Genomic DNA, 288,358 nt, shown 5'->3' on the forward strand with positions numbered 1-288,358 from the left:
TTATGCTTGAAGGGAGTTTTACTGTAGTTCACAGGCCTATATGCTCCGTGGCAGAATATATCTGCCCTGCAATCTGGAAGTGGTCTTGTTTTACATATCTAAATAAGAAGTCTTGTGTTTCTGCCATACAGGCAAAACTCCTTCATTCCAGGTGCCTAAAGGCAGGCCTTTTTAGCTGTGTTGAAATTAACTTTTCATTGTAGTAAATCAGCCAAGCACCAAGGAATTCTCCTGTTAGAGCTGATGGCTCATCTTTTATCTACTAGAGCTCCAGTCAGTATCTGTCAAGACACTGAATTTGAGGCCTGGGCTTGTTTTGTTTTGTTTTGTTGGTTCCCCACGCCCCCAGTGAAGTGCCTGAACAAACTGTGTACCAAACGATGGAAAGTACCAATTAGTACCATGAAGCAGACTTCAGTTTTAGGCACATGAGACTAGAGGCAGATTGTGAACCTACGTATCATTCATGTACTTGTGTCTGGAGGTGAGCTAAAATCTGAGCTTCAACCCTGAGCTGGTATGACACCACCGAAGGAGGCAATAGCTGCTTTTGTAACTCAGTTGGCATGTGTTGGTTGTCTTGCCCCCCGCCCCAGCTTTTTACTGTGGTGTTTGGAGCCGATTCCAGCATCCAGTTATGAAAAGGTCACATTGGCTGTTAGTTTTATTGTACAGGTGAGAAAGCTTAAGCTCCTAGCAAGTGATATTTTGTTTTCTTGCAGCTTTCTTGTTCAAACTAGAAATAAACTCCCATATCCTAACACAAAGACATGAGAACAGTCAGGAAAATCTATGACCCGGTTGCATTTGAAAGCTCTTATTTTCACCTTTGCAAAAAAGCTTTTTGCAAAAAAGCAATTTGCACTTATCAGTAATAACCAGCTAACATAAAGTATAATAAAAAGTTTAATGAGAGGAAAGATACACTGTTGTGTTTAAGTGGTGATGGATTTAGCAAGTTCCTGTTTGCAACTTTTCCTCAAAGACTCTCACAATGATGAAGTACCATCAAACCACAATTCTGAATCTATTGCCTTCCCCATCAGGAATACACTGAGAAAATGGGTAGGTGCCCATCCTTGCTGTTGAAACTAGTCGTTAGCTATTGCCAATTCCCTTTCCTCCTGTTTGTTCCAGAGGAACTCAAAATTCCTCTGGCAGATAGAAGTTGGAAAGGAATCTGACATTTAATCCTTTCCCAGGCTAAGTCCAATCCAAAAAACCCTTTCACCAAATACTAATTGGGTCACAAATTTAGGAGTCTTAACAGAATGTACGATATTATACAGACAAATTAACCCAGTCTTTGGTGCTGACTCAGAGTGACTTTCACACAGACAAACACCTGTGAGGTGTGATGATTTGCCTGCATTACATGCTTTTATTGGTCTGGGTGAGAAAGGAAATGTGTCTCTGTACCCTAAGAAGGTACCTTTCACAGTACTCTCATTTTACAGTAAAAATGTGCAAAATAGTATATCCTTTTCCCTCAGTCTGTGAATGGAAACATTTTATTATTGTACATTGTAATGGTTATGTTCTCTGAGAGTGAGTTAGTTCCCATAGATGGCTGCAGGAGTCAAACAAAGTTTTAAGAGGCAATCTTCTGCTTTATTATCCTACTTCTAAAAGGTGTTGCAATGTATTCAAGGTAGTAAAAGTCCTTTGGTGATCAGATTTTATTGTAGATTACCTGCACAGGCCTCTCTACTCGTTCAAGACTCATGACTCCAGCGAGTCATGTTTTTTTTATCCTCATTTGTTCTCAGCTGGCTTCCTTCTTTCTTCAGTTTCTTTCTTTGTTTGTTCAGTGTACCTTCTTCATGTCTCTTATTCCCCTTCTCCTTATTTTTTCATCTAACTGTTATGTTTGATCTGCATAATTTAAAATTCTTTCATGTTGATTTATCCAAAGGGTGGAGTGGAAAACCTCTTAGTTTCATGGGACAGATTAAGTATGCAAAAAGTTAATAAATCACTTAAATTATGCTCATAGGACTACCTGGGGGTGGAGAGTAGGATATACAATCTCAATAATGAGCAAATTGACCAAAGAAATCCACTGACACATTAATTTTGAAGAGGAAATAATTACAGAATGACTTTCTGTGCTGACCTCATTCTGCCAAAGTTCAGCCTAGGGTTAAAAAGTGTCTCGTTTGTTTAGTGGTGTGTTTGGTAATATCATTCAGTCTGATACTTGGTTTTGACAGAGGGATGTTTGCTATAATTTTGTCTGATAGCTATGGGTTCCTGTTGTACACTGCATACATTAGAACTATACCAAGCGATCTGGTATGCAGAGTAGAGCTGGCATCTTTGTGTCTCAGTTCCATGCTTGAATTTATAATCTGTAAAAGATGGAGTACGGACTGATTGCAAGAGTGATTTGAAGAAGTCTGTTTGATTGTTGCTTATAATGTCAACAACTAAATGAGTATCACCCATCACTAGCCATTAACTTCATATTTAGGTCAGATTGTCTGAAAAAAGTTGAGAACTATATGCTGCTGTATGCAGGTTGCTCATGTGGGTGTAATGACTAAAATTGGTAAACTTTTCCGGTAAGTGAAGAGTTGCCCTCTATTAATCAGTATGCACGCACCAAAGCACTTGCAAGTAGCTTTGCATAACGGAGGTGAAGAATTTCAACTCTTTTATTAGCCATTAAAGAAAGAAAATCAGACATGAAGTAAGATTTCATCCAAATGGGTTTGTTTTTCTAGTGTTTTGAATGGATTCATGACTTAAACTGTTTAGCAGATTGACTTGCTTAAGACACATGACTGTTTTCTAGCTGACACAGAGGATTTTATGAAGTGATTGATCACAGCTGCCAGTTGCCAAGGTCAGTGGGATGATCCATATTGGCAGTCCCCATTGTACGTGCATAGGTTAGTCTGAAAAAGTGTGTGTGGGGAGTGACAATGGGGGAGGAAAGCAGTTGTCAGTTCAGTTAATGTGATTTTTAAAGTATCCTAAATGCAAAAGTGTCTGCTTTGTAAAATTAAGCCCAAGACAGGCTTTATGTGTTGGTCAGACTTCCATTGTCTCTTGGGTGTTTTTGTGTGTGTGTTTTCTTGTTGAGTTTTCCAAGTAAAAATCAGAAGCCTGGTCAAGGAATAGGAAAAGAAATATGCAATGACTATTGTGTGCATTTTTTCCACCATTATTTCTAAGTGCAAGATAGTCATTAAACTTCCATGATTTGTCAGCTTCTCTAGGGAAGCTGGTGGGAGGAAAGAAACCAGGGATTTAATCTTGCTCTCACTGAGCTCAATGGGAGTTTACCATTAATTTCTGTTGGAGAAGGATCATGCCCTAAGTCAGAAGATGAAATAAATAACACTCAAGTCTCCAGCTTGCTATTAATTCATGATTATTTTTCTTATCATGAAATGGGTGGGAGACTGGCATTTCAGACGTTTGATTCCCAAGCATTACTGCGGATCTGCAGTAGAAAAGTTGAGCAACTGAATTCTCTCTGTGATCCTGTTTACCCACCATAAAAGAGAGAAAATGATGTCCTTTTAAGAAGAGCACTGAAGAGCAAGATCTCTAAGTAAGCTCTAATCCTCATACCTGGATAAAGAGCCTTCAGAAGTTGCAGATATTTGGGAATGTTGCAAGATAGGATGGGAATGTCCAGTTTTTGAGTGTTATGCAGTAGCTCAGGTAGATTTAATTATTAGATGGGCATAAAAATAAGGAAGATATAGATAATTGAAGGATAAGTTTGACCTTTGTTAGCCCATATAGGAGTGTGCCCCTTAAGTGAAATTTGGAAATGTGTTAATATTACCAGTAGGAATCCAATAACTGATGTCTAATAACTTCTAGGATTTGAGTAATGACCCACTCATAGGGACACGTTCAGTTATTCCGTAAACACTGGTGCATCCATTTAGTTTACAGAAATTTATGAAATGAGGTTGCAATCTTCTCTCTGAGCTTTTCCCAACATTAAATGGACTGAATAGTTTCTGTCACCACCCTGGAATCCTTTGATATGACAAAAGTGAGTCTTCTGTGAGAACGTTGGTGCCTTTTCTACATAACTCTAAGGCAGTTATATGAATAAGTTGTGTCTTGCACTAATGCTACCTTTAAAAAGGGGAAGGGAAAAAAAAATTTAACTCAAAGGAGGTAACTTGTAAACCCAGGCCATAGCACCAGTTCGAAGTAGTTTTGAAAGCCACAGAAACCATTTTGAGTGTCCTGCTGAATGTAATTTGGGGGGTAAAACATCCAGTACTTCGAGGAGGAAAGAAGTGGCAAAACCACAGGTCTCAAGCGGAGACCTCAAAGCGATGTTTCTGTCAGAACCACATAACCCTTGCTGCATCCCTGGCTTCACAAGTGGCAAGCTTCAAAGGGGAAGGCTTTGAATAATAAATGTGCTAATGACATCTTTCCAAGTGGAATGTAACGAGCTGCATGTGTTGACTCTGAACTGGAAGTACTCATAGCTGTGCGATCATGGTGAGCTCACAGAAAGGAGGCTTGGTCTCTTGAGATGAGCAAGTGATAGAACAAACATTCTTTAAGGGTTGCTGATGATTTTATAATAGTACTTGTATAGTAGTCTATATATGTTTAGGTGTGTCATTTTCATGGATTACATGCTCAGTGGACACAGGAAGCTTGATGTTATTTCCACTGATTTTTATTATGTTTCTGGCCTCATTCCGTGCTAATTGAAGGAAGAGTATATTGGCAGGTTTTGTTGTATGTAGAATGGAGAAGTCAGGTGAATTAGTGACGGAGATATAAAGAAGTAATTTTTGCTTGTTCACAGTAATTTATTGAACTGGAAGATGCTCCACATTGTATGTTGGGTCTCAGCAACTCCTGCAGGAACCAGGATCAAAAACTTTAGGAAACTGCCTACACACTTAGAAAACACCCAGTATTTAAATTGTTAAAGCACTCTGAGTTCTCAAGGTTCCCAGCATTAAAATACTCTCAGCAAAATAAGCGTTACTAGAAACGGGGCTATTTGTACTTCTGACCTTAAACTGAGACCTTGGTGAATCACATGTAAGGCTAGGAACTGGCTAGCATGAAAAAATCCCAGACATTTGAGATCCTGCAATTTTATATCAGCTGAGAATGTGTCTGTCTGTTCATACAGAAAACTAGGATGAAGGAAAACAAGTAGTCCAGGCTTTTACGCCTGTTCTTTGGGCACAGTTGGGAATAGAAGGATGGCAATTGTGCGTCATTGCTGGGACTGGAGTAACAGTTGCTGGTAGAAGTGTTGCAACTCCTCCTTCTTTTAAGGGCTTGTTTTCTTCATCTGGATACTGGAGAGGCATGGAGCCTTTGCAGTACTTAAATGGGCCAGCTGGTGACTAGCAAAAAGGCAAGGTGCAAACTAGTAATTTTCCAACAGGACCTCCTCAGTCTTTGTTCTTGTGGTGTGAAATGTTTCATGTAGAAATATATTCATATAAAAGATACTAATGACTTTCATTCCAGATTGGCACAACAAAATTATTTTTTCAGTGGAAGATCAGCAAAGGCATAAAATTGGAACAGAGCAACACTTCTGTCTGGAATGTCTGAAGGCTCAGGAAGCAGATGATGGTTCAGAATGGTTTTTCTTTTTTTCTGAGCTGATTCAGTAATTATGATTTTTTTTCTATGAGCAGTGAGCTGTTGAATGGATATGCCACCAAGAACCAGCCCATGCTGTTTGTGAACACCAGAATATTCTGTAAGACTTCTCAGTTGACTCGTGATCGTAGCTGTATAAAATTACTCTTTGCCCAGAATTTCTTTTTATTTAAAAAAAAAACCCAGATACCTCTCCCTGCCTGAACCATACATCTATTCAGCAAAATTTACCCTGAAGGGAGTGCAAGACAGCCCCTGAAAGAAAAGGAAAATTTTAAGTGGCCAGGATAGGAGCACATGATATATATGGATCTTGTTCTATAGGGACTCCATGCTGGCCTGCCAAAATGAAACAGGAAATGGAAACAGAGAAGAGAAATTCTTGGCTTCTGAGTCAGACTCAAGTGTTAAGCCACAGTCAAGCCATGGATGCGCTCTAAATCTTTCTAGGTAGGATCATGGAAATTGGATGTGACGGAACAGAGCTCTCGGTCAATGGGAAGTCCTGATCTGGAGTCATGTGATGTTCATTTGCATGTTATATCTCAAAGGCTTGTCCCAAACAGTGGCGTTTTCTCCTATCACAAGCTGAATTGTATGAATTTTGCTTTACTTGAGGCTATTGAAACCCAGAGGGAAAGCTGCTTTAAAGAACCCTTGCAGGGTAATGTTCTGAGAAAATTGTTCTTTTGATGCCTTGATTTGAAACTCATGCTTCTCATTAACACAAGCTGCAGGGTGCCTGGAGATCTGTCACTGACAAGGGTCTGCATTAGCTTGAAAACAGTGTGAATTCACAACATGGGTGTACAGGGTTAAAAAGCAAAGTAGGAAAAGAGAGGAGAGACTCAAATTAGATATCTTTTAACAATTTGAGAGCCACATGATTTAAGAGAAAATCTGTACTGCACTGATTTTCAGGAAACTTGCTATCTTGACAGATTGGCAAATGTAACACGGCATGAGAACATCACCTTGTAATACTTTGATTTTGGGAAATATTTCTTCCCAATTGAATATCAGCATTCCTGTGAAACTTGTCAGTTGAATAATGAGAAACCGTTGCACAGAAGATGCTCTCTCTCTCTCTCTGTCTCCCTCTCTCTCATTCCCCTAGGGGAATTTTAAGAGGTTTTCCTTTCTGTATTGGATTTGCAGGGCAGTAGTACTACTGAAGATGTGAATCCTCCAAGCTGGAGGCTTCTGATCTTGCCAATTGGTAGAAGAATTGCTGGACATTTTTTCTGAGTTGCCTCTTACCATGTTTAGTCTGACAACCATGGTTCTCTTATTGAGAGAGAATATGAAGTGATGTGAACACAGTGTTGTGTTTCATTTCTAATGCTGGCCTAGAATATCCTGTTTTACTGACTAGCTTAAGTGTGTATTTCTTCGGTTTATTTTTGGCTAGCATTTCCTTTCTTGGTGACATATTATAGTTTCTGGGTAAAGGAAGGAGATAAAATAGCAGAATTCCTGAGTCCTATGGTACCAGTATCATATAGTGTAATGTATCATTTAATACATTACTGGTCACTGTGGCAGGTCTGGATAAATTACAAGATCTGTGTGAATGGCTAGGGCAATGCGCTGTCATATACATAGGTCAAATTTGTTAGAGGAAAATACATTGTAATCTGACAAAAGGGAATAGCCAAATAATGTGCAACAAAGTTTCGATATGTGAGGACCAACTGTATGGTACATAGGCTTAAAAGGTTCAGTAATTTTTCTGACTTCCTTTGGAGATTGTTTGCTGCCTTGTTCATCTCATAAAAGAACATGAAATGATCCATTTGTGTTCTGAAATTATTATAACTCTTACATTAGTGCTCTTTGCACTGATGAAGTATTTATTTAACATCAGTTCTGTGCATTTTCAGTCTTAGAGAATTTGGCTTAGAAAGGACATTATAGTACCCTGCCAGAGCAAAGCCCTCTCAAGTTTTTATTTGAGTACTTTTTGTGAAATACACGCATATATCACTAGAATTATTTGCTTACTTCATTCTTCAGACTTAGCAGAAAAGGCTGTTCTTAAGGTGTGGTTGCTGACATAAGGTTACTTGTGGTTTTACTGCCATAGAGTAAAATCCTAGTGAAAAGAAAGCATATTAGCAGATTAAAAGGAGAAAACATGGAACTCTTTACCTTGATTCTACTTGGTGTTGACTTATGTTTACTAGTTTGAATCAGAACTAATTCAATAACTAGTTCCTGTAGACAAAGCCTTAAAAAGAAGCTTATTGTCTTATGAAAATTAACTTTGTTAGAGTAACTCAGTCTAATTCCTCATACTTCATTCACTTATTTTGCATGTAGAGTAGAAGAAAATATGAGTTCTTATTACCAGATAGTTCAGAATGAAGTCGTTCTGGTATCTTCTCTCTGCATTCATAGAATCATGAGTTGTCTAGGCCAGAAAAGATCTTTAAGATCATTGAGTTCAACTGTTAACACTGCCAAGTCCACCACTAAATCACATCTGAGTGCCACATCTACGTGACTTTCACATACCTCCAGGCATGGTGACTCAACCACCTCCCTGGGCAGCCTGTTGCAGTGCTTGGTAAGAAGAAGTTTTTCCTAATATCCAGTCTAATTATCCCCTGGTGCAACTTAAGGCTGTTACCTGAGAGAAGAGACTGACACCCACCTGGCTACAACCTCCTTTCAGGTGTAGAGAGTGATAAGGTCCCCCCTGGGCCTCCTTTTCTCCAGGCTAGACACCCCCAGTTCCCTCAGCTGCTTCTCACAGGACTTGTGCTCCAAACCCTTCACCAGCTTCGTTGCCCATCTCTGGACACGCTCCAGCACCGCAATATTTCTTGCAGCGAGGGGCCCAAAACTGCACACGGTATTCAAGGTGCAGCCTCGCCAGCGCTGAGCACAGGGGGAGGATCACTTCCCTAATCCTGCTGGCCACACTGTTTCAGATACAAGCCATGATGCTATTGGCCTTCTTGGTCACCTGGGCACACTGCTGGCTCATATCCAGCTGGTTGTTGACCAGCAAACCCAGGCCCTTTCCCACCAGGCAGCTTTCCAGCCCATGCCTGTAGCGCTGCTTGGGGTTGCTTGACCCAAGTGCAGAACCCAGCACTGAGCCTGGTTGAACCTCATACACTTGGCCTCAGCCCATCAATCCAGCCTGTTCAGATCAATCATATATAAATCTTAAATAGCTACCAAGTATTGGAAGCCTCTTCATTGCTGCAAATTTGTGTGTGTGTTCTGGGTGTACCTACTTGAATCTTGAGCAGACCCAATTAATAAATGCTGTGCACAAATGCCTTTTGTAGTTGTTGCATAATAAATATATGCCTGTACTAATGAATAAATTTGTGTGCATCTGGAGTCTGCTGTATCTCAAAACAATCAGTAACTGGCTGTATTTTTTCATGAATTTTAATTATTAGAATAATTACACTAACGTTGTGTCTTTTGATGTATTGCATGATTAGGGAACAACTCCAAAGGGACCTGGCTTGTTCATATAATGTTCCTAAAGTCAGTAAGGCTACAGGCTGTTACACAACTAAACCAATGACTTGCTTGCTTTACTTAACATCTGCTATACTTAACATGTGATTCATCCTACTGATGGCGACTTTTCCAACTTTACTTTCTCTTGAAGGCACATTAAAAGATATAGAAAGATGAAGTTCTTATGAACAATGCTCATCCAGAAACAGACGCAACAAAACTTCACATGTTCATACTGTTGCTTTCCTTAGCTAATGTGATAATACTATCTGTTCCCAGAGATGAGTTATTTCTGACTGGGATAGTGAGGAGCTAATAATACAATCTATTACGTGCCACATGTATGTTAAGCTGTGAAGGGAAAGGTAGTATGTCTTGTTAAATCAACAGATACAATGGCAGAAAATCTCAGAACAAGAAAGCTTGCGAGTCTTCCTTGTTACTTTTGTAATGTTATAGTTTGGTCTAATGAATAAGGTTACCTCTTCATGCAAATCTTGCTTTATGTTTTTCCTCAGACTCTCGTAGCTATACCACCACTGTGGTTACATAGTGGAATGATAAATGCGTAAACTTAGTTTGATTCGTTACTTGCAGTTATTTCTAGTGTTCTCACTGCTCATTGCGTTTCTTATTTCTTACACAAGCACTCCATATACTTGTTGAAATCTCATAGTAAAAATGAGTTAATCAGGAACTCTGAATGAAGCATATTAATATATTTGTCTTGTGTAAGGAAAAGGCTAATGGGCTGTTCAAATCATATGGTTTTTTTCCCCCTACATTGCTGACCTAAGTACATTTTAAAAATACCCCAACCAATCACCAAACAACCCCACCCTCCCACCCCCAAAACAAGCCTACCTATCCTTTCATAACTTTGAGCAAAACTTTGGTACTCCTCACTTCAGTAAGTTAACAGTTGTTCCTTTTAAGAACATTCCTTTTGACTTGATAGGTTTTGAAAAATCTGAATATTTTTCAGAGCTGTATGCAAACATTTTGTTCTTTGTATAATTTAAGAAAACTTTGCCTTGAAGGGATTATGACCAGTTGGCTGTGTAACTGGCTGTGCAGGAACACTATCCTCCCGCTCTATGGTGAACGATCTGGGCTTGTAGTTGCTAGGGTGATAGGCTCATTTGTGCAACTCTACCTGTACTCAGCACAAAATATCAAGTGAGAGATTCTACTGTGCAATGACAGTGCTTGTGGTTTAGTTTAGGTAACTTCTTTTGTCTGAATAACCATGGACAAAGGTGTTTCATACCTTTACTGTGATAACATAGGTTAATGACTTCAATTATGCTTATCTAAATAGAAGGAAATGTACCTAAATATAAGTACCTGTCATGTACAACCTTGTAGCGATTAGACAGAGCTGTGCTTTTGCGTACTAGGTTACAAGTTTTGGCTCTGGTAGTCTGAAGTTCTCATCTGCCCTACACCTTTCAGATACTACCGTACTTCTTGGTACAGAGCATCTTCCCTTTATTAAGATACGCTGTTGAGCAAATATAAAAAAAACACCCTTGTGCAAGTGCAAGGTTTTGTCTTCATTTCTCAACTAGAATTGCGATTTAAATGAATCCAATATATTGCAAGCATGCCAGAAAGAGAGGAAATATATATTTCAAACTAAAAATATGCATCTCAAGTTCAGTTTTTAATAACAAAAAAAAAATTATTCCTAATAGTCAAAGCAGTTTATTCAAGTACACTTCAGTGATAGTGCTATGCAGTCTGTAAAAATGAAACAAGAATAGGGACAAAACTTAAATAACTATTCCTCAAGTGAACTCTGAGTCACTTATTCTTTAATACTTCTGTTCTGAACCTCAGAGAAAGCCCCTGTTTTTCATGTAACCTGTATGAGATACTTAAGACATCTGACATCCCTGGAACATCGTTTGGGCGGGGGAAAGTGCAGTGAGTGAAACAAATGACAGGGCTCAATTTAGGATGTTATAACCGTCTCTGTACAGGCTGAATTCATAAAGCTTTTAGTGGCATGATTCTGCATTCTCACGAGGATTTGTTTAATAGCTGATCTTTTATTTTCTTTTTCCTCCAGGTATGGCTATGTAAAAGTGATCTTAAGAAGATCTGTGCCTTACCTTAGGGTATTAGCCTGATTTCCTGAACTGACGCACTTACATTCTCCATCCATTGTCTTGTTTTGTTCCATTTCCACACTCGAGTTATCTGGTCCGGGTTAGAGCTGACCTTTACCACAAGAAATGGGATAAAGTGAAGCTACTAAATTTATGTGTGGAGCAGTTCTAGAGAAATCTTACATGCTTTTGACTAAGGAAGGAACATGAACATGCTTTTGTGTACAAATTTGAAGTGATTATCCCTTGCCTGACAGATTAGAATTATTTTTTTTAATTTTGCTGAGAAAAGGCTAGTGCTAAGAAAGTGATTAGGTATCACACCATTCTAAAAGATACATTGCCCAAGGCAGCAGCTGAGAGAAAAATATGTAGTTGTTAGTGTAGTAACAAAGGAATTCTCAGCACTACATACGCAAAGGCCCCCAAATACCTTAAGTTAGGAAAAGAACTACTCCGCTTTGCCAAACTTAGGAGAAAAAGGTACTCAAGTGATTTGTAAATACAAAATGGAAAGGAGAAAGTTCAACAAAACTTTTTTTTAAATCAGAAAACCTCAAAAGCCATCAATAAAATACATGAACCAGAAAGGCTACATGATTCTGTTTCAGACACAAAGGCTTTCAGACTAGGCTGAAAGACTTCTGCTATTTCTATCTCATCCAACCCACATGCAGAACAGTTAGAGATGTCCTCAAAGTTAGCCTGCATTTTCAAAAGCAGAAATACATGAGTGAGGGTTCCCATTTTCCCCTCGTATTCCAGTGCTGCCTTCTCAGACTGCTGCATCTAGCTGTGTAGAGAGGGCTTTCATTTTGAATGTAAAAGCTCTGATTCTCGTTTATAATTGTGGCAGGTGTAAAACCATTGAAGAAATGTGAAGGAGATGACAGCCCTAAGCAAAAGAATTATCATTGTATGTCTAGATTCTGTGTCCTATAATCTCCTAGTATTTTTCTTTGAGTGCTCTTTTACTTACTAAGGACATCCTCTGAATATGTTCTTCTATGCAGCATCCTTCTGTGTTGCCCAGGAACGAATAGGATATGTATGCTTCCCAGATACATTCTCTGTTCCATTTGATTTACTTGCATTGTACACTATCTGTTGAATTAAGAAAATAGTCCCTTGGCCTTTTTTATCTATTCTGGAAAAAGTTATTTGATTGTAATCCTCATAACCATGAGGCTTGTTCCTATGATATGATATGGTTTCTCTTTTGTCAGTCTCTAGAGGATGTGATGGTGCAGTTTAGGTTGCCTGGAACATGCCTTTGTACATTGCCCTGTGTTCATCTTAGAGAGGAGAATTACGATAGACAAGGGGAGAGAAAGATGCAGAGGTTTGTGGCTATCTACCTTTCCTTCAAAGACGTTCTGTGTCAGGGATGGCATCTTGAGAAAGCACCATCTCCCACCCCAGGAGGTTTATATTTATGATAGGAAGTTTGGTTGCATCTGAGTAGCAGGTTCTCTGATGATACTTTGCTTATTCTGGGGATGGTAACACCTCTGTTAAGGCTAAAAACCTTGCTGGTTCTTTGCTAAGCGACTGGTTGAAGTAGGTGAGTAGCAGAAATGCCAGGCTATGCAACTGGAGTGCTATATTTGGCTATATTTGATGCCCATTTGTGCCTGGGAGAAAATCTGGGGGTTGAATTCCTCTGACCACTGCTTTTCCTTGATTTTTGGAGTGAGGTTCCACTTAACACAGTGGGGACAGAGCTCTGCTAGCCTTTCCTTCGAGTCTGGCACTCAGGTAGTTAGATTAACCAAGCTAGGCTTTCACTATGCCTTTCACAGCTAGAACACCATGTGCAGTCATTCTGCATAAGCGACTTTAGTGGTGACAGAAAATTGCAGACCAGTAAATGCAATGTACATGGTATATCTAATATCGCATATTGACTGACACAGCAGGGATGATTTCTCTTAGATTTATTAATTAGGAATTAATTTGATATATTCAGGAAGCTGATTGTGCCTTCTGGGGAAAAAAAAAAATCTGAAACGTGGTGGGGCACATGTGCTGCGTGAAGCTGCAAGCAGCTCTGTGCACGGGAACTGCAGTTGTGCCTACCCTGCCCTCAGTATAATTTGAGGGCCACTTTGGCCAGCATAGGTGTGTCTAAACTGGAGCTTGAGATTGTCTTCCGTACTCCCAGGTTCATGGCCACGTTCTGACTTTTTATAAGAATATGCAAAGGCAATTTAGAAGTAGACTTTTGTTTTTAAAAGCGATGTATGTAAAGATGGCTTCAAAAGTCTTAAAAGAGATCGACTTAAACCCATTAGTAGAAGAAACTACATTCCCATCTTCAGAAAGCTTATGAATTAAGAATGTTTCCTGTTCCATGAAGTATGATAAGCTTATTAGACCTTTTTAATTTTCCAGAAGTATTTGGGAGAGCGACAACTACAGCTGTATGTATGGTAGGGTGATGGTTAGGAGGTAATGAAGTCTCTGATCTCACTTCTGCTTTATGCAAGAAAAGGTTTGTGTTAGTGTATTCTAACCTTGATTGTAAAAAGGAAAAAGAAAATTCCTTAGACCACCAACTTGAACCTGGGGCTTCCAGGTACCAAGTGTACTTGAACGTGCAAGGATTTGTTGACTCTACTGGCAGTTGAGTTGAAGGGAGCAAGCACTTGATGCAGCTTTGGTTTTTTTTGAATGATATTCTTCCTTTTGAGTATTTGAATGTATTGTCTGTGCTCCCTGCCCCTTAGGATTATGTCCTGATTACTTCAGATCAGAGGAACTGTTTATGGTGAAAGTGCATCAGAATTTACTTTAACCAAGTGGTTAGGAGTCTGCAAAAGAGGTTTAATTGAAATTTGCCATCTGGATCTGCATGTGTAGAACTGTACAAACACAAAGTCCACAGTAGAAAATGGCACAGGGTGATTTTCTTGCTGCTAGGCAAGGTGGTTTCAATTTCTGGCATATTTATTTTAAATAACCTTATTAATACAGAGCCCCATGTCATTTTGCTTGGCAAAAAGGTAGCTTAAGCTGATGAATGCCTATGTATTCTTTTGGGCAGAATTAAAGATAACCTGCTGGATGACTTTGTATTCTTTGCTTGGTGCAAGTGTAGCACTGGTAATCTCTCTGGTCTGAATGATCTTTTGTAAACTGAGCAGTTCTTGTGCAATGGAAAGAAAGTTCGTGCAAATTTCTTAAAACAGACACTAAACAGAGATACACAGAAAGAAAACAGACACTGTATGACGAGTGTCAGAGAAACAGGATAGTTTAGTGCCTATTTCAGTGACATAAAGGCTAGAAAATGATGGGTTTGCTTTCAGATATCTATCACCAAATCAAAATTACATTTCAAATGATGTAACATTGCTTCTGCTAAAAACCCCATGGAAGTATGTTTTCTAGTGAGACCTGGATATCTTGGTAAGGCACCATTTTTGACCTAATCTGAATCTTTGTTTACTTGCATGACTTCTGATGGGACTCAAGAAAAGAAAGGAAAAATGAGGAGTGGCTTCTGAGAGAAATATTTATAAGCCTATACCTGGAAATGTGCAGCTGTTCTTTGACTCTGGTAAAATATACTGGGGAGAGGAGATTGCCTGTGTGACACAGGCTCAAAATAGGGATAGCTTAGTTATTTTGAGAATTGCTTCTGTCTCTGTCGGTTTGGCCAAGACTTTCTTTCCATTGAGGAGAATGTTAGCTGCTTGGCTGACAGTTCCTAAAGTTCTTACTCAAAAAAATGTTTTTTATGAATGTAGAAAGACTACTGAAGAGTGTTTGGTCAATCAAAAGAGTAATGATCAGGTTCACAACATCTCTTGAAACCTCATTCACAACCAGCATATGAAGAAAGCTTCATGTAAGTTCTCATGTGCTTTTCTTTAAATAGGTAGCAAGTTCTGTGGTTGTCTGAAATCTCTAAACTGTGACGAAAATGCTTTCTCCTAAGGTACGCTTCCAAGGTAGACATACAAAAATAACTTGTTATGATAGCAAATTCAGAATGAAGTCATAAAGTGCTTTAACCTTCTACAATTGCCAATGAAAACAAGAACCGTAAAATTGCTTTCTCTGACCTACTGTCTCGCAGGCAATCTTACACTCATTTACTCCAGAATAAAGCAATTATGCTTGGTGAAACACACATGGAGATTGAGGCCCCCCTTAAGCATCCTGATTTGATCCAACTTTCCCTATCATTTTCTTAGCCCTCCTCCCCCATCCTCCCTCCAGGCCTGACACACATATCCAAAGAGCCTCTCGGTGCTTTGCAGCTGGATGTTTAGAAATAGCTTTGAAAAATAAAATGCTAACAATTAAAATAACCATATAGCGTTTTGTTTGATAAAGCCTGGAACTGTATGTCTTTACACAGTAAGGCCTAAAAATTAATGTGGCAGTGCCAAGTTTTCTGCTGACAGGGTATTTTGGCTGTCCCTAGGACCTGTGTTTAATAGCAACAATACCACAATTACGAAGTGCAAGACCTGTGTAGGTAAACTTTTACCTCACTGACAACAAAGAATGTGCCAGTTGCCATGTATTAGGCTTTCCCTTGACAAGCTGAAGGCACAATAATGAGATGGCTGCATGGGAAAGACTGGTGAAGTAATCAATCAAACCCGTGTTTTAGTCTGGTCATGCTTGTAGCTAAGAAACTGAGACTAAAGGGACTGGGAAAAAAGATGATGGCTCATAGCTTTTATATCTTCTCTTTTTAATCACGGTGCATTTACCAGGTTAGGAGACTGACCTCCAGGCAGTTAGAGGGGGGGAGAGGCTCCTTGGCAGAGCCTAAAGACTCACTCTCCTGGGCTTCCCTTTTCCCTGAAGCTTTAGAGGCATTTTACTGCGAGGCTTACAGCATTACAAACTGCTTCTTATTTCCCAAACTGACTTCTATTTAATACCTCTAACATTCAACAGTATTTTCTGCTCTTTTTCTTGGTCCCCATTCCATCTTTCTTCTGAGTTTCACGTGGCCATTTACCTTTGTTTCCACTAAGGTACATGAAATAAGAATGATAATATTTTATCTCCAGTACAGGTCAGTGGTGAATTGAGCTCTGTTTATCGTATTCCAAATTATTTGTGTTTGTGAGACAGAATTTTTTTTTGCCTTTCTTTATAGAAGGAGATTGTGCACTGTATTCAGATATTTTTTACTAGAATAATTACTGCTTCAATCTTGATTTATCCTTCTGTCCTTCAAAAAATATATTGAATACATTTGGATAATTAAATATTTAATCAACATCATATTATTACTTACTTCTGATACACCATTCTATAATAAAGAGAACTAGACTGTACAGCAGAAATCAAACTATCACTAGTAATAAGAATTAGTACTGTTAAGAGTGTTGAGGAATCTTGAGATACAAGGTATGTGAAACAAAAAAGGTTGTACAGATGTTGGAGAAATCTTATATGGCATGAGGAGCTGAGAAACTCATGGTTTCATTTGATCTACACTGGTGTTGGCAAGAAGCCTTGCAAAAATTACATGTCCGTTTAAAAATTATTTTGTCCTTACTGGAATTCAGTTCTTAGAGATTTGCCTAGATGGATGGTGGTTGGTGTGTGAAACTTTCAATGGTGTAGTCTAATCAATACCATCAGTGTCAAGATACTTTCCTTATGCCTCTTGTGTTTCAAATGAGGTCTAAGATTATTAATGGGTACAATTTCTTGGAAACAACTTGATATTTATTTTCTAAACTTCCATGTGATATGGCCACTTCTGAGCTGCATTAACATTTCCATTTCATTAATCATTGTGACCTAAGATGGGTGGGTCCTTATGTGGTTTCCTAATTTTTTTCCCCTTTTTTTGCCCCTCTCAAGTACTTGATTTTGGGAAGCAGACACATCTAAGCAGCTTGCATGTTAATGAAAATAGGCTTACTTTCTCCAGGGAGTGTAACAAATTCAGACTAAAGCTTTATTTTTAATCTTCTCCACTAATGAGGACTTTTATTTGTATAACTTCAAACAATGTGTTAGTTCTGCACTGATACTTTGTGTACACAGTTGCTGCCTAGGAACATTTTTTTAATGCATGGTATCTGAAAAAAAATGCTGTTGTTCGCTCCTAATTCTAAACATAAAAGAAATTTTCAGATGGCAGAGTGGTTTTATTAAGGAAAATAACTTTGACTACTTGGGAAGCAAAATTCTCAGTGCATGGATCGGGGAGAGTAACTGAAAATTTGAAAAAATGCTCAGCTATATAGTAATGCTCTTTAGAAGCAAAATTTTCTAAACAGTGTCTTTATATCTTGGGGATTGTAGTCTCCATTATGCATAGGAGCCCTCTCATGCCAAACTCTTGTTGGAGTTTGTGTCCAGTCTAGAAGAGTTACGAGTTCCTAATTTTAGTGAAGTAATGAAGAATAACTTACAAGATAAAACTGAAACTGAAGTTACAGTGCAAGTGATATATGGAGACAGAAAGCAAAATAATGCTTTTGAAGCAGAACTGTTTGTGGGGAGAATGAGGAAGAACTTCACCATTGCTGTAGATGTTTCTGTAGAGTTCTTATTCTATAGGCTTTCTTGTAATACAGATGAATTATTAGTATTTATCATGAAGAAGTATTTTCCAAAACTCACTGAGACAGCTTTAAGGTTTGATTGCAAAATGAAGTTAACTGAGAACTTGGAATGCCAAACCTGTCCCTCTTCTGTGTTATGGTAGGTTTTAATTGTATGTTAGCGTATTATATTTTTTTCTATCAATTACTCCTTCAGTTAATTCACTTACAAAATACTCTTTGTATGGTAGTCTTTCTAGAAATTCAGTTATCTTTCTCCAGACTGTTTTTGCATCTTCCCAAGTATTTATTTACTTTCACCCCCTTCACTCACAACACCCCCACTTTTGAGTGTTAAGTAGAACAAAGCTAAAAGCAACAATACATGGCCTTAGGTTAGCTTAGATATTAATTATCTATTTTAATTTCTCTGACAGTTACTTTGCTTTGAGCAGATGTTCGCACTGAAGAATTCAGTAATGCCTAAACCCCTTTAATACAGTCATGGGAGTCCTCATTTAATTTTGTTCTTTTCAATATACATTGACTTTTCTCTAGGCTGGATGTTGTCTACGATCACGTTGTTCACATCTTTGTTTTTAACTCTTTTAGAAGCTCTTGAGTTTAAGTCTTTTTTTCAAATCACATGCCAAGTTTGAAACACTTTATTTTGGTAGCTTGTATGTTACTGTTAGATAAGTTACTTGTCAAATAGGTGGTCGGAGCATGCAAGTATTAAACCCTATCTGTGCTGCAGTTACCTTTATCATCTATCATCTATCCATAATCAATTTATACTAACACCAGTTAATTTGGGCTCTTGCAGTTTGATAAAAGGGTCTACTAAACACCAAATTGCGTCTTGGAAATAAATAATTCTAAAGAGCTCGGTATGATATAAAGCTTATCAGTAGCTGTTTCCCACAGCAAAGGATCTTGCATGTTATCCATGCTTCCAAAGCCTCTTACTGTGTGTTGAGCCATTTTAATGCATTAAGAAATGGATAGAAGAAAATTTATCTTTCTCCTGCTTGGAAACTGTGTATGTCTGAGAGTGTCCATAGCTCGTGAAGGGAAAGGTTGTTGCTTTGTTGTTAACTCCTTTCAATTCATGGAAGAAGATTTGAGGCAGTATAACTTCGAAGCAAATAATGTTACCCCAAAGGACAAGTTAACCTCCAACCAAATTTCTTTATGCAGATCCTTCATATAATTCCTGACCCTTCATATAATTCCTGATCCTTCATATAATTCATATAATTCCTGAGCAAGAACGTGCTCTACCTTAGATCGAGAATGTGCTCTGTACCTTTCTGTTTGACGCCTAACACAAAAGACTACTTAGGAAATGCTTTAATGTGATTTTCTAAGCATGTGTACCAGAACCAGAAAGTCTTGCTGGCAAATGCATGATTTCTGCTTCTCTGTCTATAGGAACACAGAAAAGAAGTGCATGAATGATGTTTGCAAGTTAAACTGAGGAAGAAAGCATTGAAGAGAACTTGGTAGTAAAAGAGATCTCAACTGAGGAAACTTAGAGGAAACCCCTTGACTGGCTATCCATGATTTTCAGATTTTCAAGGCATTATTTAAATTCAAGTTTTTATGATTTGTAGAAAGCTTATGACAGACAGGAAATACCCAGTGAGGGGAAATGCAGAACAGGAGTTACGACTTACATTGAGATAAACCACCAGCATCACTTATGAGTATTTATCTTCATTGATGGTAATGCTCAAATGACTCTTCCTGGTGGCTTTTCCTTATGTGGAAAAATTTCCTAGTATACTTAATGAGGCTGACTTCAAAAGAAGCAGCTGTGGCCTCACCATGTAAATATTTATGTTTTCGTGGTTCCTTTTGAAAGAGTAAGCTTTGTGCTTTAATATCTTGCCCCAACTTTCTATACTCTGTTCTATTTTGTTTAAATGCACAAATGCCGTTCATGACAGTCCATGATTACTTATGCAGTTTTATTTTTGATAGGAGGATGAATGTTCCTATTCAGCTCCTACTCCTTTCATTCAGCCCTTCGACTGAAAAAAGCTGGTGAGGCAAGTCACTACAGCGACCTAGTTGGGATGTTTGCATTTTGTTCTAGAAATAATGTCATGCTTGTTCTCCAGCTCATGCCTCTTCTAGCATCCAAGCAGCTGACATTTAAGCCTGCCTCAGATGTAGGCTTTAGGTAAACTCTGAAGCATGAGGGAAGCGAATGCCTGAGAGTCTTGGGTGGACCTGGTAAAGCACCACGTGATGCGGTATGATGAGGAGCAGCAACGGGTCATGTTTGTCTCAGCCCTCACCCAACGTATCATTACCGCATTACATAATTAACATGGGGCAGTCACATCTGGCGAGGTCACATGCAATGAAGTAGTAGGTGAGCAGAAAGTGTCTGCTTTTGACACTCTGAATGTCTAGAGAGCAGCTTGGAGAGCATGTCATACTCTAGTCTGCTTCCTGGGCCTTACTCCTACGCAGGATGTAAATGAGGCCAGAGCTCTTGAGAGTTTTTCTGGGGCTAATGGAATATATATGTCCCTGTGTCTGTGTAGATAAGAATACAAATCCGCAGTTAAATGTCTCCACATCAGCAAAGCAGCTTTGCTTGCCTCATTCACCACGCTCCCATACAACTTTGTGTGCAAGACGAATACAAGGAGATTATAGTATTAGAGCCATGGGAAGCATCCCGAGAGCTTGCCAAGCAGAAGAACAGTTGTTTAATATTACCTCTGTTTAGAAGCAATTACATCCAGGAAAATGCAATTCAGATCAGACCTTCTAAAGCTTGTCAAGGCTCGTTCATTGTTAACTATTTCAAAGCCAGTCGATGCATCTAAAAGCACTAGTTTGTTTCATCTTTTCCCAAGGTACTCATGCCATTGCTGTGCCTCTACTGGGCAAAATACCAAAATGAGGGGGGGTCAAGGAAACATCTGTAAAATGTGGCATTATTTGGGGTGCTCAAAATTTGGTTTCAAGCCTTGGTGATGAGACTGTCCTGTTGAACAGTACTAAGCTGCTTAGCTTTTAGCTTTGAAGGATAGGGGACAGATGATTTTTTTCCCCCTACACAAATGAAACATGGTGTAGGGACACAAGCTTTTGCTGCTTAGGATAGTGACTTTTAGCTGAGGTGGCTTCTTGTACATGTTTTGAATTGTACTTCTTCAACTCCATTTGTGGCTGCCTGACAATCAGCTGATGTTGGCATCCATGCAGAGTAGCGGATAGTGAAATTGCTGAGAATCTCTTGAGCAAAAGTCTAGCAGTTGGTTCCTTAAGTGATAAGAGTGATTTTTCTCCCAGAGCTTGTTCATCAGTACTGCTTCTCCCCATGGGGTTTCTTTGGTCACAAGTTAAATTGGTTCCGATTTCCCCTTGCACCTCCAGACTTTGGATAAATTGATAAAAATTCAAGAAATGGAAGTTGATTTCCACTACTTTTCCTAGATGTGTTTTTGCTGCTGTAAGGGGAAATGCTGACACTATTCTGAGTAGCTTTACTGCAGAGAGTGGCTCTTCACAGTGCAAAAGACTTAGCTTTGCAACCCAGCAGGACTGGCCAGATGAGTCCATCTGCCTGTCATCCAGAACAGTTCCCCACAGCAGAAACTGATACAGCCAACTGCTTTACCACCAGTGCGGCTCTGGGAAAAGATTTCAAAACAAGTTCAAAGAAGAGATATTTCCTTTCTTACTGAGGTCTTGGTCTAATCCTGGCCTGAAACTGTGGTCTTGTTCGGTGTTTCTTAAATGGGTTGTTTTAAGATGGGCAAAACCTGCCTGCCTGCCTGTGTCGCAGCGTTTTCCTTCAAATTATCAGTTGCTTTGGCAGCTTTGTGTTGCACAGGAGTTAAGCTTTTACACAAAGAAAAATTGCTGTTCTGAGTTGATATTTTTATAAGAAGGTTAATCTTGTGATATTAATTATTTTCTATTTGTATCTGTGGAAGGGTGATTCTTGCATCTGTTTTTGACAATTCAGTCTGAATCATCTGGTTTTAAAATATTAGGACAATTGAGAAAGTAGACTAGAAGACTTACAGTTTTAAATTAGTGTTTTAAAACCAGAAATAATGCAATATGTGATAAGCTTACATAGGAATATTTTCCCAGTTAAATATATAAGCAATTATAGAACAATTTTTTTCCAGTTTCTACTAATCTCTAAAGGGTTATCTTTAGTTATTTGTTTTGTCTAACTCAGGAAAGTGTGGAATAGTCAAGCGCAGAAGTTGCTGGTATCAAAGAGTCAAACTCTTGTCCCTAGACCTGCAGGCCTTATTAGAGAGCACTTTTTTTTTTTTTTTTTTTATAATTCTGCTCCAAAAGTACAGTTGTGCACTGAATAACCCTGAAAAATAGCAAGAGAGAGCAGAAGTTTATGCAGAAGAGCTCTGGTCTTGGATGCCTTGTGCATGTAGTAGGCAATAACAGCTATACAGAAGCACACATTCAGAATTTCTAAATTTTACCCATGATGTGCAGGAAAAAAAAACCAACCCACTGTTAATTAATCAAATGCCACATATGTGTTTTTAACCTGATGCTAGTGATTAGTTACAGTTGTTGTGACTGCTGTGAGAAATTATTTAAAGAAATAGTAAGAATACAAAAGCAAAAGGCACCAAAGTCAAATTGAGCATTTTAGTCCCTTGGTCAGAGGTCTTCCAGCTACAATTTCAGACAGAGCAGGTGAAATAATACTAAACAGCACAATTACAGTTAAGCTGTACCTAGAGTATTTTACTAAAGACGAGGCTGAAATGAAAAGGATGTACAGACCATTTGACTTTTTGGAACTCTCATAATGTGATATAATACATCCATTTGGCATTCTTTTGGAAGAAAGAGAAAGGCAGGATTTTACTAGTGCACGCATTTCAAAGGGAGGAGAATACAAGCTGATGATTGAATGTCTTCAAACCTAGCCAGTGTCACTTTGTCTTCTAACAGAAATTTTGCAGCGGAGGTGCCAAGAATACATGCCTGGTCTGTGCGACACATCACGATGCTTTTTGCGATCAGGATCATTGCAGATGTTACATTAAGTCAGTTTACAAGAAGACTGTAACACCGCCTGTGTAGTTCACCGTGTAGTCCTCTGGCTCTGAGTTACAAGAAGCATGTACCCAAACATTTGTCAGTAATATCACCATAATTACCTTTGAAATTACCAGCTACCTGTCATCACAGGTCTTTCTGCTATTAAGACTGGGAAAGAGGAAATTGAAATCTTGTTCTTAAAAGTCACCTTTTTATTTATTTCAAATATTGTTAAATTACTTCCAGTGTTGTCAAAGTAACACCAATTCCTGTAGCCCTGGTCCATCCAGTGCTCATGCCTTTTGAAGGAAGAAAAATGCTCAAATCTCTTTGCCCAGATGGAATGTGGGTTCAGACATGCTGCACTGGTGGGGAGCTGAAACAGCTGTTTGCTGTGTGTGGGTAAAAGGAAGACTTGAGTCTCTTGGCTATTAATTTTAGGTCTGTTACCAACATTACATAGGAAAAGGTAGGTTCAAAACTTAGTCATAGACCCTAATTGTGTGGCATGTAACTGAGCAGGCAGAGTGCCTCACCCATGTGAAGTCCCAGGGAATTAAAAGCTCCAAAGTATTTTCTAGAAATCAGTCACTTCCTTTGGAAAAGAAAAAAAAAGGAGGAAGAATCTCAGCAGCCCATTGTATCTTGTGGGCAGATGACACAGTGATATATGAGACCAGCCCTGCTTTTGCTATTATAAATTCCCAGCAGTCGCAGGGAACTGGAATGTGCTCTCCACAGGCAGGCAGTCTGCCCACACTTGAGGCCATGAAGGATTGGGCCCGCAGTGGTGTTTTTGCTACAGAGCTTCTACAGTTCTCTTTTGTCTCAAAATATTTTCTTTGCACACAAAAAACCTCCTTGCAAATAAAATCTGAGCTGGGTTATAGTAAAATATGTGCCTTAAAGGTGATCTGATGACCCCCTTGCTTTAAATTTAAGAAGATGAGAAGACTTTTGGTGGGAAGACTTTGATTGATGATCCAAAGTGTGTGTGAGTAGGGGTAAGTAATAAAGAACCAGAAAGGAGTAAAGAAGAAAATTATGAGAAGGAAATGAAAGGTGAGATCTGGCAGATACGTTGGGAGAGATGGAAGAAACAGACCTTGGAGGTGAAGAGGATGGAAGGAAAGGGAAAATGGATTGCAAAGAAAGGAAAAATAAGAAAGAACCCCCCCCCACAAAACCAACCCAGAAGACTCATAGGCTTCTCTGGAGCAAGTAGCTTCAATGCAAAATTGAGATCCTAACTGCATAGAAACTGTGATGGTGATATATGGTGTGGGGTTTGGAAGTGGGGTGCTGGAAGTGGAACGGGCTGTTCTGGAAGGAGAGACGAATGCATGTGAAATCGTGCACAGCAATGTTTGAAGTGAATCGCTTCAGAAATCTTGGGCGGGTTTTTTGTGCTGTTTGCAGTCCTGTTCAGAGCCCTGTTTTGGGGGGGTGGTTAGGATCTGATGCTATAGCTTTTTGTGTGTTTCCCTAAATCCATTGCAGTTTGATATGGATGGACAGAGCTATAATACAGATGAATATATGTACTTAATGTCTTTCCTTTCTTGCCAGTGCCGTGTACAGATTATCCTCCCTTTTTCTTTTCACTGTTCTTGTTAGATATTAATTCTTTTTAGCATGTCAGTAAAGTCTTGTTGAGTTGTTTATCTACAGTTGCTTTTGAGTATTGCAGCCCTTCCTGCAGCGGTAACTTGTAATCCTTGATACAGACTTGGAGTTAGGCTGTACTGAGAAGCATCCTGTGTAAATGGTTTCATCCTCGCTGAAAAATTTAGATTTATTTGTCTATCTTATTTTCACTGTTATTTACATTTTGTCTGTCTTATGTCACTCAAATGTTATTTTGCTTTATAAGTGCCTCATCAGACTTTTTCTCTGCTTACATCATTTACGGTTGTCACTGAAGATGGTTAGGTGTAATGCTGGTGGAAAGCCTAGGAAAATACAGCTTGACTCTAAAATATCTATTTTCTTCTGAAATAAAAGGATTTAAGGAAGTGGTGAATAATGTAATAAATCATGAGCTATTAACAAGACTGTTTTACTGGCAAAATCCCTGTTAGACACACATACCACTAACAGGGTTGGTAAATTAGGAACTGTGTAAACTGAGATCCTACTTTCATTCACTGGAAAAAAAAGATACATGCTGAAGCCAACTTGACATTGGCAATGGGTAGTGCATCATGTAATAATTATTATACTCAAAGCTCCACTTAAAAAAAAAAAAATATAAAAAATCTAGTTTGGTTAGTCTGTCATGTGTAGCAACTGACTGTACTTCAGCAGTCCTTTCCTTAAAAGGAAAGCATGTGGTAAGATGCTTTGCTATTATTTCAGGCTAATATTTCAAGGAGGCATGTGAGCTGGTGCCAGACTAGGTTTTGGTAAATCCTCTTTATTAAATAAAATGTGGGATAGAGGTTTTATCTCTTCAGCAAGCTGTCCTTCAAGAGCTCCAGGATCTCCACGGCAGTACTCTTTTGTAGAAGACTGGAGCCAAAGCGCCTGCCTGCCTCATGGGCCTTTGGGGTTGGGAAGCCCAAACTGTTTGGTGTCAAGCCTGGGGTCTGTGAGTGATCCAGCAGCATCTCCTGGGGAGCAGGGTGTTTCCAGCGCTGTGTCCTTTCATCTTTGATAGCTCTGTTCTGTGTAAATTGCCCTCCTTCCAATGTGTGGTCTCTGAAACCTACTGTAACAAAGAATAAAGTTTGTAGAAGTTGAGCAAAATTGGATTTGGTTTGAATTTTCACAGCTTTGTAAAGAACTTGTAATTTAATCTGTATCACTTACCTAGAGGGTGTATATCTTAGAAAATCTGCTGTGAAATTCCAGAGGCAAATGCTGCAGATTTCTGTCCTGGTCTTCCAGAGAGAACAGTTATTAAGAAGGTCCCTGCCCACAGAGCTCCCCACCTGGAATGAATGGTGGGAGAGAAACAGAGAAAGAAGTTGAAAAGATGTACTGAAACTTGTCCTGGATTTCTGAGATAGAGCTGGGAACAGCTGACGTTCTTACCTTCTGATGATGCCTGGACTGCGCTGTGTCGCAGCACAGGAGATGTTCCTGCACTTATTTGTGCCGGGTGACAGTGACAGGCAGTCAGAAACTGATGTTGACTGCCTGGGGCCCCAGCCTCTGCAGTAGCATGAGGAGTATTGGGATAAATTAGGTTATAGTGCAAGATTGGCTGTGGGTGGGTGGGAGGAAGAGGAGTCCCTATGGCTTAGTGGCCGCTCAGAGGTTCCAGAAGTCTAACACAACCTCTTGTTACGGGATAGGAGCAGAAAATCACAGGGATGCCACAGGGGCTGATGTAATGTATTAAGCGAACAGCTGAACATTGCCTAAAGGATCTGTGGGAGAGTGAATGTCTCTGGAAGGTGAGAGGATTTCTGTACAAGACATGCTTGTCGATCCTGAGTAGTAGCACAGCCCGTCATACCTGTGGGTGCTGGGATAGGTTTAGGTCTTGGACCTGAAAGTACAGTTGACGATGGGACAGCACTGACTATAGTAAAATGGTCCCGTCCTCATGCTCTGAAAGCATTGCTTCCCTGACAGCAGCAGTCACTGGGGCTGCCACGTGAGCTCAGTATGGCAACTCCTCAAACCTCCTGTAGGAAATTGGAAGGGCAGCTCGTTCCAAGGGACTGCAGTCCCTATTCAGACACCGGGAAATGGTATCGTCTTTAAAAGGCTTTAGTCCAGAAAGCTATTGCGTGTACACTGTACCAGGTAGGTTTGTTGTTATTCTCCACCCCGGATGGACTCGGACTCAGTGCTGATTGAGGGTGGGCTGATGACTGGGAACGTTGGGGGAGAAGAGAGGATTTAAGGTCTGACTGTAACTCTCCTTCGTCCACACTTTCACTGTTCAATGCAGTGTGAAATCCTAATGCTGATCGGCTCTTGGTGCTTTGATTCAAACAGCAGAAGAGTGCATAGTGTAAAACAGGCACATCAAGAGCATTAAGAAAGAAAATTACCTGCCTTCTTGTGTTGGGTTCCATACGGGATGCCTGTTCTCTCATAGTTAGTTTTGTTTCTTGATCTCACCGAATGAATCTAAAAGATGATACACACAGGGATAAATGAAGTAAGAACACTAGGAAACTGAGCAGAATAGGACAACTTTACCTGCCTTGCACGTGGTGCTGCTGTTACTGAATTCTGATACGACAAGAGGATTTGGGGCTTTTTTGCCTCTCAGGAGGCTGAGATTACTGAATGCTTGATCTCATGGGTTCTAATGCCATTGCCCACAACATCTGCAGTTTGTATCATGTGTTACTGTGAAGTGCTGGTTACTGCACCCAAGACAGCGCCTGCAGAGCTCCTACTAGGTGTAGATGCCTGCATCTCTTGGGAGTGAGCTCTCTGCAATTACTCTGTCGCTAGTTGGGTTTTGTACATCACAAAACATAAGCCTGGCTTGAGGTTTCAGTGAGCAATAGTTACAGACTTTCTATTGCAGTTACTCTGTTCAAGACTTTTTTTCCCTTCAAGGAGATGAAGTGGAGTCTGAAGAGTTTTCTGCTCATTAAAATGAAATGAATGACTTGATCCTGCTTCCCCTAAACCAAGTAATATTTCCAACGGTGTTAATAAGAGGTTTTTCTGACTAGCATGTGAGGATGAAACTCTCTGTTTGCAAAAAAATCATTCATCACTAACTGCAATCTGAGGATCAGAGCTGCTATATACCAGCGAAAGTAAATGGATTAACACTTACTAAGCTTAAAGCCTTGACCCTAAATCCTTTAACCTCATTGTGGTAAAATACAGGCAGTTCTTTCCTAATAAATTCAATCATCCTTGTTTCGGTTTTCTGTGTGCTCATTGCATGGATACATCATCATGTTAACCACGTAATAATAATAAATGAAATGACAATGCTGCTTCTGCTTCATTTAGGTAACAAACATCCCTGCAGAAAAAAAGATGCAGACTTTTATAACTACAATACAGAAAAGCACTTTCTGAAGTCATCAGGGCAAGTTGTAATTAACTTAACCAACCATCAAGGTTAACTTCTCTTGGCAAAACTCTGTGGAAAAGCAGTCTGAGGAATATTCAGGGAATTAGTGACTTCAGAGATTTTGCCCCAGGGATAAAAATTCTATTGTCAGGTGAATGTCTGTGTGCTCCCCTTCAGCATCCCTATGGGAAAAATATATTCCCATGCTTTAAACTATTAACCTCTCCTCTCTATTTGTAAAGACCTTGGGTGGCTGAGTTTATAAGAGAAGAGGGAACAGTTAGGAAAACAAGTTAAGCTTATTTTTCCAATGTAACAAAAAATTAGAACTGTTGTCTGCAGTTTTACCAAAGGCTCTCATGTGTCTGTTTATGTGAGATTCTCCAAACTTGTGTGGTTTCAGTTGAACAAAAAAGGGCTCGAGATTTTTAGATTCCTTTCAGCCAAAGAATACGTTAGACATCCACAGGGGCAGGGGAGCAAGCCATGAAAAACAAGCTTCTGTGAGGCTTGGAAGCCTAACATAATTTTTCCCTGTCAGAACCTTTGGGCTGAATTCTGCTTTGACTTGCACCCAGTAGAGTCCCACGGATCGTAGTTAGGATGCTTCCAGTGTAAGCCACATCAGAGTGTGGCCATTTACTTTCAAGCTGGCAATAGGTTTGAAAATACTCAATACTGAGGAAACTGGAGATGCTATGATTTTGAATGTGTGTGTTACTGATACTCCAGGAACTGCTACATTTCATCAAGTCTGATTAAGGGATAAGAAAATGAACTCCATTATTTTTCGGAAAATGCCATATGTTGTCATAATATGTTACACAGTTCTGTCAGTGAAATGTTTTTTAACAACAGTACTAATGTGTAGTATTATGCTGATGTTGTACAAATAAGTAGACGTCAACCTTCATATCCTTGGTGAACTTCTTTTATATCTGTATGTCTGCTTAGATATTAAAGTTATTTAAAAAATAATGTTCTTTTAAAAAGGAAGTGGAAATAGGGACTTGCTGAGGAAGCACAGGTTGCAGTGTTCTCGTGGTTTGAATTAGCAGGGTGAAATACAGAAAACCAGAACAAGGAAGGAAATCCTTTTTATGAGGAATGAAAGAACATAAGCATGCCTATTCCAAAGTTACTGCTCTATGTGTGTACATATGTATATACACACACAAATCCTGATGATTACCAATATTTGTTATGTAAACACTTTCATGGTGAGAGAAATATACCATCACTGTGATTTCAAATTTATATAAATTTAACCTGATCATTTGCAGGTTTGTAAAATAGGTGTGTAAGATGCATCAGTTTTTCTTTTAGGATCAAATTGGCCCTAACCTCATAAATGGAACATACGACATTTAGAGTTGTATATATCGGAATACTGGCACATAAACTATATTTAAGTACTCTTGGACACAGAATTATTAAATTATTCATTCTTGCAAAAGAGATTCCACCCTGCTTTTTACCATTGTTAATACAACCATTGTGCTGATGGTTGCTCTTACACAACTGACTTTCTCTTGAGGATTGAGTACTTGCACAGAAAAGTAGTGCTGTTTATTTATCTAGTCTGGGTGAAACCCTTTATTTTGAATGGCAGTTTTGGACGGTGGTAGTCTGCTGCACTGAGAAGTTTTGGTGGGGATTTTGGCATAACAATTACAAATGGCAATGGCCTGGTATTGCTATGGAATACGAAATGCAAAGACTTAGTTTTGATCTGAGGAGCTAGGTCTGTGAAAATGTTTAGATGTAATACTCCTCTTGAAATCACTGGGAATTGTGTCTTTGTTCTTTTGTGCAGCTGATCCTAACAGAATGGTAGAAAGAAAAGATGTATTCAAGAGGAGGCATGAGAAGAGCATGGGAAGTGAATTAGTGAAGGAAGAAAGAAGCTCAAATCCCTACCTTCCCCAGAACTCTGGCAGCTCTTTGCTATCACAGAACAGTGCTTACGCTGCTACATGTTAGATACTTCATGTATCATCATCTTGTTTTTGTCAGATATGTTGGCTGTGCTGATCTCATTCTCTTGCGCTAATTTATGCATGTTGTCACTTGTCTTAAACCTTTTCTATAAGATCCTCAGAGCAATGATTAGTCTTTCCTATTTTTACTTTCTCACACAGAACCTGAGACAATGAGTCCTCACTCTATTAATAGTCTTCATCACACCACAGGGAGTGAGTGTGGGATGATGATTCCTCTTAAAGACCATCTAGTTCCAACCCTACCACCACAGGCAGGGACACCTCCCACTAGGCCAGGTTGCTCCCAGCCTCATCCAGCCTGGCCCTGAACACTGCCAGGGATGGGGCATGTCCTAGTCAGTCAATGAATTAAAAAGTATTGAGCCTTTTGTCCAGCACCAGCACTAGAGATGTATGTTAATGATCTCAGATGAAAGCTCGCTTTTAGTACAAATTCCAAGATTTGTGATCTAGAGCTGGAGAGCCAAGCCCCATTTTAAGGCCTAATTGTAACTTAAGTAGTCCAATCCTGATGACATACTTCTGTGGATAGCAGTCATGTTAATGATTGCTTTTATGAAGGAAAACTCCTCATGTGGGAATTTTGTTTTTTAAAGACTGTATTATAAATAAATTGTATAGTATTTTCCAAAATAACTTGGTTAATCATATCTTAGGTTGTAGGAGAAATGCTCTTCGCTTGGGGGAAAACAAAAAGGATCTCAGAAGTGGAAATCAAGGTAAACTGAAACCGAGATCACATTACTAGTTGATTTTGGCTTGAAAGTTGTAATTCAAGAAAAATAAAGGAGAGAGAGCCTTGGAGCTTGCCTAGATAACTGACAAATCTCAGCAAGCAACATTCTGATTTAATTGAATCCATATCATTTGAGAAACTGCTGCATTGCACTTATCTCCCTGGAGATGATCTCTTTACACTGATTGCCCTTTGAATTTGATGTAAAAACCTACAGATTCAAGCTAAACATATACACTCAGGCTAGATGGGCTACTTGCATATTTTAGGTATTTACAGTGAGGTGCAACTTAGGTTGCTCAGGTAGTGTTTTACTTGTGAAGAAGCCAAACTTCCTGAATAAAGTCAAGAAAGAGTTGCAGCTTCATATTTGTTTTCTTTGTTCATTTTTTAGCTTTCCAGCATGCACACTTTAATCCCTTTGGTATACTGTCAGAGAGCTGCTAAAATATTTGAACTTCAGCTTTTCTTGGTATGCCAGGCCTCACTTAAAAACTAATGTGGTGAGCTCATTGGCGTTACTGATTTCTTGTCAGCTCATTCTGTTTCTTCCTGACTAAACTGTGTTCTCTTGCCTTTTTTTTTTTTTTTTGGAGGGAGAGATTGTTTTTGGTTGGATGTTTTGTGTGTGTGCGTGTTTTCTTTTTTTTTCTTTTTTTCCTTTTTTCCCCCTCTTGTGGTAATCTAGGCTGGTTAATTTTTTATTGTGGTTTCCTTGTTTCTGCTGCAAAATTTGTTAGCAAAGTTACATGAAAAATAGTACTGTGATTGACTCTTCATGGAGGGCTTATGCATTGCTCCTCTGTCAGCTTGTCTGCATCTGAATTCATGCTGCACGTGTGAATGTGTCTGAGCTCTAAAGACATTTGTAGCTTAGTAATGTCTGCTGGAGCTTGCCCTTAACCTGTTCTCACTTCTGTCATCTCTTCTTACCTTGGGCAAGAAGGGAGTAGCAAGAAGACTGTTTACTCGAGAGAGGATTCCGTCCTGGCATGACAACAGTTTTGAGGGTCGTGCCTTGCTCAGGGTGACCACTGGCACACCAGAGCAGGAAAACTTCAGCTTTCATACTTCCTTCTCATCGCTGCTCCTTGGCCAAAGCCCTTGATCCCCGTGCAGATGTCTGCAATGTTATGTCTCCACACATAATGTGTAGAAGAAGATCCCACGATTTAAATGTTATTTGGATCTAGGTACATTCAGTATACTTACAGATCCTGCCACATTTCTTCTGGCTTTTCCTTGAGTCTGGCCACCAATACTTTTTTAGACCTCTCTGACAGACTGGAAGATACTGAGAGAAAGTATGTAGTGAACACGATCCTGCTTCTCAGAACAGAGTTGTCTGCCAGTTTTATCACTGGGAGTTCTAGTGGACATTGATCCAGGTGAGACAGCTCATTTTCTCTTGGGAAAATCGTCATGTTTCTGTGTGGCGTTGGCAGAGGGAAAGGGTCTTGAGCTGTGTGTGTGTGTATCCAGGCCTGCACACTGGAGAGAAGTACTGTTGGGTGAAATGAAAACAACAACAACAACAAAACCCAACAAACGAACAAACAAAAACCCCCACCACAAAAATGACCCACGCTTTGGGAGACTGGGGAAAAACTGTCACATCAGATTTTGTTAGAAATATTACTTCTGTTACTGGAAACCTAACATTTCCAATGTGAAAAGCTGTTTTCTCTAGCAAAGATGACAACAACGATAGTTCAAATTGAACTTTAAAAAACTTTGCTAGCTTGGTGCAGTTCCACTCTTGGACTGCCTTTTATTTTATGATTTGCTTGTAGGCAGTGGCATGAAGTCACTTATAATAGGTACAGTAGGACTGTACTTTCAAAGAAATACCTTCTTCCCCTTCCCCAAGCCAAACCCATTCCCCCTGCAAAGAAGACATGTAGTCATGTAACATTAATGTCTAGTACAATGATTTTGTTCCAGTCTTGTACCACCTCTGTGCTGCTGTATTACCACCTGATTTCACACGCAGGCTAAAATGAATCATCTAGTGATTTTTTTTATAGGAGTTTTGCTGTTATTTCCCATGACCATTAGCAGATGACCCTTTAGCATCCTAATCTCCCATGTGTTTTTGAGCCCAGCCTGACAAAGTTGGGCTATTTGAAGCGATGGTGATTGCTAGTCATTGGCACACCCACCTTCAGGTATAGGTAATCTTGACTTTTCATGCCTCCTTTGTTATTTCTTTTAAAAATACTCTGTTCTTCTCAGGTGTTGTTTTGTATACCAGGAATTTTTCTCTGATCCTGTATGCTGCCTTATTTTCCTGATTTATCTTTCATATGTGTCCCTAAAACTTTTCAAATTTTGCCTTCTCTTGTGTATATATTGAATTATAGGGCTTAAACAGGCTCTTTGTTTAAAAAATAAATAAATCCTGAAAGCTAAAAATTTTCCGCTAAAAAGTTGTTTTTTTTCCCCTGACCTTTTAGTTGGAAAACAAATATTTTGTCTTGGACTAAGACTTGAATCAGAATGAAATGTATAGTTTGAACCAATAAAAGTGTGTTGGTTTGGCTTGATTTGATATAACTTCAGTGCCTTGAGGGACTGTAGTTTGGAACTTGCCCCCACCATCTTTCTCCTCAGAGTTTAGTGGCCATGGAGAATACAGGCATGGAGTCCTTCGGCTGCAATTAGCCCAGCCAGGGCAAAACAGACTTCCTCTGAAGTGAGAATTCAAACTGTTGCTGCACTCCTTTCACAGGGACACAGTGAGGATTTGGCAGCACGTTATCTGTGTTTCTGTTCCTAACTGGTGAATTCTTCCTTTTTCTCTTCCGGAACTTACCGATAGCTTGTGAACATTAAAAGGTTTCTGAGTTTTAGTCAAGAGGCAGTTAACTTACCAAGTATTTCCTCCACTTTTTTATAGTTTTTGAAAGACCTTCTCCTCCTCTGTCATCACTATGAAGACAAACGGCTTTGTGGCGTACTTGAACAATACTGGACCTTCCAGAAAGAGTAGCTCTATTTGCCAGGAAGTCTAACATGTAGGACACAACTGTAGGTCCATTTTTCGGGGTCAGCACTTTCAACCACAAAATCAGCAGTCGGTTTCTGCAATATGAAGCCTTAAGCAACTTTTAACTTGATGGAAGGGAGTGCTATCTGGCTATATACTGTAGAGATAGTGCATGCTTTCAGCTCGACAAATAAGTAGTCCACAGCAGGACAAAGGTTTAAGCTGAGGCGAAAAAAGTATGTAGTAGCTGTTGCAACCGCTGCTACTAGTGGCTTTTCTGACAAGGTACTGTACATGGGCCAAACCACAAAGTGGGCAGGAATGAAGAACTACATATGAAAAGATTATTCTGTTTGACTCCCCCTGTGTCTCTTTCCCTACCCAGATGCTTTGACAGGAATTTGTGTGCTACTTGCATTACAATTGCACATGGACTACTTGAAGACCGTGGCGTTCTTTTTAACATGGTGTTTCCGCAAGCGCATGCTGTATTCCCACGCTGGGGTGTAAACCTTTTTTTTTTTTTTTTCGTTAATAAATCTATTTATCTGTATCTTTTTCTTCGTTTTTAGTCCTTAACTCACTGAAGTTCAAATTGGAAAGCTTATCTTCTTTTGTCCAGCTTTAAACGAGCAGGGGAGAGATGGTCAGCGGAACCTTGAACCGAGGGTTACAGCGTCAGTAACAACTCGGAAGCAGTAGATGGCACAGGAGAGGCAAGAATGAACTGGGACCAGGCACTTCGTGCAAGTTTCTGTCTGTATCTTTAAACAGTTTAAGAGCACAAATGACCGAATTAGGAAGGTTTGTATCTAGCTCGTAGAGTGGCTCTTATGCCTGTTAACTTGATCTTTTATCCTAGATTAACTGAAGCCTTTGCATTCTAGGTATAATACCTTTTCACCGTGGGACATTCAGAAAATGAATTTTCTCTTTACGTTGTACTGTCTGGTAAACGAAAAATAGACACTATATATGCATGTAATAAATGTTACAGGAATCATATGCTTATGCACTTTCCACCTTTCCTGATTTTCCCAGCAAATAGATGCTGAATTCTTGTAGCTGTTGTGTCAGGAAACAAATCTCATGAGCATAAACTTTACACTACTTTGTGCTTTGTAGCTCCCAAGATAATGATCAAAAGCTTTTCTCAGTTCATGTGCCATATGATGTATGTCCCAGGAAGTTATTAGGTATTTGCTAAAGACAAAAATACTTGTTTTATTTCCTTTGATTGAAGAGTGAAAACTTACAGTGTAAACAAGGCTCCAGGTACTGGGCTAATGATCCCAAAAATATCTCCATCTGTTTCTTACAGCACATATCTTTATTTCTTGCCTTTTTGTTTGTGCAGGGGGAAGGCTTCACAGGGAAGGTCCTGGAGGGGAGAGGCCACAAGAGAGCATGGTCTGGCAGTTTGTGAAGGGGCAGGGGCAGAGAACTCATCTCACCTCTGCTGCTGACTTGATGTGTGACCTTAGGCAAACCGCATTTTCTCTGTGGGCCTTGCTCCTCCTTGCCTTTCACTGTGTCATTCAAAGGAGTGTAAAATGCTGCTATTTTGGGTTTTCTTTTCTTTTTTTTTTTATTTATTTTGTCCCTTTTCTATTAATTCACTGTGCTGCATAGGTGTAGAGAAGAGTCAGATCCTGCTTGCTTTCTTTCATTTATATCGTTTGGGGGTGACTTCTTGCTACTGTTGGTACAGCACTAGTAGATTAGAAAAAAGTTGAATTTTTGTCTCAGTTTCCTGTTTACCCTATTTTCAAATAAGTTATTCCATGATAAATGAGAAACAGATTAGACTTGCATTTTTACCTGTTTCTGTGGGGCCAACATACACCTTCATATCAGTGTATTTCTTTGGCTGATATAACTACAGAAAGCAACACATGCTTGCGAGAGTGAAAAGTAGGGAATTTTTCAGCCTAAAGCACAGACACATGTTCACCTTGACTCTACAATGGGAATTGTACCAGACAGTGAATTAACCACAGAACTTTGGCAGTGTGGTATGAGTTAAAGTGAAAAACCCCATAGTTTCAAAATGAAACTTTGCATTGAATTAGCTTGTATAGATGATACTGCCATTGCTTATTGCAGAGATTACTTAGCTGGGTGACAGTAAGCCTGTCCTAAGCCCGGAGAAGTCACTGGGGTGTGCTCTGTGACAGTACCCATAGATCATGTCCTTTGCCCACTGCTGCCAGAACAGATGCTCAAAGCTATTACCAATATGTTGTAATTTAGTGCTTTCCAAAACAAGTGGGAGAGGGTATGGAATGAAAACCTTTGCATCCCTACAAACAAGCCGCCAGAGTGGTGGGGTTATCGGCAACTCTGAGCTTCTGAGGAGGTTACTGTGTGACCTAAGAAAGTAATAATCTTATATCTTACGTTTCTGAAATGTCTTTTATTTTTATTTTTTTTTAATTTGGACTGGATTTCACTGTAGGCTGTGAGCATCTCTATTTGCACAGAATCCCTTTAATTTTAGGACTAGGTAAAAAATCGGTAGTTGGTTTGTTGTTTCTGCTTTGTTTCAATTGTCTGTCTTGGGAAGACCCTCTAATATCACCTCTGTGTTACTTAAATGATCTGCATGTGTCATGATTGGATCATGTTTTTCTCTGCCTTTTATGTTTTGCCTTTACTGAGGCACAGTTCACTTGTCTACATCTTTTTTTTTTACTTCATTAGTCTCTGTTCACACTAATACCAAAATCCTGAACACAAACATTGTCCCACAAGATCCGTTCCCTTAGTTAAAGATTGGAACTTAATTATACAAATAAACACAATTTTATTTTTTAATATTACCTGCTCTTAATTTTAAGTAGTGCTAGCATTTTTGAAAGTTTTTTTCATCTAACATAGGCAGCAAGTTAAAGATTCTCCCAAAGCACAGATTAATTTTTAAAAGAACTGAGAATGCATGAGGTTTTCTCATCTCTGCTGTGCTTTTGAATTTAAAGGGGTATCAGTCCTTTTATGACATGAGAGGAATGAAGAGCCTTAACTTAAATTCCTCAGATGTTTATAGCAAAAAGAGTGTTTTGTGAATGTGAGGGAATATAGAAACAAGGCATAGCATTTCAAATTTCCTGTGTACCAAAAGAAACTTACCCCCCCCAAAAAACAAAACAACAAAGCAAAACAGCTCCAAACCAACCACCAACCACCCCCCCACCCCCACAAATGCTAGCAGAGGGAACATGGAGGAGTTGGAAAGATAGTTCCAGATTTTAGAAAGGTTTAAAATGATCTGTGTTTTCTTCTGTCAGTGGGATACTCAGACTAATCTGTAAATAGCGTCTGTTTATCATTAATTGTTGTGGCTCTGCTATTCCTACCTCCCACTAGGACTTCCATGAAAAATAAGATGCTCTTGGCTAAACAAAATTCCATGGAGGAGGAGGGGGAAAGTAAACAATTAACAACAGGGTAGGGCACCAGTACTGGAAAAAACCCAACCAAACAGTAAAGGAAAAGAATGTCCTGAAATACTGTATAAGAATAAATAATTTGTTGCAGCAGAAAGTAATTGAAGGCTATATAGTAATTCCAGTGTTGTGGATGGTTTTTGGAATGCCATTTTAAATGGCAATATTGGTGAAATTCAGGGGAAATTCCTCTTAGTGGCAGGCAGAAAGAACTGTTCCGTCTGAGCAGTCTCATAGTAGAAGCAACCACCTACCCTGTGTTTGCTGAGACAGGCCTGGCTTCGTTGCTTCCTTAAGTGTTCTCTTCCTTCTTTATTGCTCATGCTTTTGAACTGTGAGCCTTAGCCATATTGCTGTGTTTGGTTGAAAAAAAGTTGATATCAAACATGGTAGGTGTTTTGGTTATGTCAAAATAGTAATACTTTTATATGCTATTATTATAAATCATTGTAAAAATAAAATAAATTTTATAATTGATATGCTATGACACTGGTTTCTATACAATTGTATTTTTAGCATGAAGTGAACAACCATATTATGATAAAAACCCTTTCACAATGAATTTTTTTTTTTTTTAACACTGAATGAAAAAAAGAAGCTGGGTGAGAATAACCCTCAGACCTTTATTTTAGTCATGTTTCAGTATTAAAAAAAAGAAAAAGTTAAAGAATCAAATTCCTGAAATAAATTGACTGATACATGTTTTTTGGTTTTCCTTATACGTTATTTCACCAAGACTAAGGGGAGATAATTGGCCAAGTTCAACGGTTTAAAACAGTCCCACAGAAGTGTAGCAGAGTTAAAGACACAGTGTGTTTTAAATTTTTGCTGTCAAAGTGCTGTGACTGTAACCTCTTCTTGGATGTCTATAGTCAATTATAAATTGATTTTTCTCTTGTGTCTAGTAGCTTTAATGCTGAGCTAGTAGTGTTGCCCTGAACTAAATCTCGTAAGACAGAGTCCTAAGAGCCAGTCCTACTTTCATATGTCTAGCAATTGCTCCTCTGCTTCCCTGCATATTACATCTATTCCCGTTTACTGTAATGCCCCTACATAACCATTAATAGCCTAGGATCAAAATCTGGATTCTGGAAAGTTAAGATGGACTCAGGCTATCAGCTATAAAGGGAAGTAGTGTGTAAATGAAGACTGCGTTTCTACCCTGCTCTATTTTGTCTCTACAGCCCTTTTCATCAGTAAAATTCAAAGCAAGTTGCACATTTGTATAGAAGTCAGCTGACGTGGACATTGTGACACGAAGTAATATGGCCAAGGTGGTGCCTATCATCTATGACAGTGGTGGAAACAGACCACAGTTCTCTTGGCTCAGCTAATTCAGTTATGGTTCTCTGCATGGGACTGGTGGTGGTGGGTCAGACCAAGAGTTCACCCATCTACTGTGCTGTGCTGTTCCTGACTGGCATTTCTGTGCACTTAAGGAGAAAAAAAAAAAATATCCTGTGCCCACCTGCCTGGTTCCCAACAATTTTCTGTTTAAAGACTTACTGAGTTAGGGATCCCATCTGGTTTATTGTACTTCATAACAACCAACAGACCAGCTCTCTGAATTTCTTGTCTCCTTTTTGAATTGTATGTATTTGGCTTTTCCACCATCCTGTGGCGGTGAGTTCCGCAGTTTATGTTCTCTGAAAAGTGCTTTCTTTTGTTTGTTTTAAACCAGGTATGTGATAATTGCATGAAGTGCACCTTAATTCTCATTTTATTAGGAGAAAGTGAATAATTGCACCCTATGACTTTCTGTACACCATTTTTACAGATTTCTGTCATGATCCAGCAAAGACCTCTCTGTATGCCATACTGATGAATCCTTATCTTTTATAACCTCTCCTCTGATAGGGAAGCCATTTCCTACCTCTGATTCATGAGACCACAGTTTTCTAAGCATTTTGTACTAGGCAAGGTAGCCAAAGTGACACCAAGTTCTACTTCTTGATTAGGAATGACTAATTCAGAGCTCGTTATTAGGGGCACACAGTTTATGTTATTTTTTTATTCATGTACATTAATTGGCATTTCTCTGCCATGTAACTCAGGTTTGTAAGCTTTTTCCTGTCACTTTTCTTGGCTAGCTTTAATTCTGGAAAATATTTGTTTATTTTGTTAATATGCTTATCTGTAATGTGCAAACCTTGTTGATACCATAATGAATAGTGAAAGCCCCAATTACTTTCACGAAGAAGTCCTGCAGTTTATGTCGACTTGTTAAGAAATCTGAGCATTTTTACCTATTGTTTGTCCTTAATGTTTTCTCAGATATTGGTCTGGGAGAGTGCATTCTCTCTTATTCCATTGCCTTTTGTGTAAGGTTTGTTAAAAAACCCCAAACAAACAAAAAAGAAAAACCCCAATCCCCAGCATTTCCTGGAAACTGAAAATTGTATCTACTCTTATGACCCCTGCACACATCCTCATGTATCCTTGAAAAACCTCTACAAGTTATCTTACGTATTCCACAATATATCACAGTTATTAAAATATTTTTATTCTTTATTACAGTTTCCATAAATACAGTATCAAGTCAGACTTACTAGCCTGTAAGTCATAACTTTTCTGATACTGAAGCTGATGGTCTGTTACTGAAGATCAGTGTCCTTCCTGACTGATCTTTTATGGCATGGGCCTTGGAAAAGGAAACTCCCGCCCACCTGGTCAATATACTTCAGCTTTGAAGTGGTGGAAAAGTAGGTATTGTCTCAAAGGTTCATCCTGTTTTCTCAATCTTCCCGTCTTGCATTTAGTACCGAACTTCATGTTGACTTTCATCAAAAGCAGCGGTATTAGAATTGTCAAGCTATTTCACCAAAGCCTTGATGTTGTTACTTGAAAGCTGTTGTGGTACAGAGGGACTGATGTGTTCTTTTGTTAGAGTGCCTAAAAATGAAGGTGGTTTTTGGAATAATTTTAAATGAAATTAATACTTCTTTTTCTGGAATGATTTCTTTTTTTTAAAAGGGCAGATAAGTTAGAAAGTTATAATATTGTATCTGCTCACATAAACACGAGAATGAAAAATATCAGGGATTATAATAGAAGTGGAACACATGAAAATAAATTAATTTTTTTTTTTAACTGAAGAAGCTATTTGCTTTTGCTTGTCCTCCATTTGGCTGTAGATGAGAGGCATAGCTGAAAACGCTTCATTATCCGTTAGCTAGTAAAGCTTTTCTTTCATCAAATAACACTCACTTGATGGCGGAAAAAATATTTCACTACTTTGAAGAAGACAGCAACATACTATCATATGGCTTCAGAAAGTGACAGTGCTGACATAATGGGTTTTTTCTTTGTGTAACTTTCTCTAGCATGTAGCAGCATTTGAAACAAATAGTTCTGGTTTTGTATATATAGACAAATCAAGTTCTTATTTGGATGCCAAATCAGAGGCAGCAATTAGGGCTATTATCCAGAGGTGCTATGACTATGCAGAGTACTTTGGTTTGGGGTGGTTTTGGAGGCTAGAGGAGTAAAATGATTCTGGCAAGGGTGAGCGCAGGCATGGGGGAACAAGAAGTTCTGTAATGTGTAACTTGCAGTACGGCTGTTTATTACTCTGGCTATAGCCAAGACACTTGCTTCAATCAGATGCTAGTCAACCCTTTTTCTTGGCCATCCTTACTCTTTCTCTTTGTCCCTGTATTCACATATAATCAAAGTTTTATTCCGGCTTTGTAACGAGTTCATTAAGTTCCTGTTCTGGAACCTAATCCCTGTCAGCACATAACAGAAGTTGCAAAATGAAAAATATTTACTAATGGGTGTGGAAGCGTAGAAGGATCTAAACATGCCAGGCTTGACTTTCAAAGGGTGACTGCGTAAGAAAGAGGAAAGAGCTATTTCTTTATTAAACACCCCCCCCCCACCACCACCAATTAACCAACAACAAAAAAGATAAAATCACTTGAGCTCTTACTATAGTGGCAAAAGCACCTTTGGTGTTTGCTTAATATACGGTAAAAAAGATTGATATTCACTTCATGTTCCACTCATGTTTTCTACCTGAAAATGTAGAGACATTGGAGATAAGCAAGATAGACCTGAGCCATCTAGCACATTGTGGAATGTGGTGGCTTCTAAGTAGCTGTGTATAATTAGAACCCGTCAAGTACCAACTTGTTTTTAAGTTACATCAGATGCAGAGTACTGTGACATCTGTAGAATGAGAGTATTTTGTTCTGTTGACATGAAATTGTGTAGAAATGAAAGAATTGTACTCATTTGTCTGCCTTTGTTGCTGTTTGTGAAAACTGTTGATTTTCTATCCCATGTAGGTCTAAGTAGGTCTCTGGTTCCACCTGGGTCTTGAAGGTAGTGATATTTTTTAGAGGGCACACTTCTGTGGCTATACTGCAGGAGGGATAGAAATTCTAAAATCCATTTGCAGCCGGGTCTTGACTTTCATGCCACGGGGTGTGTATGGTCTGAATAAACAGAAGGAAAACAAAACAGTCCAATTAGAACAAAAAACATCACTAACCTTTGAATCAAAAATGAGCAGGTCCCATTATTGTGTACCCCTCAAGGAACTGCCTTCCTGAGGCATCCTGCCCTGCTTCCCTTGCTGGTCTAGCCAGCTTCCTGCGGAGGAACAACCTTCTCTCCTTCCTCTTGGCTGGATCCCTGTTGAAAGCTTTCAGCTGGAAGTCCTGGGGTGGTTGAAATTAATGTATTCAACATGGCTAGTCATAGTACCTAATGACTTTCTGCCTAAAACCAGCATGGTCTTAGTTTTGGATCTCCTCTATTCAGACAGGAGAGCACTGCTCGGATCTCTGGAGAGGGCTTGCTTAGCCAAGATGAACACTTCTGCAGCTGACTGGAGAGATAAGCACATATGTATGTCAGAACGTGTGTATGTACATATGGATGTGATGTGTACGTTAGCTGCCAGTGCAGAAAGTGAAATGTAGAGAGCAGTATTCTCAGTTTTATTCTTTCACGGAACAGATTTTCGGGGGAAAAACGTATAAAATAACTCAATTTTCAAAAACTAGTTTGAGTTAACAGCAGTAGACTTGCTTAATTACAGTTCGGAAGTATCCTTATCCTGTGTTTTTTTAGGCATAAAACCCCCCTGAATTCTGTCATGAAGTTCTGATTATATTAAAATTTCAGCTTTTAATTTAAAAATAAGGGGGGTTATGGCCTGCTGTTGTTTGTTTGTATATAGCAATAATCTTTGACCTTTTCATCTAGGTTGTGTTTGTTTTCACCGCTGGCTGAAGGGATATTGTTTTAACAATTGTGTTCTAAGTGGCTATATAAAAATTGCAGGAAAACCAATTAATACCTAGAGGGTTTATGCCAATGTTAGGTGACAATTCCATCAATTTTAATTTGATTTGAGGTAGGTAAGCTGGTTGTGTAAAGTTTAAATTTTGCATTATTGAGTCTTTTTTTTCCTTCAGGCTTGAGCTCAAAAGGGGAACCACATAAACTACGTGTAGCTTTTCCACTCCTTAAGAGTGGATACAAGCTTTTTTCCTCCCTTCAACAGTCAGTGCTTCTCTACTACTCCCTTCTTTTTGATTGTGTTGGTAGAGTCTTTCCTCCTGCATTTAATTTAGCTAATGACAGAATATGTCCTGATAAGTGAAGACTGCTATTGACTGTTGGTTTTGATTCATTTCCTGAGAGGATGAGCCTACATCTTAGGTACTTGGTTTTTTAAAAACCAGCCAATTAACATGGAAGCTGTGTGGGAACTGGAACATCTATACTGTGGAAATTTTCATGTTTCCAACTAATTTTGCTTTGCAAATCTGAGTGCAGGATGCCTGCCAAGATGACTGCCCCCTCGGGAGCTTGCCTGTGGGTGGGCTGGCTAGTCTTCTGTATCTGGTTTTCATTGCAAGATTTTTGACAGTGTCAGTTCTTGTAGAAATTTGTTTCTAAAAATCAGCATTTTTCCATTGGAAAAAAAAGTTTCTAAAATTTGTGACTATCTTTAATGGAAAAACAGACTTAGAAGGGGAACTGAAGGATTTTATGACCTCACCTGGCAACGTCCTCTGAGTTTGCAGTAGGAGAATAGCCTGTATCTGAGTGGTGCAATTGGCAGGCCATAAGGCTAGTGCTGCCTACAGGCTGATTTCTTTTGACCTGCCAAAGCAGATGCCTAGAGAATGCATCTTCCTAGCCTTGCCTCAGGGTGGTAGAATATGTTGCAGTAGGAAAAAAAAAATAAAAGAGGAGTGGGAAGAAGCTACTGAGTTCCCTTTTGCTTGCCCAGATCACCAACTGCTGTGTATAGCGCTGGCCTTGGCAAGGTTTCTCATGTGAAGTGGGGAAATAGTAGTCCCTGCTGTCTTTTTTTTTTTTTTTTTTCTTCTTCTTTTTTTTCTTCTCCTTCCCCCTATCATCCTATGGCATGTATGCAAAAAGTCAGTGATGCCGGGGAGGGAATAGCTCTGCCTTTAGGAGGAAGTATCTGGCCTCAGGGTGGAGTTGTGGTTTTGGGTTCCTAGTCAGGCAGTTTAAAAATGGTGGAAGCTGGCAGTTCAGACCTGCCCCATCCTGATGTGTGTGGTGGGACTGTGACACTGCTCATTTCTGCCCTCAGCCTACGGAGATGCCTTGGCACTGGCATTTGGTTCCACCACCAAAACGACTGGGCCATCCTGTAGTTTCCCACTCCTAGTAGGAGTGTTGCAGGTCACTTGCTCTCCTGCTGGAAGACAAAAGGTAATAAGACAGTAAAGGCCTTTTATTTGTGAGGTTAGAAGATATGAAGGTGGGAAGAAGTGACAATTTTTAAAACCAGTAGGTTAAAAGAAACTTTTGGATCTGTCATGGATAACAGTATGAAGTGACCTAATAGAAATAGTTTGATTACCATTAAATCTGTCAGAAAAGCATGTTTATATTTTTAATTAATATTTTTATTTTTCAGTTTTGGTTCATGTGTGTTTAAAAACACCTAGCACTGGAAGAACAGTAACTGGACATAATCTCTCCCCTTGCTTGTAAAATAAATGTAAACTGCATGTTTCTTTGACTTCCATAGGCCTGTAATAAATTACTAGTTTATGAAGGATCAGATCCAATGTATTCTTCATCAATGAAATCTCCGCAAGTGCCCCAAAACATAATATATTTTCATGCTGTTGCACTTGGACCGAGTCAAGCTGTGCTGGTAAAGCTGTCTTTGGCTGAGCGCAAGCCTCGTAATCCATAGGTTATGGTTCTGCCAAGTCTAATGGGACTTGGGCACAGCATGAAAACATACTGTTCCAGTGTATGCCTGGCTGTAAGCAGGGAGCCCAGCTCCACAGGTCCTGCCCAGTAAACATTTGGAGCAGATTGCAGCACCCTTTATCGCTGTGTTAGTGAGAATCATCAGGAGCTCTCAAGAACTCATTAATTATGTTTTTTTGAGCATAGTGTTTTGGCATTTTGAGTACAGCTAATTACATGCAGATCTTAATCTTATAGTTTTTTCCTTGTAATTAATTATTTCTTCATTATCTTTAAACTGTTTGACTAAGCAGTTTACATCCTGCTCTCCTCGCTTCTTTAGCAGATGTCTTGAGAAAACAGATGTTTCTGTTTTCAAGAGAGGAGGCTCATCCTTTTCTAGATGGAAGGAGGCTCTGCAGTTCAATTGGTAGCACTGAAAACATAAGGGAACAAACATATTGTGCTAAGCTAAAAATCGAACACTGTCTAATACTGTGACTAGAATATATATATATAATTACATATATATAAAAATGCATATTCCAGTCATATACATATATGTATATGTATTTTAATGTATTTTTATATTTCTGTGGGTATGTATATATACACACAAACCTACACCTTGAGGTTTTTCATCTGTTCCGAGTTCTTAAATATTTTGAGTAGAGTTTTTAAAAAGATACATAAACATTTGTTAATCTAGTCTTACTGAATCTGGTGACAGGCTTGAGAGCCTGGAAACATTTCTGAATTGAGTTAATTTCTTTGTAACCTTCAAGTGTTATTTAGATAGTGTTAGACCATGTACCTGGTGAATGATATTTTATTTTTAGTCCACTTGATATTGAAGGTGAAAGAGTTAACTTGCTAAGAAGATTTTCTTTAAAAATGATGCCTACAAATAATTTCTGATCTCATTATTTAAAACTGCTTTTACTGACAAATTAGCTTCTGCGGCCAAAAGATAACTTAGATTTGTCTTTAATAGATATTTGGAGATAATCTTTTTTAATTAGGATTTATTAGCCTTCAGCCAGACCCCAGTGTTTGATTAATCTAAGGTAATTAAAGTCTTTTAAATCTGTCTGACTAATCAAGAAGAGCAGTCCTATCTAAAGCTGTAGGTCCTCACGGCGGAAATCAATGGGAAGTTAGCCTGCCTGTGGATTTCTGGATTGAATCCAATAAATTGAAATTCACTTGTGTAGGTTTTACATATTTGGATAGCAAAAGCATCAGGTGTGCCATGATAAGTTCGCTTTCCATTTGCCTTACCTTGTGAGGGTATGACAATATTATAGATCAGTCTAGTCACTGAGCTGATGCACAAGGAAATAATTTTTGTTAAAACAATCCTATTTCAATGTGGAGTAAAGATTATCCAATTATGAAAACAAAACAGCAGTTGAGTGCAGTGCATTGGGCCATGATGAATCAGAAGGATGGGTATTTTCTTGTATTTTTCAGTGAAAAACAACAACCTCTGACTGTGATCTTCTGTCAAACAGAGGAGGAAATGTACCCAAACATTGACAATACTCCCTTCTGGTGTACACATTGAATATAAATTTTATAAGCTTGGGTATTAGCAGTGATTCAGGTTCCCAGTGGTACCAGGTACACGTGACTCCTCCTTTTGACCCCTAACACAATAGGAATTATGTGTTTGAATGCCTTAGGAGCTTTTGAATTTCCCTTTTGAATTTTAGAGTCGTTTTGGTGATGCTCCTCTACAGTTTGTAATTTCAGTGGGGTATCTCAAGAGATAAATCGCCCTACTTCTTGAGCTCATATAGAATCCACAAGAAGTTCCTTTGTCCAGTGTATGTATCACAGGTATTGTTGCTAGCAATGGCATCACCTCCAGGGTGTGCCTGGCTTTTAAATGTCTGGTATCCGGCAGGTAACGCATGGCTAGTTCTGCTAATGGTCCTCCCGGCATGCAGTGCGTACTCTGGCAGGTTGTTCAGAGGTTAGCACTGTCAAGGTCTCTTGTTCTCTTTTCCCTTCTCTTTTGCAGGCCTTTTGGCATGATTAAAGACTTCTTATTCATGTGTGTTTCTCATACCGTGCTTGTCTAATCTATGTAAATTGTATCAGAGGAGAATTTAGTTGGTGGGACAATGGAGTTGGATATTCCCATTTCATGCATTGTTTTGGTTTTGCCTCTTCCACTACAAAATGTTTTTGAGGCATTTAAGAAACACTTGCATAGAGGTGAAGCAGGGAGTTTGCATCTGGAAAGTACCAAATTAGTTTTCGTTTATAGTATCAAGAAATTAATAACTTAGAGAAATTGCTTGGGACTTGCTACTATCTGAGGGCTACATCTCGACATAAGGTTTGCAGCCACCCTGGACAGCAGTCCCTCCTTCTGGAACCTTCCTTAAAATGTGAAGGTGCGTGAATGCAATCTGTAAGGTAAGTTTATTGATATCATCCTTAGGTGCTTTGCTGGGTTGGGACTGATGCTGATGATGCCTGCAACTCTCAAAATGCTCCGAGAAGTATTTATCTAAAGGTGAGAGAGAAGAATTGTTGCCAGCACAGGGAGAGAGCGCTCCTCAGAAGGGATGTGTACACACAAGGGATGTGTTTGGCTCTCACTAAAAGCTCACTTGATTCTGTATTAAAATGTGGTGTTAATAAACTGAGATGAGAGTTGTAACTGATGTGTTGGCCAACTGGTGGTCTAATATGATCCTAATTAGCAGGGTCCGTCATCAAATAAATGCGGCTAGGTTTACTCTGATGTATCAGTTCTATCATCTAAGACCAGAAAGATCTTTTCATCACACTGTAGATATGCAAAACTTGTCTGAGCTTGCCTCAAATTAAATTATTTTATGTGGGTCTGTGCTGGTTGGTGCTCTCCTTAAATACAGTGGAAAAATACATGGCATGTTTTTATGAGGATCATGTGTTTGTTTTTAATATGACCCCTCTCTAAAGCAATTTAAGATTCCTCCTTCTTTCCAGACTTTCAGCTATAAATGTTACTAGGTCATTTTTTTTTGTTCTTATTATAATTATCTAAAAATGAATGAAGAGGAATGAAAGAGTTGTTAAGAACTTACTGGCATCACAAAATTGTGGCTTACATTTACAAGTCATTTAGGTAGATCTTGTAAAGTTAAAAGGAAAGTATTTTTGAAGTGGTTTTTATGCTTAAAGACTGACTGACTAATTAAAAAAAAATAATCTTGTTCTTTGCTCCACATTGTGACTGAAGATATTTGACTGCATAAAATAAGCAAAGGCCACTTGTCCTCTTGTGGTATCAAGTCCTATTGCTGCTGCTTTTTCCTTATGTGCTACAGGAATGCTTCTGTTTTGAGTTGCAAATTAAATTCAGAGTTTTTTAGAAAGTCATAGTTATAAATCAATTAAACATTTTCACTACATTTTTATGGACTAGGCTGTGTTCCTTTATTGGCTCTTAAGCCTGATATTTCAATGCTGTCTTCTCCGAGTCCAAGGGAACATAATTTTTTTTCCTTAAGCAACCATTTCAGAAGACAGGAGACTGGGTTACAAAGAAAGCAAACGTATTTACTCAGCATTGTATATTGTCATTACCTACCATTTGAAATAATGTTACTAATACTGTATTAATTACAAATCTAACTTTTGTCCTCTCCTTCCATTTTTATTGACACCTGTAGTTTGATTATCTGTTAACATTTTGGATATTTTTGCAGAACTCAGACTTAAAAGCTGGAAAAAACCTCAGATTTTTTGTGCCTTTTTTATTCTGGGAAAATGAAGCAATGCATGAGAAACTGAGAGGGGACTCAGCTCAAGTTCAGGAAGTGGAGGAGGAGTTCTGAATCCTGGAGTCTACATTCTCATTTGGGGCAAAACTTCTATAGCTGGGGTCCATTTTTCTAGTTAGGGTTAAACACTACATCCATACTCCTCTTGCCTTGTGTTCTGGTTTGCAGGTTAACGACATTACTGTGGCTCATCTCCCTTATGTTAATGACTGAAAGAAATTCAGAGATACTGGAGTACCTTCATATATGAGCCTTCTGTGTAATAAATTTGAAAACCACCCAGAGGAATAGTAGCAGAGTATTGCTTTCACCTGAAGGCTGGATACTGTGATACATGAAATGAAATTAATACAGTGCAAGGCAAGGGTCGATATTTTGGGAGTCCTGTCCTTCACAGACAATTAACCTTCACTTGGTATTTATATTTTGTGTCTAAGGGCTCATACCTGGTTAAATGGAATCCAGACTTGATGTGAAGCCCATTGAGGGAGGCCTCCGTTGCTTCCCTTGATTGTTCCACTAATTCGTAAATACTTATTGCCTTCCTTTTCATTAATCTTGCCAATTGATATTTGTGGCTTCAACACAGAGAGGAGGGTGGAATGTTCCCATGAAATGAAAAGGGACCCTTCCCAATCTAGACGCAGCATATCTGAATAGAGCATTGCTGTTGATGATCCTGGGCCTCTTGTGTGTGGAAACAGAGGAGCTGGACTTGCTGCTTTTTGCTCTCATGTTCTTCATGAGTAATAATCTGAAAAATACGTAATTAGAAAATCCCAAAGTAATGTAAATGCCACGGAGGTGCATGCTGGAAACAGTGAATGACATACAGTGACTCAAAGCTGGAAGCATCTTGTATTTTAAAACGTGGATTTCCTGGATAAAGAAAACAAAGAATTGGTTCTGAAGGCTACGAGTTATGGTTATGATTAAAGTTCAAAGTTTTAATATTTTCTAGGTTTTTAAATATATTTCCTTCAGAAAAAACCCTGATCTCTAGTTTCCCAGTATGAGGATCTCTCCTGAGATGGAAATGTAGAAATATTATTCTTATACTGGAATCAAGTTCTAGGTCTATGATTCTTCTTCCAGAGAGAGGCTGCATGTTCATTTGTGTTTGAGGAAACTGACAATTCACCCACCAAAATAGATAATATTTCATTAAACTAGAAAATTCATTCTTTGAGTTCCTGTTGCAATCTGATAATGGGGGGCAAATCTGTCAAAAGTAACATCTTGTTTCCATTGCTTTCAAAAATGTTTCTTGCTTTCCATTAGATCATCTAAGGAAATCAATTTAAACAAACACTACCTCATTTGTTTCATTCAGTTGCTTCACTAATAGTTTTATTTCTGTTGAAGATAAACTTTTTTGGAAGTAAAGGGGAAAACATTATTTGTTATCGCCTTAGAAAACAGTAAGTTTTAATCTGCTGTGCTCAAAGAGACATTTTGGAAGGCTGTGTGCCTTATCGATGCGTCACATATTAAATAGAATTAACATAATCGAGGGTATTCTTGTTATGGTATTAATACTGCTTGTTACAGTTAGCACTAGATGGTGCAGAGGTTATACCTCTTAAGTTTACTACTGAGCTTTTTCTTCTTCATTTTTGTTTTGGGAAGGGTGTGTATGTGTTGGTTTTTTTGGGGTTTTCTTTTTGGTTTGTTTTTTTTTTTTTTTTTTTTTTTTTGTTCTTGGCTTGGTTCACAGAAACTATTGAGACCCACAGGATTGCTTAAGGAAATGAGTAGAAAAAAGAATCCCACAGTATTTGGCTTGAACTGATTTATTCAAATCTGTATCCATTACAGCACATAACGTTACCTGATATTTAAAGAATAAATAAATTAATAAACAAAAGTTATGCTTTAGAAAAGCATTTTAAAAATACAGGAGGATATCTCCCAGGTTTTGTTATTTTTGTATACAGTACCTCATTAACAGTAAACAGCCTGATTCCCTTCTGTGAAATTGTGGTGCAATTCCAGTTGAATTACTCTAATTGCATTGGCCTATCATATAATTAACAGCAATTTGCATAAAAGATCAGGCCTTAAAATAGCATAAAACAGAACTATCTGAAAGTATTGGTCAACACTTGACTCAAGTGTGTAGTCATAGGCTGAGGATAAACGAATTTTAGTATAACCACATTTCTGATGGAGACTTTGTATTTGTTTATGAGATGTTACAATATTTACCCAAAATGTCACGAAATGTAACCCAAAAGGTACATGTAGAGCGTTTCCATTGCTGTGCGTGAGGCTTTGTGTGGGAAGTTATTTTTTTGGCTGACTGGTATTGCTCAGACCACATGACCTAATTCAAATGAATATTCCTACATCCACTACTTATTATGTAAATACATAGTTTAAAAACAATAATCAACAAACCCTAGAACTCATTAAATAAAGGAAAAAGCAAGGCATGGAACTTTACCTGGAATTTGGTTAGCGAGGCATAAAACCCTGCAAGTCTGTTGTGACAGATGCTCAGGAAAAAGAAATTCACCAGCAGCTTTTTTTTCCCTAACCTAAACTGGGATTATACAAGCAAGATAAGACTTATCTCTAGTAACTGCTTGATTTCCCACTTAACCCTATTTAAAGATTTTTGAGGATTTATGAAGATTTGGAAAAAAAAAAACCCCACAACAAAATACCGTCTCAAAAACCCAAAGCCCAAGACTCAGACATTTTATTATTGAACTGGCAGATGCAGGAACACGTAGCTGCACCACTAACCCCTGAGAGCCTCAGCCTGAGCAGCTTTAGCTGCGGTGCAGTGCTGGCTTGGGAGAGAGCTGATGCTGCTGTGTCCCTCATCAGAAGGTTCTGCTCAATCCATTTGCTTTTATTAAAACAAAATGAGCAGAGGGCTCAGCCGCAAACAAACCTGATGTACAATTAATGCATGATCCTATTATAACATGCTTATCCTTTTCTAGATCTCTTAATTTAGTTTAAGTCAAACTTAAGCTGCATTTAGATCAAAATCATTCCTATTTGAGAGAGATAATGAGGAAGATGTCTTGGGGAGGGTAAGATACAGTAACTCTTAATGTGTTCATTGATTTAATCAAGGGCTTTCATCATCAGTAATGGTACACTAGAGTGTGTTTTTTCTTGCTGTGACTACTCGATAAATAAAAGCTTCCATAATACTTTCCCTGCCTTTCTATGAGTTGAATAATAGATGCACAGCATTTCAGGTTTTCATGAGAAGTGTAATTTCAAGGTCTGACACTGGTCTGGGCCTCCTGAAGACATTTAAAGGTATCTGAGTCTGAATATGTCAATTTGTGTTGTTGGCCATGAGCACTTGAATAAAGTTCTGGTCCATGTTTAAATGTCTGCATTGCAGAAATAGAAGATGCAAGAAAGAAATGATTCAGAGCCAGCGCCTGTGAGTACATCTCACGTATCTTCAATATTGTTTTGCTGTGAAGTTGAAACAAGAGACCCAGCAGTGTACAGTGTCCACAAACATGGCGTCTTCCCTAGAAGAGCTGACTGGGTAACTTACTGCATAAATACTGTCACATCAATAATATACTTAGCTGTGTAACTCTTAGTACCTATCTAGTGTGATATAAAGTGAGATTAGATGCAGTAGAAAACTAAAAATTCACAAGATTAATCACTAGAAAGTGATTCAAGCAGACTCAAACAGCTAAAACCAATGATTACTGTTAAGTTTATTGAAAGTTACTTGCATCTCTCTAGCATGCAGATATGCTCACTGCAGGCTACAAGTTGTGGAGATGAGGATGGGAATGGGCAGGGTGGTGCTGGATGAACAGTTTATCCAACCTTCCATGCAATCGTTTATGGAGCTGTGTGTGTATGTGTCTCTATAGGACTCACTCCTCCAAAACGGCTGTGAAAAGTCCTGTGTCCTGTAGGCATGAAGCTTGTTCAGTTGGTTGAAGTTGTACTGCCGAGTGTATTCTGAATAAAATAATGAGCCGATAGAATGAAAAGTGATCTCTCCTAAGACAGACCAGATTTTTTTTTGACAGTTGTTGATAAGAAGGGACACCTTTGATACTGACACTGGAGAGTCCAAAACGTTAGGATTTTGGAATGAGCAGAAGAAATCTGAGCAGATCAACTTTAGCAATGGAGGATATTACAGAAAGGCTAGTCCTGCCTCCTTTGAATGCCATATGGTTATGTATCTAACATGGCTAATTATCTAAGAGTCAGTGACTTTGCTCTCTTACTGCTGTAAAGAGCAGGAGGTGTAGATGGGAAGCACCCCTTTTCAGGTTCTGTAGCTTTGGGGTGTGTCTCACAATTTCTGTAACACCGATTTACTTAGCAGCCATGTAGGCAGACTAGAGAAAACCAGGCTGACAGGGATTTCAAGCTATGTGACAGCTGCCCTTCTGTGTACTTTTGTATGTTCCATATGACAACATAACTGTCTCCTCTCACTGTCCAGGAACACTGACAAATAGCAAACAGATTTATTGTGTTTTCTCAGTTGCCTTTGGTTGTAAACATCCTTAGAAACCATGTCATGTCTTTGGATGAAAAAATATTCTAAATAAACAGACTGTTTAAGATAGAGGAACAGACTTCCTAAACTGACTGTGATTTAGGTCTTACGAATTCAGTTCATCCACTTCAGACAGTGTTTAGCTTCATATGTACATGATGCAATACACCACAAACTTGTCTTCTACTCCACCCCTTTGAACATAAACCAGACATTTTGGAGATCAGAGTCATAAAAATTACAAAAGGCAGTTATTTAAGTCATTGAATCAATCTGTCTTTCAAGGCAGGTTCATTCCCAAGTGTAGATTAACTATGGGGTTTGGGGCTTTTTTTTTTTTTTTTTTTTTTTTTTTATGATATTTTGGAATGAACAGGTCTGTACATTCCAGTTTTAATAGGGGATTTTGATAGGGAATTTAATAGACATCTGCAGTACAACAAACTTCTGGCTGAATATTGAATGTCACCTGTTGGGGATGTCTCATGTGTCTGAACTTCTCATCTGACTTCTTCACCTGCAGCTTTCTGGTCCCAGGACTTAGTCTGGCCTAGTGCCTTTTGTTCTTATCTTTCATCTTTCTGGAAGTTTCTTCTTTTTTCTTGTCTATCTTCATTTTCCCTGTCCAAGGGGAATCTCACAATTTGTAGTTTGCTGGTGCCTTCTAGGCTCTGTGGGGCACCTCTGTGTAATTTTGCACCTCTGTAAGGAGATGATGAAGATTTTGGCTTTTATTTATTATAATATCAATGAGAACTGCAAATATTCAGTTGTTTCATTCCTTTCTCCTGGCAACGTCCTGTGTTCTAGGACTACCTTTTATGACTGAAAATGCTAAATGGATGAAGGTATAAGACCAATTGGCAAAGCCTCTGAGGCTACAAAGAGGTAATAAAGCAACAGCCCTCTGCCCCCAAATGTAAGTTCAAAATAGGAGGGAGAAAGGGATCCTTATGAGAAACAAGGTGGAGAAAAAGTGAGCACATTGCATGTAGAAGCAAGGAAAGACAACCTCAAAGATGTCCCAACCTGAACCTCTTGAGATTCTTTTCAACTAGTATTTTGAACACCTGCTTTTCTAAAGCTTTCCCTGTGCAGGTTTGTGTTTTTTTTTTTTTTTTTAAAAGTTGAGATTTAATGCAGTTGCAAGTAGGTGATGTTAAAACTGCATGAGGATATGACTTGTATAGGGTTATAGTAAGTGAACTGCATATGTAACTCCTCCTGTTTATTTCCAGGCTTTCACTTCAGGTAATTTTTGACGTGAATGATTATAGAAAGCTTAACGGTATGTACTTTCTAGGTTGCCTCAGTAGGCTACTTTCTTGACTATGTCCTGAATTGTATTTCTACACACTTCCCCCCTGGTGAAAGTACCAGGGAATAAATGAGGATTAATGAATATGGTTAGTAGAGAAGAACAATTACATTTCATTGGGTTTACCCTTAGTGTGTTGATAAGTCATGATACAGATCACTCAACTGGAAACATAAAGCTGATAGCCGTTTCGTCACAACAGTTAATAATCTTGAACTATACCTAAGTGGTGGGGCCCAAGAATAACTTAATCTTTGAAACAGTACCAAAAATGAAGCACAGCAAGATGCTGATCAAAGAAATGTAGAACATCAAATCACTTAACTATGCTGAAAAATATATTTTACACATGGACTGGTAGCATGATGATTCTCTTCATCTGTACATCATTTGCTCAGATACAACTTCATGAAGGCTGTCTACTGTGCAGTGACCTGCGTCATATAAACTAAATTAGTTTTGATGTGTTTTATAATGAAGAGGGACTTCTGGCAGTGGTTCCAGTGCTTGCTGTGACAGTATTGACAGAAAGGCAGAATAGATGATGCTGGTAACCATCGCTTCCTGTAGTGCCTTAGGAAGGCAGCTGTGGTGAAAAAGGATAAACAGGATATTTCAGACACCAAGTATACAAAACAAAAGGCATGCGAGAATACTGAATTAGATTAAACTGAAATTATATTAGACTGAAAATAAAATCCTTATGACTTACTTTCTCTTGAGTGTATGTTTGGCTGAATGTACTGCCATGGCAGTCACTGTGGGACCTGGAGTTATGCTGGTCATGCGTCAGCTTCCCAGGGTGGCAAGGGCAGGTTACGTCTATGATTCCCCTACACCTTTTCCATTTCTACTTCTCCATATCCTGGTTTCGATAGAAAGGGATGGGCATTTAGGGCACTGTAGTCAAGTCTTAGCCCTTGCCTTGGAGCTCTGTCTTCAGACTTGGCAGGACTTGTTTTAAACTAGTACTTGGCAACAGAGTTGTGTTAGCTGTTTATATGTTAACTTCTCTAGCACTAATGCACATATTACAGGGTGCACACAGTGTTTCATGGCTATCATTGTGTTTTACTGCGTTGCTTTTAGTTCAGACTATTCTGTAGCTGTTACTTCTGCCGTATCATCTTGTTAAAGACTGCACAGGTGAACATTAAGGCTGTTGTCCCCGTCTCTCTTCCAAACTCCTGATCATTGCTTTTATATAAACATAAAGATAAGCATCAGAAAAATAAGCAGCAGTTGCAGTTCTTTAAGATATGCATTAAAGAAACCTTACAGAGTACAGTGTACTTTTAATGGTACGTTTTAACTTGCTTAGAATGTGCAATGAAAATATTATCAGCATCAATTTAGTCTTAGTTAAAACTCATTAATCAATTGTAACATTTCACTGGATTGTTTTACACACCCAGACTTGTCCTCATGAGACTACCTGTAATTCGAAACTCAGCCAGATGCTTTTCAGGCTCTATAATCCATCCAGAATATGTTTGCAGAAGGAATATTTCCACAGCTGCATTTTAGAGACATGGATAGATGTATCTTAAAGGAAAAAATAAAGTAGGAAAACTGAGAGAATTGTAATTGGAAGAGAGAACTGTCAAGTATTTTCTAATTCAAAACTCATAAGTCGTTATCTCGTGGATGAGCAAATGCTGGTGAGCCTTCCCTGATGAAAACAAACAAAAACTTTTCAGAGAAACCTTTTTTTTTTGCCATATTTTGAACAATATTAGTGCTTCAATGACAGTTGCTTTTCTAAAAAAAAATAAGGGGGCTGGGGAGAAGATTGAATCAGGCAATCAGGTTAAGGTGTAGTTTGGGAAAAAAGATTCTTCACATTCTTCAGGTGTAATACCTACACTGAAGGGAAATGCTATTTGCTGTTTTGTCATACTGTGTAATTTATATTTGGTATAAATTTTGTTGATTCTTTGTTGTGACTTTCTTTTCAGTGAAGGTGTTTTATCAGAAACGAAATAAAAATGTTCATGACTGTATTAAAAATACTTCTTTACACACTGTGAAAGGACCACAAAGAATATTCACTTCCTCTCCAGTACACCCAATCTTACTGGATTTTTTAAAGTTTACACTTTTCAATCTTCCCCTAATCTGTTGGAGTAACTTGTAGTAGTTGAAGCATGTTTTTATGTCAGTCAAGGTATAGGGATAACAATGCTGTGCATTGCAGGATCTGTGCACCCAGAGATGACACTATGAAATATCGGGATTCGGAAAGTGTTCTGGCAGGTAAGAAAGAAGGACTGAAACATTTGTTAAATACCATTCGGTATCAAGTGATAGTATCTCTGCAGTGTGCTTTGTAGTGTCTGTAGACACATTGTTAACATCAACTAAAAAATTATCAAATGTCAAAACACTTGATTCTGACACATATTTCACATTTCAAATACTGCTAGTGTAGTTCATTATTATTTTGAGAACAATCAATCAGACTTTTCAACACTCGGCAACAGAGTTTGAAAATATTCAAATATTTCTATGTTTAGAGGCCTCTGTGGCCACAAAGAAAAATATGCTAATTTCAACCAGATCCTTGTGTTGAAGTTGAAGTAGTAGCTAGTATATTATAGGCGTATACAAAGCTTTTCCCTCCCAAGAGATATTATAGCTGTGAATGATTATCGGAAAACAACATTAATTTGCTGCCACGACCGGATGAACTATAAAAATGAGTGTAGATAATACTGTGTTATGTTTTCTTGCTCCTGCAGCAGCCAGCTTGCATTTTTCCTCCTAATTTCTTAGAAGGAAAATAGCTTTTAGTACTTTGGTTTTAGAAGTTGTGGTAGAATTATTTTTGTGATCTCTTCTATTTTCTTGCTGCCATACATCTGGCAGTCAGGCGTGAGCAGTAAGGACTCTGTGTGGACTACACTAAAGCCTTTGGCAGTAACAATTACTTTTATGATCATTATAATCAACCTTACTCTTCCTAGTAAACAATTTATTTTTAAATGAAAGTTTGTCTTTTTTGTGACATGTTGTTGTTTCAATTACTGTAATGGTCAAGCTTTTTTCATAATTATACTGTGAGAACGTACAAGACTCATACTTCAAACCGGTGCGAAGGTGTGAACAGTTGTTCTCATTGATCTGCTCCTGAGAGATACAGTCTGTAGTCAAGGTATGGTTTCTCTTTCAAATCTAGCTGTCAATAAACTCCAGGTGAGTTTTCATTTGATTTCTGTTCAGGTTCTGTTTAGGTTGAAGGGATGGGGAAGAGAAAAAACTCCGCAAAGTGAGTGTCGGTTTTATTTTGGTTTGGCCTGGCCAGCGCCTCGTGGCTGTGCTGCTCTTGGACACGTTTGCTTCACCCTGGGCAGGTTGACAGCTGAGGAGCTCTCAAGCAGTGGTATCCAAAAGAGTTGCCTTCCCAGATAGTTATGACAAGCAGATAACTCCTCTGAACTCCGCTGCCCAGGTTCTCCCCGATGCCAAAAGGGAGCTCAGTTTTGTTTGCAGTTCACCTACGTGCCTTTGAATGCCGGCATCAAATGCAGGCCGCCTGGGACACAGCCCCTGTGCTCCCAGGCAGCGGGGCCCTGGGGCGGTTTTCCAGGGAGCTCTGGAACAGCCTTTACCCAGGGACTTCTACACCCTTCCTGAAGGAGCTGGCTGGCTGCTTTCATTCAGAGACCTGCCTGGAACATAATACTTGTCGTGCCTTTGCAGTAGTGCCCATACAGCAAGCATTTGCTGTTTGCATTAATGAACCTTTTCAGAAATTTTTGCCTTGCCTCGTATTCTGGTACCGAGTTACAAGCACCTGGTGTAATATCCTGTGTCAGCAGCCAAAGTCTCAAATGTGAAGTCTCATCCCTGATTCTTATTTCAGGTGTGCAATTCAGCGTAGTAAGTGTGGATGATGCAAAAGGGGAACTTTGTTCTGTTATTTCTTTTTGGATTTCTCATTCTCTCTCTCTTTTTTTTTTAAAAAAACCCAACTTGTCAGGTATTATGATTGGATTTCCTCAGGATGAACTGTACACTGAAAACAAGATTTAATCAGCATCAGTTAATATCTTCTACGAAAGGTTATTTTTGTGATTGAGCTTTCCCTTTGCTTTTGTTGGTAATGAATGAAATGGAAGGACAAACTCTTAAAGTAAGTGATAGGGTGATGGTCCTCAGTGGTCAGGAGGAACTTGATGCCTGGCAGATTGAGAACAGGCTAAATTGCATCTCTGCCATTACAACCGCCCTGGCACGGCCTTCGCGATGAGCAGCCCACAGCTGGAGCTGCAGGCCAGCCTTTGCAGAGCTCCCCCATGATAAAAGGAGCCATGAGTAGCAAGTGGGACCTGGAGCTGAGGCCAGCGGGCAGCCAGGCTGAGACCTCTCACGGCAGGGGACCAAAAGCATGGAGCCCGGGGAGCCCCTGGTCCCGTCCCAGCCCTTGGCATGGGCTGAGGGGTAGGTAGCTCACACTCATTCTTGCTACCATTTTAAGAAGTTTTTTTGTTCCGGGGCGCAGTAAGAAAACACAAAATTAACACACGTTAATGTAATTCTTTTACCTCTGGAATGAAACTGGGAGTTTATCATTTGTGTCTGTGACTTGGGAAGTGTAGGAAATCCAACAGACCCGGGCATGCAGTGCGTTGGCTCGGGTGGGACAGAGGCATGCTGTAGGCAGGCTGCCTCTCTCTGTTCTGTGGGAGGGAGTATTCCTCTTCTTCCTCTTGCACTCAGAGAAGGCAGCCTGTCACCTGTGCCATTTCTTTTAATTCGCTGTGTAGTCCTTTTACTGAAGAAAATGGATAATCATGAGGAAGAAGGAAGAAAATTAGTGTTAAGTATGTTTCTTTCTTTCTTTTTTTTTTTTTTTTTTTAATTGTTATCATGCAGACTTTCAATGCTTTCTCAAATTTGGTAACTTCTTAGGGAAAAAACTCTAGGTTCAGTGTAGGTTTACATGGGATTTTCAAATCATTCATTTGAGCCGTTGAGCTTCTAGAACTGACATCGCAGTTTGGCAGAAAGACATTTTCTTAAGAGTAAAGCTTTGGTTTGGTTCTTTTTTTAAAACATCATGTTAGAACTTTTATAGCTTGGGTTCATCTTTCCTCGAAGGAGTGCTGAAAAGATGGCAGTGGCTGCAAAGCTGTATTCCGGAGGGTGGAGTGCGCAGTCCCTGGGGCCCCACTACTCGCATCCCTCCTTCCTGTATCGGCTTTGTTTTTTTCTCCCTTTTGTGTGCCACAGCCTCTGTCCCAAAAGCACGCTAAGGTTACTTGTAAAGTGGCAGTGAGATCAGTGGAGCCTAGGATAGCTGTCGAGATGTTCTTGGCAAGGAAAGCCTTATTTAACGGAAATTAATGTGTTCCACTTTCTAGGTGCTGTTGGGGAAGCAATGGCATGTATATCCCTTTTACATTGTTTTACTTACACTTTACAAAATGATGCCATTCCATTTCAGAGGGCAACAGAAGACCAGCCAGGTTTTAGGCTTTCTCATTTCTTTTTACTGTGTTAGGAAGGAGTGTTCTGACAATTTCTTTTATTCAATTAATTCAGATTCACATACGAAGACTTAGCTGGGTGGTGAGGTATATACTGAAGATAAGTAATGAAAATGTATTGGAATAATTTCTTTGATTTCTAAAGCTCAAACAGTTTCAGTGTTGATGCACTGATCAATGATAGATGTGTTGTTTAAATACAGTAAGTTCAAAGGACTAGTGCTTTACTTAACTGAGGATGGAATCTGACCGTTACTGTCACAGCGTTAACGTGACTGGTGAAGTTTTTACCTGTCAAAAGAGTTAACAGCTTATATATAACAGTCATTGAATAATTTAGGTCTAAAAGAATGCCTGGAGGCCCTGTAGTCCCACCTCCTGCTCAAAGTGAAGCCAACTTCAGGCCAGGGACTTGTCCAACTGAGTTCTGAAAGCCCCTGAGGGTGGACTACCCGCCTTTCTAGGCAGCTTGCTCTAGTGTTTGATCATCCTTGTTGCAAGGCACTTTTTCCTTCTGCAGCTTGCGTCTCTTGCCACTCATTTTTTGCTTTGGCACCTCCAAGAAAAATCTGGCAGCATCTCCTTTATAGGAATTGCTTAGGTGGCTGAAACCAGCAGTAAGATCCCTAACGAGGCAAGGATTTGAATTAACGAAGTTCCTAGCCTTCTGCCTTGCAGAATGGATATAATGTAAATAGTTCTCGGTTACCTGCTTCCTGCTCTGAAACGGAGGAAAAGCCCATTTGCTGCAGGTTTCAATGTCCCCTGAAAGTAGGCAGTAAGATCTCATGCTGTTCTTCATAACTATTTTGTGTACATTTAAAGCCTCCTAACACAAAGTTAGCCTCCTTGGTTTCTGCTTGTTGGTCACAGTGGATATTCATGCTCTTTTTTTCTTTTCCTGTGTATTGTAGAGATTCACCATTATACATACATATGGAGAATTCTTCTGGTTTTCTGCTCCGTCATAGATGATTGTGCTCTGACTCTATACTCTTATAGAAGTTTGGATCATTACCTTGATTCAATCAGATGGCTGCTGATACGATGAAGTCGATGCTTACTACCCTGGTAAGGATGCTGTAAAATCTATTTATACCTAATATTTTTTTTTCAGTGTAAAAAAAATAATGAATTATTTCAGAGGATGTCAGCTGTGGATTTCACAACCTCTCTGAAGGAGAGGAAGCACCATTATTAGAAGAACACTGTGGTGTGTAGACAGCCTAGGTGGTCAGCCTCAGAACCCTGTTGCCTGTTAAGGTCCACTCTGAGAAAACAGCCTGATCTCTCTGACTTCCAGTTCAGTAACTTTGCTGATCACCCTTCTGATTTAATGCAGTGAGCAACTTGAGCTTATTCTGGAACCGATTGTATTGTTTGAGCTTGTTCCTCTTTTTTTTTTTGGTGATATTTAAGAATAATGCTATAGAGTTCAGGATTTGGGTGTTACAGCAAGGAACGAGAGGAATCTGTTGCAGATTTGAATGGTGCTGGAGCCAAAATACTGTGATCTTGAGGATACTAGTATTGTGATGTGAAATACATTATCAAATCTCACGTGACTAGACTAATTCTTAATACTGTCATTATTAAATCATAACATCATGTTTTCTATTGAAATAAGGTATCTATAATAATTTAGGGTCATTGATCTAAAAAAACCAACCAACCAAACTAAAAAAACCCCACAAAACAATTTAAATGTAAAAATGAAAAAGTCTGGCATTTGTGTGAGAAGTTAATGTACATAATTTGGAAAGTCTTTCTCCCTCAGAAAGCTGCTACAACTAACTTTGCCTTGATCACAGTGGTTAATTCCATAAAACTAGTTTTTGTAATTGGCTACAAAATTGCAGCTGATTGTTCCTCCTCAGGCTCCAAACTTACTAAGCTCAGAAAATGCTCTGAAGTTTGGTTTGAGCACCTTCAGGGTCTTACGAAGCCAGTGCATTCTGTGCCGTATTTTACTTCTTGCTTGTGGCACATCCCATCTTACACTGCATAATCTTTTTCTCATTTCACATGGAAGTGTGAAGTCTGTCTCTAGATGATCCACTGAACTCTTTGTCATGGTTTGTGTTCATAACAATTTCTCTACTTGAATTTTGGTTAAGGTTTCAAGCTTAGATTCTAAGTTCTGCCAGAGATGAAGGCAGTGAGTTTAGGCTTTCCGTGAAGACAAATCCTTCGTGGCCACAACATATGAGAGCTTATAAACACAAAGAAAGCCAATTCTTCTTAGAAATTCTTTGTGAAAGTGGGAGGCTATGATTCTTTAAAACATCTGTATCTGCTGGAAAGCTTCTTAAACTATTCTTTCTTAAAACTATTGTCTTTAAATATACTTTCTGTACTATTACTTATATTCTTTTGAATAATCTGTAATGTCTTTTAATACGTCATGAATGCCTTTTCAAAGAGTTGTACGCGACTCAGTGCAACGGCTGTCTGCATAGCATGGTGAGGTCTTCTGTTACAACTCTGACCTGAGTTCAGGCCTGAACTGTCTGTATCTTAAAGCTGGAAAGAGCAAATGCTGTAGGGGCTACTTCCAAGTAGCTACTTGCGCACGCTAAGAACTGCTCTGATGGTTCAAGTTTAGAAGGCTTGTTGTTTAGTTCTGAATATTTTGCACAAAGTATCTTTCACACCATATGGTTTTAAAGGTATGAAGATTATTGTCTCTGGGAAGACGAGTTCTGGCCCTTCAGTGCAGAAGCTGAGGGAAAAGAAGGTTAGTGACAAGCTAACAAGATTAATAGCTGCTACTTCTACTTGAAATACTAATAGATAAGTCCTTCTTGATGGACTCTGAAAAGACTGTATTATGTAGTGTGAAGTTTGTGTGGAAGTGAGACCAGATGATCCAAGTACCTTTTGTCAGGGTGATATATAGAGTATACTTAACTAGCTTATCTTTTGCTGCTTCTCCTCTTGAAAGTCTGATTACCCCACCACAAACACAAATGCAATACTGAAGCAGGTCTCATTTTGAGTAAAAGGGAATCACTTTTCCATTTTGCAGGAAAAACTGAGCCATGGAAATGCTTGCACATGGATTTTCTGTTTCAAATGAACAGTAATAAGAGTAAGATAATTATTTTCCCTGACTTAACATTTATGTGTGTGTTTTTCCCCTCTATTCCTCAAATATTTCAGATTGTTAGGATTCCAAATATAAGTATTATCTGAATAAGAATTTTGATCTATTTTCCAGTCTACTACTTCTTTCCATTCACCGACAGGCTTAAGCATTATATGGGAATAGTCAGCTATAGCACATTATACAGAGAGAAAAAATTCATCACGCTGTATCTTCAAATTCAAGTAAACAGTTTTTTCATCTCTGATAACTGCTCTTGGCATAGAATTCAGACTTCTGTCTTTCATAAGCCGTTATGGCTCTGAAAGTTTTGATGCTTTTGATTAGAACAAAGGTGCAATCCAGTATTATTTTAGCTTTCTGGATTTCCCAAGACATGTGGCTTTTGGAAGTGGCGGTGATAGCGGTTGGGAATGAATGCTTTGGTCTGCTTTAAATGTGTGTGATTTCCATTCAGAAGTACAGCATAAAACAAAAGAGCACTGAAATCTTAATCAGTGACTTTTTCCCCTGTGACAACAGCTGTATTCCTTCAACTCCTCTCCTTCCGTAGGAATCTCACTAGGATGACAGGATGCCGTGCCGGTTGTACAGAAACCGCAGACACATTGTCTGTTGCATTAAGAGGCAAATAATACGTCACTGGCTGCAATTTTAAACTTTTGATTGGCAGTTGGAAACATGCAGTTATTTTCAAACTTGTAATTAAATTAACCCAGTAGCATTTTTTTCTCTAAATGTATGAGAGAGCCTATGGTCTATTGCTGTGTTTATAAAAAAAGGCTTGTTTGTCTAAATAGAATTTTTTTGGTGTGTTTACATCTTACTGTGACACCTACCTTATTTTTATGCACATGGGAACTAAGTGATATTTCATTAGTTTACAGTTCTCTTTAAGCATTCAAGGGCACAGTAGGACCTTGGGAGAAAACTTTTTTTAAAAAAAAACAGCCCTAAACTGTATTTTACCTGCACTACAGGTATATAAACCCAGGCTCAGCCATATTATTCCAGCTTGAGTGCCAACAGCTTTGTTTACGATACTGGATTTGGCAAGCTAGCTTTTCAGAATTGACTCTTCAGAATCATTCATCAGCAAGTAGAATTTAGCAATTTACTTGGGACACCGAAACCTGGATAAGGTTTTGAGTCCCTCTTATGTATGTGACATTTTGTACTTATGAGAAAAACAGCTAGGAGATGAGGGAAGAAAGGTGTGACTAGCAAAAACATTTCATATACACTGTATGACATTATCTAATTTGCAAATAACTTGATTTTGTAATGAGAGCGTAGATTATCTAGCTACAGTCTTCATGGGGAGGATGCCTTACAAGACATGAAAGTATGGGAGACCAGGGATATATATTGTCTCAAGCACTCGTAAAGTCATCTCATAAACTTTTTCCCACAGAACGCAATGAAGATGGTTTTCAATATGGTGTCAGGGTGATGCTCCTGTAGAAGCCTGGGTGTGTCTGAAGAACATGCATAGGTTGGGCTTTAATGAACTTGAACGTAGCATCAGAGACAAACAAAGTTCAGGATGTGCAGTTCATGGAAACTGAAACATTCCTACAAAGGGGAGACTCTGGATTAGGGGTCAACCCTGTGAGCCAGCCAATTTGGGAATGCAATAGCTGTATCCCATGGTGACTCTCGCTCTGTGATGTTTCTGGTTGCTCCCGGGCACTGGGTGTGAAGCTCCTTCAGGAAAGTACTTAAAGACTGGAAGGATGCAATTACTTAGCCAGTGTTTCTGTAACGCCTTTTCTTAAAATGTGAAAATGGGATCTCTGTCAGGTTCCCTATCTAACACGAGATGAAGATGTGTAAGTCAGTGTTCTGAAGGAGATCAGATGATGCCAGATCCATACCAGAAAATTGTGCCTCCGTCTACCTGAGGTCAGGAAGTAACAGGACTGATACATTACTAATGGTATCACCTCCTAAAGAATGATTATAAGTTCTAACCAGTATGTAATAACTAGCTGCTTATTCTCAGTAAGTTAGGTGCATGTCATAAGTTGGATTTAAAAAAAATGATTTTTTTATTGTTGTTGTTCCTGAAAAAATCAGCCTGGCCCCTGCATGAAGTCTGGTCCTATCTTTCTTTGCTTCTTTATGAAGCAAAGAGAAACGATTCCTGTTCTCAAATCTCATAGTACATCCAGATTTCTTTCTTTGTCTGTAGGGATGTTCTTCACACTGTTTGTGTAGATCAGAAGTTTGTTAGCTGGAAGTGGCAGCTTTACCAGTTGAAGCTATTAATATTCTACTATATTCAGTGATTCTGTATACTACAGTAACTCAGCCTAGCCTTTTACTTGAATGTACTCTAGGCACTGTCTTCAAATCTTGGCTGGGTTTCCTTGTTGTCATACAAAAGTGCATTTTCGCGTTTACTCTGTTTACATTTTTATCTGGAAAAGCTCTGGCATGCATAGAACTCCCATTCGTGTCATCACTGAAATCTAACCCTTCATGTAATAGTACCACAGCATTGTTGAGAAATGGTTTTGCTTCTGAAGGCAGAGTGTAAAGGAAGAGGCAGAGATGCGTATAGAAGGGGAAAAAAGCGGAGACAAATATAGGATGAAACTAAAACCACATGGTATTAGAAAGTGAGAAATACAACAGTGGGTCATTGACAAGGAAGTACTGATCTAGACATGCAGGTAATTGAAGACAGACAAAAGGATGATGTTAAGCATAGTTTTATTAGGTTAATAGACCAGGCATATTTCTGATAGGTCCAACATGGTGTTACAGGATTCTTACCACATAACTCATACCTCAGGATAGCCCTTCTTTAGCTTACCCACAGGATTTCACTTGTAACCAGAGCAAAAGCTGAAACCTAAAGATTATGGCCTAACATCGCACAAAACCTAATTTTGTTGCTTGACCAAAGTTATACTTAAGTTATGCTTTAAACTGCAGACACAGTGGAAAGTCCAGGTAGTGGAAAAACAGAGTAACAAATAAGGAAATCTCAGGTAATGGTATTTTTATTTCAATTCTATATGTATGTGTTCAAAACAAAATCTGATACTAGCTAAAAACCATAAGATCATATGAATGAATAATAAACTAAGTTATGCTCAAGTAGTGGTAGGCTACTAGGGCTAAATGTTTGTGAATGGTTGATTAAAAGTGTGACTCATGGATTCCAGTGCTTTATTAATATTATGAAAAGCTAACTAGGAGAGAAATCAGGGTCTTTTTATAAACAGTGTTCTCTGAAGTCTGATTTTTGCCATCTCAAAGGTACTTGCTGAACTTGGTATTTTTTTTAGTTGCTGTTCATTAGGGAAGCAGATAATAAACCGAATGCTTGCTTTATAAGCCCTATAGATTAATGTGCAGCCATAAAAAATATTGTACCTTGGCTCTTCAGAAACAGAACTCATCATTTGGAGAGTTTATTAAAATGCTCACAGTAGGTCAGCAAGCTCAGTTTTTAGGGGTCTTTCCACATTTGTGTGATAAAGGTTAGGAAAGAATGAAACCCAAGCTTTCCAAACCTTTAACTCTCATTCCTCCTGCAGGTTCAAAAGTCCCCCCGGAAAATCTTGTATCTCCCTTACTTCTAAGGGGAGATTTTATGGTTTAGTTTTTTTTTTTTAATCATACCGGATGCTGGCTGAATTTAGAATAGAAAAATGTAAATAATTAGAATAGAAAAATTTAGATAATCAAAGTAGATAGATTTAATTAGTGGAATGAATAATTCTTAAACTACCAAGTACCATATTTCTAAGTTCCTACATCTGTGAACCTGCCTGCTAGTGTTTAACTGTTGTTGTGAATTATTATTTTTTCTAAACTATACCAGTGGAAGAAATTCTTCTTGATCCCTAAAGCAGGGGTTTGGTTTGGTTTAAGTGGTGTTAAGAATTTGTGTTGTTTTTGACAAAGAGGAAAGAAAAGAAGCCAAACAGATTCCCCTCCCTGCATTCTTACAGTTACATAGTCAGAGGCTACACTAGAGAATCCGGAAGTGTTTTTCAAGCTTGCAGATCCATTTAGGCTTCCTGGGCAAGTCATGTCTCACTAATGCTCTGCCACCCTGATATCTGAAAGAGAAAACCATGGACAAGAAATCTAAATGGAAGTTGAGGTGCTCTGTAAAAGACGCTCCCCCGCCACAACTGTTGGGGTGCAGGACCCTGTGCTGTACCCTGGGAAATGTTTAAGCTGGGGTGGCACAGTGAGCAGGCAGCTTCTCTTTTGCTGGAGCTAGCTAGCTGGTGAGAGCGATGAGCTTCAGCCACCTACTTACACTTCTGCAGCAAGCCCAGATCCATTCCGTATTGGGCTGGCATATAGGGAAGTACAGGGCTGTAACAGAAACCAAGAATAAAGCAGTAACAACAATACAAAATACTAACTTTGTTGCCTGAATGACATACTGGACTTGTAACGCTGGTAATTTTGTCAGTTAGTGAGAGAAGTTCCCCACCTCTTGTCATGACTGCCCTGACTGTCCTGGTATTGTGCCGTGCAAGTCACAGTGGATATGCTGTGGTACCCAGTGGGGACCCCTTCCTGTGGGAGCTCCAGAGACTCTGAGATGCTGAGTATGTAGCGCTGTAAGATAAGTCTTCTAAGATGTTGGACATGAAAGTATCTACCGCATATCTGGTTCTCTGTTCTCTATCTCCTCTTGTTTTGCTCTTTATTAAAATTGATCTACTTTGAAAAGGTGATAAGCATTCACTTTTCAAGGAACTATGTCAACCATACAGTATGCAGTGAACTGTTTGACACAGTCTGGTGGAATACATTTGAATACGAAATTCTGTGTGTCTTTTGTGTTTTACCTGCTGCTACATAACCTTCTGCAAGCAACATTGGCAGGTGTTAAAGATCATAAATCTTCTTGAACTTGTTCTGGGTCTGGAAACACTGGATATTATTACTGTGTTAACCAAAATTTTCAGTGTAGGTCAGAGGGGCAGGAAATAAAGGAATTCTATTTTCTCTAGTTTTTTTTTTTTTTTTTCCTGGCTGATCCAGAAAAGAAATAGTACCCATAAAATGTGAATAATTTATATTTGATACCGTATGGATGGTACCAAAATTAACTTTTTAAACCAGACATCTTATAGTGTTATTTTTACTGGATAAGTTTAAAGTTAGAAAGCTTGCGTGTAGTGGGAAACTGTACAGTAATTGAGCAGTATAATTTTGGAATGCATTTTCTATTTTAATATTTAATTTGAGTAAGATTAAAACATGGTATGAGCCACACTGGATCAGATCAAAGGTCTGTCTACCTCCAAAGCTGGCTGTAAGCAGAAGCCTAAAGAGGAGCAGTGTAAACACCTATGGCAGTATAAAACTCTTCCAGGCTCCAGCTATTATTTCAGGACAGGGGTCTTCCTTTGCAATTTGCAGTGCTGGTGTATTTAATAACTTAAAATACAGATGTAATCCATTAACATATATGGTCTCTCTTTGAGTCCCTGTAAATTTCTAACATCCTTTAGCAAGAAATGCAAGGGAGTCTAATATGTCTTGGATGAAGAAAACCAAACCAAACCAAAGCCCCCACCCCAAAAAACAAGCCCCACAAATCCTCCTTTTGCTCATTTTGTATCTGTCTGACTTCTTGTGTTCCTGAGCCCACTTGTTGTATTAGAAGAGACAGTGCACTATGAATTATTGTTTGCCATTTCCATGCCACTTATGATTTTTATTGTCCTTTACTGTGTTTACCCCAAGGCTGTGTCTTTTCCAGGTAAGAGTCTTAGCTTAATTATTTCCTGTACAGAAACTGCTCCTTACCAGTGGTTGTCCATATTAACAGATCTCAAATATCCAGCAAAAGCTGTTTAAAGACAATAAATAAATCAATAAATGCATTTTTTAATTGCAAGTAGTGTTAGCCACCTTTGATTTTTACTGGTCAAGGCATTCCAGTGGCCTGACCCAAATATTTGCCAGCAGGGGTGTAGGCAAGTGCTTACAGGACACTTATGTTTGCTAGAATGTTATCTGGAAAAGAAGATCCACCATGATGGTAAGTAGCTTTCCTTTCCCATGCACAAAGTGCAATATATGACATTATGCCAGATAGAATTCTCATGAAAACATTTATTCTGTTTGTGCTTCTTTGGTTTATAGCCATGGTTCAGCTTTATGATGTGAAATAGGTTGCTGTAGTGTGGAATACACGTAGGCAGTGCACTGGGCTTAAACAGTTTGTAGTGCCAAAGAGTCTTCCTTATGCTCCTACTTAAGATGCAATTCCTAGAGAGATCACTGTCCAAGGAAGTGTGAAGAACTTGAACCTGTATGACTGCAAGACAGTTTGGTCTCCCAAATACTAGTCATTCTGTGCTGCCTTAGGACAGGTGGTATAGAATGGGACAGATCTGAAAGAAGAGGGTACCTCAGTCAAGGTACAAGTGAAAAATTGGTAGATAAAATGCTGTGGAATTTTGTTTCTCGATTTAAAAGATACATAGGCATGTTAAATGCAGAGATCCAAGTCTAGCAAGCACTACAATTTCTTTGCTAATCAGTAGTCTAAGAACTTCTGTTTCACAGATAAATTAAATGTGTTATCAAGATTATTTTTACTTTCTTTTTAAAAGGCATTTCTGGATGCCTGTCTGCCTCTGACATGCCTGTTATGTTCCTTTTTCTAGGGTGAACAAGTAACAAGTGAATTATGGTGCAATTCCAGTTTCCCTTCAAATGATAAATGAACTGCTTCAGGTGAACCTGGTTAAGTGTCAGTGGTCTGCTCTACTTATTGCAAGAGGGTTTAAGTATTCAATTGTTAATCTTTACAGGCTCTAAAGTCTCAATTCATTACTCGTAATCTCTGAATCACAAAGTCTTTGAGGTTCTGAAAACTCAGAAATTTGCTTCTGGTGTGAATAGCAGATTATTCATGAAAACAAGATGAGAAGTTATTCCGGGTGACTTTCAGTTATGGTTTAATTGTTGGAAATTCTTTCAGTTATAAACATATGAAAGGTTATTTTTTTCAGAGCACTTGAGAGTTCCTTGTTAATTTTGTGCTTTGTATGCAAAAAGAAACTTTCCCAGAAACTTTGAAGCTAAGATTACATATGGCAATTCTGTGAAAAACTGTTGCTACTCAGTTCAATCATTTGCAGTGTTACTTTGAAGTGATTCATTGAGCCACATTTGTCCCCACTAGAAAGCTTACTGAGGCCATTAAATGAGGAATATGGCCCCTAGTTCTTCTGTAGGTTTGCTGAGGAACTGTGCCATATATGGGGGAGTGTGATACCCATATGGCTTAAAAAGCATTTGTGCCGAAGTATGGAAAATAAAAATTCTTACAGTTGCAAACTTTGACTGTCAATGTTGTTGATGTGTACCAGTCTACTGGGTGTAGATTTGAAAAAAAAATTGCTCTATTCCCTGTTCCTTATTAATTCTCTTACTTTCAAAATCCGTTCTTATCCCTTTGATCTGAAACAGAATAAAGCTGATCTAAGTGAAAGGTATTTGTCTGTATAAAAATAATTAATCATTCTTTCTGTAGAGAAGGCTGAGGCTTTAGTGTGAAAGCTTTTGGTTTTTTTATATGGTCCAGATTTTGTACTTGGCATAACTTTTTTTTTTTTTAATCCCCCCACCCCTTTTTCTGTCACAGCACTCAGAACTATCAAGCTGCAGCAAAGTCTTTTACCATCTCATACCAACATACCCTTCATGCCAGTCCCTCTGCTGCCTTCTCCTCACCTCACCCAGGGCCCACTCTCTCTCTTCTCTCTGCTTCTTCCTTGGCTGCTCTCTCTTCATCGGCTGCCCAACCCCTTAACAGAACCAGCCACAGCTGCACCTTGTCTACATCAGCCAACCCGCTGCCCCTGAAGCCAGCCCACAGCTGTACATTACCAGCCAGCTTAAGTCCTCTACATTTTTCTTTTCTTGTAGGACCTTCTTTTAGGCTGCTTAGGCTTATTTCAATGTACTTTTGCAGCTTATGGCTGTATGTGTAGTTAATAGGATGATAAACTACAAGAGAGAGAAAGATGATCATAGAATCATTGAATGGTTTGGGTTGGAAGAGACCTTAAAGACCATCTAGTTCCAACCCTACCACCACAGGCAGGGACACCTCCCACTAGGCCAGGTTGCTCCCAGCCCCATCCAGCCTGGCCTGGGACACTGCCAGGGATGGGGCACCCACAGCTGCTCTGGGCACCCTGGGCCAGTGCCTCACCACCCTCACAGCAAAGAATTTCTTCCCAGTATCTAATCTAAATCCGCCCTCTTTCAGCTTGAAGCCATTCCCCCCTGTCCTGTCACCACAGGCCCCTGTCAAAAGCCCCCTCCAGCTCTCCTGTAGGCCCTTTAGGCACCGGCAGGCCGCTGTAAGGCCTCCCCGGAGCCCTCTCTTGTCCGGGCTGAACAGCCCCAGCTCCCTCCCTGTGCTCATCGGAGGGGGCTCCAGCCCCTGGTCACCTTCCCGGCCCCCTCTGGACTCGCCGCAACAGGTCCATGTCCTTCTTATGGTGGGGCCCCAGAGCTGAATGCAATACTCTGTAAACCAGTGGTCTAGGGTGCCTTCTAATTTAAACTGGAAGTATGACCTTAGAACTGGAAATCTATCCACAGCCATTACTAAAGGAAATATTTGAAAGTGCTATTATCCATAGGTGGTCCTAGGTATGAAATCCAGGGCAGCACATCCTGAAATACACGGTACTGCTGCACCAAATGTAGTTAAAGAACTCGTCAGTTAGTCTTTGAGTGTTTGGCCATACCTCATCCCAATATGCTGTTCAATTGTTTGTGAATGGATCCAGTGTTTGTACCTGTAGAAATCTGCTGCTTTGGCTTTTGCAAGTATTCATGATTTTTTTTTGCATGCAACAGGGCTTCCTGACATCTGCTTCAAATCAGATTTTTTCTTATAATATTCATGTATGCCCTCTTGTCCTGTCGTGTGTATTAAACTGAAAATAATTCTTGAATAGACATCCATATCATGTAGGATTTTGTGTACTTTTTATAAACGCCATCTGGATTTGATACTGCTGTAGGAGGCAGGATGCTTTGTTTCTTGACAAAGTTGTGTATCAGAAACACTGTCAGGAAGGAGTCCATGGGCCTTTCTTCCTTTCAAACCTGAGATAGCGCTGCGTCTGTCTACAACTTTGCTTCATAGGCTTTTTAAAAGTCAGAAATCCACAACCACAAAAGACTTGAATAGTCTAACTAGCTCAGGAAGGGGTTTCAGTAATGTTGCTGCAGACTCTCATTTATAGAGTCTGCAGAGCTGTAGCAGGCGGCTTGCCAGAGCAACAAATTAACGTTATTTAACATTTCTGAAACTTTTAATTAAGCTTGTTTTAGGCTTGCAGGCAAACTGGAGCATATATTCCCATCCTCTGTTTAAGAATGTTCTTGGCTTCTAGATGAGTTTTCCTAAGTGGTCCCAGCTCTAATAATGTCATCCTAACGAGCTGTGCAAAACATGGTGTGTTTTGTTCTTGAGGCTTCATGCACAGCAATTTTGCTTTCAATCTACATGGGTCTGCACCCCATGATTTTTATTTTGAGTTTCAGGTTCAGCGGGGAAAGAAAAAAAGAAAGAGCAGCATTTCACAGGGGTTTATGTTGGTTCCATAAACTGGCCCTTATTCTCTCTAAAGATGTGTGAATCTTAACTAACCCTTTATGAAAAGTTTTGTATTTGTAAAGAAATTCAAAAGGGGCACATTGTGTAGTTTATGACTTCATTGTGAACATTTTTTACAGCTGTAATCCTTCCTTCTGAATGTTATATTATGGCTGTTGCTCCTGCTATATGGCTAAGGTAACAAAATGGTTTCTTTTATAAAGCCCTATTTTCAGATGGCTTGTGAAACATTCAGCTTTGCAGATGAATTGTTCTATATCTTGGATTGTGGCCAAATATTTTTTTTTCAAGGCTTGAACAAAATTAGTTCAATCACTTGCATGAGAGTGAGGAAAATGAAGTCCAACGTTCAGAGTAACTAAGGCTGGAAAGCTAGTTTTACAGGGAAGTATTTTACCTTTAAAAAGAAGTGCCCAAGTATGCTTTAGAGGGGGTTATTTCTGGTTAAATTATAAGCCAAATCCAGGCAAATCTGGAAAATGCACCTGTGGAGAGAAAGTGAACAAAATGGCTCCAAGTATTTCTGGATATTTTCCTAATCTTTAATAAAGCTATGACTCGGTGAAGGAGATGTTTCTCATGTTACATTCTTTAGCAAAGTAATCCATTACTTAAGAAAGGTGCAGGGATTTGGTTTTGGTTGTTTTGTGGTTTTGTGTTTTTGGGTTTTTTTTCTTGGTCAGAACATGAAGAATTGTCAAAGCTGAAGCTTTTAAAATATTATTGAGTCAAAATGTAGTCCAACTGGAAATGTTTCAGCCAAAGGGAGAATTGCATATGGAGGAAAACAGATGAGAACCCTCCCCCTCCTGCCCCATTCTGGGCATGGATTTGTAGTGTATTCTTTTTCTAAAGAATGTCATTGTTGTTATAACAAGTAGAGTGGCTCCAACAGAAGCAACTGAAATTTGCTTTCAGCATAGTGAGTTCCTTGAAGATGATCCCCTTGCTTGTAGAAGAGCAGTGGTGGTCTGCATCACAAGCCTTTTTGAGGAGTGGCTTGAGTAACCGCTGCTGCTTATGAACGTGCTTGGAAAGACTGGAACGGTTTGTTTGTTCTGTGTAATGAGGAAATACACATATTCTTGAAAACTGGTTTGCTGTGTAGTACATCTCTGTTCACATAGCTTAGCTCTGGCCTTCCTTCCTTCATAAGATAATCTTTTACAATTCTCTGCCATCCTCAGCTTGGACCCTAGCAGCCTGAGTAGTAACATGTACAGTAAACTCACAAGGAAACTGTTGGGTTTTTTTTTCTGAGAATATGAGCTGCATAGTCTGAACCTATGGGGTGACAATGTCTTTCCTGTACTGCAGTATTATCCATAAAGAATATAAATATTCTGTTAGGAGCTATATGTTGATAAGAGTAATTTCATATCCCTGAAGGCTGCCTTCATGAGTGTGTGCATTTTACAGCTTTTTTTCTTTTATCTGTGCCTATTACATGATACAGCAGTGTCTGCATCCCATTGAGATGATGCACTCCATAGCACTTGTATTCAAGGAACAAATAGCCATGCGTACCACGGAATTAAGAGGATCAAACGTGTTCATGGAGTAACTTCTGATTCTAGTGAGTTGTGCTAGAATTTGCTTTATTTTTTCCCATTGGTGTTTGTCCTGCCAGCTGAGGGAATTTCTACACAAGTCATGATCCTCCCTAAGTAGTTTGTCTTCTTTGTTTTGGTAAAACCATCTGAAGAAAAGATATACATAAAACCGACTTCCAGGCATTTGTGGCAGAAGCAGGGAGTTGCCAGATATTGAAAGTATTAGCTTAGATTCGTGGAGACTGGGCTTTGTTCACTTTGTACCTAGAAACAGTGGTGGTGATGGGGAGCTTATTTTTTGCTTCCAGACTAAGCTTTCATTTGTGTTTTTCATGGTTCTTTGGATGATACAATTCAAGAACTAAGAATGTATCCATTTGTTCTTGTTTCAAAAAATAATAAAAAAAATAGATGTCATAAAAAGTACATGGGAAATATTCTAGTACTGTTCTGGTAAAACTCACCTAGATGTCATACTGAAACTTTTAAATTCTAATTAGTAATTTATGGTCTGATAATAGGACTGTAAAGTAGCAAAACATGCAACTGGAAAAAAGTGTTTTCATAAGAAGGATAGTGTTTTGATGATTTTTTGTACGATTTTTAGAAATGTCTCTATTATTGTGAAAAACACAAGAAGGACATGAATGTTTTGCTGTCCTGTTTCATGTGAAAGTTAGTACGTTAAGGAGCTGGTGAAGTTTGTAGCATTTTCTGCTGGCTGAGTTGATGTCAGTCTGATCAATGCTCTGGATGCTGTGTATGTTTGAAGTAGTTTAGCTTCAGGTTGGCTGATCTGCACGCATACAAACATTGCTGTCTTTCAATAAAGCACGATAAATATATACTTTTCATACAAATGGGCTTTTCAGTCTGTAATAAGTAAAATAAGAAATGTGCGAGAACGCAACATACTTGTTTTTTTAATTGACTTCAATAATTCATGATGAGCTGAAACTTTTTCAGGAAATTTTGCAAGCACACCTCATATGAGATGAGGAAGCAGCCTTCTGTTCTTGTGCTGTGAAATTCTGAGCCATTAATATTTACGACATTCTGGTAACTAGCAATAGAAGGTTTTCAGTATTAATTCAGTTTCACTGGAGCAGTTATTGTTTGTGTTGTGATGACTGTAGAATGTATTCTATGCATCTCCATTTAATGGATGGGATAAATGGCTTCAGCTTGGCCTGCAAAATATAAACCATCCTAATTTGAGAGCAGCCCAGTAAAACAGGAATGCACACCTCGTTTTAGGTCAGAGCATTTGTAAGGAATGTATCCAAGACACCTGCAGAAAATTAAAGCCTTTACTCCCCTTGTACACAAAAATTTCAAGAGGTAATTACCCTCAGTGTGAAACATAATACGGCTCCCATTAGATGGAACACATGGAGTGAAAATTGAATAGATGTCTTGTCGGGAGTGCTTCTGAGAATTAATAGGGCTGTCAAAAGTAGTAATAGGAGCGTTTTCTTCGCCTTTGTGTACAGCTATCCCTCTCCTTATCTTTTGCGGTTTATGATGAAGCTGTTGTCATTCTGCTCAGCAGACAGACACAGGCTTCTTCCACGTCACCGTATCCTGCCAGTCGCTTTGTTTCTGCGGAGCTGGCTGCTGTCTCTAAAGGCTCCCACTTTTGTCCTCAGCCTGCCTGACTCCTTTGCACTCCGTTCCTGGTTGCCGTGCCAAGGGCTGGCGCGGAAGTCCCTACTTTTCTGTGAGCTGCAAGGATTAGGGTGACAAAGTGGGGCTGCTGGGTTCAGAATCTCACTTTGTTAAACCGTTCTTTTATCCTTCAGGGAACTTCCTCTGTGGAGATGGAGCTGAAAGTTAAGCTTTCATGCTTTGTTCTGGCGGCCGAGCCACAGATATCCAGTTTCCTCTCTTATTGTTTGACATTTTGTTTATGTCTCTGTGTTACAGAAATAGAGCAAACGGTCTTTGTGTTCAGGTTTTCTGCTCCCTCTGACTACTGAATGATGATAAGGTTCTGGTTTGGAACTTATTTCCTCTGTTCCTGCTAGTTTTGAAGAACTCTGCCAAGTGGTTAAATTGTGTGCCTGCGTATTTGTAGTACCTGCTTACTACTGGTTTTGTAGCTGTTCTGTCCCATCTGATGGTTGTCAGGTAAACAAGGTGTGAGATGTGTTGGCGGCCTCTGGTGCTTACAGAGCCTTCACTTGTACTCGTAGAGGCAGATGGTGCTTTGGCTAACGTCAGACCTTAATGGTGGTCTCTTGCAGTGCTACCTTCTGGGCCACGTTGGCTCTGCTCCAGACCTTTTCAGTGGAATTGCTTAGACTTCTGCTTGGTTTGAACGTTAAAACTTATTTAAATGTGAACTGAAATCTCTAGCCTGCAGTTGTGACCATAACTTTGAAATGCGTCAAGTTGCAGGGAACTTGTAGAAGGGTTTATCCATTAATTCATGGACATTTTCAGCAGCTCTATTGTAGAGTTAATTGTCATTTGCAGCCTTGCCAAGTGTAGTTTGAATTATCCACAAGCCTCCCAAGAAGACTGCAGTTTCATATGTCGCAAAAATACCTCAGGTTCTGTCCCTCAAGCTGAGTGATAAGCTTCTACTGTTTAATATGTAGCGGCATATGTTGATTGTGTTTGGGGTGGGTGAAATCCATGACCCATCCAAGCCTTTGACTACCTAAGCAGGAGTATAACAACACCATGGTGCATGTTTCTTTGCCTTTTTCCCTCCTCCCCTCTCTTCTTTCCTTGCAACATATATAATGATTTGCCTCAAAGGATGGTGAGGAGATGGAGTCCTCATGTACACAGTGTTTTTTGCTTTTTTGAGTCAGTCTTATGGCGAACTATGATCTGTCCTTTTGGCAGCATTAAACATTGGAATAGTTGAAATGTCTGCTTCTGCCAGTTCAGAAATAAGTCAATAAAATACTTGCAATGCTTTCTGCTGTCTCAAAATGCATTTCTTGTTCCACTGCTAGTAGTGACTCTGGATAGTTTGCATTGTAGAGTGGTGTTTAATGATTTTTAGATAAAACCTAGTTCATTTGTGAGCAAAAACTTGGTCTTGCCAAATCAGCCTTGCAAACTAAACATGGAATTGGAAAGCTAAGTGTTGGCTTCTTTTGTGTGTAACCCCCATTTTATGTCTGTTGTAAAAGTATAACTAGAGTGCGTTTTGGCAGGTATGACAGCTCTAGTACAAATCAATTCCCAGTTAGAACAAATAGGTTTTTAATGTGTAAATTCAATAAATGACAACATTGCACAGTTACATTTCACTCTGTAGTTCTTCCTTCAAAACTTCTGAGCTACTTTGTTTCATATCTTGATTTTCCTTATGGACTGGTTCCATGTGAAATTAGACACTCAGACACTTAATGCAGTGTAATTTAGCATTTCCTTTTAGTGTTTTAAAGATCAAAAGAGCTGTGAGCCTGTGTTGTCTATATTTTCCGGGATGGGAAACTTTCCTTACACTGCTTTAATTGTAAATTTTTCCTGTCCTTTTCTTGCACTTACTTTATTTCAATGTATCCATGCTCATATTTAATTTGGATGGTAAAGCTGCTTGTGTAGTTGCCTATGTTTTTGCTCAGAACTTTGGGTGCTGGAAATGTGATATATATCAATTAGAATCAAGCTGGACTGTTAAATTTTAGTACAGATTTGGACCCAAATGTTCCCCAGTTTCCAGGAGCTTTTGGGAAAGATAAAGTCATGCAGTTTTGGGCTTCTGGTTGCTTTTCTGTGTGACAGCTTTTTCCTTTTTTCCTTTAATTACTTTTTGTCTGAAAGTGGCCATATAGCCCTTCTGGTCCACATTCTCATCCTAAAGCAGATTATTAGTGGTGGTTTTTTGCCTCCTATACATTATTCTATGGGCTTAAAAAGATTATGCTTAAGATTTTGGCATGGCAGTTACTTGCACTTGTAAGCATACTCTTTGGATTTTTTAAGTCTCCTGAACTGACATTTGTTGAAAAGCTATTTTAAAATAAAGGAAATGGTGTTTGGACTGTGATGCATGCTCTCACTGTTGTAGCCATTTGTAAATAAATTTTGTAATTGGAAGGAGCATTCAGAGCTCCCTGTACTATGGTTGGTTTTTTAAATTGACTTAAAATAAAGACCTGAGTTTTCAGAAAGTTCTAAAAGTACGGACTTTTTCTGGTGCACTGAATAAAATTATTTTCTCTTCTAAAAGTACGGAATTTTTCTGGTGCATTGAATAAAATTATTTTCTTCATGTTACCCAATGTGACTGTTATTTCCTCGTACCAATGGTAATACTCTGATTTGTACCTAAAGTAACAAGGTAAAATGAAAACAGCCTGGGGCTGGCTCCTGTGACTACTTTGGCCTTCAGCAGCCCAGCAACATCTTTTTCTCATGGACCACTGGGAGACCTAGGATTTTCACTGCTCATGTTATCATGTTGAAGGTAGTTGAAATCACGGCTACTCCAGAAAAACAAACTGCTTCTCCCTTTCATTAGTTGTTTTGAGGAAATGTTCTTTTTCTGTTTGAATCCATACATGCTGTGGTACAGAATAGCCCAGGTGGTATCTCAGTATCTGCAGTTCCCTCCTCAGAAGTTGCCTTCTAATAGCTTCCCATGAGCATCCATTTCACAGCAAAATACGAGGCTCACGCGATTAATGTGGGTATGGACAGGTCATTGCTGGAGGTGACTGACCTCTCTGCAATACTTCCAGAATTTTTCCTTCATCTGTAATTACTTCTGCTTCATAAAGTTTTAAAAAAAGATACTGATGTACTATCCAGCAGAATGAGACACTTATCTGGGTTTTAGAAAGACAGTCATACAAAATAATAATGAACCATAAAACATAACAACCTTGACAAGAAATAAATGCTGGCTAAGACAACTTTTTCTCTCTGGATCATAGACAGGTGCTATCCTAATGGAAACTCCAAAAGCGAGGGGAGACTGAAGAATCATTTCAGAATCTGATGTAAGAACCAAATGGCTGCAGTTCAGTGTTACTTCAGGAGTTGGAAAGTTAAAAGTAATCCCAACAGCCGAATTAGTGGGCAAACAAAATGCTGGTCAAAGGTGCATAATAAAATTAATGTTGTTACATATTTCTGCAATTTTCCATGTGTACTTGCAAGAATTTTGTGGATATGATTTGTTTTTCTGCAGACAGACACGTACATGTCCTGTAGCTTTTCAATATGTTACCATTCCAGCAGAGGAGCAAAAAGCTGTTTTGATAAATAGTTTTCAGCGAAACGGTTGTAAACCATTTGAGTGTAAGATGTTTAATTACTTTTACAGGATCTATGAAAACCAAAAAGTGTTTTGGCCAAGCACTGATTTGCATTTTGCGACTGATCACTTTCTGAATCTGTCCTGGCCATTTGTCATAGCACTGAGAAAGTGTGATTCCAAATAAAATAAAAATTTCAAAGTCAATTTCAGAATAAATGGAAAGAGCTGAAGATGGTGTTTTCTCAGTTGTGTTTCATATGTGGTAGGCTAGCCTTTTGATACTTGCAATGTTGCTATTCTTTTTGTGGTTGTTTTGCAGTGTGTATATAGGTGTGGCATTTATACATATACGTGCCATCAGTTGGAAAACAGATGTCTCCCAGTAAAATTCATTAACTTTTCATACTCTATTCCATCTTTTGTTACTGTTTGTTTTGAATGGCCCCATTGTTTTTACCCGAGTGGTGTGCTGGTTGCTCTCATGGTACATTTTTAAAAATAAAGGGGTAGGGAGAGACCTTCCAAACATCTGTTTTTAATCAAAGTTGCTTTAATTTCCATGTATGCCATCTTCTATCCATCATCCATGTTAATCCTCAAATAGTCAACACGTGCAGGATTTCATATGTTGTCTCATAGGCACATCTTTAGCTTGTATTTTCAAATAGTTCATAAACATGTTTACTTTAACATATTCTTAGCTTGCTCTTCTTGGATTTTAAATCCGGAATCAAGAGCACAGTGTCCTTCAAGTGTCATTTCAGTGTGTTCAGCATCTTGTAATAAAATACAAGTTAAACAAGCCCAGCTGGCATTTCACAGGATATGTTTGGACATTCTTTCTAGTTAAATTAACAAGACTAAATCTTAGATGCATTTGTAATTATGTAAATCCACATGAACTCAAAGCTGTTATTTAAATGGTTTCAGAAGAAAAGTGGTTGCATCTCAAAATATCAATGTCATTGTCTGGTCTTGATGTTCCTTAAAATGTTCTCCCCTTCCATAGCCATGCTGAATAGATGATTGCAACTGAGGAGGTAAAAGGTTAGACAGTATTCTGCAGTAAGCCATACTTTAAACTTTGTCTTTTTTAGATCTGTTCTGAACTGATTGGTTGCCTAATTCTATTTAGCATTTGGCCACACAGAGCCCAAAAGATGTAGGTGCAACTTCTTTAGGTGCTTCCAGAAGTGGTCTGAATATTGGCATTTTTTTTTGGTCGGAACAGAAAGGTCATATCCATTGCATTAATTTGTCCAGAGGTACTGCTGTGTGCTGAGGCCTGGGGAAAGTGTGGGTGGGTGGAAGGTGGCATGTGTGATATGCAGAAATCCCAGTGTAGAACCAAAGTCATGACAAGCTGTGGTTTTGTTACCCCAAAGCAAACACTTTAGCAGCCTTTGGAATATTATAACTAATGTAAAATAAGAGGCTTCATCATTTTTTCCCTCTGTAGCGCTATTCTGTCACCACTGAAATGGTCACATACAATATATAAACTCACTCCTTTGGGATGAATCAAGAGCAAGGTGAACATTCTGCAGGAATTCAGAATGAAGAGCTTTGGTCAGCAAGCATTACATTCCCCCAGAGGCTGCTAAACTGGTCTTGAAAAGCTCTTTTCTTAACTACTAAAATTAAAATACAAACTTTTTGCTTGTATCACTTCTCCTAGAAGTGAGTAACTGAAATGTTTGGAGCATCTAATCTGAAAGTTGACAGTGTGAGCTGCAATATACCCTGGAGTTTGCCCCGGAGCAGAGACTTGCTAGCCCAGCAGGCTTAGCTCCTAGAGGTTTATAGAAATGCAAATTACATGCCAAATAACAAAATGAAAACAAAAAGAAGTGCTAAACTACTGAAGTGGCTCAGCATGCTAATGACAGGCTTCATTAGAGTATCCCAATATGGACAATTGCTGCAACTATGAGCAGAATAGATATAATGACTCTTCATTCACAACAAAGTGCTGAGTACTAGGGAATTATTTAGTGCTGTTTTTTTCCGAGTCTGTGTTGGACAGACTTGGTAGAATCAAAACTTCTTATAGAGTGTGATTTTGAATAATATGGGCAAATAGATGTCCTTTTTTACTGTTATTTTTTATTAAACTTGACATCCGCAATCATTTTTAATGTGCAAATTTTTTTGGAAAGAGGTCAACTTCAGTAAGCGAGAAAGGATGAAAAGATGCAAGACCCACAAACAGTAAATGTGAAACTCTCCATGTATCATACATAAAATAATAACTCATATCAGGAAGACTGTTTGATTTACTGTATGGGTTACTACAGCTTTTGGTCTCCTTTGGAATTATCAGATAAAAGGAAGTGTTAAATTTAGCAACTTATAAATAACATCAAAAGAAAATTCTGGTAGCCCCCAAAAGTTTGATTTCATGCTGCATATCTTCATTATTACACAGATATGTTGAATTTATCACATAATTTATTATTAAAATTATATCTCTATACTTTGTGTAGGTCGTGCATGTGGGTGTGCACATATGTATGTATCATTTAATACCGACCTTTTTGAATCTTCCGTTCATGACCATGGCAATATTCCAAGCACAGGAGGTCATCAGAAATATTCCAGGTGCAGCCTTTTCTAATAGAAAAGCATCAGCATAAATGTGTTTATGCCTCTGAAACAAAAGTGTGATCTGTTTCAGATGTGCAAGATAAAATGAAGTGTTAAACTACTTGCAAGAAATTGTCTTTTTTTCCCCTCTGTCGAAAAAGGTAGGTGCTTTGGGCTTTGTATCATACACTAGAGAGGCACACAAATCTATTTTGCAGAAATCTGGAGTCAAAAGATCTGTAACTCTTTACAAAAAGATAATGAACAGTAGGTGGAATGCAGTATTCAAGGGCTAACTGGAAAATTGTTCTAATGGAAGAACACTGTATGTGTAGGTTGTAAATAGCTGCTGTATGCAGACCTACCTGAGTCACATCACCTCCCTCCTTTTTTTAAAAAAAAAACCCCAAACCCTAGATATGTTACCAATAACTAGAGTAAACACAACTCTAAAATAGGTAATGCAAAATTGCATTACAAAAATTTTTAATCTTTTTCTTCATTGTTGCATAAATCACTTATTTGGGTTTTGTCCTTCAGTCCTGTGAAGTACATAGGGCATCTGGTATTGTGTCCAGCTAATGCTCTCAACTTGCTATTTGTCTTTGAATAACTCCCTCACAGGAAGATTATTTTTTTTTTTAAAGCCTCAATTTTGGCAAATCTCTCTTGATACCTCTGCATGCACTAACGGATCGGGTTTTCAAAATGCTTGTTTTATCCTGGACTTCAGGAATATCTTTGAGTGTTTTTAAAGTGTATGCAATAATGGACACCAAAAACTTGAGGTCACTTGGATAGGTTTTAAGAGAATCTCTTTAAAGGTCTATATTTCTTTTGTTGCTTTTGAGAATTGCTCACCTACCTTCTCTGCCTTGCTCTGCAGATTTGGGATGAACGATACTGAAGGTATGAAATCACATGCATTCTGATATTACATACTAGCTTGTATACATGGAATTTGGAGTAGAAAGTGGCATCACAGTCACTATTAAAAAGCACAAAGGACCAAAGAAGGCAATTTGATGTTATCAGATGTATAGTTCAATAAGGACTGCCACAGGGAGTTGCAGCAGGTGTAACTTATAGAACCTGTGCAAGCGTAATAAAGGAAGTCACTTCCCTTGTGGTGAAAAGTCACTATTAGAGTGGGACAGCAGATGAAACGTGAGCAATCACAGGGAAATGAAGTCAAGATAGATGTCTTCACCTTCTTGTCTTCCACTTCCGATTTTTCTGAATATTTTGACTGTTGGACACCTAACCTCAAAAACATGGTTCTTAGTTATTTTAAAAACCTAGCTCACATGGGTGTGAAATAGTGCTTTGTTGCAGGGGCAACTGAATTTATTGAGACTTTTTTCTATCTGTGCAATATCAACAGTTTTCACTCTTGCAAATGATATACAGCCCATAAAGCAGAAACATTTAAACTGTTCAACAAACTGTGCCAGTGCTCTGTACTTAGAAGACTTCAGTGGGGCTGGCATATAGTTAGCTTTCCTAAACAGAGAAATTCAGTACTTAAAGACACCATAGGAATGAAGTAGGTTAACGTGTAAAGTACAGTGGTGTTTTTTTGCTGAAGAAGCTACTGTACTTCATGGATCTGAATGGCTCAGGCACAGTGTATGTGTGTTTGCTTTTGACAAGATGTCTATTATAAAAGATTAATTTTTTCATTCTTACCTGTTTGTCTAAGACGTGTTGCCTTTCTTAGTAAATGCCAGCTGAAAATCAGGGTCAAAATTACCAGCTCAGATTTAACTTGCAGCAGATCTTACTGGGGAAAAAAAAAATCCGACTCCAAACATTGGCTTCTCTTTTTCAAAAAACCCGAACCAAACAAAACGTAACTACCACCACCAACAAAAAATTTTGTATCTGTGGATCACAAGGTTTTTGTGCACTGATACTATACTTGGAGCAAGGAAAAAGGGGTAAAAGAAGAGAGTACCTCTTGAATCCGTGTTTATGCTAGGTTTCCTTTTCTTATCTGATTAACTCTCAGATAACCTATCCAGCACATTTTTTGCAGCAAAGGAAAAATAACTTCTTAAATCTCAACTAAACGTAAATTTTCATATTTATAAATTACTTTCTCATCAGATGTGGTGGTCATTGGTGAATTGGTACATGAGTCACATGATTATTGCTAAATAGTCCATTAGACTTGGAAACAAAGGGACTGGCCTTGATATACTTGAGAGAAGCAAAGCAGACTGTTACCACAAAATCTTTTAGGCAACGGAGATTTATTTTGTAAAAGTAATTCATTTTAGTTACCTGAGCCATTTGACCTTATTATGATACTACTTGAACAAGTTTATGGTATATGGAGATAATTTTGCAGATTATAGGTACTGTGACACTGAGAAGACTAGGAACCCATCTGTTTTAATTTGATTCATTAAATACCAGGGGCTTATGAAGAGCTGAATATGTCAGTCAGTACATAAAATCTCTTTATAAAATTGTGAGATTCATGGGCAGGAAAATGACTTATCGTTTCCAGTCTCCAAGTCCTTTCTGAAGCCCATTTTTTTGCTTTCTGTAGGGAGAATTAACATTTGTGGAAATATTTTGATATGATAAAGACATTAAAAATATTTAGCTTGCACTGCTGATTTCTCACAGTTTTTGTCCAGATGATAAAGCGATGCAATGGATTGGGCTAAAATAAAGGTGATGAGGGACTTTTTACCTAGAGCCTTTGCATGCTTGACTGCTATTCATTCCTCTTTATGGCTCCTGCTTTGACAAGTGAAATGTAGCTGCCTTTGCTTTCCAGACTGTATCCCAAGTGTTCCAGATGAGATGAAGCCAACTCATGGAAAAGCATGTAGGCAGAGACAGCCGGTTTTTACCTTGATCCCCACCTCACATAATCCCCCGTGGCTGACAGGCCAGTTAAAGGTGTAGGTCAGCACTGATTATGGACAATTTTTCTGTGCGATGCCGTCGGATTACATTTTCTCTCAGCAAGCTTAGGTAATACAGTATGATGAATTATGCTGGTAGCTTATTAACTTCATTGTGTCTTATTCTGCTAATTTCTCATAATAATGAGAAATTAATAATGCATTTCTCAGTCTGATTGCATTTTAAGCTCTACTTTATGAAGACCGTGGTCTACTGCTTTGTTCAGAAAAGTTGTTCTGGGAAGTCTTGTAGCACTTGAGTGTCTGAACCAGGTGTTCTGTGTGCCTTTTGGAGAACATTAGCTCCTTTGCCTGCCTTTGCTTGCTTCTCTAGGAACGATTCCTGACTGTCCCCAACAAGATGGTGTGGCCTTATTATCTAGAGCAATACTGACAGGGAGATCTTGTTGGTATTCAGAATGGACCTTCCAGGTCATTGTCATTTTATCTTTATTTCTCTCAGATTTCCACAGTTCCGGCAGAGGAAGCACAGACTTCATTAGGAATTCACTTGGTGCTGGTTTAACCTTCATTTTCTTTGCCCCCTTTACAGCTATGTGTAAACAGCTGAGGTTAAAATATTCTATATTAAAGGATACACAGTTTAATTAATAACGTGAATATTTTTCATTTAATATGTTAGAACTTAGTAATAGCTGAGTTTGTTTACATAATCCACCTCTCGGCATAAGTCAGCAAAGGAAAACCTCATCAGGAGCCTAAAACTACTGGAAAATGTGAGATAATATAAAGAAGTGGTAGTGAGGAACGCTGCATGCACACATATGCATGTGTGCACATCTTCCCTATCGAGCATTCTAAGCTGATACCTTTAGGACTGATTTTAAAAGTAACATAACAGTTTGGTTCCCGGTTACCCCTTACTAAATTCATCAGTTACCTTTGAAATGCTCTTGTTAGAGCATCTGAAGGTAACTCGCTTCCCTGCCCTTTGAATAGTACCATGTCTCTGTTTTCCAGAATTTTAATGCATGTCTGGATGCACTTTTCTGAGAAAGCTTTCAGTGAGGAAGAGCATTGCAAAAGGTTAATGACTTATTGCAGAAAAAAGATAAGTAATAATTGACTGAAAGTGGATGTATACTATCTGAATTGGCACTGTTACTCTGAAGTTAAATTATTTCATGTCCCAAGCAGCACACAGCAGAAATTCTTCACCGATTTAGAGTTTCGAAAATCGTTCGATTTGAAAATGAAAATTTTCATTTCAGCCTAATGTTCTGAGGCAAACTTTTTGCTTATTTTAAATTAAATGACATCTTAAGAATACATTTGAATTCCATCTTGAAGACTACATTAGTTACATGAAAGCACACTGTGCTTTTGTTGCAAAGTGTTTTTTTAATCCGTGAGTTCTCTTGCAAAACTCCTTGATTCTAAACAAAACAGAAAAGATCCCCCTTCCAGGAAGAAAATTTCCGTATGAAAGACATGATGTTTTAAAAGTGTTTCCAATAACAGGAATCAAGACACTCTCAAGACTGGAAGGCATAGAGGAGATTATGGGAAAAAAAAGACTTTAAATACAAGATGGGCACTTCATGTTACTGTAAAATCAGCCTGGAAGAATGAAAGGAATGCTCAGCAGAGCCTGATGGCAGCAGTCTCTTAAATGATTGAACAGTATAAACAGTGTCTTTTTGTTTATGGTGCAGATTTCCTCCTTCTGTATACACACAGTGTGTGCGTTGTGTAGAGATGTGAGGCAGAACTAGGCAAAAGCCCCGGAGGACTGCAGTGAGGGATAGGAATGAAAGGGGGCATGGGCCAGGTCCTCAGCTGCTGTGCCCTGGTGCCATCAGATGAGACTTTGCAGCAGCTCTGTGCTGGCACTGCAGGCTCCAGAGCAGAAACCTGCAAGTCTAGCCTCAGCCTTGAAGCAAAAGAGGACTTTGTGACAAATGTGTCTTTCCAGAAAGGAAGGGAATCAGAGCTGTGAAGACATTATGTGTGTGTGGAAGAGAGAAGGAAGGAGGGAACTTCTGGCTACTTGTTGTTTTGGTTTTGTGTGTTGTTTTTTTTTTTCCCCTGTTATTTTTATGCCACAACCTGTGATAGTTTTTCTATTAAAATGTTTTTACTGTACACTTGATGTATTCCCATGAAAATGCAGTTCTTCCAAAAATATTCTGCATTTCTGAAGTGTTTTATGGTTGATTGCTGCATCATAACTTTTGTGTTTTCATAACCTCGTGATCGGTCTCTGCCCCTGCATTACGCCATATGTTACCCTTCCCTTTCTTGTTTATGTTCTCTCGGGTTTTGGTGTGGGTTTTTTTGTTTGTTTTGGGTTTTTTTTGTCACTTGGGAAAAGAGGGCCATACTGCCAGAAGCTTTGATTCTGCCAGCACTGGAGAATGAAACATTCTTCTTCTACCTCCTTAGTGCTTGGATAAGACAGGTTGTGATGTAGACTGAAAAGTTTAAGAGTATAATCTGCTTACTGTTTATTAGCAATTTAACAATAAAAATTCTGAATAGCCGATATCATATGTCCTCACAAATGCTAAGAAAGTTCCCTTTTTTTCCCCTTGAAAACTTTCAGCTTTCAATTTTCATTATCTGCCTCCACTTGAAATATTTTGAACTTGGACTGTAAATCACTGTGGGCCAGAGTCTGAAATGATTTTCCCTACTCAGTTGTATGGTAACTGCAGTTTAATATAACACAGATTTGTCATATGACTGCTGATGTGTTGGCAAGAATGACTGAAGGTGTATGGGAAATGAAAATTTTACAATGACTACTGTATAAATGATCTCCTGCTATTGTTTTACAGTATAGTTAAATAATGTGTCGCTATATTGTCTTTACGTTATAGGAATCCACTTGGTTCAGGTGCTGCCCTCTCAAATGTGTCTGCAAATTCATGCAGAAAGCTCACTGGAATGTGAGCAATTAATGAAAATGGGAACCTTTCTGAAAAGAGGTAAAGCTGGATGGTTTCCTTCCAACAGATGGAATCCTTAAAGAGCTTCCCCGTGAAACCAGAGAGTTGTTTGTTTTTTTTTTTAACATGGTAATTGCAATATCTACAATTTAGCAGGTAAAAAAATATCTGCTGATAGATGAGCTTAATAGTGTTCGATAATGTTTGGTCAATGGGATGCTTTAAATGAGGTGGTGGTGTTTGTGGTACTATTTACCTCCTCTGCTGCATCTTCTATAGTCTTGAGCATAAGCAGTTTGCAGGACTTAACACTTAAAACATGTATAGTGCATGGTATTCCTCTGGCTGACTACTGAGTAGCAGTTTGCCACAGGCAAAATATATTGTAGTCTTGATGAAAAAAGTGAGAATTTATTTTGTGTTTGTTATCTTAAAATTATCCCAGATGAACGCACAACAAGCTTAGCATCCCTTTAAAGCAAATCACACTGAACTGATTGTATGAGTTGTCAGTGATGAGTGACAGCTCTCCAGTGGTGACCAGCTGGTTGGCAACTTTGCAACGTAACGAGTAAATTCTGAAGACCTGGAGGGAGAAAAGCCCCCTAAACCAGAAGAAGTAATAAAGAATCAAAATAGGCAGAGGGATATCTTACACAGCTCAATTTTACATAGCTTAGACTTGGCCAAATTCTGCACCAGTTCCTCAGTGTAAGCCTGTGTTACATGGTCATTTATACCACGTAATGCTCCTCTAAGCCATGACCACCAGGTCAGGTGAATTCCACTCTCGTGGGCAGCTCATGGTTGTTTGCTATCTTGATAGATTGAATATTAATATTAGCCAAAATAATTCATACTATATTAAATTAAAGAGAGGGATTACTGGTAGGCAAAACACATCTGTTAAATGCTGTATGTCTGATGATAAATCCCCTGAAAAAATAAACATATATAATTACGAATAGGCTGCTTGCAGCCTATTATCCCGCAGCCTTGGCTAGGTTCTCCCAGTGCTAAATGCAAAGGGCAGTGTAGGAGAGCTGGAGTTAGGGATTTTTCTGCAAGTGGCTTATTTTTACAAAGCTCTCTCGCTCAAACAGAATTAAGTGTGAAGTGCTGTTTTGATTTATCTTTTTACACAGCAATAAGTAATAAATAACAAAAGTTGCTTGCTTCCCCCCCCCCCCCAAGAAAGAATTAAGGGAGAAAGTGCTTTTTAGATTTTTTTTCTTTCAGTATTAGCTGTACCAGCTATCCATATGTTTGATGTTGCTTGTATGTGTCCATGGTTCCTTAGCTGTTTTCTCTTGATTGTAGTTTTCTGAAAGATCCTAAACCCACAGTCCTGTGTAGTTCTTGTAAATGATATGTAGGTAGTTAAAAGAAAAGCATGAAGTGCAAATGCATTTCAGAAATTTTCTCATTCTGGTTAAATGAAAGCTAAAGCCCAACTACCTGAGAAGTTTCAGGTGTGTAGACTTGAATACCCTATTTATCTCTTTCTGCCTGTGGTTGTTTGGATATTTGAGCTTCAGTGTTGGCTGTTACAGAGTTCTGGTAAGGCTGCTGGGGCTCTGGATGTTTGTTTTCCTTACAAATGCTGAAAGGTAGAGTTGGATTATGCACCTTTTCTCAGCAAATTGAGATGTATAATCCTGTGTTAACAGGTGAAACAATAATTGATGGTTAAGCTAAGAAAAAAAAAAGAGCAGCAGCACTAGGGCAAAGAATATACTGTAATGTTTGGTGGTTTTGGTTTTTTTTTTTTTTAAGTAGGATTTACAGTGATGTCTTTAACTTTTTAATACCTGTCTTGTAATTTTCTCTGAATGTTCTGCATGAAATAAAGAGATAGGAAAATATGAACATGCTGGAAAGGAAGGGATGCAGTGTATTGAGAGGACGTTTAAAACTAGGATAAAATATTGCTTAATGTTTATAGAAAATGTGTGGGAAGCTGAGTATTTTTGTATAAGCTGAGTATTTTTGTATATAGTATGTTGATGTATTTTACAACACTGCATATAAACTATGAGAAAGTCACTGAAACTATACAGACATAGGCCAGCCGAGTAGCATGCCTATACTTTCCTGTCTTTTCTATCCCATATAGAAAAATGCATCTCTTACTGAACTCACCCTCTATATTGTATGGGCTTGTCTCTTTTGCTATTTTCTCTTGGAGTTTTGGAGAGAGAGAAAATGTAGGATCAAACCCACATAAAAAACAAACCAAAAAACCCAGAATGTAGAATTGCAGAAGTGCCTACTCGGTGCTGTAAGTAGGTGTCGACAATGTATGTATTAACTCCTTTAATTATGTAAAATAATTCTGGGTAAGAGACCTAACAGTCGTTCTTCATATACATCTCTGAGGCCTTCTAGGATGCTGGTATCTGATGGAAGCTTTCCTGAAGGGTCTTTTAGATAAACTGTATTAAAAAAGGTTTTGGAATTAGGGTTGTGGTTTGAGGGATATGTGGGAGGGAAAGGAAAAGACTATTCAGTCAGAGGAAAGCAACTATTTAATAATATGTAAAAACAAAAGGTTGGCTTACTGGGTGTGTTGTGGACTTTAGAGGGAATGGTAACCATCTGTGTGTGTGAATCTGCTCTCCCCCCTGCAGCCCTCCTCCCAATACTGGGCTGATAAATCATTCTAAAGTCAAGTGCCAGGTACATGACATAACTTTTGGGAAGAATTAAACATTGTACTTAACAGCAAGGAAGACTGAAAGCTTTTCATGAATGTCTGACAAGTGCCATCTTTAGCAGTGTTGTCTAAACTAATAATTCTTTATACCTTCCCTTTCTCACGTAGAAATAAAAATAATAATTCCAGGCTTTGCTGCAGTACAATAAGTAATTGCTGGTTGCGTTGTGTTCTGACAAACACTTGCTGCAGACATGAGACAGAGCAGTGTAAGTTTTGGCTTCCTAAATTGAAATTGTCTCAGTGTCAGATTACTGCTTTGCAAATGAGCAGGTTTTTTGGTTTTTTTTTTTTTTTCTTTTTTTCCCCCTGTGGTCTTGTGGCCTAATATTAATACATTTTCAAAATGGAAACTCAATGAATTAGATCATTTTTCCTCAGTCTGTATCCCTTGGGATAGCTAACCTATGTTGCTTGTTTTAATTAAATTACCACACTTTCCATATGATTAAATGCCTGAATAATGAAGACTTATGGGACTCAATTTTAATGCACCATACATGAATATGAGCAACAAGGGGAAACATATGATTTTACTCTAAGTGAAATCTTTCAGTAGCAAATGTTTCACCTCATCTCTTTTCAGATCAAATGAAAGTTGCAGAACAGTAAAATAGAAAATATGGTATCAGATGGTAGTGTTCAATGGGTGGGAGCAAATATTCTCTGAAGGAAATAAGCTGATGGGAGAAAAACCGAAAATGGCATAGTGTATTCTGGGGACCTGCCAAGCAAACATTTTCACAGTTATGGTATAGTATGCTTTGGGTTTTGGGGCAAGGGCCACTAACCATATAGCGAGGTATGTCTTGGAGCAATTTTAAAGGGACTCAGTGTATTTTTTTCTTTTAGAGTTGCCTGGGGTTTAAATCAGGACAGAACTTGGCTTAGCATGGATAGGTACTGGGTATCTAATCTAAAAACCAAGCCAGTCACTTTTAAGCACAGAGTGGTAAATTCAGGCAAGAAGTCAGGAACTTCAAGTGGGGGAAAAATGCACTTAAAAGTCTATTTTATTTTAGTTGCAGGAGAAGAAACTACTGTAGTTTGTTCGCTAGGTAAGCACATTCTTATTTTGCTATATAAGGCTTGGTAGGGAGAAAGTGTTGTGTGACGAAGGAAGTGGTAGAGACATCCTTGCATGATGTGAACTCTGTAGCATTGCAAAAATAGTTGGGTATGATGTAGGCACAGTTCCCTGTCCTGACCTTTAAACTCTTAAATGTCTGGCTTTATTAAAGTTTAAAGGCTGGTCAGAAACCGTAAACTGCTTATGAGGAAATTAAACTGCGAAAGGAGAGAATAAAGGTGCCTGTCATACTAACTGTGGCAACAGGGTCAAACTTTCCTCCTCTTTCTTAAAGCATCGTTGACCACTTCTCTTATTTTTTTTGTTAGTTTCCTTCTCTGCTTTTAGCGATTATAGAACACTGTGGTGGCTTTTTCAGATCAGATGTTTTGTGTGAAGACATCTTTTCAATATAATTTGGGAGCCACTGTCTTGACTGCCATGCAGTCATCTTAATTTTGGCTTTTTCACTCCAACAGAACTCAAACCATCCTTTTACTTTGTCTGTGTCCTGCCCTAATGGCACCCAGGTAACTTCTGCCTCTGTTTCCAAATGGCTGACTCCCAGCCTATTGAATATATTATTTTTTTAAAAAAAAAAAATTCCCCTAAATGACTGACCTCACAGTTAGTACCAGTTATTTTTTGTCCCATTTCTAGCATTGCCATCTCAGGGTCTTGGACTAGTCTTTTTTTTTTTCCTCTTTCAGACTGACCTACCAACTGACAAATGTTTTCAGTTATTGGGAAGTTCTTGTTTTGTAACAAGCTGATAAATGACAATAAATAAGTATTTCAGAACTTGAGAAATTTAACTTTCAGCTTCTGTTCAAACCTAGATTATTTATCAGTTCAGCTAAGTGACATCTCCTTTGTAGCTATTTCTTGATGTATTTTCCAATTTCTCCAGTCTTCCCCGTTTTTCAGCTATGAACTCATTCTGTGGTACATTTTCATAATCTGGGGGATCAATTAGCTTACCAAAGAAAGAGCTGTCTGTTTTTTAGACCCATGTTGTTGTTGAAATTTTTCAACCAACTTTGTTTTGAGTGTGTTCTTTCCTTGATTTTTCTTTTTTTTTTTTTTAATTTAAAATCTCACAAACTATTGAAGACAGGCTTATATGTTTATAGGTTTATTCCTTCTGTGTCCTTTTTGGCTATAACCACTCCACTGGTTGTTTACAAGTGTAATTTCATGCTCCTGTGTAATTTTACTGGTATACTAGACCTAAAAAGATTTCAGTTTGTTCAGTCTTTGAAGAAGTTGAAGGCAGTAGGAAGTTCAGAGGATTGGGTAAAACAGAAAGAGATAAAGAGATGCTGCATTGCTTTTAGAATTGGGGATGAATTATTGCTTCATAACCTGGCATTTCAAGTCATCTCTGGTAAGAGATGAAGGAAAAAATCAGTGATGAACAGACATAGATAGACTGAAACTGTTTAAACAATTTCCCCAAAAGACTGCCTCATATTTTTGTTCTTACTTCAGTGCGGTGATTCTTTGAGGTGTACAAGGTTTGTTGCAGTTATTTTTCAGCAGGGGCTGTATGTCTTCTTGAACATCCGTGAGGATAAAAGGGCCGGGTAGATTACTTTCTGTTCTGGTATGGTATATTGGGAAAGCCTTGCTTTGATTCCTGCACTATTCTTATACTTAGCTTCAGGAAAGGTAGCTTATTTTTTCCATCTAGATCAATCTTTGTTTCATTCATCTTATATGAATGTTATAAATTGTTATAACAACTTGCTATAAATTCATTCTCCCCTATGGTAGGGAGAGCCACTTGTGTTGTAATGCTTTCTCAGATTTGAGTTCTACATAAGATTTCACTACTGTGACGTGGTGGGATAGGCTAGGAAAGGGCACTTTTCATTATTTGCTCTCCACTTTCTATTAACAGGTTTGTTGGATTAGTCACCCTCCTTTTCTTGCTCTTGTTCTCTTTCCACATAGCTCACACTTTCCTTCCCATAATCTGTCATCCTACTTTCCTACCAAACAGAAAAGAACCATTTGTTATAACTTTAAAAATAAATGTTAAACAACCGGGAGTAAAGAAGGTTAACAGACAGCCAAATAGTTTTCACTGATGATCTTTCCTGATCTTTGTCCCACTGCATAAATAAGGGAATAACTAAACTACCACCACATTCAGAGATGAGCAAAATGCATATGTGAATGTTTATTAGCTTTCCACTCCAGAGATTTATTTCCCTACTTCTTTAAATATTTTGAGAAACATACTGCAGCATTTAAACATGAAAAGCATACGTTTCATATAGCTTTCCAGTTTCTGCTCTTCTATGGATGAAATCAAATTTATTCTGGCCTTGAAGCATCAGCTTTTCCAGCCTGACCTCTGGATGCCTACTAAGCAGTAGTGAAAGAATTTTGAGGAGAAAAAAGTGTGTTTCATAGTAGCATTTAATCAAGAGACATTGCTGTCCCCCAGGTTTCTGCATCTCTAGAAAACATAATAGGACTAATTCAAAGCCAAGGTTTAAACATTCCTTCAATAAATAGTTACTGAGTCAAAAGTTACCATTGATTATTTTAAGTAGAGAGGACAGCATGGAAGAGCTGATCATGGAAGATAACTTGGGTCTAAGTCATTCATAGGTGATTTGGTTTGATTTCAGCGTAAGGATTCACTGGAACAGATGAGTAGTTAGTGTAAGTGAAAGAAAAACTTCTTAAATCTTCTCAACTGGTTGAACAACTTGAGGACACAAAGGTTAATAACAAGTACTTGGGGGGGAAAGCACCACAGTTAAATTGGTGAATAAACATGTCAATAAAGGTATTAGAAACAGTAAGTCAAGACTCAACAAGAAGTTTACAAAGGTATTAATGAGCTTAGAAAAGCTAAATCTTGGGTGTGGGGTAGATCTATTAATGGGATGATATAAAACTATTGCCTACTGTATTAGAAGACCCAGAAAGTTCTTCAAGTCCTATGACCATCTGCATGGGAAAGAATTGCTAGAAGCTAGGCTGTTTCAGATCTTGAGAAGGAATATGCAATCAGTTGCAAAATACTGTGGTTTTTTTTAAATAGCCATGTAAATATGGTGATATCAAGAGCATAAACAGAATAAGTGTGAAGAGCCGATGGAATAGAGATTGACCAGAGCATGATGAAAAATGCATACATGGAAGTGGTCTCAGTTCTTAGCAAGAAAGTTACTGTAGCTTAATGAGAGGATAGCAACTAGCACAGACTTTATTAAAAAGTTGCTGTCATAATGGAGATGGAAGCAAACCAGAGTTTTGTAGAGGTGAGAGCTGGACACCTTTTATTTAGGACAGTGATGGAGATCTCAGATGAGTGAAGTTTGAAGTGCAGGTTCCCAGAATTTTTCGTAAATCTCGCAAATTTCATGTACCTCATTCGTTATAACTTCACTGTCTACCCTAAAGAAAGTCAAAATAATTATTCAAGTATTACTCTGCTCTCAATAGTAGGTACTGCTATACTCCTCTCCTCCACCTCAAAAGTTGACTTTGAGCAGAAATGAAGCCTTTCTGGCTTCTTGTGGGTAGCTGTGGAAAACGAATTTTTTATCTGTTTTTCACGAGACAACCAAGTTAATAGACAGTACCCTATATTTTGTGTATGTGGAACGACAGATAATAACTGGCAAATGTTGGACTTTGGGAAAGGAAGTGCAAGACTGGAGGGAAATTAATTGTCATAGTTCTTCCTGCAGCCAGTTTTAGGGCATACGTTATTATTCTTTTTTTAAAGCTTGGAGGGACTTAAAATGTGAAGGAAGAACAAAATACTGCACAGAAAGACTGTGGTGGTGGTGACAGCTAGACTCTGATTCAGAGACCCAGTAATGCAGATTGCCTAGCATGGATGTAAAGGCTATTTCTGAACATTTTGTCATTTATGTGATAACCTTATGGGAAGAGTAAACAGCATCTGAACTTACGAAGCACACCATTTCTGGTAGAAATATGGAGTAATTTTAACCCCCAAATACACAAGTTATGGTGTGCGAGACTGCATAGTGCAATTCCATACACAATTCTAGTCACCTGTGTCTGTGAATTAAAAGACATGCAGAAAAAGTTAAGAGGCATATGAGGGGATATCCATTTTTGATGACTAGTGGGCTTGATTTGTTTGCTATGGCAAGTAATGGCTGAAAGCAAACTTCGGTACTTGGTATTGAAGCTAAAAATATTTTTCTCTATAAGAAAACAAATTGTCCATAAATAAATTCACATTAGAAATAAGATGATTTATATTCATAGAGATTTTTCCATCAAAACTATTGGCTTTAGGCTAGGCTGTGTGTGTTTAGAGTTGTGTGGGATTGTCTAGACTGGACTTGATGACCCAAGTCGTAGGAGAGGTTGAGGTCTTCAGTGTGGAATTTTTTTACATGTACCTCTAGGCTGATGTTACTGGCATGTCTGTTCTTTCTCGTGATTAATTTCTGTCCTTTGCTGTGTTTATATTTGCATCGCTACTGACTCATTGGGGTTTTTTTGTTCAACAGACTATTTTTCAGTGTGTTGGGTGGAGGAGGTATTGGGATTACTGAATGCGATGTTTGCTGGGGATTACCTCCCAAGATATGAATGGACTGCCAAAAATGTAGGTACTTCAGGAACATAGTCATCGTTAGTATGTCTCTTTTTCCAAACAGAGGATCTGGTCCTGACCTTCTAGTGTAAACAGCCAGAAAAACTGTAGTTTTTTACTTTGGAAAAAGCTCTGTCCTGCAAACATTTATCCTCAATAATAAACTATCCCAGAGACGAAATAGCAGCATAAACACATAAGGTAAATTGACATCAGGCTTCTGAAATCCCCACCAGCAAAATATTTTAATACAAGTAAATGTCTCATTCTTAACTTAATAGTTTTTCTTCTCTTTAGCAATTGTGGCTTAAGAGACTGCTAGCGTAGCTAGTTACGGAGACAGGAAGGAATTTTATAAATACTTATACTAGAAATCTCAGTAAAATGGCTTTTTCCTGAAGAGGGGGATGTTCACTATTTTATTTATAAAGTTAAACTGGTACAAATTGAGAATAACTCTGTTAATCTCAGAGTGTTTGACAGAAGAGAGGTGGTTAATTGGTTGTTTACTGATATGCAAATGTGATACCTATAAGGCTTGAATATTTCAAACTAATTATATTGCCTTGTCTGATCCAAAGGCCTGAGAATTGCTACAGAGGGAGGATAATGTGTTAGGAAGGCTTTCTAAACAGAGAAAATAAACCAATTGAACAAACCCGATCTTTATAGGAACTGTCCAAACACATCAAAATCAAACAAAAAACCCCAGTCTCCTGAGAATTCTGTTAGGCGTCTTGTACTTCACCAGTGGGATTTCTAGGACCTGCAGTAATATGGGGAGAAGAACGTGAGCATGCGTTGCTTTGCCTTGGGCGGACCTACTTAATTTAACTCTGTCTCAATCTACTCCCAGGTTCAGCCATCCTGCCAGACGGGTGCCCTGACATCTTGCTTTTCTTGCCCAGGTTCTGTGTAGCTGGAGTTGAGAGCTCCCAGTCTTTTCTGACATGAAAAAATACTACTGCAGATTTTTAAAGTATGAAAAATGTGGGTGGTGGGAAAAACATGGACAGATATTTCAGAGCATAGATATTCTTTCTGATGTTAAAAGAATCCTACTCATAAACATTTGCTCCAGAAGGAGTAACTTATCTTTATCAACTTTTCCATGGGAAAAGAGGGAGAGCTGAATTTACTCGGAATAAGGTCTAAATTTAGAAGATGTCTGATACTTGAATGTGGTCTGGGTAGATCCTAATGGGGGGAAAAAATGTGGCTGGCTATTTGGTTGAGGTATTTGTCAGGTTTGAACAAAGGAAAAGAATAATAACAAAATTTCCCGTGGCCCTGCTTCAAGCGTGATTCTTTGATCTGGGCTCCTTCTTCATTTGTGCCTCCACTGACTTTGGTCTTATAAGTTGTGTCTTTGCTCTAAAGTGACTTTGTTAGGTCTGGTAATTATTTAATTTTGGGTTTTTTTGGGGGGTGTGTGTTTCATTGATTTTTGCTTATGAAAATGGTGCTAGTACTTATGCTGCCCTTTCTAAGTAGGTTTGCAAAGCCAATCCAGGAACAGTAAGCTGAAGCAGCTCAGTTATGAAAAGTGAATTTTGTCAATGGATGCTATTTGTCATTTGCCTTTTTGAACTCCCCCCCCCCGCTTATAAGTAACCATTAAACAAAATTACAATATATTCACTCTGCAAAATTATGCACTGTTTTGTTCATGTAACCATTAAATGAGTAGGCTCCTTTGCACTTGCTTGACATTAAAAATATATGTCAGCTTTTAGAAATTCAGGGCAAAAATAGTTAAACAGAAGACAGGAGGGCTGAAACTCTTGAAGGGGTATAAATTAGTCCTCTGGAGCCCAGCGCAAATGCAAGACTTTAAAAGGACTTGGCAGTGCTGGGGGACAGCGAGTTGCCTCTGGGCCGGCAGCCAGCCCCGGTGGCCCAGGAGGCCGGTGGCGCCCTGGGGGGCGTGAGGAGGAGCGTGGCCAGCAGGCGCAGGGAGGGGATCCTGCCCCTCGGCTCTGCCCTGGGGAGGCCGCCCCGGGAGTGCTGTGCCCAGCGCTGGGCTCCCCAGTTCCAGAGACAGGGAGCTGCTGGGGAGGGCCCGGCGGGGGCTGCGCAGGGGGTGAGGGGCCTGGGCACCTCCCGGGGGAGGGCAGGCTGGGACACCCGCGGCTGCTCAGCCTGGGGAAGGGAGGGCTGAGAGGGCTCTGATCGATGGCTGCAGACATCTTCAGGGCCAGCGGCAGGAGGACGGGGCCAGGCTCTTTCAGTGGTGCTCAGTGACAGGACAAGGGGCAACGGGCACACACTGAGGCACAGGCAGTTCCATCTGAACGTGAGGAAGAACTTCTTCACCATGAGGGTGGCAGAGCACTGGGGCAGGCTGCCCAGAGAGGCTGTGGGGTCTCCTTCTCTGGAGACATCCAAGACCCACCTGGATGTGACTCTGTGCAACCTGCTGTAGGAGACCCTGCTTTAGCAGGGGTTGGACTAGATGGTCTCCATAGGTCCCTTCCAACCCTGACCATTCTGTGATTCTGTGAAAATTATGATTCTTGAGTATGTATGTGATTTAGTGCTTAGGAATATGTGTTTTCAGGTATCCTCAACTTGCTGTACCAAAAGCTCTGGATAAATCTATTTAGTAAGTAGCAAGAGTTGAGATGAATGCAATGAAGTACACTACTGTTAACTCCTGGTACAAGTCTTTATTGAAATAGTCCCTTGGTATGTTAGAGCTGTTGAAAGTTCATTTACTTGTATTTGGTCACACTTGGTGTGTATTTTACCATACATTTCCAGTACGTTTTAGCTAGGAGGGCAGAGTTCTGTCTGAGTTTTTCAAGTGTAGGAAATTAGTGGTTCAGAGGCCTTTCTGTCACTGAGGTGTCTGAGAAGAAAACAGTAAAGTCTTAAAATGTGGTTTAGTATACAGCTTGCTGTGAAAGTCACCGTCTTCTAATGTGACTGAAGGTTTCGCATGTTTTGGGGATTTACATGACTGTCCAAGCAATCGGGGAGTGAGGGTGTTGTAGCACCAGAGGAAACTGGGCTCGTGGTTTAATTCCTACTTCTGCTCTGTATGTTGTTGGTTTAAATTTATTAAAGTAAATTCTTCAAAGGAGCAGCATGCTTTGAAATCTTAGGTAGTTTTGCATCTAATTCCTTCTTAAAAATCTTAACCTCTATGCCCTTGGTGCCCTAGTTTTTTCACCTGTAAAGGGAGACATCACAAGGATGCTTATGGTAGAGATGACTCCAGTATGAAGAGATGCTGTGTATTGGGTTTTCGTGGCAAAGTTTTGGTAGTGGGGGGTGGAGTGAGTACAGGAGTGTCTTTTATGAGAAGATGCCAGAAGCTTCCCCCGTGTTCAATGGAGCCAAGGCCAGCTGGCTCTGAGATAGACCCACCGATGGCCAACACTGAGCTAGCTGGCGATAGTGGTAGCACTGCTGGGGTAGCATATTAAGAAGGTGGGGAAAAAAACAACATCTGTGCCAGCAGAGAGAGGGGTGAGACTATGTGAGAGCAGCAGCCCCCCAGGTGGGTGCAGGAGGGGCTCCAGGTGTTGCAGCAGAGATTCCCCAGCAGCCCCTGGCGGGGCAGGTTGTGCCTCTCAGCCCCGGGGGGCAGCAGGGGGCAGATCCCCCCGGCAGCCCTTGGTGCAGCCCCCGGCGGGGCAGGCTGTGCCCCTCAGCCCCGGGGAACTGTCTCCCGTGGGGGGGCCGCAGGCTGGGGCAGGGCAGGGGTGAGGGGGCAGGAGCGGCAGAGGCCGCGTGTGCGGGACTGACCCCCCATCCCTGTCCCCTGCGCCGTGCGGGGGAGGCGGGAGGGACATCAGCAGTGAAGTTGAGCCCGGGAAGAAGGGAGGGTAGGGAAAGGTGTTTTTTCTGATCTGAAAGGTCGTAATTTAAACTAATTTCCCCAAGTGGAGTCTGTTCTGCCCGTGCGGTAACTGGTGGGCGCTCTCCCTGCCCTTACCCCGACCCACAACCATTCTGCTCTGTGTCACCCCCCCGCCCAGCTGAGAAGGGCACTGGTGGGGTGGCTTCGGTGGGCACCTGGTGTCCAGCCAGGGTCAAACCACCAGACACCAAAATAATAGTTGTACTGCTTGCCTCTGAGAAATACTGCCAGAAAGCTAGCTTTCACTAGGATACATGTGGAAAAGAGCCAGAGAGGAAAATGTTGCTAAGTGAGTGTAATGATATATATATACACACACACACACTAGGTTTTGGCATGAACTTGGCCAGGGAGGAAACAACTGAAGTCAGGAGGTGATATCAAGAAGTAAGGCATTGTACTGTGACTAAGGGAGATGGTGGTTCAAACCCCCTTGACCCTCTGCCCACCTCCCTGTTGCCACAGCTGTGCAAAGAGGGTATTTCAAGTCATCAAGGAGACGAACAGCAAAATATTGGCTTCGTGCAGAAGGGAGATAGACCCGAGCGGTTATTTTGCTGGCTTCACAGCTGTTTAAGCTACAAAGCAATGATGGGATTGGGCTGTTTTAAATAAGGCTGAAAGCTGTTCAGCAGCTGATAGTCTGAGGGTAGGGCTGAGGGTACAATCTCCCAGCAGAGGCGTATGATGTCAGGCTCTGCTTAGTGAGCAGCTAAGTCTTCTCTAGAGGGCTTAGGCACTGGTTTCTGAATTTTGGAACGAAACAGATCTCATTTGCTATCTCAGTCAGGGCCCTTAAAATAGGTGTAACAAAGTTTTACATTTGGTTAGGGGCAAGGAGCTAGCACGCCAAAAGTAGTCTGAGTCTAGAATGATAGAAAAGGGTTGTTGCTATTTCTTACCTATCCTGTCTTGGGAAAGACAGGATGTTATTAAAGATCAGAGGGAACCAGATCAGGCAAAAAGCCCTAACAATTGCTATTAATATGCTGCGCAGGAGTACCCTATTCTATGTGAATTGGTTTGCCATTGAAACGGGATCTGAGAATAGCTGTGGGAAGTCATCCTGGAAAGCACCATTGGAAAGCTCCACAACCGAGAAAGTTGTCTCTTAGGAAAGAAGAGAGATTGGGGGGTGGGGGGAGTGGGAAGGAAAGTCAATGAACTACAAAGGATCAGTCAGCCTTTAATGGTTTGGAATGCGGAAGAAAATAAATAGCTCCTATGTGGTGCTCTCATCTAAACCCTGATATTTCTTTTTTGTTGTTGTTTTTGCTGTTGTTGCTGGAGAGTGGATCAGTGATAATTTAAAGACTGTTTTCCAATAATGGGGTTACATAATTTAAAATGCATTTCTGAATTCTGTAGATTTAATGGTTTCTAGGAATTGGGGCTGTTAAGACTGTTCTGATGCTGAGATGGAGAGCGCTCAATTTAAATTATACTTGTTAAATGTGCAGTGTCTGAGTGAGGAAATTTCTGAAAATCTATATGTGGCTACCGCTACTTTCTGAGAAGGCTATTAGATTTTTTTAGTATTTGTAAATTGTTGCGGTGTGTTGTGTTTGTGGGTTTTTGTTTTGTTTTTAATCCTGATCTTCTGAGAGCACTTCTTCAGTCTTGGACATCTCCTTACCTTGCAGACATGACTCCTTGGAAATGATACTGTATGAAATCAGATGAGTACCTGTCAGTCATGCTGGGTCAAAGATTCAGATTCATGGGTAAATTCATGCTATCTGCTTGGAAAGGCTTTCAGAATGTTAGCTGGAGACTTTCCCTTACCCAAAGCACGTGCATTTACAGATAAAACAAATGTATTATAGGGGTGCACCCAGCTTGTGGTGTTGTTTTGTATATGGAAGACCTAGAGGTAAAGGGAGCTGACAGATAATGTTCCACTGTGGGTAATCACTGATATTTTTTATTTTTAATTTTCCCTGTGGCCTTCTTGCAGTAGCTTTCGTTAGCTATATGCATAAGGAATTTACTATCAATGGAGATGGATTTAATTGTACATATATTTATTTTATTTAGGACATTGCTCTTTTTTTATTGCAACTTGAGAGTATACTATTATTGAGAAATAACTTTAGGGCTTTATTTACAGAATTTCTATGGTGCTGTACGTCACCACCTATCAGACAGAGGCACAGTAACATATAACTGGCAAATGCTGCATATGTGTGTCCTCTTCTGTAGCTGCTCTCTTGCTGTTTATAGGGGCTTTAGATGTAGTGCCTATTGCCTGTGCACTGAAACCTTCACACTGGAAGAATCTCGGGCCTGATTGATCTGAGATTTCTCTGATGTTGAGTTTTTTCCACTTTTAGGAGATTATGGCACTTGAAATAGGAACTCATCTGTCTCTTATGAATAAAACAAAGGAGTAGGGAAAAGGGTTTCCAGTTGTGGAGATGGCTTTGTCATGATTCCCTTCCTTCAGCATGTCTTTAGCTTGCCATCCTCTCTTTTCTGAGCAAGGCATGTAGGATTGAGAAGTCGTTGCTACTTTTTCCATATTAGTTTTGCATCAAGATATCATCTCTGGTTTTATGTGAGTTGTGAGAATGATGAAACATCAACTTTTTTCTTGCATGTTCCACTTCAAAACTCTGTAATAAAAGTATTTCCAGGATTGCGTTTTCATTTAACTTGCTGACATTAATAAATCTGAAGATACAGGTTGGTTTTTTTGGGAAAGCTGCCTTTCTTTTACGTTTTGTTAAGATTTGCTTTTGTTTTACCTAAAATTGCTTATTTCAATGATCTCTGCATTTAAAGGAAAATATGCAGCCACAGTTTACTTTTGTTTGGATGGCCAAATGATAGAACAGGGACCTCTGTAAACAGAGAAGGCTAAATTCTTCCAGAACCACAGAGAATCTCCAGTGAAGTCAAAGTATTCACCTTTTTGTGAGTTTGACTTGTCAAGTTGATCTGTGTTGTTGTGTGCTTCTGGTATCTGAACTAAAGAACAACTCCCATTTGGTTCTAGCAGACTGATCTTAATTGCAGACTGAGTCCCCTGACTGACAACTGACAGTGTAAGTTTATTACATTTGTACCGATTGCAGTTCCATCAAGTCTGAAGCAATCATCATGGATGAAAATATGGTAACTGTTACCGCTGGGAATTAGAGGGGAAAATCAGAGAGGAGCATTTGGCTGGCTTTTGATGTTTTCCATGGTATTTTCCAGCTGAAACTTCTTTGAAAATGACCTGTACAGTAAATACAGGATATTGGCATGAAACTGTTCTAGGTACTTCACAGAAGAAAACTAGATTGCATGCCAGCTCAGCTGTTTTTTTGGTACTTCATTTTCTCTGCTATTTGGCCTTGCACCATAGCTTCTCCATCCCACACTGTGCACGTTCCTGCCCTACAGGTAGGAAGGAAGGCTGTGCTACTTCCTTCTCCCATAAAAGCATTCCCTCCGCCTCCCTGCCAAGTGCTGCACAGAGCTTTAGAAAATGCTGACTTTTTCTCTCATCTTGAATTCAAGTAATGTGAAATCCAGACTGTTCACTCTTGATTTTTACCTATATATGAGTTATGTATAACGCACATGGAGAAAAACAGTAATACAATATCTGACACTGAGTTGCTTTTTCATGTCTGTTCCATAATGGCAGTGTAACAAATGACCTAGGAGAGCTTAAGAAATCCTATTTTTTTTTTCCTCATGAGGAGTTTGTATATATAATTGTGGAAACCACTGGAGCATCATTTCTAATATAGTTCTCATCCAGCCACAGAGAAGTTGTTAGAGGTAAGATGCTGCAGTACAAGTTCCCATGCATACTTTTGATAATAACACCACTAGATCTGGAAGGATTACCTGTTGGCCACTGGATCCCTCCACCAGGCAATTCAGTTCCCTGCTGGAACTATTACCTGCCTGGCTATGCCTGCCTGCTGTTCTGGTGGTGCTCCCATAGCTGTAGCATCTAGATTCGTGATTCTTGGAAACTCACCTCTCCCCTTTACTTACAGTTTAAGTAGTTTCCAGGCGTCTTGGCTGAAGCACCAAACGTGGTGAAAAGAAAAATATGAGCCTTTACATATAAGCCACCTCTACTTCTTACAAGCTTGGAAATGGGCTGCTTGAACCAGTTTAGTTTTCTCCTTAACTTTGCTGTCAGGGCTTTACCTTTGTATGGATGACTGGATGCCACTAAGCTGACGTAATGTGAAGCTGTGGTGAAGCTTTTTATACAAGTGTCTGTTAGCTACTGTTGTTGGGAGCAATAAAGAATGTCTTTGCTGCCAGTGAGATGCAAGTCCAAGCTCATTCCTAGATGAAGACTCACTTTCCATCCTTGTTTGTGTGTTTGCAGCTTTGGGTTGAGGCTGCGTGTTTTGAAGAAGCTGAAATGGATCTATTCTCTTGATCATCATCACCCACCAGCAATGGATGAATCATTACAATACAGTGTACCAACAGATAGCCTAAGTTTGCCTTTTTCTAAGCACAGTTTAGATGCTTTAAGCCAGAGCTACAGCCAGGCTTTTGGTTGCCAATGTGGGTAGGAAGCTTGAAGTCACAAGTGGCGTGCCTGAGGCTGTTTTTCAGCAGACTACAGGGACATAGCTATTAAGTTCTTCTGTGTGTGGAACAGAGCTTTGAATATGACGTGAGGTCCCTCCCACAGTGTAGCCTGCTGGCCTCATGGTCTGCTGTTTTGGTCCGCCAAGAATGGTTTTAACCGTGCTTTTCCTTAACAAGACAGCTCACCTTTGGAGGAACAAGGAGAGAGACCCTTCTAGGGTGGGAGTCTGTGTGCATAAGGAGTGCTAGAGAATCAAGCCATTGGGGTGGAGACATCCCTTCAGCTATGTTCAGATCATGGACTGTGCTGCCAGCCCTCATTCATCTGTTACTGCAGAACATGCCCTAAGGGATGGGAAAGGACATGTTATATCCCATGCTCATCAGCTCTGGAGAGAAAAGGAAAAGGGTGTTGGAATTTTTCCTGTCTTAGCGGCACCTGTATGTGGGCTGGATTGTGCTTGGATGGAAGGGTGCTTCTGCAGAACCTGCAACTCAGCACTGCCTGAGCTGTGCAGGTGCAGAGGTGGGAAGGACAAAGAAGGGGATGCTATACATTTCCCAAATGGCTTTTTGAAGCACTGGGAGGCAGCATGTCAAACCTCTGGGCTGTTGAGTCTAAAAGATAATCTCTGAGTAGTGCCTGGATACTGAACTGGAACAATGAGATAACAGAAAATGAAATGGATCATGGAAAATGTAACTGGAAAATACTGGTTAGGTCATCTAATTCATCAGCCTTTCAAAGCAGGATTGTTCTCAAATGTGTTTTCTGGTGCCTTGTCCAGTTTTATTTTAAAGAAGCCCATTAAAATGTTTAAACTGAATGTTGTACTTTAGTTTGGACTGAATGTATGCTGCATGATCTCTGTGACACTGCTGCACAATTTAGATTTCTTGCCATGCTATTAATAAATCTAGACAAAGACCAGATGCAAGCAAGCTGTAGCTGAACTCAAGAATCTGTGAAAGCTGGGCTAACCTCTTTAACAGTACAACATATGGCTGTTACATTAACACAGCCACTTTTTTTTTTTTTTTTTTTGCTAAAGCTAAGCAGCTTATTGGAAGCATGAGGAAAAAAATCCTAAGAACAGAAATAAAGCGTGACCTTTGATATGAAGTCTTCCCCTTTGATAGTTTCACCATTTAGTATAAATCGATAGGAATATACATCCAACCTACTGTTACAACTTTATAGTCTACCCTTTTGTTTCTATTGGTGTCTCCTTTTTCATTCTTTTCTACATTTAACCCATAGAAGAATTTTTGGGAAAGCATGTATAAACCTTATGTGGCTATATATTTGAAGTGTTAACAAGTGCAAGGTCTTTACAAATGACTACCATCTGATTAAAGAAATGTTATGGCACAGTGTAATTATTTGTGTTTTTTTGGAAGAAGCTGTTTGAGAAACTAGTGGTGGTCTGTAACCTTTTGTGTTTCAGATTGGAAAACTGATCCAACTGTGGGTTTCTTAGTGGAAACTGGTAATGTGTTGTAATGATAGCAAGGCAAGCAATGGATTTTTCTTTATGGCAATACAGAAGAATGCAATTAATGACTTTCATTTGCATGAATGAACAAACATAATGCAAACATATGTGAAATGGTGTTAACCCTTTCTGAGAGGCTCCATTGCTTTATCTGGATAATACTCAATTACTAGCAGTATCTGATGCTTTTTAATTGTATTCTTCCTCCACAAAAGTGCTTGTGACAAATCTCTGGAGAGAAGTTGGAGAAGAGTATTTTTCTACTTTTTTCAAACTTCTCTGATATGAGTGTTTGTTTTCAGTACACATAGAGGTCTGTGTTCCATAGCTAGCTTCATTTCCCTGGCTTTGCTGCAGCTTTGCCAGTGGAAAGCAGTCAGAAGCCACCTTAATCAGGTAACTAAAGATTTTTCCCTGCTGTGAGTGCAGAGAACCCCCAAGGAGAATAGTAAGTTGTGGGTAATGCTAAAAGCCTCTGGTGGGTCCAGGTGTAGTTGAAGCTGGGCCAAAACAAGGCAGGGTCAGCTCATTGCCATGCCACAGCCCAATGTGGAGTTTTTCTCAATTTCTGTTGGTCCAACAGTGTAGAAGGGGGAAAACGCAATGCTGTGACAGGGCCTGAAGATGTTGCCAGTGAAGTTTGGGATTTCTTTTTTCCTCATCACAACTGTGTCCCGATGATGCTATATTCAGGGATGGCTCAGTTCGTAAACTTCAACCATCTTTCTTTAAAAACAAAAATAAGAGATTGGCATAGATTTAAAACAAAAACCGTAATTGTGGCTGTTGGCTTCTTTTTGAGACACGCTTGGGACAGAATAAGGTTTCCAGTTAATCAGCGTAGTTCTGTGTAGCTTTGATGCAAAATTGCATGCATCTCGTTAGTTTTGACTGAATTACGTTGACTACTTGATTTTTTTTAAAAGTTCTTGGTTGAAAGCCTCTTGAAATCCTTCTTAGTTATATGGTGGGATATTTATATCGTTCTTATTTGGAGGTTGAAAAATTTAAGAATTTATTTTCTGGTTGATTTATGAAATAGTAATTCCCATGACATAATTTTTTCTCAAACATGCAGTGCTAGACAGTGCTTTCAGCATCCATGAGGCCCGAATTTGTGGTTTTGTGATATGAGAAGGATACAACAATAATGTATTTCAGACTTTAACATAACATTGGAATATTTCCCTGGAAACTAAACTATTGAAGTGGTTAAGGTATTTTCGTTTCAAGTAGATATTTCTAAAGGAAAATAGAATAATATTGTGCCTTTGTTTTATATTTCCATTTTACATGATTTTAATGTTTTTATTTCTGTATATGTAACGCATACTACTAGTAAACAATAGTTTATCTCGAGTAGATATGAAATTGAAAGTAACTGCTAGTTGGCAAATGAATTTTAAAATTGTATGTAGAAAATGTATAAGGAATTTTATTTTTAAAGGTAAATTGTGTCATTTTAGTATTGAACATGAGAAAGAAACCAAGCTACAAAACCAACTGAATTGTTCAAAGGTGGTTACCCAGAAAGAAGAGTTCTAGCATGTGAAAGTGTGACTTTTTCCTCTTCCTATTCATTCTCTGGCCGTCAGGGCACTGTCATGAGGAAAGCAACTTTGTCATGTTTCAGCTGTTTAGGTCATTGTGTAGTGAATCTCATCCCATATTTATTATGCCATGTGATTGCTAAAATCCATATCAGATTCTTTTGTTTTGTCTAGAAGATTTCTACTTGTCTCCCATTTTTAAGTGGTGATACTTAAGCAAAGCCCCTACTCTTTTCCCGCTGGGATCCAAGCAACTTGTCCATTTATTTCTCTTCCTTCCCGAAGTAATTTTGAATTCCTCATGTCCCTCAAGATTATGACTATTTCTTTATCCACAGCAGTGGCTGAAAATCATTTAGGCTTCTGTTTTACTTCTACATTGCCCTGTGTGTGTGGTTGTTTCTGTTTGGGTGTGGTTGGTTTTGTTTGTTTTTTCTTTGTTGTTTTGTTTTCCTGTAGCTACTTTACTCTATCGACCTCCTTAATCTATTAGTGTGAGTAAAGAAGAATGATCAATGAGTTGGGTTAGGTTTTTTGTTGTTTTTTTGAAACATAGTATTTAGAGGGTTTCATATGGCTTTTGACTTCAGCTCTTACTCCAGCTGTTCCCTTAGTGATGAGTCCCCTGACATATAAAATAAAATTTCTTGTTATCTTCATATGTGCACAGCCTACTGCATGAATTTATTTCTCTTGCCCCAAATACTCTGCAAAGTGAAACAATCTCTGTATAGAAGGAGATTACGTTCCAGTTTAGCCTGTGCCTGGCTGTTGGCAGTATTATATAAAGGGTGTGGGAGTGTGTTCAGTTGGCTTAGCAATGTGGCTATGAATGCTCCTTGACTCTTCTGGTGTATAAAGGATGATGCTACTGACATCTTTTATGTTAAGAAACAACCTTTCCTTCCAGGAAAAAAGTTCAAACAAATAAAGAACCATGTGTGGCTTTGTAAGTAAAGGCCTTAAGATAGAGTTCAAAGTTGTGAATCTTGAGCAGTGAGAGGCAACCTGCTCATTCAGGTTCCCGAAGGGCTGGGGAAGAATGGGATGTTGTCTGAGCTGGTGGCCACGTGATTACAGCTTAGAAGTTGTGATACTGAGCTCTGTACCAATTACAACCTTGGATAGATTGAGGTAAATTTTTATTTAGGTAGATCTGTAAATCTGTCGCTCTGATTTTTTTTTTTGTTTTTTTTGTTTAGCCCCCAGTTAGGCAAAGGTCTTGCGTACGTGCTTCAGCTGACTGCTTTATAAATGGATCTTAAATAGTAGCATCTCTGTAGCAAGGAATTTCTCAGCTTCCTGCAAAATGTGCTTGGTAAGTCATTTACTGCAGCTTATTTTTAAGGAGTTTGTTAGATAAATTGCTTTCTAGGCTCTCAGAGCCATCTCTCCAATTAATCTTGTCTATGGTATTTGAAAGAAATGTATGCATTTATTTGGGCTTCCTATGCATTGTTTAATGAGTTAATACATTGTTTTAAGTGGAATGAACATGGTATAAAACTGCAATGACATTATTTGGCATGTCAACAATTAAGAAGTGATAGGTGAAAACTATTAAACTCAATTACTGTGGTCATTAAGAAAATCCAGGCTTGGAATTGGCTGTTAGTATGTTGTATGCTACCATAGCAAGAGAAGAGACAACAAGCTCTGTTACAGGAGGATAAAGTATAATGTTAATCAGAAGATTTAGCTCAACAGTGTAGTTTTGTACTACTGTTTCACAAGCCACTCAACAAAGGCCTTCTCTGCACAGAGGAATTACAGACAACACAAGAGCAGTGACAACATCTGCGATGTTATAATCTGGCTTGCTAACGGGTAGGTAACTACCTTCTGGCCCATGTGCCCAGTCTGTCACCTGCAAGGTAATTCAGAGGCACACATCTGATGCTTTATTTTTCCCCTTTCAACTAGATTGAAAAAGAGGGTGGGGGGTAGAGCATAGCCCTGAAACACCTGGGAATCCAACATCTGATCAAAACTCTTCTGCGAGCACATAAAATTAGTTTTTCTTGGCTGCAAGTGCAGGAAGTTAGAGCACGTAAAAAGGTATTTTTTAAGTCTTTTCCATTCCCTCCCGATGTCATCTTTAAATCTGGTAATTCATCCTTAACCAGTGAGGCAACACTATTCACAAGAGGAATTTATTTGGAGAAGTCTTTCTCGTGGCACTTCCTTCCTGCCGCTGCTTCCCCGTGCTGAGTGCACTGCTTGCGCTCCTGGAGCCTGTGGACAGCTGATGGCTGGGATGTGGCAGGTGTAGACATGAGGGCCACACCAGGAACGCCTGGCTCCTGGAAATCCCTGGCTTCCTGGGTGCCTTTTTATTAATGGGAGCCCAATTGGATAAGCGTATCAGAGCTCCACAGAAAGGAAAAGAAAATGTTATGTTCTGTGTGGTGGTGGCTTGTGTGAAGTACAAATGAGAAATTAATTACTACCTAGATGCCTGGGGGGAAAAAGCGTTAACAGTGGAAAGCATTTTTCACAGGAGGTATAGAAGAAAAATGTTTTATGTTCTAATGGTTTTGGTGTCATCCTTTGTAGTTATATAACTTACACTGTGTGCAGCTCTGGTAGTTGTAGCACTGTCTTTCACTTATGAGAATTTACCGAATTGGAATTTAATTCAGACCTACTAACATGGTTACCCTATGCTAAATATGAAAGTTTATTGCAAGCACATTTCTTTAGATTTAGTCATGGGATACTGGGTACAAGTAAATATATTAGCTACATTTGTTGGTTATAATTACATGGTATTTAAACAACACAGAAGTAATGTAACTGGATAGATATCTTTTAAGACTTAATTAAAGGGTTTTCTGTGTACACCAATTACCAAAGTGTAAGTACCAGGGGTTTAATATAACGAGATGTCTGGAACTTGCACAGTTAAATCAAGGGAAGAGCTGCTTGTGTGTAAGTGTATGCAGCAACAGAGATTTATGATTGTTGTCTGCATTCATATAACCCTTATGAAACCCCATCAATTACTGGAATTCATCTTTATCATAAGGAGAGCTCCCCACCATTCTTTTATCCACAAACACTCTCTTCTCTTTAACCTTGCATTTTGAAACGGGGGATTTAATCTCCCTTTCGTCGCCACCCTGCCCATAGCTTTGCTCTTCCAAATCTGCAAACCATGCCTTCTGCTCCAGTGACATAACTCTTGGTACCTTGCCAAGTGTTTAGCTTAAGCTGGACTGTTGAGATGATGACGTGAGATTTTCTGAGTAGCTATGATATTCATCCAGGGAGTCTACAGTCTGTCCCAGGATGATGTACTTCAGTTAGGACTGGCTACCTGACATCATGATACATTGCAATGCCTCAAGTAGGAGTTTTCAAGAGAGATCTTGGACTTCTTGGATGGTGAAGGAGCAACTGAAGAATAGGTCTGTGGCAGCAACAACATCTTTGCCAGAAGACTCAAAAAAAAAAAAGTGGCTGGCTGGTATAAGTGGCACTGAGGTTTTAAGTTTGTTTTTCATCTAGATATTATACTTTTATGGATTGCTGGTTAGCACGTTTTGAATGCAGAACAGCTCTTAGTTTTATGAACTGGTAGGACATAAGGACAGCAGGCATATATTAGTGTTGAATTATAGATTCTGTTTTTCTGTCTTATGCTATGCACTTCCAGTTAGTTAGAAAAACACATTTTTATTTAATTTCCTGTAAAATTTCCTAATTAAGAAAAAGCCTTTTTGAGATCCTACAAGTGCCTAGATAACTTGCCTAGCCAGATTTTCCCAAATGCTCCTAGGGCTCAAGTATTCTAACATTTGCATGGTTTATGCACATCATTACATTAGAACATACATTAGAAAATGTAAGGATCTTTCTCAACTTAGCTGTCTGGATGGCAGATGAGATCTGTTTTCATCTGTTTTTATTAGTGTACCCAGCTTTCAACATGAATACTGTCCAATATGTTTTTTTAACTTGCTAAAAATATATTAAAAAAAACCCCACAACCCCTCTGTTTTATTTTTGCTGTAAGAATAGTAACACCAAGAGAAGGGAATTCTCCCTGTCCGTTCTCTTGACCTCTGTGTCATGGTGTACGACAAAGACTAAAATAATTTCCAACCAGAACACCCTTACATAGTGTCAGTAATATGTTGTGTTTCTTTTCCTGTTGACATGAGTTTACAGTAATGTGCAGTTAGGGCAGAAGTGTACATCTAGAAATAAATCGGTGACCCATAATGTTACAGAGTGGAGAATGCAGCTTCTAAGCGAGGTAGCAAAGGTTTCATACAGAGAATGTAATGCTAGCCACTTTCAGTGTTATATTGGCTATTCCACAGGGAAATTTGTTTCGTGCCTGATATGGTTGTGCTGGTTTTGGTCAGAGGTAATGATTTCTGGACTGATATTATGGCATCTAAAACCTGGAAAAAAATTTTTTGTCTGTTTTTCACATACTAATTCACTAGTTTGTGTGGTGTGCACACACACTCACCCCACCCCACCCCCCACCCCCCCCTGAAATTCTTGCCCGCTAAAAAGAAGCATGCTGTCTGTCATGAATAAGAGTTTTCCTGACAGTGGTTTCTTTTAGTGGGGAAGAAATGACACTTGTAGAATATAATGTTGTAGACATGTAACTTCTGAGATTGTAATGACTGGAGACCATTACTTTTCTACGGATGCTTTCTAAACACTTCTAGAAAAAAACACAGCATTTTAAGTTTGAAAGCAGTTTTGTGTTTTTGCTTGCTGCGGGTAGCACAATTAGTGGGGGCAGATCTTCGTCATTCGTGGATCCCAAGTAATATTGCCAAACTGTTGTAGGAGGGGGTTTTCACTTCCTGAGCAGCCAGGGGCTGCAGGCAGTTGCCTGCACTTAAAGACAATGCTGCTATCCAGAATTCTTGCTGTATTGTCACACACGTGTATGTAAACCACTTATGCTCTCAAGTATCTGGAAAAAAGTTGAGAACAGAGTGAATGAGCTCTGCTGAAGTTTGGTCAGTGGTGAGAGGTTGCGATCCCCTGCAGCACTGCGAAGCAGTTACGTGACCCGCTGTGCAGCGTGCTTCGTTCTTTGTCTGGGCTGTTGGCAAGGTGTCCGTGCTTACTGGGAACAGGCCACGGTGATTCAAGTGCTGATGATTTCGGTTCTAGTCTATAGTAACCTTGAGAAAGGATCAAAAACTTGAACCATCCAGAAGGTGATCAAGAGTAAATTGATCTTTCCAGGACGTTGTGGTCATCTGCTTTCTAACTAATATATTTATTAATGTAATTCAAAGTGTTGGTTGTGTTGTATGAAGTAGAATCAAGATGATTTATAATGAATGTTCAACTAATCTCACTGTACTTTGTGGCTTTTGTACAAAAGCCAAAATATCTTGCATACGTTTGTATTTTGAAAATACCTCTGAAATTACTTCATCAAGCAATCTCTAATTCGGCAGTTTTTTAGAAATTTGTATATGGATTTTTCTACAGTAGGAAAGTTTTTGTCTAAGTTTTACACTCTTGTTAACCCCATTTTAAGTGGTACGATTAAGTTTATTTTTTTGTGTGTATTTGTTTTTTTCTTCCTTTTAATATAGCACGCCATGGCACTGACAGACTTATTAAGGGCCACTGCTCTATGCACCACCATATCAGCTAATTGTTCAGGGCAGGTCTAAATGAGAAAGTACTTAAAATACCAATACTCTTTCTGTGTGAAGACTGCCAATACTGTAATAGCCCTGGATTTGAGCTACAGCAGTAGGGAGCACTGAAAAATGGTTCTTTGTTCACTGCAGTCACAGAACTGGTTTTTTTGTTGGTTTTTTTTTTGTTTTTTTCTTAATTGGATAAGCTGTGCTGCAAAGTGGAGTAGGGTCCACTGCAGTTACATGTGCAATTTGATAGTCAAAGCTATTCATAATTAAATTTTCTTTTAGTGAATTTACAATAGCAACAAATTAATGACTCATTATTTTTGGGAAATAAGTATGAAAGCGTGGTCAATTCTAATGAAAGTCGGTTTCACACTTGAATAACTATTTTCAATTTATACTTTGTCCAGTGTTCATTCACATGATCTATTTGATTCTTTTATAATTTAGATTTCATTATGGGAATTATAGGCCAGTTGTAAAGTCATTAGGATGGCCTTTGTATGGCTACCAGAAGTTGCTGTGGATTTCTGTTATGCTCATATCAGGGTGAAGGTGTAGTGGGCTCGTGATTTCCTTTTGATCAAGCTTTGGAAACTTTTTGGTAATAAGAAATGTAAAATTTAATAAATCTGCATTCACCTCAGCCTGCAACTATGTTCCTGTCTTTAAACATATGACTGCCTCAAGGCTTTGCTTGGTCTGCATCTGAGAGTGTGAACTATTGCTACCTAAAATAATGGGAGAACTAGTAAGTAGAAGAGCAGGGTATGTTATATTTGGAATCTGTGATTACTTATACTTAGATCTGTAATGTGTTCATGTGTATCAGACCAAATTAGTGTGCATTAGTACGTTTGAATTCTTAGTGTGCTTTCGTCTTGTAATTGGTGCAAACAGCTGATATTGCACGAGAAATGGGGACTAACTAAGGGACAAGCAAGTAAATGGAAGGTTGGGAAATCATACGTGATTTTCAGTTTGTCCCACATTAGTTACAAGACCTAGTTCTGGAATAGTTTTCCCCTGGAAAGTGAAGGTATGTAATAGACAGGAGAGCAATCTTTGCTTGTAAAGGTGCTGTGATGAAAGATATAGAGCCTTTCGGGGGGCGGGGAAGTAATCATAGGGTGGGGGAAATGTTACAATTTTTTCCCCCCAATTTTTTAAAAACATTAATGTTTTTCTCTTGTAAATGTTCTGTCACAATTGGAATTTTTATACATTTTGCTAATCCTACCTTTATGTAAAAGTCATAAATCTTATAAATGAATGTGTCAGGCAGTTACTACAACTCTTCAGTCTGTTTCTCTTTATGGAGTGATCTGACACGTTTTGCAAACAGCAGACCTAGGTGCTCTGCATGAGTCCCAAACTGGATTTTTAGCGATCAGCTCACAGGAATGGACTCTGGCACTACTTCCAATCAAGCGAGCAAATGTGTTTTAACTTAAAGGAAATAATACTGGAAAAAATATATGAATTATTGACCTTTTGACATTGGATTTTAAAGTTTAGCATAATGGTACTATGGTCTATGAATGTTTTTATTGGTACTTCCATTAATTCCCTAATAATGTTGACATTTCCAGCTACATTGTTTTCTGGAACACAGAAATATTTTTTTTTTCATTTCCCTGTTCTATAAGCATGCAGATACATTTAATGGCTTATTAGCACAATTAATTTTGTTTCTTACCTTGTTTATGGAATTTGAGGAATGTGATTCTGAGCTTTTAGCGGACCTCTAAAAATATATCTGCAACTACTTACAAACACAATTCAAACTTCTTAATTTATTCTGTGAAGAAAATACAATAGTATAACTGCCAACAATTAAAATCTGTAATAGAGGGACAACAATTTTGTATTTAATACTGAAAAAGCAATTTGTGATACTGTAATGCAATAAAAGAAAGTTCCAGTCAGGATCTGTCCTAAAAGCAGCAACATTTATAGCCAGTTCAGAATATCCAACATAACAGTACAAATTTTTTTATAAAGATATTTTCATTATAACTTGGTTATTTTTATTATAGACTTTTGCATATTACATATTTCTGATAACTTTTGCTGACATCTAGCAAGTTCTGAAGTCTTGGATTTCTCTTGAGGTTTTCTAGTGCAGAGACCAAAAAAAAAAAATAAAAAAAATTGCTAAATGCTTCCAGTGCTCCAGCCCTGAAGCAACATTCTGCAACCAGATGATACATATAAACTTGCTTCCCATAAGAGAGCAGTCTGGTGCTGAAGGAAAAAAAAATGTTTTTAATATCAGATGTTTTTAACTCAAGCATCTGTTTTGAAATTTTCTTAATTCAGAAAATGTCATGTTAAGGAAAGTGCAAAGTACTTTAAAATCATTAGGAATGAATAAGGCAATTTGGAGGAATGACAAACCACTAGTTCTTTTGGGATTTTTTTTTTTCTTTTTTAAACATGAGGAATGATCTTGCAAGAGCCCTGGAAGAGCAATATAGTACTGGCAGAGTTATTACTGCCAGTACCTGTGGTACCTGCAGCATCAGCTGTGGTGTTTCTAACCCAGGAAGCTGAGATGTTGCAGTAACATGTTGCCACCTCTGTGGCAACCAAAAACCCTGACCCCATTTCACAGATGTCTGCTTTCTTGCCCGCTAGATAGCCAGCGTGGGCTTCTGGTGCTGAGGGGAAGGGGTTGGAAGTTTTTGTATTACATCAACAAGTGCTTCTGAGTTGTGCCCGGAGAGTTACTTCTAAATTTGTCAGTGTCTTCTGCAATTTTAGGAAAGTTGTCTTCACTGGAATAAAACCAACAACTAAGAAGATGGTGTCTGTGTGATGTCTCTCCTTTGTGAACTCTTTCATACAACTAATGCTTTGATCTGTGACAGTAAGGAAAAGGACTTGAGTGTTACTGGTACAAATTTAAATCTTAAGTTTGCAATTTTGCTGAGAATTTGTCAGCTTGGCCACATCACTAGGTGGTATTTTACTGCAAAAAGCCTTTTTGACCCCCCTGCTAAATGGTAGTGATGCTATCAAAATAAACATAATAACAATATAAATATTCTATTTATTATATTTTATATAAATTTATATATTATATATATAAAAATAAAAGACAGTGGTTCTCATCTTTTCAGTGTAGGACACTAAGCATAATTTGATGTGTCTTCACAGTAGCAAAAGATTGTCATCCAAACATTAAAGGAAAAGTTTGTATTTTTAATGCCAAACAGTCAAATTTTGGCCAATTTTTTGAAATCAAACACGCATAAGGCCAGTGAAAAAGTTTTATTTTCTTTTAGTATTTTTAAAGGAAACTCTTTCACTCTTAGTGCAGTACCTTTTCTGTGGTATGGTGTGATGGGCTACTTCAGCTTCTGCCAGCTCATTCAACATGTGCTTCTGCCAGCATATAAGAAAGTGGCTCCCTTCACTGGAAGCTTCAGAGTTTGTACCAGGAGACAGTTTTGTTCTACTTGACCCAGAGGTTATTTCTCAAACAGCCTTTTTTTTTTAATTATTTATTTTTTTTATTACTCTGTAGTGGCTCTTTGAGAAAAGCAGTATGAATCAGTAATGCCTTGGAAACATTGAGGGTCTGTCTGTCCCCGTGCACACATGATTTCTTCCTTTCAAGGGAAAAAATCTTTGTCAGTGGGAAACCTCCTTGTGGCTCTTATACCTTAGACTTATGTGAAGTGTGGGATTCCCAATAGATGCTTGACTTTTTTAGGGTTGATCTTACAGAGCGTGCTTGTTCAGTAACTTATTTCCTGGGGAGAAGTATTTCAAGTAATTGCCTTCCTTACACAGACAGTATAGAGTACAGGATGGGCCATCTCCTGTGGCAGAATTGAGAAATTGCTGATTGCAGATAAATATTGTCTCTGTTTTTCCTGATAGTGTCTTTACCTCTTCTGAGGTTCTGTTATTCCCTCTCTTCCTCTGAACTTTCCTTGGGTTTAGCCATCTTTCGTAGGAAGTGATGTTGATGCAGTTACGTTGTGCCTGCTTGTGAAGCAACTTTTTGCCAATATGTTTTTAATCTTTTGATAAAGTTGAGGACCGGAGGTCAAAGGCAGGAAATTCCTTCTGGTATTGCAGAAACCAGTGCCTGGGCAAGGTGAAAAAGCCCATTTGGAATCCCCCTTTTTGTCCTCCTAGAAAGGTTACTGTGGAACTTTGTAGTTATCTCTTCTTTGTGCACTTTTTTGGTCCCTTGATACAAACCCTTGATGAACTGTTAAGGCACCTTGCAAGCAAGCAGGCATGTGCTCCCTCCTGGCCCAGCACCCAGGCAGAGCTTGGGGGAAATGCTGGGGGTGTCCCAGGGGGCAGGCTGGTGTGAGAAAGAGGGAAAAGAGGATTTACTGCCCTAAGTAGGCACGGAGCATCCAAATCTACAGGTCTGCTCTTTGCAGGATAATTTCTTTAGTCCTCTTGGTACTTTTCTTGATCTTGGAGGTCTATAGGTCTCTTCCTTGCCAGTATGCTGGAATTATTTTTATTCATTTGTCTTGCCTGCTCCCACATTGAGACTGTGGCCTCTGAACAGAAACCCAGCCACGGGGTGTGTGTGCTAGATGTGATCCAGTAGCACGGAGGTTCCCAAACTGTGGTCTCCAGAAGGCTGCTTGTCTGTTGCTGGCGCTCTCTGTTTGTTTGCAGCTGCTAAATTGCATTTAAGACTACTAAAAATAGACTAAACATTTCTCCATTTACTTTCCAAGCCAGCAATTGCTATAATTGCCACTTGTCATGGGGAGTGTATGTATGTGTGTGCAAGTGCGTAAGCATCTGTGATTGATGGGGGAACCATGGTGAAACAAGGTGTCCAAGAGAAGATCCTCTTTCCTTATCTACTGCTGAATTAAGAGTTGTAGGGAATACTATCCAGGAATGGGAGGAGTTTTCAATTCTCCTTTCCTTTATGCTTCATGGAAGTGAGATCAGATAATGTTGACTTTTAAAGGTCAGGCACTCATGAAGACACTAGCTTGAATAAGAAGATAGTACAGGCTACGAAAAATTCAGTTCCCTTACAGCAGCTTAAAAGTTCTGTGAATTTTCATTGGCACCATTTTTTGCCAAGCCTGATAATTGTTTTAACTTAAAACCCATAGGGAAAGGGAAGGTAACTCCACTCTTTGATTAGTAGCTCCAGGCTGTCTGTAGACTCAATGGAAGGAATTTTGAGGGTTTTCTCTGAAACCATAAATGCAGGATATTTTAGAACTGCAAGCTCAAAATATCAATTTAACATGATTGTTTGAGCTCATTATCCCTCCCAAATATCCATTCGGTCTCTCTTGGATTATGCAGTGAATACATAAAGATGACGTTAACCCCAAACAAAAAAAAAAAGGACATCATATCTCACACTTTGTCAAGTACCCAGTGTACCAGTTATTCTACATTTGTACTCTGTTTTATTGAATGACTTTTGTACTCTTTTATCTGGAAGCTTTATAGGGAAGATCTTAGCTCACTGTTTTTATGCCTTTTTTTGATTCTTCTCTGGTTTCCAGGCAAGGATTCTGCCCCATTTTGGCAAGGGAGGGATAGAGGCTGGGGGGAGGAAGGAATCTGTCTTCATTAGAACTAGGCTGGAATCTTTTCCTTTCTCCCAATGAATTTTTAGGGTTTTGTCTTAAAAAACCCCCAACAAAATGCAAACAAACAAGCCAACCTAATCATGGTTGCATAAATATGATCGTTTTAGGAACAAAAACCACCCAAACTTCCTCCCCAGCTGCACCCCCACAATAAATCCCACTGCAAAACTTTGAGCATTCTTTGATCAAGAAATGCAGAGAATGGCTGTGAAAATGCTCAGTAAAGTGAACGTCTTTCTACTTTTAAAAAAAACCAAAGAACAAAACCCCAAAAAACCTCCAACAAACAAAACACCCAAACCTGTCACGAATTTTCAGGGGGAAGAATTACTGTTAGCCTCTGTGTTTATCCCTGCAGTAAGATCCAGAAGAGATGTGAGCATAAATCACTGGGAGGAACTTGCAAGGTTTCTTGTAGAGGTTTACCTGGGGAGAACTGGGGTGGTGTGATGGATTACCAAACTCATTAGCACAGCCTGTGCGTGGGAAGGGAAAGAAGAGCATGAAGAAAGAACAACTGTCTCCTTGGTGTATGGTTTGTAGCTGTATGAAACGGGAGAAAGAAGGAAGCAAAGGGAAGGGGAGCTAGCACAATGTTTGAGCCAGACGGTCCTGGGAATTGGGACGAAGCTGTCAGGAGCAGAGGTGAGCAAAACCTTAAAGTCAGGGAGGCTGTTCTAATTCAAGAGGAATGGTGGTGTGGAGCCAGTTAATGGATCTAAGTGGAGTAGTTAGAGGGGCAGGTGAAGTTGATCTCAGGCTAGATTAATCCCTGATGTAATCTTGTTGGCACGATTGTGCTGGTTTCCCTCCTTTTCAAGCTTCAGTGGAATTCCTTCAAAGACTTATTTGGACCTTCCAGTTCTTGTTTTACCGGATTCCACTGAATCATCATGTTTTACCAGATGCTACTTGGAGCCTCTGCCCTGGATTACATCACTGGTGTCAGGGCAGCAGGTCAGGTTACTGGGAGAGTAGGTTGGCTTAGAAGTTGTCATATTTGTGAAATGTTTTGCTTAATGAAGCTATGGCTGTAGCTGTTAAATTTGCAAGTATTTTCAGTGCCAAATAACTGAATAGATCAACAGCAAAACTCCATTTATGTGTGTGTGGGAGGCTGGCAAATTATTTCCCTTATCTACTAGCTTAAATGTTTGAGAGTCAAGTCCTTTTCCCAGCTTTGTCACCAGTGTGCTTTGTGATATTGGGTGTTTCACGTACAATGTGTGTTCATGTCTCCCAGCCTGTAATGTGGGAGGGATAGTATTCCCTAGGCTTAGAACGATGTGAAGCTTTACTCACAAATTATAACTTACTTTGCAACTCTTGAGTACCAAGAGCTATGAAGGAATGTGTGGTGTTACTGGATGCTGCTACAGAGCCAGCCCTTACCGAACTGACATATAATTAATCTAATTCTAGTAATAATGTTTAAGTATAACAAAACTATATCAGTATAGATGGCCTTAGGTAAAGGAAAAAACCAGATGAAGTACTGGGAGAGGTACATATCACTGGGATCTAGCTGCCTATCAAGTGAGGAATGCAAATTTATTTCTGTAGGAAACCACAAATCCTTTGTCAAGAGAACTGACAGGTCATCCTTGACTTCTTAATCCACAGAATGGCCGTATTCATTTTAAATTTGCCTTGTATTACAGCATGTGAATTCAGAGTCAGACCTGAACTTTCTCACCACATGGAAAAGATTTCAGTGGAGAGATGGAAAGCATTATTTTGTAAATGCATTTATTAATAGTGCAAACCGGAACAATTGAGCACGTTGGGCTTCAGTTTGATTGCACCACATCCCATGAATTTGTTGGTGATGGTTTAATTGTAGCTAAAAAAGTAGTACAGCAATTGCAGTGAGGAAAACTGTACCTTAAGGGTACCTTTTTTTCCTCATATACTACTGTATCTTGAATAAAAAAAATTCTGACAGCTAGATTTAAATGTTTTTCCTTTTTATGAGATGTCAGAATATTACTGTATTGGGCCAGTGGTCATACAGTTGGCAGTCAGAATCTTGTTCAGTTTCATGTTTAATTATACTGATGCTAATAGATTATTTAACCTCTTAAATCCTGTTTGTGAATGCTACTGTCATACCTGAAATGGAAACAGATTCCCAGGTTTTTCATGGGAAACTTGCTAGGAACAGCCTTTCTCCTTGGAGCTTACACAGTGGAGCTCATACATCATAGGAAAGAAATTTTATTTAAGATTTCTCAAAGAATTTTCTATTGGTTTGCATCATCTACTAGCCCTCACATTAGTGTCCCGATTAGCCCCCCCAGCTATATTTTATTCAGTTGCTCCCTATAAACATATTGAAAGAAAACCTAGTTAAAAGAGCAAGCAGGCACAATGAGTGAAGGGGAGCAGAGTGCCTGGGTGAAGATGATTCTGAACAAACGCATGTCTGAAGATTCTGCTTGAACACAATGTAATCTTCGTACCTTTTTTATTGACCGTTTTGTAAGCGCTATTTGCTCTGAGAACATCATGAGATTTTTCAGCACCTCAGAGACCAAGGAAGTCACTTTGTAGACCTTGCATGTAGCCTGTTTCACATAATTTCTATTTAGAGAATTTCTTAACGAGTGAGAAATAATTTCCAAATGTATCTACCATGCATTAATGCTTCTGTTGCATCAAAAGAAAATATTTTGGTTGAGATTATTTCAGAGTATTGACATAACAAAGGCTTGAAGCCAGATGACAGGCATAGCCGTAAGTTTAGCTCTTTCTTTTCAGTGAAAACAAATGCACATATGCACACGCAGGCATCACACACACCCCCCCCCCATCCACCCTCCTTTTGCTAATGATGATCTGGGGTGGGCTTTGTCCACACTATGTCAGTACATACTGACACTACATCACTCTAAACATGACATATCACATACTGAGTGTTAATCCAAATAAAAGATGAGCAGAAAAAGGAAGAGTCAACTGTTTATGAAACAAAGCAATCTGCGGAAAACCTCTTGAAGACTGCATAAACATTGGAGCAGTTTCCATTTATGTAAATGCTTTAAGGCAATTTGTGAAGCTAAGTAAAATCAGTCTACACCATGGGCAGGGAGGAGTATGTTGGTGTTTGTGAACCTGTTTCCTGACTGTAAGGCAAGCTCAATAAATATTTTCTCTTAATTTTTGTAACCTTCCTTTATCTTAATCCCAGGCTTGGTTAAAGATAGGTCTTTAGCACAGCAGACGTTGACTGAAAAGTCAATGGTGCAGGTGTGAGAATACTCTAATGTTGAGGGATGTATTTTCTGTACTGGCATGTACGCACCAGCCTGAGTTCCATGCCGAGAGGCTGCTCACTTTGCCTGCGTGTGTTGGCCCACTGACTCTTCACAAAATGCTTCCTAATTCCAATGTGATGTGTCCTGTGACTGAGCCTTTGCTGGAGCAGGCTGCCTCTGCCTGTACTCTGCTTTCTCAGGCACAGAAGGAAACTGTTTGCCTTTCTATACTGAAGGTGCAATTTGTACTTTTTTCTCTTAATGTTTTTGTCAAAGAAATGACGGAACTTTCTCTGCTGAAATACTTGTCTGCCTAGGATTTTAAAGGCTTTTCAATTCATGCCTCCCTGTCAAAATCACCACAGACTAGTAAGTGGTATATGGTGTTCTTTTAGAAGTTCTTTAGGTGACACTGATCAGAGCATGAGTGTGGCTGGATCCTTAATGTTGTCAAGAAGCACCCAGATATGCAATGAAATTGAGTTTACTCTGGTGGTTACCCTAATCTAGATGGCTGATAGAAGCTAAAACTGTAGTTTTGGTCTGTTTGTTGTGGATGCTCAGCTAGGGATTCTGCCAGGGCAACTCAGTTGATGTGTAATGCTATGCTTGTTCTGTAATCTGGAGTCAAGACATCAGTTTGTCCTGTTGGCCAGTAACAGCTGTCGGTGAAACATCCCAGTGATTAATTACAGTGACCGGTTTCCTAAGGTTTCTAGAGCAGTTGTCTAAACTGAGAGAATCTTTCAGGATGCAATTTGGGATACTTGGGAGATTTTTTCTTTCTGTGATTGTTTGAGGAGACATGTTCCTTTAATGCACACTCTTTTAAAATTCAGTGATATCATTGCTCTTCTCTGAGAAAAAGAAAATAGCAAGATTCCTAAAAATGCTGCTTCTAGTCAAAGGTAGATCTGGGTCCAACTAGGCTCTCGCTTTGTAGTGAAATCTGGTGGCAAACTGGTGAAAAAGACTTTGAGCTAGCATGTGTATTCACAGAGGACAGAGTGAGAAAACTGGAATTTAAGTCTTGAGTTTGAGATTAAGACTAATTTCTTGTTTTTTTTCCTCTAAACCCAATTTAAACCTTGTGACTTGGTGTGTCACTCCAGTACCAAGTGCTGGAAGGACAACATTTGTTGTTAAAATCCCAGTGACTAGAGCTGTGACTAGACTCGTTAACCAATACAGTAAATGACAAAAAGCCTATCTCATCAGAAGAAACCATTTTTTGGCAAATCTCCTATTGTGTGTTTCTCTGTTTAATGAACTGAAAGATGATTTGCTTCCCTCTTTGTTGTTGTTGTTGTTGTATTTTCCCTTAGTTTCACTACCTGGGATTATAAATTACTCAGTTTTATTTTAAGGAGGACAGCCTTCTCTTTTGTGCTAAATCTTTCAACTTAGATCCTTTTAGTATGCTAATATCCATGATATGTTTACTGTGTGCTTTCTAATATAATCTTAGTCCTCACAAAGGCTACATAATGGAATTCTTTTGCTATTCTTATACTTGATTTTGTCCATGTCTCTCTTATTCATTATTCCAGGAAGAGCTACCTGTAGTAAAATTAATTTCTGACCTCTCATTAACATAGGACACATTTTTTGCTTTTTATTTTTTTTAAATTTTTTTTAATTTTTTTTTTTTCCTCAGTCAAAGATGGGAATGGCGGTGGCTGAAGGTCTGGCTCTCTTACAGTGGTTGCAACAGTCAGTGGCAAAAATACCAAAAGAACTATATGTAAAACCAGGCAATGTTAACACACAGGACTAGAAATAACATTGATGAGACTGACTATTCCATGTCACAATTTTGATTCTTTTTATAATGTAGAAAAATTTAAGAAGGCTGTAGTGTAGTTTATATCAGAAGATTGCTTCTGCAAGCCTGGATAAACATAGCTAGAATCTATATTTCAACTTTCAAGTGTTTAACAAAGGATTATGGGATTGTCCTGTAACTATGAGCTAAAGTATGGGAATTTACGTTTTCCTTTTTGCAGGATAGTTCCTCTTAAAATTATACTCTGAACAATGGCTTATTTTCTTGTGCCAGTACTTGATTCCAAATACTGTGGCTTGGCAGCAGGCAGGTCTCAGATTTCAACCACATGTATTTCAAAAAATCAAAAGATCCTTATTTGGCACTCCACTCACATATCTTAAAAAGCTGTTTGTGCGTCAGATTTAAAAATAATTGAAACCAGGGGTGCAAAACCTGAACTTTTCTTTCAGGATGTTTTGACTTCAATTGATTCCAAACGCATTGAAGGGAACAGAATGGAAACAGTGTGCAACATGCGGCATTGACATTGCGCATAGAAACTTCATGGGGCATACATATATGATACTACAGTGGCCTTTCAAAAAATATACATATTTGTCTTTCATTATGTATTTAAAACTAATATATAGACACAACTGCATGCTTTCATGGCAAAGCACTAGGCAAATTTTATTTGCTAAATAGAAGGATCACTTTGCCTATGAAAGAGTTGTGAATTCTTGTTGACTGAAAACTGGTAGCTATATCTGTACGTGCAATAATTTAAGGCTGGAAGTGTAGACTATGTGGAGCTAAAACTGGTGAGGGAATTAGAATGGTGTCATATGTTAGATCAGAATGACAAGGTTAATATCCTTATTTTTTGAAAATGTCTCTTTGGATTTTTAATATCTATGAATCTTTTTTTTTTTGCCCATTAACGTAAAATATTACTGCTTGTGCCAGAAGTCACAATATACAAGTGGATGTCTCTCTATATACTTACACTGTGTTTTGCAAATATTTGGAAAAAATGATGCAAACTCAGTAGCTGGCCTTCAGTAACGCATTGTGCAGAAACTTGTTCTTATTCCCAAGGAATTAATTTCATCTATAAAAAAATTATGTGAAAAGATGAGTCTCGATCTTTTGGAAGTAAAACATTCACTGGGGAATGACTTAACAGACATGTAAGTCAAGAAAACTCCAGTTTGCTTCTGTTCATTATTTATAGGTCAGGCAAAATGTCAACTAAGAGAAAGTTATCTGAGAAATTATCAAGCAAAGCAGAAATTCATTGCCTGTTATGGATTATCCTACAGGATAATATCATGACAAATACAAATTAAGCCTGACACATACCAAGCATAGGTTTTCCATCTTTTCATAACACAAATTACTGTGTGTGTGGCTGATGATGACCTTCACCAGTTTTACCTTGCCCTGGCTATCTGGTACTTCCGAAGGGCAGAGGGGTATAAAGAGCAGCAAAGGGTCCTAAGTGAAAGAGAATTACAGGGCTGGACCAGGTGCCCTACATGACAAATACGTAACGTTGTTATGTCCACACCACAAAACAAGTAAGAAAAAAAACTGGGGACTCCAGAAGAGGTGAAGAAGCAACAGTCATCCACTACAACTAAAGGGATTCTTTGGTCATGCATTTAAAAAAAAAAAAACAAAACCAAAACCAAAACACAATCCAAAGGCAGAAAAAATCCAACAAATTCCTACATACCCACTTACTCATCTTATGAAGCAGAAATAAATAAAATAAAACTATTTACCAGATGGCACAATAAGGTTTGACTTTATGCCAGCCTTCAGCCTTTCATGAATTCTTTTGTTTGCTAAAGGTTCCACTTGCAGAGGAAAATAATGTGAAGTATTGTCATTCCAGTCACTTACTCATTGGAAATAAATCTCAGTGGCCAAGTAAAAGGAGAACAACTACGTTGTAGTATGAAGTCAGTTCTGTTTATCAGCATTTTTTTTATTCACAGAGCTTTCTTGGCAGTCTAATGTGTAGATATACACATAGGCATAAATAGCCAGTTGCTATGAACAGTGGTAAATATTTTGTCAAATACTGATAGATTTTGTTTCTAAAGAATTTTGATACAGGTTCAGTTTGAGTCTGGGCCAAAGAGGACTGTCTTATTTGAATTAAATGAAATTTGAATTAAAATAAGTTGAATTACTTAATCTTTTCCTCTTCTTGACTTCATATCCAAACTTAAAATTTCCAGTATATCATTTGTTCTATTAGTTTTGTCAGTATCCTTCAGCCAATGTCTTGATTCAGGGAGAAACCATGGTTAAGGAGATTGTGACGTTTTTTACACCTTGGTTTAATAGCTTAGCAGGAGCTGTATTTGAGAGGGAGAGATTTCACAGTGTTAGAGGAGTCGAACTTTGCTTTTTGATTTAATCCAAAATCCATCTTCTCCTCCAGACAGACAGAGGGACAAATCTTTCTCCTTTGTGTCCGCTCCCTCTCACTGCCCTGAAGAATGTGCATAGATAATATTAAAACTAAAACAGTAAGGTAAAAAAAAAAATATAAAAAAAAAATCACAAAACTTGAAGCTGGCCTGGTCCGAGGGAGTACTACTTGATATTCTTGTATAAGTATCTGCTCGGTTTTACTGTGCCTGACATCATGTACAAGACAGGGTCACGCATTGTAATAATGAAATATATTTTATTTTCAAATGGATAGTTCTCCTACATTTATCTCTCTTCCTTATTTATATCTTCTCCCTATTAACTGGCTGATGTTTTCTATTTTTGCTTATATTTTGTTGCAGAGCTGAAATGGAGTGCAATATGTGTATGGCCTCTAGGGGAGGGAAGTGTTGGTTTCAATTTCATTTCTCAGCCATCTTTAGCTGGAAGTAGTGGTACTGTCCTGACATATATTAGCAGCAGCTAGATAAATAATAATAATAAAAGATAAGGGAATTCTTTTTCTTGCCCTATGATCTGGCTTTTATAGATTCTGTGGTTTTTTTAGGCCTACAACTAACTCATTTTTGTGTCTTCTTACAGCGCAGAAGTATGGCATCAAAAAAACTGTGATGCAATCAACTGAAAAGAATTGTGCCTATTATCTTGTTTGAGCCAATGAACAAATTCTAAAAGCAAATCCCAGAGGAAGCCTAGTCCAACAGGAACATGATGTGTAGCCCTGATGTTATCAATATAAAGCATTACTGGGTGGTCTTGGTCCTGCTGAATTCTAATGGCAGAATTTGTTGCTTTTACTAAGAACAGAATGCAGACCGTCTCTATTTCTGTCCACTGCTATGTAGTAGTCTTCCCAATATTTATTTTGATCAGGCTACGTTCAAGTTTACAGTTCACTGAACTGTGAAAATAAATACTGTGCTGTGTATTAAGTTATATGAATTAATACTCAGTATTGATTCTGTATTTTCTGAAGTAAATTTTTCTTAAACGGTAATTATTCTCTGTGAAATTATTGCTCTATGTTAGCTGTTGGTGCGTGCAAAACTGTATAGACCAAAGCTGATTAGTGTACTTCAGTAGCTCTGCATACAAGTGATTAACTCTCGGTTCACTCTCGGTTCTCTCTATTTGTCAACTGTGTTTTTTCTTTGCGCCGTTACCAGCAATAGCACCTGAGACAAAGCAAAGTCCTTGATTTCAAGCTTGATACAGAGCATATAGCAGATATGAAGTGACCTGATGTGCCATTGAAGCTGGCTGTGCTTTGGGCTGCGAGCTGGGCTGGGTGACTTCCATTGGCCCCTTCCCTCTCAGGTCACTCTGGTTCGATGAGTCGGCCTGTTGGTTAACCTGTGTGTAACCAGGTTCAGTTTCCTAATTCACAGAGAAGTAAAGTTGCTGATGGCATTTTGGAGTTTCTCTTGAAGCATTTTTGCCTTTAAAGAGAGAGAAGGCTAGCTTTTAGAAAATAGAATTTGATTCAATTATTTCTTCTACACATCATGCGAAGACAGTGACCATAGCCAGTTTATGAGAGCATAGCGTTTGAAGACACAGCCTAGACAGAGATTGGAATTGAAGCAGAAGAGAAAATTATATCTTGTAAAGGAATATAGAATGTTTCCTTTTTGAGTTTCTTTATAGCACCTCCAATTGTGCAGGAATACAGAATGTTTCCTTTTTGAGTTTCTTTATAGCACCTCCAATTTGGGAAGAAAAAACCTGTCAGAGTAGGATTTTCGTCACAGTATTATCTTCAGTGTTACTACAGATGTCAGTTGTTTTCACTGCTGTATTTTGCATAGATGTAATAATTTAAAAATTACTGTTGGCTGGAACTCAGCATGTCTACATTCTCATACATCTATACAAACATACAAATGCATGTACATATAATATAGAATAATCTATAAAAATGAATTAGATGGTGGCGCACTTCACTGTTTCTAGATTTACCTTGGTGTTTGTAAGTCAAATCCAAATGACACAGCATTCTGAGTTAAGAAGCAAATAGGAGACCAATAACTGCAGGAATCCTTATAGACAGACCAATGCATTACAGTGTTTCAGTGGCTGAAACAAGTGAAATTAAAAATGTGAAAGTGTTCTACAATTTTTTTTTTTGTTTTGGTTTTTTTTTTTTTTTTTTTTTTTGCAGAGAGCCAGGGACTAGTAAAATGATTAAGAAGTTTAACCCAAGCCTTTGGTGTGTTTCTGTACCTCTGGAGTATCTCATAGGAGTACCCTAAAATTTTTTTGGGGTCAAGGAGGAATCTGTGTGGAACTTGCCAAGGTTCTCTGGATCAGACACAGAAACAGTTGACCTGTCTCTGGGGCCTCAGTAAAAAACAGAAACAAACCAAACCCAACTATCCTCCAAAAAAGCCCAATCCCCAAAAAAGAACACCTAAATTCAGTGTTATATTGCATATGTGTGCTACAGCTCAAATTTTATTATAGGAGAGGAAAAAAGGAAACAAACCTTATATGACAAAAAGCCAAATTCTGGTGTGATTGAAATCTTAGCAGCTGGATCAGACTTTACTCCATCTCTAACGATTATGGAAATAAAAAGTACTATTGCAGAAAAGATATTCTCAGCAGTAACATAGTTAAAACTATTACATGTATGCTTCCTTGTATCTACTCCTTTTCTCTGCTGTTTCATTCGCTCTTCCACTGCCCTTCTGGTCCTAAGTTTTCCTTAAGCAGAAGCTGGGGGAGTGTGGGAAGGGTGGCAGCAAGTCATCAGTATCCTGAGGTCTTAGCTAGAAAATGTGGTGTGAACGATGGAGTTGCTTTTTCCTTACTCTAGGATCTGCTTGTCACTAGTTTTGCATGGTTTCTTTATTGGTTGCTACTCCATGTTTCTTTAGATTTTACAGTGAATGGTGTGTTTTTCACATCAAACATATCCTAAAATTTTATTTATTTATTTATTACCCCCTAAAGGCAGTTTTCCCAGCTCCTGGGTCTGTATTTCTTTAAACTCTCTGTGATAGCTGTTTATCTGGGTATGAGCAAGTAGCCTACAGTCCCCAGTGTCAGCCCATGTCCCCTTTGATTTCTTTCTCGTATTGCATAATGTGTGTATATATATGTATTTTCAAATGTGTGTATATATGTATGTAAACATGTATATATGCTCATACACAGTGTATATACTTTGTTGAATATATGTATAAAATTATTTACACCATATGAAAATTAGCTGTAGGTACCCGGTCATTAGAAGAATTGCTGTGACACCTAAACCAGATAATACTTAGCTCCAGGTAGGCCAGGACAAGCCTCAGTCCCGAGACCTTGCAAAGTCAGTACAACATCTGTTCTGTGTTCTACCAATGGCAATGCTTTCATCTGCTTAGCTATCGGACTAGATGTGAGAGAAGAAGGAAGCTAAACTGGTAACAAGGAGCTTATTTACTATATGACTCTTCCTCCACTGCGTGATAATTAAATGCAGGTAAACATTTGTTAGTTTCATCTTTTGTTTATATCTTTGTGTCAACTTTGTGTTGATATACTACTTACTGGGTTAGTAGTTGGTGCATTTCAAAAAAGATACCATCCCGTAACCCACTTCTTATTAATATATTTCTCAGAATAAAAGCACTGGGGGATGCTCATTTAGATGTAGTTACTTCAGTGAATTGCAGCCTAGCCAAAAAGTAAACTCAGGTTTGTTTTACAAAAAGACCTCTCACTCCCGTTTATTCTCCTCAAAGTGAATGTGAGATTTGTGCATGCTTTTGGATACCGAATATGTAGGTGAGTTTCAGTAACTTCTGCAAGCAATTAACTCTTCATCTTTCTTGTAGATAAAATATGTCAAGTGTTGGGGATAGAAATGCACTTCTCATATTTTGTTGCTCTTCTGGGGTCTGAAGAATAAAGGTCATGTTTTGTTTTTTTTTTAATGTGTGGAGTAATTAGCACCATAGAGAAAGAGATAGCTATGCTGCAATTGTAACCTAGCAAGTAATTCAGAAGCCATTGCATGTTTATTTCATCTTCTCAATTCAGGAAAGAGGTTTCTTGTAGCCTCTTGTACCATACAGTAGAAGTTAATCACAGCAGAGTGAGGATGTTTTTTGGTTTTGGGTTTGTTTGTTTTTTTGGTTTGTTTGTTTGTTTGTTTTTTTTACTTGAAATCTGGTGAAAATTGATTCTGGAACTGTAAACAGATTCTTGATGTAGCATCTGACTATATGAGGCATCAGTGCTTGTTGCTGTTATTTCTTGAGGAGGATATTAACTGTGTGAGAACAAAACCTAGTAAGTAATGATCCTCCAAGGTTGATTGTGTTCAATTGCAGCCTGACAACAAGCTCAGCCTTAAAGTCTCTCTTGTCCTTGTCCAACCTGTCTTAGGGGGCAACTTTATAAATCCTGCCTTGAGCCCAGCAGTAATGTAAATACGTATGAGTGAGTTAGCCAATAACTGCTTGATGTAAGTACTTGGTTCTGAATCTTTTCTGACGCCCTGCTACTGCCACAAGACTCTTTATCCTACCAGTACTCAATCCCACTTCCTAATTTGCCAAATGACTACTCCAGCAGTGAAAAGGAACCCGCAAAGGCTCTGTAAAATGAAAATTATTTATGGCTATCAGTTGAAAATTAGCCCACCCATGGATATGTAGAGGATGAGAAAAATTAATTCTTCACTCATTGTTGAAAAGTCTGGCAGTGATAAACAGGGTGTTGTCAAAAATAATTAGAAAAAACATCTTATGAAAGGCACTACAGTCCCAAACTCCCTGTCTGCTCCCCACCCTTCTTGGTAAATTCTATAGAGTTAACTAATTGCCTGTTGATGTTCCCGTTTCACTGACCTATTGTCTTTGGCTATGGATTTGTGTATAACATTCTGTAACAATACTACCTCAATGCATTTTTATGCTACCTTTACTTTGCAGCACCAGTTTCCTCAGCTGCAGAAGCAAAACTATGGAACCATTTTGCGAGCTGGATAAAAGAACTGATCCCATGTAAAAATACTCCTGCAATTATTTTTTTTTTTCTTATACTTTGATACAGTTCCACCAATCTCACTGATATTTGTTCAGCTGCAACTATGGGGGCAAAAAAATCACAGTGGGTAAGAGGAGAAGGTTTTGTAGGAAGAAAGAGCTGGTGTATACGGCTGGGCTGGGAATACTTGAATGTGGTAATAGTGCTAAACTTACCTGAAGATACACCTGTGTTCTGGGACTGGTTAGTTATTACACTATATAATGCAGAATTGCTCTAACAGAATGCTCGAGGTGTTTATCAGGTGACTGCAGACTGTTTTGGCTTGTCTTATTTGCCACCTTTAATTACAAAACACCCAAGATTTTTTAACATCACTTTAGGCAGAAAAAAGTTGTCGAACTGATATGAGCAGAGTACATTCGGTCTAGCCTGTTTGTATCCCTGCCAGCTTATTCCTGAGGCTAGTTGTTGGAGCAAGAAGGGTCAAGATCTTTCTGGTCCCCTTTTTTTATGCTTTCTCTGTCTTATATCAGTCCATTGGGGAGACCCTTTCCTTTTCCAGAGCAGGGCTTTGTAATTATTTACACCTCTGAACCCAGTTTTGGGCAATAGTTGTGTCCTTCTGACTAATGGCTTGGAAATACGATCTCCTGTGGGAATTGCTTCAACCTCTGCCATGTCTGCTGCTGTACTACAAAAGTGTGGAAATAAACCAGCTATATTGGTATAGTCTTCCCCTGCTTCCCCCCCCCCCCCCCAAAGATTTTTTTTTTTTTTTATTCACAACATGTACATGTCTGTGGTACCTGTACCATGTTTAGAAGGTTCTTCAAGTGGATGTTTTCTTGGCTTTTTTTTCTCCTGCTGCTTAATCTACATCTGTGGAAGACTTTTACAGTCCTATCCGTGATTGTTTCATCTTAGTGACCACACTGCACCTATTGTTGATATATCCCTTACCTCTCAGTATTTTATTTTGTAGCAGCTTCCTATCTGTTACAATGCTTCACAAACTTAAGAGCATGAGAGAACGCCAAGCTGATCATCTCATTTTGAGAGAAGTGTATAAATATAATGGTATAGTTAGGAAACGTCTGTAATGCTGCAAAAAAGGCAGTCACTTGGAAGGATAGGTTGGGAGATCTGAATATTAAAGACAGATTAGAAGGTACTTACTTGGAAAACATAATATTGCAGTTTTTTCATTTTCATCTTTTTGTGTGGGTTTTTAAATTTGTTTCAGTGCTGGGGTTTTTTATTATTATTATTTTAAGGGGTTTGGCTTCTACTACTTGACATAGAAATATCCCCTTCTAAAGCTGGCATTTCAGGGGATGAAGTATGATGAACTACACTGCTGGGTGGAATGTAACGCTTCTGCATGTGCTTGGACCGACTGAATGTAAGTCACTGGAAATGCAGGATATTTGGATGCTATTCATTTCTAGGGTTTGCTGAAGTGTCTTAGCACACTGTGCTTTAAATAGAAAAGAAGGTGAAATAGCTCTCCTCAGGCTGGAGTTTCTCCAGATTCTGTCTACTCTGAAGGTCCGTGCCAGAACTATTGGGTCCCTGAAATCTGCATTGTGAAGAATAACCCATACTCTGACTCTGTGTTTTGCTCTGGTGATATCAGTGTTGACACTGCCCAGTCCCATGTTGCTACGTGAGTGAGCTACAGAACACGTACGTACATTTGTTGTAGCTACCCGTATTTGTACTTAACTTTTGTTATGCTGTTGCAGCACAGCTTTCCTCGTGACGTCTGTCTTGGCCCTCCACAAATATGAGCATATCATATCAGCACTAAAATTAAGCCATTTATCATTTGAAAAGGCACACATTTTGTGTATTTTTAGGCACATGCAAATGATAAACATCTTTTTTTTTTTTTTTTCCTTCCTTATGAAATGGACAATATGTGCATTGGTCAGTCATAAGTTAGCCCGCTTTTTATGAGGTCTCAGAAAATATTGTTAGGTGTTTTAAATACTGGTGAATTATTTGCAAATGTTTGTTGATCCTCACGGTAAAAGATGTATCTGAAAGTCAGAATTCAAGGTAAAAGTAACCTCTAGTTCAAGTTAACAAAGAGCCATCCCCTGTATTGCTGGCTTTCTGGTAGAGTATTTATTATTTTTTTCTTCAAAACAATATTATGCAAGTATTTGTATGGATCTCTGTTATGGGTCAAAATATGAGTAAACCAATGACAGGGATTGATTAATTTACTATTTTTGATACAATAAATAACAGTATTTGGGATAACTTACAGTTACTGTACTTGTTGACGGTGACAGCTACTCAACACTGGCTTATAATGTCTGATGAGGTTGGACTTAGTATCCGAGCACTGCCATGGCTCCTCAGCCACTCTGCAGGTGTAGAAGGAGGGTATGTGAAGGACCTTGTGCCTTTTCCCACAGTCAAATCTACCAGCTGGACTTCTCCGAGTTCCAGAAAGCTAGTACAACAAATGATAGAAACTGAAAGCTCCTGGTCTACAAGGTAGCACAAAATAAAGATAAAAAAGACTGAGAATGGATCTCCCTACCTACTGTATCCTTGCAGGAGGATTGTGCTCTCCTTGCTCTCAGTCCAGCAATTTTTCATGGCTGAGTTATAATGAACTCTAATCAGTCCCCTTTAAGAAGTTAAGAAAAAAAGCTTGAAAAGAAAAAAAAGAAAAGTAACTGCTGAAAAATCAATATTAAAGGAAATGTAAGGAAAGAAAGCTATGTCTACTGGGTGCGGTGGTTTTCAGGGAGACCTGAACTAGTTCTCAGGGGACCAGGTACAAGTACATTAACACAAAGCTCTGCTCAAACTAAATAACCCCGCTGAAAAACTTTTGTGTGGTGAAACTAGTTTTCTTTTCTAGGGGAGCTATATGACTTGACATCTGTTTTAGTTCAGTGGCTTGTTTGTTCCTAGAGAAGGCATCCCTTCATGGTTCTGCCTGTTCCGAGCAGCAATATGAGTGTAAGGATAATCTCTGTCATAATATGTAAAATAAATTTCAATGTGTGACTTTTGGGTTCGATTTTTTTTTTTTAATTTTATTTTTGGACTTGTTAGTTCACTGAGTCTTAACTATATTGAGGCATTCTTTTCATTTTTAAGTTTATTTAATAGAATTTATTTATTGTCTTAAAAATCGGTGAAGGATTTTGACATGCCTTAGAGCAGTCAAATAAAGAAGAGGTTTTCTTCAGGTGTTATAATGCTTATGAAAGCAGACAGCTTTAGCATACCGTAGAATATGAATTATAATTATAATGTATTACTATTTACATTATAAGTTGGGTATGTAATGAGCAGAAGCAATATTACAATTTTATTCACACTTCCTCAGACTGTTTCCTCTACCTCTGTCTTTATTTGAAAGCTCATTTCAAAATAGAAGGTCAGAAAAAAACTTTTGGCCATGTCTGCTGAAGTATTTTTTAAGGATCATACCTGCCTACTGGGAATTAGACTAATTTTAACCAGGTATCTGAATGGCTGTTCATTACTTACATGGTACTTGCACTGAGCATTTTACAGGCTATGTTGAAGAAACGGCTCAGTCCTTAGGAGCAGAAGATCTTATTTCAGACAGGAGTCAATGAATGAGAAGAAAAGTGTATGTGCATATGTGTGGGGGCAGGAAAGAGCAGGGAAAGGAAGGGTCAGGGTTACAATAATAACGACATTCAGGTTCATTTATGCATGTGTCTTGATTTTACTACTGCTTTATTTAAGTGTAACACCACCCCATTTTTTCCTGACTTAGCCTCTCCTTTACCCCAGTGACTTGTGTAATAAATGTAAAACAAGTGAAGAGGAGGTTTGATTAGCAGAGCATTAGTATTTGTGAAGCTGGTGGAAGAAACACTTCTTTTTGGCAACTTGAAATTTGAGATAGAGCAGAGAGGCAATGCAGGACTGGCAGAGACTGAAATACATTGCATTTATTTGCTGAGAGATACCAAGGGGCATTTAAAGCCATGACAATAGGCAATGGTGATATAGTGCATGCAGGACTAAATTTTAAATGTGAGCAGTGATATATATGTATGTTAGGGTGGGGGTTTTTTTGGATACAAAATTAAAAAAAGCTGAAGAGGCCTACGTTTCAGAATGGTGTTAAGTTTAGTCCCTTTGAAACATCTCTCCACTCCATTTATAATGCATTAGGTTGACCACTGGAAAAAGTGAGGAAACCAAGCCCATTAGTTATATTACAGTAATTTAAGCTTACTTTTTTGTAAAAAGCCTGGGAAGTATGAAGTAGGAAGCCGGAGGAATGCTCAAATGAGAGCTTGGCCAAGCTGAGCTGTAGGAGTAACACCCTCTTCCTCATGATAGATGACTGGAGTGTTGCTTGTATGTAATTTAAGGTTGCTTGGAACTTCCTTTTGTAATAAACTGGTTTCAGATTTAAATTTTGCCAGCTCCTGGTAGCTCCCTCGAGTGTCACACGCTCTTAGTGTACAACATGGGAGGGCTTTTCCCAGTCTTTGGATATTTTATTTTGGGAGGGGTGGGGGAGAAAAAGAAAAAATGTTAGAATGTTGCTTAAAAGACCCACCACTACCCACCACTCCAGACACGGTAACTAATAGTTGTTGGTCTTGCCAAAACCTCAGAGATACTTTTTAGTTGGCTTCTAAGATGAATGAAATTTCTGATGGTCAGTGTAAAAAACGTGAAGGAAGCACATAATTTTTTTTTGTTGTTATTTTAGAGGCTAATATACCTTTTGCATTTCATCTTATGCACTTGTTGTACGAAGCATAAATCTGCAAGTTCTGCAAATGTAGTCAGTTCCCCCCTGCCATCAATATAAGGGAAACAGCCTCTTGTATAAAGGTATTGACTAAGTGTCTTTGTGCGTTTTGCAAAATCTTCCTCTGTCTTGTTGAATTAGAAACTGCTGCCACAAATAGCTATTTTATCTTTACTCTTTCTCCATTGCCAATTTTCTGTTTGTTTTGCAATGCTCAGTTTTTATGCCCCACATTCAGACAAGATTGTTTTCCTCAAATCAGGAGCAACACAGCACTACTTTATTCAGACTCAAGAATGAAAATGTGACCTGTGAGAAGAGAAAGAGCACTTAGCTGAATTCAGAAAACTCATAAAACTTCATTAAAAAACCCCCTCATAATTGAAATGGGTCTAGATCTGGTGGCCTGGAGCCACCAGCAGCCTACTGGTGATATGATTGCCATATTTGATTGTAAAGTGTTAGCTCAGTTTCCAAATATACTGTGAGGGTAATCTGTGCTCACTGAATATACATCTAACCAAACTTACGCTTTATTTTTGTTTCTTGCGATTCACATGCCTTATTTATTTCATACCATTCAAGTCTTGTTCCAAGTGTAGTTTTAGCAGTTTCCTTGTGGGGTTTTCCAGCTCCCTTGTTACCAAACTGTTTCAATTCCTACTATCTTCCTGTGAGATAATACGATGAAGTTATCTCCTTAGGGGAAAGGAGGCATGAAGATTCTAGTGCCTGAAGTGGCCGATGTTAGCTTCCTAATTAGTTGCCTATAATCTGATTTCTCCCTTGGTGTTTTAGGAGCACTTTATTTGTTCAGAGCTCAGCTCCTTTTAATGCCAGTTGCAATTATTGACACCGTGCTCCAGCAAATCAGACCTCTCAATGTGAACACTAAAAGCAAGAGAAATCTTGTAACTGATCACCTGGGAAAAACTTAATTTAAATGGTAGCCCAACATCATGTACTGGTTTTGTTAAATGTAGTTCAACAAAATTCTGGTGATGTTTATTTTCTCTCTTTCTCTCTGTTTTTCTGCCATTTAAAGTGTCACATAATAGCAATTACTTTTGATCACTAATTTCATGAGTGAACCACACAGGAAGAATGAATCACACAGGAGGCATAAAAGCCTTTATATCTAAATATTTCAGCATTCTGATAATTTCTGTCTTGACACATTCTTGTAGATATTTCTTGAGAGGTGCCTAAACGGTATAGTATATTAAGCATCTTTCATCTTTGTATCTGATTTATATTTTCAATTGCAGTTGTGAGGGTCTGAAAACTGTTTGCACTTAGAAGGCATGTTGCATGACATCCAATGTTGTTATGTGTATATACAGGCTGTTTAAATTAAATCATGATAGTTGTTCATACCTCTAGGCAGGACACAATATAAACAACTTAAAATTATATGGGATGAACAGCTCTGTTTTCTTCTGGCCAAAAAAAAAGAGCATCTTGGGGACGGACTGTCATCTTGCTGATTAGTAGCTGGCCATGTGTCGGCTTCGTCGACACATTTCAGAGAATGGGTGGTTTAATGAAGGACGGAATTGGGGAATAATTTATTCCGTGCCATGAGGTTAACCACAAGCCTCTCAGAAATCACAGTGCTTGCTGCTCCAGCAGATGTGCTGGAAATCTGTGCTGTGACTGGAGGTTTTTCAGCACTCTGTTCCCCCCACCCTTCTCTTATTGTAAAGCACGCACCCATCCTGCTGCCAAAACTTTTAATAAAAAATAGATTTGCGTTTGCAGTTTCCAGAATCTTTATCAGCCTTCCAGCCAAAGTCAGAGTAATAAACCCAGAGAACATCTAAGCGTGTGCTTTGCAGATGACTGATTTTTTGCACTCGGGATGTCTTACAGACAGTGGCTCCCACCATTATTTTTACATGGTATGCTGCAGGGGACTCCTGAAAGCCCCTTCCCTCCTAGTTGCACAAAACAATTGGGATCGTTTTTTGACTTTGAAGTGAGTAATTTCTCTCTAGAGCATTAGTTGAGTCTTTCTGGAGAGTACCTTGTCATTAAGTTTTGGATGAGTATCTCTTTATTTATGGATTTCAAATTTTCTGTTATATATCAGAAAGTACCTTAAAAAAACCTATAAAAGAAAGCCTTTCAGGAGACTATGCTTGTGAAAATATTAAGGAAAAATCTATTTTTATGTCTCTTCTTTGCACATAAGACAAGGTGGATATCACATTCAGCCATTAAGCGTGTTACACTTAGTACAGGTTTTGTAGGGAAAAAGAACACCCCAAAACCTAAACTGATTGAGTTAAACTAAATCACATTAAACTTCAATTTATGTTATCACCTGTAAACTTTTCTGTGAATACTACGAAGGTGTGGAGTGAGGACAATGTAACTTTAAAATGCTATCCAGCTCTTTATTGTTGTCCCTCATCTGGGACTTAGTCTTATCACTTGAGATGTTGGAATTGCATGTGTAAACATTCCTCATTTGCTTCAGTGCAGAGGAAAATGGGTTAATTTATCAGCTTTATCACCTGTCAGTTTAAACTACTCTGCCTCACTTTTCACTGAAACTCAGAGGGTCTATTACTGTCCCGGGAAGGAGGCTGATAACATGCAGCTGGGAGTGGTAACGAGGAGCTGGAAGTAAAGAATTCATAAAGCTAGGACCTCAAGTATATGTTTGCCTGTGTCCTTGATCTGATTGAGCTAAAACCTGTTTGAAATTAAAGCAAACCTGACGTTAAATTGAAAGAAATATTTGTGCGTTTACACCTCTAGTTTAAATCAATACTTTTTCCTTGTGTAGGTAAGGCATATGAAGCATCCACGAGCCCTATTTTCAAGTTATATTTCATGTATATTTGTTGGTTTCCCTTAAAAGAAAATATTTTTGAGTGGGAAAAATGAAAGTGTTCTTTAGTCATTCTTTCTGCAGGACCTACGTATACCCATGGGCTGCTGACATGCAGACAGCATTTTTGTGGGAATCCTTATTAAGAAATTGGCAGGTGGTCACGGATGTTTGCGGCAACTCTGGGGGAAAGATCTTGACCTCAGGAAGTGCTGAGTTTCTCCAGATCTCCCTTGCTCTAGCTGCAGTGTATTTCTGAATTCCTTTTATATTTGTTGTCAGTGACATATGTGTTATGTACAAAAATTTCAGTCTCTTAGTTTGCAAAATTGGGACTCAAATTCTTAAGTTTAATTTGAAGAGATATCTAATAGATATGTATCTATATATCTTTGCTCAAGCATTCACATTTGAAAGTGCTAAGTTTTCGGTTATATACTTTATCCTCTTTTTTTTAATTTTTTTTATTTTGCCAACCGAAATAGCATACTGTTAACATCTTAATGAAAATGTTTATTCTTGAATTGAGATTATTTTGATTTCCCTGCAAGGATGAGCATTGTTAGAGCAGGTGCTATGCTCATGTAATGTTGTTCACCAGTGTATTTGCAAGCATTAATCTAGATACAGTAAAAGTGGATGTTTTTAAAGGTGGAAAGGTCCGATTTCTCTAAAAGTGTTTACGCCCATAGGAAAAGAGTTTTACCTTGACTTTAAGTGAGGCAGCTTTTTAATTTGATGCTTTTATTTAATTTTTCAAATTATTGTTTAATATAAAAATTTATTCTCATCTTTGACCTGATCCTGTTTTCACTTTTATTTGTGTAAATTAGGGAGACACATTGGTAAATTACTTCACAAGCCTTGATGAGTATACAGTTGTGAAACACCGTGTGAGGTCAGACTGAGACTCATAGCTCCACCATGAGTAACTAGATTCATATGGGTAAAGTGGACACAGGTTACGATTGAGAAACTTGCAGATTGGAACTTGGAGACACAGAAGAACAAAACAAGATAACAGTATGGTGAAGCAAGAGGAATTCCCAAGCCTATTTCATTGACCTAACTGTAACATTAAAATCATTGTCATCAAACTAAGGTTAACAGAGTTGAGCTAAGAGATAGCAGTCGTTTGTGGCACAACAAGAACTCAAGAATTGTCAGTAAAATAGATCTGCCTGCTCAAACAGTTCAGAAATAGGCTGCCACAAAACGTACAGCCAAGTCAGCCTTTTCTGTACCTTTGATTATTTAAGATTCCCATTCTTCTTTTATTACAGTGTGAAGTCCTTCCTCTTCCAGACACAGCACCAAAAGCAGTGCACCCCATCAACATTTACTGTCAGCTATATTCACTGATCTGTTCCCATTTAAACCATTCCAAAATTCTCAGACTGGTACATGCTGAGGTTCTGCTACTGGGTCATCTGGAAAAAATAAAGTAAATGAAATATACTTTCATATCACTCCTATATGCCTTCCCCAGCTGCTTTCCAGAGTACTTCTGCAAAAGATCCGTGTAGGAGCACTTTCTATGTATTGGTTCTGCAGTCACAGACAGATGTGTACAGTATACTTTAAAAAACATCTTTTTAAAAAACAATGCAAACTCTTTCTTTTGATCCATAGATCACTGTTGCTTTTCAAAAAGGGTGTGTGAGGCAGTGTGTTTGCATGAAGATGCTTATCTTGGGTTTTAACTGTTGTATTTGTAAATTACTTCACTTGTAGCAGTGCTCACCACTGAATTTTTTTTTTCCTCAAAGTATATCGAGGTGAAGTCTCAGAACTATCCATTTTCAAATCTAGCTGAATCTGTCCAGAAGCTTTTAATATTTATGGAATACTGAATCTTCTTATTGAAGGAGGAAAATTCCCTTTGACATTGATACTAGGGAAGTGAGAATGGGAGTTATTTTAAAAAAAAATAAATACTGTTTTTGTTATCTTCTATCTACTCATATTACAAGCGAACCACGGAGAGGGTGTGTGTACTTTGCTCATGGAGTGAGGACTACAGAAATCCCATCAACCCAGATGTGGAAGAGACTTTTATAGCTCAGATATACAAGAATTGCCAAAGCATCGCTGTTTGTGCAGGTGTAATGTGGACAGCCTCTCTGATCTTGAGAGGGACCCTTGCCAAAGCTACAGTGTACAGGAATTCGCTTCGATTAGCTGTGCCACTGATGGTATTTTCTTCTGCTCACACACTCGGGAAAATAGTCTTTTGATAAGATTAAAGGGTAGGAGTACCTTGTTTAGGTTCTAAAGCACATGAGGGGTAGCTTCAACTTCAAGTCCCATGGTCTGGGTTGTCTTCCTTCTTTGTTTCTTTGCAACAAAAAATAAATGTTTCTTTCGTATTGTATAGTTTCTGTAGTTTGTGCGTCTCTAAAACCTTGGAGACAATTCCGATACAAATTAAAAGGTGATTGAGAACAGCCTCTTGTTTAAATAAACAAACCTCAGGATTCAGGCTTCCTTATGACTTCTTCCAAAGGGATTCTAGCTTTAGAAGTGGAGGAGAGCACCAAACGTTTCAGGCAATTACTTCACTCCACAAAAGTCTCTCTGTCTCTGTTCCAGCACATTTAACAGGGGTTAGAATCACAGACTTTGATTTCAATGCAGTGAAGAAAATGTATTAAAGTCATACAGGTAGAAGCGAAATTTTCTCTCGGTGAAACCACGACATTTTGTGCCAAATTAAAAACATGTGGAGGAGCTTGTATGTCTGACACTTTTCTTTTTACTTGTCCCTGAAACAGAATACTATGAGAAAAGTAAGTGGAGTTGGAACTCACGGAGAGCTTGAATTTTCTCTGATTCACCTTTACAGGATTAATGTCATAGTCTTTTTGAATGGAAGAATAGTCAACGCTTCTCATTAAGACAATACATCAAGAGAATAAATCAGGCATTTTTATCATGTCTGAGTAAACATATTACATCCAACACTAGTTTTTCCTGTATGACTTTTATTTCTTTTTTTATTTTCTCAGGAGGTTGTATCAGGGCAGAATAATTGAATTTAAGGTATTAATAGCACAGAGAAATATCCTGAATTGATTTTTCTAAATATGCCGGCCCCTCACCCCTCTTCTTCCACGATTGTGTAAGTTTCCAAGGATAATTTGATCTTAGAAACAGTTTATGCTGTCTTCATAATTTCTGGTGTTGACTATACATGATTGTTTTCTTGTTGGCATGAAGTCTCCTTAACCAAAGAACGAGATGTCCTGTAAAACAAATTTTTAATTTTGGATTTTATAACAAAATGATCATGTAGAGTGACTTCAGTTTCCAGAGTGGTGTGCCCATTTCAGAAGGCTATTAGTGGAGCAGTAAACATATATCAAGTTTGGAAAGAAAAAATTGTCTTTCTGTCATTGCTTGTTGTCCTCAGATGAACTGGTTCATGCCCAATATTTGGGGTGCTCTCTGCCCCGTTCTATTACTGTTTCTTTATTTCTATTTTTAGTCCTAATTTCTTCTCTTTCAAATTGAAGCATAGTTACAAACATGGGTAAGGAGCACATAGTAAATTTAGATCAGTCCTAATTGTAGTATGTTGTATTGTATGCGCATTCTGAATATTTTGCAGTATATTTAAATTTAAACATATTTCAGGCATTTAAAAAATGTATTTTCACACTTTTTTTGTCTGTTACTTTTTCTGGGAGGACAAGTATCATCATTGGTTCTCTGTTGGTGTCTTATCCAGTACAATGCACTCTTAGAGACATATTCAGTATTGTTAATGTGGTAGTAATCCTGGATTCTTGCATGGTTACTATAGTAAACTTTATGGCTAGTAGTGAAAATAGCAAAAATAATAATGAAAAGAGCTACATAAGTTCTTTTGTCTGAGAGCTTTGAACTTGCCAAAAAAAAAAAAAAAAGGGGGGGGTCAATGTTGTTCTGGTTTACAGTGCCATTCAGTTGGAGTTGTAACATATTTTGGACTAAGAGTATGAGCATAACTGGCTGTAGCAGCTAATCTGTTGGGCAGTTACTTACTGCACAGCTTGTATTCGGTTGCATTCCAGCAAGTGATTGCCATTCTGTAAAATGTCACTGCATGGTATGATTGTATGTAACAGCTGAAAACTTGGCTTCAAATTCCTTGGTTTCTTTTCTGCATTTTCTGTTCCCTTGCTTGACTTACACCAGCCTCTGTTTTACTTCTAAATGGGGAACAATGTTACAAAATACAACTACTCTTCCTATATACTTATAGGGGCTTTCATCTATACTAAATGGAATAGGTTTTCCTTTTTAGTCGTTCTGGCATGATGCAAAAAAATGAAAGGTAGTTGGTGCTTTGACTTGGTGCAGTTTTCATACTAGAGTCCTGAATCTGTATTACGGAGGATGTTAATGTTGTCCAGACTGTTTACGTGCTCAGTAGAAAGAGAGAAGGGTCCAATACTAGACTAGTGGTACGAGCTCATCTCTCTCCATGTTTTATTAAAAGCAGCCTAGTTTCATATCTTAGGCCCTTATATAAATAACTGAAGTCTGACTGCATGACTATGTATCCTACTTCTGTGCAATGCCTGAAGGCTAGGGAACTGTCTTTGCTATCTCTCCTACTGGAACTGCTACAGGAGAAGGGAAAACAATCCAATTAGTCTTTAATCATCTAATGTATCCCTTTTGGACATGGAGTTCATTGAGAGCCATAACTACGGTGAAAATCCTTTACCAAAGAGTAAACATAAATTTTAAACTTCACCTATAGTTGCTGTTGCTTGGATTGAATGTGTGTACAGCCTAACATTTCTCCTCATCACCCCCTGTTAATAAAGTTAATATCTGCTATTTTCCTTTTCATTCCTGTTTGAATAAAGGCAGAGTTTGTGCTATTCTGTTGAGAACATCCTTCTAAAACATCAAGCAATTGCCACAACTCGTTCTTCATCATCCTGAGCTCTCTTATGCAGAGTGGATGGTAACATGACAGTGCATAATGTACTGACTGTGGCAGCAAACTTTGGCATTGGTGGAGCTGAAGGACTGTAAGGCAAGGAAATAATTTTTTAAAAGTTCTCACTAATGTGGTCAAGGCCCTGGGTCGAAGGAATGATGGAATAAACTGCAAAACATTTGCTTCAGGCATTGCGGCACATGATTTTCTAATAAATAATACTATTTTGAATGTTATTGAGCTCATTCATGTCTGGTTGTTTTGGTTTTTTCACCCTTAAAAAAAGAGGTTTATTTCTTTGTACCTTAATGGTGCAGCTTTTGGATGGGGTGGGTGCTTTTTTGTTCCTTCTCCTCCCATTTATTATGTCAGTATGTCTTTTACTACATATCCAGGAACAGCTTTTATTTTTCTCATTTTTAGCTTCACTTTCTAGTTTTTACAGTTAAGTGCATTTTTTATGTTGCAGGTCACCTGTCACATTTCACCAGGGCAATATCTGCACACTGGAAGTAATTCAGCCTCTCTCTCTGTTTAATTTCATACTAATGTCTGGAAGATGTTATCTGGGTTAGCCAGGCTGAGGAATGCTGTGTCTTTTCCTAATTTTCTTTAACTTCTTGGCTGTTGGCTACCTCACAGCCCTTGGCGTATTAGGTTGGTCTGGATTTTACAGATAGTTATCTAAAGTGTGAGCTGGCCAGATGAATTGTTGCCCATTGTAAATTGCTTAGCTGAAATTTATATGCTACACTGAATACTGCTTAAAACATTTGGTCCTTGAAGAGGACCCATTACTGTTTCTTGCCGCAGATACCGTAAATGGGGCAACGAGAAATTCCCTCATGTCACTTTTGAAAGTCCTGGCCAACTATTTGCTGTTTTCCAAGTTACTTTTAAGCTGAACTCCCTAGAGGAGATAAGTAATGAATTTACTTTGCTACGATATGTATGCCATACATTAGTATATTACATTTGATTGTTTATAACATAAATATACCTATGTCTTAGCAGAAAGAGTTTGGAAGCATGGTGTATTCATACCTATTAATAACATATTTTCAGTCTATATCAAATGTGAATGGAAAAAGGGAAGCGCAGCAAAATGTGTGTGTCATGGGTGTCTCTTGCAGATGCTGAATCTGTCTATAAGAAGAGGTTCTGAAGACAGTTTTATTAATGAATGTTGCATGATTGCTCTTTTATAGTTACAGCTGCTCAGGGTGAAGGAAACTCCCAAATATCTCATACATTTGTTGAAATACGATGTGATTTGTCGGTATATAAATTTATACTATTTATTTCTCATTTGACTTCATTTTTCTTTGCTGTGGTCCACTGGAGTAATGTGAAACAAAAGTGAAGTGCCTGTTCTGATGTAATGATCAAATAAAATGTAAAAGGATAGTAATATATAAATTAGGCCTTCTCCCTGCTCCTTGTCAGGAATAGCTGGTTCATTAAGTCAAAGCAGAATGGAAGTGATGAGCAATGTACTTGCTTAATGGACTTATCTCTTGAGAAGGTGGTGGTGTTACCCAGGTCCTTATGATCTTCAACTACTGCCTGTTAATTTCCTCGGAGGGGTTGAGTCTTAATGACATATTACTTCTCAGTGAGCTTTGGGAAGCTGTTTTTCTCTTATGCTATGCTGGTTTGGGGTTATAAAGGGAAGGAAGATGCAGGAGATTGCTCCACTCAGAGGAGAAAAGGCAAATGGGAGAACAATTTCTACATAAAATACAGAATGAGGTGTACAGATTTTGGACCAAACGTTAGCCATGATGCCACGCAGCTTGCCTCCTGTAGGCTTGAGTGCTTGCTGCAGGGCATGAGTTTTAAGGATGAAAAGGATTTATATGGACATATTTGCTGGCAGGTGGGCTTCCTGTGAATCCTGAGTTGTCTTTCTGGGTACCTGTTTAAATACAAGCTGCTACTTCATGCATTATGTCATTATTTTATTGATTTGCTGTCCATTGAAGAAAGAAAAGAGACCACAGGTCAAATTGTGATTTCTGAGGTATACATGCTTTGAGTAGCATCCAACTCTGTCAATGCATTTTCTAATATAAAGCTCTGTACAATACAGATAATGACATAGCGAACTGTCTATGAGGAGGAAATAATTTGCATTTACCTTACCCATTGAAAAGTTAGCCTTTTGGTAAATGTTTCCATAGGGGAGTATGTTCCACTCATTTTAGGCAGCTGTTCTAGAATGTGATGAATCCAAAGTGTGGAAACTGGAGACTTGCTCAAAGCAACTCCATTTTGTTATTGATTTCATTTCTGTTTAGATCTCTTGTTGTGACTCAGATCTGTGTGAGCATTTCAGAGGGAACAAAATTGAGTCTTACCTGAGAAAATTTATCTTTCTTTTAGAAAGCCTGGCACTTGCTTTCTTTGATAAGCAATTGTAAGGAGCTAGTGAAACAGAGATGGCGTTTTGGTGGATATTAACTTCTAACAATAGAATAAATGGGATTCCTTCGCTCTACATAAATAATGCAAATATGATTGTAGTGAACTTTCTATAGATACTAGCAGATGATTTCTGAGCACTTAAACCCAACGGATTTAAAATATATTATGCTAAGAAATTGCTTGGAATGTAAAGCTCTTGGATAATAACTACATTTCATGCTAAGTAGACATCATCTGGTTATGTTGAAATATAAACTCTTAATTTCGGCCTTCTTGACAGCAATGGCAATACTGTTGGCCTTGCTAGATGCAGACCTGGGACAATGCAAACTATCCTGGATTTGGGAGAAAGTAAGCACTTGCAACCGATCCACGTATCAAGACAAGAATAATTCTTCCTTCCAAGTATCAGGTAGTAGCAGTACATCATTTATAATAGGTAGCAGGTAAGGGTAGTATTGGGTATTTTCCTCATAAGTCTTTTTGGGTGAGGTTTTTGCAAATGGCACAATTCATTGTAAGTCAGTACTATTAATTTATGCAAGAACTGCTAATTTTCAATAAACTTGGCATCCTTTGTAGTCATTACCTGGTCTCACAGACCATCTTAGAAAACAGGATCAGATTTAAAATGATAAACGAAATAGTAAAATAAAAATTTATTATAATAATTGTGCTCCATAAACAATTTTTTCTTAACAGGTGTACTTCATATATTTAAGTAATAGAGAGATAGTTAAAAAAAAAAATCCTAATTTAAATCAATGGTAAAAATGATGCTTCAGACATAGTGTCAACAACTGCTTCATACTGATAATAACCAAAAATAAACTAAGCACAAATACCAAATTTCTGAAGTCTTCATAAAATCAGCTGAGGTTTCAACTTTAAAAATTTAATAGATTTCAGCTATGCCAAGGAGCCAGAAAAATGCTGAGGACGTTTTTGAAATCAGAAGTATTAGTTTTTCTTAGAATTACCCTTCTATGGATATCTAAGTTTATTGGTAGTAGTAAAACTTAACCAGTTAAAATTTCAGAACAGGAAACACACCTGGTCTCACTAGCATCTTAACTGAGCTCATAAAGTTTCAAGGAGGTTGTTCAGAAACATCAATCATCATCCTTGATGAACCTTGCCAGGTTGTATTTGAACCAGAGAATGTTCCTGAATATTGGCAGTTTTTTCTTATTTTAATAAGGAAGATAAAACAAAGGAGAGATTTGACAAAACGCAGGACAGCTGGAGGATGGCAAGACACCCCTTTGACCCGTCAGATCCAGCCCCATGAGAGAAGAGGTATTTGATTCGCATTGGGAAATCACTCCAGATGATTTGAAAGCACTTCTGTTGTCCTGGCTCGGGGTGGCTGCAGTGTGCAGCGTGTGCCTCCGTAACGCTGGTCCTGCCACGTGTGCTGCGTGCGTGGCCTGAGGGTGAGCTGTGACGAGCCCTTGCTGTCTGCCTCTCTTTACTTGGATGAAAACCGGCATTGTATGGTCTGAGCAGGAGCGGGGATGCGTGCCAGGGGTTATGTAGTCTGGGTGAAGGAGGGAGGGGGGTTCAGGAGCAGGCTGTGGGTTCTGAGAGGTTTTGCCCTTGGGGAGGTGATGCAGCCAGTAACAGGCATTTCCCATCCGCAGGCCCTTCTCAAATGCTGTAGTGTCATTTCCAACCAAACGTGTCCATGGCATGCCTGTATTTGCTTTTATATCAACGTTGATCTTTGGCTTTGGCAGCTCTCTGCCCTTGTTGATATTTACTCTGTGATAGCATTACCGATGAATGCCATCTCAGCCTTTTTTTGGAAAAGGCCAAACAAACGCAATACTTTTTATGTTAAGAATAAGTTCTCTGTTCTGATAGTCCTGGTAGACCTGGCCTGCACCTTTGCTGTCAGATTTGAGTTTCCTCACACACAGTAAGAGGTATTACTGTTTTGCTGTTTAATTTTGGTGTCGCTAAAAATTAGAACAAAATGAGACATACTTGCTGAACACAAAGGACTACCTGATTAGTCAAGAACTTGAGGTTTATGGATGAAAAAGTGAGAGTATTTTAGTCATCATGGTGTACTTGATTATGAAAACAAATTAAATGTTCTTATACATAGTTGCATAGTGAAACTACTTCTTGAGTCTCAGCTTTTCTAGTTAAGTACCTCTCAAATCAAAATTGTGCATCAGGAGTTTGACTTGGAAATGAATGACAAACTGATTTTTTGCACCTTTAATTTTAGAAAGATTCTTGATGACACGGAGTTTGTTTTTTTGTTTTATATGTTTGAACATATATATATACACATGTATAATTATATGCATGCATGTATATTGAAACTTACCTTTTCTTCTCTTCAGTGAAGGCAGCAATACTAGATCAAAAATGCGTTGTAAAGGCTGATGGCAAATTAAAAGAATGTGAGCAGTCAAAAGCAGGTAAAATTGTGTGACTCGATTTTTTGCATTGCAGGCTTAAAATGATTTAACTGGTACGACTTTCAAGAAAAGCTATACATCTTCAGTGTAATGCACTGATTTAAAAGAGCAAAACCTATTTTAGGTAGTGGGAAATCTTGGAAAACTGTGCTGGGGAAAAGAAAAATCACTGTTAGAGGTTGGTTACAGTATTTAAAGAACTACAATGGAAGCATTGTCTTGGAAAGCTTAGGAAATTCAGTTACAGGTATAGATGATAGGTTAGCGTTTAGGAAACAAAGATTAAATGAAGGGTGCATAGGGAGCTGAGGATGTTATGTCAAGGTAAAGGAACAAGAGTAGGACACGAAAAGGAATCCTGTCCAGGATGGGTGCGTGGAGTGGGAGTTATATTCTGGAGGGAAGATAAGAGTGGCATTGCCTTGGTAAAGAACTTAAAAAGAGAATGGGGACTGAGAAGCATGAAAAGAGACTGGAATTTCAATAAGTGGATGGAATATGTAGAATTAGGGTTAAAGAGAGAAGCAAACAACCCAGCTTCCTCCTTTGTTCCCTGACATATGTATATATATTTATTACTCAGTAAAAACTTTGTCCTTTTTTGAGGTAAAACCATTGCCGTGCTGGAATATCAGTTTCCAGAAGGCAGTCTCCCTGGGAGTAACACTACAATCAAAAACCTTTCTAATATGCTGGGACTGAACTGTGTTGCATAAATTGACCCCGTTCTGAAGAATGGTATCCTCAATACTTACCCCAGAGTACAGCCTGAGTAGCTTTTAGTTAAATGGGGAATAGGATTAGTGATTGTTTTACCAGAACTCCAATTTAATATCTCATAGATATACTGAACAGTTTGAAAGAACTGTCTTTTCACTTTCCATTGTTGGAAATTCTTTATAACAGATATTAAAAATGTATATGAATTTATTGCTTTACTCCCAAACAACTGCTTTTCTGTGTAGGCTAACTGCTTTGGAATGAGGAAAAAATCATGTCCTCTGCTCACTCAGAAATGCTGAGTAGCTTAAATCAGAGAAGATGAATAAACCAATAATTTCATAATATTATAAAGGTCCACTCTTTCTCAGGGAGAACTTGATTGCTGAGTTACAGACATCTTTCTGCACCCTCAAGGTACTCAGAAATGAAAAAGATAATACTGCTAATCTGCAGGCAGAAGGAAAATTCCATTTTAACAGGTTGAGCTGCAAGACAGACTGGAGACGTGAAACTCTTCTATGTCTCCCTGAGGCTTTTTCCCCCAGATCTCCTATTTGGAGTATGGTCCCATCACTGCATATGCCATCAAGACCAAGACTTCCATTGGGTAACCTTTCTACTTGGTCTGTATAGACTGTGAAGGCACCCCCACTCTGGTCCTGTGCTATGCTTCAAGTATGGGAAGAAAAGCCTTATTTGTATTTATCTCAATCTTGACCTTTGCTTGAGTGTGAAAATGAAAGAGAAATAAGACTTGCTTATTATTTTTACTGTCAGCTTTGTTCAGATTCTGTTTATTTTTTCTTGAATATCTTAGACAAATGCTGGTGTTTGGCGCTGCATTTATACTCTGGTTCCATGATGTGTGTAAGACAGTGCATGACCTTTTTCTGAGCAGAATGAAAGATAAATATAGCCTGATACATAGAAGTAATCCACTACTACAAGGAGCCTCATCAGCATGATCATCATCTGCTTTTGTGTTTAAATTTAATGAGGAAGCTTGTTCGGTTGCACATAGTCAATCTGAATACAATAAAGGCATAACTTCTATGAGCTAAACTATTAAAATATTAAAATCCTCCTCATTTCATTCGTTGAAAAGCAAGGAGAAGGGATAGACATATGGCCACCCACTTGGTTGTGCAAATTGTAAGAAGTGAAAATAACTTGTGACAGAATTGCCTGAAGGTTTTGTTTAGCCCGTCACACATGGCCTCAATAACACTGTGAAACAGTTTCTTTTACCCCCTCCAACCTACTAAACCCTTTCTGCTATGAAATCTGCAAAGCATTTTTCAAATTAAATGTGCACTGTTTTCCTTTTAAGTTTCAGGAGCAAGTGGCTGAGAAAGACATGCTGAGAGATTGGAAACAATCTGCATCGGCAACAAAGGGAGATGCCTGCTGCTTTGCAAGCAACACAGAAAATATGCCAGCCGTGCAGAGCACTCTGTGGCAGTAATTCCAGAGCTGACTGATGTTTATTTGTGCTGTGCACTAGCATTTCTCAGACCGCTATGGGGAGGAGGGTGCATTTAAGAGTCCTTGGAAAACTGTTGCAGTATAGGTCATATTTTATTAGCACATTGTCTGGAATCTGGAACTGATGTTTGCCTCTTGAGCTTAGATACCGAGCTTTCTGGAGGTGCTGTGCCTTTCTTCCCTCTGCAAGTGTAGGTGAAATGGGTGTGTGTTTGGTGCTGCTCTCTGATGGCTGGATATTTGACTGCTCAACACACCATTATCAAAACTGTCATTCTGTCATAGTGAAAGAAATTATATAGGCCCATTTCTATGTTCTGATGAAGAACTGATAGTGTCAGAAATAAACTTGGCACTCACTTTTATTTATGGTAGAGGAGCAGCTTTTGTATCCCAAATAAGCATGGATCACTTAATCAAGTCGAGTAGTCAGCTGGTAAAACTATCTGACAGAACAAGAAATGAATACAAGGAATAAAACATAAAAATGGCATGGTTGTCATAACTGGATCATTCAAGAAAGATAATGCATGAGCGTTGTGGAAGAGTATAAGCTTCATGTTTCTTGTGGAGACATAAATATGCAAAAGAAGACAGTGGATAGTTCAATATCCATCTACAGTCTAGATAGAGAGGAGGGCTTAGGGGAATGTCCAGTAGTTGCTTCTGTTTTGCTGCTGGATACATCCTTTTAAACTTCTTCCATGTGTGGGTTTGTATAAATGTCCTTAGGCTTGGAAGGCCTGTCTAACACAACGTAGGTAGGTGGGAGCTGCTCATTGATCTGTACACAGGCCCAGTAACCCTCCGCATGCACCGATATCTCTCTGCAGGGTTTACCTGTTTGAAATGGTTCAAGACATCCAGGGAGCCAGAGCAGGTGTCAGTCAAGGAGGAGCCAGGCTTGTGCCAGCAGCCCTGTGACAATGTGGGTTTTCTGGCTGCTCCCCAGCACTTGGAAGCAGTGGGGACTGCAGCCCTCGGGACTGCTGTGCTGGCTGCTACAGCGCTGCATTGCGGTCAGCCCACCGGCTGGGGAACGAGGGGGCTTGTTCCTTCCAACCCCCCCCCCCCCAGTCTGCTGCTGGGAACGTTTCCAAGCTTGAGGATCTTGGTTTTAGTAAGCTAATGAGCAGGTAACATTGCAGGGGTGTAGCGTATTAATAGTTTGAGCAAGAGCTATAAACTCTTTCTTGCAATCAGGAAGAGATTAAACATTTAAGTGATGTAAGCTGATTTGAAAAAAGGGGAATATTCCAGAAATTATTCTAGCTTTTCTTTTCTAGCCTTGCTTTTGCATTTCTCAACGTGAACAACCAAGCCATGAGAGGTGGGATGATGTTTCTAAATGGGTGTTCAAAAAGAAAGCAGTCTGTGATCTAGATCTTTATATTGATATTTCACCTTTCTACTATGAAATGGCTGAGATTTACATAGTCATAAATAAGATACAACTATTGGCTTTTACCGTGGCAACCCAAATGTTCCATCGCTTAGATGATAATTTGAGGGGTTTTATGGATGGATGAAAGCGACTCCTGAAAAGCTTTGGTACTTTTGCAGTGGTTAAAGTGAATGTGCATCCCTCGTGGGTGTGTAGATCTGCGAGTAATAGCGACACATCCTGAAAGTCCAGTGCGTGGTCTCTGTGACCGTCGTCTGTTAGATAAATCCAACTATTCTGAATTGCATGAATATGGGTTTTGAGAATTGAGTCAAACAGAAAATAAGGTGGGACAGCATAGATGCAGAAATTAATGTACAAATGTAGTTGTGGAAAGTAGCCAAGGCTAGTTATTACCCTTCTTGTTTTACCTCTGAAACGTTGCTCTTTATCAGCTGCCAGTGTTGAAATTAGTATTGAGAAGATTTTAGAGAAACAAAACAGTACAAAGGACAAGCTTGCTAAGTTACATAGGACTCGAGGAAACAATCACATTTCGTAGCTGGCTAACATAATATCAGAAATCATCCTAGACTTAAAATACACAAGGTTAGATTGTTTCATTCTCTTGTGCTTTGATATGCTGCATCAACAAATGGTTTTATATAATCAAAGATTTTAAAAGAGCTGTCAAGACAGTAAATGTAATGCTAGAATTACATACCAGCTCCTTTTCCTTTTGTAGTTTCTTGATTGATATAGCTCAGAATTGTCAATCCTATACAGTATTAAAAAAAAAAATAATTAAAAAAAAATGATGCAGGAGTTTGAGGACTGGCTTAAAATTGTTTTCTTTTTACTTTGTCTCCTTTGTCTTCCATAGTATGATTTAACACTTTTAGTTGACAATCACATTATATTTTTAAGTTTTCATCTGCAAATAGGAAGGTTGGATTTTTAATTACTTTTTTTTTAATGCAAAGAAAAGATAATAATTCGATATCGGGTTCATATTAAAAAGATAAGGAATAAAATGAAGCAGAGTTCTGTAGCAGTTTGAGGTTGTCAGCTTGAAGCTTGATACCGCTATGAGGAAATGTTGCGGTTTATAGTTAAGAAATAGATTTTGAACTAGTGGAAAGTATGTGTATACTTAAATAACTTCAATTTTCATACATTTTGTGTTATGTAACATGGCTGAGTCTGCCTGCTCAAAATGTTTCTTGATAGAATGCTTCAACTGGAAAATATTTGGAGACAATATGCTGACAGTGGATATAAAATGCTTTTGCTTTACACAGGACCCTAAACCTATTGTATCTTTTGCACCTGACGCAGTTTCTCCTGGAAACAGGTGGCTCAGGGAAGCAGCTTAGGGAAAAGCAACTGTAAGTTTCTCTGTTTCATTGGGAAAGTTTACACAGCTTTTGGTTGTGTATGCTACGAAGCCAAGTCTAGGTGAAGAAGTTTCAACTATCCCCAATGTATAAAGCTACACTATGTAGCAATTTGCTCAAATTATTTTAGCTTAGGTTAATCGTGCCTGTTTGCATTGATGGTGTCTTGCTTTTTCAGGCTTTTCTGATTAAATACTGTCTATACATTGTGCTCCAGAGCCATGTAACATTATTCAGATTGATGATTTTTTTTTTAATATATATGCATAAAGCTGAATCTAGTGCTTTTACCATAGGTGTGCAAAGACTTCCTAAATTTCCAAAGTAATGTTGACGCTAACAAAAATACTGGGAGGGGTTTGGGGAGGACACTTTCATGTTCTGAGAAGCAACTCCTCTGTCTTCCACATCCAATGCCAGGAGCCGGCAGTGTCTGGGGCAAATGCTGGGCTTCTCAGGGAGGTTGAATCTGCATTGACAGAAATAGTTGCTGCATTAGATAACTTCTGTATCGGCATTGTAATGTCACACACAATCTTCCTCACCTTTCCATCTAGAGTAGTTTGTTACCGTGAAAGCACTGGAGCTATGTTTTCCCCTTTTGTTGTAGTTCAGAAAGTCATCTGCGGTCTGACCCCAGTTACTCTCGGTGTCATTGCCACATTTTGTTTATGACACTGCTTGCGGTGGAAAAAGCCTAGCAGAATTCTCCAGGATGCAGTTCATGGTAAATAGCATGTCCCCATATTAAAAGAGCTCATAGCTCACAACTCGTGAGGAAGAGAAATACCTGGAAGCGTGAAACTGAGAAATAGAATGAAATGAAAATAATTTTTTCTTCTCCTGTTCTTCTTTCTGTAGGTAAACCCTTTAAATTATTGAGCTCCAACTGACCTCCAACTCTACTCATTCCTTGCTTTGTTAGTCTCTGAGCTGTTAATAACACTTAGTTCAAAATTCACTCATAGACTCAGCAGACCTTTGGCTTGGTTGAGGAACATGTTTAGGAGATTCTGAAGACTCTGTTGCCCCCGGGGCACTGGCTGGTAGGACCCTGTGGTGGGATCACAGCTGTGCGGAGCCCCTTGCTTCATCTAGATGTAACAACAAAAGTTGAAGAGCTGGCATATCGACTTCTAGGGGGTGGTTTGTGTGCCAGCTGTCTTGCAGCAATATAAAGCACAGTTTCAGGAGAAAGGGGCACTGGTTAGCAGGAAGCAGGAGTCTCTGGGCTGAGTCAGATAAACTTGGCTCCTTTGTTGCACTTGCATTTGCAATTCTTGTGCTACTGATGTTTGTTCTGGACCTTTGCTACTCCAGAGTACTAATTTATTTTAAACTAGTGCCAACTTTGATTATGAAGACAGATTCCAAAAAATTAGGAAATCACAATCTCATACACGCTCACAGCTAAAGCAAAAATATTTCACTTAAGCAGCCTAAAATAATTTGTCTTCATTTCAGACCGTTAAATATAATGTGTAGACGTTTTAATGAATACCTTATTTTTAGTTTTTCCTTCTTTCCTATACCATCGAATTAACAAAGTTTTGATCCATCGGTTTTTTATCATGCTGTTTTGTAATTCTTCAAAACTGAGGAATAAAACTCAAAATTATATAATAATAAAAAAAGGGAAAATAGAGAATTGAAGAAGGAGGAGAAGGGGAAGAGAGAGTGGGAGCTATTATTTTTTCCTGTTGAGGCTTTTGGAATTTTTAATCTTAATGAGAAATACAAAACTTTCAGGAAAAAAGGTTTTGAAGGCAGACCACTTTGAAAATAACCTTCCCTTAGAGCTAACAGATTTTGCTTTTACCTGTCAAATAACAGGAGGCTTTAAGGTTGCTGATTCGCTCCAGTCCTACAGGAGTTACAAGCATGTTATGTCAAGTTTTTTCAAGCAGTCTTTTTAAGATCAGGTTAATTGATGTCCTGCAGGACTGTGAATGTAGTTAAAGTTAAGTACGTGATTAAGTGGTTCCTTGGAACCATGCCACAGCACTTAACACCTTGCAGAATCCACTTCTTAGACTGAATATGTGTAATGTGCAGTCATGGGGAACTGTCTCTTGTTAGGAAGGAGACAATTTCCTATTCCAAACCCACTGCTCTTCCTTGCTTTAGTTCTTTAAATGTATTCTCTTTCTAAGCCCAGCTCTCCTTGAACTCCCTTTCTAAACATAAAAATAGTGAAACACATAGGCTCTTTATTTTTGACTGTGCACAGGTGAATGTTTTTGTCTCTCCAGCTGCATAAAACCAAATGTAAGCTCAGAAATATTACCTTTCTTTTTTCTAATTGATATTCCAAAATGGCTTTTCCATAGGACTCTGTGTTAAAAGTGAATATCTGGGAAAAAATAAATTAGGAAAAAAAAAAAAAAAGAAGACTCGTGCCTTTTCTATTATGATAATTTTTTTCACAGTAGACTAACATAAGTGTTGCTTTCCTGGGACACTGATAGTTTGCTTAAGTGTTTAGCATGTGATAATGCTGGTTTGCATTTACAAGGACTACTAACAGGGAACTAGGAATAGATAAGCATGACAGGGGATTTCCATTGCCTTAGCCAGCTATTCACAAAGTAGAAGAACTAAACAGTACCTACAGTATATTTTAACAATAAAAAAAAATCCTGGACAACTGGACTTTAGTACTGCTTGTTCTGCAGTTAATTTTGGATAGGAAAAGTTCAAGTAATATTGGCACTTTCATCAGGTGGGATTCTGGGATTAATTATTATTCAGTAATCAAGTTTTGGTCTTGTTATAAATAGGAATGTTGTGAAAGGAAAAGCTATTACATTGTTATATCGTTTTAAAGGCTGAGAGTTTTTGTTTGGATGACTCCATCACAAAGGTTTTGCTCATCCTTTGCCAATTAGGTGGAGTGTCTGTTTTCAGCAATAGTTCCTTGCCATGATCCTTTGCCTCATCATCTGAGTAGGTGCAACTGCAAATCGTTATCTTATACTTATATGACTGTATGATAATGTTAGCTGGCACAGAGCATGAAGCCAGTAAATCTAAAGCTTTTATATTTAAAAGCGTTTTGCTTTTATTAACCTTGTTAGTTAGAACAACTGCTATGTTTCAGAGGTACCAGAGAATTTCACCTCCTCCAACTTCTCTATTGTAGCAGCCAAGCTATGTATTTTTTTCTAGCATGTAAGCGAAAGCATGCTCAGCTCTCTGGCTGCAAGTATTTAACAAAGAGCAGAATTTAAAGACAAACTGTGATACCTCTTAGTTGCACTATAGAAAATTTTACTGTGTGAATAGTGCTAGCACAGTCTACCAGAACCCAGCCCTTTCACCAAACTGCAAATCTGATACTCTTGCTAGGTTTAGGTCTGGATTAGGAGTGGGGTGGGGGTGGGTGGAATGTCCCTATGCATCTTGCTGCTTCAAGGAATGTGTATTTTCCTTAGCTGTCTGTAGCAGGTATTCTGGCAATCTCCTCAGGGTTACTGTTGCCAGCCTGTATCCCTCTGCTGTGTTCACTTTCATTACTCACTTCGGAGCAATCCTAGTGATGGGGCTTTATTACTTTAGCCCAAACTTGTTTATGACTGCAAGGGAGAAACACGGCAGTGGTAAGGAAGAGGTAGGGGAGCTGAAAGGAAGGTGATGCTGGAAGGAGTGGGGACTCAAGAGTGTTGATACAACTTTTACTTGTACCTTTGCATTGTTTTCTCTCAAATCATGAATGTGTTCTGCGTAGCAATGATTTCCCTTTGCAACTATTGCATTTCCTGGTGCAGCAGTGTGGAAGCTACATGTACAGAACCCAAAAAGTGGTTTGGGAAAGAGGTTTTCCTAAGGATGCAATGGCAAGTTTTGATTTTTGCAAGAAAAACTTGCAAATGTGTTAATTCTATCAAATATTTCTGCTTCAGCCTTATCTTGAAGATGCTTCCATGTTAGAAAACATTAATTCTTGTACATTTTTATTTGATTCTTCTGTATCTTTTTAGAAACAGTAATGCCTGTTTTTCTGTGACAGTGACCTGTAAATATACCCATTCTGTTGAGACCTTTGCTCAGCGTGGGATTCACAGGATAACATGCCTGCCTTTTTCTTAAGGTCAGGATCACTCTGATATGAACAGGGAAGACTTTCTGAACTGTGTTTTGCATTCTAAGGATTACTTGAGTCCTTGCAAAAGTAGTCAGCTTTTTCCCAAGAAGCTTTGCTGTTTCTCTTTTCCAGTGTTTGTCCTGTTGTTGAGGTAGCATCTGTTTCTGTCTTTGAGATGGCTACGCGTCACAGCTTTTCAATTTCTTGTTGACTGATACCCATACTCCTCCTTAATGCAAGTCTTGAGTCTTTACCCATTCATCTTCTACTGTTTGCAATTTTTTAGAGCAGTAAAAGCATTTTTTATACCATCATGTTAGCGTGTACACTTGTTTCCAACATAAGGAAAAATGGCCTGTATTGTTTCTAAAAGATAATTAATCTTTCTGTGAGATCCTGTCTTCTCTAAAAAATTGTTTTGAGACAAGGGTGGCTATCGTCATGTCTGTCAAGTCCATGCATGTTAAGCTGGCCCTCGCTAATTTCGTAGCCATGTGGTTGCAACTCTTCATAGTTCTTGCATCTTTTCCCCAAAATCTGAGTGATTTCATGGTTGTTGTTGGCTAGAGTGTAGTTTTTGTAATTCTGACTTTGAAATCTTATGTCTTTTTACCTCATTTTATTTTTTAGAGCATTTTTGATTTTTAGTAACATCTGTAATGGCAGAGGACCATCCATTCCAGAAACCAGCTTATTTTGCATGGCATGTTCCCCATGCCTTGTCAAGGGTTAGCTCTGGGTCATTTAATAGTGTCTACTGGAGTGTTTTGAGCCCAGTTGTGATGCTTGGTGTGTTACCAGAGCCAGATGTTATGTGCTTCTCTGTGCAGGTTTACACTGGCAGCATGCAGTTCTGTGTTATTGTCTTCTTACTGTATTCTGTTGAAAAATGTCTGTCTCTTGCATGTCATTTTTTTGCATGGAGTGCGTTTCTCCTCACATTCCTGTGTTGCCATTTCACAGTCAGCTGCTTCTGCTTGAATGAACTAAAACCTCCCGCAAATCTCAAATGCTTCAATGTATGCTACTGTCGGGCACCTTCTGACAGTCTCTCAGATGAGACCACTGACACAAGTGGCCGTTGAAGAGAAAAAAAGATAACATATGTTACATGAATAAACTACTCATTCCCTACTGATAGGGGGCTAAAGAGTCAGTATGTATCTCATCTCTGCAGTCCACAGAAAAAAATACCATAAAAAGTGATACTGTATTTTCAGTTTTCAACAGGACTGCGTTAAAAACCAGGTACTTGTTCATTCATTTTAACGGTGGCAGCCAGCAAAGGGAGATAGATGCTCATGTGTTAGCATCCTAATGGTGGTTTTCAGGTATTTTATATTAAATAAATTAAACTAACACATCTTAAAAAGAAATCTGTTTTGCCCATCAAGACAGGAATATGAAAGCAACTAATACACTGCATAGCTAGAAAATAGCAGAATGTCGAAGGTGGCTCCTGCAAATGCATTGGGAGACAGTGAGTGTGTTGCTTTTGCAGATATTCTTACATATGTATTAAACTGCATGGGCAGATAGATATTTTCAGGGAAATGAAATTGCCACAGGGTGATGGAGATAAGGCTGGCGTTATTTATAGGTATTGAACTGTGATCAGTAAAGATTATTTTGCTTGGACTTTCAGCTGAAATACTTTGTCTACAGCTGTTATGCAGGAAGACTTGCTTTACTGAAAAGGAAAAATAAATCTGTTTTGTCTGTACTGAAGTATAAAGGTTCATATATCAGAATTCGTCAATTTTAACATAAGCTTAAAGCTGGGCCATGCTGATAGTGCTCACTGTGTGTTTCATCTGCTTCCCCTGATGCATGCTAATGCTTTAGCTTGGTAGAAAAGTTTGGGAGTGCCATGCCCAAGCTGGTAGCACGAAAGCCTTGGGGGAGCAGGGGTGCTGGGACTGTCCTGGCAGCGTGGTGGCAATTCCTTGGCTTGGGTCATTCCCTGATTAGTAAGGTGGATCAGTAACTCTAGCAGGTGTCCTTTGAAAGCCAGACGCAGCTGAATTTTGCACCCAGAGTAGTCCAACCTGAGAGTGCTCACTGTTCCACGTTGTTTTTTATCATCCCATGACACTTGTTGGTATTTCACATTCTTCATCTGTCAAACATGCGGTGTGTGCTCCTGTCTCTGGCCTCTAGTGTGTCCTGAGGGGAGGAAGCCAGAGGAGGAGGTGGGGAGTGAGTGGGTGATCAGTCATCTCTGGGGTCTTGTGTGATTGCCTGTAGCTGAAGATGGCTGGCCCAGTGCAGGTGGTACTTTTCCATTTTATTAAAAAATGCATGTATCCTTATGATCAATGAGATAACTGGCCTAAATATGCTGCTCTATGGAATTCCAAAGGAAATAGTTTGTCCCATTACCTCACTAGTATGTAGGATGAAACAGATTTTGACATCTGATGTTTGATTTTTCTGTGAAGGCAGGTTTCTCAGTCTCTTCCTGTAAATGCTTAAAAATGCCATGTCATAAGAGCAGTCCTTTTATATTCCTTCCGGCTTATATTTTTCCCGCCCTGATTGCCAAGGACTAATCTGGGCGGAGGGAAGGTCTTCGGCATAATTTCCTAAAAAGCTAAAGGAACTCAGAAGAGTGGGAAACGGAAAGTGGGCTGCAGGTCCTGCCAGCTGGCTGGAGCTCAGCCCCAGTGAGACAGCCCCTGCTGCCAGTCCCCAGGAATGCGCTGGCAGCCAGCCCCTCACCCAGCCCGCCTGCTCCTGGGGGGGTGGGGGGAAGGCAAGCGGAGCAGTCCTTTCCTTGCTGGGGATTTGCCATGTGATCTATTGGACTATTTTAGATCTATTACATTAATATTTCTGGCTTTAAATTGGGAACGGCTGTGGTTAAAGTATCCTGGACTCTGTGGTCAAATAGTTGGTGTTGGCAATTTCTGTGGTCACATATTTGGTAGCTAATGCTTTTTATGAAATCCAGATTTTTCTCCTCTGGGATAATTGTGTCTCCGAAGCTAATGCTGGAAGGCTGTCACTTGGTCATATTTGTTGCTTTCTCCTTGAAGATCACAGCTCGCTCTTTACTTCTACCGCAGATACTCTGGTGGGGAAACAGCAGAACATCTCTGTAGCTACATCTAGTACATCTGTCTGTACGAGTGAGCACGCGTTTTCCCCAGATTGTTATTTTGTGCTATGCTGTCAGGATATTGATTTGCTTTAAAGCTTGTGCTGAAAGGACTCTTAGTGAGTTTGCTTAGGAGGTGGAATTACTCATCTTTTCTGAATGAGAAGAGCTATGTTCTGAAATACGCTGTTTTAATTCAGTGAAGCTGGTCTGATTAACCTAAGCTAAAGATCACATCCAGTGAGGTCTTTTTCATTCAAGGGGGAAATGGCAGTGGCTGACTACTAAATGAGTAAAAAAAAAAAAGAAAAAAAGGGTGTTATGAAAAAGAAAAAACATTCAGTGAATTTCTGCTTTATATTGGGGAAGGTCCTGAACAGGCCACTTCCCACCAAGAACGCAGTGCAGGCAGGTATTTGATGCCATTGCAAAACCTGGTAAAATTCCATAGTACTGCCCAGCCTTTGCAAGGGCAAGTCACAGGTGCATGTCTTAGCAAGGCATTTTGAATTCTTTCAGCCTTTGATACGTGGATATTTGTTACAAATCTAGGAATGTAGAGGCACACACAGAAATTATACGAACTGAATTTATCAATATTTAAAGGCAACAGACATGGTGATTTGGTTGACCATAGCGTGGTTAAATATACATCATGTAAAGTCAGGCAAAGGTTGACAAGAACTGTGGGGTGTTTTTAGAAAAGGAAAAAAAAGAAGGGGAGAGATAGGAGCATAACTGATGCCAACGAGCTCAAGGAAATGAAATCTTTTTAAAGAAGTCTAGTTTCTGTCAGATTGTACATTTTGCTGGCAAAAGTATCTTATTGTAATAATATATTTAGATGTTGATAAAGTTCTGAATTTAGTAATGCACCAAATTTGTTTAATCAAACATCAGTATGCAATAAATGCTGTAAATTTTAAGTGTGTTTAAAGTGTTGTTGAGTAAAAATCATATATATGTGTAGATAGGAATGCTTGCTTTATTTTTTGCTTGTATTCTTACTCTAGTGGGAAAAAAGAAATCAAAGGATACCCCTTGAAAGTTTTTAACAATCAAGTTACGCAAAAGATGCTTTTCATTTACCAGTGTCTACTTGCAGTTGGAAATCTGAGCACATAGCCTTGAAGGCCAGCTGTTTTCTCCTTATGGCGTTAGTAAAAAGTAAAAAAAACCCAAACAATATGCTTCGTTTAGAGTATTTCTGGGACAAATTGCCAAGAATTTTCCTTCTGCTTTTTCAGTTCTTTACGTAAAATACACATAACCGCTCTTCCTTGATGAGGTGGCAAAACATCCAAATACACTGCCCGATTTTTATAAGATCGATTGCTAGCTCTCCTTTTCTTCTTTGTTCTAAAATGTGTCTTTTTGCCTACTAATTTCTAAAAGGGTATGCAATCTGAGAGTATCAGACTTTTCTGTGTTTCATTAAATTAGACTGAGGCTGTGGTGAAAAAGTGGAAGATGATGATTCTTGGCTGTTCTCTTCTTTCATACTGACATACTTGGGGAAAGAAGGAAAAAAAAACTCCTTTGCCTGTGTGAGACTGGTTTGTTTGTGTGCAGTTTTGTGCACGTGTATATATATCTGTATGCCATATAACCATGAAAAAAACTGCATTAAAGATAATAAACTTAGTTTCTTTCCTCTTTTTGGTTGGCTGGAATTCACATTTCAAAATCATTCGCTGTATTGGCACAAGTGAGACATTTCACTGTCTGAAATAGAAATCATGTGACTGAATGGCAGTTCGGAGAACGAAGGGAAAGACCAAAAGCTGTGACACTGGTTGTGAATTTGCAAAATTTGCCATGCTGCGTGCATGTGCTGGCACATCTGCCACTGGCTCACTGAAAGAGCGAGCCCCTGGAGCAGCGGTCCTGCTGTGGTGGGGGTTATAGTCCTTACACACCCCTGTCCTACAGCTGAAACTTGGCCTCCCCCTTACTGTCAGGGGAAACTGCTCCTCAGTCTTCCTTATCTTTGAGATTGTCTTCCCTTCAGGTGCTGTGTTTTTGGTGAATAAAGACAGAGCGAAATTCCCATCCTTTGAGCTCCAGTTTGAAGATGAAAAGAAGTTCTTGAAGGGAAGGAGTGTATTTTCTAGAGTAATAGTGAAATTATAGGATTATTGTTTTCAATCCCATTACATCTCTGGGTAGTTGACTCCAATCCATGATGGAATTTCCTTCTGTTTTGGCTGGAAATTTCCTCTGGATTTCATCTTGATATGGGACATAGTGAACAAGAGATAGACAAGAATGAATGGCTATGTCCGAACTAAGAAGAAAGGTAAAAAGAAAACCAGTGAGAGCAGAAAGGGCAGAGAGCTGTAATGAATAAGTGAGAAGAACACAATAAGAGGTTTGGAAAATGCATTTTGTGGAAAGGAAGACTTCCATTTTAAAATACTTTTTATATTACATTATGTAACTGGCAGAACTTCTGATTCTTCTAGCTTTAATGAGAATGCAAGCCAATGTCCGGAGTCTCTGTAAACTAAGAATCGATCCTTTGCAGGCCTTCCCTCCTCTGTTCTTGCTCTTTCTTTTTCTTGAAATTCCAACATACTGTTTCTTGTAATATTACTGTTCTGACCCTTGGATTGATGAGAACAAGGGTCCCTAGCCTTTCTGTAGCTCTCAGATGGTAGCTGGTGCTTTTCTAATGCTTTTCATCTTTCTAATTCTTTCCAGATATTAACTAATTAATCTTAACCACACCCTGTCAGGGAGGTACAGTAATTCAGTGACATTATGTACAGATGAGAAATCAAAGGAAGGGAAGGGGGAAGCATATGGGTCAGAAAGACAGTGCTGTTGGGAATAAAAGCCACTGGTGTATGCAGGTCTGACTGGCAATCAGGTAACTGTAACATATTCCTCATGTTTAAAAGCTGTTGTGATTATTTGCTCCTACATGTCATTTTTCTTTCCCAGTTTTTAATTTTCCTTTGGTTTGAAAGAAGCAGGAATGGGCTTATGATTAATTTGGCAAATTTTAGGCAACTTTTTATTAAAGACAACCTTGTTCACTAGAAGGGTTTCTGGCATTGTTCCATCCCTTTTGAGACCATTTTAAGATTCTCTTACCATGTAAAGGCTTTCTTAATTATTATGCTGTTCATTGTGCCATACAGTATACTACATTAAGTTTAACATTCCCTTCATCTGTCTCTTGGGGAAATATGCTAACATTTATGAGAGCAATATCTACTGAATTGTATTTTAAGTAATTTTTATGCACTTTAAGTAACTTTCCAAAAAGAAGGTTAAACAAGTGAAAAAATGGTATTGTCAGAGGAATAATATTTAATAAAGGCAGTATGGTCTGCTAGTCAGGAAATAAAGTATGTTTTTAAATACATCACATAAGTAAGAAAGCATCTAGAGTGACAAAGATCTTCAGTTACAAAGAAAAAACAATTCCTACCCTAGTAATATATTGAAAAGTGAAATACCATCTTTACTTTCAGTTGGCCTAGTGCTTCTTAATTAACATATTTTCTAGGGATTGATCAGGGCTTAAAAGACTGATAGGGTTGCTCTTTTATGTAGAATAATTTTTGTTCTAATTGGTTAACTGTCAGAGCGCTTGTAGACCCTCAGTAAGTCTGTGGTGGGCATGGTCAAAATGTATACTGAGCAGATACATTTTTCCAAGGGGGAAAACCATTTTACTCCTGCCCTTGCTGTTCACCTAGTGTTTGTTTGCAGCGATGGAGCTTGTCCATGTACTGCTGAGGGAGAGACTATCAGAACTGAAGCTTTTAAAAGATTTAGATTTAGCCTTTAGATTTAAGTCTTTAGATTTAACATATTTTAAGTTTGGGATTTGGGGGGGGTGGGGTTGTTTGTTGGGGTTTTGTTGTTGTTGTTGGTTGTTTTTTTAACTACTTTGAGGGAGCTGTAAAACCTTTCCATTCCTCCATCCCTCTCCCACCACTTCCTATTTCCCCAGAAAAACCCCTCATTCTTTCTAGATTATGAAGTCATTTTTGTGGCCCAAAATAGCCCACCGCTCTCTACAGCCCTCCCTTTCCTCCTCATCTCTGTTCTCCCCCACCCCCCACTATGCTTTTAGATATAGGTTTGAGTACCTGCCAGCTGCGTACCCAGCCCTGAAAAGTGCAGTTGTGGGGGGAATCATCTTTCTGCCTTCCCTTGCAACCAGTGAGGAAAAAGATCTTATAACAGTGGAGAATATTTCATATTTTGAGTTCTATTATTTAATTTAATCTCCTCTTTGCTTACTTGGCAAAGCAGCTATCCACCAAGAACTGCACATGTCAGATGTTTTGTAACTTGCTGTGGTTAGAAGGAATCAATATTGTGCCCCGGGAGGCTCAAGTTGAGGATGCTTTACTCCATAATCTTCCCTAGGTCTCCAAATAAAACAACAACAAGAATTTCAGACTTGCTTACAGTAGTTCTGCTGGATCAGTAAAGCAGTTTGGGCGTAGACAGCTGTTTTCCTTTCAGGATGTGGGGGAGTTGAATCATGGAGTGTGAGGGCAAAATCATCTCATGATAGAGGCTGTTAGGGAAAATTTATCTTCATGGAAGGAGACAATTCCAAACAGAATGGAGAAGTGAGTGGTTATGGCTATAGGTGAACTATCAGAGATGATAATTTGACAAATTTTCTTCTTTGCTCTATTTGCGTGATCCCAGTGAAGAGACTTATGCGCTTCATTCTGCTGGGTTTGGTCTAGCTGTGTGCTACAAACAGGTGATTGTGATCTCAACAGTGAAGTGTTTCCACCCAAACAAATTCCATCAGGAATAAATCAGCTCAGTTGTTCACCATTTGGTATTTTTGGTCTGTGTTTCATGACCGTTGGAAGGCACATTCTCTGCTGGATTCAGTGTGACAGAAGTAAGTGAGAAGTCAAGAAAACATTGACCCCTTTTGACAAGAACCGTTCCATGGGTGTCTGTACAACTGTTGCATCTCTCGCTTACTGCAGGTGTTTGGTCAACAGCAGATGTACACATCCACAGAAAAGTAAGAACGCAGCAAATATATAAATGAGAGATTGTTTGTAGATGTTAGAATTGTACAGGACTAATAGTCTTGAGGAAGTATCCTTCTGGCTTGCCTACATGCATGAAATAATTCAAATGGACTGAAAAGGAGAGGCCTACTCTAACCTTTTTTTTTGTGTGCCATGTTCTATTTGACACGTTTTGTTTTCCTTTACACAGGGACAATCAGCTTGAGCTGAGGAGCCACAACATATCAAGAAACCAGTGCCGATTGGGATAAGGGAATGATTTTGCCCCAGTTTCTTCCAGCCCTTTTTAAAGGGGACTTAAGTCTTGTATGCTTGAGTGTGGAGGCATAGAGGATCCTTCAATAAATTTTTGGTTTTACTTTTAATTTCACAAACATGGAAGGAATGGGAAGAGAAACTTTTTGTCCTGTGGCAAGGTATAAGGTCAGATGGTCCAAGGAGACAGCTATCTTTTACCTCCTTGGATATTAAAAAACATTGAAAGCTCTTTAAACTACCCATGTGGCAGCAGACGTGATGAATAAGAAAAGGTCAAGTACTGCACTGATAACATCATAGAAATTGATAGAAAAGGCCCATTAAGTCATTTTGTCTATCTGCTTGCCAGTGCAGGATTATTCCCCACAGTATATTTTCTAATGCTCTGTTCACTTTGTATACGAAAGTCGTGAGTTTTATGACTTTGGCCTTTTGACAGTACACACTTTATGGAACTTACTGATTGTTTTAAAGGTCTAAGTAAGAACATGTTTCATTGCCTGAAATTGGAGCAGAAACGTATTAGCAAAAATTACTAAGAAATATGTAACATTTTAATTAAAATTGCTAAAATACACAAGGGCAAAGCTGAGCCATAGCAGATGAATTTTGCAGCTGACAATTCTTTAGCTGCAGACTATCATTTAGTTTTTCTAATAAACTATATGATGTTTAGAGTAAAATAATCTCTGTGGTTCTCTCTTTCTCTGTCTCCCCTTCCTCTTTCCACTTTGATATCTTCCCATCTTTTATTTCTGTCCATCTGGAGCTGGAGTTGAATTATGGCATATGATTTGTATAGATTTTTATCTCTAACCCTGGATCATAACCTTCTTATTGATTCCCCCAGCTCCTGGTGTTTACTCACTCTCTTGCTTTTTCTCCACCCTGGTTTTCTCCAATGGTTTCGTCTGTTTCCTGTTACTCTGTGGGCTTTCAGTCAAGTTAATTTGCTTCCCTGGTTTTAGAAAAAAGAATGTATTGGTTTTCAGTTAAGAGTTTTTCACTTCATAATTTTGATATTTGTGTCTGTCCCCCTCCGCCCCCCAACCCATCCCACCTTTCTTTTTCTTCCTCTGGGCTACGATACTGTCATCTTGCTCCAACAGAGAAAGAATTAGAACAACTTATCTAGCTGTGAAATGGAAAGACTTTGTTCCAAGTTGCCATCCGGAAGTTTCTGGCAGTGAGAAGAGGTGTTAACAGCTGCCATGAAAGGGCTACTGAACTTGATATTATTACAGAGGTTATTTCTGCCTCAGCAATGTGACTAATTTGCTAAATTAATTAAAATATATATTTGCTTCCCTCAAGAAAGAGCAGAGTATGTCCACATGGAATTTTGCTCTGTGAATGGAACAAAAGAAAGCAAAACTGAAACAGAACAAGAAATTCTAGAGCAGACTGCAAATATGTTAAAATATTGCCTTGGGCTGTAAAACTGACTCCTGAAACGGACACTTATTTTTCATGCACAGTGTTTAATATTTAGTTTTGGTTACTGATCCTATCAAGGCAAAAGATTATTGTAGCCTTAAGCCACAGTGTAACTCAGCTCAGTGCTCCACTGTTGGAGTTTTCATTAAAAAAGATGTATTTTGACATTCTAGAGTGAGTGCACCCACAAGGAGAGAAATGTTTCAAGTATAATTTATAGGTCCTTCAGTTTACAAAGCAGGGGCAGACTGCAGCTGCCTTGGGGAATGTCACCGAAACCTCTGAACTTTAGTGAAGCTAAACTGAAGCTCCTTGCTCCTTGATTGCATGGTGCAGATCCGAGACAAAGTTCTTTGGGATATCCTTTAATACTATGGGGAACTTGGTTCTGGGTCAAATGTCTCCAAAGTTACAACTGTTTTGTCACCCTAACCCTAAACAAAAGTATAAACATCTGGCATTTTCCTGAAGATAAAATAATATACTATAGTAATACTTTTTCTGTTTTCTAGGCTTTAATTAAAAAGCTCCATGTCTTGCTGTTTAGTTCAGGTATGAAACCCTGCAACCATAGGAACACCAGACAGTGCTAATGAAATTTGAATTGTCTCTGGATGTTGGCAGTGCCTACCTCTGCATTATGTGTGTGCCTTCCTCATTCTTCCTGTGATCACTTTAAAGGTTTCCCCCTCCAGCCCACCAAAACACTTGTGAAAAATGGGAAGGAACTGATCTCATTGGCAGAACCACAGAGTCTTGCTCTGGGCACGAGTATTGCCCGCGTGGAAGGAATTAAAACAACACCTTAAATCTCTGTTTCGTAAGTGAGCGATTACTTGTTAATTCCACTCTAAAGCATTGCTAACCAATACCTCTATAAAAATCTGTGCCTCTGTGAAAAAACTTTGAAAATAGGCTGGAGTTACACCCATAAAACATATTTGTTGCTTACAGCAAAGAAGATAATCTTGCTGCTGGGTTACTGCTTTTTGAAAGACAGAAAAAGCTCTATGGTTTGGTGTGAAAATTAATTCCTGACCAAAAGGCGGCATATAGAATTTTATTACCTCACAGATTAATGAAATTTCATATGAAGAATGCCATACTGTGGTGACAGTACAGCCCTTATGTTCGTGAAATGGCACTTTTTTCAAGTAACAGCTCCAGCTCCGACCTTGCACTTTGGGTTTTCTAGAGGTCTAAGCCAAAGTGGCTTTTAACGGGGGGAAGAGATTGTTTTGATTAAACAGAAGCCAGATATGAAATTAAAGAAAGGGTTCAGAGGTTGCTATTATATTTTGGCACAGAAATGTCCTTCAATTTTTAGCTTTTTATTTAGAGACAGCTACGCTTTTAAACACTTACTCGCTTATCTAGAGGGAAAGGCCTAGTATGTGAAATAGCATTTATGATTTATAGAAAGAAGTACAACAAGCCTTTCCTTTAGGAAACATAAAGTTAGGACTGTCATGGTGGCAGGCTAATTCCATCTAGTTCGCTATCTCATTTTTGACAGCTACCAGCCTCAACTATTTGAAGTGCAAGAATTTGGTTTTATTCAGCTGCAGCATACCCTGCCTCCTCGCTTAGGTCTCATCCTGTCTGGCTTCTATAAGCACATCTATCTTCCTCCCACTCAGGGTCACATTTTACCTTGTGCCAGAGGTCCAAAATAGCATACAGTGGGTCAGAGTGTGTCAAAGAAGTGTTTCTAAGCTTGAAGAGGCACTGCCTCCCTGGGACACCCACGGCTTTTCCTGTTTCTCTTTCACATGAAGTTGATTAACTTTGGCTCTGTTTTCCTTAGGGCTGGCTGGAGTGTTTGAAGTTTAGGTGGTGGTGAGTTAAAAAAGATGTGCTGCTAGTATCTCCTAAAAGGGTTACAGTCATGACCTGGGTTTTTCTTTAAAATCCTAGTTGGGTAACCAGGTCAGGGACGATGGGCAACTTTTTTGTTGGTTTTTTTTTTTCCAGCTTTCAATTTCTAATCCTTTCTAACAAAACCAAAATCTCTTGCAGTAGGTTGCAAACCACGTAGACTATTTGAGAAGTGGTGCTTCCCTGCAGTGGGAAGAAACTCGAGACAGTTTCACAAGGAGTGTCATCTTTGGATATGGCACTGATGTTCAGATGCACAGACGAGGGGACCAAAGGTTGGACAGGTTGGGAAGGTCTTAGATGTACAATTAAAATTTTCCCACTAATTTCTCAAATAAACTGGTAGTGTTGGCTGCAACAGACCTTGCCATTTTTCTCAGTAAACCTAGAACAGATGGTAGCATTTTGGCAATTTAAAAAAAACAATCATCCAAACAGCAGTTTTTCTATACTCTAAGTCTATTGTGTCTGTTGCAGTGTGCAAGAAGCCAAATCATTCCATGGAATTTGTTTCACTGTTTAATTGTTCATGCCCATTACAAATAGGCAGATTTGACATCTGTGCAAAAGCCATTCTATCAGATCCAGGCTACGTGATTTACCTCTGTAATTGTCCTAAGGCTTAATACAGATGGTTTTAATTGTGCTTATGGTGTTCCCTGGGTAGCAGTCCTTGCAGGCTGGGAGAAAGCAGGGACCTCCCCCAGCACAGCCAGTGATCACCAGTAGATACCTTGCAGTGGGTATTGTTTGGAGTGGAGAGAATAAAAATATACCATACGTACCCTGTACTCTGTAAAAAGAAACTGGTTTGGATTTAGGTTTGGGGTTTGTGCTTTTAATATGGAATGTGTATTGACTTTTTCTGCTGCTTTGCATAGCTGAGCTGCATAGCTGAATTAAAAAACAAAAAAGCTAGCAAATGCTGATTTGTGGTCTTTTGTGTAAAGAGGCAAAATTGGCAGCTTTAACAAGGAATGAATGGGCATGGAGACAACTATCCACTTGTGCCTCCAAGGCAGCTCCTTCAGATAAGGACTGTGGTTTATTGGCAGTTGAGGTTTTACTGCAGAACCTTCTCTGGGGATAAACTTTTGTTGTCTTTTGGTGTTTTCACTGTTCTAGCACTTTTCACAAACACATGTGGTTTTGCATTAGTGTTCTTTAAAGACTGTTTTCTAACAAGCCTGAAGGAGGACAAAATTTAGGTGTTTGCAGAGAGAAGCCACAACGAAAAGGTCAAAATGAGGTGCGTTTGCAGACTCCGATCTCTTCAAAATCAATTCTGTCATGTGTACGTACAATACAGAAGAGAGAATGGGGACCTGTGGTCGGTGATAGTGCTGTTGCACATCATAACGTTTTTCTACTCCATTTAGCAGCAATTTCCTAGATGAACGGTGCTTTCAGAATTTGTACTGAATGTAACATGGGATTTAGAAAGGACTTCGTAAACAAAGGAAATGGAAAGTTTGGTTAAGATATTGTTGGCTAAGAGAAAAAGGCTTATTACCAGTCTGAGTTTGTTTTGGGTTCTTAGCTTGGAATTAAAATGTAGGTTTTCTATGACTGGAAATATAATAAGAAAACACTGAAAATTTCCTCTACATAGCAACAGTGGAATTTAAATGTCTGTGATATTATTCCATGTTTTTTTTTATGAGTGATAAATGTTGTTGTTAAAAACACTGAATTTGAGAATATACATTTCAAAGAGCACGAAGGCTGGCCTTGGTTTCCTATGTTTCTATGCTAATGCAGAAATGGTCTAGTTGTATTTAAAGCATCTGGGTCTCTCTAAATGTGTGCTCAGTAGCAAGAGGTTGAAACAGCTAGATAGAACTGTAATGTGAATTTGTAGGTGGGAAAAAAATGAGAGAGGAAATCACCCTTAAATAATGATAAATGTGCTCATTTCTGAAACGTAACAGCAAAAAAGATGCAGCAGCAAGAATCTTCAAAAGAAAACCAAAGGAAGTACAACTGGGAAAAATGGGTGTTTTACTGAAAGTTACAGATTCTGGAATAAGATTAAGATGTTATACATAACTGTGCAATGAACAAATCTCCTTAAGTCCTAGTTTACTATAGATTTGATCTAAAATAATGCTTCAAGGAGTGCACTTTGTTACTTTTTTCAGATTATGATGTGGGGTAAATGTTTTCATTTAAAGTTTCTCTGCCAACTGGCTTTTGGCTGAAGTTTTAAAGGTTTTAATGTCTCTACCACTAGAGTGTTATAATTAAGCTCATTCTAGGTAGTCTTGATATCTGGAGAAGGAAATTAATTTGCTAGAGTCAGAAAATGCAGTCTATCAATGCGATACTCATATGCTCTAGAAAATAACAGGAATTCTAATGGGAGTTTCACCATTAAAGCTTTACAGAGGCACGTTCTGCTCGGGTATTTTGACAAGGCTATGGGGATAAGAGGATAGTGGAGATGTCAGGTTTTGCCTTTTATTGTTTCTCATAATTAAAATACTGGGTGTATCTCTTAAAAAAACCTCTGAGTGATCTCTCTATGAGTTTTGTATTTCCAGCTTTTAGCTACAGTCTAGTAATCATGATTATAGATTCAGATGCAGCTTCTGGCTAGTATTGTGATTCTTCTGGGGAAAGAGTAGAACTGAAACCACTGGGGAAAGAGGTATGTGATTAGTGGTCAGCTGTGTGTGTCACCAGTGTGGGACCGAGACTTAATGTTATCCTCTATGCTACTTTTATCAGATTTTGATCCTGGTGTAGTTTGAGCAATGAATTGCTCTGAGAGAATTCTACTTAATCTGGTGGCTTTGTTAGGAGAAAAGTTTTTCTGTTGTGTGGGGTTTTTTTGTTGTTGTTGGTTTGGTTTTTTTTTTTCCCAAATAAGGGTATCGTTGAAACCTTCATTGACTTTCAACGTAATAAATTTTGTTACCATGGAGTTGCTTTTCCTTGACTTCAGCAAATATTTATTTCTGGTGCTTGACATTTAATTACTGTTTCCCCGCTTTGGTTTCCTAAGGGTAACTTGTGTCTGAATCACTCGTGGGAAATTCTAACTAAAGTCATTAATGCTATCACATCAGCTCTCAAGTACTACAATGACTCTTGAAAATGGTATTTAGCAATTAAAAAAGTTTACTTTTGTAAAAAGACAAATGTTGGCTATATGATCGGAAGAAAAGAAAACAAGTTTCCACTTTCATTGCTATGTATTCCGCAAAGGACCGAGACTTGACATGGTTCATGCAGTCTGCAACTGTCATGAAGCCATATGACAGCCAAATAATGTGAAAGGGAAATACATATGTACTTATTATATTTTCGCTTTCCTAGGAAAGAAATGTTATTTGCACCTTGAAACAGCCTTACTACTCCAGTGAGGATTTAGTCAATCTATAAACTATGCTAAATCATTTCCCAAAGAAGCTGTGTGAAACAGTAAACATATAGAAATTAATCTTTTTCTAGTGCTTCCTGTGTCCTACCTCTGTTTCAGGGAAGTGTCCAGTTAGAACATTAATGCATCATCTAATCGCGTAGTCAGTTAAAATGGTACAAGCATTTCACAGTGTGAAATTTGTTGTTTTGTTTTGTTCTGTTTTTACCCTCCTCTTCCTTTGCTAGCTCCCTCTTATCTCACATTAAAAGCTCTGATAAATAGACAGCAGATCTTGTTTTTTTATGGGATCGGCTATCAGAAGTAGGGAGGCTTTATACCCTAGCTGGCTTCCCACAGATATAGGTGGGTACAGCCATATCTACGTTAGCAAGTGATTTGGTGCAAGAGGAACAGTTGAGTTGATTGAAGGAATTGATTGCTGACACCTCTGCATTTGCCTGATAGGTGATTTTGAGGGTTTAGCTTTGTTCTCAAGAAAACACTTCCTTAACCTTCTTGTGGTCTTCTGAAGAAGCTTCTTTCTGAAGCTTCCCAAAGAACAAAGGTCTGGTTTGTACCCTTGTGTCCCTGGTTGTGTTGGGTGTATGTGTTGTACTTAGCTCAAGCTCACCAAAAGTGCTCTAAAGAAATGAATCAAAGCATGCAAGTGTGAATGATAAGGGGATTCACTTCAAACCATGATACGTCTGCAAGCTGAAACAATAATATACATGCAGGCTTGCACTCCTTTCCAAGTTGTTTTTTATTTTTTAAAAAGGTCTGACAATATCTCTAATTTTTTCCCCTCTGCAAACATAATACGTTTTCATGTGGGTAGAGAAATGGATGAGAGGTAAGGAATTTTTGGCAGTACTAGATCTGTAATTCCATTTAGCTATACATCTGTTCTCTTTTAACTAAGGACCTTCTTAAATTTACAATTAATATTTTATTTGGTTTTTTTTAATAGAAATCTACAGTCTCTTTGCTAAAGTTCCCTTGAATAGGGAATGGTCATGGCTGTTTAGAGATTTATTAGTTGTCAGAGCAGATTTTGAGATGGCGGATCTTGACATTCATATTGACTTTTGAAAGGTACAAAAGTAAGCAACACACTATTGAGCAGTAAGGTTTTTACAAAGTATGATTTTTGTATAGCATTTAAATTCTCTGTTCTCCTTCTGAAGACACATTGAATGTTCACTTTAGAAGAAGAATATTAAATGAGAATCCTTTGGAGCTTTTTACTAAATTTCTTAATTTTCAGAGTTTTATTTATTGGAGTTAAGCTTAACCGAAGCTAGTGAGCTTGAGATGGGGGCTTGAAAAAAATCAGGATCTACTTGCTACATTACTCATTTTTTTTCAAAGAACCTGGTATTCTTGCTGAATTGCCCCATAACTCAGATTTAGTCTTCATGTCATCACTTCTGTCTGAGGGAGTGTGAGAACACAAATGGCAGCCAAGGAGAGGTGGCACAGGCTGGTACTTGTTCACTTTAGCACTGATGTCATGAAGGTTGGCAGAAAGTGAAGTAGTTTTTTCCATTAAGAGGTGTGACTTTTTCTCTAGGGGTTGCATATCATTTCAAATGTATTGTAATTAAGATCTTTAGGTCCTTGGAAGTAGTATAAATGGAGTATTTGGGGTTTAGTTCTGCTATGTGTACGAGACATTTGTGGTTTTGTCTAATAGTATAACTACTACAATTATGTATTTGATGGTCACTGTTTATATCCAAAGGTAAATTCTTCTCTATATCCCTTCAGAGCAGGAATGCCTTTCTTTTTTTTTCCTTTATTTTTTTGTTCAAATATCCTCTTTTCTCTGTTCTCCTCATTCCCGTCTCAAGTAATCTCTACTGTATTATGGCCAAAGCAAGACAGTGTTTTTGGATGAGTACTGGCCGACTCCTGTGTTTGATCTGAAGACTTTTAGTTCAGTCTGTTGTCCACTGCTTTCCATGGGGACAGATTTAGATCCAGACAGGATTCAGACTTGTGGGCTTTCAAGCCTTAGCTGTTTTCGTTTGTTGCTGAATGGTGTTCTGTTCAAGCTATTCCACAAAAGCCACTTGAAGAAAGTGATTTAGCACATGACTTCTATTAATAGTCATGCAAAGATGGACTTCAGCTTCTATTTTTTTATTTTATTTTTTTTTTTTAGTGTTTTGGTTTGTTTAGGGTTTGCAATAGCACGAATAGACGTTCTTCAGTCCACAGGCTCAGAGCAACAATGTCCCTTACAGGGGTGCGTGTGCACTTCCCTTGTGTAATTCATCCGCTGCAGGAAGGAACACTTTTTTTTGAAAGGTAGTTTTTGGAGGCTGCGGTTCTTATGGCTAGTCAGTGAGGTAGGACAGTCACTGTATTTCTGACACTGGTTTGAGAGTTGCTCTTCCCTCCTTTTATCATCAGCCATGTCTCCATTCCAGCACTTTGCCATCCCATCAGATGTGCCTCTTCAGCTGCTCGGTGGGCCTGTGCTGTTAACCAGGTTAAATATTCCTTCTGTCCCTTTATTCCGAATGTTGGTTTCAGGGCGGGTGTTGTCAGTCTAAAGTGGTGCAGCTGACACAACAAACTGCAGCGTGTGGCTGGGAATTAACATATCTGGTCAGGAATTTCTGAAGCTGATTTTGTTGTAAAGTCTTACTAAACTCTAGCGAGAAGCTCATGTTTGGTTTTTTCTGTGTGTAGTAGAGTGAGGAAAACTTGTTTCTGCTGTTTCTTTTCTCTAAATATACTCAGTTTTCAAGAGTTAGAATTCATCTAGTCCTGTGCTTTATGCACTGTTGCTTGTAACAGTTAATCTATAGAATGAAAATACTTCCTACACAGTTACAACAACTAAACAAGTTAACAAGTACTCTTTTGCTCTAAATGGAAAATGTTGGAAACTGTTGATTAAGAACATACAACTGTTTATAGCAGTATATGAAATTGCTCTTCTCTAGTATGGGTGTATCACGTGCCTCTTGAAGGAATAGTGTAGATGAAAACATCATGATTATACATTCAGAAATGTGCTATTTTTCAGGCAAAGAGTTTCCTTTAGAGGTAGGCAACTTGCAACCTGAGACATTAGTACTGCTGTGAGTTCCACGTAAGTGGTGCTAATCCTTTTGTGCTGAGTTAAGGAGCAGGCTGCTGAAACATAATACAAGTGAGATATAAAAATGAACTAAAGGTGACTATTGAAGACCATAGAGACCATTCTGTCTCCATAGAGAATGACTGCATCAAGGAGATCATATTGCTATTCATATGTGTCCAGAGATATAACCATCACAGATGGTTAACTTTCATCTCTCCCTGGTTTCGTTGCAGTCTCTTTTTTTTTTTTTTTTCTTAGCCAAGGCAACAGATGCTTCTCCTGGGAAACAGTGTAATGGGTAAAGAATGGTTTAAGAAGTTTTGGGAAAGCGTGTTGCATGTTTGAGAGAGCAATGGAAGAATAAAATTTTAGCTGGTTAAGTGCTTATTCTACTTTTATTTTTCCAACTGTGAATCATTTAGCATCTAGATCTTGATCTGACAATCCTGGTGTAACTTCAGTGGCACTTTTGGGTGTGAAAAGAATATATGAATGGCTGTTACTAAGCTATGGAAAACAGATGACTAAAACTTTATGATTTGGTACTTTATGCATTTTGAATAGTACTGTCTTCTCTGTTCCCCTTGTGATATTAAGAATTATAACATTTTTTTTTCCATTTAAATTTGCACAACATACTCCTATAGGCTTCTCTCTCTGATCACCTGCCTGATCTTGCTTTAAGTATCCTTTTCCATGTGTAGGCTGATCTGAATTAACTTGCAAAAGGTCATGGGGAAAGGGGTACTTAGTCATGATATTTCTGACACTGAAAGAATTTCAGTTAGAATTTTTTTTAGCAACCAATTCTTGCTTTCTAGCTTGTTTTCCAGACCAGAAATCATGCTGGACAGAATAGAGTGTCTCATTCCAGTGTGTCAATTGATGAGTAAGTTAAGATGTGTTTAGGAATATTTATATAGTCTATGAAAAGCTCTGACACTGAGATATTCTTGTTGTCTGCTTGTTCATAGAATAATGAAAAGTTTGGTGGTTTCCTCCAAATTGTATGTGTTGGCAGAACAATCTGAGACACAGATTTCACACAGCATGTGGTATAAACTGCCTTGTTTTCTCATTTTTAGAGTGCAGTTAAAATGCTTTATGATATTTTGAATGCATATATTTGATGCTGTAAACTGCTTTTAAGACTGTCATGCTTTTTTAATGCGCTGATTTTACCTTATTAGTATCTGCATTTTTTTTTTTCCACAGAAGCATTTAGCTTATTGGCATTTGTTTTTACTGCTGACATTTTTTTTCAGCATTAATGTTGCTATGCAATTTCACTAGAAAAATGTTATGGTAAGCTGACTGAAATGTCATCCTGTCTTTATTTCCCTACACATTTTATGGTTTTAAATAAGCACCTGAATAAGCTTTTTAAATGTGTCAGATAATGTAATTGCACAACATTATTACATGCTTGTTTCAGTTGGCACTTCATGCAACAAACTGTTTGTATGGCTGTTTGTCTTTCTGGAGCATTTTAAAAATAGTTTTGAACTAGCATATAAACATATTTGTAAGAGGTATAGTTATTAGGTTATTTTTACCAACGAATTTTGGACCAGAGGTGTGTTGGCTTCTGAGTATTTTTCTGATAGCGGTTTATGTTTTAGTGATTTACTGTATGAAAAAAAAAAACTAATGGTGGAAATATTTCATATTTACCCAGTTGGGCAGACAAATGCCCTTCTCATCAGATTTCTTATTAATAGTTCTTAAGAAAGCCAATTTTTTGTTGGCCAGGGTTCATTTTTTCCCCTCTCATTGGCTATTCCTAGGGAAACTTGTTTCCAACCTAAAGACTGCTAGTCACATTTGAATGACATATGCCTGGTGATTTTTAATCTAAAATACATCAGAGGCCAAACCTTATCCATATTATATTTCCATTCCTTGATGTCAGCTGTTTTATTGAAATTTTTAATCTATAAAATACATTAGAATCTGCTTAATAAAGCTGCTAGCTACACTAGCTGAAAGCAGGGGAAACCACTACCATGGTCTGTTCCTCAGTTAGACTGTGACTGAACAGTTTCATTTGAACGTGGCGATAAGACCTTGTACACGGAAATGGAAATGAGAAAAGGGGTGGTTTGGCAACTGATTATTTTTTTTTTTTAAATGTCATTGGGTGCAATTTAATCGGAGGGGTGGCTGTGGGGTGTACTAGATGAAGTAAGAGACAGACTATCAAAATTGCAGTACAGCTGCCTAGCCACATCCACTGTGAAGGAAGGCTGCATTTTCCCATAGATCCATGCATTTACTCATGAAAATGTGTCTTAATGAAAAGGTCGCTTATTCTGTCCTTGTTTCCTTGCTAGTTAGAGCTTAATTTCTATCAGTGAAAATGAGCATGCACATCATATCCTGTGAGCAGAAGGATAATGCTGATGGGACAAACAGGAGTGAAAACCATAGCATGGTAATGAGTCACAGATAATTTTACCACCATGTATCGTACTCTTTGAGTAGAGTTACACTACAAAGATTAAGGGTGCTGGAGCAGAATAAGTTATTCTAGTTTTCCTAGTGCATGTAGTGAGACCTCCTCAGTTGACTGCAAACCTTAAATAATTATCTGTACTTCAGGCATGCCCAGAGTTACCCCGTGTAAAAATGGAATGATAATTTACAATAATTTTGCCAAAACTATGATCTGCTTGTTAATGTGTCTCAATTTTTAGGAAAATTAAGACTTAATAAAGATGGGAGATATTTAATTCCCCCCCCCCCCTTTTTTTTTTTGTTATCATCTGGCCTAATTCATCATAATTTGTTTTTCTTTGAATGGTACAGGTGACCTGTGTTTTGTTGTGGAGATGGGGAAAAGCTCGATTTTGAGCATGTGATCCTCTTCGCTGTGCAGCAGGTAAGTGAAGGGAAGGTACCTCTTTCAGTTTTCCTCTTTAATCAGAAGATTTCTGCTATTCTGCTGCTATGAACCAGCGATGGCCATTCTGTGCACCATAAATCTAGATGACGTCTGGAAAGGAGGGAGATGCTTCCACTCCCTGTGTTTTTTCATCCTCTGTTATGTTACATTATTATTATTTTTTTGATGGAAACCTGCTCAGGGTTGTGCCTGCTGGGGCGGCTCATTCTGTGCAAGTGAAAGATGTTCTTCCTTACTGCTGTGTGACTTGGAGGGAGCTGAGCAAGGTCAGATTTTTGGTTTCCTAGTTCTTACGCACTTTGTTATTTACATCACAGTGTTATTACTAGAATCCTAAATCTTGATTCTGTGTTATCCAAAACAGCTGTTACAACCTTTCTGTTAGAAGGTCCCTAACAAGTCAGTACTTCTGTGTTTCTGTGGCTCTTCAGCATGAGATACTGAAGAGAAATGTGCCTGTGATGAGCTGAAGTTTTTCTTAATTAACGTGAAGATTGTTATGGGAAGAAGGCAGGCCATAAACATTCTTTTATTATTTGGAAAGCCTCATGCTTTGCTGTGTTGTTTGAAAGAGAAAGGAAATTGTGTCTCCTCTGCTTATATTTGTTCCAAACATTTATGAAGTAGCCTTTTAATCTTTTATTAAAGTTCATTATAGAGATGTCTGAATGCTGGAAGGTTCTCAGCACTTAGGAAAAACCCCAATGTATTGAGACAAATATATTTTGGTTTTATTGGAAATTAGTTAAATAAAACATGTTTAGTGTAATTAGATTCAAGTTTTAAAGTACAAATATATGTATAAACATTTTTCTAAAATGTATGAGATGAGTGCAGAAGGGCTTCAGGATGGCTGGGACCTTTAGGCTTAAGTGAAATAAAAGTGACAGTGCTGCCAAAGATACCAATGTGAGTGTTAAAGCTGGAATCGAACAGTGAGGTCTGGCCATGGCACATTTCTTCCTTTAACCTCTCTGGCTCTTAAACCTGTCTGGGCACTCTTAGTCTTTCCTGTTAGCTTTGACTGAACTCTGCTCTTGCCTCTCTCTTTTGCAAGAAAATAATTCTTTCAGTTGGTATTTTTCCTTCTTTCTCTGCCTTGAGGGCTTCATGACTTCCCTCACGGAACATTCTGCTGTCTTCGGTTCTGGTTTTTTACTTCCTTCAGTTTCACACATTTCATGGGGCTGGACCGTCATGTGCCATGTTGTCCCTCCAACAATCAATTAGAACAGACTTCCTACTCATCTTTTACATTAACGAACTCAGTGTACTTCCCAGCTCCCATGACTTTATTCTGCTTCCACATCAAAAAATTCAGGCACTTGCCATTCTTTCTCCCCCTACATTTTGGTTTCTGTTGTGAAAGCCACCATGCAGTCCGGTAAATTGTCCATGCTCTTTGGTCCAAGGACTAAGACTGGGTGTCGGAGTGCCTGTTGTTGCGACAAACTGCCTTTCAGAAAATGTCATACTTACATGAGTGAAAATTACTGTAGTATTAAGGGCTCTGTTGCATAAAACTAGTTACCTAAACTTTCATCACATACTTTGGCTCGAAGTGATTCCCAAATAATAAATATTTGTAAGTGTAAAAGGAGAGATGAGCCTTAAGTTACAGAACGGACATGAAAACACGGCCACAGCTGAAATTCACTGCAACTGCAGGAGGCTGCTGAGGAGCTGCAAGGAGCAGGCTGGGCTTATTCACAGAGCAACGATCGGGGTCTGCAGCTGAAATAAAGACCCCCACCTGTCCTGAGATGCGTTTTCATAGGCAAATAGTGGTCAGTTTAAATAGGAGCTAAAATATAAGCGGGAAAGGTTCAGGCCTTTGGGTCTCACCATACCTAGAAGCACCAGCCAAGTGGATAGACTTACCGGTCTTTGCACAAGACAGACAGAATGTTTCATTTGTGTATAGGCCCGATATAATGGAATAACTAAAAACGGAACGTTTTTCCACTACTTACGAGGGGATAAATTCTGGGGCTAGGGGATGGTGCCAAATACTTTCCTGCACTTGATGCATCAGCAGGGATCTGGCTGGTCCCTTACAAAAACAGAGCACATGTTTGCACACATTCACCATCCCCTCTGAGACAGTTTCCTCAAACTGCCATTGAGGTTGTGTTTGGCACCTGAGGTGTTTCGGAGGAAAATGCAAGACATTCTTGATGACGTACTAGGGGGAGAGTATGGAGGTCTGCAAGAGATGAGGTTTTGATCCTGGGAAATACAGTAGGTAAAATCGTGAGCAGGGGTTTGCCGTAGCTGCGAGCCTACACCTTAGGGGGCAACTAATGCGTGGTGTGCAGTGCCCATAAAAACTGGGCCCCATTGGGGTGCCTGAAGATTGCTTTAGGATTCTACCATTAGTCATGTATAGTATAGCACAGACATTTGTATGCCACCCCCAATAATTTAGGAGAGATCAGGGAGTTTGATTAACAAAATGAATAGTTAATGAGCTTTTCCAGTTAACCAAATTATTATCTAGCATTTGTCCCCCTTTTGTGGCTCTCTAGGCCATGAAAACTTCTCATTTTAGATAGCAGCTTTGTCACATTACCCTTGCCATTTTCCCCTCTCCTGAGATATCTGAAAACAGTGGACACAGAGAATTAGTGTCCCTGCAAAATATTCAGGTGTCTGTGCCACTGAAAATGTTTATCTTTCAATTTTTCTCTTGTCACAGTTTAGTCTCTATTGACTTAATCTAGTCTTTCTTATCCCTGTGTTGAAAGCATTGTCAAAATCTCATAATCTTGAGGTGTCAGCATCATTTACGCTGTTCTAATATTTCCATCGAGTTCTTGATTTAAACATGTATTGTTCCTTTTAAGTAGCAATTAACAGTTGATTAAGCAGAGGAATCCCTATGGTCTTTTGGAAAGTTTGGGTGTATTACTCAGAATTAGAGGTCAAGCTCAATAAGAATTTTTCTGACAAAGTCACTTTAATGTCAAAACTTAAACTTTTGATGCAAGCATACCAGTTTCAACAAAACTTACAGCTGGAAAAGTTTCTTGGTGCCAGGGTGCGATGCCTGGTTAAGTCCAGAATCTGACACTATGGTCCAGTTTTGGGATTTGGTAGACGCAGATTTGAGTGCCTGGTCATTTACTTAGGGATGTAAAAGTGCAAATAGGGCTGGAGAAGAACCTGCTGTAAAAGCCCACGAGCTCATGTTTAGGGAATCTTTTTATAGCCTTTGAGGCAGAGAGCTTGAGCACGGGTCTAAGCCCCTCTGCCAGGGCTCTTGGGACCCATGTCCTTTATGCTCGGGATAGAGCAGGGAGCCCTGCCCTTTTGTGTGACACCAGACTGAGCTTGGTTAGGTGACTAGAAAGCGGTTTCAAGTGTCTGCAAGTGGTTCAAACAAGATAGCTTCCTGTTCACCATGATTTAAAAGAAGCTTTGGATGCAGAAACTTGAGGGCAGTCTTAATTTAGAATACATCTCCTCTTCTCACACAACGGATCGCTTCTAATTCATGTTATCCCACAGATCATGTTTCACTGTGTGAAGGAGTCAGCTTTATTACTCTTACATTTGTCTTCCAATTCAACTCTGTCGTTTAAATGTTGGAACAACTTAAACATCAATGTACAAATTGTGATTTTCTTTTATTATTATTTTGAAGACGAATAGCTCCTAATAATAAAACTGGAATTATAGCCTTAAGGTGTAAAATAATAAATACTTTGGAAAATACTGCTGTAACATACCTCCACACTGTCAACTAATCTGCTAGAACAGTCTTGTAAACATCACACCAGGTTAATAAAAGGTTGTGCCAGTTTTAAGGTAGTAAAAGTAGAACTAAATAAAGCTTTTAAGTAGAGTTTTTAAGCTGTTTGACATGACACTTGCCAGAAAGCATCAGAGGACTGTGCCACTCGGGCTGAGAGAGGAGCAAGGCAGCAGCCATTTTAGCTGCCTCCCACCCAGCTCTGCTCTCAGCTCCACTGCCGGAGTCAGATGAAGCCTTGTCCATAGCTCTCGGCAAGCCTGAAGCTCAAAAGCTGATCTGTAGTTAATAAATGCAGGTAATTGGGAAAACACTGGAATTCAGGCTTTCCCCCGTGTGTGTTCATGGTTAAGATGCAGATTCCAGGAAGGGAGTTGTTTGATAACGAAAAGATTGTGCATCTTGTTTTAAGCTGTTGCAGGAGTCAGAAGAAAGCTCTTGAACCTTGATGCTGTAGAGCAGGTCCTATCGTGTGCACATATTCCAAGGTCAGATTTTTCCTTGGTTAACATTCATAAATCTTGTAAATTCTGTTCTGACTGAAGGGCTTCCTGAAGGCCAAGCCAATGTGGCTGAAGGCAATGTAGCATAAGCTATTGATGGAAAAAATATGAGTGAGAGCATGAGAAGGAAAGTGATATGGGGACGTGGCAGGATTTGGGCAGGAAAGTAGTCGTGTCTAGTTGCTGAAGCAGGTGAAGAGTCTGGATTGTGGTGTGGGCAGCTGTGGTAGGTATTTGAGTAGAGGTTGGGTCTGAGACAGAACTCCTGGCCCCAGACGTTTGCGTTGCACTGGAAAACATCACAGTTGCAGATAACAAGTTGTAATCCTTCACCCTTCTGTATTCAAAGCTAATTCAAAGCTTGAACAATCTTCAGAGAGGCAAATACTTCATTGGGTCTACCAGTAGGTTTTAACCCCATGGACGGTAATAACACGAAAAACTGATGTAGTTGAAGTAGACTTGTGACTTGCATGTCATCAGTGATGATCACATCCTGTAAGACCGAGGAGGACTTGCTGAGTCTGAAGTCCTTATTCATCAGCCTCCCACCTTAACAGCATTTGATGTTGGTTCAGAGTAGCATACTTTTTTTGAAATCTGAATAAATTGTCTGGTTAGACCAAGCTGAAAAGTAATTCCTATTACTCTAGTATGTTTAGGAAGGAATATGGGTGCAGACTGAGTGGTGCCGGGCTGCTGACAACCTATAACTGCCTGATTTTCAGAAACTGGTAACTGGCAATCACAGCATGTTCTAATCATTAAAACACAAAGGTACAGCAGTAAGTGTAACTTGACAAGTTATCTGGAGTAGTTGTTCTGTTCAATACTGTTTTGCTAGCTCTAATGTCACCAGTTGAGAACTTTAGCTGCTGAACATATCAGAGAATGTGCTCTGGTACCTGAAGTCTTACAAATCACAAAATAAGCCTTTACAACATGCTGCTTGTCTACCAGATTTATTTGTGTTGAGATCTAGTGAGGTCTCTACTAGGGCTTTCAAAGGGAGGAACCTAGAATGATGGAAGATACAAGGGGTTAAGTATTTCTTTCAATCATAGGCGAGCAGTTTATTGAAAACATTGTCTGAAGAAAACTGTGCTTGATGTAAATATTGCTCTTGGGGTGTGAAGGCAAAAGCAGAACTCATCAGAAGGGAAGGATACACCTTTTGTTTTTGTGAGGTTGCCTTTGTTCTTATGTCTATAGCCCAGGCTCAGCTGATAGATCCTTTAAAAGTGATCAATCTGTTTAGAGGATATGATCGTTAGACTAATCGTCCTCTTCTGCAGCAGAAGTTTATGGAATGACACTTAGGGATATGACCAGGACCCTTTACTGATATCCTAAAATACTCCTTCTCTGTGCTTGCTTGTGACTCTAGCCCCTGCATGGGTCCATAGACCTTGAGGAGGGACCAAGATACAAAATTTTATCATGTTTTATATGTGCAAGTCCTGAGGATGTTGTTTGGATGCCTATTAAACAATAACCTCCTCCTACAACTTTCTGAGAGTCTTGAAATCTCATGTAAGTCAGGCCCAGTATGAAACACACTGGTTGCCAAAAAAAGAAAACTCTTAACAGAACGTTTCTAAACTTTTGCCTTTGTAGTTACCTCAGGTCTGCTGCTATAAGGGAGCCATTGTTTTATTATTTTGACTAACCTAACACAGAATACAGACAAAAATAGAAATCGTAAAGTACCTGCCAATGCTTCTTGAAGTGGCTCCCTTTAAAGAAAATATGTAGTTGAATATAAAAACATAGCCCAATTAGGTAGCAATTAGGTAAAAAAATCTGGAAAATGGAAATCCTTGAGATCAATATCAGTCTCAAGAAGTGTGGATACCATCAATTTTACCGAATAGTGGGAATCTTAGAACCTCAATGAGGGGAAAAAGCTTAATTACACTGGAAATAAACCAGTTAAAGCACTTTTATGATTTTCTTCCTTAAGTTAGGCCTGATCAAAAACATACTGGTGAGAATACTAGAAAAGAAAAAACAGAGAAAGATTTATTGTGTCTATCAAGCATTGAGTTGTGTTCTGAAACACTTGTGTTTCCATGGGCTGAGAATTACTGGAATAAAACATTTACTTAGAAACAGAGAGAACATGCAGCCATTACGCTGATTATGGTGTGTTTGTAGGGAAAAGGAAATGCTTTGCAGGCAAGGATGGGTTATTAGGCTGGGATACACGATTAATTTCTTTTACTAGAAATTTCAAGGCTAGATTTCAAAGAATAACTCTACAGTGCCAGACACTGCATTATTGACTGCCAGCTACAAAAACATAACATAAAGGAGGATGGATCTTACCTAAATATAATTCTTTCAAGAGCATCTTAGGTATGTACAGGGTTGGAACGAATTGCTATCTCAAGGTGCTATTCTTTCATGGCTCTCTGCAGGGGCTGCCCGCACAGCTAGTTCAGTGTAGATGCCAACATCTAGGGCAGGTAAGTGAAGAGGAGCTCTGTCGCAAAATTCAGAAAGTATAATCATTGCAAAATTTGTGGGGGCCCTGGCTTTTATTCTTCTCCTCCTACTCAGATGGATTGTTTGTTGTATTACCTTGTGCTACTCTTTCTGTCCTGAAAAAAAACTAAGATTACTACTAAAACCAGCTTTCTCAGAGATTTGGCAGAAACAGAATGTTTAAATGTTAATGTTTATGAGTGGTTTGGGAGTTCCGCTAAGTTAACTGTCTTGTAGCTGATAATTTTTAAAGAGCTGTTGAGTTAATGAGATGATAGCTGTAAAAAAAAGGAGAGGTTTTAAAAAGAGAAAGATCAGCTTGTAGCAAACAGAAATATTGATCCATGAGCAATCTGAAGATACAGTTTCATCTGTTTTCTAAAGTAAATTGGTCAACAGACCATAAAATAAACCTGGTCACTCTAACTGGTAAAATTGGTGAAGTTAGTGAGAGAAAGGAGATACGGCAAGTGAACTGGCTGGGGGCATAGTACAAAGAAACTAAGAGAAACTAAGACTAAAAATCAGTCATTCCTGAAAGAGGAAAAGGACAACTGATTTCAAAGAACTGTTATTGCTGAACAGTCCGAATATACAAAACGAGAACAAGTCAAAGCAGGATATTACTTATAGTCTAGTTCAGAGCTTTTGAATGATATTAAAAAGAGCCTTGGACTTAAGTGCTCTTTGCATCTGACTTAATTGTAGGAAATAGAAATAATGTTTTGTCAAGTTTTTGGTAATTTGTTGATGATTTAATACCGGACAAGACTCTTGAGGGTCACTGCATTTGCATATGGAGTATTTTTTTTCTAAGATTTTTAATTTCCATACTACTTTCAAGATACCCAGACTTAAAAAAAAAAATCCTAGTTTTTTATTGTTCCCTTTGAGTAATTTTTGCTTTGCCTTACTGTCAGGAGAACAACACAAGACAAAGAAAAAAGCCAAGAACATGAACTGTACAAAGCATTTATAGGAAACATATAGGAAGTCAGCTTTGATGTTGCTAATAAAAGAGCATGTGGAAAATCTAGCATTAGCATTGCAAAAATATTACACATATAAATCATTAAAAAGCAAACAGGGCCAGATGCTGCTGCTACAATTTCAGCTTCGTCTAATGTGTGAGGCAGGTGCTTTCTCTGGTGGGTGCATGAACATTGGTTCTGCGTTTGTGTAATTTGGGACAGGAATGGAGCTTCCTGTGGGTAGTGCTTGTTCTGTGCAAGAGAAACCCAGCCAGGGTATGAAGCAGGAGAAGGCATGTAACCTTGTGTCAGCACCTGTGGGATGTGTCTTGTGTCCACCTTGTGTCTGTTGAGGAGTCTAGTAGAAGAAAACTTGTAGTAGAACAGCTGGAGGAAAACCTAAATGTTTAATTTTGTTTTGCTCATCATTTAAATGTTTCAGATATACCTAAATTTGAAGCACTCTAACCAGCTTTATGGTAATTTCTTACCCTGGCCAGCACGTGAACATTCCCTCTTATCTCCTGTGTTTAAAAGATGGACCTTTTAAATCAATTTTTCATCTTTTCAGGGTAAAAAAATCTTGGGCTGTCTGCTGAGTTTCCTGAGACCACCTACGTCTGACAAATTAGTTTTAAGTTCTCGCTGCAGTTACTGTGAGAAGAGAATATCAGGTGAAGTTCTAAGTTTTCTTGATATCCATTTACATTTATTTTTAAAGATCTTACATTATTAAAGTTTTCAAGATTCCTAGACTTTTGGCTTAAGGTCTTGTAAATTTGGGGGGCTTTTTGCTGATTTTCCAGATCTGTTGTATTGAAGTTTGTAACCATGTATGAAAATGAACAATAAAAATCATTTTCTGTTACTTAAAAAAAAAAAAAAAAGTAATTGAAAGGAGGGGAAATCTGTTTAACGATATGACTATATAAACATATGAACATATGAGAAAATAATTTTTTTTTATGTATTAGCTCACATAATTAGATATTAGAGCACTATTGGAAAACAGCTATGGGAATAGAGGAATGGCACTCATTGCAGCCAATATAAGGCAATGGTTGTGGCGCAAAGATGCCAGAGAATATAATAAAAAATATCTGTTGTGATCTAAATTTAGTATTATCAGAATCTGGGGAAAATTATGACTGAGAAGTCATTAGGGCAAGAACAAAGTCTAATGCTGCAGAGAAAATTGCTGATGCCAAGCTAAAGGCATCTTTATTTACAGATGATTCAGATCTGAATAGCAGTTCAGAAAATTGCTCTCTAAAAATGGAAACCATCATCATATTAAACTTCACATGGAAGTGAGAAAATGGGGAACAAGAGCTGCAGTGCTGTCACAGCAGTCCATGTGGACTGGACTTTCTTGTGATGTTTAAATATCTGTTCATGTATATTTACTAGGGGACAACTCTCTGTCTGTGTGGTGGTGATGGTGGGAGGGGAAGTTTGTGGAAATCTATTGGGGACAAACATTAGGAGAGGTAAAGGGCGGGCAGCTGTAGCCAAAGAATAAACTGAAGCATGTCTCCAATGTAAATGATGAAATAATTGTGTTTTTGTCACAAAGAGCAGTTTTTCTTAGTGTAAAATCATCTTTTCATTGTAGATCACTGAACTTAAAAAGTGTATGTGGCTGGACTACACCTCTGAATGTCACAACTTTGAAAAAGTTCAGTATTTGAACTGGTTTTAGATCCATGATTTTCATCTACCTTCACTTGCTATAAGGGGTTTATCCAAACCCCAGGTTCAGATAGTTTGAAGTTTGCCATTGTTCCAGATGCTGTCCTGCATTTCTGTTTCTTGGGCCCATAGGTGATATTAAAGTTCTCCATTGCTTTATACCTCTTGCCTTTTGTGGTTAGCTAAGTAGTTCAGTCTGAATGTAGTGTGAAACTATTTTAAAATCAAGTAAAATTCTCGGTATTTCTGAGGTTTTTCAGAAATACTCAAAGCTAAACTTCATAGCATACAATCTGTGTGTAGCAGTTTTGATGCAACTTACATTTGACCTGATCACCTTAAAGGAAGATCAAATGAACGTATCGGGAATATCCCACATAATAATTACTTTAAGAATTTTTTAAATAGCTGTGTACATTATGTGACTGTAATGTGCCTTCAGATATTTGACTATGCAGCTTTGACAGATGCAACTTTGAAAGGCTTCAGTGTACATTTTTTCTGAATGCAGAAATGGATCAAAAAAAATCAAGACAGCCATGTCTGTACTTTGTGGAGTGTACTGAGCGGCTGCAAACTTGTTTGAAGTCATTATGTCAGGGAACTAACTCTTCCTTTGAGAAAATTATAGAAGAGTTATAGAAAGCAAAGAAACTAATTAATAGAAAAGCTCAAAGCTAACCCTATGAGATGGATGAGAAATCACACATCTTGCACAGTTTTGTGAAGTGAAACTTCCTTTGGCAAAAGAAAACGAACACCAAGTGGTTTGGGTTTTTATTTTAATATTTTTTATTTTATTTAATGTCTGCTTCCATGTTTGTACACAATACGTAGTTTAATAGATTTTGTAGTCAAAACAATAGATATTACCCTCATAAGCCCTACAGGTTTCTCTTAAGTTTACAGTATCTTGAGTTGTTTTCTTTCCATTTAATATTCTTTATTTATGGTTCACATGAAACAACAGTCAGTGAGGAGTTAGAAGATGGTTTTCATTATCTGGCTGTTGTCATTGATGGTGTATGAAAGCATAAACCATCTTGAATTTTGTGAGCTAAGGTAATTGTGCAGGAATTTTGATAATGAATACTTGTTTTGACTAGTAAAAGATATGGTATGAAATTCATCATCGTAGTATCTAAAGCATGCTCCAGAAAGGGGTAATTTTTCATCTAAGAAGCACTTTGAAGTGTACTCTGTGTTTTCTGTAGTATCTCTTGACAAAAAAGCAAATTATAACAGGGATGATGTTTTGCTGCTTTTTTAGTGTGATCCTCTAAGCAAAGCCTGAGTGCTGTAGTTAAGCTCAGAGCTGTTTTGCTGGGAGCCATTGGAACGTCCTTTTTCCACTGGAAATCTACAGCTGGGGAATAGAAGCCATTTCTGTGGTTGCTGACCCAGACACCGCTGCAGTTTGTCCTTTCTGGCTCTGCTGGTGGGTCCCTTTTAGACGGGTTTGCAACTTCTGAAGGATAAAACTCCTGAGACAACTGGACCTGGAGAAACCAAAAGTGATGTGGGAAGAATTTTTGAACTTTTACAATCAGAAAATAAGAAAGTTCACTTCTTTATTGGTGAGCACCAGGTGGCACTGTAACATATGATGTTGCATTTCGCTTTTTGTTGTCTTCAAACAAGGTCTTCATAGTTACTGTGTCCTGAGACAATTGCTTGAAAGGAAATAGAGCAATAAGCAAAGTTGCTGCTATATTGTCCCTATTTTGAAGGGATTGTTTAGATGGCACTGCTTGCAGGGAACAAGAAGTTTGTATGTCGACTGAGCTTACTGCAAAGTGAACACTGCTTATGTGCTCCTTGTGATGGACGCTGCACCAGGATTTGTGCAGATATGTGAGACAAGTTATAGATCACTTCTGGAAAGTGATCAATGAGGCTTCCACTGAGATTGGTATTGTGTTAAAATTATCCAGTAATAATCTCATTGGTACACTTGTGTTCTTTAGGAATAGCCAAGATAATGGGAGAGCGGAGCAAATAGCTGTTGTGCTCGTATGGGGATGGGGACTGATTTGTTTTTTTGTTGATGTCCTTTATTCTGACTTTATTTTGTATTTTGGAGCCTTTTCTTACTAGTTTATTTCTTTACAACATATACATTGTTTAAAACTTAAAGCAGTTTGTAAGTAAAATACTATTACTTAGTTCCATGTCAAGCCTTGGTCAGTAACAATTTTTAATGGAATCGTTGAAAAACTGCTCGACTACTAAATGCTGTAGTACACTGGTGTTAGCTTTCACCTATGCCTCTTGTACCACATACAAATCCAATTTATTTTCACCAAAAGTAGACATACCTCACATCTAAATTTCTCTTCATTTTCAGGTGATTTTTAAGAGATGGGTATGTAAAACAGCACTAACGTACCTGTATTGCAAATTTGTGTTTGAAAGGTGGTGAGATGAACTAAAAGTCAGGTATTTACTGCAGAACATTGCTAGATCTCTTGACTTGTTTGAGGGGAGACAGGGTTAAAAAAACCCTCAACTATTGAAGGAGGAGGGATTTTTATGCCTTCTATTCTTTAAATGCTTATCCAAAATCTAGTAGAGAAGAAAGTCCAGGTAGTAAGGGAGTATACAACAGGTGAAGTCTGAGGAGGCCTTTCAGAGCTGCAAGACACTTAATTATGGTTTGCACCCGTGATGCCAGTGGCTCTTAAAAGTCTGCTGCTTCTTGGAAAATGTTACAGCTCTAGAAATCTACTCTATTCTCCTTTAAGTGTAATACTATATCAAATGGCTATATCTTAAATGGCTCAGAGCAGACAGGGAAAACGGTCTTATTGTAAGTGGGCTGTTCTGGCACTTGGGAGAGCATGTTTAGATGTCCTGGTTTGTCCCTGGGTAAATCACTATGTGCCTGAAAGGCCTTCTGATGCTGGTCTGCTCTCACCTCACACCAGGAAAGGGGAGGAGGCTACTTCAACATTTTAAATAAGAATTAGAGCTGGCCAACATTCAGAATTTATTCAGTGTGCATTTCTGGTTGAACTGGGCTAAACCATTTCCTCCCTGCCTCCCCCCCCCCAGTTTCCCGAAAAATAAAGATGGAGAAATGACTAACTTTGTAACAAAACACAGCAACTGTCATCACGCCCAGAGGGTGTCCTAGCTGTTGGGTTTTGCTTAGCAGCTGGGGCTCCAGAGGTCAGTGGGCAGCACTGGGACATGGCAGCCTCCAGGAATCGCCTCCCAGGGGACCCCTCTTCTGGCAGTCTGTGCTTAAGGAGAAGGTGGCATCCTTTGCTCGCTATTCGGTAAAGACCCACTGCCCCAGCCATTAACTTCAGCTCACTTGCAAACGTTCCTTGCTTGCAAACAAACAGGAGTTTCCTTTGGGGAAAAAAAATGGAACTGAATTTTATAAAGATTTGTAAGGGACCATAGTAACAGAGATCATATAAACAGTTACAGATACAGAAAGCTAGCAAATAAAATCAGCGGAACAGGGAGAGGGGATTTATTAACATATTACATCTAGCCTAATTTTAGGGCTCTTTCCAAACTCTGATTTTGAAGTCTGCTTTCCTTGTCTTAAAGCTTAGCTGAGTAGCTGTTTGAATCGTTCAGTGCATGGGATGTTATGTTTTCCCACCTATTATCAGAGGACTGTTGAAGTCACTACGAGTGACTTTTCAAAGCTGTGTATTGATTCTGATTGAAGAATTTTAAAGGAGAACTGATACCCTAGATCCACGCAGCTGTAAGTATCTCTATTGAGGTGGCCAATGAAAGTGACAATTACACTTTTGGTCAGTTTAAAAAAATCTATAGATTAACAATTTAAACCTGGAAAAGGACAGGAGGTTTTTTCATGTGGACCACTAAATGACATTAGAAAATAAAGTTCTATTATCAGCTGTGGCAGAGTTCTGAACCAGTTACATAACCTGAGAAAGTTGCATTTTATTTGCAGGAGCCCCTATTAACATCCAAAGATGTGCAGTTATCTCCTCTAATTCTTACGTAGGTTCCACAAAAATGACACTGATGTTCTTCTCCGCAGGCAGGCTTTTACAAAATCAAATGGAATTAACAGCAGATTTAAAACAAACCAAATCAGGTATTTCTCCACACAGTGAGAAATCTAGTCTGCAACTTATGGTTAGAAGATGATATGGATGCCAGAAATTTACATGGCTTCAATAAAGCAACCATGAAAGAAATTGTACTTGGAGCTATTAAAAACAGAATTACATGAAGTTCAGGAAGTCTGAGAATTGCGGGTTGCTGGGGCTAGGCAAGTATCAAGGAGGTACCACTCTCTCCTATGTCATTCCCTTCTCCATGTGACTGCTGTTGGCTGCTGTCAGAGTTTAGAGAGGGGACTTCATCCATGTCCTGACATGATATAGTTATTCTTATATTGTCAATACTATGCAGGTTTTACTTCCGTGCTATCAGTAAGTAGGTATAATGGCTTGGCGTATCAAAATAGTTGCTTTCAAAACTGACTTTTAAAGATGTTTTTCTTGCAGTGAGTAATCCTCTTCTAGATTCAGTTAGATCAGGGCGCAGCTAATAAATACATGTTTTTAAGCTGTTTAACACAGAGATCTACTTTTCTGATTCGTGTGTGCATTCTTTTTCTCCAACAGTGCTTGTGTATTGAATTACCTAGACTTCAGAGCTGGTTCTACCTAGTTCCTAAGTGCAGTGTAGAAGAAGGCGTAAGAATTTCTTGCTTGAGCACTCAGCAGAGAATTTTTTGTTACAGGAGACATCCACATTTTAGGCTGTGCTTTAATAGATATCGATTAGAGATCTGTGGTGTTTATTATGCTCACAAAACGCTGTAATGTGAGCGTACAACTATGAGTCGATACCAAGACAGTATGCTATGTTTGTAAGAGTGTAGTGTTACTCAGGATTTGACACAAGAATGAACTGCTGCAGGACACATCTCCCAGGAGAGAGCTGAAACCAAAAGTATGAAAGGAATAGTTGGTCTCGTGTGGTTTATGAATTTAGAGGGAGCCTAGTGCCACTTATACTAGAAGACAGTGAATCTTTTATCATCAAGGGACAGTCAATACATGAAAATGCATAGCAAAAATGAGGTATAGAGATGTATAACAGTGATTTTTTTATTTTACTTTTTTACAGACTTAGTATAGTAGCAACTTTAAGTGGTGGCCCATATCAGCCTATCTTAACAGGCAAGTTATGACCCTTGAATGTCACGAAGAACTCTTGAAGAAGGCAATATGAGGCAAAGAAAAGATTGTATCTTTGTTTTGCACATGTAACATTTTTCCATCGAACTCTTGAAATATGTACTCCGGAATTTTTACAAAACTATCATTGGAAAGGGTATGAGGCTATGTTTTGGTTGGCAATGTGGTTTTTTTTTTTGGTTTGTTGGGTTTTGGGGAGGGTGGGGGAGGTTTGGGGTTTTTTGGTTTGTTGGCTGTGTTGTGTGCTGTGGTTTTTTTTGCTTTTTATTTTAATGTCTTCTTGAAAAATTTGAAAAATACTATGTTTTTGCCCACAGATTCTTACTTACTCATTTCAGCAGATCTTACCTGTTCCTGGAAAACACTTTGCCAAATTATGTTTAATTATATTCAGTACTAAGGTGTGTGTTATATCTGATGATCTGTCTCATTTGTGACCTCTCTGTTTGTTTGGTTCAGCATTTGTACCTGGGCAAGTGAATACACAAGCAGTATTTGGTAATACTGTAGGAAAACCTGTTATGTCAGTCTTCATGTGTAGAGGCTTCTCAAAGCTGTGTTCCTCAGGAAATTCAGAGCTCGTTGTGATGAGACTGAGATACACAGGCTTGTTTCTGACAAGACAGAACCATCATAGTAGTTTACCTACTGGTGAGGATCAAAAATACTTTCATGTGTCTGTTACCATGTCCTGGATGTGATGGTGGACCAAGTGCTATGGGTTACAAAGTATGTCTCTCTGTCTTAGCTTTCACACAACGTCTTTTTCCAAATGAAATGTCACTGCTTCAGGGTGTCACAACCACTTTTACTCATTTTCCTCATTCCATTCCTGCTGTTAAAATGCAGACTCCAGCTCCCAGTTTTCTTCTTGGGAGAACCGAATTTCTCAGTTCATGCTTGACATAACATAGGTAGAAGTTACTTGAACCATTCACAGAAGAGCCTAGCCTGGCATCTTTCTGTTGCTATTGCCAATAAAATGTTACTGAAGTCTGTGCATGGCAGTTGAGTGCGGTAGTGGGTGGTGTAATGACTGTATGGATAAGCAGAATTAATTCCAGGCAAGTTTTGATGGGAAACTTGAAAAAGCCTTTAATGATGTTGCATTAGTTCTTGCCAGAAAACATGGCAAGGCTGTGGTAAAGTATCTTTTTATTTCTGTTTAACATGAATACGAAAGACATACACTATAGATCTTTAGTAAGTTTATTTCTGAAGGAAGATATTATTTTGGCTCTTGTGATTTGTTAAATAACTTGCAGACTAACAGTCAGTTAAGAAGTTTGCCTGGAGGAACTGGTGCTGTATATCTGTCGTTCCCTGGATGGGCATGAATTCTGTAAATGTAAAATGGTCTGCTTATTTTACTCTACGGATGAATTGGTCTCTTCAGTTAAAGACCGGTAATAGCTGGTTGGTCTCTCCATGTAGAGCTCCTGGAAGGCTGCTGCCAAGGTTTGGAGGTGGTAGTTAACTATTGGCTTCCAGAAATTCCTCTGCTCTGCTGTGAGCTGTGTTGCAGATGGCCTACTCAGGGTAGTTAAGGGCATGGTCCCGAATTCTTCACAGGACCAGTGTTGAGTAAGCAATGTTTATATAAACATTAAAACTCTAAAAAATTGCATAGAACAAATATTTATACTATCAGATGAAATCTTTGGTTCCTCTGATTGGAAGAATTTATATGGCACCAAGCACTGAGCATTAAAGAACAGGATTAGAAAAATGCTGAAGCTGGTGTGTTTTCTATAAAACAATTACATTCCTAAAATAGTTACATCCTTTCTCTTGTTTGTACTTTTCTTGTTGTTGTTGAAGTACACACTGTTTCGCTTTAGCACCTGACACCCTTTCATGCATTGCTTGCAGTCCCAGTAGAGCTGAAGAAACTAGCCCTCTGTCCAAAAATTTTGCTTACTTCTCATTCCTTTCTTCAAACTTAATTAGATCCAAAGAGTCTGAAACCTTGAAAAGAAAACAGCAACTTATTTTCAGAAGGAGTAGAATATTTGCCCCATTTTTACCTTGTCCTCCGTCCAGGTTTCCCCTGCCAGACTATCTCGGCTGATGCTGGCTGCTTGTTGCAGTCAGTAAAACCATCTGTGGCTACGTGTTTGGCCAACATTCAGTCATCTCGCGTTAGCTGGCAGATAGCGTGCTTCTGCTGTGCTGGCCATTTTCTGTAGTTTCTCTACATGCCACCTGCATGCCTGCTGAAGGTATCGCGCTCGGTTACAGCTCAGCATTCGAGGGCTGGCTTGCAATGTGGCTTTAAGTCTTCCTTTGCCAACCAACCATATTTTCTTCCAGCTGTGAGGTCTGGGACTTAGCTCTTGCTGAATTCAAGGGAGATGGAGTGGAAAGGTGCTTTTACAGCACATTTGTGGCTCTCCATATTTTTGGGCTGGCGGGGGACTTATCTAGATCCTGATTTAGTCTAGGTTCTCTAGGTTTTCTCTAGTTTACACTAAACCATTCCTTTTTTCCAAGGGGTTATCAAAGAGGTAGCAGTGCCAGCCATACTCCTAATGTCTGCAGTCTTCTGGGATGCCACTGTATTCTGGAACTGACGTGTACGTTGAGGGTGGGAAGCAGGGGGGGCATATGTGGTACCTGTCTTTGCTGATAACGTAGTTTTTCCTGACCCTTAGGCTGTTGGTATTCCCTGGTGTCCTCTGTAAACAGACCTTTTGAGCTCACATGTTGAGAATGAAAGTTGCACAGTTGACTTCTGCCTCCTTTCCTGCTGTTATGTGTGCATTTAATTCTTTTCTCATGTCATGGGGTGTAGAAGAATTGTGCTCAGAGGAGCTTGCTAAACATAAAGTCTAACATCCCTCTCTTCACAGGGCTTCCCAGCTTCCACCCTTTGCATCTCACGGGCCCACCTTGAGGTTTTGTACTTTGGGATGGAAAAAATGTTCAGAATATGTTGCAAAGATAACACGTACCTGGAATTTCAATGGGCATTTATTTTGCTGGAGATCTTTTTGAAAACTTTGAAACAGCTGCAGGACATTTTTTATTTTCTTGTTTGTTTCACAGGGTGGTATAGGAAAAATCTATACAAATACCTGTTAGCTGTTTGAATTGGGAGGAAGATCAAATATGAAAGGACTGGGCTGCTTTGTGCTGTTACAGACTGATACCTGGCTGGCTGGCTGCTTTGGCAAGGAGATAGCAGTGTCTTCTGTGACACCTCCTTACATGCACAAGCAAAGCAGCTAAATCTGGCCAAGGTGGCATGTAGCCATTTTTAAAATTCTCCTGTTTTTCCCTGTCCATATGGAAACCGTCAGTTAGACCAAATCCCAGAGTCCATAATTTCTTGTAGTGTTCAAGCTTCTTCACTTTATTCCATGCATTTTAGCCTATACCAAGTAGACCTGAGGACAGGAAGGCCCATAGCCAGCTTGAATCATCACCATTTATATTCTTCAGTTGTATCACATTATATCATGTTCCCAAAGCGCTCTCTAACTTAAAGAAACATAAAATAAAATTCATCCCTCTTTCAAACAATCAGGTTTTGCTCGCTTACTGCTTGTCACCATCAAGTAATCCTCAAGCTGCTTCTAGCCTTCCAAGAGAAACAGGGCTAACCAGCTTGAATTTCTAATGTCGAATGCAAGTTGCATTTTATGAAAACTTCATGAATACAAAATATTCTGGCCATCCTTATTAAAAATATTTTTAGTAAGGAACAAATTACATGAAAAGTTCTAAACTTGCTGTCTTCATATGACTTAAGGATTCCTTCTTAAATATGGTATCTGTACTGCAGAGGTGGTATTGAGATCAAAATATTGTCATACATTCATATATACCATAGCATCAGACAGGAGCATGGACATTGGGTTTACGCATGTAGTAGGCATATGCAGTGAAAAGTTGGGCTTGCATACTAGTGAAATGCAGTCATAAATGTGACAAGTTTTTGCAAAACAAGACTGTGTTGTTGCTGCTGTTAAGACCCAAAGCATGAAACCGTAGGAAGCGTGGATATAGATCAAGCCTGTCTAAAAGGGATTTTTTTGGTTGGGCTGGTGTTCCCTGAGGTATTGTTTAAAGTTCCTTTGCACCTAATAACAAATGGTTTGTTGCAAAGCCCCAGCTTGGTGGTTCTGGTTCTTCTAGGCTCTGTCCAAACAGCCCAGTGCTCTTTTTGCATGATTGAAGGAGCACAGCTCACAAAGGAGAAAGACCAAGAACTGAAGACAGGCATTTTTTCAGTTGTCAAGGTTAACAGAAACGTTTCCCTTTCCATGCCTTTTTTTTTTTTTTTTTTTATTTTCCCCTGAAATATAAGAGTCGGGTATCAGCTAAGTGTGAATGTGTTTAGAAAATGAGTGTCATAATATTAGCTTATATGGTCTTTTATAACGTAAGTATTACCTCTGGGTAGCAAAGATATTTCTAAAGCAACCCAGAGCTCAACTGCAGAGTTGCTGTCTCTAGAAGCCCACACTGCTGAGAACAAAACTACTCCTTAGTACCAACCCTGAGAATTGGAAACCTCTTGACAAATCATTGTAGGTCTCTTTAGCGACTTTTGCTACCTCTTACCAGCAGAAAGATTTTAAAGCTCCACCGATAGAACCTCAGAGGCAGTAGAGTGACATATGCATCAGATTTGGGTTTCAAAAATACTGATACTCTCATTTAACCAAAACAGGCTTAATTCAAACTTGAAAAAATGAATAGAGTGCTAGATTCTTTTCTTCTGAGGTAATGTCTTTTCCAAGGTTATATTTTGTGTGGGGGTCATTGAATACTAACGCTAATGCATCCTGCCACAACAGTGGAATGAATGTCTGTGTGCTAAAGAAATGTGGTCCGTCCCAGGTGCAGCATGGTATCTGTCCTCTATACTTTTCCTGAGCCCCACCCCAAGTTATTCTTCTCCCTGTCCAGACGTGAGATGTGAACGACTGGAAAAGAGGTGGTGGTGCTTGGTAAGCAGAATAGATCCTGCTCTCTGGTGGCTGTAGCCAAAGTAAACAAAACCGGAGTAATTGCCACCACAAGCATTTTACAGTAGATCTGCGTTTTTATTGATGTTGTTATTAAACTGCTGTAAATGTTGTAGGCTGCTGTTGGAGATGAAATTCTCCCTTCCCCCAACTTCTCAGTTGCTGTCTGTCACTAAATGCTATTAAGTTTATCATCTAGCAAAATCAGACAGTGCAGGAAGCAGTCTGAATGTTAATGTTAGCCTATAATAGGTTTTAAATAGCTATAAAGAAAAATTAGACTGCAGTGGGACAGGAAGGCTAGTTTACCTTAACATAAAATAAAAGAGGACATGTTGACCTGATTTACTTAAACGTAGCTATTATGTGCTCTTTAGGGAGGAAACTGGTGTACCAAAGCTTACACAAGCAGGAAAAATGTCCTTTACCTCACTCTGTACAAATTATATCAAGGTTCTTGCTTTAATTAAAGAGTAATTCCATAGGTGCTGCATGTATATATTAATGCAGATGTCTGGGTACTTTTAAAATTAGTTTCTTCTATAATAATATTGTAAAAAAGAGTATTCTGAAATGTGCTACATCTTGTTTGGTTTTGCGTGTTGCTTTTTTTTCCCCAAAAAAAAAGTTCAACATGAACGATATTTGCAATCGAAATGTGAAGGTAATAAAAATGGATGATCTGTCATTTGGGAGTTCCCATACTGTCCAAGCTGGCCTAAAACTTTTACGAAAGTGTGTGGAAAAGTCATGCGTGAGCCCAGCTCGCTTCCTCCAGCTCTCTCCGTGTTTGCTTCCAAGCTCCTGGCAGCCAGCAGCTCCCGGCATGCTCTTCATGCCAGCATTTGAAATGCAACCACAACAGAAGGCGTGCGGGTCCCTCGATGTTCAGGGAGGCATAACTGGACTGTGTAGGGAAGTCAAGAACAGGTCACTGGTATGTGATGAAAGCCCAGCGCTGAAGGAGAAATTAGTCTGGTTTTCTATGGTTGCTATGAAATTATGGAAAAGGTCATGGTTAATGACATGTCTGCTCAGAACCATTATAATGTGAGGCTGCAATTCGTAAAAGATATTGTCGGAGACTGGGAGAGAACAGGTTACTGGCAGCTTCAACTGCCTCATTTCGCTCCTTTGGGACATCTGAATTGTGAATGTCGTGGGACCAGCAGGGTCCAGGATGGGAAAGCTGTGCCTTCAGCCTCTTCAAGCTGGGGGCACTCTAGGCTGGGCCTGGCTGTTTGCTTTGGTTGAGGTCTGCCTGGGAGTTTTATATGCGTTTTCTTAAGACAAAATTTTACTTGCTTTTTCTGTTCTTTGTGCAAAATAAAACCCTGTAGATCTAAAAGTTTAAGCACAGTTCTAATACATTTTATTAAAATCATTAAAGAATTGGTAACTCATGCTAATCAGTCCTAATAGAGTCAATTCTAATAATCCACTTAATTGATTTATTATTTAAAAAAACCCACAAGACTGTGCTGTGATAAATCAGGCATATTGCTTGGGTCAGTCTCCTTAAAGGAAAATCAGATTATTACTTACAATCTCGAACAAAGCCTCTGAACCAATCTTAAGTATTTATTCAGGATTGTATTCTTCCTGAAAGATAAAGCTTTTCATTCCTTATTTAGCTAATCAGCTTCCTTCTTTTGCTGGCAGTATCCGGCATTGCACACAACACGCTATCTTCCCTATTATTAGTAACAAGATGCTGAAATTCATTGTTTGTGTATCCGGGTGAAATTCAGGATCGGTGGTATAAAGAGGTTAGACTAAGTGGTTTGATTGTCTCTTCTGGCCTGTGGCATAGGGCAGTCCACCTCAGATTTTGTGTTTGGTCACCATAGGTCACAGAGGGATATGGGAACCTTCTGGAGCTGTTCATACCAGGGTCTGCATCTTCTAACCTGAGAGGGCCTTTCTATTTCTTGAGAGATCCAGATTAACTTTTAGACTCTAATTTTGACTCTTATCTTTAAAATTAATATGAAACAAGGATTATACAGAAACCAAAAGGGATAACTTCTAGTTTTGTAGGGCTTCTGAGCTTTGAAGATGTTGAAGTTTTATGTGATTCTCTCTAGGCTTGTTGAATCACCCCTGTGTTGTTTCCAGTGCTTTTCCTTTTGAGTTTTATGGACATTCATACACATGTACGTGCAGGGCAAAAACTGCTCTGGCAGTCTGCACCAAACAAGACTTACATTTGCACTTGGACTGCGATTTAAAATGTTTGTTTACTCTCTAGTCTTCAGACAGATAGTGAGGCCAGCCTTGAAGCAGGGTTACATTGTGAATTATGTATATCATCACCTTTTGTTTTATAAGTTTTAAAATGCAGACATGTTTTTCCAAGTACTAGCACAATGAAAGCAGGACTGAAGTACCCTTGAGATTACATACAAAGCAGATTTTATGCCCCCAGACCTAACAAAGGTAAGAATGGAAGAAAAAAATCTGAAGGCTTTGTTCTTAGATCTGTGGAATTTTTAAAACTTGCTCTTAGGAAGATAACCCCCAACCCCCAGCCCCTTAAAATTGTATTACTTCAGATAATTTAAGTGACCTAATGAACAACAAATAAGAGTAGTAGAGTTTTAGTTGTAAGTAATTAATAATTTAATAACAATAATAAAAAATTATTAGATTTAGAAAGTAATCCATAAATAGCTTAATTCTAAAAAATCTCCCAAATTAATGTCATTTGAGCCAATGGAGTTGTAAAGTCAGGGAAACTCAGACAAGCCGCTATGCATTCTCAATGACGTTGACACAAATTGGGATTAACTCTATTGAAGTGAATAGTTTGGTACTGATAATATGCCATAGCAAAACTTCACTCACTGGGAGTTGGTCATTCTTCATTTCACTCTGCTGATTTCACTTCGCTTTACATCAGATGATTATAGCTTCCTGTTACTTTGGAAAACGTCATCTATATTGGATATATTTTTTTACTTCACAGTGGAAGAAAACTATGGCACAGGCAAATTGCTGACAATTTGTGTGGTTTAAAAAAAGCATCTTCATGGTAAAAATGAAGTAAAAGGTAATTAAATAGAGTAATATTAATGCAAAATGAGCCCTCCTAGTATGAAGAAACCAAAGTTCTTCAGACTTTTTTTTTTTTTTTCTTAATTCGACATAGAATTTTAGGAAGTAACTCTTAGTGAGTTTGTTTTCTGATGTAATGTAGAGAGCTGGTTATATGCTATGTATGCAGTATACAAATATAGCTCTACTAAGGTTTAGTATTTGAAGTATTAATGGTTTGAGTATTTTATCCAGCATCAGATGTTAAACTTCATTATGTTTGCTTTTGAAATCAGATTATTTAAAATGTCAGGTTTTTAATTATTTGTGAAGTGGTTTCAAGTCAGTACCAACTTTTGTGATAGCTCATGTTTCAGTTTGGGATATTCCCTCCAGCCCTTTAGTGATGCTGCTCCAAGTGTCAAGAAAGCTTGGGAAGTGGCAGGAGAAAATAAAGGGTGTCTGTGTGGCAGAAAGAAAAGTGGTTGAGCAGAATGTTATTTGACCTGAATTCTCACATATGTAGTCTGTAGTAAATGTAGTTTTGAAAAAAATAGAGCCACGTATATCTCTGAGGATAGGTGAAATTTTGTTCTATTTTTCTTTGCAATGGAGTCAGGGAAAAGCTAAATTCCTCTGTTTATATATCTGTATTACAACAACAGGAACTATTGCATATTTCATGTATCCACTAGGAAAAAAAAAAGTAATAAAAAGAACGATGATAACATATTCAAGAAACATCAGATGTTTCACAGTTAATTTCACTGCCAGGTCTTTCAGCAGTGTATGAAATGTATATGTTCTAGCTGAAAGAAATAAATTAGAGGATATAAATCAATTAATTATGTGCTTGCTTCATTCCAAGAGCCCATTTCAGGCTGCAATAAATTTAAATAACAGATCTGCATAGACTTTTGGTCACTTACTAACAACTTCACATGCCAGCTGTTTGCTTCTGAAAATTAGAAGTGGTAATAATTTTCTGAATTCCATCTCCGTGTAAGTAAGAATTCATGATTTATTTTTTTTCACTCTACAGCTTATCAGTTTGTATTAATGTATTTGATTTAATTTTCTTGCTGTGAGTTACTTTTGAACAAACACACAGCTAACTCATGAAACACTGTTAGAACCAAAATGGAACAACCTGAAATATCTTGAAATTAATGGTACGATTTTTTCTAGAATCTGGGAAGGATGAGAAAAAATCGGTGTGTTTATTTCTGTATTTAAACATTTAGGAATTCTTCTTTGTGAGACTTAAATAGACATCGGTGTCATAGAAACCTTGACTACTTATTTTATTAACATTAGTTTAGTAAGATTAGTTGATTAAAACTTTTTTACATTTTAAGTGCAATTTTTGATTTCCTGTGAACTGTAGGGAGAATGCTCAATTGGAATTGTTAATTGTACTGCGGGATTTAAATTGAAATCCATTGCATTGTTGTAGATTGTGTTCTTTAGGGTACTTTCATGGTTTTTTAGCCTTTCAGTAGGTAATTTGAAATTTTTTTAAAAAACTTACATAAAAATGAGATTTTTGAAGCGGTAAAAAAAAGAAAATTAATTTGCCAGCTTAAAGCTGTTGCACAGGAGAAATATTTAATTGGGGAAAATCTGTTTTCAAAAGTTGACAACTTTTTTTAATACTGTATCCAGCATGATGAACTTAAGACAGAATATGACAGGCTTCCTGGGCCTTTTTTCAGTTTGCAGGGAGCTGATTGCCCTTCAGAAGTCTGTTAAAGGCTCAGCATGTTGTAGCATTTTCCAGAAAACACTGCTTGAGATGACAAAACTAAAGTGATAATATTTGTGATTTTAGTGCATGCTATCTTTCCTTAGGTCAGTGGAGGATAAAGCAAGCATTAGAAAGGAAAAAGAACTTTGGTTGTGCTGCTGAATGAAACGGCTGCTGCCTTGCTCAGCTTGATGCCCCACTTCTGTTGCCTGCTACAGAAAAGGTGGTTCCGCTTTCCACAGCGGAGACTTCCCTTATCTCCTTCCAAATTGTGTAATCCCGACTGTCTGATGGAACGTGAGACCCAATCACCAAATAATTTAGGCTGAAAGGGACCACAGGACCTTGCATGGTCCAAGCCCAGTCAAAAAGGAGCTGACTGTGCAGTTAAAGGCAACTTAGAGGTCAGTTGAGGTTGCTGGGGCCTTTTCCAAGAGAGTCTTGAATACCTCCAAGAACGCAGATTTCCCAGCAAAGCAGCTCATTCCAGTGCGTGACCACACTTTCTGTAAGTGGTGGGTTTTTTCCCTGGTGCCTAACAGTAATTTCCCCTTTGTCCTCTTGCAGCTGGGGTCCGTTGTCCTCTTCTTCCTTGTCCTCTGAGAAGAATCTGTCCCAGTTTTCTCGTTCCTGACGCTCTCCTCTGGCTGCCACATGGCTGCACTTGTACCATATTCCCTTCTGCCTGCCTGCGTTGGGAAGGATGGTGAAGGTTTAGTGAGTTAATGTCTGCACAGTGTTTCAAATGTCTGCAGTGCTTCATAAATACTGGTTATTTAGCTGCTGTGCTGGTCATCTTGCTGTGGTAACTTGATATTACTCTTGAAACAGCTATTCTTTAGAAATAAATTCCTGGACTAACATGAGATGGGAAGGAATATAACGTACCTTCCTGTGTAAAATGGAAAGCACACAGCAGCAGCCTCGTGAATTGCATCAACATCAAATTGTTCTGCTGCCAGCATTGTGTATATCACTGCTCTGTAAATTATTTTACACTTCCATCCCAAATCTTTGGTACCTCTGGAGCTGTTGCTGAATCTGTTCCAATTATCCAGAACCTTGTAACTTAATATGCCCAAGTTGTAAAAAATGGTTGTAAAATGCAGGTTTAATAAAGAATTACATAAATAAGAAGTAGTGAAAGGTGCCTGAAACTTGATATTCTGGCTAGACACTAGAAAAGATGCTGGAATTCAGTTTGGTAATGAGTTTGTAGACTGAGATTAGCAAAACCATTTCCCAGACACTGGGAAAGCAAACTCATTTAGACATTAGGAGTGTTATGGCTGCTGAAGTAAAAACATGGATGTCGGTGAATGGAAAAACGACTTCTTGTGGCTAATTATCTGAATGTTAGAGCCGTTCAACATGCACAATATATATGAAAAGGTAGAATATTACTTTCTTACTGCCTCTACATTCGGTATGCATTTGTTAACATGTTAATTAAATTGCAATGCACTGCTCCTGTAACATTAGTAGTTATAAGAGCACTGAAAGCCTTTTGCCAGGCCGTAACAACTGAAGCCAAAAGTTAAATTTACTGTGTACAGGCATTTTCCTGTGTCAGAACCTTATTTTGTATGTATTGAAAATTCAGGACTGAATATCTCTTTACATTGTATTTGGATACAAGCATTCAGAATCAAGAAAGGAACTGAGACTTGCCTTTTAGGCAAATGTTGACTTAACTACTTCAGGGTGTTGAAAAATCAGAATTTTCAGGGTATGAATAACTCAGATGTTTCAATATCGGTTTTGTTCTGGAATGGGAAAGAGAAGTCGAGGGCAAGTTCTGATCTACTTTCTCAAATAATATGTTCAATTTTTGTTTTGCTTGCATACTGCCCAGCACTTCTAAGACTGACGCACCACCAGTTAAGAAAGGTGGAATTTCCAGTCTCCAAGACAGAAAAAGAATCATGGAAAAGGAGTCTGAAACCATCATAAAAACAATGAAAACATTAATTTTCCAGTGGAAGTCTAAAACCTTCCATCTTTATCAGTTCAGAATCTGGAAGGCTCTGAGCACGGTTAGTGCCAGGGCTTCTGCGTTTCTGCCTGTGAGCTTTGTGGAAGAGTTAACACAAATGTTTGTTGCCCCAGTCAGGACGCTTATGGCCTCTAGACTCTCTACGGTGATCTGTGACTTTTTAGACCTAATGTTACCAATATCAAGGCAGGCTGTATGGCAAAGCTGTCCTAGGCCGAGGACCCCAAGAGTCCTGGACTATTAAATTACAGGGTCCTCTAAGTGGTGATGCTGACTTAGAGCTGTGAACCTGAAAGAAGCTTAGGGATTCTTATTTCTGGCTTATTAAGAAAGCTAGCGCGCAGCCAGGGAAGCTGCTGATATTCCTTGCACATGCACCTCCCCCTACCCTGACGCTTTATATTTTTGTTTATTTATTGTTTCAAGTTTTTTAGAAAATATTTTTTTTATACTCAGAACTTCTTTCATAATGAAACTATGAATACTTATCTGTAGGTAAGGCTAGGAAGAAAAATTTCAGATGCACTTTTTTTCTGTTAGAAATGTTCTGAAGCTCTTTTTAGCAGCAAAGTACAGCAGGCATGTACATTTCTTCTATGTCAGCATGAAAGGAAGGATGTTGGCCATGTTTCCTATGCTAATCTGCAGTTAAGAGACTCTGGTTTTCTTATTAGCAGTTACAGTCTGTGATCTGGCCATGCCTCCCACTGAAGAATTACAGGTGTGTTATGATTCATCTCCATTTCCCTTTTGTAGGAGTTATTTGATACACAGTACTGTGCGTTCCTCTTTAGTGCCTTTATGTATTAGTTTATTACATTCTTTGATTTGTGAATAGGAACAATCAAAATAACCATTCCTTAATTTTCCACAAGTATAGATAAAACAATATAATATGTTTTTGTGATAGGGCTGCATTAACATCTTGATTTTTCTTGTTAAGGATTTTATTCTAAAATTAACCTCTGGATTTGAGAATGTGTGATCCACAGCCAAAAAAATGTGTTTTGCTGTCTAGATGAAATAATTCAAACCTGAAATGTCATAGTTGAAATGGTGTACTTGTCTCTTTTCGCTATCTGGAGAATCAGATTCTGGCTTTAGTCAAAATAAGAACGAATTTACTCTTTTCACAAATTTGCCACATAATTTCATATTATTATCTGGGTCTCAATGAAGTCTTGCAGTGGGACTGTTCACCTTCAGGGCTAGAATCAGGACAGATTGATGTCTATTGGGAGATTTGTACAGTATGCCAGCATCAATGCCTTCCTCACTATTTCTGGCTCCAGAGCAGATAGCTTATTTTTTTTTCCTGTCAAATGTGAAAGAAACTTGAATACAGTGTTGAAATCAATGGATCTGCGCCAGCTTCACGGCAGCTGAAGATCTGGCATAGGTTTTTACCTAGAAATGCAAGAAGCATACATGAAGACAGGATTTGTGTTGCTAAATATAGGCTGCCCCGAGAGTTCTAGGTCTAAATTTCTGTTTAGGCCATGTAGCAAAAGTAACAGGATGCAGTATTTTTTGTCTAAAACTATCCACTGAAACTGATAAGTATTTGTAATGTTCAAAAACAAAGGAACAAAGACCTTATATTTTCAGTTATCTTAAGATAAATTTTTTGAAAGAGGAGTGCTGCTTCTAGGCAGAAAGATCTATCTGTCTGTAGATATATCTTATATATGCTAGCATGTATAAATCTGTATGCCTCTTTGAGACATACTCCTACAGCTGTTCACATGTGTATAAAACATTTGCAGTTTATGCACAGATAGGCATGATTTGTAAATGCTGAGTTACAAAACTGAAATAACAGAATTTTCATTATAGACAGATCGCATCTCTTTACATAAAGTTTCAAAAACAAGTGCTAATGTTGAAACTGGCTATTAACCAAAATGTTTGCTGTCAAATTAAGTGTTCCCATCTGAGATGATAAATGGAGGCTACATGGCTATAAGCTGTGGCTTATGAAAAATAATTCTTTGACATCTGGCTCTAACATCTGGTTTTATAATTAATGTTCCAAAGCAAATGGAATATATACTTTAAGGGTTTGTTTTTAATTAGTGTTCAGAAGCATGTATTTCTGCATTGTGCAACTATCGTACAGTTACAGATGTCTGAAAGAAAAGACTTCAATTCACACCAATACTTGCAGGTATAAACCCATATAAATACTAGTGCTTTACCATTTAACACTGGACCAAACAACATCCAGGGAGACAGAGGAGGGGGTGATTGTAGCACCTGTTCAATGCCTACCAAAACATTACTTAAGGGAATGTTCTTTTCTACTTAGGATTAAAGAAAAATAAGCCTGGTAGTTTTACCTCTACTGTTACTGCTTTATTTCTATGTATTTAAGTTAAAGACAATAAGGAAACCTGTGTCAGAAAGTTGTCTAGGTCACTGAGTAGCAAGAGACTTAACTCCCCACCTTTCTACTGCTACCATCTTTAAAATTGTGAGCAATTTTAAAGGTTCAAAATGGTCTTACATCTTGGCAGCGCTTGCATGCTGGACTACTCTGGGCTAGTCTTAGTGACTAATCACTTTTCTTCCTTCATCAGTTTTTCAAAATAGGTTCTGCAAGCCACGTGCAAGCTCCTGGTGTGTTTGGTAAATTATTTATAACGCTGTCATGCAGGTGAAGAGCTCTCATGATACATTTAAACATTAATTTTACTATTAATATTGCTATATTTTTTTCTTCATTATGGTAGCAGCGCAAGACCAACTCAGCAAATCTGTGAGAACTGTTCCAGGCACATAGTAGATCCACTGCCTTGAAGAGTTCATAGGGAAAACAGAAAAAGAAGGATAAAACATAAGAACGATGTGCTTGTTACAGCCATAGATACACATACTTTCAATTACCTTTTTCTCTAGTTAGTTATCACTGGATCTATAGGTACTTGGAAGAACAAAACCAGATTTAATTTACACATGATGTACTCCACTCCTACGTGTATTTTTTACACGGGGCACCCATTATCTACCTGTTTATTTTTCATTTGATTTCAGGAGGCCTAAAAGAAGCTGAAGTTAAGGAATGAGGAAATTCTGAAGGTCAGTTTAGGAACAGTTTTTTATGCTCCAGAAGCGATACACAGTGAGTCAGAAAGAAACAATGCTTTCCTGATATCCTCTTCCTATCACCTTTGATTTTGTGACCTGTGCTATTCAAAGTATCCCTCATTAAAAGAGGCACAAAAAAGGCTGAAGGGGAAAGTAAGGCCAAAGGGGACTGCCTTACCAGCATGCAGTTAGTAGAGGTAGTAATGTAGGAGCCCTGGAAGTTGTAGCATGGCACGTGCCCCAGCAAAGCAGTGGTGGGCAAGGCGTGCTGCTGCTGCCTGACACGCTCTGCAGCATGAGTTGTTGTATTGGGGAGGTGGTGGGAGACTAGGTCCGTACCTATAAATGTCAATTAGCAAAGACCTACCAAAACATTAGTGCTATTTTTTTCAGTCTTATAAGGTGGTGATGTTTACAACATCAGACATTTTATTATTGAATTGGTATGAAAAGCCCACATTCATTGTCAGTATGTACATCCTTTAAATAACCATTTTCTTCCTTTTAACCAGACAATGTTTTCCCAAGTTTTCAGTGGCTATGTTTTTACACAGCTCAGGCTCAGCCTGTGCTATAAATTTTGCTAGTTTGGGGTATGCGAATTGGAAACTGGGAAGATCATGTCCTCCTCCTCTCTTCATTGCTAATTTCTTGTTGCCAGCAAAATGCCTTGGGTAGCTATATCTCAGCGGTGGATTAAGTCCTGTTGTTACCTGTGTTTATATCTTTATGTGACTAGTGTAGCTATTTCAGCATGTTGTCTCTCAACGAGGGAGTCTCCTGGCATAGTTTTGTTGGCTGACGTTTTCTGCAGTGTAGCTACGCCTTAACCCGTTCTATTTTCCAGCAATAAAAATGACCATATTTTGAGAACATGTTAAAACTGCCATGAGTACTCACGCTGACAGACATGTGTATTAGAGATTAGAAAGCTTCTGTCTTTTCCTGTATAAATTCCTCATTTTTGAATGTTTATTTGATCATGTATTAAAAAGCTTAGTTTTTTAAAAATAAACCGGGTTCTCAGTAGTGCTGAGATTTATCTCATAAAAGTCCACTGTTAGTCATGCAGATTTATGGGGTGTAGCTTGATACTGAGGAAGATCTGTAAGTGAAGAAAAAAAATGGACGGGACATACATGAGGATCTCATTTTAGTAAGGTTGGTCAGTGTTTTAACTGATAGGTCCTTCCCCGCTCCACAAGCCAACCCAACAAATCAGAAAGGTTCTCAGGATTTCCACTAAATGTGTGCTACTCCTAAGAATGATTTATATCCTTTGAGTTTTCCAGTGATTATGCTCTCCTCTTGTTGACTTTTATATTTTTGGCTTCTTCAATGCACCTAAAAGCAGGGCTGGAAAAAAAGGGATGGTTTCAGAGAGTTTAACAAGGAAAATGCTCTGTTGTGCTGCCAGCAGCTCTGAATAGTAGATATTGTTTCCCAGCTGTATGAAATATATACATTTTATTTTACAGTACACAAAAAGAAATTTTTCATAGCTTTGCAGACAGACCAATTAAATGCAGTTCAGACTTGCGGGGTCAAGGGTGGGGGTTACGTGTTACTGTCAGAGTCTTACTGGGATTGACAAAAGCACTTCCTGATGTTTTCTTTCCACTAAGGAAAGAAAACCCTTCCCCGAACCAGTTTCAGTTGCTTTTCTTTACATATATCAGGGTAATTACTTAGGATAAACTTTTAAATATCTCTCAAAACACTGCAGCTGAAATCTTGCATCAAACAGGCACCTTGTCTCCAGCCAGACAAAATGTCTGTTACAAGGTGGAAGTGCAAGAAGTCATTTAGTAGGTAATTATGGAATGACCTACCTATAAATAACTAGTTCTTAATCCTCGTTTCTCAGAGATAATTGAAGACTGCAGAAAAATAGTAAGTCACTCCTTTTTTTGGTTGTGTGGTTTTTTTTTTGTTTGTTTTGTTTAAAACCCCTCTGTATAGATGTCCTTATTCCCCCTAGGTTGTTTTTGAAAGATCAACTTTGCAAAACATGCATCTTTTAAAATGGTTCTGTTTCTTGGATACATCATAGGCTGTTCTATTAACAGGATCTTTCCAGAAAATTTTAGCGAGAAAATTCTTAAAGAGGTATCAGTACATCATCAAATGAACAGTGTTACTTCTTTTTGATGGGCTGTTGCCTTCAAGTGCCAGAGTACGATATGACAGCCAGTGAGTAGTTATCTTCACTGCTGTCTATTTTGAGAGACGCTAAAGAAAACCATATATTTTTATTGGTAGTGTGATTACAAATGTCAAATTTACAGAGTTTGAAATCCTAACTTAGTAAGTGCAATAGGTGAAGTATATGCTGTAGAAAGAATTGCATTCTAGTTGCATGTCAAGATCTTTCTAATCTCTATCCCCCTCATCTCCAGTTTTGGGTCATACATTCTATTCTCTGGCTAATTTAAAATCTCTTTTCACGGTCTGTTCTTTAATCCAAAGTATAGCTGGCTATAAATTTTGAAGAGTCTCATTTGCTTACAGTTCATGTAATATATAGCCAATGCAAAAGGAAATATAAATTATTTTGGTAATAATCTGGCCTTCCTACGTTCCTGTTTAATCCAGTAGACCATATGTGCAGTTCTCTTTTAAGTCAATCCAAGAACACTTCAGAGAAAGAGAAAAGGTGGTCATAAAGTATCATAAGACCTTGACTTCAAAATTATTTTCAAATTAGGCCAGTTCAGAACATAATGATAACCGTGATAAATTTCATCTGCCTACAGTTGACTCCAGAATAGAGGAGAGAAAATCTGAAGATGTTTTGGTGTATTTTAAAACCAAAAAGCCCCCACTTAGCCTGTGTGCACAGTTCAGTGTGTTTGAATAAGTATTATCCTGCTTTTCAAACTGTTGAGGTTTTAGGTTGACAGCTCCAATCTATTATTTATTGCGTTCATTAAATATTGAAAGTTTATTTTACTATTGTAGGGAATTATTTGTTTAACTATCAATCTTATTTCCTATTAGAGTAATTGGCAGGAAAACCCACTGCAGTTCTCTGCAACCAGGCAGAGATCCTACATCTCTTAAATCCAAACTTTGCACTTCAGTTGCTAAACCATACTTCCTAAGCTATGGCTGTGTTCTTCTTATATCTTAATATTTTAGATGCCCATTTTACCCAAAGGAAAGAACTGGTATTATGATATGTATACAAGTCCTTAGGGAGATGTTTTATATACATAGGCTGAAATGATAACTATAAACACCATTTCTGCTATATAATTGAACTCCAGTGATATGTGATTTTATACATAAAGTACGCTGTATAATCATATACAAAATATTTATTGTTATATGAAAAAAAATCAAGAATAATAAAGGGGCTATGTAGGGTAAGCATCGGAGAATAATAGCAGGTGATTGACATGGGGGGGGAAGAGAATTACACAAAGTCTGCAAGCAGTGTGGTCAGCCTGAGTGACCTGAATAAGTAACTTTAAAATGGCTTTTCCACAAATACATGGTAAGAAATTCATGGGTCCATTTCATATCTGTCTATAGATACACATTTATACTTTCTTTAAGCAGTCTCAGATAATGGATTTCTAAAGTTGCCGGGTAAGATGTGTAGAATATCAGTACTTAAATAATTGTCACTGAACTATCATGTCAAAAATCTGAAATGCTTTTAGAAGACTCTTCTAAGAACAGGCAATACAGTTTTAGGTGGTTCAAGAAACAGCACTACTTAAGATTATTTCCTGTGAGTTCACCTGTTATTTGGGTGTATAGAACTCATTGGCCCTTAAGTGAATTATATTTCTAATGCTTTTCATTTTGATTGAAGAAAAAAAAAATATTCTGTTCTGATGTGGAAGTATTACACAGTACTCGAATTTCAGCCATGGCAGAGAATTGCTGGGCTTTGAGAATGCTTTTTGCTGAACTGTAAAATTTTACAGTTGGGTTCAGGTCCTTGTCTGTGTTTGTAAAGCACCTAGCAGGGCAGACTCTGATTCTTCCGGAGAACTTCAAGCATTACCATAGTGAGAATAAAGAGCAAAACCCCTTCCATCGACGCAATGCTATTTTTATTTCTAATCTTACTTTATGTATTCTGATATTCTTTTATGTTATCTGTATCCTAATGAAACATCATGATGGGACTTTTCCTGTCTTTGTGCACACGCAGCACACAGGGAAGAAATCTCGCAGGAACTGGCTGTTGCTTCACTCAGGGCTAATTAAAACCTTGAGAATAACAGGAGTTCAAGAAGCTTAGGGGCTATGCCACCGCAACACAATCGATTTAACAACTAAGTCTATGTCTCTATCGCACTGTCACTGTAATTATTATCGTTGCTTCCCAGCAGACTTTTCCCCATGAAGGGTATCTGTCTATGCCTGAGGCAAGTACCTCTCATAGCAGCCCCATCCCGGTAGGTTTTGGAGAGCTTACAATGGCAGTGTTCGAGCCTGTGCTTGGGCTCAGTGTATGCACAGCTTGCCTATCTGCCTTTGCTCAGGTGGTGCCTATGCCGGCAACATCGGTGTAACGCCAATGGTGAGTAAGAGTATTCCCGCAGTCATGCCTACATCCCTGTGCATGGAGCAGGGAGCTGACAGAGACCTGCCCTGGGACTGCTCAGGGCACTTTCAAAGGAAAGTTTAGTTTCGCCCCTGGGAAAAACAGTTCACGGAAATCTAGATTGTTTACAAAGAAAGGCTAGCTTTAAACAGCATCTGATAAAAGATGTGTTTCTAAGTATACTTATACCTGTTTCTGAATAAAAATAGTCAATATCGGAGGGTTGAAGTTACTTTTTTCCTTTGGACATGCAAATTGATGATAATGGATATACCAGTTCAAAGTGGAAACACCAGTTTTCAAAATGAGACAATAAAGTTTTTATTAACCAAAACCAACACATTCATTTACAGTGATGTTTTCATTCATCATAATTTTCTAGATTTTGAATGGAACTGCAAAAGAAGAAATCTTGAACCTCTTTCTAAGGGAAAAAAAAGCCCTCCTGCCCAGATATCACTACCTGCCTTGGGCTGAACGAGTTGGAGCCGTATTCCCATCCTCCTTTCCGTGATGTAGGTAGCAGCAAGGGTTTCCATGCAGGGCTACGTATCTAACCATCAGCAGCTTAAAATCCACCCTGCTGCCTCCAGGTGCATTCACTGCAGCTGCTTCACCTGATGGGCCTGCACTTTTTCCTCCAACGTTTGAAATGCAGTTTGTTTTTATTTATAACCCTCCCTGGAACAGAGAGTAATGTCTGTTGGAAACTGATGCAGCTCAAGCTCCTCTGTAAGAACCCGTGAACATTTCCCTTTTGGACTCGACTGGAAAGTTGCAGTTTTCCATTTTAACTAAAAATGCTCTGTAGGGAACAATCCTACATCTGCAAGGGAGGCTATATGACTCAATGCAAATCTTTTCCTTCTTTAACTTCCGTTCTCATTCTGTTTTGCTAAGGCATTTTAGTCTCAACTTTCTTCTAAATGGGGGATTCAAGAAGATGAGAACTTAATGTAAAAAGAGTAAAAATGTGAAAGATTTTGAACCCCCCTATTGGTTGTTGACCTCTAGATTTGGAAGAATGAAGACATTATTTCTTTTTAAAATTTATTTCATATTTATACTTATATTACTACATATAAATAGATGGCTTATCTAGAACTGAGGTTTGAAAAATGCTGTTAAGGAGTTTTTGGGGCATGCACTGCTGTTGTAATAAAAGTAGACTGAGCTTGAGACGGGAAACATGCATCTAGAAATGAAAAATTTGCTCTTGGTCAATTTGTAGGTCCACAGTCAAACAAAGGGTCAGTTGCTTGTCTTTGATTCTTCTGTTATTCAACATGTTGAAAAAGGGGTAGCTCAGTGTTTTAGAAAAAGTGTAAGGGAGCTAGACCTGCACACACTGAGCAAGACCACATACATGTGTATTAATTGTCGAATGATCAGAATTTTTAGAAAATGGAGATTAATCTGGAAGGGAGTGTATAATCTTAGGCCATCCAAATAGGTGGTGTAGCATTAAGTGACTAACAGCAGACATGCAAACTTTGGCCAAAACTTGCTGTATTGCCTTAAGAAAAGGCACTTAGTGGAGCAGTTGCAACAGCTGCAGTCATGTCTGGTGGGTGAAGCTAAGGCTTATAAAGCATTAGGCAGCGCAGTGGTTCTGGGTCAGTTGTTCATCTCCAAAGCCTGAGTATTATGTGTTGAAAATATTTGACAGGTTGAGCTAGAAACGGATCCCAAAAAGAAATTCAGTTTCGGTGTTACCCTGAAATAGAGTTCCTCATGAATAACTATAAAAATAATAAACAACCTGGATAATAATTAATTGAACAAAAAGGGTATGTTCAGTCCAAAAACATCATAATTGCCAGAAAAAAAATTGGTTTAGCTAGTGTCTGTTCTGCCCACTACCCCTCCGTATTTCTTTCCCTTCTTTCATTTTTCTAGTCTTCTATTGAAGAAAGGAAGGGGTTGAAGAACAAGCTAAAGAGAACAAGACCTAAAAAGAAAAAACCCAACCAAAAAAAAAGTTTTCAAAATAAACTGTCTGTTTTAAGAATATTTGTTTTCGCAATAAGAAGAAACATCTGAAAATACTTGAATGCCATGTATGCAACAATGCAATTTGAGTAATGTAAATGACTTTGCTGTTGCAGTCTTCATTCAGATAAAATCAATATACTTATTTCTAGAGATATGTCTGGCTAGATTGGATTTCAACAAAATAATGAAAAAAGGGCAACTATTACTGCCCTTCTGGAGTTACTTTTAAAAGCAACATGCTTCAGGGGATGTGGAAAAGAAGGAAAATGGAACCTACAGTAAAGGCACTATGGAGTCCTTATGAGAGTAGGATTCAGAAGGAAAGGAAGAGCAAGAAGCAGGAATGGAAAGGGAGCAGAAAGAAAGAATAGATGTTAACTGGAGCTCAGCACAAAATAGCTTTTTTTCTGCATTGTGAAATTCTCTAACTTCATAAAAATGTGCCTGTATCTATGATAGGATGACTCCAAAAGAAAGGCTTGGTGTAATCCTATTTAATTAAAACAAATAAAAAGCAAAATAGAGTGTAAGCTGTCAAGTTTACAGTGCTGGTGTTAGGAAAAATTTTGAGGTATTTTGTGTGGCTGGGTTGTGGAGGAGGTTTGGTGTATTTTGTTTGTTTGGGCTTTTATGGGGTTTTTTGTCCTGGAGGTTTCCTGCAGCAGTATAAAGAGGAGGACAGCTTGTTCAAAGAAATGTTTGGTGCTATAGGTGCCTGAGTCCATATGATGGTACTAGAAATATTTAGTTATGTTCTCAAACAGTTCTGGAAACAGGGTCTTGGTTTGTGTTCATGTTTCATAACCCTTTTGCCCACAAACCAGTGCTGTTGCTGCTGGGAAAAGGAACTGGAACCGAGGGTCAGTAGTTTGCCTGGTCTCTCCATTTGCCACAGGGAGGCACCTTCTCTTCAGCTTGTGCCTTCTCTGTTGCTCCGCAATATATTAAAAAGCATGGTCCTCTGGTGTTTTAAAACTCGGTGAGTGTATGTCTTTACATCTGTTGTGCTGCTTAAATTTACAGCCAGACTGAGTGCAGTCCCCCACTCAACCGTCGGTAGAAATATGTTTGTTCATCAGTTTGGTATCGCAGGGATATACATTCTGTAATGAGAGACTGCATTAGAATGTTGACGTTCTTATGCTGATACATTTTTCTTTAAGTATTCCTGAAATCAGCAATCTGATTTATTCCTTTTACCCCGCCCCCCACCCCCCCAAAAAACCAGCACCCCTGAACAAAGCTGAAAACCAACAACGAAAAAACCAGCAGACCCCAAAATCCCAACACTGTCCCCAAGAAAACTGCCTGTCATCACAAAGGGAAAAATCTGTATGTGCTTGACGAATAGTTATCCCAGCAGTTTTCTCAGGCTGAAATATAATAGCTGTACACAAAGAAAAATTACTCAATTATATAAAATGGGTTTATTTCAGGAGTTTTGGCATGTATAGCCCAGATTATGAATATATTCCGAAGTATAAAGACACTCAGTCTTTAAAAGCTATTTAAATTTATCTTTTTTTTGTGTGCAAAAAAATGAATCATAGGGAACTTAATTTGTAGTTTGGAATATTCAGAGAGTTACAGGAGGCTTTCTTAAAAAAAAAAAAAAAAGATTTATTAATTCTTTCTTAGTCAAAGGTATAGTAAGAATATATTCTAATGTCTGTCTCCTAGTCTGGATATCCTACTGCATTTGAAATGATGCAGTTCAATTTGCAGCTGGCATAAGACTTATATCCTGCAAGGAGGTTATTTTAGATGTAATTTCATCAGCTCTTGTTAAGTGCTTTGTGTTGCTTTAGTGAAAAAAAAAAAAAAAAAAGAAGCTAAGATTCATTAATATGTTAGCTTTTTTTGTTGTATTTTAAGTTCTATTCTTTTCCTTTCCTGAGGGAAAAAACATAAACATAATTTTGGTTGCAAAATGCTGTGAAGACATTGAAATATTGCATTCTAGTGTGAAATTGTAAGGCTTTATTATATTTAAAAATGAAAAGTATATATTTGAAACTGTACTACTACTATGCTTTTAAAATCCAGGATATATAACTATCACAGTAATTGCAGGGCTAGACTATGAAAGTAGTAGCATGGACGAGAAAAATCCTTTTCAGTTTGGGTGTTATTTTAGCACAAGCTAAATCGAGGACAAATTCGTGTTATACAAATTTTGAAAAAGTCCTTGTTTTGTACTATCATCATTACGGTGCAGTGACTATTGCAGAAAATGTTAATTCTTTGAGTGTGGGAACTGAAATATTTCAAAAACAAGCTATAAAGTGTCAGCACGGAACTGAGGGTAATGTTCATGCTTTTTAAGATCAACTCTGTGTGATCCATTGCTTCTTCTTTTATTGATGTCTTAATTGAAAAAATAGCTGGTTTCAAAGTCATGAATACTTATGGTATGTATAAAAGGATACATAATCACACCCAGTTGAAAATTCCCAGTAGAAGGCTCTCCTCTTCACTCTTTTTTCCAATAATATAGTGGCATTTCCACTAACAAAATTGGTTTAACTTAAGTGTACCCTTCTGAAGCCCTGATAATATGGCTCATTTTTAGAGAGCATTATTAGTAAGCTTTAGTACATCCTTTGTAACTTCTACCTTGGAGTGCTGGGTCCTTAAAAAGTATTAACAAATCAAGTCCCATGCTGCTGCCACAGAGATGAACTTCTTCAAATCAAAAAGTGTAAAAGTGAATTTTCTGTTTTGGATATCCTATCGGGCAACTCAGGCTTTGGTTTTCAAAGAGTATTAGGATTCACAGTCAGTGGGAGCTGTAGGTAGTCAACTTTTCAGAAATCAGTCTCCAGTGAGTTGATATTTGGGACATGTTCGTATTCACAATTGAGACCAGATTTTTAGAAGAACTCAGCTCTTGTTTAGGTGTCTAAATATATCACTAGGTTTCCAAGAGCTTAGCATGTTGAGTGTGGTGAGAGCTTCCAGCTGCAGATCATTTCTGGAAATCTGACCTTTATTTAGGTGCTTAAATGTGTTCCGGTTGCTTCAGAAAGTCTGGCTTCATGCATCTATATATAGGCATCCAGTATTAGAGATAATGTTGAAAAGAATTGGCTTTCATTTTTTCCTGAAAAACTATTATGGGTTAATTTCAAAAGTAAAAATAGAATTCAGACCTTCTAGTGCCATGTGCTAACTGTGATAACATACTTTGTGCAGAGAGCCAAAATCATTCAGCGTAAAGTCCTACGTTTGGACGGGTTGCAAAGCTATGGCTGAGCTGAGGTTTTTCCAAGTCTCCTGGAGGAGAAGTCTCGTCAGAGAGGAGTGGACAAGATGAAAGCTAGCTTTCCCTTCTCACAGTGGCACTGGATGGGAAAGGGAGGATCAGAAAGAAATTGTAATGTAATCTACTGGAGAATGCCCAGAAGTAACTCATAAAGATATGATGTAGAAAACAGAGCCCGGTGGGGTTATACAGTGAGGCAGAGGTTGGCATTTAGAGAACAGGTGAAACTAGCTGTCAGGCTGCAGTCCAGCAAAATACTCTGAATGTATAGGTAGTTTAACTGAATACCCAAGACTGCTCTTTTGCAGAAGTTAAATCAGTAGGACAACCTACATGGTTGATTTGAGATCCTCCTATCTTAATTTTCATTGCTCTTTCATTCTTTGCCTGCTGTATCTCCCACGCTTTATTTATGTTTTTAGTTGTAATTTCATTCTTGCTTTAAAAACAAAATACAAAGCTAATTTTCATTTCAGGCATAACAAAATTGATTAGAGAGAGAATCCTAGAACTCAGTGCTCATTATTGAGCCAGAAATGACCTATTTTGTAGCCTGAATTTAAAAAGCTGTGGTTCCCAGGCAAGCACCATACTAAATTCAGCTTTGCCATAATTTACAGTAGATTACTATTTTTCCTTTAAGAATATACTATGACGTGTAGAGATGGAAGAAAATGTCGTGTGTAAAATGAAACAATCTTATTATATGATTGTAAGAAATGTCTGCAACAGATCAGAATATTCAGCACTGGGGAACGAGGAATGGACTTCTGTGCTACATTCTGCTGACAACAAGAGAAATAATGTCTAACAATGCTTAAACCCACAAAGTCTACTTCAGACTTCTCTCTGGTTTCCTTTCTAGATTCTAGCTAGAATTCCCAAGACCCTGTTCTCACCATTCAACTATACCCAAACCTGTATTTCAAAAAATTGCTTTTGGCTTCTTGATTGAGAGATGTCTCGTTAGTCTTGGAATAAGAAATCAGACCATCGTTTTTCCTTTGTTGTTGAATTTAGATGAAATGGGAGCATCCATCCAACTGCTTGCTGACAGGAGTAAAGGGGTGACTGAATGTTTTGGAATTTCTTTCTGTTGGTGTGTTTGCAATTTTCAGGTACAGACTACCTGCTCACAGTTCTGCATTTGTAGTTCAGTCTCAGTACACGAGCCTTTTGATCTCAGTCAATTGTTTTGGTTGATTCTCTGTAATAATGTTGATTTTTCCTTTTACTAGTAAAGCATCCATGAACAAAAAAGATCTATATGTAGGGCTTAGCAAAAAACCCAACACCCACAGCTTCATTGTTCAGTGATTTTTCAGGTCAGCGGTCACAGAAATCTTCAGTGACCATCTGGGACTTGTCCATAGCTGCTCACACTAACATCCATGTAATGATAGTATAGGGATGTCAGTAGTAAAAGACCCTGTGACAGTTTGGAAAAGTATAGCAAGTCAGCTGGGTTGGCAGGATATCTAAGCCACATGACCCAACATTTGGAAGAAGCTGTAGTAGGGAAGGGGCAGACCTGGAAAATAAGCTTGGCCATGGGGGGAAAGAGGCTAGCAAGAATGAGAAGAGAAAGAGGGGGAAAAGAAGTCTTTACCTGGCAAATATACTGGACTTCCTTGACCAAAAAATTAGCCAAGTAAGAAGTCTGTGTATAAAGAAAAAAGAAAGGCAGAAAAGGCTTGCGTTCAGGACAAAATGTACATTCCTTTGAAGTACGTCTCAGAATGATGAGGGAAAACAGTCAAGAATGACCCATAATTATCTCCTGACCTTATAAAAATCTGTTTAGTGTTATTTAAAGTAAAAAGTCATCATATTGCCTTAAAACCCCTTACAGACCTGTATATTATATGTCCTCAGAGAGGTGAATAGTAAATCAGAAAGCTGTTTCGGGTGAAGTTATATGATATGGCCAAGCTGGTTTAACTCCTTGGTGTGGTAGAGGGAGAATGGTCTTCATGACAGTTTCCTCGTCCTCCCCACTTACTTCTGCTGCTTATTTTGTGCTGTCTCTGGCACTGTTTGGATCCCTACCTTAAGTTGGTTCAGCTCGCTAACTGGTGACATTTCTGTGAATTGTGTTTGCCGCATCACCCCCTCGTTTAGTTTTCTGCCTGTTGGGCAGCTGAACCAGTTCACCAGATGTGTGGTGGTCTCTAGCTATCAGTACAAGGGAAGGAGCTGAACTTTTTAGCTTAAGCAGGGAAGAGAAAACCAGCCAGGAGAAAAATGCTGAACTTCCAGAGTGGCTCAGCTCACTGCTTCGTCCTCACCTTGAATTCAGGTTACAAGTGTTTGTAAGTTAGTGGGGCTTTGGGAGAGCCAGTGCTCAATCCAGAGAACCTGATCTGTGAAGTCCCACTTCTAAACAGGATGGGGCAACTCTGCCAGAGAGGCCAGAGAAGGAGACGATGCTGGAAACCACCCAAACCAAAGGAGGAAGCCTAAGAGCAGAGCACGTTAGGACACGAATACAACAGCCTGATGAATGTTCAGTAATTCTGCAGCAGGCCCCATTGGTTTGGTTCTGACCAGACATGTGAAAAACAACATCCTTGGCCTTAGTTATAGTCCTTTTTAAGTACTGCTGATTTCTGTCTGCCTCTCTGCAGCTGAGAAAAAGTTTCTCGTTCTTTACTGTATTTACTTGCTTTAGTCTAAAATAAATATTATTTATTCTTTCCTGCACTTATTTTTAAATTCTTCAGACTGATTCTGTCTTTAATTTCCTTCCAGAATACTTATATTTGATTTCATTCCCAGATCACATGTGCAAATGAATCATACCAAGTTCAGATATCTATTTCTATCATTTATTGTTGGATAATGTTCCGGAAACCTCTGTTCTTTGGTCACATCCAAAAAACCCGCGAAAGAATATTTTATTAGTTGTAGTTGCAAGTCCTTGTTTTTCTTTAGTAAGTATGGCATATACTATCTGTTTTGGTATGAGAGATGTGTATGTAGAGAACTGACTGGCACGGAGGTTAAACTAAATGCTGAGCAGCTTTCTGGAAGGTTGCTTAGCGTTCAGTGTTACAGTTCCAGTTCGTTTCATATTTTACAGATGAAGTTAAGACACCAAACTGTTTTAACACTCACTCAGGAGGGTAGTATCTCAGTTAGAACAGTTATGAGTTCTAATATTAAAGGCAGAATGAAAAGAAGCAGTATTACTATGATGTAGGGAATAAGTTTTTTTTTTTAAAGATTCTGTGCCTGATATAATATTTTCCTTCTTGTAATATTTAACTGGAAAAATTAGTCTGTTCTGTAACGCCAATAAAAAAGTTGCATTGAAATAAATAGTCTCCAGTGTTTCCATTGTGTTTCGGGCACAGTAAGTGGCAGGTTTTGTAGCTAATAAAATATTTGTAAATTTTCAAGCACTGCTGGCTGAAATGTTTTGTTTTGACTGTTAGAGCCTACCTGCTTGAACTTGCTGTCATGGTAAATTCCCATCAGTAGCTGTTACATTCTCCTTGACTTCTTACAAAAGCCCTCCTTTTATCAATGGGGTAACATTTTTTCCCCCAAAGCAGGAACATAAAAATCACTGTTGGCCTCCTCAAATTTTGCAGCTGAAAATACAGTGCCATAATAAATAGGCTAAACAATCAGCATTATTTCAGAAAGGCAAATATGGCCATCTGAATAGTCCTGCAGAGCTGAGCATTAACGCAGCGTACGAAGAGTGGCAGGAGAAGGCAAGGCAGAAGGAGAGGGACCACAGCTCAGGTGGTCACAAGGTCCTTGTCAGCAAGTAGCTTAGTCCTCCGGCATTTGGAAAGACAAGCAGAGCAGGGTGGTAGTGGTAGCACAGCAAGCATGGGCAGCTCAGCCACCTGGCCCAGCCTCTCTCATAGAGGTTGTTTGTCCAAACAGGGTGGCTTCTAACCAGGAAGGGATGCAAGAGAACCTTTGTCGTATGGTTTATTCTTTTCATTAAAGAATAATAATAATAAAATTACATACATATGTATGTATGTTTTTAAGTATCCTTTTCCTAACGCTCCCTAGCTCTTGGTTGGCTTTGTGGACTGTGGACATGGGTCAGAAAGTAATTCTGCTGTTGTTCTTCAGCAGTGCTGGTGATGTTCTCTGCAATGAACAGAAGCGTTATCGCAGGAACCGTGACAAACCCTAATATAAAGCAACCGTGAATATTTTAAAGTAACTAAACCATTCTTTAGTGCTTCTTTATTGATTTTTTTCTACCACATAAGGTTTTGGAGCAGAAATGGACAGCTCATTCATGTATCAGTTAAGTTTTATCCCGTAGAAAGCCACACTAAGTATATGGTTTGATAGCAGGCTGACCGTAACTTACCCAAAGTCACTTACAGAGAACAATGTGGAAGTTTTAGTTTTCCTTTAGCAGAGAATGTTATCTAGAAATGGGCATTTTAAAAATTCTATTTTGTGTAGAAACTAAGGAAATGGCTTTTATACATTTCCTGTGGAATACGATGAGATCCTCTGCTTCTTGACTGAGCAATAACTGAAAAACAAAACCAGTGGCTCATCTTTGTCATTCATGCACAATTTTTACATGCTCTTTTCCATGAGAAAACACATGTGTTTAAACAGATTGCTGGGAACGTATTTTGATTTTACCTAGATGTACTTTCTTTCTTCAGGCACCCTCGCTTTCTTTGTTGTTTGCAACAGAAAGGTTGTATCAGGAAACATGGGATCCAACGAATGCAGTGTGAACCAAAGACATCGACCTTGTGACTGTTTGTGCTTGGCATGTTGTCACCATGCCCCGTTTTGTCTTTGATAGATTGAGAGAGGTGGGAAAAGCAGTAACATGGAGGCAGCTTGAAGAATTGTTTTAGCCCTTTGCCTTAGAAGATGGCCTTGGTGAGAACCTTTGTGACGTGCTGTGAAAGAGCTGGCATTGTGGTGGCCAGGGCTCCACTGTGTGTTATCTGGCTGCAGCTTTTGTGACTACAAATGCTAACTTTGGCCCTTCTCAAGGGACATGAATAGTCTTGTATAGGACTTGGTAAATGAGCCATAGAGAACAGGGAAGGAATCAAATCAAGTGAAATAATCTCAGTGACTGCTGTGAACTCCTAATAGGGGGATAAACAAGAAACAGTTTGTATGAGCTCTCATGCAGAGGTGTAAATGTCTTATCTCTACATGCTAGCAATGGCTGGGGCTTTTAATGTTTAAGATGAAACAATTCCTGATAGTTTGCATGGTCAGGAAACAAAGCTTATTTAATTTCTTCCTCTTAATCTTGTTTTTCTTGGTATTTTGGTATTTGGTTTTGGGGTCTTGGTTTGTGTTTGTTGTTTTTTGTTTTTGTTTTTTTTAAACACAGGGATGTTTAGAAATTCACATTTTAATTCATATAGAGGTATTTTAAACAGCCTTCAAAATTTGTAATTATTATGCTATTACTTAAATAAAAAAATGAAGCTCTTGGTGAAAAGGCTTGGAGTATATTCATTACCATAGTGATGTGAGGAATACAGAAGGAATATACGTAGTACTTTCAAATAATTATTTGTATTTTTTCCAGCTTTCCAACTGTTCCTCATCTCCTCCCTCTACCTCCCCTAGTGATGCCACTGCAATTGTAGTGGGTTCTTTGTTTATAATAAAAACAGTGAAAATAAACCCTTGATCTTTGCATTCCAAGAGTGTCAGTCTAGCTTCCTGAGGTTATTTCTCAATCCTTGCAAATATTTTTCTAAGAGGTTTTTGAACAGTTCAGTCCACTCCAAAATCTGAGGAGAGCATGATAATGCTACATATATAAATATACAAAACCTGAATTTTGTTAAAAGTAGGAAAAGTATGAAGCATGTGTTCTGAGCAAGTATATGCAACTCTGGTCGTTGAGAGTGTGTGTAAGCGTATGTAGTAGGTATATATGTATCTATCAGGTTCATTCATGACTTAAAACAACTTTTGTTTTTCATGAGTTACAGCATGTTAAATGAGGGATAAAGTGAGATAGCATTGGCAAGCAGAAAGCATTTTTCATGCCCTGGTTGTTTAAAGCTTTGCATTATCCTTTTGGCACATGGTAATATCCTGTGGTTAGTAGTTTTTAAATGTGATAATGTTTTTTTGTAATTTTTCCAGTGTCCTAAACATAGATTTTTGCCTCCTGCAGTCACCTGTCAAAAGTTAGTTTTCTACAGGTGTCTCTGATTTCAACTGCTAGATTAGCTGTAATGGTGAAAAGTGAGGCTGCACTTTAATTGATCCAGGAGGCAATTTATAACCCACCACTACACTTATTACCCCTGTGCAGTTCTTCACTTCCATTGCTTCAGTTTTTAAATATGTTGTGTCCATTGCTGGAATAAGTATTTCTAGGACCAAGTGTTTCAGCTGGAAAGTCAAAAGGCTAGTACATGTCTGGAAGGATACAGTGTATGCCTTTCATTAGTAGGCTGTTAGTGATGTAATGCACTTTTTTTTGGCCTTTTTTTCCCCCAATTTTATGACTAAATGAGAAAAATAGGGAAAAATAATTTCATAATGTTTTTTTTCCCAGCAAAAGAGAAAAAAAGATACATGGTTTAAAATCAAATTAAATAGTTGTTTTAAGATGATAGTTTTGGTTTGGGGTGGTATTTTACATAAAAAGGGTTCTTGGCTACATTTTTGAAGAATATGTCATTTTGATATAAAATAATGTTTTGGAAATGTGGAAATGAAAGAGTTTGGTTTTTTAATTCATAGTTTTCAAATCGGAGGCCATTAGCTTGGTACAGCACACATTTGTGAACATTTACCCTTGACTCCAAAGAGTATTTTTGGCAAATACACTGTTCACTTTGCACCCACCCCAACTGCTTCTAATTCAGGCATCTAAGTGAAAAGCTGGAGCTCCTCCTTGCAGGAGGGTGGGGGAGGGCGAGGTGCCCTGGGAGAGCGATGCAGCTCGTGGTGCGGTGGGCCACAGGATGCCCTCGTGGGGTTTTCACCTGTGTGCTCTGACCCCCCACGTTCCCCGTTCCTGACTCGGCCCGAGACCAAAAGCAGCTGGGTGGGGAAGTCTTATAACCCCTAAAAAATCAGCAGCACCCAGAAACCCCCCTTCTGATGCTGTCGGTCCTTTGGAAAGGAGCCATCGTTTGCTTCTCTCTTCCTTCAGCGTCTGGCATGTGGCGGTGCTGTTCTGCACGTGGAGCACGCTACCAAAAGGGATGCTAATACCAACATTAGAAATAGCCTAGAAGCCACTATTCTTTCCAAAGACTGTCATCCTCTGCCTCTTCTTGACAGGTGCTACGCCCTTGATGCCTGCTCATTCCTGGAGCGCTTGCTTTCAATTCATTTGAAAGTTTTATCACACTGGGTTACCACCCGCCAGCAGCAGTGCTGAGCTTACCCGCTCCCCTCATGCCGTCCCCCTGGTTCCCCTGCTTGCCACAGCCGGGGGCTGTGTGCTGTGTGCTGCCAGGGCTGCCTGCCTGCCCCTGCCCCCCTGGCTGGGAGGGCTCTGGCCGGCGGGTCTTGCGCTGGCCCCTGTGCCCCAGTCAACAGTGCACAGAAGCGGCTGGATCCGGGCTTACTTGCAGCCCCTGGGTGAGTCCTTGGTCTGTGCCTTACCTCGAATATCGGGCAAGTGTGGCTTGTCACAGCTGGACTACTGGTGATGGAGGGACTGGAGTAAGAGTGGCAAAGTCCTGACTGGGTGGCCATGGTCTCTCTATCCTGGCAGTGAGAAGTGACAAAGAACAGAACAGAGTGTGCTTTCTGTGACATAGTGTGAATTACTTCTTAGGGCCCCCGTGAGTGGTCGGTCATGTTGTGTCCTTGGGGAATTGCTTCTATGGCTCTTAGTTGTTGGGTTTTTTTTTGTTGTTGTTGTTGGTTTTTTTTTCTTCTTAACCTTTTCCTGTACTTTCCTGCTGCAGGAGAGAGTTTCTGCTTCTTTGCCTGAGTGCGTTACTGCACTGATGCTCAGAACACCCTTTTTCTGAAGGGAAATCCTGCTTCGTGCTGGCACTTTTCTAAAGATATTTAGATCTGGGTATTTCTAACTAGACACCTTAATTCTTGAAGTTTTTATTATTTTTCAGTGCAGGGTGGCCTTATGCTGTTCATACTTCACTCTTTAAATTTAGGAACAAATCCTCTCTTTTCCCACATAAGATTTATTTCTTTTCATTTCCACTGAAATAAAATTTTCCTTACTCTGTATTACAGATTCTGCTTTTCCAGGGAGGAAGCTAGCACCATTTCTCTTACATATTACATGCGGCTCTCTCATAAGGTAGACTTGTTCATTCATGTCAGACTGTTCTGAACTTTACATGTAAGACGCGTCAGCTGGGATAGGTAAATGTTAATTATAGGAAAGAGAATAAAAAGCTGGAATAGGTTTTTAACTTCCTTTTTCATTTACATGAAATGATTGAGGGTCACTTCACATTAAAGGGGAGAAATGTTGTTTTAAAAATGAGAATTGGAACCTTCATCTCACATGGATCACTTCCTGCTGAGAGGAAGTGGCAGCAGCCACTTTATAATGAAGACAAGAGTTGGCTAAAGTCAGTTACTCACTGTGTAATTTTGAAAGAAAAAAGATTAAATTAGTGCTTGCAGTGTGCAGTGACACTGAAAGGGGATGCAAACTTAGTGTCTGCAAGGGGATGCTGCTAGTATGATTGTTTAAATTTCTTGGTCTAATGTCATAGAAAGCAAATAGGCACAGAGAAATGCTGAAGTACTAACCATACTGAAATCTGTAAGGTGTCTTGTCTGTGGTTCTTCCCCGAAAGATCTTACAAGCTCATTTTTGATACATGAGATATTAGCACCAACTATTTATTCTAGGAATCTTCTTCTATTGGGCCACATTACTTGCTAATAGTCTTGTATTAGAGAGTTGAATTCCTTGGAGTTAACAGTTGATAAAACAGAGAATGCCTATCGCCATTATTTTATGTACCACCGTTAATTGTTTCTTGCTATTGACTGATTTAATTTCAAAGGTTTAAAAGAAATAATTTGCAATTCCCTCTATTTTTCTTTAAGCATTTTTTTTACCTTAGAATGGTTAGCCCAAGCCTTCCCAAATCATAAATATTTCTGTAATACCTGCGTTACCGTAAGAATGGCAGCTACAGATTGTAGAAAGTTGGTGGCCGAGGTAGTAATCCAGTTTATTTTTTGCAATGGTCTCTTAGTACGAAGTGCTAAGGTAAGTAGAGACACTCAGTAATTTGATTGTTTAAGGATCAGAAACCAAACAGTTGAGTCAGATATATTTTTAATAGCAGTACTTGCAGGAAGACCTAGGTTTTTAAGGCTTGGTGAAGAAAAAGGAAGCAAGTTATTTTAGTTTTGAAATTACTTTATTGACAGGGGGGGAAAAAGTATTCCATCATTTATAAAAATAACACAGATTTAGGAAAAATGTGTGCTGAGATGAATGAAATCCATTGGGAATGAACAAACTTGGCCTAATGCATGTATTTGGCTCTTCTGCTCTGCTTTGGAATATACATCAGTTCTGATAAGCGATGTGTGCCAAGATAAATGAAATACAGCAAATTGCACAAAATACTCAACTGTGATAGTAGAATACTGGGTGGGACTCCACTACCCGCCTCTTCACTGTGTAATGAGTGAGATTATGCATCGCTCAAGCTGTGTAATCACTCTAATTTGGCAGAAACAAACATTGTGTGATATAAAGCCTGTGTAACTTATTCTCATTGCATTCTTATGCATATAGAAAGTTCCACTGGAAGCACTAATATAGGTAGCTAAATGACAACAGTCTGATTTTTGTTATTAAAAATAACAAAAGTTAATGAGGAAGAGGTGCAAGTTGGATTGAATTTTGCAGCCTATGTTAAAAATGTGGAATCCAGGCCCTTCCTCATGAACCAACACCTAGACACATTAATGTGTCTTTCCAGCTCTCTGTATATGCCTAGGGTTTCCAGAATGTTAAAAACAGTACTTCTCGTGACTAGACAATGTTTGATACATAGGCATTCAAATTTTAAGCTTCTTTTTCATATTTTCCTTGGGTTTTGGTTTATGTTTTGTTTTTTTTTTTAATACTGTGGTTTTCTTAGCAAACAAACATGAGGGCTGGAACATTCACTGATAAGGAGAACTGAAATAGACTGCACCAAAATAAGAATAAACATGAATTTCAAGTTTGTAGGCAAGTGAATCAGGATGGAAAATGTAATTTCAAGTATTATCTTTCTTCAGAGAAAAAACAGAAGCAAAGCATACATACAAGTTCAGTGTTCAAAAGACCTTGTGTTCTGAATATTTAATGTTCACTGAGATTTGATTGTAAATTGCCAGTAGACCAAGTATCTTTTATAAAACCTATTTGGTGAATAAATTTAAATAATGAATACATTAGAGAAGATCATGATCCTTTAGATTACAACTTCAAATGATAAAAAGGATCAGCCATACTTTCTTAAAGAACTACTCTGGTTCGTTAGTCTCTTGGTGATTAGTTTCTGAAAAGCACAATGTTGAAAAACAAACATTGCTTTTCATCTTGCAGTTGAACAATGTTCAACCTTTGAAAATTTTAGCCTGAAACTTTCAGGCTTTGTTAATTTGTTTTACATTTGATGATATTATGGCATTATTTAAGATGGTTGCCATCGGTTTTCAAAATTGGAGTTTACTTTTGAAAAGTGATAACTGCTGGAGTTGTTAACTGACCCCAGTACTGATCTAAAACAGTTGGTTTTCACTCAGTATATTTCTGTTGTTTGAGTCTGGCTTATTGATGGGTCTACAATAAAAAATAGTCACTGTATATATTCAGTCTTCTGCTTATAACTCTTGATATTTACGAGAAATAATGAAAACCCTGTCATATTCTTGACATTTCTAGAACCCTGACCATTTGCTGTTGGCATCTAGAAAGATTAGCTTCCAACGATTACATTGCTTTTAAATTTCTAGGAGCAGTGTGCATGTCAGATGTTTTTTGCTCCTACAATGATGCAAAGTAGCCATATGCCTAGTTAACCATCTAATTAAGCTTTGCATCACTGAAGCAACAGAAAAGGCCTAGAGTGTTTATTGTTCACATACCCAACATTAATTCACCAGATACACTTGTCAGCCTAGGAATTAGAGAGAGGAGCCAAAATGAGGGGCCTATTGTTCTATACTTTGAAGCAGACTTGTTAAAAATCTCTGGTTTCCCTCAATATTTGTTTTTATGAAACACCACAGAAAAATAATTCCCAGGGTTCTGGCTTGAATGATGGAAGCAACGTTTACAGCATAGCATGGCTTCAAAACCTGAGCTTTCTGGATTTCACTGCAGTTTTGTTAGCAGGTAATAAGATGTATGCGAGTAGTGAGCTTGGTATTTTGCTTGTTGTTAGAAACCTTCCCTGTGTGGAAATCCCACAGACAATACTTCCATCATATCAGCTGGGTTTCTTACCAGTTTACCACTATCTGTATCCTTCAGTCCTAATGGAACAGCCTAATTTATCATCCAAATGTATAAAAGATATCTGATAAAGTGAAAATAGCTCCTTTTTTTGTTACTTTTTTTTTTTTTCCCCCCACAGGATTATACAAACAGCTTTTGCTTGCTTAGGAGGCAAAAGGGAGGCAAACTGCACTACAAATGGCAGGTAATCAGATTAATCGGAAGGTGGTATTCCTTCCTTTTACATGGCCCTAGTAGGAAAATACATGAATATATAAAAATAGTTTCGTTTTCCATTGTTAGCCTCTTTCCCTCTTTTTCCCATTCTTTTTAGTATGACCATCAAATTCTAAACCCATTGCAAAATTATGTCTGATGTAAAAGGAATATATTTTCTTTTTTCCTGTTACCAGGTTCATAAAAAGAGATAATAGCTTCTTCCTCCATAGCTCTAAGAATACTCAAATTTTTCTTCTCACTAGACTTTGGGATCAGATGTGGCTTGGAGGTTTCTTCCTCTCTATTTCCACCTACAGATCAAAGTTCGAGAAGAGCATGACCAAGTTTGTGCTGACCATTTCCCTGCCTCTTTGGCTTTACTTTTAGTTTCGCCCCAGCTGGGCCTACGTATTAATGCACAAAGGAAGAGGGACTAGCTGTGTACAAGTGGTCCCATAATGCTTGTTTGCTTAACCATGTCAATCTATGTTCCATCTTCAAGAGTAACTAGTAAAAGGAAACCATTTGGACTTAGGATGTTTTAAAAAGGCGTTGAATAATGAAAATGGGAAAAGTCAGGGAGACTGAGGGAAATGTGATCAGATACATTGGTTACAGATCTTTCTGTGAAGATTATCCAGATTGTTCCATAAACATAGATCGGAAACAACAGTATATTAAGGGTACGTTGGAAGGAATGACCTTCATTAGCAAAAATGTGGGTTTCTTGAAAGGCCTTTTCTGTCTAACTTCTACAACTTGCTGCCAAAGAGACAGATTGAAAATCGATTTTTGGAAAATGGTTTTCATGTTCAAGACTGCCTTTTTTTCAGATATTGCAAAACCTACAATACATTACATAGAGTGGAAATTTCACCTTGCACTAACATCCTGAATCTGTTTAGTCAAAGACTTTGGACGAGTGGATTGACCGAGATTTGTTTTGGCAGTTAAAACTGCTTGCTGCATCTGTCATTCATCTCTTGGAAATCCATGAACTACAGAATGGGAGACAATGCATAAAAAGTGATGTATGCAAAACCTATTGTCAGTGCAGCATTTGCAGTAGCAAGCTACCAACATTTTTTTTTTGGCTTTCCGTCTGATTGTAAGGTTGATGAAAGTAAACAAAACCTGTTCTACTTCAGGCTAGAAAGCCTCTCGTAAAGAAAGTGTGAATGTCCACCCGTGACTGAAGATATGGCTTCACCTTACCTTGGAAATTAATTCCTGAAGCATCTAAAATGGGTGCATTGTTACTCTTAGGGAGATGTGCTCCCAAGACAGTGATAATTACAGTAATCCATAGAATAAATGCGGAATGGCCCAGATAATAACATATTTACCTTGTTAGATGCAGTAAGGACGTCTTCTGACCTACTTTGGCAAGGTAGGTACTTGGCTTGTATATGTCTCTGGTGTGCACGTGCTGGGAGTGGATGAAAGCATTAAAAATGCTAGTTTCTAAGTTTGTATCCGGCATTTAAGTTCACATGGACTATGAAGGTTAAATTCAAAGAATTTTACAAGTGTTGGTCTTACAGAAGCAGGAATGAACAGAAAAAGACTTCTTTATGATCAAGATCTGAAACCTATTGAAATTATCAGAACTTTGTGGGATCAGACACTCTTCAATCAAGCTGATGTCAAGGTGTATGTAAATTAAAGTCTGCTCCTGTAAGCAGCTCATTCTTTTTATAGGTCTCTCACTTGTATGGCTTCCATTTTTGATTGTAAATCTGTTGTCTGCTAGACACTGGAGCTCAAATGGCAGAATAAGTTATTAGGCTCAGATAGACACAGGTCTCTGCTGTCTCATGGCTGTAGAGCCGTCCCTTTGTCTCACTCCTCAGTGTTGCAGCTGCTGCAGCCTGAAGGGCGTATGAGTAATTTTCTTTTTTCAGGGCACTTCAAAGTACAATGGCTGAAAGGAAGATTAACTATGAAAACATAAAACATCTTTGTTGGGACACATTGTGTTAGAGTGTGTGCCCACCGTTTGTAGTGCGCTGCTTCTCAATGCTTCGAACAGATGGGTAGCTTGATTATAGAAGAATTTAAACTGGGAATATTTGTACAATTTGTACAATTGTCCTACTGCTAATGTTTTCCTTAAATTTTGGAAGAACATTGAGGGTGATACTGAACAATTCTGCCTTTAATTCCTGCTTGGAACAGGACAGACATTGCAAAGATTTTCCTCTAAGAGAGCATCTGAGCACAGCTTTGGTCTGGGTCCTGTTTGTGCTCTGGGACATGCCGTACATTTAACTTCTCCCTCTTACAAAACCATGTTTGCACATCCCTTTGGGTCTAGTTTTTTTCTTTTTAAAAAAGAAAAAACAACAGTTAAGGTGAAGATTAGCAAATCACCTCAGTCTGACATCGCTCCGTTCTACTGCCCGCATGTCTACTGTCTGCCTCAAGCTTATTGTCCATGCAATACTTGATTGACTAGCCCCGCTACTGGGCCACTGCACCCTACCCAAACCTTTTTACATGGAAAAGATAATAAGATTCCTCTTGCTAGCATCCAGCCCTGCTGCTTCCTGTATTCCCAGCGTGCCTCAAATTCTGTCTATAAACTGGGTTTTGCTATAGGGAGAAACAGGAAAAGATAAAGATGCTAAGAAAACCAGTTGTTGCTTATGGCAGTATGTTAGCTTAAGCTTCTAGACTTAAAAATGGCTTTGCAAGTGCAGGACTATTGGAAGGAGACTGTTATCTACTTCACACTGCACGTTTTCCTGTGGCTTTTTTTTTTTTTAGTTTTCTGTCGCTGCCACCCGCACTAAAGGATTTGTGTACAGGAGGCAGAGAATCTTTCAAAAGGTTTGATTCAGCAATTTTGTGAGGCCTGTAGTCCATTAAACTGAGGGACCAGCTGAATCAAACAGGCTGCACAGTCCCTAGTTTCAGTTCTGAAAGCACTGGCCCCCAGGAACGAAAAGTTATAAAAGACAGCAGACCTAACCTTTTATTTTTCTACCTTGGACTGAGTTCTACTTAGCAGCGACACGAAATTTCTATCAGGTTCCCTCCATACGGTCTTTTCAAGGCTCCAATAAAGGACTGAATGCCAGAGCAGAGCCTTTACCCATTCAGTTTTCAGCTCTGTTAGCTTTCAATACCAGAAATGTATTTAAAAGTGGGTAAGGTTTGTTAACTCTAATGTACCACTGTCACTCATCCTGCTCCAAAAGAATAAAACTATGTATGTGTTGGGATTTGCAATTCAAATGAAACCATTTTACTTCTTGAAAATGGGCTACTGTGGAAGAAAAAAAGGCTGTATAAAGGATCACATTAACCTACAGCAATAATATTATAACAGCACTGTTCGTGATACTATAGTTAGGACTGTGCCAACTGGTTAATTTATGAGTCTTCTCCTTCCTTTTCTGAAATACTCAGCTGCTTCTCCCCCAGCTTTACAGTTTTTTGATTAAAAGTTTCAAGTAAAAATGCTCTGCTTGTTAGAAAATGAAATTCTGTACACTCAGCTATCATCAGTTTTACTTCAGAATGGTTGAGGTGGGTTTTTTCTGTCCTTTTTATTTGTTTATTTTAAAATAGGAATATAGCCCCATTTATTTTGTTTTCAATATGTTGCATATGCGTGATCATGGTGCCATACTTCCAAATCACTTAATTTCCTAAGGAACATTGCTGTTTAGCTTATTGCCTTATTGTAGAGACTGGAAACGGGCTGTTAGGGTGTATTTCAAAGTCTGTAAACACAGAGTTACAGAAAACAGTAGATTTCATCTGTCTTACAGAAATTGTCACCAGTGACTGAGGATTTTGTTGATAAAGTGTCTGGGCTGCGTTTTGGGGGAAAGTCATTGTAGGAATAGTTCTGTCTGATGTTATCAGTCAATGATAATTAAATAAGAGGGTATTTGGAAAGGTATTGCCTTTTAGGCTAATAGTCACTGGAACTGTACGTAACTGACAGGTAAAAATCACGCTAATAAAAATTGCAGTGTGGTGGGCCAGGTAAGAACGAAGCCAGAAGTATTGATGTTAACATTAATATCACTGACATCAATGTTAAAAGTGTTAATACCAACGCTGTTGTGTTTATGACAATTGAAGCCCAGGGTGTATGAGGAGAGAGAATAGATCTTATAGCAGGGCTGAGTGAGTGAGTGAATTTTAAAGCTCGACATTCACTTGAAGAGAAGGGAATTGTTTTCAGTGTCCTTATAGCAAGTGCGCTACAGAGTACAAAACTACGTGTGATTAAGAAGGGGGGAGTATTTCCAATTCTCACTGGATTCAGAGATGGAGACTTCCAGAAAACCAATATGCTCCTGTATAAAATATGAAGCATATTGGGAATAGGAGCTTGAAGCCTAAAGAAAAGGTCAGCTTTAAAAAATGGTTACTGTTGAGCAAACCTGGAAAGTCTTGAAATACGGTGCATACTTTTCATTTCTGAATGTGTGATTTAGTGCTGGAGAAGGTGATTACCTGACCCTATGTTCTAATTTTTGGTCTGTGAAAGGTTTTTTGTGAAAATCCAGAAGGAATTAGAATAGAATTCATCATGCTAGCTAGAGTGGTTGTCTGTCACTCATTGAAATGACCCAAAACATGCTTTATTTTTGCTGAAATGCTCAGAAAGGGGTGCTTCTGTATTGAAGTTGGCCTGAAGCTTGCGTTAGCTTTTGTGGGAGGTTTTGAGTGTGTGTGTGTATGTGTGTGTAGTACAGGCTAGCACAGGGAAACACAGTCAGGCCAACACTTGTGGTGTTTTTCTAGAAGATCACTATTCCAGTTTCATCTTTAGAGAGTACCTTTGCCAAAATATTTCCGGGTGTATGTCATGAACTGCTCCCCAACCAGTATTTAATGTATTTTATCTGTATTGTGTGTGTGTGCACACGAGCATATGTCTAACCAAACTTAAATAGATACACATATATGTACTTAGATATTTATACCCAGCATATGTTTAAGAAATTGGGTAGCTACAAGTACACCTATTGTGCACACACATTAATACGTGTATATGTACTGATATTTATGGAAATATTTTGGTCCATGTGTGTTTCTCGAAGGTATTTTGTCAGCTCTGCGCAGTTTGTGAAATGGGGCCAGGGGGCGAAGGTTCAAGCCCAGGGCCAAGGACCTCTTATTAACTCCTGTCACTACTCCTTGTTCTCCTGTTCATGGCTGAAGTCACTGAGCACTGATAGAACTGTAACTCCTGTATGCAACAGAAACTGCTGTTTATGGGGCCCTATTAATGTTGTTTTACAATTTTTTGAATCCTGCTTTTTCACAGAAGGATTGAAAAAAACCTGATTTAGCAGCCCTTGTATTATGGAAAAACATTATATCATTGTCTGAGAGGGATATTTTGAATGCACGTTTTACTGTGAGCACATCAGCTCAGGATCTGGGAACACTGAGTTCCTGGAACTGGAATGCTGTCTGTCCTCACGGTAATGCAGGCTCAGAGCAGCTTGCTTGGGAAGAGCCAAAGGGCTCTGTGGTGGACAGAGCTATGCTCTCCCTATGACTTATCCATCCACGCTGCGTGAAAAAGAAGCTGGGCCAACATTAACACATTATGTTGTCTCGGTTTCTCTGGCTACTTTTTACATAGTAAATATAAAGCCTCAGGGATTGTTTTCTGGTCCTGAAGCCAACTGGCCCAGCCTGGTTTGCATCAGTACAGCTAAAGTCACCCTCACAGAAGAGGGTGACTGCATCCAAAGTACCACTGGGAAAGAGTTCAGGCTCACGCCTGAGTGTTGCCTTGCAGAGTGCTTGGGTGCTCAGGCCAGAGTGGTGTCACATAGCAGTGCTGAGATTTTAGCAGCCTGGACGGTATGTGAGGACTTGGGCTCATTCCCTGGCCCCGTTTAGTTTGCTAACATAGGCAGGTTAGAGTCTCTCTGGAGAGACCTGGCTGTTGAGCTGATGGTTTCTTGAGCGTTTGCTCCAGAGGGTTGCAGTGTAAATGCTGGGTGAATCTGGTCTTTGGAAACGCGCAGATTTGCTTAATTCCTGTTCCTCTCTTCCTCTACCCCAGCCTAACCCTCATTGAATATTAAGCCTTACAATTAAAATTTCTGTCCATAAATAAATCCATGTGTTACTTCCTGATAGCCTTTGGATCTGCTGTTTAATTCAGCTAAATTTGGCAAGGGTTAACAGTTGAGAGGTCTTAAATTGCTGGATGTATGGTGAAACAACATTAGCTGGTAAGGATGAGGGCTCCAAATGAATGCTTCCACCAAGAGAAGGCAGGAAAACCTGCTTTCTCTTGGTGGAAGGAGTCATGACACAAGTATATCTTGCTGCTTGGCTGATCAGCGCAGCTGCTGCTTGCCTGTCTGATAAGGTAGCTGGGAGTACTGACTGGAAGAGGAGGGAAGCCGTAGGGAATAAGAGACAAGACAGAAGATGCAAATCTAGAGGAAAGTAGGCTTCCAGAGCCTGGCTGCTTAAAAATGCGCATGTTTATTTTATTTACTGGAGGGTGCAAAAGACTTTTAGGTAGCAGAAATCTGCTATAGAGGTAAGAACTGTAAATTTGAGCGTCTGGCTGCAAAGAGGAATCCAGAGTCCAAACACTGAGTGCCTTGGTGGCGGCATGCAGTGAAGGAGGTGTCTCAGAAGAGGAACATGCTAAGTGAGGAGATGCTTCCAGACAGTTAATATAAAGGTGCTGAACACAAAAGTACAGAAGATTGTGTCCAGTTCTAATCGCCCTCTGAGATTTAGGGGCCTCACTCAGGACATAGCCTAGTGACTTGAGTTGGGTGCGCATTTCTGAAAATACTTTTCCTCTCAAAGAACTGAACAGAGATCACCCTTTTCTTTTAAAGGAAAAGTGGTAGAAGGAATTAGGTAGGGTTTATATATTTCATGCAGTGGTGTGAAATACAGGTGAAGTCTTGGAACCAGAACCCAGGCTGTCCCTTTCTTAGTGAGTGAGATAACTATTAGACTTTAGAAACACGGTCTCTTGTACGCTTTTTTCTGGACCAGTGGGTCTCATATTTTACAGGAAAAGATGGCAGTGGTTCAGCAAAAAGGCTGAACAATGCCCTTTCTGGCGTCTGGTGGTTAGATCATTCACATGGGTGGTGGCAGAGGTAAAAGAGAACTGCTTGGATTGTAGGTGCTCTGACAATTAGATTCTGGTATGAAAGCACAATTTACAGTTTAAAGCAAAGCAATTTTTACAGCTATGTTTTCCAAGAAGCTTTATCCTTTTGAATAGATACGTGAATTTATGTATTTCTAAATTAAGTATGTCTATTAGATCAACTCTTGGAGATGTGACAGTTTCATTTCTGTTTTCTAAATCCAGATTGATTTCATGTAAGCTAGTTTTTGACCTGATCGACCTTGTTAAGACCATGGCTGTTGTCAGATATTGGCAGTTTGTAGCTGTGTGACAGACTTCCCACTGCTCAGATGGTACGGTTTAAAGCACTCTGTGGTGCCCTGCAGTGAAATGGGCTAAGGGTGCTCATGTAAGTCAGCTGCTGCATCTCAGAAAGAGAGGAACTTGTCTGATAGTAGCATACATTTGTTAGGAATAGGGTCTTTAACTGCTCCAGCCCCTTGCAGAATGAACGCTTGTGAAGTGAAAAAGAACATTTACTGAGTACCCCTTCTGCTCGGTCCACATACAGGCATCTGGAAATGAAGGCACTGTATCTTGCAGAGAAACAGTGAAGATCGTCGGTTTACGTCCGTGCAATTAAACTGGCAGACAGCATCAGCCAAGGTTTCCCCCTGTTGCCGCGTCCTCTGTGCCTCTGCGTTGCATTACCACAGGATTAGCTCAGTCAGGAAGACGGGTTCTCACAGCTCTGCTTCCTGTGCTCAGATGTGGCGTATTCCAAATGCTCCTGAGGTTTTACTCTAGTTACCAAGGTATTTGCAAAGCAAAAGAAATTGCACCTGAAAATGTTAATGTACGATCCGATTGCCAAACATGTGTGCATTTTAAAAGATATTAAATTGGCTTGCTCTGCCTACCGTTCTCAGGCTGTGGTTCTACTTGCCTTCATATGGGATTTGAACTGTGCTTCCCACAGCAGATTCCTCTCAGCACATCCCATCTAAAGGTACAGAAGAGTGAGATGTAGATGATCTAATGGAGAGAACCTCGTGGATGTTGAATACCTAATTTAGATGATTGGGGATTATGTTCCCTAAGTATTGAGCAACTAGTCCCAACCAGAGCAAGTCATTACAGGGTTTTTCATCGGTTTTCAATTTTCAGACCTTCAGGAATTTCTTAATGGAGTTATGGACGCTGTGGAGCAAATTCAAGCCTACTGGCAATAGCTATTTTGTAAGTGGTTTAGATTCAAGGGAACAACAAACCTTAGGTTTAAAGTCATGGGACTATATGAAAAAGTGAGACAAGTCAAGCCAGTCCTCCTAGACAGGAGCTGTGCTGCCCTACCATGCTTTGGTTAGCTTTACCGTTCCTCGTGCCACCTCGCCGCATCAAGTTCAGAAGTACAACAAGTACCGGATCGGGATTCTGCCTACAATATACAAATAAAGCCTTCAGCTTGGTGGCTGTTACTTCCATCATAGTACCCACATAACTGGATATGTTTTATATAAAAATACTTTTTCAGTCAAGTGATTAGTTTGCAAATACAAAAATTATTTGCTTTTCTGAGTAAAGGACCCTTATAAGAAGCACTGTTGAAAATAAGCCCAAACCCCCTTCTGTATTACAGAAAATTACTTGGTTGAGCCTTTAGCCCAGTGGTTGTTCTCTGGAATGCCTCTGAGGCTGAGCTGTTATATTCTTTAAAATATTAATATTAAATCAAGCTTACCATTCTTTAGCAAATGTCACCATAATTTGTAACAGTTTTATGAAACAGGTTTCTAAGACTACAAATCCATAACTGGCAAAATAACAGGCTCTATACTTGGTAGCTGTTTCATGTAATACAATTTCCATGTAAGTAAATATGGCACTTTTTCTGAATATGCTGACTTTGGACCCGAATAATGTATGCAGCAATCTCAGTCTAGCATGATACTGAAAGAAGCTACCGGTGACCAAGGGTACGTTATTGTCTTGTGGCTAGTTTACATCCCATATATTATTTTTAAACTTGATAATAAATCTTTTATTCTGCTGGAAGTCAGAAATAATTAAGTTGAATCCATCAGAGGTAGACTGACTTCAGGCAAATAAAGTAGAAATTTGGGCAATCTTAACCCAGAAGCCTGGAAATTGATGATGCAGGGACTGAGCTCTCCGGTGGTGTTCAAGTGTGTCTCCAGGTCAGTGTTTGAAGTGGTACATGGATGACTCGGTCATACTCCACACAGTGTATTTGTTCACTCCACCTTAATTTCTACCCTTGTAACTTTGGCCCCTTTCCTTTACAGAAAAAAATACTCGAGTTCATGAATATAACATATTTTAACTTTGAATTTATGTGATTATGCAGTGAGAGCATAACTAACACACGTTCTTCCATGATCATATGAGTAAATAAAAGTAGGAAAAAAAGACTTTTTTGGATACATTAGAAACAGGAAAATAAGGCAAATTAATGTCTCTGCATAATTCCATGAGTCTTTTGTCTTAAATAATGCATGGATTATTATAAATATAACAAAAAGTCAGACTTATGTGAATGACGCTGAACAGCTGTTGAGAAAAGCTGACAAATAAAGGCTTTGGGCTTGCTGCATTTGCACATAGCCAACTGTGTGGTAGAGTCGCCTCATAAATGGGACTTCTTAGATCTATAATGTTGTTTATATCCATATATTATGTCCTAATAGCCAAAGTTCCTTATTAATTTGTCAATACATTTATTTCTTTTTATTTTTTAAAGATATGAAGAGGTCAAAGTATTGCATTATTATGGTTAACTCAAACCAAAAATGCTCAACAAAATACTTTTCACTTGAAAGAAGATGAGGAGTAGTGTGGAAGGGTTTTGTTCAAGAATGCATTTGAATTCAGGAAAGAATATGAGCTTGTAAACAGGAAATTCTCTTTTGCAAACTGCAATGACAAACACATTTTGATACATACAGAAACGATCATAAACTGCTTTTTGTTTACACAGCTATTATAGCTTTAATAGAAAGATTATATTTTGGAAGAACTGTGTGGAAGTTGTTGTGGAGGGCATCGGGCATCCTGCTTCACAAGCATTTTAGTTTGGTAGAAAACTTTAGTTTGGTAGGTGTCAGTACCTTTTCCTGTTGGTCATGTGCAAGTGCATTTTTTAAATATACTTTTTTACAGTCATCATCGGTTTTGTTCTATATGCAGCAGAGGGGACTACTGCCACTATGAAAAAATGGACAGAAAGTAAATGTATGTAGTATTGTAGTAAAACCACTGAAGGTAGAAAATGGGGGTTTCAAAGCTAATGTAGGTACGTGAGGTGATTGAAGTGAAAATTATACTTTGTGAGAGAGGATGATGCCTTTTTAATGATACTTGAGATAATGCTTTTGAATTAATGGCTGAAATTGAATTTGGTTCAGGTAATTCATATGCTATCTGAAGAATAAAAGGTCTTGGAAGGAGTTTTCACCTTTTACTTTAACTAGCATTAAAATATTCAGCTGGGAGGGTTTCTTGTGCCATTGTTTATTCTTTCTTGACCTAAAACCTATGCCAAAGCAAGATTTTTATGCCAGATAGTGTTAATACTTGCCCTGCTGAATAGCTCTTTCTTTCACATAAGGTAATTTCCATGTGTGCTGCCCAGCAGGGTATTTCAGATGAAGAATTGATATGATGTTGGGCATTTAATTTGAAGGTTCATATAACAGGTTTGCTATCCATGCAGTTTTGTTATTATCTGGAAGGAAAGTTTTGACATATGTAATTGTCCACCCACCACTGAAATATTCAGACATGCTTTATAATTATATGGAGAAACCTTATGGGCTCAGCTGCAAAACTTACTGTCCAAAGCAAATAGTGGAGACTTGGCTGCAGACTACGTTCCCCTCCTCAAATAAGACATTAACAGAGAGAAAAGAATAAGACTCCTGTGTGAAAAAGTGCTGTGGCATTGAATAGAAAATGATAACCTTTCTACATGAATTATGAACCAACCTATAAAAATGAACAAGAAAAGGTATGCTGCTTCTCTAATTCTGCATGACAATTAAAAAGTTATATAGAACAGATGCTCAGTTTCTAATGCTATGCATTTTTACAGCAATTATTTTAGAATTCTCATAAATTATCTATTCCTAAGGATTAGTTCATATTGAATATTAAAGGACTTCTATTTTATTCTCTTTTATGAAATTCTAAAAGATCTTGCCATATGAATGTGAAGGCCATGGTTGGAAGGCCTGCTTTTTCTTGAAAATCCAAGGAAAACACTGATTTCAGTGGTCTCACCACCCTCTGCATATGAATTTTCTCAGTCCAGGATAGCTGCTGTTCTGTGGGGACCTCAGTGACTGACTCAGTGAGAGAGGTTTGAAGTCTGCTTTTGAACTGTGGGGCCACACTGTTCTCAGTTTTGTCAGCAGAGCTGCTATAATGAAATTCAGAAATTGTTGAGAGCGGGTTTTGGACTGCTACCTGTAGATCGTAAGTTTGCAGATTCCTGTAACATGTAATGGGATGGGCAGGATGTTTTAGGGCAGCCATATGATACAAGGACTATAAAGATTTTTGGTAATGTTCTTAATAGTGTGGGATCTGAACATAAATATGTTTGCTGCTAAATCCAACACTTGCTAGTAACAGGTACAGGAGAATAGAAAGCCTGTTTTCTCTTAGAAATTATTCTATACTGATTTCCTGCCTTTTTTGGTCAAAATGCACTTTTAATTAGAATTTCCTGGCGACTTCTTCTGCTGCTGTTCATTGCAATTTTTTGTTATATTTGATCTACCAATGTATAGCCACCTTATGCTTGCATCATGCCGAAGAGTGTTCAGATTTTTATACCTAGGGCGGGCACTTTGTGTATGTGTGTGCAACAGGCACATGTGTACATGGATGCCATTGCTATTTACTAACGTCATTGGTCTATATTCCCGAGTTGAGCACCATTGCCATGCACAACAATAATTTTCCATTCTTCATTTTATATAAATTTGTGAACTTATAGCTTGTGAAGATGATTTTCCTTCCTGGCTTTGCAGGTCTGACATTTCTTGGTTATAAACCTTAGTTTGTTCTGCATACAGTAGCTGTACTCTGTGAAAAATCTGCTTTGGTTGTTCCAACATGTGTAGTTATATGTGGTAACTGCAGCTTAGTTGTAGAAATTTATACAGGGGAATATGCATAAGTCTACGTGTTGAGTTGAGGGTACATTGGTCTGAATAAAGACAAAGTTTCCAACTTTGTAAATATATGAGTATTTCTCTGGATCCCAGTTTCCCACAGTTTTTATTGTATATATAGCAGTATGTCTCAGACAGCTTGTCATGTGGAGAGAGGTTTCATGTGATGAGTTAGTGCATCACATGATATGGATTTACATGTTCTTTTTTCTTTTGGTGGTTGGTGTTTGTTGTTTTTTGGTGGTGGTGTTTTTTTTTTTTTTAAGCTGAGATTGAGGCACCATTGCAAATTGAACTTTTGGAAGAGAACAGCAGTGACAATATTAATATAAATACTTCATTAAAAAAAGGCAAGCTTTTGCTGTGGTTCACTGATTGTTGCCAAAGACATACAGCTGGCTCTCTGCATCTTTTTCTAGAAAGGCTTAGCAATAACTAGGCATCATTTCTGACAGACCATTGAGGTTTCGGACTCCTTGGAAACTCACAGGGATTGGTTTGTTGGAGATATTTTCCATGAGATTCCCTGGAGCATCTGTGTTTTCAAAGAAGTTTCACTTCTCAGCTTGACAGGCAGGGACGTGTGCTGTGTTTCCCTTTTCAGAGGAAGGAACACTAAAGCACAGCTTGCTCACTGCTTTTAGTGAGAGATGCCAGAACCCATCTCTTCCCTGTCCTTCCCGGGCAGCAGCTCTGTTGGATTCAATGGCTTCTTGCATCTCTGTAATAATTCATAGTACCTCAAGCTGAGGTTAAGTTGTTGCTTCCAAACCTATAAGCATGTACATGAAAACTTACTTTTTTGAATTTTGCAAAGAAATCCAAAGCCAAAATACATGGAATGTGCAGAGCCGGTTTGCCTTCACCAATAGCAATTCTGCTCTCTTCCATTCACTCTTACTGAAGCAGGGTAACTCTGAAAGACTTCTTTCGGAAGTTTGCTTTGTCAAAAGTCATCACAAAGAGGTTTTATTGCAGTTAGAGGCAAGGATTTATATCAGAGTAAGTCCATGCAGGATAAATCCCTCCCTCCTGAAATAACTGTTTGGAAATAAGATACTATTCTGTCTATCAGAGGCTAGGTTTAGAGAGCAAGGAATGGTGTTCTGGCCAAGAGGTACCCGAACAAAAGCTTCAGTCAGAGTTCAAGATATTGAGCTGTGTGGGTGGTTCTTAATATTTTACCTCCTTACCTTCTGTCTGTGCTAAAAGATTAAAGAGGCACAAGGTGTCAGATTAGGATTTATTTGGCCACGACCTTTTCATTTTATTGTGCCTTTTTTCTGTACTTTTCTGGTTTTGTAGCTCACTTCTGTGATACTTGTTTATGCCACTGCTATTTTATGCAGGGGTAATCAGTGTTATTGAAGAGTTAAGGAGAACGACTTGAGAGCTTAGCCTTAGTTCTTGGATGGTAACAAAACACTGGGGAGAGAATAGAGCTTGTTTTAGACAAAGGCTAATTAAACATAGATATTTTTTTTTGGTGGATTTCTTTAAAGATTTTTGAAAGGGATGCATGGAGGGATAGAGTTCATGTAGCAGAGTTAAAATCAGCAATCCGTCTTTACCATCTATATCTTTAATTTTTTTTTTTTTTTTTTTGCACTGCTAGGGAGTTACTGGACATTCACAAACTTGTACCCTATCCCAAGAAGTTGTTATGCCTGTGAAGGGAAAGGGAGCTTGTGCCTGCAGCAGCATGTCCTTCTCACCCCTTGTAGGTTAGGTTGTTCTCGTCTCCTGAACAGGCTTTTCAATAGGTGTGTGAAATACCTGCTCTTTGCTAGTTTCACCCTGGCAAGTGAAAACCTGGGTGAGCTGAGGAGACAGAAAATGGAATGGAAATAAAATGAAACGTTCTCAGTTATCATAATCTTGGTGGTGTTTTTGACTCTATTGCTTTTAATTTAACATTGTGTGACTCCAGATACTGTATTGGGCAGCACAACATGTAAGTGAACATGTAGCACTGCTTAGGTTCTCCGCACTGTGGTCTGTTAGTTAATTATATTTATAATTGTTCCAGTTAACTTTTATGATCAGTTGTGGTTGGGAATGGAGTTTTGACTGAGACAAGGTACTGTGTGGTCAGTTGGAAGTCCTGAATGATTCTACTGATAGCATTAATGGGTAGCCTGGCTGAGAGTGCCTAAAATGGGGGCCCTTGGGAGCATCCCACTTCCCAGAGGACAGCAGGTCTATACTAATTGCATGTTGGGACACTTTTTCTCAATGGCCTGTATCCCCGGATTTCCTTCACAAAGGAGCTTTTAATGAAGGGTTAGGGAATTAATTATCCTGTTCTCTACCAGTCCTACAGGCCAGGATAGCAAAAGCTCAGGACTGCAGTGTACACTGTGATGAACAGCTGAGCTGCTGCTTAGAGACAGCCACTGTTACTAGTCACACCTGGAATCTTGGCTATTTGAGATTTCATCCCAGCTTTACTTGCTTTACTTCACCCGAAGCATACTTGGCTTTCTGCATGGACTTGAGGAATTTACAGAAGACATGTAGTTTAATGCATAAATCTGGTGCATAAGCAGGAGTAAGGTTTTGGTGAGCAGCAGCACAAAGGAAGATCAGAGGGGACTGAGAGTGGGCAGAAGTCAGTATTGTCACGCTGTTGTAGAGGAGGAACTAGGTTCTGAAAAGTATTTGAAAGAATAACTTGTGAACAGTAATTGCTATGGCTAGCTGAGTACTTGTGAGGTACTGGCGGTAGTGTTGCATCCATATTTCAGGGAGCCACATTTTTATGATGTAATTAAAAAAAAAATAATAAAAAGGAAAAGAAATGCGATAATAAGAGAGAATCGCGAGGATAGCAACAGGCATAGGTTTGGAAAGCATGATCTACATGGAACAAATAAAGGAAAACTTCAGCAAAGTATTTTAAGGAGTAGCCTGCAGGCTGTAGGCCAGACAAAGCTTGCCTTGCCAAAATAACTCATACAGCTTCTGCCAGCTCCTGCCTACCCCCTTTCTGAGCCATTAACTCATGGACAAGGCCCAGGTTGTGGTGCCCACTTACCCATTTTTTTCTTCAGCATGTGTGCTGTGGGGTGCTGGGGGACCTGGAAGCCAGTCATTTGGTGAGCCATGTGTGCACACGTGGGAGCGCATCCCTGCCGTGTGTCCAGTGATGGTGGGAGGTACCAGCATGGTTTACTCGTGGGTGGCTGTGTGATAGACCTTGCAGGCTCTTCTGGGACAGGTGGCATTTCTGGATTAGATAAACAGCTGAAGAGTATTTGCAGAGTGATATTTAGTCCTCCTTCAGAGAAAGGGAAAGATACAGGATGGTTGTTTAGAGGTCCCCAACCGGTAATATCTGCCTATTTTCAGTTTTGCTTTTTAGAGGATATAGTGTGAAAGCTTGGGGTGGGGGAAGAGTGGAACATATGGAGAGTGAAAGGTGGGAGGATGTAAAGCAGTGGTCAGACTTCACAATCTGTGAAGTATTGTTAATAAGTTCTTTTTGATGATTTTCTCTCATGCACAAGTTCTTCTTCCAAATGCATGGGAAATGCTTGTCAGATGCACGCTAAAATACCAATACAGCTGTGCTGCCACCTGCAGAAAATGTCACATGTCTTGGCTGGGAGATGCAAACCTGACAGGGTGGAGTGAAACCTTCATAAAATGTAGGAATAGTTATTCCTCCTTATCTTGACCTTTTTCTATTTAACGTGGTATTTCTGACTACTGATGAGACAACACATGGCCAAACAAGGATTCGTTTAAAGGATATTAAACTCTCTAAACTAAAATATTTTGGTAGAAGTCATAGATGACATTGCTCTTATTCCAGTGAGTGGTTTTGCTAGTACCACCGTACAACTAACAGTTTGGAGATTGCTGTGTTGGTCCATTTCTAATTAAAATAGTGAGCTGCTGCCTGCTTTCTGTTTTCTGGCCTTCAATCCTTTTACTACCTGAATCTGGAGAACAGGCTGTAAAACATTAAATATGGGAAAGCTGGGAAATGTAACACGCTGTAAATGTATGAAGGTAGGAGCTCAAATATGTGTGGACATAAAGATTTTATTTCTTTACATAAGGTTTAAATGAAGAGTCTGCAGTATAAATCTCTGCTTTCAAAGCGAACTATCACTTTTCAGCAAGAAGGAAGGCAAGAATGACTATTAAGAAATGAAATATTAGACCTTTAGGAAGCATCAAAGCAATTCTAATAAGGTCATCCATATACGCAAATAAGTGAAGACCCTACCCTGCCCCTAGATATATCATAGGACTTTTTCTTTCAATTTTTTAATTTTATTTTATTTTTTTATCTGCAGTCTGGAATTGTATAGTTTTGGGGTTTTTTTTAAATGTTGTGAACAAGACATGCAAAGGTCACCATTATGCAATGAAACTGTCAGGAGACAGCTGGGAGGTCTTAATTTAATGCCCATTATGCCCCATATTTGATATCTGTATCTGGCTTCTAATGTGTGGTAGGCGGGGGTGGAAGATGATTGTAGTTTGGAGGAAACAAGATGTAGCAGCTCACTGGAAATTGCTGGGAGGACAGGATAGAAGTTATGTTTTTATAAGCAGTGTTGCACTTAACTGAAAAATATTACTTCAAGCCTAATGTATTTATAAACAGAATTGCTGAACGCTCTGAGAAAGCTGTTTTAACACTTAGAAATGAAAACTGAGAAATCCTAAACATTTAGTGTGAAAGAGTGGCCATTCAGATATCAGGGCCAAATCTTGTGTGATTTTTCTTAAATGTTTTGTCCAGTTGGATTGATCACATTATTGACTTTTTAATCAGAATTTTGCATTATGATCTATGTGATTTCTGAAAGGTTTTTTTTCTCAGCTGATTATTGAAGTGATGGGATCAGCAGCACTCCCCAGTATGACTGCTCTGAATATTTGTTACTTAGATGGACGTTAAAGGAAATCTCAATCTTCCTAAACCTGGAACAATGGAGCATCGTGAGTGGAGATTTTTCAGCAAGTGAGCTTGACTTTTCTCTATTCAGTTGTGTGACAATATTTTTCTCCTGTGTACTCAAATAATATCATCTCAACTTCATTGAAAAGCCACCCCAGTTGAAAAAGTAGTAAAATCCATGTTATGTACAGGGGGTACAGTCAACTAACCAACTGATCTGCTTGCATCCTGTGTAGTGAAGTATCAGGAAGCTCTGTTGGGTCCAGGGTATGTGGAACAAAAGCCATCATTGTTTTACTGAAATGATGAACCCCGGGCAAGGAAGAAACGAGCACTAGGCTGAACTGATTTACTATTCAGAAGAAACATGATGCTATCATACTTCATATGAAAACCTCTGGTGGCTGGCGGAAGGCAGTCTTTTCCTTTGCCCAGCAAGTCTGAAGTTAGTTTTGGCTTGAGATGGAGGCAGAGGGTTGAGTATCTCCCAAAGACATTTGCTAACTTCATATTGCTCGGTCAGCTGTCTGGAATGGATGATTGCAATGAGGTAGGTTTCTGCACAGTATTGATGTTCTGAGTTGTTGGCATGGGGTGGATCTTGAAGAAGGAGCCCGCATCTCATAAAGATCCTATTGATAAAATGTTAATAAATGACCTCTGCATCTAGCTGTTATTGGTATTCTGGGGCATATTAACTGCACCTAAATTATTGCATAGGAAAGACCTATGAAATTTATTTGACTTCAATGACCTCCTTAGAGAATGGGCTTTGTAATATGCTGAATGACTTTTTTTTTTTTTTTTTTTTTTTTCCCCCAACATACCTTTATGAGGTTCCCTGTTAGGAACACTGTCTGATATAAGTTTTCTTGATTTTGGCCCTTGCCATGGGCTTGTAAATTACTTTCAGACATATACAGGACTGTGTAATACCTCCCAGAAGTCTAGAGCATAAAAGAAATGAAGATACAGTCTGGGCTATGGTATTAGACCATGCTATTATGTTTATTGTCATCCCGCTTCTCAGATTCTACTCCTTCTCCCAAGAGCTACCTTTTACTTGTATAGCTGCCTCTGAAATCCTGGTGTCTCTCAAATCCTTGTTTGTTCAGACCTACACTGCCGGTTCTGCGACAGAAAGGTCTGACTTAGCCGAGCTAGCCTGGACACAAAGCAGGCTAAAGCAGTGACACCGTGGTGTTTCATGGAGTGAATGTGACCTCTCCTTTGCAGCTCAGACGTGTCCACTCTTAATATTGGGCACATCTTGCCCTTACATTTCCCAAATCCCTGTCATTGTCAGAAGTTTTTAATAATCAGATCCTTATGGACAGTTTATCACAAGCAGCTGAAAGAAATAGCAGTGACTATAATGACTGCTTTTGTACAAGCCGCTGAAGCTCACGTAATGCAAATGTCATAGGCAAGTAATTAAGTTTGTGGTGGTTAATTATGTTTTAATAACATCACTGATTTTCTAATGCTTGTAACTTTGCCTTCACAGAAGAAAAAATCCTTGAAAAAAACCCCTATTGTTCTCCTGTGGGTAATTTGTAGGTATAGCAGTTAAGCAAAGTCAATAAATATCTCATTACCGTGATATGATCACACTTATACCACATATGAACTGAAATTTCTTCTTTACATTGAAGACCTATACAGCACAATAGGAGCTGTGAACTGAAGTAATCTTTAATTTTCTGCTAAAAATTAAATAAAGAGTCTCACCAGAGCAGAATGCCACTAGATGGCAGCGATACACAGCAAAGCTGCTTTCCTTACTTCTGTCCTTAGTGTGCCTCGGAAAACTTGCAACAGTTTGAAAGGATAAGAAAATAAAAATGGATCTGTGTATGCACTTAAAATGATACATTTTAAATTGAAACCGTTGTATTATGGTTTTTTTTTTTTCCTTAATAGTTTTGACTATAGAGTGAGGACACGTTCTTACTGGAAAACACGTTGTAGAGCAGTCACTAGTTACCATTGTAAAAGGTTTGTGTTTAGGTAGAATAAAGCAAGAAAACTTTCATTTTTCCGGCATGTTCCCTAATTAGCTCAAAGGTTTGCTGCTGTTGCAGTCATGGGTCTTGTGGTCCCCAGGACGCAAATACAGGGCAGAGGAAGGAACTGCAAATGCTCTGGATAAATTTTGATTTGCAGGGTAACTGTCGGGCAAATGCTGTAGTAAAGCCTCAACCAAGTGTTTGAAGCATCTGAGTATGCAATTTTTGTCTGTTTCTCCATTTTCTCTGAAGTGTATTTGTGCTTTCATTTGGTTTTGGACATGCGTGTGTTCTCCATTGTGATAGACTAGTGCAAAGATTTTCTTCTTCCTCCTGCATTCTTCCGAAGCTGCTGGATTCCAATGCGTTTCCCATGCACACAGACCAACTCTGTACATCCTTAACATAAAACAAGTTCCTTCCTATTGGAAGGCAGTAGGAAGAAAGAACAAATGTTGAGTTTCTGAGAGAAGCCAAAGTGGGCATGTCTTCTAAATAGGTTGGAGTAATTCAGGGTGAAAGCACAGACTAATCTGACTGCAGAAGTTTAAGAACTTAACCCCACAGCTGTCTGCTTCATCCTTCTGCTGGGGACAATCATCCTTGGAGCAGAGCTTAACACAGGACTAGGGCTCAGCTATCTCAGTGCACCATCTTAATGTGAATGGCTGGTGAAAGGATGGGATGGTCTTTGTGTTGTAGGTCAGGATGATCCAGTTCCAGCCCTACTAATGGTAACTGGGAGGCAGTTTCCCTGCTAGTGAATCAGTTCTGGATGAGATCCACAGTGATATCTGAAGTCACTAACTCCTTATTTTATTGTTCTTTCACCCAAGGTTTGCTGTGTATGTCCATAAGGTACCTGGAGCTCCACTTAGGTTTACACGTAATGTGTAGTTGTGAGGGATAGGCAAAGAGTTCCCTTTGTTCAAATGTTATAATTGGGCAACCTCAGTTTTCCTAGTAATTCTGCTTTTCAGATTTTCGTGCAGCTCCTCGTCCTTTTTGGTTTGTTCGGTTTGTTTGGGTTTTTGCTTGTTTTGTGGTTTGAGTTTGGGGTTTTTTTGTGGATTTTATTTTTGTGGGGTTTGGTTTCTTGGATGTGTTTCATGGATTTTTATGTTGTTTGGTTGGGTGGGTTTAGCTTTTTTTGTTGTTGTTTTGCATGTTGACTTTACAGGAAGCTCTGAAGAAGACTTTAAACTGCAGTGTCGTTAAACTAACATTTTGATTTTTATCTTCTTTTCAGAAGAGAAATTCTCCACTCTTAGTATTTTCCCTGAATAACGTTATGGTCTCACAGTTATACTAAATCAAGTTTACGTGCCCAGAGTTGTATATGGCCATTACTTGGTGATCAGATAAGGGTCTAGCTGAGAGTGGACTGTCTGTGATTCAACACCGATAAAACAGCAGCGATGCTTTTTTTGCTTGGAGAGACATTTGAAAGAATGTGTAGGGCTGGGTTGTGATTCATTCCTGCTGGGAATGGAAGCTGACTTAGCACGTCAGAGGGCACAGGACTGGGTGCAGGTTAGCACGTCATGAGTTGAAGTGTAAAGAGTTTGTGCATTTGGTGTTTATTTTTGGTTTTATTCCTAAATCTCATACTATTGTGTGTTCCATGGACTTCATAAATGCAGACTGGGCAATCATTTTGTATACTGTCTAATAACAAAACAGCTTTCAGCTGTGGAGAAGTACTAGTGGAATAGGACAGCATCACCAGCTGTGTCCATTTGGACAGGCTGAGGCAAGCTAGGGGAAGCTTTGTGCTGCTACTGTGGCTCTCGTTTGGAGAGGGTGCCTGGTGCAGGACCTTACGTCTCCATTGTGGGACTTGCACCTAAGGTTCCCGTGCCTTGAAACCAGGATGTGGAAGACAGGACTGGTGCATGGATGAGCCTGCCCTGATGTGTCTGGGATGCAATTAGGGTGCAGAACTAGGAACAGAAATTACTGCTGATTTTTTTTTTTAGTATAGACGTAATCTAAGTGTCCATAAGATGTGGCTCTTGCGTTACTGTAGTCTTTGTATTGCATGATAAAATCCTGTGAGCGTGAATGGGGAAAGAGTTTAAATGCCTGTGGTGATTTGCCAGAAAGGAGTTAGGGTAGGCCAGCTCAGGCTGATTGTAGGAATTCTCAGCCTTCTTATGTTGTAATCATTCTTCTCACCATGATGTAGTTTTGCAGTCTTGGCTTTCTTTAAAGTCTGTCACTGCCCTTGCAATCTGGAGTAGCAGCAGTAAGCAATAGTACCTTTCATCATCTGCAGCTAGGCAGGAGACTGGGATCACTCCTGCAGAGTGTGTAATGGCCCTCCATCCCTCTCATGGCAAGGTTAGGCTCTAATTAAAGCCAATCTTTGAGGAATTTACAGCTATTACCGAGCACTCCCGTCTGTGAGGTGAGCTTCTGAGAGAAGATAATGCTTGTGCTCTTGTTTCTGCACTGGTTTCCTGTTCCCATCCAGGTGCAACCCAAGCTGTTGGTGATGACCTTTAAACCCTAGCGTGTCTGGGACCTGTTGTCTAAGACACAGCCTCTCACCTCATACTAAGCTGTGGGACATACAACTAGCTGTTTGTTCCTGAGGCAAAGCTTTCCGTGGGAGGTTATGGGGTTTTCCTGTTAGAAAGCTTCTCATCTCAGGAATTTGCCTCTTCCCCTTCCTCCCTTGTCTCCTTTTGACAGCCTGCCAACACACAGGTCTAGGATTTTCTGACAGACGGTATGAATTAGTTGTCCCTTTTCCTCTGTTTTGGTACATGTCATTTTCTAGTTAATATTTGTGGGGCAGTAGCTTTCTCAAAGTGGTGGTTTGCTAATGTCATATGTTGTGGGTACTTCGTGGAGTGATTCTCTACCTATTCCTCCCTGCCCTCTGATTTTAAGAGGAATGAGTTTGGTTGCCGTGGCCGTAGGAACTATACAACTCTATTAATGAGAATATGCGAGGTAAACATACGTAAATGATTAATAATTAGTTTATGGATGACTTTGAATAGTTACATAACTCAGCCGTTAGGATAGCTAGAAAGAAATAGCTTCTGAATTTTAGCTATTTGTGATACATGTGCCCTTCGTGTCTGCAATGTGTCATTCCTTTCTCACTACCCCTTTTCAAAGTATCGTATAAAAGAACGTTAATAAGAAGTATCACTAAATAAGGGATTTATACTATATATTTGTGTGGGGAGGAAAGATCTCATTTTCCTGTGCAAAAAATCGTCACTTGCAATTAGTTTAAGAATGTTTGGGATCTGGTGGAAAGGGTCCTGAAATTTCTTTCTCCTTTGCTCTTGCCCTCACTTTTTTTTTGGCGTCTGTTGGCAGCTCTTCTTGTCATAGAGCACTGTTTCAATGTCCTCATTAGGATTCTCCAGAAAAATGATTTCTTCCCCTGTCTTCTTGAGGTTGATGGCTGCCTTCCCATTTCCTCTTCTGGAAGTTGTCTGTTCCAATACCACAATAGTAAAGATTTGGATTCATTAATACGGCGCTGGTTATGGTTGCAATAAGTTTTAATTGTAGTGAAATGGCAAGATGCTTCATGTCATTTGTCCTGATGTACCCTAACTGTGGAGGAATAGCCAGTATCATATTTGTTCAGTCAATCCTATAGGGCCAGGCTCAGCCACAGACAGATTTTGAATTAAAGGCAAACCATGAAAAATGGGTGTCGGCACCCGTCCATCTTTCTGTAGCTGAATCCAGAAGTGCTCAATTATATATATTACTGTAAAGGGAAGAATCTTTCTGTCAACATATATAAAAACAAATGAGGTATCCAATTATGTAAAACGTTATACCTCTAGAAATTGTGAATATGTAAAGAGTACTCTTTGCTTGCAGAGATTTCCCTTACAAGAGGAAAAGTGAACATTACCGTGGTAGCTGTACCAGCTCAGTGTCTTGTGATAGCTTCCTTTTGCACACAATTTGTAGAAGGGTGAGAAGGTGCTACGTGAAACTTAGAAGGTTTGGAGCGCTGTGCAAGGGCATAGAGAGCTGATGGGTCCATAAATAGGGTGACCACCAGCCAAACTTTATGGGACACTGGAGGAGATAAACAACAGTACAGTAACTCTGAAAGAGAAGTAAGAAGGATGGGGCATGGTGGGGCTTCCCCCTTCAAACAGGACAGATGTTTGGGTTTTCCATACTTGTTTATTCCTTATGGATAAGGAAGGAAACTTTGAGCTATCTCACTCAACAGAGGGTGTTGAAATGTCATACTTGTTGGATTGTTGTGAAAAGATGACTAAAGTACCCCTCAAAGCTTCACTCAGAGCAACTTATGTTTACTCCTGGTTTATCCTGAAACAGCTGGTCTTGCCTCAGTTAGGCAGGACTTAATGAAAAAAAGGTATTAACCACGATTCTTTGGTAACATCATCTCCCACACAGTTGTGCTCGTAAAAAGAAAGTAAAGCAGCAGTGTCAGACATGTCTTTTTAAGAGTGTGATTCCTGGAGTCTCTTGCAGTTGGTAGGGGATACAGCTGTCTTTTGCAAGGCTACACTGATGCCCCCTCCACCTGGATTTGTCTTGAGCAATTTTTATATGAGAACTGGTCCTCGGTGCTGTTGTAAGCTGCCTTACAGTAGTGCTGGACAAATATTCATGAAGATAGCCTTTGTCTGAAGAATGAGTGACAGTCAAAAGGCACATCCCCACTGTCAAAATGCCAGAAAAATCATTACAGCTTTCAAGAGCCCTTTCTGAATCTCAAATATTTGGAGGTTTTTCTACCTCGGAGCTTGAGGCCTTGTCCTTTCAGGACTCTGACTTCTGAACGAAGCCATTGCTGTATGAACATTAACGGATTTCATTATTCTTCAAGAAAGTCCTCTCTTTACATGTTAAAGAGCATGTGACTTGTGGCTTCACTCCCAGGGTCACAGTCAAAATTTTTTGTAAAATTTTTTGCATTCTTTTTTCCACATAGCCCCTGCAGTGGCAATGAACATTTTCAGTATTCATCGTGCCCTAGGTAATAAACCAAAACCATCAGTGCTACAACATTTTCTTACGGTGGTTGTTATCTCTAGAAGTTTCTATTTCATGAAGGTAAGCTCACAAGGAGTAATATATGATAGGATAGACTCCTTTAATCTGTAACATGCAGTGAAGTACATAGATGAATGGCAACCAAAGAGGGCCAACAATGTAATCATCTAAATGATTGCAGACAATATGCTTAGGAATGGCTTTAAGCCTTTCAATCACTATGAAGAAGACATCTTATGCTTTTGATTAATTCCTGAATATACTCACCTGATCTCTCCCTTTTCTGTATTGTCATCACCAAAACCCAAATGCAGACATTCTGCAGATGTGCCCTCTATTTCAAATCCAGGACGGCTTTGACTTTAGGGACTGTAGGTGGGAGAAGAATTTGGTTTTCTACTTCTAGGTAAGGTTGAAAGTTTAAGACAGAAATGCTGTGCTAAAAAACCCTGATTTCTCAAGGAACAAGAGAGACCTCGTGATAACCGAAGGTTGAGAGAATTAGGGGAGCTGGCCAGGAGACTTCAGAGGTGACTGACTGGTCTCCCTAGGTTCCCGTCAGTTGGCTGGGATCCTTAGGGACCGCTGTGTGAGCGGGAGGTGGCAGCTGTGCTCCACGACTTCAGTGATAAAACACATAGTCTTTATGCACTCCTCATACTTCAGCACATAAAGCTTTACAACTGATTTTCAATATTCACACTTTTCACTTAAGCCATCAACAGCTGTGGGAAAAACTAGAAAATTATGACAAGTGGGGGTTTCTTATAATTTGGGCTATTAGTAACCAAGAATTTATAAACTCTGCCGCATGCAGCTGCAACAAGCGATCCTGTAACTGGGAAACTGCAAATATGTCAAAACCAGCAATAAATATCTACGAGTTTCTATAACAACAACAACAGTGCTCAAACACCACCACAAGAAAACGCTTGTTAAGGCCTAGATCTGCTTAAAATAGAGAGTTATAGACACTTGAGCAGCTTTTTTTCCGAGGTTGAACTTGCCAGAGCTGATTCAGTTCTCCTGTAGGCTTGAAATGGCTCAGCCAGAGGAGTCCCATTCTCACGGCAGGAAGCTACTGTCTTAAAACTGCATGTTTAAAATATAACAGCCTGTAATACTAAACGCCTATGGCACCAGAGCTCTAATTTACAAACCTTTATAAGAAACTTAATTTACTGGGCCAGAGGTTTCTTACCCTCTTTGGGAGAGGAAGCAGGCATCCCGTCTCACTTTAGGCCGCTTTATTTGCAGTTTGAATTAATTAAAGAAACACTGTGATTGGCACCGTTCAGAGAACAGCAAACAGTGGCACAAGGAGAACAGCCTGAGCCTGTGGGGAAGGATGGGGCGAACTTCTGATTCCACTTTACTTCTGAAAGCAAATAGATTGTGTGAATGCAGCCATAAATGTCTTGGGACATCTCCCACAAAAACTTGGGAGATTATTGCCTTTCCGTATTTCTTCTACTGGGATCTGAAACAGGAATTGGGATGCAGGTAGTTACGAGGACATATTGGAAGAGTGGGACACTGGTTGAAATGGGTGATCTGTAAAAGGTTTATAGGAGGACTCCTGTTAGAGTTAAGTGGTCACAACATCTTCAGGAGGTCCTCTGGGGACACAGCAGTTCCAGCTGCCTCTTGCACTGAGGGGAGCTTTAAATATTCACTTGGTTTGTAATCTCAAAGCGTGTATTTTACTGCAATGTTTGGTTTAAGAAATCATGACAGAATAATGTATCAGACTAATAAGAACTTTAAAGCTTTATTTCTTTTTCAGCATGTAGTAAAAGTTCTCTGTGTAGCTTCTGAGGTACTGCTTTATCACTATGTATCTTGCTAGTTAGAAGAGGATAAGGAGAATAATTGCCATTTTGAAGGTGAAGGACTGAGGCACAAAGAAGGCAGGGCTTATTTAAATTCACCCTGAAAGTCTGTGGCAGAGCAGGGATCTGGCATCCTAAATGCCAACCTGGCAGAGGGCTGCATCTCTAAATACTTAGTAAATAATCATGTGGATTATGATGTGTGCTGTCTGACAGATTGAGTAAGCTGAGAAATACAGTCTTTAGAACTCTTGTCTCATAGGAAGTCTCTGGAAGTGAATCTGATTTCTCCAGGGAGTGTTTTGTCCTTGGTCATTGGAATGTGTTTTTGATGCTGAATTTATGAGACTGTGCATTGAGAAGGCTTAGTGGTGTACCAGTGCGCTACCAGATGCAGAAAGCAATAAGCTGGTATGTACAGCTCAACCATGTGTGCTGGTGTGGAGCATGAAGGCAGTAAGACTTGCTAGAAAAATATGACGTGTGAATTTAAAGTTTGGGTAAATGTATCATTCTGCTTTAGACCTTTAATCGATATGGTTTTAATATCTGCATTCTGAACTTCCAGAGGTAGACAAGAGTCAAAAGAAAATAGAAGAGATTTCAGATCTCAACAAATATCAAGGTTTTAAAGCTAAAAATTAAATATATCTATATATATTTTGAAAAAAATGAAGTATATTTACATATACATATATACGGATACTGAATAGCAAATAATAGGAGTGTTTTGAATGAGATCACGCTAACATCTGCAAGCATGTGACTTACATTCCAGGTGAGAATCTCAAGTTATTAGTAAGGTATCATTCAACTGCATGTTGTGAAACCTCTTCTATCATTAATTGGGCTTTTCATACTGTTTGTGCTCAAGGAAAGCTCTAATGACGTTATGGGTGTGGACGTTGGGCGAAGTGACATGTTAAAAATTGCATGGAGTGGAATTTTCACAAAGCGGTAGAGATTTCTTTGTGACTTGAACCTTTTAAATCAGGAGTGGACCTCGTTCTGAAGAACATGTCATAACTCAGATGGAATCAATAACCTTGATGCAAATTGGGAGTCATGTTTGGTGGTCTCTCTTGTGGAGAAGGTCATATTGGAAAGACAAATTGGTTCCTTTCAGCTATAGAAATCACAGAAGCTCTTGACTTTTAGATCTGTAACTTAAACTTTAAACATGTCTGCAAGGAAAAAAGTGTGTGGATATGTGTGATAGGGAAGATTTTGGAAAAATTGCTGCTATGGTGGACAGTAAAAGACAGATCTCTCCTGTATTTTCCCCAAAATTTCAGCCAAGTGCAAGCTAGAAGAAATCAGCTGGAAAAGCTGCAGAAATTTGCTAAAGCTAGGTATAAAACCTCTTCAAGTCTAAGTACTTTATCACCAAACATGGAAGTAGATTTGTAGCTTGCAAAGACTAATGTAAATGTAGCCTTCGGAAGGAAGACTTTTGGTACAAACAAACCTTGCCTCCTTTTGAGCCCAGTGTGGTTAAAGAACAGTTCCTGCTGTAGTTTTGGGGGTGTGTGGAGTGATGAAGTGGATACGGCAGAATGTTATGGGAAATGTAGATGCAAGAGAAAGTGTGAGAGCTCAAATACTTAAGAAAACATCAGGACGACGGGCATTCATCCGGTGGAATTCAGCATAAGTCTTTGTAAAACGTTCAGTGGTCTTGCAGTACAGTTATATGGATTTACACCACATTGTGTCTGGGCTAAGAATGATGCACAGAGTTCAAAGGGAGACAGCTCACCTATATGCTTGCGATCATTTTCCAAATGCCTAACAGGAGATGATTAAATACTTGTCTACTGCTGTAGGCAAAACAAAACAAAAATTCCCTCATAAAATAGTCCAGATAAATGTATTGGCTTAAAAGGTAGCTTTCCTCAGCTAGTCAAGGGGCACGTGAACAAATGGGAAACGGGGAATAACAGCCCAAAACATGAAGTGACAGACAGATGACTTGCCATTAGAGGGCAGGATGAAATGGTTTAATCAAAAAGTGGAGCAACCGCAACATTCCACCTGTGATAGGGAATGTAAATCAGTGGTGGAGATAGTATGCAGAGCTTCAGGGCTTGCTTAAATACTTCTTTCTGTTATAAAAAATGAAGAAATACAGCGTACGTTTGAATCTTAAGGTACGTTTCAAAGAATGTTTCATAACCAGCTCATCCAGGGAGTAGAGTCAAATCTGGCCCAAGCAACGTCTGTTTTGGTTACAATGTAGTTAAATACTTCTTTGCTGTAGTTTTGCATATATGCAGGACAGTAAGTTCTAGAAATAATAAGGAAATATAATAATACATTTGAAATAGCTTGGTTAAATTAACATATGAGACAGGAATACAGTCTAAAGACTAAATATCCCAAGTTGTGTGGGGTAACCTGCGCATTGATTTTGAGAGGGGCATGAAAGGCTGTTGGTATCAAAGGATCTGGCCTATCGTGTCTGTGTAAAAACTGATTATATAAGGGTTGTGACTAAAGCAATCACAGTATAATATTTTGTATTCTAGCCTCCAGAATTGTGATGTGGGGTGGGTGTGTGTGTGTGTGCAGGTAACAGATGGGCATTTAGACACACAGATCATCTTAGGCAAGATGAGATTTACCTACCCTAAATTAGATGGCTAAGTCTAAGCTAGTCAGCCTAAGGTCACGTCACAGTCAGTGGGTATGATGTCTCAAGGGGCAAGTCATTTTAGCCTGAGATTGGCCCTGCAGTAACACAAGTGAGTTGTTTTCTGCAAGTGCCAAGCTGTCTGTGACTGCATTATTTTGACTCTCTCTTTATTTTTTCTTTGTTTTCAATTTTCATTTTTAAGTTAACTGTTTTAATTTCCCAAGTGAAAACCATGAAAAAATCTCCTTCCTTTCAGTATATTTAAAAGCTTGAAAACGACAGGAAGCATTTTGCTGTAAGGTCCTGCCATTTTTTTCCACAGTGCCTTATTCTAAGCCTTCTAGACAATCAAAATGTAATTTTATTCATACAGCACCCATGGACAGACTGTCACCACTTTCCTTCTTTTTTTTTAAAGCAGCTCTGAGTGACAGTGAGAAAGAAGAATGGAGTGCCTTGCAACTTCATGCTTCATGTGGTACACCTGAATCAGAATATTCCATGGGAGAAGATCAATTCAGATTTAATTCTTGTAGGTTTACCAGAGGAAAATATAAGACTTACATTTACAACTGCAGATCAAGCCTTGGGTTTGGATTAAAAAATCCTAGGTACTGACAATTGCAACTGAAAAACTAATTCAAAGGAGATCAGGCAACTTGATTTGAAGGTGAATGAGGGTAATAATTTATAGCCAATAACTGTATACATGAATCTGGTTCTGTTAACTCTGGCAAAATCAGGTTAATTTCCAGCTAGCCAGGGTATTTTGGTAGAGCTCACTTATTCCTTGTCATCCAGATCAAACAGCAGAAGTGGAAAATTCTGCTAGTACAGTCTTCAACGAGCCTCAAGGAGGGATGTTTTGGAAGGGACTTTTCTCACCCATTCATTGAGCGAGGAGAATTGTAAGCACAGTTGTCCTTAGCTATAGCTTATTGAAAAGGATTCAGCCTCATCAGCCAGTTAACACTGAATGCGTCAGGACAGTACACATCCTTCTGAGTTTAAACACAGCACTGTACAGGGTGACACTAGTTTTTTTCTCGTCCAGAACGTCTCATCTGTGCATGTCTAGGTCTTTCCTGTTATGTTATGACACAACCAGCCTTCTCTCCTTTCAAAGGCATTTTACTTAAGCACGTGACTGCTTTCTTAATCTTTATTTATTTATTTATTTATGTAATGATGGCACTTCTACACTTACCATAGATGTGAGCTAATGCTGTTAAGGGAACATTATATTATATAGAGTTATCCTGTTAAAAAACAACACCATCAGAAGCCTTGTAAAAAACCCACTCAAGTGATGAACTTCCAGAAGATGCTAGTTTAGAAAAAGTGTGAATTTGTTGTATTCGTAAACAGAAAAGTTTTAAAGGAATTGGTGACTTGAAAAATGAATGTGATACATCTAAACTCCCTGTCTTTACTCTTTTCCGGGTTTCCCTAATCAGTTGCATGCCATTTCTTCTTCTCTGTTGCGATGCTGCATTGGTATCCCTCACAGATTTGAACAACCTCCACCCTTAATACCTTTTGCACCACATGGATTGTTCCTTAGTTTTGCAATACATTTATCTGACTTAATTAAAGTAGGATATGTTTGATAACAAAAGGCAGATTTTTCTCAGACTATATTAACACGCTGCCCTTGTTGAGTGGCATGTTAAAACATTGGTGTCTCTTCAGGTATCTGTTAGAAGTGTGTTCAGCTGTGGTTTTCATGGGACGTTCTGGTGTAGGATGGGCTTTTCTAAAGGAATTTTGCTTAAGGTATATTCTATCCTTTTTCCAGGTTGTGTGGCAACCATTTAATGTAGGCTGGATTAGAAGAAATTGCTGATGTGATTAACACTGTTTAACATATTGTAAAAGTAAACAGTTGAGCTTGTCACTTGTCTTTACTTGATGGACATCACCCTGCAAAAACCTTTGCTCAGAAAAAAGATAATGCAATAAGTCTTCTCTTAAAGCTTTTAAAGTCCACATTACTGGAGGTTTCTGTTCTCACTATATGGCCTGCTTGACCTTGAAAGTGGAAAAATATATTAACACCTCATATCTGTACTGTTTGAGCGTAAATACTGGCACAGAGATCTAGAGATGTGGTACTGTTTTGTTAGCAAATCTGCCACAGGGGAAACCAGGGCAATTAGGTAAGTCTTAAAGGAGCCTGGGCAGAGAATGTACAGGTGATGTTCCTCAAGTTATGACCCCACTGTGTTCCTAAACGGACAAGTCATTGTCAAAATTGCAAAGATACAAGCCTTTCTTTGCTACTTCACTATGTGTCTGTACCACTGGAAAAAAAAAAACAAACCAAAACACAAAAACAACCAGCAGTGGAAACGAAGAAAAATGGGTTTTGAATTAGGTACACTCTAAATTGGATGTATGTTATATGTGTCTGTAAATACAGTGCAAATATTGTACTTATATACCAGTTGCCTGCTGTTGTTTTTCTATTGCTTTCTCCACAAGCTCTTTAGCTGCCTCTGCTTTTCCTCTGAGTTCTGTGCCTGAGCAATGTTAGGGTGCTGTTTTGCCTGGTGATGCTTTATTGGGCTCCATGAACATTACTTTCCATTTGACTTGACTATCTTGCATTTGTTGCCATAGTTTATCAGTTTAACTCTACCCTGTTATGAAATGTGTAGCAAATCTAAGATGTTTTGGGATCTATGGTGTGATGCTATCTCCATCTTTCTGTTTTTCTGTTCTACCCTATGCTTAGACTGAGAGAACTGAAAAATCCTCAGTAATCACTGAGGCCATGACAGCCTTTCTATGTGGTCCTAGCTGCTCTCCTTGTCCTAGGGCAAAGAGCTGTAGCTCTTTGGGATCCCCAGACTCTGGGCAAACACTTTCTTCTAATAAGGATCACTTAGCACCTGGAGGAACCACTAAAAATCTAAAACCACTTGAAAGAAGTACTTTGAAGGGTTAGAGAATATGACAGTAGAGAAAAAAAATGAGTGAGTCAGTAAAAGCCCTGAGTCCTTCAGGTTTTCCAGCTGAAGAGTAAGCAAGTGGAGGACTACCTTCCAACCTGCAATCAGCAGACAGATGCTGCCTCAAGGAGATCAACTATCAAAGCCACAGGTAAAGAGTCAAATTTTATCTCCTGCGCAATCTGATTCTTCCAGATTTTGTCTCTGGAAGAGACAGCCTTGACCTGGGGATGCAGATCCTACCTGTTCTGTCAAATAGCCAACTCAGCAGGATGCTGGACTAGATGACTACCTGGGCTTCCTTTCAAACTGTATTACCATGCAACCCTGTAATCCTAACCTTATTGAACCAACCTTTGCCATAAGAAAGCCAACAGTGTAAGGAAAACTGTCAGTAGTACAAGAATGGAAAGTAATTGATGCCAGTAGGATTTTGTTAGTCTGAGCCCAAAAATGAGTTTGCTGTATGGTGGAACCACTGCCTAAGCATTTTCTTCTGAGCTGAAAAGGATGATGAGAGAACACATTGTCTTCGAAAACATTGGAATAAATCCAGTAAGTTTCTTAGCCCTAAGAATGCTGTTGCTCCCCTGGAGTACTTTTATTTTTTACAACTACATCCTGGACCATCCTAGTGTGAGTCAAATATTTTATGTTTCCCATTGTACTGCATGGTTGGGAAATGCATTATTTATCTTTCCTTTTTTTGATTTTGATTTTCTCTTGCATTCCTTTTTGGGTGGCACAAGCAGTTCAGAACAGACCCTCCTGTTTTTCTGTGCTTTTACAAAACGTTGTCACTGAGAAATGTTACTGATACACACAGAAGGCCAGCTTTTTGGGGAAAACAAATCTTACTGCTTTCTACTGTGTCTCTGTTCTCTGCCTTTCCTCCTATTTATCTTCACTCAGTTCTTCCTGCTGACCCTGTAGCATGGCTGCAGTGATACATTCTTGAGTATTAGAGATTAAGTGAAGGTTTCATAGTGTTGCAACCTAAAGATCCTTTTGCTGATCTGCAGGCCAGGTGAAGTTATGACAGAGAAGTCTGCAATGCACTTTCCCATGCTTTTCTGCCAGGCCAGTTTGTTCTTTTTCAATGTTGTGATTCCCTGGATGGGTTCTGTGCATTTTTGTTCATTGTACCCATAGTAGATGATGTTTTAGACTGGACATTTCCATATTTTTTTTTTTTCACAAAGCAGAGAATAAATGTTCTTAATGCATTTCTTTCAGTAGTTTTCTGGAACCATCCATTTGGGGAAAAAAAAAAAAAAAGAGCAGAATGTTTTCTTTTTCTCATTATTTAATATTATATTTTATATAAAATACCAGAGGATTTATTAAACTGAATCATTTCATTACCTTTTTATAATGAGAAAAGTTTATTGGAGAACACAGAGTCATAAAGCCTTTTCCTATAAACATCTTAAATGATCTATTTGGGCTTCAATCTGCTCTTTCAACTCCTTCAAACACCATCACCTCAGTCACTCGCTGCCAGCCCGACTAGTAATCTGTTCAGACCGCTGATAAATGTCTGTTTCCTTTGCAGACCTCCCTGTGCCGCACCTTCTGGCTTACTCTTACTGTTCCCTCTAGCACAATAGTATCAGCCGTTTCAAGTCTGAAAAAGATCCATTTGGGGGCTCTACACTGATCTTTTCTTTAGCACAGGGAGAACTCCAAAATGTAAAGGGAGAAATATCCACATCTCATCTGGCATGTTTGCCAGGACTGAAGTCAGTGATGTCCACCAAGAAAATGACCATCTGCCTGCTACTTTGTCAAGCTGCATTTTCACTGCTCTGACCTGCTTATGGTGGCCCAGGGGAAACTCATGGGCACAGGAATTAAATTACCCTCCGTGGGCTGTGAGTACAGCATCCTACTGGAGTTAGACCTGTCACCTGATGGCAGTGCACAAGGATAAGTGAACAGTACGGCTCTCTTGGACCGATTGTAGCTAAACAATCCCATTGCATGAATCAATACCCTGGCGAGTAAATATTGGCTTGCATTTATGGAATGAATACACCCCTCAAAATGAACCTTTGGTGGAGAACTGGAGCATTTTGCCACTTCTGTTGTTTCTTGTGTTCCATGCAATTCAGTTGAATTCCAAATTTTGTCTTGACAATTAGTGAAAAGCTGGTCATGGAACTGTCATCATGAATTTTGAAGGCAACACTTTTGCGGAAATGGTTAAGGAATTTTGTAATGTTCAAAGGAAAGGGTCAAGAGTAAAGTATTGTTTAGCTCTGTTGCCCAGTGAATCTACAGAGTTGTTGTGTAGGCAGAATTCTGTCACTTGCTTGTTCTCCCCATAGGCCTGAAAGATGCATTTGTACACTATTTTTCTCTGTTCTTATCACAGATAGAGCTATAGCCATCAGAAAAGTGTTAGAGTACATATGTCCTTTTCCTGCATGACTAAAAGGGAATTGTATTGTTTCATGTCTCAAAACCTCCTTTGGCAACTCTAACTCCTTATTAATTCATTAGCGAATTGGCAAATCAGCTGTGTGGGAAGAGGTTCAAGAGTTGCATCAGTTGGATCTGGATTAGTTTCTGACTGGATATGAGATATTTCTGTTGCAGACAACATGTGCTCGACTTGAGATGCTACCTGCCCATGTTTGGAGCTCTCTACCATTTGAAACTCTCAGAAGAGTAACTGCAACTAGATCTCAGTTTATAGCATTGAATTACTATAGAAACACAGTGTTGAGTAAGTCGTGTGCTTTTTAGGAAAGAGCTGTTATTGTAATCTCCAAAAACAGTGGTCAGGCCTTAAAGGTTAAAAAAAATAAAGAGAAGAGGGAGAGAAGTAAAACCAGAGAGTTGATGAAGAAAGTTTGAAGTTGCTTTAAAGACTAGTTTTGATGCTTTAACTGATTATCAAGAAAGAGAAAATGTGAACAGTGATGGTATGGAAAATAATTGCAACAAATCTAAAAGTTTAAAATTAATTTGTTTTGAAAATGTCCAGAAGCCTCTCTAAGGATACATTACGTATGCAAGACTTAATTTTTAAGAGGTAATAACGTGAAATCAAGTTCTTTTTCTGAACAATTTTGAAACCTAAGGAAACAAAAAAGTCTTGAACAGATAATTGTAATAAAATGTTCATTGATCTTTTTCCCCCTTTTTGATGACTTTATAAAACCTGTAATACTAATTATAACATCTAATTTTTTGAAATTATTACATGAAAGAGTTTGAATAGACTTGGGTTATGGGATGTTGTTCCTAAAAGATCTGAAGCAAATGTTACTTTGACTTCTGCAAATACAGTATTAAGTAGTCTTTAAAAAAAAAAACAAAAAAAAAAACCCAAAAAAACCACCCCACACCACCTTAAGTAACACAGTATCATTTCTGTCTCCTAACTAACTGGAAAAAGCAGCATCTGAAAAAAAATCAGTGGAAAGTAAATTATCCTTGGATTGAGAGTGTGACACACCAAGGACAAAGAGCAAGGAGACTAGCAGGCCTTGGGAAATCTTTAGGATGTATATAACCTTTTCCGGTGGTCTTCTCCAGCAGAAGTAGCATTTATTTTTGGCTATGTACCTGGACACCAGATTTAAAAATAGCTGGGTTCCTTCCTGCCTGAGGAAGAGAGAAAGACGTAAGCCAGATTTATTGGCTGACCTACAAGCTTTACATTTAATGTCTTTCTGGTCACATTTCTTGAAGACATTGCTTTACAGACAGGGTGGTCAAAGCAGCAGTTCCACTGCTGATCCACATTAATCTAGATATTTACAGGCTTACATGCAAACATATTTGTTCAGGTGCTGTATTCAGAAGAATACATACTCCATCCCAAACATTTGTGTACACAAAAATACTTTGCACAAATATTCCCAGAAAAGCAAACCAAAATGAATGCTTGCTTAATAATACAGGGGGGAATTTCTAAAGTGCTTAGCATTGCTTGTATGCTCCCCAATGTTTGTGAGAGCTTTAACTGCAGGCAGCAATAAAAAGAGAGTCAGAGGTAGCTTAACTCTTTGGAAAATTATATGAATTTTTGCTTGCACTTGTTTTCTTCAGAACCGGTGGAGATACATTTCTGTGGCAGTGTTTAAGAGGTAGAAATTCTTCTGATGTAGGATGCGAGTACCGTCATATGGCTTTTTTTGTCATTGCATTGTGAGCTCTGTCTCTGAGACAGCCTCTGCAAACTGTATAATTGGGGAGACGGCAAGTGGAAGGACAGACATGTACTAATTTTCGGGCCTGGTATATATGTAGTGTATAAGAAGATGTTCATTCCAGAAGAGCTGTCCCAAAGCATCTGCAGAGACACGGCCACAACTGGCTCATATTTTGGCAGCAGTTGAGGAAGTGTGGGAATTGGTCCCATTATATTCAGGGAAATTTAGGAAGCATATACCCTGAAGTAAAGCTGCCCAAAATCATAATGCTTTTGCTACCACTTATCACTCAAAAAATAAACTTATCCTAAAAATATTTGATTTTCAAAAAAAAAAAAAAAAAATTCCACACATGACCTTAACTCTGTGATCTATGATAGTTTATGTAGTGCTGGTATAGATTAATGTAAGTTTTGCAGCATGATTTACCGATTAATGATGATGGCATCCAATTGTATGACTAAAATAGATGTCTGAAATTTATATAATGACTGATCATGTATGTCTACACAGTTGCAGATATGCACACTCAATATAAATATATATAAATATGAGTGGGGTTTTGTGTATCGTACCTGTCGTTTAAATAGACAAAGACATATGGGCTTTACAGAACTTTCCCATTTTGGGAGATGTTTCCAAAGGTTCTCATACCCACTGGGCTGCATTGGCTTCCAGCACCACAGTCAGTGTGGCTTTTAATTTTAAGAGTAAATCCGTATATAAAAACAGAGGTATTTGGCATGTGCTTGCATACCTGTCTTAGCTCATTCTACTTGGCGTGATAAAATAACAGTGAAGCTGAGATGGCACGAGTTTTTATATATAACAAAAACAGAGTGCAAAGTCTCTCTCAGCTGTGGTGGTTATGTCCTGTGATCACAGACACAGGGCAGAACCCATAATGCTGTATATTCACTGCTGTTGTTACCTGGATTAGTTTAAGCTATGATGTTTATCATCATGTGTGCTGTAGTCCCATTTAATTTTTTTTTTTCTTTGATTACATCTAAGTCACTGTAGGACTTTCAAAAATCCTTCTCCATACCACTGAAATAAGAGGAAGAAAGAGAAGATACCGGCTTTTAACATTTCTGTTGCAAGACAGCATTTTTGAAAGCAGGAGGGAAAGTCCCGTAACTAAAAGCTGCTGATTACACTATAATTCATGGATTATTAATTACTGAGGTATTTTGCCATGTAGGCAGGTAACGCTCCTGTTACCTTTTGAGCTGGTGATTCCAAAGCCACCTTGGTCTACAATTGGTCTATGAGAGCCGTACTGTTCACTTATCCTTGCGCACTGCCATCAGGTGACGGGTCTAACTCCAGTAGGATGCTGTACTCACAGCCCACGGAGGGTAATTTAATTCCTGTGCCCATGAGTTTCCCCTGGGTCACCATAAGTGTTTTGTCTGTTCAGATGTTGGACGACTTTGTTTTCATTTGATCCACATAAACAGGGTCATCAAATTTCTAGAAAGTGCTCAAAGTCTCAGAGGATTTAATCAGTAAATCTGAAGTGTCATTCTCTGCCTGCAGCAGAGGTAGGATTTGGTGAGTAAACTGAATGCTGTTGTTTGCTGGGGTCTTTCCATGGCAGGGAGGCAGATACTGTTCTTGTGGCTCAAGCCAGTAGCTTCCTAAGTAAGCTAAGTCTGGATAAGATTTAAACAGTTCCTTGTATGTAGAATAAAATCTGTGATCTGAAAAAGCTGTAAAATGACTGCACGTTCTGCACACCCCGGTACTTAGGATCTGTCAAATGAGGACAGATCTACTCTGCAATGACAAGGAAACGGGAGTATTCAAATAGTTGACTGTTCAAATAAAGTGGCAATAGTGGGATGAGATTACATGGCCAAAAATCTTTTGAAGAACCAGCACCTAGTTCTAGAAATGGATTTGCCCCTGGACAATTGGTTTCTTTACAAGTAGGATCAAAAGTTTACACAACAGGAGAACAGATCTGTTTTCCTTCTGATTCTTAATTTCTTGTTCTTGAGGCACCTGAAGTGTCATGGAAAGGCTAGGAACTTTTCATCCAGAGATGAATATCAGTTGTTTGGTTTTATTATACGAATAAATTTGCTTTCAGCTGGGACTTTAACAAATAAGCTGTTTTACAGCTGAGCAAAATCTATAATCCCAGGTGCTAAGCTATGAGCAACAGTTCTTTCAGGGCTCGAAACACTCAAAAAGTTGGAAACCACAACAATTTAGTTGTGAAGTGGAATTACTCCGCTAACAGTAGGAGGGGTTTTCAAGTAGTCTTTGGTTTAGTCACCAAGTTATCGTAACTGTGGCCCTCTGCTTCTGATGTGGGTATTTCCAATACTAAAAGGAAACTGTGAGTAGAAGTCTTAAGATGCAGTGTGATTAAGTCAAAGATATAAAGACATAGATCTCTGAGGACCGAGGACATGAACCCAAGCAGGATTGATTTGCTTTCCAATTTTTTAAGAGCTTATGTTAAAACACACAGCTCTGTCAACAGAGCTCAAGAGATAGCTTTTACATCGCAGTTACATGATGTCTGTAATAGGGTTCAGTTATCGTGCTAACTGTATGTGAGGGATCTGCAAAAATTTTCCAGATTTGTAGGAGAAAAATAAAATGAATGCAGTCTGCTTCATATAACTGTCTGCAGTGAACAATAAAATGGCTGTAACAAGGATAATTTCTTCACATATGGAAAAAATATAGGTTTTCTATATACTTGTAATATATTTGCTTAAAATTTATTGCACTTATATAATATATATCCCCTGTATAAAGTACTGTATGTTTAAAATGGGACAACTCTGCCAATTTCCATAATATTTCAAATATGTGGTATAACAAAATGCATTCAAAGTATCATTAGTATCATTAAAAGTTGATACTTCTAGAACATTTAAAATGTAGTTACATGTTGTCTTGAGTCTTTTTAAAGAAGCATGTGTGCAGATGATTTTTCAGATATATAATTGATAAGCAGAAAATGGAGATCCCCTTCCCCTTTTGTGGAATATGTGGCAAGATTTGTTCCAGAATAATAGTGTACAGCAGACTGAAGGTATGTGCATATGTTATCTCCCTGTGCTTCACGTCGCAGTGGTGTAAATATTTTCTGTCAGCTAGACTCAGTAGAAAGTCCTGACTTTTCTGTACTCTGATGACGCAAAGTATCCATAGGCTTGGCTAACCTGAGATAAACCAGCTTTATAGCTGTTTTGCGTTGCCAAAGGACTGCAAAGCAGCTGGAACTTATTGGTGAATCTGGTCTTGTATCTCTTCAGTGCATTTAGAAACCAATGTAGTTGGTTGGGTTTTTTGTTCTTTCCCCCCTCCCAGACATACAGCAGGTTGCTGTGCATAACGCTGCTCTAGAGTAGAATGTTTGGGAAAGGCTGTTTTGTACCCTGAAATGAGAAGCCAGCGTAGGTCAGAACTTAACAGCTCCTTGATGTGCAGTACTTGGGCCAAGCTCTGCCTTCAGAGATAGGATATAAGTAACTGGGAGCAATACACTTGCTTTGATGGATATATTTTATTTTTGGAAGTCACTCAAAAATGAACCTGGAGCGCTAATTCCCTGATGGCAGTTTAACAAAAATGGAGAGGATAACTGAAGGAACAGAAAATCCTACAATGACCAAACGGTGCAGGGGTGAGAAAGCTGTGCCTGAAGCTGAAGAGGAAATAGATTTCCTGGCCTGCAAGGCGGGGGCAGGGGAGAAAAAGGGGGAATGTAGAACTGTTCATACTTTTTATTTGGATGAAAATAGCAATTAAGAAAAAAAAAATCATGAGCAAGACTATTCTGTCCTTATAGCTTCTGCTTTGCATGAGTCTGAGGTTCAAGACCTCTTCTCTCGGAGTCAAGCCAGGACTTCAACTTCAGCCTGTATATCAGCAGTGTGCCTGTTGTTTGGCCCTTCAGGTAGTGGAAGGGAAGGGGAGGGGTAAGAAATCATGGGATTTAAACAGAATTTGGGTCTTGGATGTGGAGCACTTTCCTTGAAGTTTAAATTGATACACTCCTACAAAAAGTTTGGTTTTGGCAAACCCATGCTATTTGAAGAGAAACACTCCTGTTAAAAAATAAAATAATAAAAAAAAATCTGAACAGCTGTAGTTATGTGGCCATTTTGGACTAAATCTACTTTGGCACACCTGTGTCTAAATCCTGTGATTCATGTTCTAAGCCTCTAACACTGAAATTCAGCCCCTTGGAAGCTCCTGTCCAATACCAGTGTTTCCAGCAGCCTTTGGTTGCTGCACTGATGTTCTTCGGGTACCAAAAGCGTTGCAGCTTGCTGGGCCCAGAAATGCATTGCCTGTGGCAGCATTAAATGCCAGTGCACCTGCCAACAGATGCCATGTCCAAGGCTGCACTCTGGGTGTTCTCCCACCTGAGTCACCAGTGGGGTGCAAACCCACCAGTGTGTGCCGAGCTCACCTAATAAATAGTGTTGGCTCTCTACGCAGAGACGCTGCTGCTGTGGCAGCTGCCATCTTATTATCCAGTTGCTCAGCATTTTGTCTCATGTCCAAGATGCCAATTCATTTTATTTCTTTTCCTCTGCCTAAAGTGAATCAAAGACAGACTTCTGTGAGGATGCCTCGCCATTAGGCTGTGGGAGACTGCAGATGACGCTTTCTGCCCATTCCACAGATGCCATTAAAGTGTGCAGTGCTCCAAAGAGTACAGAGAACTTGCATATTTAGCGCTTCATCCAAGATTTTAAAATGTTAACTAGAAGAAGGACTGTAGCTTAGCTTTTCCTCATGCTGGGAAGGTGCCTGATGATTTCACACTCTCTCTTCGCTCCAGTTACTATTTAATTATTACATGTGAAACATTTAACAGGAAGGACTGAGCCTATTTCTCTGCAAACTATAGAATATTTTGGAACGGGCAAACATCTTGTGGATATTAGGGCACAGGAAAGCTAAGCATCTTGTTTAAAGTCCCACCAAGAGGTTCTGACAGCTGGAAATGGAACAGGCACTTTTTGATGCTTCATCCTGTATTTCAGCCATGAAGTGTTTCCTGGGTCCTTGATAGTACAGTAGGTATTCTGAACTATGATATTTTCCAATAAACTGACCATTTACTCTCTTCGTTTTCTTCTGGATGTGACACTGTTACCTGGCACTAGCTGTGTCATGGCGGTTGTGATCATCAGTCACTTCCCTTATTTTGCAAGAAGGAGAAGTAGAAGAGGGGGAGCATTTAATGACTTACTACTTTGTGTGTGCAGCCATCCATATGATTTCTGGATCTTTATGTGCCTCCCTTGCTTGTCAAGGTAATTTATTCTTGTGGTCCTGTACGCCCTCGTTCATCCAGGAAAATCTTGTTTCCTACTTCCCATTTGTGCTAAAGTACTTTTTCCTTTAGGGAAGATGACAGAGAAGCAGTTTTTCCTTTTGAGATGTTTTGCTCCTGCAAGTATCTTCTGGTCAGGTAAACATTGTTCTCAGTGGTTTTCCTAGATGTTATCACCCAGATCTGCCTGCAAAACACTGGGGCCAACTCATAGACTATTTCTGAGGAGGGGAGGTCATACTGCATGTACACCAGGAGCTGTTAGAGCTACCTCAGACAGGTTATTTTCCCCTCAGGATACTAAATAGTGTCTGTGGCTTCACAGCTGTTGAGTTCTGGTAGACTTCACACTACAGAGCTTTAATGGCAAGGGACAAACATGGCTTTGTTCTTAGTTTTCTACAAATTAAATTATTTTTAAGGGGTTGCGAACTTGATCGTGAACAGGCTTTGACATATATTCTTTGTTGATTTTAAAATTTTCATTCTATTAAATGGTTTGACAGTTACAAATTTATCCATGGAAATTACAATCTACTGTACTAAATACATAAAATCCAATAATAAAATTATGGGGAAACCCCCTGAAGACATTTATAAAGCCACATATAGAACAATGTAAATCATTGAAAGAAACACCAGAGCATGGTGTAATTCATAACTATGTTAGTCAAATAACCATGAATTGGTTTTATTAATAGAAAAAAAAAAAAAACCAAAAACCAACCCAAATTATCTTACAGACTAAGCAAGCATTGCAAAACCCTATCTCCAGAGATCTCCATCATGTGCAGAAACACTGAAAGCAGTATTCTCCAGGAAGAAGGTTTCCATCTCTAAATCTCTTCCAAGAGCAAGGAACAAGTATATGTATAACATCTTCTCTCTCAGGTAACAAAATTTAGGTGCAGAACTGTTTTGAGGGAAGGGGTTAGGCATAAGCATTTGGACTTAGTCAACTGAAATTGGTAATAGACTTATGCTTGTTCTTAAGTAAAGGACAACAAAAGACCTAAAAAATATACAACACTACTGGATCAAATAGTTTTAAATGGTTTCTGAAAATGCATTTTCATTCAGAGTCTTAGTTATCTCTTTTCCTTTTTTTTCTCACAGTTATAACAGTGTTCTTTAATATTTTCATTTTTCTCCCTGGAGTTCTGGATGGGTCGTGTAGATGTTGCTTATCATTAAATGGCATCAAATGACTATACAACTTACAGAAAGAAGATTGCTTGCTACTTTTTGTGCTTACCATTAACTAACTACAAGTTCAATTAATTGGAAGTTAAACCCAGAGACTTTTTTCTAACAGTGGCCGATAACATGTATTTCTTGAAAACCTTGCTAAAGTTGCTTGAATAACATGATAAGCAATGAGCAACATATTCAAACAGAATAATAAAAACTCCCATCAGATCAAATCCTTTTCAAGCCAACCAGATGCTAATACTTTTCAGCAAAGTTCCAGTGAAATGGTTAACTTACTAAGGGGAGAAAAAATATGTGCACCTTTACTGTTTTAATTATTATTTTTAAATGTAAAAAGGCATAATTATTAAGAGAGCAATCTTACAGCTCTTTCTATCCATCAGACTCCTGGACTGCTATAAGTCTCAGGAGAAAGCCTTTTCTCGCAAGAGTTATTAGAACATTTCTAAATCAGCTGCTGGCCAAAATGAACCTCTAAAGTTTTAGAAGTTCATAAAATGTTAAGTACATATTTCTTAGGCTGTTCCTGGTTGTTCTGGAGGACAGCTTAATCTGTTCTCTCGTCAGCATTGTTTCTTGTTCCCCAAGGGAATATTCTACAATATGTTTCCTTTGACATGTAATACAACTGCAGTTCAGTGTAATCTCTTGCAAGATGATAGCGTGAATTATATAGAAGAAATATTTTGCAGTAAGATTTTGGTTATTTCAGGAAAAGTCAACTGCTAGACCTAGAGACCAAAACCTGTAAAACTCCTAAAGTTGGCTGAACTAGTGAGTGGAGGGCCCTTTTATGCAGTTTGAGTTTTGAGAAAGCAAAAGCAGAAACCTGAATGGAATGCTGAAATGATTATTCGAGCTCATATGGATGAAGAGCTGCTATAAGACCCATCTCAATTTTACCTTTATTTTGCTAAACTATATATAGATTAGGCACAGTCATGTCCATTAGTAATTTCTGTCTTCCTCTCATGTAAGCATAAAACTAGTTTAACAGAGTTTCCTGGGAAGAGCATGATGCATCCAAAACACACAAGTCCTCATCCAGCTTCCTGTCTGTAGGTAAAGCTGCAGTCATTTTGGATTAGCGATAAACGGTCATGAAATTGGAAACAGGTTCTCCCAGCTTTACAGAAGAATCTGCAAAAACATGAATACTTGTACCCAGAAAGTATGATTCCAATTCAAACATCATAAAATAATATACAGTGCATGCTTAACTGCATGCAGGGCCATAAGAACGTATTAAATGACATTGCCAGATGCCAAAGACAAATATAGTTTCAGCATTCAGATGTATAGGAACCTGAAGGAGACTATGGCTTAACTTGAACTACTGTCAGGGGTTTATTTCTGTAAAATTATTTTCTTACCCCATCACTTTTTGCCCTTGGTTTCTGTTATCATTCCACTTGTTCCTGGCACGTATGTTGCAACGTTATATCATGTGTCTGAAAAAGCTCTGATACAGCCTGAGCACTGTTCAGCTGTGTTGACTAGGTGACCTCTTCTTACCATTCCTTGACGCCCTTGAGTGTGCAAGTCCCCTCCTGGAAGTGAAGAGTGATAGAGATACTGGGGGAGACCTCATCAAACTTAATGTAAAATGTATGTTTTTGTTCACAGGCTGCGTAATTGAATTGCCACCCATGAGCTTTCAGCTGAACAGGTTTCATTTTTGCAGTCAAGTGATGCGAGGTGGGAGATCTGAGGGAGGAGAAGGTCGATACAATCGTCGTTAGTCCTTCATACAGCTACTGCAGTTTCTACACGGTACTACTGGGATCACAAAAACGATGATTAGAAATGTTGAGCTGGACACCAGCCCCATGCAATCTGAGAGAAAAACACAGGTAGAGTGAGTAATTCATGCTATTCATTATTCTAAGGACTCGGAGCGTGAAACTGTATTCAAATTTAGATTCCAAACTACAGGCATATGTCATAATTAAATGATGCAAGTTGGGAGGGAATAACCTGAGAAATCACTTTAGGTATCTCATAAAAAAATTGGGGGGTGGGTCATTTGCCAGCACATAAATCTAAATCTGGAGCTCAGCTGAAGCAGTCCAAAGTGAAAAATCAACATCTTTTTGCTCATGCTTCCTGAAATGTTTAGGCTGCGAAAGATGAATGCTAGCAAACCAAGTTTTTTCAACCATAAGATAAAGTAATAATGAAAAGTGGCTATGAGGAAGACCTGTAAAAATGACAAAAGTAGCCAGACTGCTGTTTTCCAAAATACTTCCTCTCATGCTTGAAATGAATTAGGGATTTCCATAGGTTTTCAAAGTGCCCTTGAATTATAGCATTGGTGCCAGATGATAACATCTGTCCCAGCAGGATATGAATCAGAACAATATAAACCAATGACCTTCAGCTGAAAATCAAAGATGGCCCATATTTACCATTGTAAATGTGGGTTGAAATCTCATATTTTTTTATTGTTATGACTGATATTGGTGCCTCCGCATGGGAGTTGCAGACTTGCAATCACAATTGCTCCGTATCCTGTAATTTGTCACACCAATGGAGTTTTCAGGTTTTCACATTTAATGCCAGTTTTGTGGTACTGGGGTGGTCACCAGTTTGGAAGAGACCACTTAGAGTCTTGCTTTCTTAAATGACCTACAATGACCGTTCTCCTGAAAGACTAGGGCAAGTATTTCAGCTCCCTCAGGTGCCAGAGGTGGAACTGAAAAGCCTTACAGTAAGAGTGCTTGCTAGGGGTCTGCAACTCTGAGGTGCATAAGGCTTGAGCAGGGATCCGAGTGCTGGTTATCCACATCCCTGGCAAGCACTCCTGCAGGCTGGTAAGTGAGTAACTCTTCAGCTGTTTGCTTTTCCTTCATAATCTGCAGTAAGAGCTCTTTCACTTTGCCGCAAAACTTTGAAACTTGCCAAAAGCTTTCAATTTGAATGGACATTTCAGTTGCCTGGGAATAGACTTATATTTTGCCTTGGACCCTCCTCCTTTATGGATGCAATCTTGTCTCCAAAAGTTATGTTTACCAGAAAAAGAAAAGGGGGAAAAAAATAAATTCAGCTTTGCAAAATGTGGCACTGGTGGTTTTCTTACGAAGCAGGAGGAGAAAAGAAATCATAACAAACCAAATCTGTACTGCTGTGTACTTGAACACTGAGAGGTGGATTTTCTGTACTGTTTGAGTAGTCCATTTTCTTCTACAATACCTAATTTCACAGATACACATGTTACGGGAGGAACATGGAAGACTTGTGGATATACTGATAAAACTCCACCTCCCAAATATACCTGTCATGGTACTTGGGAGAATCGTTCTACCATTGTTATATTTTCTTTCACTTACAACAGCAGTGGCAGAAGGGCAGAATGTGATTTCACAGGTGCATTTCAGATTTACTTCGATAATCTCAAATCACATGTGTGATGTGCTGGACAGTTCCCCCCAGATCACACCTTCAACTGTCTGTCTGATCTCAGGTGTTTATCTTTGAAAAGTTTTTCCTCAACAGGCATGCTAAAGCTTTGTGGAGCTAATAAATAACTTATTTTATACCAGGCTTCTGGTTTAGGCATCTTTGATTGTCTTTCTGCCCTTTTTCAGTATTTCAGGCCAGTTCTTTTTACCTACCTTGTCCATTATCTGCGAGAGAAGCAGGTCAGTTTTGCAAGAATAACAAAGACCTTTCCCTAGGATTTCATTACTCAGATTTTCAGATTCCACTGCCGTTCCCAGAAAAGTGAGTTTGAATGAGTTAACTGTTAAGATAGTTACAATATTAACATAGTTTCTGGTTCCAATGACATCTAAATTTGTGTCATTATTACTGAGGGATCAATTTTACCTGAGGCCTTTTTTTTTTTTTTAACCTAGAAAAGAAAATCAAAATCCAGTGTAATCAAGATCAGCAAATATCTTAACCCACAATTGCAGGTAAGCTCTGAGGGGGCTAGGTTGCATTTGCAAAGTTAAATAAATAAACAGAGGAACTGCTGGCTGGAGTCAATGAGCCATACTTAGATTTTCACAAAGCCACTGTTGAAGTGCTGTTTTTGCAGAACCGCCACACTCTGCAGGTCATAAGGACAAACTAGGTCCATAAGGGAAAGCATTTTAGGGTTTGGGGGGAAAAAAAAAGAAAAAAAAAAAGAAAAAAAGAAAGAAAGATTGTGCTGATTTGGGCATGTGTAATCTTTATGGCACTACAAACACAAAATGCAGTAGCTCAGGCAGCATGCTTTGTGTCAAACTGCTGGCCTGCCTTTCTTTAGGGGATCTGGAGACATGCGAAGCTTGTGTAAATGCAGTTTACATATCTAAAGCTTTCTGTCTTTTACGGCTCTGCTGCAGATGCAGTTTGTACTTAGTGCAGTGGTGTAACCTGGAGTCTAAATGGATGGACTAACAAGCCAGGGGTGTAACCTGGAGGCCCTGCAGTACCAGGTGCTGGCTTTCAGCTACTCGGTCTGTAAATTACCCCAATTTCTTACCCATTATGAATCCCAAAGCCTTAATTGGTGGCATTCACATCAGTGAGAGATGGGCTTAGTCTGGGTCTTAGTCACAGCTGTGACAGCGGTAGTGATTAGTGAGAGATCAAGAGAGCAAGGTCAGTGAATCTCCTTGCTGTATTTAGTAATTGCCTTGAGACTTTTCTGGGTTTCTGTCACTATTCCTACGTCTTCAGCCATAGTAGCATTTCTCTTGAAGATCAGAGACACGGCAGGAGGTAAAGATGACCAAAATTCAGGTCTGCACTTAGGGTTACCCACATGACATGTTCTGGTTTTGAGGTCTCTGCAGCATTCCTTCCTCACAGGAGCTGTGAGTAAAAGAAGATGATAAAGTACTTTACTCACCCATTTTCACAGAGAGAGAGAGAGATATTTCTTGACTGTGTGATTTTTTTTTTCCTTCTTTTCCTGAAAGGCTGGTGTAACTAACCTTGATTTCTTTTGCTTTGTATTTGTAATCACTGGAGAAGCTTTAGCGGTGGAATTTTAACCCTTGCTTCTCTTAACAGCTTTTGCATCGACTTTAATGCTCCCCATGGGAAATAAGAGAATTTGTTTAATCTCTTTGTATGGTGCTAGCCATGGGTTATTGAAAATGACCTGTTGTTATTGTGCCAATGAATAAAATGTCACAAGTAATTTTGGCAGAACTAAAGAGCAAACTAATTGAAGCACTAGTCAGTTAAAGTCAGAAGAATTTCGTCTGGTTTTAATATCTACTAGGGCTTAAATTCAGCTTTTATTTCACATGTAAAGATGTAAACTCTGAAGTATACACACCTCTTTCTAGTACTACTTACGGCATGGTTTTTTATAAAGTTGCATTAAACAATCTGATCAATAATCAAAGCAATCAAGATTGAAACTTAAAGGCAAATTGTATTAATAGATTGTGCTTTGGCAGGAACCTTAGAGTTTTGAAAGGAACAGGCTTGTCTTAAAAAGGTTATTTTTTTAAGGGATAGCTAGGAAAAAAATATTAGCAAAACCATTGTGCAACTGGTGATGTAGGATTATGTATTTATGAATCCCCAGGCCACATGCTGCATGGAGTTGCAGCAGTGCCTTATCCTCAGAGATGGCTGCTCATAACTGAGGAATGTGTAAATACAGAACACTCCCTGATTAAATACTATTGTTAGGAGCCAAGGGCTCTGCAAGTTAACAATGAGTTATTGTTGCTGTTATTGTTTATGATGCCTTTTAATGGAACTGAAGAACCAACGTGCAGCAGCTCTACACAGGAATGGACTTCTTACAGTGAGGAAAATTTGCACAGCAGTTGCACTCGATCTGCAAATTGTTTACTGGTAAATGACATCATTCGGCTATCTACACACTCCCTGGCACCTTTTGATTTATAAAATCCCACTGGACTGAGGCCTTTTATTTCTTTCACAACTTACAAAAAGGGTCTGGCTAACGTAGAATTGCAGATAGTCTTTTGATGTGAGGTTCCTGCCAGTTTGTACCCTTTATTCTTGTTGTGTTATGAAAATAAAGCTGCTACCTCCATTAAGATTTTCTGAAGAACAAAGTGTGAGGACAAATTCTTTTCAGCATTACACCAAGGTAATGTGACTAACTTTTCAAGGACTGTATGATGTAACTGGGAGCAGTTTGGCTTTTGCAGTATAGTACACATCTAATAGAGATGAGTGGAAAAGTCAGCAAGGGGATATTTTAGGCTGAGTGTCAGGAGTTGTTTCTTTACAGTGAAATGTTTTATGATAGAGAATAGTCTCTGGAGGAAAATGGTGGGAGCTCCTCTACTTGGGTCATTCAAATCAGGACAAATCTCTCGGAACACAGTGTGGAGCAGTCTTGCACGGGCAAAGGCATGAACTGACTACCTACGAGCTCTTTTCCATCCCCAGTTTCTGTGAAAGGCAGATGGATAGGTTGATAACCCTTGTGGTGGTTTTAGTAGTGTACTGCTAGCACAGCTCTTGTACTTGCCAGACCAGGTTTTCAAAAGACATTTGGACAGCTGTGTCCGAAGTAGTTCATAAATTACACCATGTTACGCCAGCAAAACCCTTTTCACTTCAGGGAGGTGGCCTCAGCAGCAAGAAGTCAGTAAGTCCACCATTGTCCTCACCAGGATTATTTCTTTTTTTCTCTTGGGCAGCCAGGTCCATGTGAAAGACTTTCTGGTGAACTAATGGAAGAGAGGCAACTAGGTACCTGTTAAACATCACCCAGACTGAGCCTGCCTATCATCTTCCTTCTCAGTTGCTTTAAAAAGGGCCTGGCTCAGAGAATCCCTTTAATGAGTTGTAGAATAGTCAGTTTGCCTTGTCCCCCAAGAATATCACCTCCACAGTACAGAGGATTTATTTACTTGTAGGGGGAAAGGGGAAATTTTAGAATTAACCGAGAATGAACTGGAAAGGAGTTTCTACCTGACCAAAAAGGTAAGGAAGCTTAGAAACGAGACAAGAGCATACAAACGGAGACATTTCCCATTGCTGGTATAGACTGTTTAATAGAGAATTTAAGCCATGCAATACTTGCTTGCTTTTTTTGTTTGCCTTTCACAAGTCCTTTAAAAGCAGTTCACAAGTAGTGATGAGAACCAGTGGTCTATGTTCGCAAACAGCCACAAAAGGAAACAGTTAGAGGTGGTCAGTTTTTCTGTATAGTGATTTTTGTTTATTGGGAGATGTCTAGGTTTGCTTTTCTGTCTTCTCATTTCCATCAGTTTAAGTTTTTGAAGTTGACAACTCTAAATTATATAAGCAGTGTGTCTTACCAGGAAAATTCTTGGCAGCTGATATTTGTTTTCAGTCTCTGCTTCTGGCGGAGACGGTGTCCCTGCTGTAGTCCCAGCTGAGAAGCTCCAACAGCAGGCAAGGAAAGAGAGAGAGAGAGGAGTGTCTGGTTCCCTTTCAGTAAAGACTCCTTGTTACTACAGGACAATAATTAGCATCTTATGCTGTGTGATTTTTCTGTTCTCATTAAATATTTAGCAAGATCTAACTTCTCAAAGATTTGTATGACAGACCTGGATTTGAGGAATCCTGTTGCAGTCCCTGAAAACACAACAGAGATAAACTCTGTCCTTCTCACTAATGCTGAATCCAGGGGCATTTTTTGTTTTTGTTTGTAGAGCACATTGCAGTGTTATGTTTGTAAGCATGGAAGGGAAACAAAAGGTAGTCATTGCCAGATGTTCTGTTGAATGTAATTGTTTTGAAAGTGGATACCAAGAGGTATATGATACACCTGTAGAATAATTCTTTATTAAAACATAGCAGGAGCTGCTTTAGCACAGGTGTTCCTGATGGTGATATTTTCTTTATTATCTCTTTCAGGTGGAAAATCTATTGGCTCTTGATGTTAATCTCTTATTCTCCTGTTCCACATCCAATCTGGAAATTAGGATGTACACCCCTGCTGAAGGTGGCAAAAATACCAGGTAAAAACAAAATCTATTTTTCTATTTAAACCATGTTTGGCACTGCCAATCAAGAAAATGCAAGTTATTTTATTTGGTGAAACAGTTTGCTGGGATCGTATTGTGGTGGAACTAGCTATAGCCAAAATGGCTCAGGTGAATAGTGATGTGGGAGAAAAAAAGAGCAAGGATGTTTTCTGCAAAACACAGTGTACTGGATTAAGCTTAGAGTAAAATTTCTTACCTTTTTATTTATTCATTGAATTGGAGATACAATTAAATGGTAACTAACTTAATTTTTAAAATGAAACTGAAAGGCTGGAGGCGGGAATTGTAAGGGCCCCAAGTGGAAAAGGTGAAATGATTTACTACCTTTATTAGAAATGTTCACAAAACCTCTAATTAATCAGATTGAAGGTTTAGAGCTATAATTGAGGGTTAGCATGGTTTTCAAGAAGACCGCTGTTACTCTACTGCTTGTTGCACAGGCACTTTCAGATGAACTGAGGGATATCTGCTCATCTTATTTAGCTCAAAGGAGTACTTTTTAGATAAAAAGAGAAGAAAATTTGGAAGAGGAAGCAAAGGTCTTAATTATTAATTATTAAAGGTTGTTATTACCAAAAATACTAAATAATTATCATGCAAAAGATCTGACAGGACATAAACTATGCTGAAAAATCCCCTCATCTTGTTAGATAACCTGCCAAAAGCTGAATATATACTAATATATCATTTGCTTTGTTGTAGTTATTTTAATCCCACAAACTAATACTGGTGGGGGAGCAGGGATCATAGATCAAATTATTTTTAGCTGCCAGTGAGTGACAAGGAGCTTTTTCCAGTGCACTGGGGTAAAGGAATGGGCAAGGAGAAAGGAAGCTTGGTATAGCTCCAGAAACCCACTTTTTTTATGGCACAAGCTGTGGACTGCAGAACTAGTTTGGAGCAAGAAAACCTATTGCCACCCTGACTGTCCTGGCAATTTTGTGTTTGGCAGAGAAGCTGGGAAAGCTTTCCAACTAGGGAATCGGGGGTGGGGGAATCGCTCTGCCTGGGAAAAGGCCTGGAAAGGACTAGCGCGTGTGAGGAAGAGGGGCCTACTCTGTGAGAGGGCACCCTTGGAGGGATTGGCACAGCCCAGTGCCACTACTGTGTGAGATTATACTGGGAATTATGCTGTGGATCTCAGTAGGTTAAAAGGAGTACTCTGGGAAGACTTCTTCAAAGCTCTCTGAAAGTCACTATGTTTTCTTGGGGCAGAGTAGTCAAAAGATGATATATTAAACCAATCATCTAAGGCAGCAAAATGAAGTATGTTGAGCCTGTTTTATGAGCCATCTCTCTCTCTGTCTCTCTGGATTTCTCTCTGTACATATCTCTGTGTAACCTGTTTTGACTGCACAGTATTTGAGCTCTAACACCATTTGAAAGTGTTAGTTACACTTGGCGTAAGTTAGAATTTCTAGCATGCCAGATGAAGCCTGGGTCCTTTGGAAAGAAGAGGTGTCAGTCAATCTGGTTCACAGCAGGGGTTATGTAAAATTTGTAAGTTTTTAAAACTCTCAGAGTTTTGAAATTATATCCTTGGGAGCTCATCCTGTTGTTTTCATCAGCTGATTGGCACTATTTGAACACTGGGAAGCCAATAATTTGGGGATCATAGCTCATTCCTCTGCAGAAAGTGTTAGGACTTATGAGAATACAAACAGAGCTTGATAGGTTGCAAATGTCTAAAGATTTCAGTTTTCAGGTGGGCTATGAACTTTGAGTAAGATCATGACAAACAGCAATCCTGGTGGGCCTGATTTCACAGAATTGCCTCAAGCAAGGCATGTTTGCAGAAGTATAAGACTCTGACCCCCAAAACATTTCCTTAGCTGATAAAATTCCCTTGGTTGTCTAAGCTGTGCCCTTGCACTTGTCCCTGAATGTGTTGATTGTTGTTTTTGTGAGAAGCTCTGTTTTTATGGCATCCATGGAGTTAGCTGAAAGAGCCACACACCGCTGTGCTGCTGCCTTGGGTGGTGAGGGATGCCCACAGGTGGGGTGCCTTGAAATCAGCCGGCATGTGTGCGCACTACTGAGCCTTGGGCAAAACACATCACGGCAGCTACCCTTCAGGAAACAGTGTGTGTGGTATTGCCCTCTTAATAGAACTTCTGCCACTACATGTGCCTTCTAAATGGGGAGAGGTCTTCACCTGTGATTTCTCCTTCTTTCAGTGATACACTGTGCTAGGCAGGAGTGTTTTTTCCCCTTTCTGTAGAAGCTTGGACATAATCATACAAAAGTTGTGGGACCAGAGGGACTTGCTCATCTGGACTGGAGAAAGTTTAAGTTTTGATGTCTGCTTTTAGAACGGCTTATAAATGTTCTCCGATGACTGCTTAATAGAGGATGCATAGGCAGCCCTCCATGTAGGGGTTGGAATGCAGATCTCACCAACATGTGCTGGCTGATAGAGGCATAAATTCATGAAAATGGGAAGAAAGTGTCCGTTGACAGTTTTGAAGCATTCATGTGCTATGGTTAGAGGTGCCAATTAATCAGCTACAGAGGTGGTTGAGATTAATCAAACTAGAGATTGACAGTAATCAAAAATAGGTTACATTGAAAACAAAGGAAGAGTATTTTATTAGGCTATTGGGCAGGGAAAACAAACTTGTAAATAGGTCTTATTGCTGACTTTAAATGCCTGATTCTGGCTTTTTTTTTTTTTTTTTTTTTTTTTTACCTGGGTATGTCTGCCTTCTTTTGGAGAGGATGTGTGGAGGAAAGAATTGGTAAAGTTTCATAATCTGGTATTTTCATAATAGTTGTCTGAACAGCTGGGGGCTGTTGTGTCCTGCAGGAGAAGGAAAATGATACTGCTGCAAGGAGAAAAGAAATACTGCGCTGAAGAGAAGTGTTCTCAGCTGGAGAGCCAACTTGATACCAACAGACCACAGCCGCCTCCAGACTGTGCAGCTGATGATATCATTACAGTACAGTGCTGCCACCATGGCACTGAAATAAATCTCTGTTAAATTATTAAGAAAACATGAATATCAACCAGATAGAGATTTTTAAAAAGGTACTTAACAGTGGAAGTGCATATTTAGAAATACAGGAGTACCATGAATATTTTAATTAACAACTTTTGACGGCTCTTCTCATTACTGCTGATCTAGTATTCCTTCCTCTTTATTGCTGTTGAAAAGATTATTCTTAGGAAATAAAGACATACTTTGGGATTTCTGGAGACAAAAATAAATACACGGTGTCCTCATGAAGTAATAAGTGAATAAGATCCTATTCTAAATATTTGGCAAGAGGGAGGTGGGGTAGGAACTGAGGCATAAGGAGCAAAACACGTTTCCTGAGGTCAGCCAAGAGGGAGGCAGTAGGAGGTCTGACGAGGGCTCCCTGCCCTGTGAGACCAGACCCTCCACAGAATGTATAAAACCTTACTCAGGATTTGGACTGAAGTTTGTACTTGGTGTGGCAATTATAAGTGAGGCTAATACCTCATGAGGTGCATGTTTAGTCAACATGCATACGATGGCAATATAAAGAAAGGTGTAAACACACAACCTGTAGTTATTAACGGCCTTATGTTTGCCAGACTCCAAAGTAATTTACCACAATAAAACCCACCCAAATACCTAGTGATAGATTTCTTCTGTATTATAGTGCATTTATAAAGATACTACTGATACTGACGATTATTTCTTTGGAGTTTAATGTAAAAAAAAAAAAAGCCATTAAAAATGCTGTTCTCTACTTCTTTCCTGCTTTAGAATATTATATTTTCAACTCAGAATTTAATTGTCTTTACCTAATTCTTAGCTATATCAATTTTTAGATTGGTGCTTATCAACACCAAGAAAGCTTTTAATGTTAATGGCTGCAGTTTGTAAAGTGATTGTTTTTTAAGACAAGCTATTTTTCAAAAATACAGTTCAAATTCCTGCCGTGTAGCTATCTGAATTTTGGAGGGAATTGGGAACTTTGTTTTACATGGGAAATGTTTTACAAAAAATAATATTAGGGTATCCTTGAAGTGCCCACAAAAGCTCATGTATTGAGACCTGTTGTTTCTGAAAAATCCAAATGTGAGCAAATTTAGATTCTGGGCTTTGAAAGAAACAGAGTTATGCTTAGAAATACAGGGGGTGACGGTGGGGGGTTGGGCAGCCATGGATTCACTCAATGTTGGTGGTGATTAATTCTGGTCGTAGGACTTCTCATTTTGCTGCGAATACCTCTCAGCTAATGAATATTAGTATGATTACAGCTGTTGAGCTGCGGAGCTTTGCAAGGAAGGATCTTAGGTCGGCAAGGGGGAGGTGCTGCTTTGGAAAGTTTTCTTTAGAGCTATTGATGGAGCTTTAGCTACTTTGCAGCAGAGGTGGGGAGAAAAGAAAGCCAGGACAAGATATTATATTGTAAGAATCTTGGGCAGGCACTGGTTAACTGAATAGTATTTTCCAGTGTCCGTAAAGGCAGTTTTTTGGTGTCCCAATTTAATTTTATCATAATGCCATGGGAGAGACAGATACTGAAATACATAAGCAACATATCAAACAAATGAATCTATATGCCATGCTTATACTGTCAGATTGCTGGGAGCTCTTCTAATTTGTATAATGTAATGTTATTTTGTTAAGCAGGATTGACAAACTTCCTCTCTGGAGATACTAATACTGTATAAGTTATAATTTAATTTTTTAAATATATAAAAAATATAATGTAACGTAACTCATATTACAGTAGGTTGCCCAAAACTCTGTCCCCATGTATATCGGTGTCAGTGTAAAATCAAAGTGGATTCTTTGGGGAAACTTTATTCTTCATATACTCCAAAATAATTTTATAAGATACAAACTTTCTGAGGATGTTACACAGACATTCTAGACACGACTCAAACTTCTATATCAAGAAGCTGTGAAAATGGGGCTAGGCCACAGGTATTTTTTTTCTCCTTTTCAGCAAGTTCATTGAACTAAGATCCTTCTCCTCTTCCTGGGAGTTGGTAAGGTACAAAATTAACAGCAAAATACATGTTCCCCACAGGCAGCTGAATGACGGTGTAAGGAAGTCCAAGGAGGTGCCAAGGAGACCCTCAGATGTATGTGTCGTGCTTTCATTTAGCAAGAAAAGTGCGGGTGAGAAGGGCAGTTGAGAGCAGACTTAAGGGCAGAGAGTAGAAAGTGCAACTAAGAAAGCAGTGGTTTGGTGTTTTTCTTTAAATACAGAGACCATAACAAAATTTCTAAAAAAGTTGAGCTTTAAGGATTACAAGGTATATAGCGTTGATTTTTTTTTTTTGTTGTTGTTTTCTCTAGGAAAGTTTTAGAGCACTTATCTTGGTTACAACTTGAATACATGGACTAAACCATGTTTTAAAATTTTGTAAATATTTTCTCTCTCACCAAATGCCCTGAAAAATTATGTGTTATCACTTCAATAGACGGGCAAGTTTTTTTTTCTGAAGTTTCTTCATAGGCCAGAATATCCTAGCTTTTAGTTAGACATGATAGTTAAAAGGAGATAATTATTATTTTTTTTTAAAAGGTAAACTTTTATTAGATTTACTACCAAATGACACTTGGTTCACTCAGCTGTTTTTAATGTGAAGTGCCAGCAGGGGATCAGTTTTTCAATACCATTTGGCAAATAGCCAAGTGTTACTAGGGGTGGCATCCAGCCTTTTCAGATCAAGAGACTTCAGATCACAGGAGATAAACGGTATTATCAATTATCACCACTGCAGAGACTGTCAAGAGAAGTGACAACGTTACTCAATAGGTTACAAACTGAACTGGAGTTGCTGGGTAGAAACAGTAAAGTTTAGTCAGACTAAATTATTGTAATTGTGCCTTCTGAAACTAAAATCTATTTAGCAATGAAACGAAATGATGTCCTGGAAAATCCTTCTCAGTCTGACTCCATTCATCTTCTCTCCACTTTGGATTCTCTGGGCTTTTTTTCTTTTTCATCTGGGGAAATACAGCGCTACTAAATTGCTGTTCGGCCAGTAAATACCAAATCTGCTGTGGGAGTTAGCAGAGGCAGCGGAGCCCAGAAGGAGGTGTGCTGATAATGACTTCGACAGAGCAAGAAAGGACAAGAATGACACCCATTTAGCATCCTTCACATGGAACAAAGCAGAATCAAGGTTTTAAATGTGTCTGTTGCAAACCTCTTTGGGATCCTAACTCATTGTTGCATTGTTGCATACAATTAATCTGTGTCAGTGTTTGATGTTTTAAGTTAGTAGGTTTCAGTTCTGCTCCCAGTTCAGTGAAGGTGTTTGTGCCAGAAATTTCAAGAAATCTTGTTCCACTACCTGGGGTGGAGGGGGCAACATGTAAAATAGTTAAGCAGATAAAGAATTCCATACATCTACCAACATTTTTCTCATTCCTCAAGAGTATTATTTTTCCTTCTCTTGGTACTGTGAATAATTATTTTTTAGTGTATTTTTGAGTGAGCTCACCTACTACATTTTATCTTGCTAATAGGTTATTTTTCTGATGGTTCTAGTTTCAAGTGCGTTTGACACACTACCTGTGTCTTGAAATTAGTAATAAACGACCACAGCTCATAAAAGTTAATCTGAGAAAATGACAGTTCTCATCTTGTTTAAGTGCTCAGATACCATGGCCAAGAGCATGAAATAGATAATGATTATGTGTCATGTTGTAATGAGTAAAACAAGAACACTTATGAGTTTGAATCTACTTACGAGAATCAGGTAAGACTCTTGAAAGAACTCTACAGAGCCGAGGGATTTCAGTGCTAGTTGAAAATGGCATAGGTATGTTGCAACAAAGGCTTATTTTGTTGGTTTTGAGACCCTTCCAGTAAGAAGTAAGTGAAGAATAAATAGAAAATATTGCCACTACTCACTGTGAGAAACTGTATAAAAGTTTTCACTTTTATTCTGGAAAGGTCTGTAAGAACAGTCAAGTATTTCCTTTCTGTTTCTTTCTGAAACAGGGCAAGTTTATGCCCTTCTTCACTTCACCATGGGGTGCTTTTGCTTTGGCAGGAGAAAATGCAGATAAATGAAAGCAGTCTTCACATCCCTGTGAAAGCTTTCTATTCATTTCCCTTCTGAGGAGAGAGGAAGACCTAAGAGCAGTTTAACCAGGTCAAATCACTTAGCCAGTATTCTGTCTTTGAGGCCAGAGGTAGGTGTTTATAGAAAAATGTAAGACGAGAGCCTGAACAGTGGTGGTTATGTGTAGGATGACTGATATTCACCTGTGGGTTAAAATCAAGTTTCTGTGTAAGGAAAAGAGAATCAGCAGCTGTATCCTCACTAGTCAGTCTAGAGGGTTTTTCAGGTTTGTGCAAACATGTCTCTGAAACAAGTTTTGAGATGAAAGAGGTTGCTTTTTTGCCCCTTCCCCTTTTTTTATTTTTTTAATTAGCATGTCCAGCACCATGCTGGCTTGGTGAGGCTGTTTGTTTGAATTTTTTTTTACTATTATTTCTTTAAAGCTACTGAGCTGATATTTTTGCAGCACTGTATATGACGACTCCAAGGTCTTTGTTATCACCACTTCAGAGTCCATTTTTATGAATAAAGTTTGTTCTTTCTCAGTGTGCTATAGTCTCCATTCATCTACATTGAATTTATTCTATCACCTTATTCCCCAGTCATTTAGGCTTGCAAGTTGGCCCTACATAGCTGGATTTCATCTTTATTGCATAAGAGTCCCATCTCTTACTGTTCTCCATAACAAGCCAAAGATTCATTTGGGAGCCGAGAGACCTGTTTGGTTTGGAATAGGAATTTGAGTTTAGGTCTTCAGTATCACTGCTGCTTTTTGAAATGTCATATAAGTTTTTCATTTTTTATTTTATTTTTGGAGGAGGAGAAGGGGTTTCTGTGTTGGACCCAGGCTGTTACATTTGGATCTCCATGTCAGATCTATCTGCTGTTGGCTTTCAACAAAGCAGTTTGGGTACTGCTGTATTTGTTAACTTGCTCAGTGCATCCTCTGCCTCACACTCTTCAGTGCCTGAAGTACAGTCCTCTGCATCAGATTTCTAATTCTGTTGTTTCTTTTCTCAGGTTGATGTGATAGCTAAGGAAAGAAGCACTGATGTCCTGGCCTGCTTCTAATACAGTTGCAATTTGCTTCATGCAGTTCTTTTGGACAAATATACTTGGAGTGATGGTGTTTGTGTTATTTTTGTGTTTCTGTGATATTCTTGGCAAAATTCTCAGTGAATATATGGGAGTAGGAAAAATAAGAAATGTCTGCACTCAGATCCATCTTTCAGTTTCCTCACCAATCCTGGGCATTACTCTTTACAGGTTGCTGGACTCACTTTCTCAGGCTTTTTTTCTGATCTGAGTTACTTTTCAATTTCTGCATTTGGTCTCCTCTAGACCTAGGTGACCCACAGTCAAACATTTGCCCTTCTCTTTAAACCTGTCTGTCTGTTTCTCTTCCTATTCTTCAGCTTTTCTAATGTCAACAGCAGAGCGTATTCTCCTCTCCAGAGGAAATTGCTCTGTGCCACACATTCACTGAGCTACAACTTACCATCGCGGCAAACGTAGTGAGAGTAAGGAAAACAGTGGTCTCGCTGAATCTAACACCTGTTCATTTTACTGGGGTCTGGTTTTTCCCCAGTATTGAAGTGTCAGATTAAAAATAAATATTAGTGAATAGATGAAAGCCAAAGAAAATATCCCAAAGATTCAAAATTTGTTTAATACCCACATTGGAAAGTCAGAGCAACAAGTGAAGTTAAACAATAGAGATTTCAATACTGGTGTGGAGGGCAGGAGGGGAGTTAGGTACAATTTAGGAACTGCAGTTCACTGAAGGCCTTGGTGGCTCTGGCATCAG

The sequence above is a fragment of the Falco rusticolus genome, chromosome 1 (assembly GCF_015220075.1).
Source record: "Falco rusticolus isolate bFalRus1 chromosome 1, bFalRus1.pri, whole genome shotgun sequence".
In the NCBI taxonomy this organism is placed as follows: domain Eukaryota; kingdom Metazoa; phylum Chordata; class Aves; order Falconiformes; family Falconidae; genus Falco; species Falco rusticolus.